The following is a 268,425-nucleotide window of genomic DNA, read 5'->3' as shown; positions in this document are numbered from 1 at the left end:
AGAGTGTGAAATTAAAATCTTAAGACGTATGCAAGCTAATAGCATGATTCTTTGTGTGAACAAAGCAGTTTAACTGAATAGTACCTTATTTATGATTGGCTTTTCATACCTAGATAATTCTGTCTGGTATCTAATGGAAAAACTGATCTAAAACTGATCTAAAAATGATTAACGACCATTTGCCACTTTAATAAAAATTGTCAAAAACAGATATTGATGATATTTCTGAAAATTATTAAGGGGAATAGAGCAGCATTTCACAACTAGATTCCAAGGATTGTGGTCTGGACAGCACAAACCACATATTTTCATCCATTGTCTAGATCTTTATGAGGTCTAATGCATTTACAATATTTTTGCAAGTTTATATTTTTAATTATTGCTAGTACCTCGATGCCCAGTAGAGATGATACAACTAACCAGTAACCAATAAGATACAGACTTTGAGTTTTGTGTTTCAGGAGTTATGGGTTGCAATGTTTTATTTGTACTCGGTGACACTGTTTCTCTGCAGCTGCAGTGTACTGATTGAAGCCTTCTAGCAGGCAGAGGACCAGGTGACTAAGTACGTATGGCGTGGGCCACGGAATACACAAGACTTAATCCTGTGCTTTTGGACTAACGGTCTGGTGTGCTGAGCGAATAGGCATTTCAAAACAAGTGATTCTCATCAGTATCATGATGTGTTCTCCTAACAGATTGAGGATTTTATTTTTCAAATAGGAAATGGCTAATTTAATTTAAACTATGTATCATATTATACTTTCAAATTCCAAACAGTATCCTAAAATGATATGAATAATTAAGTTTACAATTTAGCTTTAAAAACTTATGTAAATTGTATATTGACACTGATGGGATAGAAATCTACATTGGAATTTTAATTCCTTTATGTTTTTATAGTGTCATCATAATACAATAAAATTGCTGCTCTATTGCATTAGAAGTATATGCTCATTAAGGAAATGGCCAGGAAAAAAGTATTCACGTACTCAGGGAAATTTTAACATGAGATATTTTGCCTCAGTGTGTATATCACTTGAACTTCCTTTGAACTGTGTGCACTACTTGCTATTTATGACAAAGAAAGCCATTGCTCACAAAGTATTGGGTTTGCCTTTGAAGCAATATCAGGAGATCACTGACAAAAGGCAGGGCTGAGATTAGATGTTGAGGGTTATTGCTTTGCTATAGTCCCAAAGCTATGTGAAATGTCAGCTAATTGAAAATGGTAATTATTCTAAATAACAGCATAAACTGTTTCTTTCTAGGATATGTGTTGCTTTCAAATTAATAGCCACTGATCTTTTGTTTGTTTGTTTGTTTTGTTTTTTTTTTTTCCACAATCCTTCTCTGTCCTTTTGTCAAATTATCTAGCCATCGGTCCTTGGGACAAAACCCATTGCACCATTTGTATTGACCATGGTTTAATGAGTGACCTGGTCTTCCTGTTTGCATAGACTGCAATAGGCCCACCCACCTGAGAACCTGTCAGCCAGACTGAGATGCGTAACCTCTATGTATACTTAGTTTCTAAGTGGAAAGACTTTAAAACGAAAACCAAGTAATTGTGTTACGGTGGCCATTTGCATTTATTTCAGATACTGGTCGGGAGAAGTCTTATTAATCACAGTCATAATAGATCTTCAAAGTATGACCTACTGAGCAAGGTCATCCCATATGAGATGAATAATATATATTCAAAATGTTCAGCTTGCTTCTAATGGGCAGTACTTCATACCAAATGGTTTTGAGGGAAATACGTATAGTATAATTTTTCAGACAAAGAATTAAAATTCCTAGTTGTGATGGTTAAAAAAAAACCCTCTAAAGTGGAAATTAGAAATACATATTCTCCATAGCTATAAAATGAACTACAAGTACACTTGGATTCTGTAAAATTGAGTTACTTTGGAAAATATTTCAGAGTAACCTGATCCCAAATCAAGGCTCTCTATTGGAATTGGTAGACAACCCAAAAATACTTGGGCTTGATCTGTTTCAACAAAGTGAAGAAGACAGGAAGAGTATGAGAAATTATTCAAATATATTCAGAAAAAATATCTGCTGAGGTTAGAAGACTAATATACAGTGATTACAGAAAAGTTATATTCCGTCCTTAGATCAAGCCTTGCCACAAAATCATAAAACCAATTTTCTTTTTGAGTGTGAAGGAAATGAGTACAATGTCTTTCTAATTGTACTAAAAATAGTACAATTAGTGCTTCCTCTAACTTTTTTTTTTTGAGACGGAGTCTTGCTCTGTCGCCCAGGCTGGAGTGCAGTGGCACGATCTCGGCTCACTGCAAGCTCTACCTCCCAGGTTCATGCCCTTCTCCTGCCTCAGCCTCCCCAGTAGCTGGGACTACAGGCAATTGCCACCACACCTGGCTAATTTTTTGTGTTTTTAGTAGAGATGGGGTTTCACCGTGTTAGCCAGGATGGTCTCAATCTCCTGACCTCGTGATCTGCCCACCTCTGCCTCCCAAAGTGCTAGGATTACAGGTGTGAGCCACTATGCCAGGCCAACTTTATTTTTAACTAGTAAATTGTAACCAGGAAGTATACTCATAAACTGTGGAGGCAAGGACACAGGAACAAATTTAGCATTGAAAATAAACAGTTGAAGATAGTGAATCTGACACATTTAACAATGAGCAAATGCTGTGTGTTCCACAATATTTAGGCACACCTATGCAAAAAATCATTTCAGGAAACCATGGTTTTACATCTTAGGAAGCAAAAGTGGAGGGAAAGTGTTGGCAGTGAAGAACAACTTGTTCACATGCCTTGTTAAAGCAATTCCACATAATCTTATTCCATTTCAAACTAAGACTGTTTAGAATCTTCTGTCCTGTTGCCACAAGAACTGAGCTCGATACTTTAGAGTCCTAAGCCCAATATCTGAGAGTGGGTGAAGGTATTTTTGGAAGAACCCAGGCATGTATCTGGAGGACCTTAGTAAACCTCCTGTTTTGCATAAATCTCTCCTGCCTCCCCAGTCTGTCTGAGGGCTATGCTTTCTTCTTCTCTCTCCTAAGGGAAGGTGATTGACTGATGCTTAATTGTTATTTCTTTCTAAAATTGATAACATAAAATGAGGGCATTAGGTTTCTTCCTTGAAAATCTGTGTTTCTATAATAAAAGCAGCTGTGGCCAAAACCTGCCCCATGTAAAAAAGTATCTGTTAACAATTACAAAAATAGTCATATGCATCTGTTTTTTTAAACTCAATGAAGTCCCAGAAATCTTTTTCGTGCTCTGATACCTTGTAATAAAGGACCTCTAGAGGTTACTGAAATGAAAGCATGCAGAGTTACTGTAGCGGTATGTTGTTACAGGGGAAAAGAAAACCAGCAGCCATTCACTGTACAGCCTACATTGCTGTAACTGGTGTTGTCCAGTAAACTATCTGGCATGCAAAATGCTAAGTATTCAAAGTACCCGGCATTCATGATCATTGTAATAGCAAACTGTTGGCATTTGGTTTATTTTCCAAAGCTAGACCATTTGTACTTCTCTTAAATATTTTGGCTTTAGAACTTTGTTGTTGATACAGATAATTTATCTCCTTATTGCCCTGTTTCCCTTATTGCTGCCCTGCATTTAGCTGCAATTTGCTTTGAGTCATCCCCATGATCATGGAGAATTTGTTCAGTATTTTGATGTTTAGCTTTCATCTCATTTTGGATTGTTTATCCTGATAATTAACAATATTGCATGAAGACCCAGTTGAGAAAAAATATTCTGTGGGAAATTCATTCTTTAATAGTTAATAAAAGCCTTCACATGCTGAGTGTCAAAACCTGCAATTTCTCTTGATCCTTAAAAGGCTTGTAAATAAGACAGTTCAGCTGAAGAAACTATACTGTTAAAGTCAAATATTTTTGGAAATCAGCTTTGAGTCTTGGGGATTTAGAAATTTACATAAATGATCTGACTCTCAGCAAGCTCTAAATAAACAATAACTATTTGATGGGATAATTTAAAGAGAGCCTCCCATCACAGTGATCACTACCTGCAAAAGTGATAATTCACTAAAAAATTATGCCTCACTTTGTAATAACTTAATATCACAGTGGTAATTTTTAATCAATAAACTGGAATATAATCAGATTGGGGAATATGTAAATCTGTATCAGTCCAGTGAAACCTACCAGCAGGGAGAGAAAAGATAAAAATGTAAAAATCAGACTGAATTTTGGGAAAAAGCTTAAAAGAAATGCAGTTATGCCTCTGCTGCCATACTCAGCATGGGACATAAAGAGCCCCACCCCAGGGCTTGAATTTACAGAAGTCTGTCCAGCACAGCTTTATCCGACACTGGGTCTTCCTAACAAACAAAAAGAAATCTTATACTCTTGCTTGTTAGTATTTAATACATGCATTATGTGCTTTTTAATTTTTTGGTCCTACTAAAGAGTAGCTGATAGCGCTTTCGAAGGCATATCTTCTCTGCTTCTGACTAGCAATATGAAGTTGGTTAAGTTATTCAACCTCTCTACATTTCGGTTTCAGGAAATGAAGTGGACAAAGAAGACCATCATTAGGCAACATGTACCTCCAATATTCTGTATTATGTGGAGATATCGAGTCTGTATGTGATTACTCAAATCATAGTTCCAAAAGAGTTCAGAATGAGACATATACAATTGAAAGTCCTATTTATACAGATACTGGTTAAAGCCCAGGGATTAGATGGGTTTAAAATGCTTTATCTCTATATAGAAAAGAGTACAAGACCAGGAAAGGGCCCAGGGGCATACCATGATTGAGCTGAGGGGACAGTAAGACAGTTTCAGTGACAAAGGAAATGCAAGGAGAGGATGGGGTTTCTGAAACCAGGAGAAGAAAGCCTTCATCACAGAAGCAAGTGATAAACTTCACTGAACACTTCTAAGACATTTTGGACAAGAATAGAAGAGTTACCTTCGGATTTCACTGCATGTAGCTTAACAAAAGTTCATAAAGGCGGTGAAAATGAAAGCTCAATTAGAGTGGTCTTAGGAGAGAATTCAGGTGATGAAGTAGAGAATGCGACTATAGATGGCTCTTTCTAGAAGTCTTACTTTTAAGGGTAGCAGAGAACTAGAGTAGAGCTGCAGATGTAGTTCCCCTCCTCCCTCTCCTCCATCTCCAGTTTCTTCTTCTTTCCATGAGTGTAACAGAATGAAATTTAGGGCATAATCCTGTAGAAGGTAAGAAATTAATGATGCAGGAAAGAGATTGGATAATTGTCCAAAATAAATAAGTCCTCAGACAATGCAAGGCAGTGGGCTCTAGCACACAAAGGGGCTGACATCTGATAGGAATGTAGTTGTTTTGTCCACATAACAGTTATTTTTTCAGAGAAAAATCTAATTGTGAAAATATAGCTGAAAACCAAACATTAGCCCTATGTGTGTGGCAACTTGTGATGTAAAATGCATTTCTCAATAAAGGTCCTGGTCAAAAATTTTAAAAGTAAAATACCTTGAGGGAACTACAGTTAGAGGACAGCAGGATGAAGGATAATCATCAGAAAGAATACAAAGTGGGCCAGGCATGGTGGTTCATGCCTGTAAACCCAGAGCTTCAGGAGGTGTTGTTGGGAAGATCACTTGAGGTCAGGAGTTTGAGACCAGCCTGGGCAACCTAGACTCCCATCTCTACAAAAAAAAAAAAAAAAAAAAAAAAAAGACTACAGAGTAGAAAAAGCAGAGTGAAACAGAATCTTCAATACAAACAGTAGGGGGATTTTAGCAAAGAGTAGCTGACTTAGATGGTGCTAAGATTTGTATGGAGTTCAGTGCTGAGAGGTCTTTTTAACAAGCAATTTAAATGGGAATATTGCCTTGTTTACATAGCTCAAATAAAATGCAATATAATGTGCAAAAAACAAAAAAAGTAAAAAGCTTAAATAGTCTTTATTCTTAGGACAATGTTTTTCAAATAAGGATTATGGCTCACTATTGGGTCATAACATAAAATACACTTCTTATTGTGGATGGCTCCAAGAAAAAGAAAACCCAAGTTTAAGAAGGCTCACCAATAGAGAGTTTACCTATGTCATATAAGAAGTCCAAGTTATACATCCACTAATAATAGATCCATGGCCAGGTACATGCTAGTGTTTGCATTTTGGAACGGTCTTTCTCTCACGTTTGTTGTCTCATGGTCACAAGATGACAGATTATCCCAGGCCTCATGTTTACATTAGAGGACTAAAAAACACTGTGGTGAGTAGGAAATGCCCCTCCCCAGAGATGACTCCCAAGTCCTCATTCCCAGACCTGTGACTGTGTTGCCTTACATTGCAGATGTGCTCTGCAGATGTGATTAAATTAAGGATCCTGACATGAAGGGATTCACCTGTCTTATCTGGGTGAGTTCAATGGAATCGTAAGAGTCGAGGGAGCCAGGAGGTTCAGACAGGGAGGTGTGACCCCGGAGGCAGAATGATGTGCAGTGAGAAAGACTCACCTAGCGATTGCTGGTTTTAAAGATGGAAGGGTATCATAAGCCAAGACACGTGAGTGGCCTCTTGAAGTTGGAAAAGGCAAAGGAACAGGTTCGCCGCTGGAGCATCCAGATGATTTCACTCACTGGGTTCTACTTCAGGCTTCTGACCTCCAGAACTGTAAGGTCACTAATTTTTGTATTTTAAGATACCAAGCTTGTAGTAATTTGTAATAGCAGCAATGGGAAACTAACAAACATGTATGGGCAAAAAGGGGAAAAGAATCGTGCCAGTTGAGTTTGTCACTTTCTATCTGGAAAGCAAAAACCTTCAGAGAAATCCTACTGAGCTTTCACTTGCTTATATCCCCCTTTCCAGAACTAGGCTGCATGACCACCCTGAATCAACCACAAACCAAAAGAAGTCAATTGTCCTGGCACTGTTCAATTAGACAATCACAGTTCACCCCTTGGAGCTGAGACAGGGGATCATTTCCTTTCTAAGATCTACTGAACTCTCATTAGTTGGAAAAAAAATCAAATCCTACTGGAAGAGAAGAAGGGGGTTGAAGACAAGTGGATTTTTAATACCTAGCTGATGTTGGGAGGCTAAGTATAAAAAGATATTCTGATGTTGGGTGTGTAGCAGATTGTGCCTAACACACTACCCCATATTCTTTCCACTAACAATTCTCATTGTTTTCCTTCAAAAATACATTTCAAATTTGTCTTATATCCACATGTCCACAACCAACATTCTCTTTCAGTCTAACAACATCCCTCTTTTGAATTACTTAAATGACCAGTTAATTCTCCTCCTAGAAACTGTTTTGCTTCCCTTTCACCCTTATCTTATTTTTTTCCATTAGGCAGCCAGAAGAAACTCCTAAAAAATTAACTTGTCCCTTCTCTGCTTTTTATATTACCTAACCATTTCTTGTTGAAGTTAGCATTAAGCTCAAAATCCTTAAGTGACTTAGCCCTTTTCCAACATTGCTGGAAGAGTAAAAGGTTCCTTAACAACATTCTTCTTTCCAGTTTTGGCCAGGTTTTTTTTTCCCCTGAAATACCACTTTTTATATAATTAAAATTTAGTTTATGCACCAATTTGAATGAATACTTGATAAATGTCTCTACTTCTAAATTATAACTTCCATTAGAGCGGAAGTCAGGTACACTTTTACACACTATTGTATTGCACTTAAACTAGAACTGCTGCTGAGTGAGTGAATAATTAATCAATAAAACAAGAGCAAACAGTTCTCATCCTCAAGAACATTCTAATTCAGTAGGAAGAAAGAATGAGTAACTACAGTTTTGCCTAGCTTAATGATGGGGATACTGTATTAGTCTGTTCTCACGCTGCTAATAAAGATATACCTGAGACTGGGTAATTTATAAAGGAAAGAGGTTTAATGGACTCATAGTTCCACATGTTTGGGGAGGCCTCACAATCATGGCAGAAGGCAAAGGCACATCTTACGTGGCAGCAGGCAAGAGAAGCTTGTGCAGGGGAACTCCCGTTTATAAAACCATCAGATCTCCTGAGACTTATTTACTATCACAAGAACAGTATGGGGGAAACCTCCCCCATGATTCAATTATCTCCACCTAGCCCCGCCCTTGACATGTGGGGATTATTACAATTCAAGGTGAGATTTGGGTGAGGACACAGCCCAACCATATCAGATACATTGTGAGAAATGCATGTTTCTGTGATTTCATAATTGTGTGAACATCGTGAGCATATTTACACCAACCTAGATGATATATAGCCCACTCCCCACCTAAGGCTACATGGTGGAGCCTTTTGTCCTCAGGCTACAAACCTGTACGGCATGTTACTGTACTGAATAGTGTAGGCAATTGTAACACAATGCTTCTAAATATTTGTGTCTCTAAATATAGAGAAGATACTGCAAAAATACAGTGTAAAAGATAAAAAATGGTACGTTATAGGGAAATTACCATGAATGGAGTTTTCAGGCCAAAAAGTTGCTGTGGGTGAGTCAGTGAGTGGTGAGTGAACGTGAAGGCCTAGAACACTATTGTATACTACTGCAGACTTTATAAATACTGTACACTTAGAATATCCTATAATTATTGAAAATATTTCTTTTTCTTTAATAATAAATTTACCTTAGCTTACTGTAATTTTTTACTTTATAATTTTTTTTAACATTTTGACTCTTCTATAATAAATGTAGCTTAAAACGCATTGTACAGTTATACACAATTTTTTTTGTTATATTCTTATTCTATAAGCTTTCATCTACTTTTTTTTTTGAGATGGAGTCTCTCTCAGTTGCAGAGGCTGGAGTGCAGTGGCACGATGTCGGCTCACTGCAAGCTACACCTCCCGAGTTCATGCAGTTCTCCTGCCTCAGCCTCCGGAGTAGCTGGGACTACAGGCACCCACCACCACGCGCGGCTGATTTTTTGTTTTTGTATTTTTAGTAGAGACGGAGTCTCACCATGTTAGCCAGGATGGTCTGGATCTCCTGACCTCGTGATCACCTGCCTTGGCCTCCCAAAGTGCTGGGATTACAGGCATGAGCCACCGCACCCGGCCATGTCTTTAAAAAAAAAAAATCAGCCAGGCGTGGTCGTGGGCACCTGTAATCCCTGCTACTCGGGAGGCTGAGGCAGGAGAATGGCGTGAACTCCGGAGGCGGAGCTTGCAGTGAGCTGAGATCGGGCCACTGCACTCCAGCCTGGGCGACAGTGTGAGACTCTGTCTCAAAACACACACACACACACAATGAAATTTTAGGAGCTTCCATGTTAAAAAGCACTATTTTTTTCGTCAGGTATTAGTTCAATTTAGGGCATATGGATTAGGATCAAGGTGGAAGTTGGGGGCTCAGCTCTCTACATTTATTCAAGGACACATCTAGTGCCACTGCCATCCACCCACTAAGGCCTCAGAGTTCCCCACTGTATTTTGTGAGTGCAGCCAGTGGAGGCAGAAAAAAAGAGAAAACATGAAGAATGGCATTGAATTTGTTTTGTTTTTATTTTTGTTTTTCCATGTCTGAAAGTAGAATACATACTTCCTGCCAATTATATTGGTTAGACCTCCATCCTGTGGCCTCAGACAAGTACACAGAAGCCTGGGACACGCAGTCTAGTTGTGTACCAAAGAGGAAAAGGGTTTGATAGGCCCAAGGCATTATCTCTAATATTCAAGGTTTCCAATTTAAGTAAAATATTTGGGTTGAGTTCTTCATTTTTCCTATGTCAACACCATTTTCACACCCTCACGTGTAAATAAATGCCTTCCACCATACTTTCTTAAAAACTCACACTTCTGCACATTTCTGTATGTCTCTCCTATTGCTACCTTATTTCAGATTCTTACTCTAATTGAGATTGATGAACCATTACATAAATGATGATCTTCCTCTGAATGCTTTCCAGGGACTTCTGAATGCTTTCCAGGAATCTCCATATAGATTCTCAAGTGGTCTTTTGAAAAGCACACATGATCCTGTCACTTTCTGCTTAAATCCTTCAATAGTTACCTTCCTCTAGAGCAAAAGCCCAAATACTGAGCAGGTAATATAAAGACCTACATCCTTAGCACAACACAACAGAAATCGAAGCTTCTAATATCAAGGCTTTTTTTTTTTTTTTTTTTTGAGACGGAGTCTTGCTCTGTCGCCCAGGCTGGAGTGCAATGGCGTGATCTCACCTCACTGCAAGCTCTGCCTCCTGGGTTCACACCATTCTCCTGCCTCAGCCTCCCCAGTACCTGGGACTACAGGCGCCTGCCACCACGCCCAGCTAATTTTTTGTATTTTTAGTAGAGATGGGGTTTCACCGTGTTAGCCAGGATGGTCTCGATCTCCTGACCTCATGACCCGCCCACCTTGGCCTCCCAAAGTGCTGGGATTATAGGCGTGAGCCACCACTCCCGGCCCAATATCAAGGCTTTCATTGATTGTAGAATCTTTCTCATTGTACCACGTCTTAGATGTTGAAACTTGGCAGATTTTCCTGAAGCCAAAGCCTATACTCTTTTTCTCCTCTGACAGGTGATAAGTTCATGTGAGCCTCCATAATCTCATTGAACTCAAGGAGTCATACCCATGTGATAAAAGATTAATATTAGGTAAGAATAATGTTACAATAGAGATTTTGGCTACCTAAAACTAAATAATATATGCTTGGATGTTGAATAGATCACTAGTTTTAGGATATATTACTTTTACTGGATTGCTACAATGAATATATATATATATCTAAAAATATATAGAGATATGAAAATATATATATTTCATTGTATGCAATTCAGTAAAAATGATACACTAAATATATACACATATATGTGTGTATATATTCACATAAAGAGATATATGTTTATAAAGATACATATGTATAGATATGTACATACAGTATGTGTCTGTATAAACAGATTAGATCTTGTGATCACCTTAATCAGATCTTGCCAGAAATGAGTGCCCCACACCACATGCTCTGCCTTGCTGCAGATCAAGAACCATTCCTCGAACTCTTCTGCTCCTATTCCAGCTTATGCTAGGATTCCGTTGCCTCTCTTGACAATGAAGACTGATATTCTATGAGTACTGCTCTCCACTCGCAGTGATCAGGGCAGGTGCCGCCTCTCTGATTTCCTGAGGGAAGGATACACTGCCACTTTTATATTATGTTTTGTCATGAATTATGTTGTCCTAAGGGTAGGGGTAATATGGTTATCATTTCACACAGTCCAACTGAGATCAGTTTGACATTTTTCATTTAAAAGTAATCAAATTTGGACATAGGATAGTACAGTGTCATTAAGTTACCTGTTAACTCTTGCACCTCCCCAGATGCACTTCAGAGAATTTTATATGGTTGCTTCTTTTTCTCATGCTGGGGCTGCCTCTAATTAAAGGTAGGTGGCTCATCCCCTATATCCATATCTCCAGCCTGCAAATAAAAATTTATCAGTGACTTCTGAAGAAAAGAGGAAGTTTCTATTGCCCGTTTTCTTAAGTCCTCATTTAATTCCTCAGAAGTGACACAAATGACAGTTTCTTTTAGGGAAAACCCCTATCCACAGGGCTGTAGTTTAGCTCTTTGACCTCAGTAAGACAATCATACACATAACTCAAACATTCATTCATTAATTCAGTATATATATTATATACCAACTATAAACTAGCCATTGATGATTATTAAAATCATGAAAACAAACTATCTGATCTCATTGAACTTATTTTCTAGGAGGAGTAGATGATCGTAAATAAAAATATTTCATGTAATAGATCTGGATGAAAGACAAAGTATGATGCAAGTGGCTTATAATTTATGGAACAGTCAAAATAGTCAGTCTAATATCCAAATGTAGGTTACTAAATCCCAAAGAAATACAAAACGCTGTATGTGACACCAAATAGGATTGCTGCAAGCTGGCACCAATTCTTTTATCACTTACCAGAGGATCCCCAAAAGTACTGAAGTCTAATCTCTTTCCTCTTCATTTTATAATCTCTAAATCTGGCATATTCAGGGATTTGTAAAATTATGGTAATACAGCATGAACTATATGAAGACTCAGGTATTTTCACTGGGGTTTCAGGTCCAAACTTCTCCATTGCTTATTTATATTTTCAAGAGTGGTTATTTAATATTCTTGTTTCATTTTTCTTTAGGACCAATAAACTAATTCATTTGTAAAGACAACATCTTTTGCAAAATGAAAGAATACATAACAAACAGAGTTATAAACAATCAAAACAATGTGGGTTTAGGTAGATCCTAAGTGGCAGTTTTATTAAGCTGACATTTTCCTTTTTTGAACTACGTTACTTTGGCAACTACTAATATAATCCTTTCTACATAACAGTCTCATTTTATGACAAATTACAGAATAATTATTACTGCTTTATCAAAAAATATATTCTTCAGTATAAATGCAGTTTTAAAATGTTGGTTCATTTCTTTATTATATCATAGGAATTTATTTCAAATTTTATTATAGAATCCAATAGGAAAAATAATTTAGTATGCAAACATTTACCTTAAAAGTACTTTTTAAATAAAATATGTATGATGAAAATACATGTAAAAATTTAACTTCCACCTTTATTTTCTTACTACATGTTCTCATACTATAGGTTTTTTAAGTTCATCTGTTTTTTTTAAGCTAGCAATCATATCTTGATAAATTGTGAAATGTCCCTTGAATTCTTTATTTTTTTTCTAAATCTTCTAATTCTTTCCTCATTAACATTACCATCAGAAAATTTCTTTACATTAATTATTTATAATGAGAATATTCATTTACTTGTATTATTATTGTGTCTTAACATTGTATTGAAGGAAAGAAGCTAACATATTATGTTGAAACCAGCATAATAGGGCTTTGAGTATTAAATACAAATTTTTTTTAGATAAGAGTGAGTTTTGGAACCTAAAACAGGTATCTCCTCAGCCCCACTTCTTGGTTTAACATATGTTCAGCAGAAACTCCAGTCCCATAGCATTAAATAGAGGGTAAATGTATGTTTGAAAAGACCTCATTGGTAGGCTTCCCTCAGAAGAAATTCTTTCTCATATGAAAGCCATTGTTTCATGACAGCAAAAGGATTAGACAGAGGAAAGTAGGATTAATGGGAATTCATGATGGGAGGTCAATTTTTTTATTTCCTTCCCTTTTATTATAGGAATCACATCTTTTTCAGGGTCCTTGGAGAATATTTAAGATAGGAACTGTTTATATTATTAGAAAACTTTTACACAGTTAGATTTGCAATTCAAAAACCTAACTAAGGGTGTGAATTTTCTTCATAACAAAGCCTTTTTTTCCAATACTACTTGGGCGCTGATACTAAATGACAGAAATAGACCTGGTGAGGTGGCTCATGCTTGTAATCCCAGCACTTTGGGAGGCTGAAGTGAGAAGATCACTTGAGCCCATGAGTTCAGACCAGCCTGGGTGATATAGTGAGACCTCGTCTCTATAAAAAGTTTTAGGCCGGGTGCGGTGGCTCATGCCTATAATCCCAGCACTTTGGGAGGCCAAGGCGGGCGGATCACAAGGTCAAGAAATCAAGACCATCCTGGCCAACATGATGAAGCCCTGTCTCTACTAAAAGTACAAAAATTAGCTGGGCATGGTGGCACATGCCTTTAGTCCAAGCTACTCAGGAGGTTGAGGCAGGAGAATCGCTTGAACCTGGGAGGCTGAGGTTGCAGTGAGCCGAAATCGCACCATTGCACTCCAGCCCGGGCAACAGAGCAAGACTCCCGTCTCAAAAAAAAATTTAATTTAATTTAAAAAGTTTAAAGATGATAGCTGAGCAGGTGGCACCCTGTTGTCCCAGCCACTTGGGAGGCTGAGGTAGGATGATCGCTTGAGCCTGGGACGAAAAGATTGTAGGGAGCATGCCGCTGCACTCCCACCTGGGCAACAGAGTGCAACTCTGTCTCCAATAAATAAATGACACAAGTCAGGCTTCCTTGAAATACAGTTTTGTCCTACGCAACTTTTTTCCTTTCTCAAGGCCTTTCACCTTGGAAGAATATACCTCTGCACCAAGCAGAGAACAATGACAAAAAAGTTGTGCAAAGGAGGATGATGGCATGTAATCATTTATTTTATGTGTTCTGCCTCATAACAATAACTTCCTAGACAGTATTTTTCATACATAACATTCTACATGTATTTCAAAGCATTTAATGGAAGGCAGAGTCATTACCAGATATTTTAGGTGGAAAATAGAAATTTTAGTAAGGTGGGAAAATTCCCTAGACCTCTACTGCAAAACATTAATTCAAGTAACTTTGAGTATTTCATGTATGGAAAAATATGATTGTGTGATGTATTCTCTGTGCTCAAAAAGCTTACAAGTAGTAGAGGAAACAAAATATGAATTAGACAGTAAAATGAAATGGTATAGAATTAAATTTTTAAAAGGATTATATATTAAGATATAAAACAATTCACAAACAGTGCAAGATAAAAAATGTCAAAACATATAGTACAAGAAATAATAGCTAGAAGAGGATAGGAAAGGAGAAACAAACACATCCAAAGGTTTAAGGAAGAAAGCCTTATTAGTTTTCAGTTGTACTTCCAAAGATACCTATGTAATCATATCCTTGATCTTAGATTGACTCTTTCTGTGCTAGATTCTGGCCCACAAAGTCAAATGAGATATTATTAGAGTTCTAGTCAAAATTCATTAAATTGCAAAGAACAGGAACCCATTTAAATTAGGTTAGTTTCAAAGGGTTCCTTTGAATAATTCTGGGAAATGTCACGGACTTCCACGGTCAGGGATGTGGCTGGGCTTCATGGAGTCCTGAGGGGAGAAATGGAAAGCCGTAAAGACCTATAGTGCTGGGCTTCTCTCTTTGGTGTTTCTTCTCTGAGTCTATATGTTTTTCATGTCTGCTTCATTCTACTCTTAATGAATCTTTCTCTTCAGTTCATGCACGTGCTACCAAAACACCAAGGGTTCCGTCTAGGTCTTGCTGCTTGCTGCACAGAAAGGCAATCACTGAGACAGCCACTACTGCCAGGGAAGCGGCTACAATCAGGCACTGCAGCCCGGGAGACTGGAGCTCAGCCTCAAATCCATCTCCCTGACTGATTAAAACTAGGGGTTTACACAGCGGGAAAGAAATGTAACAAAATGTAAGAAAACAGGAACTAGGGAGGGGTCCAGAAGCAATCATGATGAATGAGGGTTTTGGCATCTCATCGGAGGCAGTGATTTGGTGAGTTTCTGTTCTTTGATACTTTTGAGAGGCCTGAGAGTAAGTTCTTGAGGAAGGAACTCAAATAAAACAAGTATAAATTTTAAGCTTTAAGACTAGAATACTCCATTTCTATGTTTATAAAAAAAAAAAAAACAACCGTATTGGGTTGGTTTCACATGATCCTGTTTGCCAATAACTTATTTTGCACACCGCTTTTATTTGCCGTAGAAATTTCATACTTGAACACCACATTCCCTTGTACTTGTATATTAGAAATGGAAACAAGGCATGGAGGTCGGAATTAATATAGCAAGTTTGAGGACAATATAAAAACTCACCCCAGTGGAATAGTGTGAGCATAGATGATCATGATTATCTTAATCAAAATATGTATTAAATGAAGATGGAAGCATGAAAAACTGTTTGCAAAAATTAGACAAGGAACAGATATATTTAATAGTGAATTTCCACGATTTTTTTTCATGTAACATTAGCTTACCAGAATATTAATAGCTATTATATGAAAAATTGATGAGTATTAAAATGTATTTGGGTGTCTTTTACTAAATAATGTTTGAGTTTATTTAATGTGCATCATCTCTGAGCCTTTCATACACCAATATCTGGTATTATTCTTCATGACGGATAGTAAAATGCAGCATTTTAAAAACCATTTCACTATAGTTCCCAACTATCTATGTCAGATATATTTCCAATAGTAGTGTTCGGTTAATAGTTTTAATAAATACTGAATATATACACAGATATATAAATATATGAACGAAAGATGTATACCAATAAAAAGTGGAAGAACCCAATGTTAATCCCACTACTAATGAAAGGGAAACAGATTTGAACAAGGTGCTATTTTAATTAAATTAGCATACTTTTTGTTACAAAGATCAGAAAATTCAGAGATAGGTCCTCTCACCTCTGCTGGATTGGAAAGCAGTCTGGTAATTTATACAGATGGCACTGAGAAAATGCAAATCATTTGATTCCATCATCCCACTCTAGGTGTCCGGCCTGGGGGAAAAACAAAGCAAAAAGAAAGTTTATGAGCAAAGATTTTCATTTTGGCATTGTTTATAATGACAAAAATCTGAAGCAAATGTTCTCAGGTAAGGAAAGTATTAAATTATGGCATACCTACAAATATAGCCTTGAGTAGCCGTGAATATCATGGTTTTTGGAAACTGATGATCTGGACAAAGTCTTTTGGTATAAATTTAATTCAAATACGTATTAATATGTATTTGGTATAAATTTAATTCAAATATGTATTAATATGTATTTGGTATAAATTTAATTCAAGTATGTATTAATACGTATTTGGTATAAATTTAATGCAAATGTGTATTAATATCATAATTTTGTATACATTAATCACAGAAAAAAGAGTCAAATATGATATATCAAATTTTAATCATTTTATTCTTGTTATGCAGGCTTATTAGTGTGTATGTCTGTCTAATTCTTTGTAAGTTTTGATCTCTTGGCATTTTTCAAATCTTCTTTGTTCATACTTGTCAAAGAAAATATGTAATGAGGTATGTTGCAGTTGTTAGCTCTGAAAAGATTTATGTCTTCTTGTTTTTGGCTTACAATTAAGGGGTGTTCCAAGAACTGTTACCACATTTAAAATTCCATATCTAAAGCACTATGAAGAAAAAGTATTCATTTACATTATGTTTTAGCCACTCGTGAACAATCTTTTAAATGTAAGTAGCTGAATGCATATTTTGAAGTTAAACATTAAAGCATTTTCATGTGCGGATTTACAGTAGTGTAGTTGGTATAAGCATCTATGAAAAAAATTTATCACGTCAGAAAATAATTGAAATTGTGACTGAAAGTTTCCCAAGAACAACCTTTTTATCTGTGGCTTAAATAAATGCTTTCCATTTCAAAGGCAACTCTAACTGCACCATATAGCTCAAGTGATCAGTAAAAGTAGACAACTGACTTCTTCAAGGAGTTTTAATTTTTATGTGATTTGATCAACTCACAGACTATAAATTCTGTCAGAGCTAAACATATGCACAGCCTTATCTGAATTCTTGTATTCCAGGCATCGAGTAAAATATGTTCATGTCACTAGCTTCTTTCAAGTAGTGTTTATCATCATCTCCCTGATTGCCTGATATAAGTTTACAACCAGTCTCCTAGGTGTGCTGGTGTATTACAGCTCTCCCACAGATATCAGAAACAGCGACATCTTTGGTAATGAATGTCAGAATTCTGCCAGCCTAAGAGTATATTATCCATCTCCATGTCTCATTGCTGACATACCAAGTGAGACGCTCATTCCAAACTCCTTAGTCAAACAAACCTTAAGATACAAAGTTGATGCTAGTTGCATGAGGAAGGCATTTTATAAATCCAATCAAAAGACACTGAAAATGTCTCATCTAAATAGCATCATTGTCTTAGTCTTTTAAATTTTTTTCTTAATTTGTCTCCTACTATGGAAATTTTTGAAAGAATAGGATTTTAAGCCAAGAAGGAATCTTAAAGATGCTGGTCTAAACATTTAATTTTTCATGTTAAGAAGCTTAAAGAAGAATTAGGTTAATATATTTCTTTAAAATTACACTGGAAGCTGGTGTCCTATTTAGAACTACAACTAAAGTATTTTGACTCCCTGTCTGATGCTAATTTCATTAGACCAGGCTAACTCACCAAATAATTTGAAATTTTCCAAATTAGTCTGTTTAGAGTAACCATATTTTACATATGTAAAAATGGATTATCTATTCGTCATCCTCCACTTCCTTTCCCTCTCCTCCTCTCCCCACCTGATCTTCCTTCTCCACTCCCCTTTTCCTCCTTTTTTCTTTATTCCATTGTATTTCCTTCCTTTTATTTATCCCTTTCCACCTCCCTCCCTCCTTCCTGTCCTATTCTTTTCTTTCTATCTCCTTTCTTTCCCTCTCTCTTGCTTCACTCCTTCCTTCCTTCCTCCCTACCTCTCTTCGTCCTTTTTCCCATTTCTTTTTTCTTTTTTTAAATTATATTTTAAGTTATGGGATACATGTGCAGAACGTGCAGGTTTGTTACATGTGTATACATGTGCCATGGTTGTTTGCTGCACCTATCAACCCATCACCTACATTAGGTATTTCTCCTTATGCTATCCCTCCCCTTGCAACCCACCTCCACCAGGACCCAGTGTGTGATGTTCCCTTCCCTGTGCCTATATGTTCTCATTGTTCAACTCCCACTTATGAGTGAGAACATACAGTGTTTGGTTTTCCGTTCCTGTGTTAGTTTGCTGAGAATGATGGTTTCCAGCTTCATCCATGTCCCCGCAAAGGACATGAACTCATTCTTTTTTATGGCTGAATAGTATTCCATGGTGTATATGTGCCACATTTTCTTTATCCAGCCTGTCATTGATGGGCATTTGGGTTGGTTCCAAGTGTTTGCTATTGTGAATAGTGCTGCAATAAACATATGTGTGCATGTGTCTCTATAGTAGAATGATTTATAATCCTTTGGGTATATACTCAGCAATGGGATTGCTGGATCAAATGGTATTTCTAGTTCTAGATCCTTGAGGAATCGCCACACTGTCTTCCACCATGGTTGAACTAATTTACACTCCCACCAACAGTGTAAAAGTGTTCCTATTTCTCCACATCCTCTCCAGCATCTGTTGTTTCCCGACTTTTTAATGATCACCATTCAAACTGGCATGAGATGGTATCTCACGGTGGTTTTGATTTGCATTTCTCTAATGACCAGTGATGATGAGCTTTTTTTCATATGTTTGTTGGCCGCATAAATGTCTTCTTTTGAAAAGTGTCTGTTCATTTTCTTTGCCCACTTTTTGACGGGGTTGTTTATTTTTTTCTTGTAAATTTGTTTAAGTTCTTTGTAGATTCTGCATATTAGCCCTTTGTCAGATGGATATATTGCAAAAATTTTCTCCCATTCTGTAGCTTGCCTTTTCTCTCTGATGATAGTTTTTTCTTTCCTTCCCTCTTTCTTTCCATCCTTCCCTTCCCATCTTTTTCCTTCTGTTGCCTCCTTATAGCCTCCTTTACCCTAGTATCTTGGCAATATTGGTACTCACCTCTATATATGCACTTACTTCACAGAACACATTTTGGTAATGTCTTCTATATCATTTTATCTTGCTTAAACATTAATTTTGAGAAGGATGTACATTGGGGCTACTAATTCTTTTCCACCCTCCAGTTTTCTTAATTCATTGGCTTAAATCCAATTAAAGAACCAAAAAGGTTAGAATTAATTAATAATTCTATGTAATTGGTAGTAATATTTTCTGAATTTTCTAGATTATTATAGAAACATTTTCCTTAAGAATGCACTTTTAAGGACATTATATCACTAGCTTTAGATTAACTGACTTTGGTTTTTATATTCATTATGTGACTGTTCATAGATGTTGGGGCCTTTCCACATTTGAATTACAAAATAACAATTTGTTGATATAGATTAAAATAAACCAAAAAATCTCCAGCGTGCTCATATCTGCTAATCAATATGAAAAGTTCTATCATGAATAATGTGGCAACCCATATGAAGAAAACAGTTTCAGACAAACCTATTCAGTAGTTTTCTCTTCTTCTTTCAACACATAAATAAAAGCAATTGCTATGTAGCTTCCTTGCTGCATGAGATATACCTTAAGGTGTCAGATGACTATAAATATGAATACGATAATAGTGGTCGTATAGAAAAGTATGATCAGGAATTGTGAATTAAAGAAAGAAAAAATAATGTGATGAAATATTAGTGTTTGGTGATAGGGGATACAAGTTATTTTCTTACAATTGATATTTAATAGTGTTATTTAAAAATACAGCATCTGTTGTTTCCCAACTTTTTAATGATCACCATTCAAACTGGCATGAGATGGTATCTCACGGTGGTTTTGATTTGCATTTCTCTAATGACCAGTGATGATGAGCTTTTTTTCATATGTTTGTTGGCCGCATAAATGTCTTCTTTTGAAAAGTGGCTGTTCATTTTCTTTGCCCACTTTTTGACGGGGTTGTTTATTTAATTAAAGTTGATCTAATCTATATTTACAAAACCAGATCAATTTGCAAATGTCTAGGGTACTTTATTAATTGATCTGACCAGCTTATTTTTGGAATGGTCAGACCATTTGCAAGTGGCCCAATTCAAAACTATTTGACTGACTAGGAAAAAGAGGAGGAAGGTTTTGTGGAAGAAACAAACTTCTATTCAGTAGAAAATAATTAATGGCTACATATGCCCTCTATGCAAAATTATAATGATAAATATTTCTGGGACTAGGGAAAATATGGTCTAATGACAGCCCATGTATTACACTGTAGAGAACTTTTAGTTTTGTTGTGTCACCATTGTCCTTACAACATCTCAGAACAGTAATCATGTTAATAAAATAATGAGAACACTAATGTCCAAGAAGACCAGGGGAGTTACCTCATTGGGTGAAGTATGATAGGTGGACTAGCAGGGAATACCACCTGGTTCTAAAATGTAAATGTAGAAAGTTACATAAATATTCACAGAACTTTAGATTCCCATATGGGATATAACAGATGAAAATTCAAGTAAATAAGGACATATACATATGGTTTACTATAATGATGTTAATTTTAAAATAATGTTTATGGGCTGGGCGTGGTGGCTTACGCCTGTAATCCCAGCAATTTGAGAGGCCGAGGCGGGCGGATCACGAGGTCAGGAGATCAAGACCATCCTGGCCGACATGGTGAAACCCTGTCTCTACTAAAAACACAAAAAATTAGCCGGGCGTTGTGGCGGGTGCCTGTAGTCCCAGCTACTGGGGAGGCTGAGGCAGGATAATGGCGTGAACCCGAGAGGCGGAGGTTGCAGTGAGCCGAGATCACGCCACTGCACTCCAGCCTGGGCAACAGAGCGAGACTGTCTCAAAAAATAATAATAATAATAATAATAATAATGTTTATGAAGATTATGGAATAGTATAGAGAAATACTGAGGTTATAGTATTAAATAAATAGAAAATATGAGAAAAATCTTTTAGTAACCACCAGCATATTTTACAATGTTTTTAAAATGCTTGTAAGGTGGTACATAAAAATGTAGAAATTGAATCCCTTGTAAGTTGCTATGGTGTTTGGCAAGGTAGTACAAGATGGATGGTTTTGTATCTATGCATTACTTTCCAGTGTTTTTAAAATATTATATGAAAATATATTCTATTTATTATGGGGAAACAATAACTTAAAAACATAAACTTGGATAAAATAAAAACATATGATTTGAGAAAAAATTAACTTATTGCATGAAAAGTTAATACATTGATAATTTCCACGTTCCTTTTTTTGTGTTGTGCCTGATAAACTCTTTTTACACAACTTCATTTGATTTTCTATTTTTTCTTATTTAGATACTAGTTATATTGTTAACATCCCTCTCTAGAAATTGCCTTTTTTGCTTTGTTAATGACGTCTTTTAATGAACAGAAGTTCTTAATTTTAACAAAGCCTACTTTATTGATCTTTTCTGTTATGAAGTGTTTTTGGAGAATGTTCATGGCCATCCCAAGCTCATGAGTATTTTCTCCTACGCTATTTTCTAACTTTTACTTTGCACATGTATGTCTACTAGTCCATATGGAACTCATTTTTGTGTCATGTAAATTAGAAATCAAGTTTCATTTTTTTTTTCCACAAGGATATTCTGTTGCTCCAGTATCATTTACCAAAGACGTTATTTTTTCACTTCATTCCAGTGGCATGTTTGTGTTAGATCAAATGACTAAATATTCGTAGGTCTGTCTCTGAAGTATCTCTTCCATTGATGTATTTCTCTGTTCTTGCACCAGAAAGGATCTGTTTTAACTACTGTTGCTTTAAAATAAATTTCCACTTTTAAAATTTTAATAGGCACATAACATTTGTATAAAATATGGAATAAAGCGTGATATATCAATACCTGTATACCATGTGTAATTATCAAATCAGGGTAATTAGCATATCCATCACCTCAAACATTTATTATTTCTTAGTGTGGGAATATTTAATATCCTCTCTTCTACCTGTATGAAAATATAATAAGTTGTTGTTAACTGTAGTCACCCTACACTGCTATGGAACACTAGAATCTATTCCTCCTATCTAGCTGTAATTTTCTATCAATTAACCAACCTCACCATATTTATTCCCTCCACCCCCCACATACCTTTCCCAATCTCTAGAAACTACTGTTCCACTCTCTGCTTCTATGAGATCAACATTTTTAGCTTCTACATATGAGTGATAACACGTAGTATTTATCTTTTTGTGCCTGGCTCATTTCACTTGACATAATGTCATCTCTTATCGTTCATCTTTGCAATTTGGTGGTTTTCTGCAGTTATAAGTTTTGATTACTTTGTCTTTCTCATTTGTGTATTTGCTCTACCAGCGAGTTTTATACTTTTGCATTTTTTCACGATGTTAATTATTGTCTTTTCTCTTCCAGATGTAAGACTCCGTTGTGCATTTCTTGTATGGCAAGCCTACTTGTAATTAATTATCGCAATTTTCGCTTGTCTGGGAAAGACTTTTTTTTTTTTTTTGGACGGAGTCTCGCTCTGTCACCCAGGCTGGAGTGCAGTGGTGCTATCTCGGCTCACTGCAAGCTCCACCTCCCAGGTTCACACCCTTCTCCTGCTTCAGCCTCCCAAGTAGCTGGGACTACAGGTGCCCCCCACCACGCCCGGCTAATTTTTTGTATTTTTAGTAGAGACAGGGTTTCACCATGTTAGCCAGGATGGTCTCAATCTCCTGACCTCGTGATCCACCCGCCTTGGCCTCCCAAAGTGCTGGAGACTTTATCTTTCGCTCCTGAAGTGTATTTCCGTTAGGCACAGTATTCTTGACTGGCAGTTATTTTTTTCTTTCAGTACTTTAAATATATCATTCCATGTTTTCCTAGCAGGTAAGGTTTCTGCTAAGAAATCTGCTGTTAGTCTAATAAAGACTCCCTTACATGTGCCTTGATGTTTTTCTCTTGCTGTTTTTGGAATTCTCTTTTTGTCTTAGAAATTTGACTATACCTCAGAGAAGACCTTTTTGGATTGAATCTATTAGCATATCTTTGAGCTTCCTAAATCTAGATGCCCATATCTCTCCCAATATTTGGAAAGTTTTCAGTATTAATTACATTAAATAAGTTTTGCACGCCTTTTCTCATCTCATCTTCTGCAACTCCTGTAATACAAATATTTGCTTGTTTAATGCTGTCTCACAACTCCTATAGGCTTCCTTCATTTTTTAAAAATTCATTTTTTCTATTGGTTTGCCTGGGTCATATCAAAATACCTGTCTTCAAATTCAGAAATTCTTTATTCTGCTTAATATAGTCTGTTGTTCAAGTTCTCAGTTGTGTTTTTTTATTCATGAAATTCTTCAACTCACGATTTGTTTCTTTTTTTTAACCTACCTATCTCTGTTAAATTTCTCATTCAGATCATGAATTGTTTCTCTGATTTGGTTGAATTGTCTCTGTATTCTCTTGTGTCTCAATGAGTTTCCTTAAAATATTGATTTTTTTTTTCTGGCGACTTAAGCATGTAGGGGAAGTGTGACTGCTCTGGGTATCCAAGGTACTATTTTCCCAGAAAGTAGGGTACTGCTTCAGCTCAGGCATAGGGGATATGACTACTCTGAGTGACAATGGCACCATTTTCCTAGGATGCAGGGTGCCGCTTCAGTGTCAGCATAAAGTCTAGGGCACAGCGTTTACTGGGAAGGATAGAAGGAGAGGCTCTGCCAAGGCACTGATTTTACAGGACAGAGTGCACAGCTATAGCTGGGATCTCAAGGCGCTGTGTGCAGCAGTGACCGGGAGGTATGAATAGAGTAGCAAACTGGCTCATGGATATGGATGGGATGGGGTTGGTTCAGTGGCAGCTAAGCCTCTGGCATGGAAGGCTGCCGCGGACAATGGCTGTGGAGCAGGACACACTCCAGTAGTAGTTCAAGTTCTAAGATGGGCATAAGTTGTGCCAGCAGCGGGGGCTGGGACACAGTGCCAGCTTCTCCAAGGAGAACACAGCTGTGTAGATTCCAGGAAGCTCCTCCAACTGGGCTTAGTGCCTCCAAGGACTGCAGGGGTTCCCAGTAGTAAAGACTGGAAGTGTCCAAGGTGGTGAAAAAGGCTGCTGGAATCCTTCTGCTTACCTTTTCCTCTGAGGGAGAAGCTCCTCCTGGCTTGAGCTGGTTCCCACTGGGGGATAGGGTGGCAGAGACTAGATGTTCCCTTCTATTCTCTATGTGGCTATCATGGGTTGCTCTACAGGGTTTCTGCTACTCCTTTGATGACCTCTGGTGTGTTCCTTATTTTCAACAAAATTAATTGTTTATTTCTTGTTTTGGCTGTTTTTGTGGGGAGGATGAGCACTAAGGGCTTCTAGTCAGCCATCTTGCAGATGTCATCCTCTATAACAAATTTTTAGATCAAATGTGAAAGCTCTTTATTCAGTTTAAAGATTGTTGTCACAATTCTTAGTTCTTTGCATTTCATAAATATGTTATAATTAATTTGCCAATTTCACAACAAAAACTAACAAGCAAAATATCTGCTTTGGTTATGACTGGGATTTCATTAAATCTGTAAATTAATGTGGCAAGGACAATACTGAATGTTTCAATCCATGAACATGGAGTATACTTCTATTTGTGTAAGTCTTTAACTTCTCTCCATAGGGTTTTATATTTCTATACTTAATATTTTGTGTGGTATATTTCAATAAAAATATTTAAAAATAAAATGCTTCATATATACTTATTACATAATAGTAGCTGATAAGAGTAAATATTTATTGAGTATTTACAGTGTGTCTGACCCTGTGCGTTCATTCAATTTTCAGTATTTTATCTCATTTTCATCACTATCTTATGAGTAAATGTTTTGATTATTCTCATTAAATGTAAACTGAGATTACATCGGTTATATAACTTATCTAAGGTCACCTGGGTAGTCTGTGATAGTAACAGGACCCAAACCCAAGTCTGCCAAATGTCAAAGCCTGTATTCTTAAAGCCTATACTCTCTAGTTTTCAATAGATGCACCATTTATACTTTTATAATTTGAACTATAACAATAGGTGGATTTCCCATGTTCACTACTATTTTTTATAAATATTGATAAGCCTTCTGATAAAGATGTATATAGAGAGTAGTATGATTTGACCAGGAGTGCTACTTTAAGTGTAAGGTGTCCTAGTTTACCTTGCCTAGTAAACCAATGTCTGGGTAATTATCTAAACTTCATTTTTATCTTTAGGTTCTGCATCTGTAGATGGAAATAATAATTCCTAACTTACTTTCATCAACTACCATTGAGACTATTCAATTATATGTTTAAGATGAAAGTGATATAATAGATCTTTATAAGTTACATTATTGCTTGAAAGCTTATTTCTTTAATATATATGTTACAAGTGTATTTGGAGTTCTTGATATGATTATTTTGTTGCCCCAGATCCAGCATCCTTTTCACCAATTTATTCTTATTAATTCCATACAATAAAAAAATAAGATTTTGCTTTATGTTTTATATTAGGTAGGATGATCATATATCCTGGTTTTCCTGGGGCAGTCTGGGTTAATTTATATTTCCCTGTCTAATGATTAAAATAACCTCCTTCAACTCTCACAAGAGAAAGGATTTGAAAAATCATATGGACACCTTAATATTAGGTGAAGGTTTATTTTCTTATACTTTAATGCAAGGAAGACTAAAATTTTTCATCTAAATGTTACCTTTTCAATATATTTTACTTAGGCTCCAAAAATATGCCTAAGATTCTTTCTATATATTTAAAATTAACATATGCTTTTAAGTGTTATTTTTCAACTATTGCAGTTTACCCTTTGCAACATAAAAATGTATCTCATATGTATAGTTTAGGCACAAGATTCTCCAGTTTCTGTATACATATCAAAATATGTGCTAATGTTATGTTGTTGGGCTATACTGCTTTGTGGGGTTTTTTGTTTTATTTTTAAATACTGCATTGCCAAACTTAAATTTCAAAATCCCAAATAGAAGTACCCTTGATGTAGTGAATGTATATTAAATAAGAGAAGCTACTTGGTCAAATTGACTAATATAAACTGTTAATTATACCAAACCTGGTTTGAGACGGGGGTGTGATTCCATCAGTTTTCCATGATGTTGGGTTCACTTGTAGACTTCTTAATATTTCCATCACCACCCATTCTGGTTGTGATAATTAACAGTAAACAGGTATTTGAAAGGCACTAGCTAAAGCCAGGAGCCAACTGTTTCTGCAGCCTCATCCCGGAACCATAGAAACTCTGGAAATACATGGGCATTTAACAGAAAGGTATTTTCTTAACATTTTTGTAACTGCAAAAGCCCACTTGGGGAATTGTCTCATACAAATGACATTGCTCAAAGGAACATTTAAATTTGCCCTCTTGCAGAATGGAACTGGAGGAATGTTCTATGTGACAATTTTTTAAAAGACGTGATTTGGATGTTATTGTTGTTGGGTTTTATCTTCTGCTTTTATTTTGTTTTGTTTTTCTCAGCTCTTACTGTCTTATAACCCAAGTGGTTTTTGTTTGTTTGTTTTTTCCCAGCTCATGTATCAAATAATCCATGAGGCAGCTGGTTCTTCCCTTGTTTTGGGCCTACTAATCTAGGACCAATTTTTTTTGTTGTATTGATAGTGAAACATAATTTTTTTTTGGTCATTTTAATTAATATTTGGAAAGAAGCTTACACTAAATATGTGAACTGAAATCACTAGCTTAATACTGAAATTTAGTTTCCTCATTATTTCGATAATTTCTCCATTTGTTTTAGTATCATCTTTTCCTTTTTTATGTGAACGGAGGGGTTAAAGTAAAAAAAATTTTTTGACTGAGAGTTAAGAAATTTTCTCATTTCAAAAGATATCTTTGCATTATGATTCTAGGTGCATTCACATTTGGGGGGAAACAGATTGGTGTTGGCGTTTTTTAATGAGAAAATGAAAGAGCATTTAGATTAAAAGGGAAATATTAATGAAAATGAATTGTCCTTCCTTTTAAAAAAGAGAATCAAGAAATATGACCTAAAATAATAATAAACATAAAATTGAATCAGTGAAGGAATACGTTTTTTTCAAAGTGCTTTAGAAAAAAACTTAACTGCAAGGAAAGACTTTATCTGTGAATGACATTACTCCAAATTTTTCGCTATTCACAAAGTCCTGAAGTTGATGCAGATGCTTGAGGTATTTTTACCTGTTTATTTTCAGCTGACTTAGTCACTGGAGGCAGATGTGGAAGGAAGGAAGTCTCCTTCAGTGACTCATCAGAGAAACTCAAAATGAGTTGCCAGGAATAAGACAGCATAATTTTAAAGAAATTCTCTTCTTACACATTGTGCACCTGTCAACCTCAGACTGGATAAATTAATTATGCTCTGATAGGATAGCCCCAGAGAGCCAGCCTTTCAAGATCTAGTCTTCTCTATAATCAATATAGCAATTTAGCATTTGAACCTGCCTCCAAGCAGAAGGGCATACAACCAACTGTGGAAAATCTTTGTGTTCTACTCAGAGTCCTTTGTTGGTCATGGGAAATTATTTTTAGTGAAAAAATCAAAAATTAAAAAGAAAAATTATTATTATGGCTACTATTCTTTTCAAGTTGAACATAAAAGTTGAGATCAACCTGTAAACTTCTATGTTCAGGCAAAGAACACAAAAATTGATGAAGATAAAAAATGTGGTTGGTTTATTGGGAAAAATTATCTTTTTTAATTAAAGAAAATAAAATATTAAAAGTAAATATACCAAGCAAGAATTATAGAATTAATGTTATCAAAATGACATGAATGGTCTCATATACTAGGCAGTACCTCTATATTAAAAAATTATATAAATATATAATGTCACAAATTATATTTTTAAATATATAAAATACATCTTATTTAAGTTACGCTAAACAAATAACAATAATGTTTATTTTAATAATTGCCAGCAATAAAATCTCCAAGCCTTTCTTTCTGGCCTTTGTCAAATTTCACACACAGGAGCTTTAAAAATTAATGACAATTACAATATTTAGAAATACTAAGTAAAATGTATCATGTACTAAGCCAAATATATACAGATTTTTATGTGGAAAAGTGAAAACATAAAAACTTTAAAACTATTCCCACTTTGCTTATATTTTTTTTCTTCATACGGTATAATCTCAACACCTTAACCTTTCCATTACTTTTCCTGAAATTCTTATTTCTTGGTTTTATTTTTTGGTCTACTATGTTAATATCAAATCTGCTCTACAAATTGGATAACCCAATTATCTATGATGTGCATATTTCACATTGTATGCCTGTATCAAAACACCTCATGTAGCCCATAAATACATACACCTAGTATGTACCCACAAAAATTAGAAATAAAAAAACACTAAAAATATTTTAAATGACTATAAATACTGAAAGTGACAGATGGTACAATGTAAATGAAGTTTAGAGATAAGCATTTAAAATAGATGACAAAATATCTCCAATGGGCAGCTTTTCTAATACCCAATATTTTTTCTGGCTGTATTTAAAATATGAATGCTCTCATTTTTGAAATGAAAAAAGTATGGAGGATGAATAAATCAGTTGGTTAACTATAGGAACCTCTTTTTTTTTTTTTCTTTCTTTTTTTTGACACAGTCTCACTCTGTTGGCCAGGCTGGAGTACAGTGGCACAATCTTAGCTCACTGCAACCTCCGCCTCCCGGGCTCCAGCAATTCTCCTGCTTTAGCCTCTTGAGTAGCTAGGATTACAGGTGTGTGCCAACACGTCTGGCTAATTTTTGTATTTTTCCTAGAGACGGGGTTTTGCCATGTTGGCCAAGGTGGTCTTGAACTCCTGACCTCAGGTAATCCGCCCATCTTGGCCTCCCAAAGTGTTGGGATTAGAGGCATTAGCCACCGCGCCTGGCCCTAGGGACGTCTTTATGTTGTGAGCTTTATTGAATAAGGTCCATTCTGCAAAGATAAGAGTATTATACTTATTTCTGACTCAATATGTCAGGTCAAAGAAAAAAATAGGGAATGGAAATATACCTAATCAACTGCAGCTAATTTCCGTGTGGTTTAACTACTTCTTTAGTCATGCTAACAGAGACAGAAAACCTTTTCTTATTTTTCTAATGCTGCAGGTTACGAAGGATCTTTATTTCCTCTTTTTAAAAATTATCTTTGACTGAAGTTAATAATTCACATTCAAGCAAAACAAACTGGGGTCTACCTCTTTGCAAGCTGTTCTCTCTCTGAGTTTGAAGGCAGAGTTCACCTCTGTTCAGAGACTTGAGCCAAAGCCAAGTCAATTTAACATTTATCTATATATTTCACTATGTCTCATGCCACTTCCTGGCATTGAAATGACTTAATATTTGTATGGATGGCTGTCACGCACTAGTATACATAGTGTTTGAATGTTCAGCAAATGAGAACAATGCCTCCTTCAAGAAAAATAACAACAAACTAGAACTTATTGCCCATTAACAGCAAAGGAGAAAATTAAGTCCGCTAAGAACAAAGTATGCTTCCATTTTACATCCTTAAACAGTTTGCTTTTTCTCATTTTGACTTTCTGATTTCAAGTGATTTTTAAAAACCTCTATTTAAATAAGAGTTTGAGGCAGGAAGGTAGAGGTAAAAGGGGGAAAGTTTCTTTTACCAAAACACACCCACCCACACACACACACACCCCCACACCCCCACACCCCCCCCACACACTCCCACACACACCCCCACACCCCCCCACACACACACACCCACACCCACACACACACACACACCCACACACCCACACACCCACACAAACACCCACACCCACCCACACCCACCCACACACACACACACACAATTATTTTTTGTAAACCTTGACTTTGGAAGCTTGATATACCTATTTATCTGTAACTTATAATATCACTGACAACTATAATTCAAGTATACTGAATGTTTCTCCCTGTTTCTTAAGCCAGAAATATCTGTTCTTCAAAGAAATAAAAAATGTTTTTGTTTTCAGTGTTTTGATTTTAAGCATTTTAAATCTATAGGTTGTGAATTTTTTATCTCTACATATGATTTGATTCCATTTATATTATTTAGATATATATCTATTTATGTACTATTTCATTCCAGTAATAGATTTATTATTTTAAAAATGAACACATAAGAATCTTAGCTAATGTTTTAATGCATTTTCAGTAAGTAGGAAGCATTATTATCCAGGTCAACCACCTACATTTTTTATTAAATTACTCCATGGGATTGAGCTCTTTAGCCCCAAAGAATTATGTTATCTCTATTCATATATGTCTCTGATAATAGCTTTGTCATTTTGAAGAGTAGTTTGTAATATCTATCAACTTTATGGCATGAACGAAGTGAGAACGAGACTATCAATTAATTTTATCAAATTACAGAAATAAGTAGGTATCAAAATGGGCCTCTTTTGTCTTGATTTTCAATCAGGATCCAGAGACCAAAAGTAAGGAAATATGTGTCAAGTAACATATTCCAATGGCAGGTATTATCTATATAAGACCTGAAAAAGGAGTAGTAAAAAACTTGTTTGAAATCTGTATTTTGACTCATGTTTAGGTATACATGTTTGTCAAAACTCAGTAAAGGTACACTGAAAATTTATGCATTTCTTTTACATTAAAAACTACTGGATTGATGGCACTTGGAAAGATATATCAATATGTGTATACATCATATCAGCAGCAACAACAGCAGCATATACAACATAATTATTATCCTGATAATATTTGGATCACTGAGGCAGAAAACAAACTCATGCTCATCTGTTTTTACAGTTTTTATTTTGCCTTGGTTTGTTTGTTTATTTTTAAGCTCATCTTTTAGAAAAAACCAAAGGATTAATATCCCTACCAATGTTTGAGTTATACTCCCATTACATCTACTCTTGGGACGTAATCAAATAGAGCTTTAACTAGAATGTTGAGCACAGTATGTGCAGAAAGCAATGCTGACAATGCTGTTTAACTTTTGTGATAATTGTGAGTATCATATTCATACTTATGTTCTCAGGACCAGAATTCTTTGTATTCTGAAACAGAGAGAATGTCTTTACCTTATGAAACCAAAAGACTGAAGAATTGAAGCACACAGTGCAGCACAATGTATGAGAGTTTAAAATTTTTTGTGTCCCTCCCTCACCCAAACTATGACAATTACCATAGACACTGCTAATCTAAAACCAGGCAGCCAAAAAGAAAAAAAAAAAGAGAGAGAGAGAGAGAGAAAATAATTAAATAAAAATTGAGGTCTCAAAAACCTTCTTAAATTCTTAAAAGTCAAAATTGGTCAGATTAACCAGATATTTTCAAAGGAAAAAAATCTTGAATAACAGTGAAATTTGAGATGCATAGTAACCAAGAAATTTCTCCAAAGTCACTTACTTTGGAAAAACAGAGAACTCCCATAATTTACTTGCACATAGGAATATAATTTCATCTGAAGGAGCTACTAAGAGTAAGATAAAGGTTTAGTGTAAAGACAAGAAGAAAGCAACCTGTTTTGATTTTGATTTAGGGTGGCAGAGCATGAAAATTGCTTCACTGGGGTGAAACATAAGGGATCTTGAGATGAAGTCTAGATGTTAAACTCATTTGGTATTGAGAAACAGCAGGAGGTAGGAGGTGTAAGAAGAAATACTGCCTGTGCAAGAATAATGTGAGAAGAACAAACAAACAAAAAAAGGAATTATGAAACTCTCTATGGAAATAGAAAACTAATCAAAATGTAGACCATTTGGTGAGAGAGAGAAAAGAAGTCAAGCAAGTCTCTCAAGACTTTCCCTGAAGGGCAAACTAGAAATAACTTTTAGCTGTTTAAAGAGTTTTTTCATTTTCCAATTAGTACTACAAGATACTAATATGCATTAATTTAAAATACTAAAATAGCCAGGGCTTCTCTGTGATGTTACTGTGCTAATGTAAAATGAGAAATCTCCAAAAAGTGAAATACTGTAAATTGTTTCCCAAACTTGTTTAATGAAAATCCATTTTTAACTTTGAGAATTTGGTGTAATATTTCACAAAACCATCTTGAAAATACTAACTTAAAGTACGTGTGAAGAGTGAAGGAAGAGAACAATGGCTATTAAAAATTTCCATTTCAACAAACCCATATTGAAATGGGGGCAGCTTTTCCAGTGCTGTAAATACTGAGAGAAGTAAGTTACAGTCCTCGCCCTTAAGAGCACATATGTGGTCTCAGAGAGAGGTCACAAAATAAGGATTAACAGAAAAAGAAGAAGAATGACAGATAATATATTTATGGGTTCTGCAGGAATCATATTTTCTCACTTTGTAAAATTTAAGAAGAGTCAATTTTATATTTAAAGAGCAAGAAAATTTTTAAAAAACAAAGTTACTTTGTAAGAGGAAGATAAATGGAAAAAAATAGCTAAAGGCTAAACCAGTGGTAAGGCTCAGATTTGCCGGTGACATGAGAATGTTAATTATTTCAGAAGAAGTCACGAATCTTAAAAGAATTTTGGGTTCAACACTTTGAAATAATTTTCTTTCATTTCCATGCTCTGCATTGATTTCTCCACTCAGTGACCTCTCCATCCTGGACTCACATACTCAGTAGGTTTCTTGGCTATTTCACTGTGTCTACTTGGAGTCTAAGTCCAAGAGATGCTTTTCTACTTTTTAAATAATTTAACCTGTTTGAAATATTAAACATTGTTGATCACTCCTTTCATTGATATGTCCTTAGTTTCCAAGATCATCTCTCCATTCTTTCTACTTTGAAACATCCATGTCTTCTTCAAGAGGTTCTCTCTTACTTCTAAAGATTCTCACTTGTACTTTCTTTTTTTCTCACTTTAGTCACTCTCCATGGCTGAACTAATTATACTCTCAAGGCTTTCTTTATGACTGTTCCAATTAGACCAAATGGATACTTCCAGTCCATTTTATTCTTCTAATTTCTAGAATAGGTATCTACATACCTACTAATCATTTCAACCCATAAGCAACATAAAGTCAAAATTTACGTAATTGATGTTACTATTTTTATTTCTGCCATTTGTTTCTGCATTTATTGTTCAGTATCAATAAATACAACCTTCAGAGAATCTTTCTTCCAGCACAGAAACCTGTTAGATAACACTGACTTTAACCTCTAGCCCATCATATCCAATATGATCTCTAGCCCATTATCAAACCTGTTAGTTTTAACTTGTTCTCAAAACTAATTTCTGTTCCATCACCTACGCCATTATCATATTACTTTAGTCCTCATAATTTCTCACCTAGATGATTGTACCAACCAGCTAAACTCTTATTTTGGTATTGCTATTGTAATGTCAGAAACTTTGGAATTTCTGTTGGATACCTGAAAGTAGCCCTTTTGACATGTAGACATTAGGACACAAATCTACACAAAATTTAGGCTTTCAATAAAATTATATGGTAATGTCCCCAAACAGTTTCGCCCTCAAGCCATACGCAACCCCTGAGTGTGGGACCATATAGGGCTGTAGAAGGTAGATATGCGAAATATATCCAAGCCAAGGGAACAAAGAGGAACCGTCTGACAGCTACATCACACAATCAAACCAGATGATTCAATCTTTCTGAGCAAAAGTGCTCTTTATTACTTGACAACTTTGTAGAACCTTGGATGGTTTGTTTTCAAAATCTCTGGTTTCTTCAACTTTATACAAACATGGGAAAATTTATGTCGGCTGCAGCATAAGTCCTGCTTTCCTCTCCAGAAACGACAGGAATTCCTCAGTTTTTTTTTTTTTTTTTGAGACGGAGTCTCGCTCTGTCGCCCAGGCTGGAGTGCAGGGGCGCGATCTCGGCTCACTGCAAGCTCCGCCTCCCGGGTTCACGCCATTCTCCTGCCTCAGCCTCCCGAGTAGCTGGGACTACAGGCGCCTGTCACCACGCCTGGCTAATTTTTGTGTATTTTTAGTAGAGACGGGGTTTCACCGTGTTAGCCAGGATGGTCTCGATCTCATGACCTCATGATCTGCCCGCTTTGGCCTCCGAAAGTGCTGGGATTACAGGTGTGAGCCACCGCGCCCGGCCGCCTCAACTAACTTTTTACCAGTTCTCCCAATGCATCCCACAGTCTACATACTTCATATTTAATGACATCACACATCTATAATGTCATTTGACGACATGACTGATTCCTTCTCATAGGCAAATATGGTCCTAACCAAAATGGTAAAAATATTTTTGTAGGCCGGACGTGGTGGCTCACGCCTGTAATCCCAGCACTTTGGGAGGCCGAGGCGGGTGGATCACGAGGTCAGGAGATCGAGACCATCCTGGCTAACACGGTGAAACCCCGTCTCTGCTAAAAATACAAAAAATCAGCCGGGCGTGGTGGCGGCGCCTGTGGTCCCAGCTACTCGGGAGGCTGAGGCAGGAGAATGGCGTGAACCCGGGAGGCGGAGCTTGCAGTGAGCCGAGATCGCGCCCCTGCACTCCAGCCTGGGGGACAGAGCGAGACTCCATCTCAAAAAACAAACAAAAAAATGTATATTTTTGTAGCTCTTATCCTAATTATAAAAGACGTATAATTCATACACTTGTGCATACATATTCAAACAATATACAAGAGAAGAAAAAATAAAATTTGCCCACAATTGTGGTTCAATAAGGGGCAGAGTAAGAGTAAGAGTTAGGACACATTATGCTCATATTATTTGATAACAAAGGTAGAAGTTGTACATTTCAAATAGTTTACAGACTCATCAAAACAGTCATATCACGAATAGCTTGGAAAGTTACATATGAATCCAAGTATCCTGCTGTGTACTCTTCTATCTATAAACCACCCTCTCCCTTTTCATTCAAGTGAAATTTTTAAAAAATAATGGTTCTTTTCTTTTGAGTGTAACCGTGATGCATACTGATTCTTGATAGCATAAAAAATGTAGAAAACCTAATGGTGAAAATTAAAAGCAACAATAAGCCAACTACATTATACTTTTAATTTTGATTTACGTATTTCTATTATATTTTTCTACCCCTATAGATTTAGCCCAAGAAGCTAGAGAAAAAAAAATTAGAATAATCCAATATAATTTAATGTTCAGGAATTATTTTAAAAACTTAGTGAAACACCGCGCGCGGTGGCTCACGCCTGTAATCCCAACACTTTGGGAGGCTGAGGCGGACGGATCACGAGGTCAGGAGATCGAGACCATCCTGGCTAACACGGTGAAACCCCGTCTCTACTAAAATTACAAAAAATGAGCCGGGCGTGGTGGCGGCACCTGTGGTCCCAGCTACTCGGGAGGCTGAGGCAGGAGAATGGCGTGAACCCGGGAGGCGGAGCTTGCAGTGAGCCGAGATCGCGCCACTGCACTCCAGCCTGGGCGACAGAGCGAGACTCCGTCTCAAAAACAAACAAACAAACAAAGAAACAAACTTAGTGAAACAAAAATTCATCCCCAAAACTATTTACTTGAAAAAAACTAATAAATAAACAATAAATTATTTTTCAAATATAAACAAGACAGAAATAAAGGAGATGCTATTACTATGAGGAGAGAGGAAAATTATACAACTAAAGATAAACTATATAAAACATATAAAATGTTAAATAAAATTTTATTAATATACATTTGAAAATTTGATAGATAAGATTATATATATTTGATAAGTCAATAAAATTAATGTATATGTGTATATGAAGTTACAAGGCAAAGTAATTTGGATGAGATCTGTTAAATCTACAATTAATGGATAATTTTTTGTTTTTTTTACAACTTCATAACCTCATGTAAGTTTTTAGAAAGTTTATTTTTTCTCTATGTTCTAGCACTGTTTAAAATCCAGAAGTGGGAAATAGGGAGTTACTGCTAATTGGTACAAGGCTTATTTTTTGAGATTATAAAAATCTTCTAAAAATAGATTATGGTGGTATTTGCACAACTGTATTAACATACTAAAAACTATGAAATTGTACACTAAACATGTGAACATCATGGAATGTAAATTATATCCCAATAAAACTGTAAGAAGATACATACACATTATCTGTCTCTACCAAATTCTCACTATGAACATATATGTAAATACTAGATAATACTACCAAATCAACAGCAGCAATTTATTGATAGAATAAGACATCCTGATTAAATAGAGTTTATCTCAGGAAAGCAAGCAATGATGAACTTTAGAAATCCTCATTGAAATATATTTAACACAATATTTAAATGATAGTCTGAAAGATATCTAAAATTACTTAGCAAAAGCAAATGTAAATATCCATTCTTTATTTGATAATGAAACATTTAACTCAATTTAGAATAAAAGGAAATGACTTAATCTTATAAACATATGCAGCAAAAACCTAATTAAAAAAGGACAAATTTTAATAAAGTCAGAAATGAAGAAATGATTTACCATTACCATTGAAAATGTCCTCTGTTTATACAAATAAAATTATATAATTTAATTATATATCTTACATTACATATATAATGTAAGTGTAATCTTACATTACATATATAATGTAAGTGTAATCTTACATTACATATATAATGTAAGTGTAATCTTACATTACATATATAATGTAAGTGTAATCTTACATTACATATATAATGTAAGTGTAATCTTACATTACATATATAATGTAAGTGTAATCTTACATTACATATATAATGTAAGTGTAATCTTACATTATATATGTAATGTAAGTGTAATCTTACATTACATATATAATGTAAGTGTAATCTTACATTACATATATAATTATATATCTTACATTATATAATTTTATTTGTATAAACAGAGAACATTTTCAATGGTAATGGTAAATCAATTCTTCATTTCCAACTTTATTAAAATTTGTCCTTTAATTAAGTAGGTTTTTGTTGCATATGTTTATAAGATTACATATAATAATACATATATAATGTAAGATATATAATTAATAAAGACATAAATATATATCTTACAGTATATAATTAATTGTATAATGTAAGATAAAGTAAATGCATATAATTTATTTTTAATTTTAATTTAAAATTAGACATATAAGAATATGGGCTTTTAGAATGAAAGTACATATTGGATAAAACATAAACACAATATATGAATATATAAATGTATACATTAATACAATACATATATTTAATGAATGTTAAATATATATATTACATATGTATTCCATATACTAGCAAAATACATCTGCTACATGGGTTGCATTCTTGACTTGGTGAAATCTATTAGAGTAATAAATTAGAGTGCAGCCAAGAAGAAGGAGAGTATTAAGTCTGTAACATTACAAGTAGGAAATGTACTTCATATACAAGTGTATACTATAGTGGAGAACATGAAGAATAATATAAGTAATCTTCCTGGGCTGTGGCTGAATCACTTTCAGTAACTTTATTTGATTTTGTTAATGCATAGATATTTTTATACTCCTCTTTATTTCCTGTAAATTGAGTATTTGGAATTTATATGGGGCAGTAAATAATATGATTGGGTTTCTGTTTTGTTTTTGTTTTCTAATGGTGGTAAATTATCTCCTGATTTTGCTTTTTACAAGTATTCAAGGAAGATTGCAATGAATCTACATTCACACCATCACCCTGTAAAGCAATGCATACATCTGCCAACTTATTAAACAAAATTTGTGTGATCTAGCAGGAGACTAAACATTTAGAAATAGTTTATTAATAATTCAGATATCTGAATAGTCTGGACTTTTTAAAACATTTTTCTACTAGAGTACTAGTCTTTTCTTTTTGACTTGCAAATATTATTTTTATATTTGTCAACATTTTCTTTATTTTTAAGTGTGATTTTAGAAAAAGTCTTTGATGAAAGGTTTATTAATATCCATTATGTAACAGGCAGGATATAGAGACCTAAGGTACACAGTTGCAATCTTCAATAAACTTGCAGAATGTCAGTTAATGCACACAGGAAAACACCCAGTCTTAATATTAATGTGGTAGGTGCTCTTTCATAACAAGCAAAAGCTGCCAGAGAGCAAAGACAAGCGTTTAACCACATTTTTTAATGTAGTATTTTTTCTTTCTTTCTAAAATTACCTTCTTAGAAAGCCATTGCCCATCCAGAGAGTAATTAAATATGTACTAACCTTTTGTTATAGATCATCATGTATTCTTAAAACGGTGTTAATCATCTTTCATTGTATTGCACTGTGGTCTGGAATGTCATCTGTACAATTTCTGCTCTTTTGAATGTGCTGAGATCGTCTGTGTATCACAGTCTGGTATATAAGCAATTTTTAAAGAGTATTCACCTATAAACATTCTCATTGCCAGCTCTAAAACAAGAGAGAAGGAAAGGAGAGACACGGGGAATGTTTTAATCTTTGCAACAGTCATCAGAGATCAGATAACAGGATTGACTACTCTTGATGTTTATTTTTTTGTTCTTAGCACAATTGTAAGACCTCTGAGAGAAAAAAAAAGGACGGGGGAGATCTCGTGAAGGGATATAGTGCTTTCCTAGCCCCTTTTGATGAACCAAGTCTGTCTTTTTTGTCACGTAAGTCTAAATAGACGACCAATTGTTTCTCTCAATCCAGCTCAATCAGTGATAGTGTCAAAATTTTTGCAGATGTTTTTCTGTCTTACCATGTTGATGTGGTTAAAGTTTGATTTGTTGAAAAGCTATGTAGATTCTTTAGTAGGGGTTTGGGAGGGGCACTGGTAGGCCTTTTTACAAGATCAAACTTTCTATAAGAAGCCCAAATGCACATTATAGAAAGTAAATTAGATAATACTTTACCCCTAATTGGAATTTCATTGTCTTAAAATATAACGTAAACACCTTGTATAGCACAGAAATACATTTTAAAGCCCCTGGCATAGTTTCAAACACATTTTTAAACTTTTTCATGAATTACAGTCAATCCTTAAACCCAGATAATTATTTTCAGTTGCTAAAAACTCTGTTTTCCTCATCCTTCAATCAAATCTAACATTTATTGAACATCTAGTCTGTGTCAGAGCCGCCAAGTACCATACAAGGGGCTGGTGATGTACAGGTGGATAAGTCATAATTCTGAATGCCTAACTTCTGCTAATGATTGTAAATTGGCTCAGGAATCACATTCCCGGGCAAGCCTGCACAGAGTCACCCTCAATCAGCACTTAGGCTCACCTGGATAATGGCAATCGTCACATGGTGCTATAACTGCTTGTTTGCTCTCAGAGGACTGGGACTCCACATCTCCAGGGTCTGGAACAGTGCCTGGAATATCAGAAAATGTTCCTTGACATTTAATAGAGACTGTATTTGAGAAATAAAATTACATTCTATATCCAGATAAAAAAGGAAATGATAAAGAGTTTGGAGTTCATGAGAGCAACAAGATGGGATCCAAGGTACTGAAAGAAGATTTAAGGCTGGGCGCGGTGGCTCACACCTGTAATCCCAGCACTTTGGGAGGCTGAGGCAGGCGGATCACGAGGTCAGAAGATCGAGACCATCCTGGCTAACACAGTGAAACCCTGTCTCTACTAAAACTACAAAAAATTAGCCAGGCGTGGTGGCGGGTACCTCCCGAGTAGTCCCAGCTACTGGGGAGGCTGAGGCAGGAGAATGGCGTGAACCCGGAGGCGGAGCTTGCAGTGAGCTGAGATCGCATCACTGCACTGTAGCCTGGGCGACAGAGAGAGACTCTGTCTCAAAAAAATAAATAAAATAAAGAAAGAAGATTTATGTACATCATCAAGAAAACAGGTAACTGGAAAATCAAGAGAAGATTAACACCAGCAATGGAAATATTAGATAAAAGATAACTGCTATTTAGAGATCTGTGGCATAATTGGTAGTAAATCAAGCATACAGGACTTCAGGAAAGCTGATAAGGATAATCCTTTCAATTAAAGGAAGCTATACTTTTATACAGACTTGGTCTATAAATGCAATACGTAAATTACACTATCTCAATGTTCTTCATTCTTTAAAGTTAATTTATGCATTTTCTAATAAAATAAATTAACATGCAAATGACATATCTCAGGGTTATTTTGTAATTTTTTTCAAAAAAAGTTACACAAAAGTGCACATAACTGCATAAAATATTAACCAATGCCATCCAAGTATTATATGTGTTTGTGCAGTTATTATCATAGTCAAAATGATATAAGGGTTTACTTATTCATGAATTCACTAAGGTAGTTTTCTCAGTTGGGGTTATGTTTATTATATAAACACCATTGCAAAAACATGGTTTCTTGAAAACCTCCGATGTCTCTGTAATCAGAATATCACTGGGGTAAGCAGGGAAGAGATATATATATATATATATATATTTTAAGTGTTACAGGTGTTTCTTCTGTACACTTCTTAAGATCGCAGATATAAGACTTAGAAAACAAAGAAAACTCTGTTGCTAATCCTTGGAACATGAACAACATTATTATTTAGCACACATAGTAATAGAAAAAAACATGAAACAAATACCTGAATAAATATTGATATCTTCCCACCACATGCAGGCAGTGGTATACTAAACCCCCCAAAAGTCTTAGAGCTTCTTGTGATCCTGGTGCTGTGAAGTCTGCGTGGCAGAGTTCCCTTCTGACACATCAGATTTCCAGAAAGTGTTTTTCAGGCATGATCAGCAGGGAGCAAGCGTCAAAAAATACTCTTATAGTAACAGTATTCTGGTCCATTGGACATTCTGTCTAAAAGACTAGGACCTCCTCTTTCAACTCCTGCTCAGCCAGCAAGAGAACAGGGCTTACCCTTGGTGCTTGGCTTATTTCCCCTCAGAACTACAGGAGCATACATTACCCGGCAATAGATGAAAATGAAAGGGACAACTTCAACACAATGTCTTTAAGGAAGTGGAGATTCCTTAGATTTAATAGAAAAGCATACACTGCAATGATGAAAGAGGTGGGCTAAAAATACATGTATAAGTAACGGTACGTCAGCGTCTGGACAGCTACCCTGACTTCTGTCAGATGCTCTTTGTAGTGTGTTTGTGTGTTTGTGTGTTTGTGTGTGTGTATGTCCGTGTGTTGGCCGGGGCGGGGGTCGGGGGTTGGGGCAAGTGTACTATTTTCTGCATACTGTGATGTTCTGACATCTTAAATATCCTTTCTAGCTAAGGAGAGACTGTCCCTTCTGCAGCTACTCAATTCTTAGAGCTAGAAGGGCCTAGCCAGGAGCACACCTTTCATTTGCAAGTGAACCAGTCCAGAGCCAGCCCTCCCCTATCTGGCTCTTACACTCCAACAGGCAATATTCTTTTGCCTGAATCATCCAGGGCCAGGTACCAGGTGACTAAGGACCACCCTGTTGCTTAGAGCCCACTAAAATTATTCAAACTACCTAATCCTAAGCTGGTCACCCTGCCTTACCTTGCCAGGGAGAAACTCAAACAAAGCCTCGGCCTAAACTTTCCCCTCGCTCTTGTCTTTTGTCTTCTGACTAACCTGGAGTTTTTTTCCACATGGTCCCGTGTGGTATCTCGTGTCTACTGCCTACAGGGCCTGTGAGCACAGTAAAGTTTGTTTCTGGAGCCTCTCCACTGCCTCCTCATATGACCACATCTGACTGACTATCACACAAAAGAACATGAAACACTCTCTGTCCCCATTCTTCAGGCACCCAAGAGTTCAGCATTAATTTCAAAAATGCAAGCAGAAAAGGCTCTGGATTCATTTGTTTTTCTACTGCCTTTTTCCACAGTATATCACTTTATAGCAGGGATTCCTGACCTTTTTGTTTGTTACCAAGAATGTGACCTTATTGGCATAAATGAAGGACAATCATTAAGTAAAGCAATTATCTTAAATATTGTTAGCAATATTTAATTTTAATTAATATTGTTAAGCAAACCATGATATAACCTATATTTATTTTTTCAACATATGAAACGATAAAATCTATTAGTAAGTGTAAGAACTACTTCGATTACAAAATAGTGATGTGTATATGATATACTAAGATAACTGCAAATAACTATGATATGAGAATAGTGGATTTCTACTGGTGACAACGTCACAGAACCTCATACAACAATTGTGGTTTTTGGCCTACAAGGTCTGCTGCATAATTTCGGCCAACACCAATACTGCAAATCAATATGGCCCCTACCTCACACATATTTCCAGGTCCCACTGTTTTTAATAAGCGGATAAACCAGAGAGTCTCTGAATGGGCCGAAGCAGAAACAGTTAAGGTTTGTGATTAGCTGTCACATCAATGTTGGCAGTGGAAGTAGTGAGAGAAGGAGATGGGTAAATGCAACGAGTCTAGAACATAATGGTTCTCTGTATCACTGGCGTATACACTGGCAACATCACTCATAGATGAGACTCCATACCAGGCAAAAGGTGGAAAGATCCCAGTTTAGAAATGGTCTCACCTTATTTTACACATGAAATCTTCCTTCTGCCTCAGATACAGAGAATTAAAATGATTTCCCTGGCTTCTGGGAAATGCCATTCTTAAACAAGGCAAAGGAAAGATGTGTCCGTTTTTTTTTTTTTTTTGAGATGGAGTCTCGCTTTGTTGCCCAGGCTGGAGTGCAGTGGCGTGATCTCGGCTCACTGCAAGCTCCACCTCCCAGGTTCATGCCCTTCTCCTGCCTCAGCCTCCCGAGTAGCTGGGACTACGGGTGCCCACCACCACACCCAGCTAATTTTTTGTATTTTTAATAGAGACGGGGTTTCACCAAGTTAGCCAGGATGGTCTCGATCTCCTGACCTCGTGATCTGCCCGCCTCAGCCTCCCAAAGTGCTGGGATTACAGGCGTGAGCCACCGTGCCCAGCCAATGTGTCCATTTTATAGTGAACCTTTAGACAGGAAAAGGCCAGCTCTCCTCAATGAGTATAAATGTTAGAGAAGTAAAGACTACATATATATATATACGCACATATATATGTATATATAAAAAATATATATACTATAGAGTATATGCATAGCATATATATAGTATAGTGTATATAGAGTATATATAGCATAGTATATATAGTATATTTACTACATATACACTACATTAGTATATATAAGTACATATACACTATATATGTAGTAAACTACTATACATATATAGTAGTATATACAGTATATGTCTATATTATATACACTACATATACAGTAGATGTATATATTATATACACTACATATACAGTAGGTGTATATATTATATACACTACATATACAGTAGGTGTATATATTATATACACTACATATACAGTAGGTGTATATATTATATACACTACATATACAGTAGGTGTATATATTATATACACTACATATACAGTAGGTGTATATATTATATACACTACATATACAGTAGGTGTATATATTATATACACTACATATACAGTAGGTGTATATATTATATACACTACATATACAGTAGGTGTATATATTATATACACTACATATACAGTAGGTGTATATATTATATACACTACATATACAGTAGGTGTATATATTATATACACTACATATACAGTAGGTGTATATATTATATACACTACATATACAGTAGGTGTATATATTATATACACTACATATACAGTAGGTGTATATATTATATACACTACATATACAGTAGGTGTATATATTATATACACTACATATACAGTAGGTGTATATATTATATACACTACATATACAGTAGGTGTATATATTATATACACTACATATACAGTAGGTGTATATATTATATACACTACATATACAGTAGGTGTATATATTATATACACTACATATACAGTAGGTGTATATATTATATACACTACATATACAGTAGGTGTATATATTATATACACTACATATACAGTAGGTGTATATATTATATATACTACATATACAGTAGGTGTATATATTATATATACTACATATACAGTAGGTGTATATATTATATATACTACATATACAGTAGGTGTATATATTATATATACACACATACAGTATATGTATATATTATATATATACATATACTGTATATATTATATATACACATATACAGTATATGTATATATATACTACATATATAATTTATGTGTATATATATTATATATACTACATATATAATTTATGTGTATATATATTATATATATACTACATATATAATTTATGTTTATATATATTATATATATACATCCCATCCTCACAGCCATGTCATAAAGGATACAGGAATAGGCAATGTCTATGGCACCAAAGTACAATTCCAAATTTCTGAAGTACATTCAAAATAAAATACAATATAATTTATGCAGGTAAAGCTTTGTGATTCAGACCACATTTGTGGAAAGAGCATTGCTTTCGAGACGTGACCTTGGCTAGTTATCCATGGGACTAGCCATAGTGAAGTCCTTCGTTAGTGAAGTAATAACGTAACATAATATGCAGGATCTACTGTATTTTTCAACATACTCAAAGCAATTTTCTCATTTCAGTAAGTTATGCAGCATTTATTTAGATATGATCATTATATTACTTGCCAAGATAATGTATATGAAGAATACCTAACAGGCATTTTAACTAAACATTTTGTAATTTTAAGTCAATAAAAGCAATGTAGGTAGTGGTCGAGCAGGTGGTCTCTGGCTCAACATCCCCTCTCTGCCATTTGCCAAAGATGTGAACTTGAACAAGTCACTTAAATGCTCAATGCCTTAGTTTCTTCTATGTCAAATGAAATGATCCCAACAGAACCTGTCTCCTGAACACATTGTAAATATTGAATAGTTAACTGTATGATGCAGTTAAAATAATACCTGGCATAGAGTAAGCACTATACAAATGTCATTTATTCATTTCCATACATGCTCATAAATAAACTCCCAGATTTCTGTAAAATGTGTAACTGTGCAGTGTTATCACTATTACCAACCAAGCTTCTCTTCTGTCTCTACAACTGATTTAGTAAAGTTGTCTTCATATTAGAAAGGTTGCCTTACATTATTTTATTAAGAAAGAAAGTTTAAAAGAAAGAAGGTTTGGAGTTTTTGTGGCAGGAGAGCAGCTACTTTTATATAGTTCAGTAAATCAATCTGTGCTGCTGAGCGTGAGCCTCAGAGGAGGTAAACTTGGGGATGATTAGAAAGGAAAGAAGAATGCATCGGTGAATAACATTATCCAAATTGACTGTTGTGACTGAAGAGATCAACTCATTAGATAAATATCTTCTCTTTCCTGATATCTGTTTCTTTATATGACTATAAACTACCATTTTAGAGACCCACTTTATACAGTAGTTGATGTGTTGCCCAGTTTAAGAAGGCAGTTTTAGCCTCCAATAGGAATTCAGAAATAACTATAATTCTTCACTGTGCCTTCAAAGAACATTTAAAATAAGGTCCAGACGTATAACACGGCAAGAGTTATCAAAATTGGTTCTCACCTCCTCACCAGCTCTCCAGCTCTCAGCAATTCCACAAGCCTCAGAAAATCTCTTATGAATTTCACCCTTACCTTGTGCATTTTTCGCCTAGGCACACCACTTCCTTCTTGTGTCATTCCCTCAGTAAGTCAGCTCTTGCCAGGAAGTTTGTGTTCTCCTTCCACCATATTCTCTCCACTCTCAGTCCTTTTGGTGCCTGTTCACCTCACATAGGCCCTCCAGCTCTACCACCTAACAAGGTTGAATGGTGAAGTGGAAGCCATTCGTGGGCACTGAGATGGCAAAGAATTATCTTTTGTATCACTTTCTGTAAAAGGGCGGAGGTAGATTCCTGGTTTCTTAATATCTCTTCAAACTCTGAAATACTCTGTCTGTTAATAACCAGAGAATTTGACCTCCTAAAACACAATGAAGAGGACCCTATGTGGGCTCCTCTTCCTTTCACTTCGTTATTTCTTCAATATGCTGAAATCATCCTTGCTTCATCACAGGTCTGGGGGCTAGATTCCAGTCCAAGGGAATGACATATTTTCAGATAACTATTCTTAGGTTTTATAAAAGTGAGTAAAGTTATCAAAAACAGTAACACACCTTGTTTGTCTTTTATGCCTACAAAATGGCACCGTACATTAAAGCCATGGCATTTATACTATGAGTTTAAAAATATCTGGGGACTGCTTTCTTTGAGTGAAAACAAAAGATTTTGCTGAACCGTAAACCATCATATTAGGTACCCTAGCAGGGTACATAATACAAGGGAAGCTTCAAAGCCCAAGATGGTTCACTGATTACCAACTCAATAACACTGTATAATAGCAAGAAGAAAATAAAAGATTTCTAAATACTAAATTCCCCCACTCCAATCTGGTGATGGGCAGGTACCAATCAATATCATTTTTCTATAGTGGTCTTAAATTCTTAAAGACCCGGAATATAGCCAGTAATTGTCATGCAATTATTTGCTTTCTGTTTCTTGCTGTATTTCATCTATAAAGTCTATAAGATCACTTAGCTTTTTAGAATTAATATGTCCATGCAAATGTCTCATGTAAAATAAAATAGGATATCATGATACTAAACAGTGTTTAAAAAAGAGCCCGTCTCCCCAAAAAGCTATTTTATGTTAATTGTTCTATCTAAGCTTTTTATCTAATAGTTTTTAAAAGAAACATAATAGATGACTAAATATAAAAAGAGTTCCAAAGGCCATTTTCTCTTTGAATCTTTCACATTTATTTAAATGCAGTTTTCTGTTTAACTTGTATGAAATACAATTTATGTTGAAAAGGACTTGGTTAATGTATTCTTCTTAGCTTGTACAAAGAAATTATGAATATATGCTAGACTAGCTACACTGTTTAAGTCCAGTGTTTTAATAACATATACTGGTCTGTGTTAACAAATATAGAAAAACTAACATTTTATCAAAAGACAAAATAAGATAGAAGATGTATTCTGGGTTCCATTTTAGTGAGTGAAAAACTGATTATTCAATCTGAAGTGGTAAATAGGATTGAGTTCTTTTATTAGAATAATGTTACATTTATCACTGTGTTTAATTGATTGTGGTGATCTGAGATAGCTAAGTTTTTCTCTGACATCACCATTTAATTTCAGTTAATTAAATTATTGTTATTACAGTCTTGCTACATCCTAAACACTTTCATTCATTTATGCAACATATCGCTTGTGGATCTAGAAATTTAACTCCAAAGAGAACAGTTTCGGGTGGTCTTCATCATCATCCATTAATTACTCATCAATGTTTCATTATTTCCAACTACTATGCACTTAATTTTTTTTAAAAAAAAGAGGAATTAAGATACATCCCAGTTATAGAAAAAAGTCTTGGATTTTTACTGTGCTATTGCCAAGTATGTAGACAGAAATAATTCAAGATGTAAAACATTATTCTATATCTTTAAAATAAAAGCGGTTGTCAGATAAAATATGCTTTAAACATATGAGCCGACATATGCCTTCCAGTGCTAGTAGTTCAAATGGTCACTTAGCAAGTAATAATTTCCATTTCTGCAGTTAAATGGAACCCAAAGCAACCAATTTTTCCCTGTGTCAATAGGATTTGCCTGGATCCGTCTGTGAAACGAAATTCTAAGTCATCAGTGTCCTAGATAATGAAATTACACAATTGGACTTTTTCTATTGCTTTATTCACTAGCCTAATGAAGATGGAGATATTAAAGACAGTTGTCCATGTGGTTTGTGTGGATGTTTAGTGCAACACGGCTAGACCCACTGTTAATATTTTTGTGTCTATTTTTCCTGCTTCATTTTATTTTTTGTTGTTTCATTAATTAATTACTTTAAAGTTTCAGTTTCTATTTTAAATTCAGGGGATACATATACAGGTTTGTTACGTGGGTATATTGTAGGCCACTGAAGTTTGGGATACAAATGATCCCATCACCCAGGCAGTGAACAGAGTCCCCAGTGGGTAGTTTTTCAGTCCTTGTTCCCCTTCTTCTCTCCTCCCTCTAGCAGACCCCACTGTCTATTGTTCCCATCTTTATGGTTCTGTGTACTTAAGGCTTAGCTCACACTGGCAAGTGAGAACATGTGGTATTTGTTTCTCTGTTCCTGCATTAATTTGCTTAGGATAATGGCCTCCAGCTAGCACCATTATTTTGAGGCTAACTTACTTCAGATAGAATTGGTTTAAATCCATATAAAAGATGTTATTCTTTCCTTATCCTAAACAGAAAATTTTAGGAAATAATCAGATAAATTTTACAATTGGCAAATCAAAGGGAGAACTGCATTAAACACCCAGATGTAAAAGGTGTGACACCTCTTCTACTCCTCTTGTATTCACTTTTAGGCAAGAAAAGCAGGATTTTTCTGTAAGGTAAAAAATGCACTCATTTCCTTTTTAAGACTCATAAGCCATTCTGGAGAAAGTATTTGTAAATTAAGCATAATTTTGCCTGAAATAGCAAGCTTTAAAGGAATACATAAATATTTTAATGGAAAATAAATTTTGAAGAAAATCAATACATTTCTACATAAGTTTTCCAAAACAGGTTATATATTATTCTACTGAAGGAAAAAGAAACGAACATTTATTGGGTGATTACACTGCTCCAGGCACTTTCACCTTGGTTTCTTTATTTCTTTTCTTAAAGATTAGTTTTCTAAGTTCTATCTTGTTAAATAAAGGAACTGAATCTAAGTGGTTAAGATCTCCGTCCAGGGTCATGCAAATAAAAACCTGCCAACCTAACTTCAAGGCCATAGTTCTTCCCCTTGGAAGACACTGTCTCATATACAGCTTTTTTTCAGTGCTATAAAGTGTGGTGAGCAAGCGTTCTTAGGGCTTTGCAGTTACAGTCAAAATAAAGAGTTAAAAACTTTCAGTAAAGTTGCCCTATCTCTCAGACTAAGACCACAAGATTTTTCCATTAATTAAGAAACTTCGTGAGAGCACAGTTGTAAAAAAAAATCATAAGAGCATATATTTACATTTTACTTCAATTAAATATGTAGAAATTTACATTCATTTGCCACACTTATGACTAAAGCAAGTGATTTTTTGTTTTTTTTTTCAGAATGGGCCTATTGATTGAAGTTTCACTTCATTTTTTGTTTTATATAAAGGAAATACATTTCTCTTTCACGTTCTTTTTTTTAAAGACTTTTTAAAGCAATGAGTCCACATTTTTTTACCCTTCTATTTAGAATTGTGTCTCTCATTCCTAATTTGACGTGAACTTTTTAGTGATCAACATTTAGTAGATATTACAATGTATTCTATACATTGTTTATGAAGTCAAATTTGTTTTTATCAACAGTCATTTTAATAAGTTAAATTATATAATCACAATATAAAATACAAGCTGGTGAGGAAATAACTATAATTCAACTAATGGGATCAGAGGTCTTCTTCAGTTTAGAACATATTATCATTTAATCTCAAGAGGCGTGTCTCAGATCACTAAACGTCCTATACACTATTGAAATACTGATTTTCCAGGCAGAATTTATTGACAGTTCAGCGGGAAGATGATCCTATGCTCAGAAATTGTTGAGCAGCTATCAACTTAGAAATCAGCACCCATCATCTTCTCATGAGTAAAAATCAAAATGTTTGGAGATATACACAACTTGATTTAAGAGAATATTGTTTCCAATATCTCAAATTACCTTTTAATATTTTTAAAGCTAAAGGAATCACATGAAGGCAAGGAGATTGAATAGAGGAATATTGAAAATAAGCTGATGCAGCCAATTCATTACATCGTGGCCCACGGGTTTTCAGGGCCCCAAGGGAGTTGAAAGTTTCAAAAGTATTGATCGTGGCCCTTGAAGAGGCTAATGGATTTTAAGTCAGTCCAGCCATTAGTAAATAAATGGAATTGTCCTTAAACATATTTTAGCTTTTTCTTGATTTTCATGATAATCTGGCTCTAGTGTTATGGTTTGGTCTTCTGCAGTAATAGAGTAAATAGCAAATCCACCAATGCTCCAGTGTATTCCATGTCCTCACCTAGAAGGTAAGAATTTATTCTTCAGTTGTATTGATGCATTTTGATCCCACCTTCCAGTTCCCAATCAGAAAAGCCAAACTGCAAGAGCTAAATATCATAATGCCAAAAAATGTAAATATGTAAATAATAATATTGAAGAGATTACCAAATTTGTCAAACTTATTCTATTTAATTCTTAGTTTAGGTTTTTTGCTATTGTTAACCTAGAGGATGATAACACATAACAAATATTTGATGACACACTGAAATTCTTCATGATTGACCTTTAAGATCTAGTGTATTAGCAAAACTTTCAGGGAGTGTTTGACGCCATCCACAAATACAGCTGTCATAGAAGTTGATAAATCTTGACACTTGGTTGCTTCTTGTTTGAAAGGATGAGGAGGTCTTTCCCCACATCAAGTATTCACACAAAATGGACAGTTATTTCCTCAAAGGCCATGTGAAAATCCACTCTTTCAGTTTCGTTCCCAGTGCTAAAAATTTCCCGAGGCCGGCTGGCGCGGTGGCTCACGCCTGTAATCCCAGCACTTTGGGAGAGAGAGGCGGGCGGATCACGAGGTCAGGAGATCGAGACCATCCTGGCCAACACGATGAAACCCCGTCTCTACTAAAAATACAAAAATTAGCCGGGCGTGGTGGGGGGCGCCTGTAGTACCAGCTACTTGGGAGGCTGAGGCAGCAGAATGGTGTGAACCCGGGAGGCGGAGCTTGCAGGGAGCCGAGATCAGGCCACTGCACTCCAGCCTGGGCGACAAAGCGAGACTCCGTCTCAAAAAATAAAACAAAAATAAAATGAAATAAATTTCCCGAGGTCAAAATTTCCTAAAGATCTGATGATATGTAAAATACTTTTGGCATTGTCTGCTTCAACTTGTGCATGGAAAACCAATGATCTTTACCCTGTTCTTCAGCATTTGTAGGCAAAGGGGAATTTATCACTTTTATCACATAATTGGTACTGTAATGACCCAGTTAGGCACAAGATGTCACAGGCTGATAATATGATTGCTGGCTGTGGTGGACAAAATAATGCCTCCTCCCCAAAGATGTCCATATTGTAATCCTGGAAACTATGAATATGTTCAGTTACAGGATCAAGTGGAATTCAGGTTGTAAATGGCATGAATGCTGTGAATCAACTGACGGTAGAATGCGGAGATTATCCTGGATTAATTGAATGGGCTTAATGTAACCAAAAGGAGCATTAAAAGTCAAAAAGTAAAAAGTCAGTATCGTAGTGATGAGATGTGTGAAATACAGGACTCTCAGATACCAGAAGAAGGGGCCCAGCAGCCAAGGAAAGGCGGCAGCCTCTAGAAGCTGAAAAGACAAGAACATGAATTTTCCTGTAGAGCTTCCAGGGGAAACCCAGCACTGTTGGTTTTTGCTTTTAGTCCAGTGAGGCCTGTGTTGGCCTCGTGACCTACAGAGCTGTAAGAGATTAAAATTGTGATTGTTTAAGCCACTAAGTTTGTGGCAATGTGGCACGGCAGCCCTATAAAACTCATATACTGGTTTCTTGGCATTTCTTAATTCAGCCCAAATGATTTAAATGAATGATAATGAAAGGAATAAAAAGCCTAGAAATTGAAAAAGAAATATTCAAGTCATTGGCTGAGCAATGGAGACTAACAGAATGTTTAGTTTAGTTTATTATAATATTGGCTGAGCACAGTGGCTCACGCTGATATCCCAGCACTCTGAAAGGCTGAGGCAGGAGAATCGCATGAGGCCAGAAGTTTGAGACCAGCCTGAGCAATGTAGTGAGACTCCATCTCTAAAAAAGAAGAAATAAATGTTCAAGTTACGACTAATATTTATTACCAATGCAAATAATATTTTGCCTATTAAAACCGAAATTGGAAAAAACAATGTGTTAACCAATCTGTTCAAACTAATTTCAAAATACCATGAGAAAATTCTAAGTATGCCTGCTTGACAGTTCACCATACTGAACTGAAAATGGAATATTCTTTGCACAAAACTAAAAGAAGAAAAAAACAAATTTAAAACTATAAGTAAAAAAAACCAATTAGATTTAGTATTGCTTAGCATGGCAGAATACTTTTTTTTTTTTGTCCAGTGTCAATTTATGACAAAGATATTTCCAACTTGGTTTGTTTAAAATATATTTGTACCAACAGAATATTTAGTTTGTTGTAACATTCTCATTAGGTCTCTAAGTTTCACAATGTCTTAATACAACAATTTTTATTTTACTGACAACACTCCATTTGTTTTGAATAAATATATGATGATACTAATGATAACATGCATTTGTGTGCTTATGGCTGTGCGTTCATGATAATATCACTAAGGGCTGGCCCTGTACTAAGTGCTTTATAAATATTAGCTCATTTCGTCCTCATAGGAAATCAGTGAACACAATGTTACTATTAATCCCACTTTAGAACTAGGAAAATCAAGGCACAGAGAGGTTAAGTTATTTGCCCAACATCCAGCAGCAAGCAAGTGGTGAGACCAGGAAGGTAGGTACTGTCGTCTCTGCTGTCCCTCTAGGTCAGGCATATTCTATACTATACATCTCACATGCGTTGTTTCAATGAATGCTCACAGTGTCCTCCCGTAGGTGCTACTGTTAACTCCTTTGCAAAGGAGGAAATGGAGGCTTCAAGAGGCTAAGTGACTTGCTCTAATCGCTGTGTTCCACCATATTTTATTGTGTGTTGTATGTTACATTATTTTGATGGCTTGCCAGGATCTAACTGTACTAGTTACGTAGCTAGAACATAATATGGTTATTCAAATAGGAGCTCATAAGTAACCCAATCTTTGCCTCATCTTAGAATGTCTTGATGGTGCTAAATAAAATTGCCAGCCACTAAATATGGGTCTTGGGAATAGCAGAGGATGTCATCAAAAACACCCGAACGCCTGGCTAGAATGAACAGGGAACAGGACAGGGACAATATTACCCTCTCCCCTAACAAAGCAAAACTAAACTCTGTTTTGCAAGTCCAGTGCACCAGGACTATAAATGTTAGGAAATAGAATTTTAATGCCACTGTACATCTGCAAGAAATTGGCCTTTTCCTTAAAAAAAATCTAAGACATATTAGTGTTTTAAAAATGGATTTATATTGCTTACTTTGATTATGAACTGATACAGCACAGAACTATCAGGAGCCTGGCTCCTTTTAAAATATAGACAGTTACACTGTGTTCTTTCCTTCCTATAATCTCTTTATGATCAAATGAAAATATTTCAGTCTGCAATTTCCAATTTAATTCTTGTCCTCGTTTGAGCTATTAAATTGGACTCCATTTCAGCAGCAACAGAGTTGACACTCAATCCTCTATTACTAATGACTGTGTATAGCTATCTGCTTGAATGATTTTTACCATATGTGTTTAAAGAAAGACAATGTTTTATACATGCTTGCTGTAGGTAATACTTGAAAATCATAAAAGAAGAGCAAAATCAGAGTCAGCTGTAAAATTGCAAGGAAAAATTAAAATCCTAAAAATATGTTTGAAATCCCAAGAGTTAATATCAGTGTATTTTCTATAATTTCTAAGTCAAGTACAGTTTGAAGATATTAGTTCCCAAACTGAAAAGAAAAAATTCATCACAGGTCATGATCTGTGATTAACATTTTAAAAAATTTAGATTAACATTTAAAAAATTATTCTGATCAAGTCAATTATGATTTGAGATAATTTTTTATTTTCAGTTTACTAAAAGGGTTGTTAAATAATTTCCTTGGCCATGCAGAATTTAGTTTGCTTCCTCCAAAACATTTTAGTAACATATAAGTAAAGATTATTTAATTTAAACCTTTTAGCAGATATTGTTCTGTAACTCAAATACAAATAAATTTTCTTATTTCTGGTTAAAGATTTATTTCACTCAGTTTATATAATTAACCTTCAATTAATTAATCTGATTAATATTGTGATATGTTTACATGTAAAAAATGGTGAGATTAAGTCCAAAAAAGTGGATATGGAGGAAAACCCACATACAACCAACACAGCAGAACCTACCAAACATTCAAAAGAAAGTATGTCTGAATTGAAATTTAACTACAATTATGCCTATTAATATTATTTTTATAATTTACATCTATTTTATGGCACCTTTACCTACATTGCTAGAGTTGATCCTCACAACAGCCACATGAAGTGCTGAGTTCAAATATCACCTTAATTTTACCAATATGGAAACCGACGCTCTGTGCAATAAGCAAATCGCCCAAAGCCACGTAGATGGTGAGTGACTGCTCCATGTTTCTCTCCTCCTTCTTTTGATTCCAAGTTCTAGGCCCTTCTCACCAAGACTTACTGCCATCTCTGTTGACTCTTATGTCTAACATAGTTTCGGAGACATCTCCAGTGTTAAATGTTCCCTTGGGGAAATATGCAATCGGTTGTTGCACACATGATTTGAGAGGGGGCTAGTTTTGTCCATTTCTGAAAATTTGGGAGGGGCACACAAACAGCCGAGGCAAGGACTCTGAGAATGATTAGACTAATGTCTCACAGTTCATAAACTGCTGCCACATACATGGTTCCAGTTCTGTTCTCACGGTAATCCTGAAGTATAGAGAGACAGCGACTTTGTGCATTTCATAATAGAACAAATTGAGGCTTATCACTTGGGGTTAAATGACTTGAACAGGATGACACAAGCAGTAAGTGAAAGGAGGAGGCAGGCCATGCACCCTGGTGTATATTAAAGTGCCTTTCTGGCATCAGTGTGCTTCGTGATCCTTTTAATTGTATATTTAATTCCAATAACTGGATGAATCCAAGTTTAAAATATAAATATGAAACTGCATTCCAAATCCAAATAAGGCAAATTCATTTTGGAACATCCATTATTTCAAGGCATCTTTATCAGGATTACTTTTATTATTACAAAAATGTGAGCTTGCCCAGCACTTTGGGAGGCCAAGGTGAGTGGATTGCTTGAGACCAGGAGTTCAAGACCAGCCTGGGCAACATGACGAGGTCCCATCTCTACAAAAACTAGAAAAATTAAATGAGTTTGGTGGTGCCTGTGGTCCCAGCTACTCAGGAGGCTGAGGTGGAAGGATCACCTGAGCCCAGGAGGTCAAGGCTGCAGTGAGCCAAGATCCCACCTCTGCGCTCCAGCCTGGACAACAGAGTGAACCCCTGTCTGAAAAAAAAAAAAAGAAAAAAGAAAAAAAGTAAGCTGTTAATTAGCCATGTGAAATCTTCTCAGGCTATAAATCTACTTCATCTAGGTTAAATAAGATTATTGATAAACTTTTATTTTTTGATTGAGATATTTGAAAATAAGCATGTGCATATTTGAAAATACATTTGTTTTTGTATAATATTGATTTTTCTTCAGAATTAAATATCTGGTCCAAGTTGACTAAATAATAGAACTATCATCTCTTCATTTTCAGAGTAAAAATACTATGCTAAAAAGAGACAATTTTCCCAAAAGACCTTCTTTGTCAGGAAGCTTTCTGAGTGTTCAAGCATTGTTGTCCATTTTTTAATGGTATCACCTTTGTTGGGACATTTTGGCCTTTCCCCCTCAGCTGAATATCGTCATTCTTTCTCGCGTCTTTGTTCCGTTTTGGGCAGGGAAGATGGGTACTGCTGTGGTGACCCTGGCCTCTTGACAAGGAAGGCCCACTGACGTCACAGAAGCATTTCTATTAGATATGGTTGGGTTCATTAGGCAAAAAGAGGGGTTTCTTTTTGAAAATAAAAGGACATTAGGGTTTATTTATACCGTGACCAATGCTGAGAATCCTTTAAGAATAAAAGACAATGAAAAAAGAATTCTTTTTTACATTAACCTTTTTTCCCAAGATGTTCTTCCTCAATATATTATCTCATCATATGACACAAGAAGTCTAGCTTCATGATTTATTATTCTGTATATAACTGAAAGCAAGAAATATGTGTTAGCAAAATACCAGCAAAAACTCAACCATTCTACTACGGGGACTGCAGTTCTCTATTCCTGTGGTCCTTCCCAAAACAAACAAACAAAAAATGGTACTTGCCTATTATAACTATTACAGAAAGCCTAGATTTTTACATATTGACTTCTTTGAGATGATAAAGTACAAATAATCTCTCAAGTTAGTTTTCATTTTTCAAAATGAAAAATAAAAAATTAATTGGCTTCGATGTGATCAATTTAACTTTACCAATAACTGCTCCCTGGACCAATGCTTAAGTTTTGACATTTTTTATAAGTGTACAGAGGTTGAATTTTATCAAAACTATCATGACATTAATCCAGGCAGACCACTATCTCTCCCTCAAACCTTCACTAGCAAGTGGTTTTAAAGATTGTGGCTACTGGTCTGATGGGAATTTATGGTAAATAAAATGTATCCGTCAGTTTCCTCAGGTGTGCATAATAACGGTATTTAACTCAAAAGCTTATAGTGAGCATTTAATAGGTTCATGCCTATAAACCATTTTTAAGGGTAACTGGCACTAAACTGTTAGCTATTAGCAGTCCAGTTATGAGAGAATTAAAATTTAAAAAGTAGTGCTGAACATATACTGCCTCATTGTACTACTCCAGAAACAAGAAGGCAGATGATTTTCAATTATACAATATTTTTCCAATATGATTTCCTAGATTCCGTTATAGTTATCAATTTCTTGCCTCTCAGCTTTACATTCATTCTTCAATATTTGCTCTGTGCTAATGAATGGGATTCCTTTAAGCATTTCTCCAGAACAGTGAATACATTGTTAAAATTTCTCGATAGAGGGCGATAGAGTGACATTGCAGGAGGAAGAGGGCTTCTGCTGGTTCAGGCGGCTGCATCCTTGGTCAGCAGAGCATGTGTGAAGACAACTGGTGATAGCTCCTGCCATGTGGCTAAAATGCGTGCTCCCTTGGCAACCTTGCCATCCCAGTCCAGCCTAGCAACCCCCTTCCTACAGGCCTCCCAATGTGGACACTGCATATTTCAGTTGTCATCAGCAGCATGCCAATGCCTTCTGCACACCTGCCCAGTTGCAGTCCTACTACACCCTGAGGAGGGACTTCTTGCTTGCCTAGTGAATGTCATCACATCTGGTCTGGGCAAACCAACGAACTTCTGCGTCATCCAGTGAACAGCAATCGCACCTTCTCCAACCTCCAAGGCCTGAACACAAGCCCTGGGGAGGCATCCCTCCAAGTTTCCTAAATTACTCCTCCTCAGGCCTAAGATACGTTTTAGCTTTCCAATGCACCTTGTAGTTATGTTCTTCTCATTGCTTAATTTTTTTTTTTTTTTTTGAGACAGAGTTTTGCTTTTGTTGCCCAGGCTGGAGTGCAATGGCATGATTCCGGCTCAATGCAACCTCCACCTCCCAAGTTCAAGTGATTCTCCTGCCTCAGCCTCCCAAGCAGCTGGGATTACAGGCATGTGCCACCATGCCCGGCTAATTTTGTATTTTTAGTAGAGATGGGGTTTCGCCATGTTGGCCAGGATGATTTCGAACCCCTGACCTCAGGTGATCCATCTGCCTCGGACTCCCAAAGTGCTGGGACTACAGGTGTGAGCCACAGCGCCCGGCCAATAATTCTTCATAATAAAGCTTCTCTTGTTTAAAATACTACATGTCTGTAGCACCATCTCCTTGGTACTGTCCTCCTGATAGTGAATGAGTTCTCATGAGATCTGGTCATTAAAAATTTGGCACCTCCCCGTACCCCGACTCTTGGTCCTGTCCCTGCCATGCAAGATACCTGCTCCCTCTTTGCCTTCCACCATGATCGGAAGCTTTCCAAGCCTCCCCCAAAGCAGAAGCCACTATGCTTCCTGTACAGCCTGCAGGACCATGAGCCAATTAAACCTCTTCTCTTTATAAATTACCCAGTCTCAGGTATTTCGTTACAGCAATGTGAGAATGGGCTAATACAGCAGGCTATATCTGCATGGATGCTAACTATGGCAATGCTTATATTGGAAAAAATAGGAAACAAAGTGAATGCTGCTGATGGGGAAATGGTTGGATGAATTATGGTTCATTCATACCTTGAATAATAGCATCTCAGGTTCAATTCCACTAGAAACAGACTCTAAGATTGAGGTTATTGGGAACTGCTTTGAGAATCACTCCTCTGAGACAGGTTTTACCAACCCATGGAGAACTGGAGCTGAGCAGGCTTTCAGAGTGGTCCTGAGTGGAGCTCAAGAGCCAGGCGTTGGGATGTATACATTAGCCAGTCATTGGCTGTGGATGCCCCCAGGAGGAGTCTTAACCTTGAGTGAAGTGGCCCCTGCAGCAGGCAGTGATTCCCAAAGAGAGACTCGGCTATGAGCCACAGTGACCAGCAATCCTAGAGCTGGGGGGATCTGAGTAGGGCACTGCAGCTTCCACTACTGTCCACCCATCGCGTTACTGGGGTCCACGTGATTCCTGTGGCAAATTTGCCTGATCTGAGAACAGCTCCTTTAAGATTCTGGTGGGTCTCCGGTCCTGGAGAAACTCACAGGGGAAGGCCAGTGGGACAAACTCCAATCCCCACAGCTGCCACTGGTCACAAGGCCCCAGTGGATGCATATGGTTTTCCTCCTCTATAGCCCATTCTGGTTTCCTCCTTGGCCTCAATAACTCCTCCACTAGGCAGATCCCAAAGGGTCTGAGACCCTGGTCATCATGCCCTGCCCAGGCCTGCCTCTGGTAGGGAAGTGGAAAGTGACACCTCTGTGGATCACCTGGGGACCAAAGGCATTGTTCCCTGCCCCACAGTTTACCAGCAGCGTCCACCTCCTCCCCATGAGGGTCAATTAATTGGCCTTGCACTCCCCCAGGCAAGGTGTGTTGAGACTGGACCCTAGTTACTAGTCAGGTGGTCCAAGGAGAAGGAGGCGGATCCCCAGAAGTGAGGGAGGTGCATACAGAATCTCAAGGCAGAAGCATCTGCAACTATCTTCAAGCCAGGGGTCAGTGCTAGCCCATTGCACGTCCAGAGGCTCAGGAGGCTCTGAGGTTTCAGGGTTTCCAAGGGCATCAACCCAGATCTCCCCACCCCACGACTCAGGGCCTGACCTCCAAGTTGCAAGCTTACTAGGGTTGAGCATTCAACCTTCTCGGCGCTCTGCTTCCCCTGTAACTAAGTCTAGGGCCTGATTCTCCGTTTTTTCCTCCCATCGGCTGTGTGAGATGAGATCGTCTGCCTGTACTGTCAAGGAGGCCCTCGGGCTTCCACACTGAGCCTTCTTTTTTTTTTTATGGTTTTATTTCATTTTCTTTTCTTTTTTTATTTATTATTATTACACTTTAGGTATATCTCCCAATGCTATCCCTCCCCCTCCCCCCACCCCACAACAGTCCCCAGAGTGTGATGTTCCCCTTCCTGTGTCCATGTGTTCTCATTGTTCAATTCCCACCTATGAGTGAGAAGATGCGGTGTTTGGTTTTTTGTTCTTGCGATAGTTTACTGAGAATGATGATTTCCAATTTCATCCATGTCCCTACAAAGGACATGAACTCATCATTTTTTATGGCTGCATAGTATTCCATGGTGTATATGTGCCACATTTTCTTAATCCAGTCTATCATTGTTGGACATTTGGGTTGGTTCCAAGTCTTTGCTATTGTGAATAATGCCGCAATAAACATAGGTGTGCATGTGTCTTTATAGCAGCATGATTTACAGTCCTTTGGGTATATACCCAGTAATGGGATGGCTGGGTCAAATGGTATTTCTAGTTCTAGATCCCTGAGGAATCGCCACACTGACTTCCACAATGGTTGAACTAGTTTACAGTCCCACCAACAGTGTAAAAGTGTTCCTATTTCTCCACATCCTCTCCAGCACCTGTTGTTTCCTGATTTTTTTAATGATCGCCATTCTAACTGGCCACACTGAGCCTTCTACAGCTGAGTAATCACCCTCACCTTTTGTCTTTTTCAATGCATCATTTGCTCTCCGAAATAGCCATTTGATTCTAAAATCCTTATAATTACGACTTTATCTGCAGCTCCCCAAATCCAGAAATACTGCACCAGCTGCTGAATTTCTTTCCACCAATACCCCACCTGCTATGGACAGAATGTCTGTGTCCTCTCTAAGTTCGTATGTTGAAGCCTAACGCCCAGTGGGATGGTGTTAGGCGGTGGGGGCTTTGGGAGGTGATTAGGTCACGAGGGTGGAGCCCCATGCTGGGATTAGCGTCCTTATCAGAAAAGACACAAAAGAGATGGTTTCTCTCCATGAGGCGAGGACATAGCAGGAAAGCAGCCATCTGCAAACCTTCACTAGGGAGCTTGCTTTCACTAGACACCAGATCAGCCAGGGCCTTGATCTTGGACTCTCAGGCTTTGGAACTGTCAGAAATAAAGATCTGTTGTTTAAGCCACAGGTCTCTAGTGTTTTGTTATGGCGGCCAGAGCCAAGACCCACGAGAGTTGCCCATTGCATCCCAGGGGCACCACAGAGGTGACAGGTGTTCCACCTCCTGCCAGGAAGCGGCTTTGCATTGCTGGGCAGCAGGGCATCCAGCTCCAAACTCTTACTTTGGACTCAGCTTCCTGAGACACCCTCTGGCACCCACTACCCTAAGGCGGGTTCCTGGTGACAGGCTTCAGATAGAGACTTCTGGCAAGACATTTACAGTGGAATGCTCTTGGGATAAGGAGGCAGGTTTAGACATTAACGTCAAAGGCTCAGCCCCAGGCAGGGTTGGAGCTGGAATGGCCTTCAGGTGTCCCTAACTGAGGCAAAAGGAGCCCCTTTGTATCATGTAGCCCTGTACTGAGCAGGCATTGAATCCAGGCTGTCCTCGGGCGGGACAGTCACCACGGGCAAGGCAGCTAGCTTCCTGGGCTGAGGGAAATCCCAAGGGAAGGACTGGGGTGTGTCGAGCCGCTCTTGGCACTGGGGGAACAGGTTCCTTCTCTGAAGGGGGTGATCTGTGTGGCACACCCCAGCATCAACTACGATTAGGTGGCTGTAACATGAATGAGACAGAGGAATTGACATGCGGAGCTGTTGGGTGAGAAAAGCAAGACAGAAAAATCTAAAAGGTCCCGTTGTGCCTGTGTCTGTCACATACATATGTACACACGCAACCTCCCACTGCTGGCTATCTGACTCCGCGACAGCACCTCCCTGGCCCTGCCATTCTGCAGGCTGGGCACCTGCTCACGGCCTCGGCCCCTTCTCCCTCTGCTGGGACTTCCTTCCACAAGGAATATATGTGCCCCACTCCACTAATTCCCACCATCTTTGTTCAAATGCCACTCATTGGTAACGCCTGTAATCCTAACACTTCATTCAAATGCCACTCATTGGTAACGCCTGTAATCCTAACACTTCATTCAAATGCCACTTATCACTCACGCCTGTAATCCTAACACTTCATTCAAATGCCACTTATCACTCACGCCTGTAATCCTAACACTTTGGGAAGCCAAGGCAGGAGGATGGCTTGAGCCCAAGAGTTCAAGACCAGCCTGGGCAATATAGTAAGATGCCATCTCTTCCCAGACTTCTAGAATACAGCAGTCTTCCTCCCCTCCACCAGCTTTATTTTCCTGCATAGCATTCATTGCCATTGACATCATTTATTTACCTACTTTTATTCCAATGTCACCTGAACAAATCCTTTCCTCACTTTCCTATTTTATAATAAATAGCGATCACCCCACCCCTTAGAAATCTGCTTTTCTCCCTATTGTATTATTCTGAATCACTTTACCATCTCAACTGTTTTGCTTACTTATTTAGTTTGGTGCAAAAGTAGTTGTGATTTTTGCCATTACTTTTAATGACAAAAACCTCAACTACTTTTGCACCAACCTAATAGTTTTTAACCCTGTCTTCTCTACACCAGAATATGAGCTGCACAAGTGTTTTGTGCCTGTCTTAATAGCTGCCGCATCCCAGAGCCCAGATAAGCTATTTAAAGTGATAAGCAACTTAGAAGACATTTTAAAAATAAGAAATGGGCTGGGTGCAGTGGCTCACGCCTGTAATCCCAGCACTTTGGGAGGCCAAGGCAGACAGATCATGAGGTCAGGAATTCAAGACCAACCTGGCTAACACAGTGAAACCTGACCTCTACTAAAAATACAAAAATTAGCCAGGCATAGTGGCACATGCCTGTAGTCGCAGCTACTCGGAAGGAGAATTGCTTGAACCTGGGAAGCAGAGGTTGCAGTGAGCTGAGACTGCACCACTGCACTCCAGCCTGGGCGACAGAGCAAGACTCTGTATCAGAAAAAAAAGAAAAAAAAAGAAAGAAAAGAAATGGGCCGGGTGCAGTGGCTCACACCTATAATCCTAGAACTTTGGGAGGCCAAGGCAGGAAGATCACTTGAGCCCAGGAATTCAAGACCAGCCTAGGCAATATAGTAAGACTCCATCTCTATTATTTGTAGAAATTATAAAATAGTTTTTTAAATTAAAATATAAAAATAAAAAGAAATGGAGCATGGTGTAGGGGAAGAAAGATGTGATACCATCACAATGGTCATGGCCGGCACTCCTCTAACAAAAGAGAGGTTAACAAGAGAAATGCCTATCAAATGTATTTACTCATAGTTTTATGTAATACAGGAGGCCTCAGAAATGAGTCTATAAACCAAAAGGTCTCTGAAACAGGCCTCAAGCAATTTAGAGGTTTATTTAGCGAAGGTTAAGGATGCTCCAGGGAAAACGAAACACAAAACTGCAGGAAAAAAAATCTGTGATCCATACTTTTTCCCAAGAGAATTTTGAGGGCTTCCGTATTTAAATGGGAAAAGCAGGCAGGAGGGGAAGGAGGGAGGGTGTGGTCACATCACTGAATCCACATGTTACGCATCAACAGGAGGGGATACAGGCATAGTTGATTATATATTCATCTAGCGGTCAGCAAGTCGGCACTTTACACAAGGTAAACACAGCAGCCACCTGTGGGGACGGCTGGCCTCTGCCTGGCCTTTTCATCTTTCGCTGTCTGCTGGGCAACAAAAGGAAAGGCAGCTTCTTGCCTGACTCAGCTTCCAGCTTAATTTTTCCCTTTGACATAGTGAATTGGGGTCCTGAGATTTTATTTTCCTTTCACAACCCCAAAACCCAGGGAGAACTGTCTGTATGCTTGGATTCGATGAAGAATGGACTGAGTGTGATCTAATGGTGACGGGCTGAAGGGGGAGCCCTGCAAGGCCTGTCTGTCCAGATTCGTCTTGGCCTCTCTGGGTAGCATTGCGTCCTCCCAGATACAGGGCAGGACCCCTCCGGAATGAGGGTCTTCACGGGAGAAGGGAGAGAGTGACCTTTCTAGGTTCTGTGGCTTGCTTTGGGGGAGGAGGATTCCAGTTTCTATGATCCACCTTGGGGAAGAGGAATTCTGGTTTCTATGACTTGCTTTGGGAGATATGGGAGGGTAGCAGGAGGTCAGGGAGGTCTTACTTCTGAGGCCCTTCCAATGTCCTTCAGTTCAAAGTACCCAGCTTGTCAAGATGCCATACTTCACCTAGGGGTATCATGCTCTGAGTCAGGACAACAGATATATTATTTTGCAAATAAAATAAGCATCTTATTGCTAGAAGAGGAGTGAGAATACCCACTGGTGCTTATGGCGTACTGGGTTTCAGGCTTTACATACTTTGTCTTAGGCAATTCTGGACACCAGTCTATGAAGAGGGAATCACTTGACGTAGAAGAGGAACAGAGAACACTGAGGCTCAGAGAGGCTAAGCAACTTGCCAAGGCCACACAGGAAGTAGGCAGCAGCAAAGAACTCCAACCTGTTTCATCCCAAAGTTCATTCTACGACATCATTGTCTCCTGCTTCCTTTGTCTGAAAATGAGAAGAAAACTCATCTAGCCGGCCTCTCTAGGTTATCACGAGATCAAATACAAACACTTCCTGGAAGAGAACCACCCAAATGAAAGCACTGTCCTCTGTCCAGATAGTCACGGCCGTGTGCCCGTGGGTGGGACCAAGTTCATCAACTTAGAGTGTGCCAGGGTGCAGCCTACCGGGGAGGGGATGTTAAAGAGTTCTCTCTGTCTTAGCACCAGAAACCTCCATAAAGCCCCCTTTGCTGGGTCAGATTGCCCTAATAGAAACCTACCTCTTTGGCTTCATTCCTTCATGATAATATCAGTTCTGGGGTTGAACATTTGAAACCTTTGTGACCTGCGAGAATGAAGTGTCCTACTGGGCCGGGGCCTGAGGCTTTCCCAGGCTTCTCCCTCCTGGGTTCTGTTAAGAAGCTCAGCATTCAGAAGGGTACACTTCAGCCCAAGCATTTCCCCCTAGTTACTAGTCAGGAAGCACCAGCTGTAGAAAGCACATTGCCCTTCCTCCCACCTCCCTACTATCCTTCCCTTCCTTTAATTTTTTTAAATTTCCATTTTTATCAAAGGCATACAAGCATCTGTTCTGGAGTTAAAACATTCTACAAGGCTTTTTAAAAACAATAGCAATCATCTGTCTTCCCATTTCCCTCTCCCTAGGGGCAAATCCATTCAACTCTTTCGTCCGAATTATTCTGTATTTTCCTTTCTATCTCTAAGTCACTGCTTCTGCTGCTCCTCTTGATTTTCTAGTGTCAGATATCACCTGTGGATTTCTGTTTAGCAGGTGGGCAGTTTAGCAGGAATGGGCATGGTCCTGTGCAATGTGGGATGCTTAGCAGCATCCACAGATACCAGCAGCACATGCGTGCACACATACACCCACACACACACATACACACACATATACATACAAACACACACACACATACACACAAAACTGCTCGGTTTTGCCCACTCATCTCATGCATTAATTTTCTGGGGCTGCCATAACAAAGTACCATAAACTGGACAGGTTAAACAGAAATGTATTGTCCCACTGTTCTGGATACTGGAAGTTGAAGATGAAGAAGGTGGTGGCAGGATTGGCTCCTTCTAAGGCTGTGAGGGGAAGATCTGTTCCAGTCCCTCTCTTTGGCTTGTAGATGGCTGTCTTCTCTGTCATCTTCCCTGTGTATATCTGTCTTTGTGTCCAAATTTTATAAGGACACCAGCCACACTGAGTTAGGGCCTGCTCTAGTGAACTCAATGTGGTCACCTCTATAAAGACCTTATCTCCAAATAAGGTCACATCTGAGGTACTGGGGGTTAGGACTCCAACATATCTTTTCCGAGGAGGACACAATTTAATTCGTAAAATATTATGTCCACTGGCTGCCACATAAGGCAGTTGGGGTACCATGTGTGCAATGCAGGGTCTTGCATACCCCACCACACCATAGACACCCCTCCTTCCCACTCCCCAAGTAGTGTTCAGACTGGGTCAGGTCAGCACACTCTTTACAACCAAGTCGTGTAGTATAACACTCTTAAGTTTAGATTCTACACTAGGTTTTACTTTTCCTGGAGTCATAATTGTTGGATTTCTAAAAATCTGTAGTTTTCAGTTTTTATCAATAATTGAGCTACTTGGCCGGGCGCGGTGGCTCACACCTGTAATCCCAGCACTTTGGGAGGCCGAGGTGGGAGGATCACGAAGTCAGGAGATCGAGACCATCCTGGCTAACACGGTGAAATCCCGTCTCCACTAAAAATACAAAAAATTAGCCAGGCGTGGTGGCGGGCACCTGTAGTCCCAGCTACTTGGGAGGCTGAGGCAGGAGAATGGCGTGAACCCGGGAGGCGGGGCTTGCAGTGAGCCGAGATCGTGCCACCACACTCCAGCCTGGGCGACAGAGCGAGACTCCATCTCAAAAATAAAATAAAATAAAATAAAATAATAAAATAATTGAATTCTAAACTCTCCGTCAATCTATCTGAATATATTCAGACACATTTTACCTGACTTGCCTCAGTCTGGACCAGGGTGGCCCCCACACCTCACGCACACCCTTCACCACCACTGTTTTTCCTGTGTGGCACTCTGTGTCCTGGATGCCTTTTGCTGTATTCCTTTGTTTTGGAGAAGCACATCCTTCAGTAGCACCCTAAGAAAAGGCATATGGGAGGCAAATTCTAGGGGATTCTGCATATCTAAACATGCCTTTATTCCATCTTCTCATTTCATTGACAGTGTGTCTGGATCTAAAAATTCCAGATTGAAAACCAATTTTCTCAAGTTTGAAGGCATTGTCCCAATTGTCTTCTGGCTTCTGGTGTGATCATGAGAAATCTGAAGTCATTCTTATTTCCAATTATTTGAATGTGGCCTGGTTTTTTAATTGCTCTCCTGAAGCTTATGAAATAATCTCTTTGTCCCCAGTACTTAAAAATTTCTCCATGATATGCCTGCATGTGGATCTACTTCACCCTTTCAGAATGAATACTCATGTTCTTGTTGTGGGGATTTTCTTTTTTGTTTTTTGTTTTTTAGATGAAGTCTCGCTTTGTCGCCCAGGCTGCAAGTGCAGTGGCGCGATCTCGGCTCACCGCAACCTCTGCCTCCTGGATTCAAGAAATTCTCCTGCCTCAGCCTCCTGAGTAGCTGGGATTACAGGCATGTGCCACCACGTCCGGCTAATGTTTTTTGTATTTTTAGTAGAGCCGGGCTTTCACCATGTTGGTCAGCCTGGTCTCGAACTCCTGACCTCGTGATCCACCCGCCTCCCAAAGCGAGATTACAGGAATGAGCCACTGCGCCCAGCCTCTTGAAATACTTACCAATGATTTCTCCTCCTGCATTTTCCCTGTTCTCTCTTTGTAAAACTCCTACTACTTTCTTTGGCTGGTCCCCTGATTTTCTCATACCTTCTCTTCTGTCTTCACTCTGATTTTTTGCCTTACTTTTTGGAAGATTTTTCTCAACTTTAATTCTAAGCTGTTTAGTGTTTGTTATTTCTACAATCATATTTTTCATTTTTTAAAGTTCTTATTTGTCTGCTTATTTTTTGCTACATTTTTCTTGAGATGGCATCTTGAAAAGACCAGGCTGGTTGACCAGGCTGATCTCAAACTCCTCGCTTCAAGCAACCCTCCCATCTCGGCCTCCCAAAGTGCTGGGATTACAGGCGTGAGCCACCACGCCCAGCCCCCAGCCACTTTTTGCTACTTTTTAAATAGCATCTTGTTCTTATTTCATGTATTTAGGTTTGTTTTTTCTGTCGCTATCTATGTCTCACGTTTTATTCTCCCTGTATAATCTATTTCATTCAAGTTACCTTTTTTCTGTGTGTTCTGATCACTATCATTCGTGTTGGGGCTTTCTTCAATTGTCTGCTAATTGATCATTGTCTGCTCATGTTCAAGGGTAAATGATTAAAAGCCTGCTCCGATAGTCAAGTGCATGGCAGGCTTATAGACGCTGAAGTTCACTGAAGGGCAGGTTTCTCAGCCTTAGCTCTGTTGACATTGTGGCGTGGACAATTCTTTTTTGGTGTGGGAATGGGGACATTCCTGTGCAATGTAGGATGCTTAGCAGCATCCTCAGATAGCAGCAGCACACGTGCGCACGCACACACACACACACACAAACACACACACTACACACACATACACACGCAAACACACATACACACACTGCACACACACACACTCTCCAGTCTGTGTCTTCAGATATCCCCAAATGTCCCTTTGTGAGCAAAATCATCCCCGTTAGGAACCACTGCCCTAAAGTCATCTGGATGGACCAATCATTAGGGAATCCCAGATGTCAGTATCTTCAGGTCTTTTCCTTAGAATGGCCCTTACCCCCTCCCTCCCTTCCTTCCCTTTTCAGTATAGATACTCTCTTTTAAAAACCAGCCAAGGCTAGTTCTCCACTCTTTCTGCTTTCATGTGAGTCAGTAATCTGAGATGTTGGACCTCCTTCCGACAGTATATGGGTCGCTCCCCAGCATGCATTAGGATGTAATCTGTTCTGGCTCAGGTTCTGATCCTACGGTGATGACGGCTTGCAACAAGGAAAGATGGAGACAAAACTTCCAAGTATCTTGGCTGGGAGCAGCTAAATCATACTGCAAACCCCAACATGGGCACTTGTCCTTAAGATGGCTCAAGAAGTTGGGAAGTGTGCCCCTTATTTCTCATTTTAAAATGTGAAAGCATTGACTATGTTGAGGACACGCCCCTCAGTCGTCAGCATTGCCGAGGGAGAGAGGAAGGGGTGTTGCTTTCCTTCCCCTGAATTCCAGTGGAAACCCTGGCTTTCCCACCCTATAGCCATCTGCTCGGTGCCACTGAGCCATTCACACATGAAGGAGACAAAAGCTGCATCGACTCGACACATCAAATCTAAACGAAGCCTAGAAAATATCCGTGTTCCAAGTGTTTGCCTTAACACGACTACAGCCGAAAACTCATTCATCGATGTCCTGCCACTTCCCTCCTGTGGGACAAGATTCAGATGCAGCGGCTTCCCTCCGTTCCGGTCTCCAACTCACCTGGCCCAGAGACCAGGATGGTGTCCCCTCGCCCCCATTATTAATCACAACGTGTAGTTCGCTCAAAAGTGAATCTGAAAATTTTCAAAAGGGAACGTGAACAGTGAATTTTATGGTATGTGAAACGTATCTCAATAAAGCCATAAAAAAAAAAGTGAATGTCAATGGAGTGATTTAGGAATTGCACTATTTGTATTCACACAAAGTGGGGAGATGATTTCCAATTTCAAAGACGGTAGCCCATAAGTATAAACTCTAAATATAAACCCAGGACCCCTCAGCCATGTGCAGGTGATATGGAAGGTCCCTGGGCCGGTTCCCAAGAGGCCACTCTTCAGGAAGACCCAGGCACAGAGACCTTCTCACTAGCACTGGTAGGACAGTCTGAACTGAGCACTGCCCCATGATTTTGGTGTTTGTCACCACATCTGAAAAGTCCTGACAAAGCCAGCCAGACTGTGCCATCTACTTTACGTGGCAAGGCTGGTAAAGTCTGAAGGAGATAGGTCAGGGACCTCCGTGCCTATCTCACACAAGTAGCGTGTGTTTGTGTGTATGTGTGTGTGTGTGTGTGTGTTAGAGAATGAGATCATGAAGGACATTGGCACACAGCCTTCTCTCTGTCACATCTGCCATCCTGGCCAGCAGGGGCGCATCTGGGAGAGGTGGAGGGGATGCCTTTGGGCATCTGGGTGGCATTTTTGTGCTGCCATCAGTGGGTTCCCTGCACTCATGGGATGGATTTTTGCCGAATTCTGACTCCACCAGCAACAGAGTCTTGGGCAGTGTTATTAGTCTGCTTGGGCTGCCATAACAAACACCATGGATTGAGTGTCTTAAACAACAGAAATTTAGTTTCTCACAGTTCTGGCAGCTGGAGGTCTAAGATCATGTCAGCAGGGTTGGTTTCTTGTGAGGTCTCTCTCTCTGGCTTGCAGGTGGCTGCTTTCTTCCTGTGTCCTCACAGAGCCTTCCCTCTATGTGCTCACATGTCTGCTGTCTCACTGCATGGCGAAATTTTCTTTTACTTAAAAAAAATTTTTTTAGGGATGGGTCTTTCCCCCAGGCTGGAGGGCAGTGGTATGATCATAGGTCCCTGCAGCCTCGATCTCCTGGGCTCAAGTGATCCTCCCATCTCAGCCTCTCAAGTACCTGGGACTACAGATGCGTACCATCATGCCTGGATAATTTTTTTTTATTTTTTTGTAGTTAGGGGTCTTGCTAAGCTGCCCAGGTTGGTCTCGAATCCCTGGCCTCAAGTGATCCCCAACCTTGGCCTTCCAGAGCAGGGGGATTATGGGCAGAAGCCACCATGCCTGATCCAAATTTCCTCTTCTTATAAGGACAACAGTCAGATTGGATTATGTCCCCATGTTACAGGCCTCATTTTAATTTAATCACCTCTTTAAAGACCTTACTTCCACTTTTGAGGCACTGGGGGTTGGTACTTCCACATATGAATTTGGGAGAGACATATATCAGCCCTTAACAGTCAGGCTGCACATTTCCTCCAAGAGTGGCAGCTTTTATTTTTCTTTTTTCTTTTTTTTTTTTTTTTTTTGAGATAGAGAGATAGAATCTCTCTCTGTTGCCAGGCTGGAGTGCAGTGGTGCAATCTCAGCTCACTGCAACCTCTGCCTCCTGGGTTCAAGTGAGTCTCCTGCCTCAGCCTCCCGAGTAGCTGGGATTACAGGTGCGTGCCACCATGCCCACCTTATTTTTGTATTTTTAGTAGAGACGGGGGTTTCACCATGTTTGTCAGGATGGTCTTGATCTCTTGACCTCGTGATCTGCCCATCTCGGCCTCCCAAAGTGCTGGGATTACAGGTGTGAGCCACCACAATCAGCCAGTGGCAGCTTTTCAAAGGGTATAGTTATCCCTCGGAGGATCGATTCCAGGGCCTCTCACGAATACCAAAATGAATACCTGATATAAAATGGTGTAGTATTTGCATATAACCTATGCCCATCCTTCCATATACTTTAAATCATCTCTAGATTATTTTGAATACCTACTACAATGTAAATGCTACGTAAATAGTTGTTAGACTGTACTGTTTAGGGAATAATGACCCCCCAAAAAGGTCTGGATGTGTACAGTACAGATTCAACCATCGTAGCCTAATTACATTTTCGATCCATAGTTGGTTGACCCCACAGATGTGGAACCCCTGGGTTCAGAGGGCTCACTGTAATTAGAAGCATGTGCCCTGTCCGTATCCTGAGGGACTGGGAAGAGATAGAGACCATGAAAGTGTTGAGTTAGGCCCTCCAGAGCTGGGCATAATTCCCAGGTTTGCCCAGGAAGGCCAGAGCCGAATTTAAAAGCTGGCAATAGAAAGAGCCAAGGGGGGCCTGGTGTGGTGGCTCACACCTGTAATCCCAGCACTTTGGGAAGCCAAGGCAGGAGGATCACTTGAGGTCAGGAGCTCGAGACCAGCCTGGTCATCATGGTGAAACCCCGTCTCTACTAAAAATACAAAGATTAGCCGGGCATGGTGGCAGGTGCCTGTAATCTCAGATACTAGGGAGGCTGAGGCACGAGAATCACTTGAACCCGGGAGGCAGAGGTTGCAGTGAGCCAAAATTGCACCACCGCTCTCCATCCTGGGTGACAGAGTGAGACCCCATCACAAAAAAAAAGAAAAAAAAAAGAACCAAGGAGATTGGAAAATGGGGGTGGAGGAGTAGGGAGGATTAGGAATTGAGTTTTTGCTGCTGAGAGGAAAAGAGAGGAGGTATTAAGATGTGAGTATGAAAACTCTAAACACCCTGCTGTATACTTTTTACAAAGGTCTGGTGGCTGTGTCTTTCTGGTGAAACCAATAAAGGAGACTCAGTTCCCCAACAAGGTGGAGGTAACAGAGCAGCCCAGGCTCCGAGGAAGGGAAGGGGTCAGGAGGAAGTCAGCCCAGGAAGGTGAGCCCCGTGAGGAGTCCAGGATGCTTGGGTGGGGCTCTGGACTTCCCAAGTGGAGTCTCACATAGGTCTGAAGGGTGGCCCCAGCTGACATCTGCCTAGGACAGCTTGCCCGGTTCATCAACCTCCTGTTTGCAGGCACCTCCCCACACCCTGGCCCTGGGGACCATTGAGTCTGACACAAATAAAGCTGTAGACAAACAGACTTAAAAATCACCCCACAAACTTGTTTTCAGATCAGAGCAGATATGGGCCCCAGAGGAGCCTCACAAACTACCTCCAGCTAGGTAAGTTAGGACAGTGTCTTAGTCCAGGCTGCTCTAACAAAGTACCATAGACCGGGTGGCTTAGAAGCAACAGACATTGGTTTCTCAGTTCTGGAGGCTGGCAGTCTGAGACCAGGGTACCAGCATGGCTAGGCCCTCTTCCAGGGTGCAAACAGCTAGCCACCTTCTCACTGTATCCTCACATGGTGGAGAGAGGGTTAGAGGGCTCTTTGGAGTCCCTTTCACAATGGTACTAATCCCATTCTTGAGGGGTCTGCCCCTATAACCTAATCACCTCGCAAAGGCCCCACTTTTTTTGTTGTTTTGAGACAGTCTTACTCTGTCACCCAGGCTGGAGCGCAGTGGTGCCATCATAGCTCACTGCAGCCTCCAACTCCTGGGCTCAAGGGATCCTCCTGACTCAGCCTTCTGAGTAGCTTGGACCACAAGCGCAGAGGCCCCACTTAATATCATCACTGTGGGAGGTGGGATTTCAACATACGAATTTGAGGAGGAAACGGACATGCAGCTCATTGCAGGCAGGAATGCATTTGTTTAATGAAAAATTAACTTTTAAGCTTTTATTGTTTCCCCTTGATAATAATGATAGCTAACATTCCCGGAGTTCTTACTATATGCTAGGGACCTGTGAAACACTCAACAGGCATCACCCCATTTAATTGTCACAATAGCAGCCACCATCTCAGATCCCATTTCACAGATGAGAAAATTCGGGCTTGCAGGGACCACAGAATTTTCTCATAGGTACTAAAGGATGACTCTGGGTTCAAAGTTGAATGTTGAATGCCTGACTTCAGAAACTGTGGTTTTAACCACGGTATGGCATGCCACCTCTTTATAATAAGAGTAAATGTGTGCCATAGTGACAAGTTAAACAATGCAAATGAACAGACATAAGGCAATGAAAGTCACCTAGGACTAGACACTATGAGCTTGACAACCCTCTGGATGTCTGTGAGGTGATGCTGGGGGGTTTATGTTCCTCACTTTGCTTTCTAGAGATTTTTATTTTCATTTAAAATTTTTTTTATTTCTTTTTTTCTTTTTGAGACAGGGCCTCATAGGCTAGAGTGCAGTGGCTTGATCACAGCTCACTGCAGCCTCAATCTCCTGGGTTCAAGCAATCCTCTCACCTCAACCTCCCAAGCAGCTGGGACTACAGGTGCACACCACCATGCCTGACTAGTTTTTGTAATTTCTTTTTTTTGGTAGAGATAGGGTCTCATTATATTGCCCAGGCTGGTCTCAAACTCCTGCCTAGGTCTCTCAAAGTGCTGGGATTACAGGTGTAATCCACTTAGAGATTTTTTTTTTTTTTTAGACGGAGTCTCACTCTGTCACTCTGTTGGAGTGCAGTGGTGTGATCTCAGCTCACTGCAACCTCTGCCTCCCAGGTTCAAGCAATTCTCCTGCCTCAGCCTCCCGAGTAGCTGGGATTACAGGTGCAGGCCACCACACCCAGCTAATTTTTATATTTGTAGTAGAGATGGGGTTTCACTATGTTGGCCAGGATGGTCTTGATCTCCTGATCTTGTCATCTGCCCGCCTTGGCCTCTCAAAGTGCTGGGATCATAGGCGTGAACCATCACCTAGAGATTTTTAAAACAGTATTTCTTGTTCCTAAAAATCTTTCCATGTCAATAACTATATTTTTACAAGATTATTTTAAATAAGCATACTTGATTCCATTTAATAAATGAGTTTAATGAACTCAACCTAATCTCCCACTCTTGGACATTTTTAGTTTTTCCACCATTTCTCACCATTAAGAACAGTCTTGTAGCTAAATCTTTTTACATGTCCAAATTGCTTCCTTGGTAAACTCCTAAACGTAGGAGATCACAATCAAACAATATGAACATTTAAAAAATTGCTACTATATAATGCTACAAACATCCCAAATTTACATTCCCACGAGACTGCCCAGGAGTAAGTACACTCCTTTCCCCACGTGCACAGCCAAGTTCACTATCATCCTTTTAGGTGTGACTTTTTCCAAGTCTGTAGGTGACAACGAATAGCTTGCAGTTTTTTGAATTTCCATTTACTTGACTATCTGTAAAGTTAACAGTTTTTTCCTGTATGTATTTCTTTAGTGAATTTTTGCATCATTTGGTAATTTTTCTATAAAGTGCTTTTTTATTGAGATCTGTATGCCTTTTATATATTAAGGGTATCAACATATCAAAGATGGCAAACATTTTTACCCAATTTGTCATAAGCCTGTTAAACTTTTAATAATTGTTTTTGCTGTACCAAATGCAATACATTTCCTATTTTCTTCTTTCTACTACTTTCTCATGAATTCCTGAAGTTGGCAATATCTTTGGAGCTATGAACTCTCACACTCACAGCCATGTTTCTTCCAAGGGCTTCCCTTCTCACAATGACTTGACAACAAGCAGAAGTCAGGAAGTTTTCTTCTTTCCATTTCTTGGAAATGGAAATTCCACACTGGTAATAACCAATGGATTTTCCTGAGTCATTAGAGAACCCACAACTTAAGGAACCAAATCCAGACTACTAGATACTGCAGAGCAGGGATGGCAAATCAGTTTCCCCTCCCCTGACAATATTGGCTGATTGGTCATGGCTGTCTTGGATACTGACAGCCATCTGGGCCTCTGCAATGAACTGGCAAAGTCTTCTGGGGGGTCCGTGGGGAGCAGGTGCCAGGCACACAGTCCATGGGCAAATTGTCTATATTAGTCCGTTCTTATACTGCTATAAAGAGGTACCTTTGACTGGGTAATTTATGAAGAAAAGAGGTATAATTGACTCACACTTCTAAAGGCTTAACAAGAAGCATGACTGGGAGGCCTCAGGAAACTTACAAACATGGCAGAAGGTGAAGGGGAAGCAAGCACCTTCTTCATATGGCAGCAGGAGGGAGAGAGTAAGGGGAATGTTTAAAACACCACACACACATTTAAACCATCAGGTCTCATGACAACTCACTATCATGAGAAGAGCATGGGGGAAATCCGCCCCCATGATCCAATCACCTCCTACCAGATCCCTTCCCCAATGTTGGGAATTCAACAAGATATTTTGGTGGGGACACAGAGCCAAACCATATCACTGTCACACAGAGAGGTGTAGGGTGTGTCCAGACACTATGAGGAGGGAAGGAGTGTTTCTAATAATTGTGCTGTGATAATAGGCATGCTCTGGGATTGTTTTGGACAGAAAGAATGTATGGTCACCCCGAGCATAGGGAACAACACAGTAGCACTGGAAAACCAAAGTCCAGAAGGCTTACAGGACTCAGCCAACATCACACAGCCACTGAATGTAGAGTTGGCTTTGGACTCAGCTCATCTCCCGATGCGCTAACCTGCTGTGCAGACTCAGGCAGGTCCCCTCATGTCTCTGGGTCTTAAATTCCTCTCTATAAAATGAGCAGTTGTAGCTTAAGAAATTCTAATGACTTTGATAATACAGTTCTCTGCTCTCCACCCACTGGATTTTTGACACAGTTTGTGAAAGCCAGCCACTCAGTGAGCACCTGCTACTTTTCTTCTCTCCCTACCCTTGCTAGGGCTCCAAGGGAGGTCGGGCACAGGGATGAGGCGACACAGCTTTGGCATCTGGGCAGGCATGTCTGCTTGTGCAGGTTTAGTCACAGCTTTCTTGGGGCCACAGTAGTGGAGTCCTTGGTGGATGTGATCCTGGCACACTTCAGTAGACAAGTCATGTCACTCTTAACACTTCTCATCTGGCCTCAGGAAACTCAGGCCAGAGATACTGTAACTCAGGCAGTCAAGCCAAGGCCTGGGGAGAAAACCTGGGGATGTTTCTGGGGAAAATGTTGACCAGGTGAGCAGACTTCCTGGGTAGGGCTGAGTCAGCAGTGAAAGCAAAAATGGGCCCTGCTCAGAAGCTTTCACAAGATTGGGGCTATGGAGCCACAGTCTGGGGTTTTATCCTGTCTCTTGTACTTACTAGCTATGACATCTTGAGCAAGTAACTTAATCTTTGTGCATAAGCATATAAATTAGGAAGTTATTCAGCTGCTACTGATAGAGATCTTAACAGCATCTTAAACATGAGGACATTTATTTCTCTTTTACACCCCGTCCACCATTCTGCTCTGCCATCCTTACTTAGCGCATGGATTCCACCTCATCGTCCAAGATGACTGCATGTGCTCTGGCCATCACATCTTTATTCCAGGCAGCAGAGAGGCAGGGAGAATTTTAAAAGGCACTCACATTTCAGAGCTTTTCCAGATCTCCCCCTTTTAAGGACTTTTTCAGTAGTCCCGCTCACATTTTCTTCTTTTACCTCATTGTCTAGAACTCATTCACATGCGTACACCCCACTGCAAGGAAGGCTGACATGTGGTCTTGGCTTGGCATGCTGATGCGCCCAATAATGTTGGGGTTCTGTTTCTAAAGGAAAAGATGAGAATTGATATTAGGTGGCAAACTTGCAATTTCTCCTCTAGTCAGTTTTTCCAACTGTAAGTTGAGGATTATAATAGTTCCTACCTCCCAGGGGTGTTGTATTCAGTAAGGACTCAACAAACATTAGCTAAATTATTATACATCAGGAGAAAGTGAAATGCAACAGGCAAATAATGTTGGCATTACTATGAACATCGTTTGGACATCACAGACTCCGGGATCCCTAGAACACACTTTGAGAACTGCTGCCTTGACAATCACTTAATTCTTGGGCAGTCTAGCTGGCCAAGTCCTCATATGACCTTGAAAGGACGCAGCCATTCTTTTGCCTTTACAAAGTTTATATAATTTTTGCTCACATGCATGACCTTGTTTCTTTGGAAGATCTTGCACCATCTGTAATGACCTTTTCTGTGTATGTCTTTGATTTTCCATCTTCCTTGTGGCAATTGTAAGGCTATGAGGCCTTATCAGCCTTATACAGCCAATCAAAGTTGACCTTATAGCTTTGTCCACCACTGTGCCCCAGCACACGGAAGGAGTGCCACAGACATAAGCTTGACAGTGCTGAACTCTACCCAAACCTTGTGCTCCTGGAGAACAGTAGAGTTTAAGAAATTCCTCCATCCTTTGTGTTCTGGAAAACACCTACTACAAAGAAACTTCCTTCTCTATATGACTTAGGTAAGACCCACAAATGCCGCCCTGGTTTACCTATGACAATGCCAGCCTCAGACCCTCCAAATTCCCTTTGTCTCATAAATAATTAGTGAAACTCCTTGACCCCAGTGATCAATTGGAACAAAATGCTTACTAACCAAACTTTGATTAGGCTTCTCTCTTCCCCTAGCCCACTGAATAAACCTTGACTCCACCACAACCTGAGCCAACATAAGCCCTTCCTGAGACTTGGCTGACCCCAGGTAGAACATTCTCTCATTTACTACCGGATCCCACCACCCTTTCATCCCACTTCCCCACACCGTGCTCTTTCTAGCTTTGTTACTTCGCTGTGAAAGGAGAACTTTCGTCTAACTCTTGAGATGTTACGGAGCTTATGGTCAGAAGTTCTCCCATTGGAATAGTCCCTCCCACCACCTTGCAATAGTCTTTCGGAATAAACTTTATCCTTACTAAGTCTGGATTTATTTTTTATTGGACACACTGAATGAATGAAACAACCATAACCGATCAGAGAGCAGCAATACTAATCCAGCTTTGCAAATTCTGTTGTGACTTTTCTTGCCATTAGTCACACTTTGAAATTCTGACTCCTGGATTTGCCAAACCCATCAGGCCATGGCCAGGTGCCTTGGGCCCAAAGTACAGCTGGTGGCTGAGAGCCAGGCCTCTGGAATAGACACACTAGGATTTGGATTTTGGTGCTCTCAACTCAGGATTTTAATCCTTTGTCAGGATGCACTTATTTTCCCCAGATAATATGCTTTTTAATTTTAGTTTTCCTTCCCGTATCCTGGGTCAGGTCATCAGAACAGCTCTCCTAATGAGCCCATATTGAATGAGCACCTCTAGACGCCGCCACTCAGCTGGGCCCTGGAAGTTGTATGGGGACAGGAGTATTCTGGCAATAAATGACAAGTAAATGAACTGGGAAGTACTATGAAGAAACCGTGTTCTCACAGAGCACTAAGGGAGCACCTACATATACCCGGTGGACAGGGGAGAACTCACTGGGAAGATGACTTACTTTGAGGCCTGAGGCTCAGACAGTCCAGTAATGCAAGCAGCTTGAGAGAAGGAGCCTTGAAGCCTGTATTAGGTTCTCCAGAGAGACAGAACCAATAGGAGATACCTATCTATCTACAGATACAGAGTCAGGTCCTCCAGAGAGACAGAACTGATAGGAGATACCTATGTATCTACAGATAGATATGTCCTCCAGAGAGACAGAACTGATAGGAGCTATCTATCTATCTAATTCGTCTAATCTATCTACCTACCTACCTACCGATAGGAGATACCTGTCTATCTATCTATCTATCATCTATTGATCAATAGGAGATATCTATTATCTATTTACCTATCTATAGATGTATATATCTATGTCTACCTATAGAGAGAGACAGAGAGAGAGTGAGTGAGAGAGAGATTAGAATTGGCTCACACAATTATGGAGACTGAAAGTCCCGGGACAGGGGTGTCTGCAAGCTGGAGACCCTGGGATGCAGATAATATGGTTCAGTGCAGGTCCAAAAACATCAGAACCAGGGAAGCTGATGATGTTACTCTCATTCCAAGGCCAGAGTCTTGAGAACCCTGGGGGTTAGGGGAGGGTAAGTCCTGGAGTCCAGACCATTTTGGGCTTTGTCCACCAAGATTAACAATTTGACTTTTAGTTTAAGTGGGTGTATAGTCCGTTTTCACGCTGCTGATAAACACATACCCGAGACTGCGCAAAAGAAAGAGGTTTAATGGACTCACAGTTCCACGTGGCTGGGGAGGCCTCACAATAATGGCTGAAGGTGAAAGGTGCGTCTCACATGGCAGCAGATAAAAGAAAATAACTTGTGCAGGGCAACTTCCCTTTATAAAACCATCAGATCTAGTGAGACTCATTTGCTATCTGGAGAACAGCACAGAAAACACCTGCTCCCATGATTCAATCACCTCCCACCAGGTCCCTCCCACAACAGGTGGAAACTGTGGGAGCTACAATTCAAGATGAGTTTTGGGTGTGGACACAGTCAAATCCTATTAGTGGGAAAAGGTTTGTGAGATCTTGTTTTAATGTTTGCTTTGTTGTTTAATCTGATTGCAAGTGAAGGTTAAAAACATTTTCAACCTGTTGACCATTTGCATTGTTTGCTGAATTATCTGCTCCTGTTCTCTCTGAGGTCTCCCTCAGACCTACTGAGATCTTAGCATCTTTCCTATTCATATGAAGTCTCTCTCAGCGAAGGATTTTAATCCTTTGTTGTGTTGAGTTTATTTTCCCCAGGTTATCTGCTTTTTAATTTTGGTTTTCCTTTTTAAGTAGAAGCTCTAAACTTTGTGCCTTAGTGTGTGAGGTTTTTGTTTTTGTTGAGACGGAGTCTCCCTCTGTTGCCCAGGCTGGAGTGCAGTGGCGGGATCTCGGCTCACTGCAACCTCCGCCTCCGGGTTCAAGCAATTCTCTGTCTCAGCCTCCTGAGTAGCTGGGATTACAGGCGCCCGCCACCATGCCCGGCTAATTTTTTTTTTTTTTTTTTTGTATTTTTAGTAGAGACGGGGTTTCACCATCTTGGCCAGGCTGGTCTCGAACTCCTGACCTCGTGATCCACCAGCCTCAGCCTCCCAAAGTGCTGGGATTACAGGCGTGAGCCACCGCGCCCGGCCAGTGTGTGAGAATTCTTCCATCACTTTTAATCTAAAAAAATCCTCGGCCACGTGACATTTGATAAACACGACTTAAGTTTTCTTGGTCCCTGTTGTCCGCATCCATGTTTTACACTCGTGGATTTCTGTTTTCTTCTCGGGGTGGGGCAATGCCGCCCCTGGTGCGGCCCTCAAAGGCCCAGGAGTGCAGATCCCGCCGCAGACAGACCCCTCGCCCATCTGCGCCCAGCCCTTCCCCCGCAGGAGGGCTCAGGGGACCCCACGCTACTGGAATCCACCCCGAGTCACAGCTACAGATCATTACCCCCAAGCGGGGTCAAAGGCCTCTTTACGGGCGAGAAAGCTGCGGCTCAGCACAAAGCCAAGCACTTTGGGAGGGAGGATCCGAGGTGCTTTATTACTCCGAACAGACGCGTAAACAAGCCAGGGTCCGCGCGGGTAGACCTGGTAGGCGGGTGGGCGGGGCGAGGGCCACGTCCGGGGTATGGAACCCTGACCCCGCCCCGATCCCCGCCCCGCCCCGCCCCGGGCCCTGTGGTCCCGGGATGAGCTCTCCGCGCAGCCAGGTTCGCTCCAGTGCCCGCCCACCGCTGACTTCATTGGCTGCCTCCCCAGTCCCGCCCCCAGGAGGGCCCTGCTGATGTTCGTAGCCAATCCGCAGGCGCGGCGGCGGCTGCGGGTCGTGGGTCGCGGGTCGGGGGTCGCAGGTCGGGGGGTCGCAGGTCGCCGGTCGCCGGTCGCGGCGGAGCCTGGGCGCTGAGGTACCGGGGTCTGGACGAGGGGGCCGCGGTCTGGCTAGGGAGCCGCGCGGGCTCATGGCGGTACGGCGGCCTGGCCTAGCTCGTGGGTTCGCAGGCGGGCCGCCCCTCCCCGGGCTCCTAGGGGGACCCTCCAGCTGAAGGGGCGGTGGCCGCGACTGTCGAGGGCTGGCCCCAGGTGGCTAGGGTTGGGGGTCAGAGGTCAGAGGTTCTGCCTTATGGAATGTTAGGGCCCCGCCCGTGGAGCCCTAGGGCCGGGCCGCTCCCCATTTTCCTGTCAACTCTTGTTGAGGTGCCGCATCTTTTCGCAGAAGGGACTCGGAGGGAAGCGGGCCTGAGAGCTGCTGCCGCCCCTGAGCTCGGCCGCGAAGGCTGGCCCCGTCCCCGGGCTGCCGCCGTGGTCCTGCAGGTGACCCTCAACCCCTCGAGGACCGCCGGCCGCCTCCCTCCTCTGGGCAGGCTCAGGAGTGCGCGGAGCGGGCTGTGGGTCTGTGGCCCTCGAAGGCGTGGCGTGGGCCGGGAGTAGGGGGTCGAGCTGGGGCCACAGGCTGTCCCCGTATGGGCTGCTCCCCTGTGGCTCCGAAGCCACCTTTTTCTGAAGTTGTCGGCGTGTTCGAGATTTCGTTTCTGGAATCTCACCCGAACAACTTGGAGAGAGGAACAGGGGTGTTGTGGCTTTGGCTGTTGACTCAAGGTGAAAATAAAAACCAGACATGGGGAAGTAATGAATGCAAAGTGACCCGTGAGCAAGCCGGACGGTTTTCTCCGGCCGACAGGCATGTATTTTCCCGCTAGCTTGCTCCACATACTATGAGTTAAACTGTGTCGAAATAAGAGCAGTTTAGTCCCATAGTTCTAAGCAAGAGTCCTTAGCGTTCACCTTCTTAGTGAAGACACTTTGCAATGTGTAAAATATTGAATGCAGAGTTATTGTGCAAAGGTTCTGAGTTGAAGATTCTGAGTGCACGGAGGCTGGCAGCAGCCCTTACTTTCCATTGCAAGGATCTCAGCTTACTACTGTGAGACCAAAAGTAGTTGTTTCTTTACATATGTGGGTTTGGGGGAGACAGCTATGGATGAGGAATAGGAGCAGGGTTTGTTTTCTGCACAAAACGTATGCAATTAGAAAAAACAAAGGGTTTTTATTCTGCCTATCCTCTTCCATCTCAGCCAGCATAAGCACATTCTTTTTTTTCTATTGATATTTGTTGAGTATTTGCAGTGATTAGGAAAAGGAATATACTCTCTAACAAGACACTTCTCTTGAAACTAGGCGGTGGAGGGATGATTATGTCTTCTGTGGAATTAATCCTCGGGCTTGGTTTTCAGTGAAGAAAATGAGGCACAAGGAATTGTTAAGCAAGACCTTCCAAGGCCCAGCTGTTGTCTGTAGGACTCCGACCAGCCACGTATACATGTTTAAGAATGGCAGTGGGGACTCGGGGGACGCTTCTGAAGAAGAGTCTCACCGTGTGGTTTTGCGGCCCCGCGGCAAGGAGCTCCAGAAGAGCGGTGTCCACCAGCCTCACCAGGCGGGAGCAGGTGACGTGGTGCTGCTGCAGCGGGAGCTGGCCCAGGAAGACAGCCTCAACAAGCTGGCTCTGCAGTATGGCTGCAAAGTAAGACACCCCTCAGGGGCTCTGCCCCACTCCATTTCAAGGAACACGGGGAACTCACTGCAGGGTGGGTGCCCTTGCCGCCCTTCTTAACCCTGCCAGGCCGTCAGGAGAGGCCTGCTGTAGCAGCCAAGGACTCCCCTGTTTAGCCAGAATTGGAATGCAGGTGGGGAGTACCTTGAGTTCCGAACCCTGGCCCCCAAAGAGGGAGGGTTAGCGCATTTCCTTCTCTGCAGGGAACTTCCCCTTTTCCTGTTTTCTCCACACGGAAATTCTGAAACCTTTTTTCTTCTTTCGAGCACATTTTATTTTAGACCTAATGGGGCTGGAGATACCAGGCAGAATTTAATCCCAGATTTCTATGGTATGCTTGCTTTTCTTGTTGCTTTTATTTTTCTGAACCTTTCTTGGTGGTAGCTTACTTGACTGGTAGTTTTACCTTCTCTCTTTTAGAACTGCATGATCTTTTGTATGCTGTGTATCTATATAACCCTGTTTTTCTCTAATTATGTTTTTAGCATTCAGAGTGATTAACAATGGCAAAGTAAGTAGGAAAGTATTTCTAGAATTGCTGCATTTTCTCCTAGATTGTAACTATTTCACTTTGCTAACACTGTGCTACAAATTTGTATGGCCTTCTCTAAGGGTATAGAAGCTACTTAATTTAAAAAATCTCTTTCTCCTACAAGTGTCTTATCTAACAAGGTCCAAATGTCTAAAACATGTTGTGTGGGGGTGTTGCGGTCTTTCAGGGAAATAAACAGGTTGGTCTCCGGGGACACATAGTGGTCTTTAAATTGTACTGACATTTATATTTGGCTCCAATAAGCAGCTTCTGCAGGCATACTGTGTGGCTTACAGAACATGGGCTGAAAAATGAAGCCTGTCCTACAAAGACTGGAGAATAGATGGAGTAGGCTTCTTGGTGTGGTGATGTCTAAATCTGTAAAGAATATATAAAGCCTTTGATAAGTGATCAGTTTTCCTATTTGAAGTAAATAAATTTGCTCTTAATTTATTAAAGGCAGAGACAGAAAGATCTCAAGGGTCTCATGCATTAGATTCAGGACATAGTAAATTAAAAATGTCCCCTACCCCAATTCAGTTACAATAACAGCAGTTGCTGAATAATAATGGAAATGATTGATTTGAATGAGATCTGTTGGCTGTATTCACTTTCTAGTTTAAGTGGACTTAAGTGTTAAAAGTTTAGAGTTCATCTCTGATGCTTTTGGAAAGTTTTCAAACATTAGTTTGAGGGAGCGGTTACCCTTTGACTTAAATTTCCCCCTGCTTCTTAAATCTTAGTGTTTGATTATGAGAGGAGTTTGTCATGAACTTAGTTACTTGATAAAACTCATAGCATTATTCCTTTTTCCTGACAATTTAGTACTGTAACTGTAAGTCACTTCTATTTAATAAGTTTATATACCCCACAGTGTTTCTGGGAAAGAAAATGCCGAGGGCATATCTCTCAACTTTATTACAGGTAAACTGGATTTTGAGTGTGTCTGCAGAGCTGGCTGAGGCTGTGTGTTTGGTGAATGCTAACATCTGGCAGCTACTTAGTTCTGGCATGAGGGGGAAGGCAGGCAGATGGGGGCACTATTGCCTCAAAAGTTAAAGGTGGAAAAGGCTGCAACATTCCTTTTAGTGCCATGGTGGTTTCGCCCAAAGCATTTTGTTGCAGTCACACTTTAAACAGTTTAAGAAAGATCTGTTTTTCAAAACTGATCTTAAATTGTTCAAACCTATAAATCTTTAGGAATATCTGATTACTAACTATATATTGAGGTTGAGTGAAAGCAAAAAAACAAAATTTCAGCCTAAACTCACTTTGTGTACAGCTGCAGTTTTCCAGTCTTCATCAGATTCATCAGTGAAGTGGGCTTGAATCATCACCCAGAAAGATTAAGAGCCACTTTCTGGAAAGTTATTTTTAAGGAGCTCCACATATTTTGTGATGTTTATCTTCATGCTTTCCTAGGTTGCAGATATCAAGAAAGTCAACAACTTCATCAGAGAACAAGACTTATATGCTTTGAAATCTATTAAGATTCCAGTGAAAAACCATGGGATCCTGACAGAGACCCACAAAGAACTAAAACCCCTTCTGAGCCCATCTTCCGAGACCACAGTGACCGTGGAACTGCCAGATGCAGACAGAGCAGGTGCAGGCACCGATGCCCAGGCCAGCCAACTGATGGATTTCTTTAAGGGGATTGACCAGGACATTGAGTGTGCAGTGCAGTCAGAAATCTTTTTACATGAAAGTTACTGCATAGACACCTCCCATCAGCCACTGCTCCCGGCACCTCCAAAGACGCCAATGGATGGTGCAGATTGTGGCATTCAGTGGTGGAATGCTGTTTTCATCATGCTTCTAATTGGTATTGTCTTGCCTATCTTTTATTTGGTCTATTTTAAAATACAAGCTAGTGGTGAGACCCCTAATAGCTTGAACACAGCTGTCATCCCCAATGGCTCAATGGCAATGGGTACAGTTCCAGGGCAAGCCCCCAGACTAGCAGTTGCAGTGCCAACCGTCCCTTCTGCAGACAGCCAGTTCAGTCAGACCACCCAGGCAGGGAACTAAGCTTTGTTTTTAAAGAATCAGCCCAGCTTTAGCAATTGGCTGTTGATGTGCCTCAGCTGTCATTGGCGATGGCCTAGGGGTGCTGCATTTTGCTTCCGGGGAAGGATGGACACTTTTCAGAAGTCACTGCAGTATTCTCAATTGCACTGGCCCTGGGCATGGCCTTACCCAGTCTAAGCCGGCAGGATCTAAAACAGCAGCGACCTCAGCCTCTATCCAGAGAGGTGCAGCAAGAGAGCCATTTCCATGTGACATTTAGTGGACTGGCCAGTTCATAGCAGCACTGTGTGGACCCCCAAGTTGGACGTGCTTGGAGGGAAAGAAATGGCCTCTGTGAAGGGACCTGCAGTGTGAGAGCCAGTGGCATCTGCATGGGTTGCCTGGCTCTCGGTGTATCCTCACTTGCTGTGGAGTGGGGATTGGCTCTGAGAAGGAGTGTTCTCTGTCTGCCTGGCAAAGGTGCTGTGGAATAGTCTTGGCATGCCACCCTGTTTTAGAGAGTGACAGTTACAATTGTAACAAGCCTACTTCATATTGGCCCCCTCAGTTAGCCTTTTTGAGGCAATGCCATTTCTAGAGTTGATAAAGCCCTGGACCCAAACTGCTGCACTGTTGAATAAAGGGCAGTCCTGCTCCTGTCCTTTTAGAGCTGCTTAGTGTGACACACAGGCATCTCCCAGGCCAAGCACACACAGGCTGTGCCCAGTTCCGCAGGAGCCGTCCCACAGTGTGGCTGTCTGGATTCTCCCACTTGTCCTCCTTGGAAGGAGCTCTTGCAGGCCAGTGTTTGGAGGGGAGGATGAGTGCCTGTCACTGAGGCTCCACCATGGTTGGCATCTGAAGCTGGGCATTCGTCAGGCCTGTGCTGAGAGCCGCAGCCCCTGTGCACACCTAACACAGGGCGCTCCCCCTGCTGCTTCCCTGGCTCACTTCTTCGGAGCTCCAGAGTGAGAAGGCTGCTTCGTCCTTTTTCTCTGGGTGATGCCCTTAACACTGTATACAATGTAACTCACAATGTTCCAGGACCAAAGGCTTGATGGAGGGGCTAGAGGTGACCCTGGTTGTTAAAGGCGATCAGAACACCTGAGGGAGGAAGAGGCTTGCAGTTTTCCCAGCCCTTCCTGCTGCCAAGGCAGCAGTGGTGCTGTGGATGGGCTGGGGACTGCTGGGCAGAGCCTGCTACTGCGTGGGAGTTGGTGCTGCCCTGTGGCATGGAGCGGTGGGAGGCGCTGAGGTGGCTCTTGGCCCGGCCTCCAAGAGTTCTGGACAGGAGGCAGACACTGCCCAGATGCTGGGTGGAGGGACAGTGATGGCCTTTGACGCATGAGGCCTGGAGAAAAGTTTCAAAGGTCTCACCATGTAAAGAGTGATTTCCAATTTCTCTCCTTTCAGTTGTGTGAAAAAAACAACTGGCCTGGGTTCCATTAGCAAATTAAACCATCTTCAATCTTAAATTAGAGACCAGAATGATCTTCAGGATGGAAAGAACTTCTGAATCTCTGCAATAGGAAATGTTTTGATCATGCAAGTGCTTTTCCAGCCAAATGTCTGTGCTCTCCCTGTCACTGAGGGCCGCAGGTTCTTCTAACATCTGCCACTGGCACTTCACCAGGCAGGCCTTGGAGTTCCATGACAGAATCACTTTTGTCAGACAAAGAATGTATCCTTTGCTTTTCTCAAATGGAATAAAATCATTTCTTCTGTGAAGGAAAATTGATTCCTCCTTTTTAATTTTTTTTGGCGATAGTCTCACTCTTTCCTCCGGGCTGGAGTGCAGTGGCGCAATCTCAGCTCACTGCAACCTCCACCTCCCGGGTTCAAGCGATGCTCCTGCCTCAGCCTCCTGAGTAGCTGGGATTACTATCACATATCACCATGCCTGGCTGCTTTTTGCATTTTTAGTAGAGATGGGGTTTAGCCATGTTGGGCAGGCTGATCTCGAACTCCTGACCTCAGATAATCTGCCCACCTCAGCCTCCCTAAGTGCTAGGATTACAGATGTGAGCCACTGCACCCGCCCCAACCTTTTAAAATTCGGGGATTGATAATTTAGCATTAAAAGATGTGGGATGCTGCTGGAGAAGATAGAGGTGTCTGTCAGGAGTGAGGACTGTGCCTGTCCCCTGCACCTGGCCACCAACTTGGGGCTTGTACTGTGCCCGAGGTTACTCGGACAGGTGCAGGACAAAGTGGTAACCAGTGCTCTGGGGATGATTGATCGCTGATTGATCTGTATACAGGCTTTAATATTGCTTTATTAGGTGTATATAAAAAATACCACGATACTTCCTATTCCACATTTTGCTGTTTTCAGTGTCTTTGGGGAGTGAATATTTTAGAGAAATAGATTTGCTATCTAGTCTCCAGTCTTTTCGGTTGAACTATAGTGCTGAATGTTGAAGCCCAAGGAATCTCCATTGTCAAGCAAATGACGTTTTAATTTTACTCTGGAGAGACAAAGCTGCAGGGACTAAGCAGACACCTCAGGGTCACCCAGAACCGCCACTGCCCAGCAGAGGTGAGGAAGGTGTGGTCCGGCCTAGGAGCACGTTGGGAGGACAGTCAAGGCCCCGCCATGCAAGGCCTTCTGCGCTGCAGTTGGGGGAGTGTGGAGGGGAGGGGTGGGAGGAGATGTGCCTGAAGTCATGGAGTTAAAAGCCACTTGGGGCCAGGTGCAGTGGCTTACGCCTGTAGTCCCAGCACTTTGGGAGGCTGAGGCGGATGGATCATTTGAGGTTAGGAGTTCAAGACCAGCCTGGCCAATATAATGAAACCCCCTCTCTACTAAAAATACAAAAATTAGCTGGGCCTGGTGGTGTGGGCCTGTAGTCCTGGTTACTTGGGAGGCTGTGGCATGGGAATGGCTTGAGCCCGGGAGGCAGAGGTTGCAGTGAGCCGAGATAGGGCCAAGATCTGGGAGATAAAGCAAGACTCAGAAGAAGAAAAAAAAAAAAACCACTTGAGACAGCGGAAGCCTCTGGGTTCAGCTGTGGGAAAGGCCCGAAGAGCCATGACCATTTCCTCTTTGGGGAAGACGGGGCTGCAGCCCCAGGAGCAGCAACAATCACATAAGCCATGGTGCTTCCTGGATGCCACAGCGCTGTAAGAGCTTCATACACCCACCCACTTTACCCTCACTACCTCCCCACGACGCAGGCACGTCTATCCCCAGTTTACAGATGGAAAACACAAGCTGCTTACGATCACACAGCTGGTAAATGGGGGTGTTTGGGAGCCTGTGCTCTTAATCCCTTTCTGCTCTGCCACTTGCTCGACAGTCCACTGTGGGCTTGGGGTAGGGCGCCTATGGCATGATCCAGGCTCACAGAACATGGGGGATGCTTAAGGTCTCCCAAGGCAGGGCTTCAGGAGGGGACAGCAGAGAAAATTTCTACTGGCCCACTTGGGGTACTGGCCTCACAATAAGAAAAGTTAGATCCATTGCCTGAATCGCAGTAACTGTAGAATCAGCATTTACCTGCCCATTTTCTTGGTGGAGAATCAACTGGATTTAGCCTCTGAGCCAGTGAACCAGGCCCCTTGTGTTGGGGTGATCAGACCCAACACCATGTTGTGAGGGCCACGAAGTCCAGCAGAGTCAAAGGATTGAGAAAAAGACAGTTTGAGAAGTAAAGTGGGACTAGGGGGCCATCACGATCGTGGAGGCTGCAAAGGCTCTGAGCTCTGGGAGCCCATGCTATTTATTGGTAATCCAACAAAGAAACAGGTGGTGAGAATGTGGAGGTCAAAAGGGCAGGCACATGATCTACAGCTGTGATGGTTTAGCATTTATAAGGAACATGTTCTGCTACTTGAGATAATGGGAATCCAACTGATCTAGGAGCCTAGGAGGGCTAGAAGTAAGGAGCTAGGAAGTCTAGACACATTCCAGAGGACTTTATGTCAGACATGCAAGCACTGCCTCAGCTTTCTTCCCAACACCTTGACTTTGAGAAACAGACTGTCAGGAAAGGAGCCTCCTTTAGCTGCTTCCTTCCCAGCACTTAACGCCTTGGGACAGCTCTTCCAAGCTTATTTCCAGAGACAGGGTATGGCTGGTCTCAGGCCAAGCAGGGGAACAGGGCTCGGAGAGTGTGGATAGCATCCAATTTGCCTGTTCTCCAAGTTTGGTACAGTAGAGCTGCTGCGAGGAAAGGCAGCCTCCTTGCTCCTGCACCACCAATCAGACCCCACTGCCCCTGGAAGGACCAGTGTGGTGATCAAGTGCAGCTCCAACCTGTGACCTGTACCCCTTCCCATTCCTGCTCAAAACTTGCCGAGAGACTGCCACCACAGTGCCAGTGAGGAGGCAGGGAATCCTTACCACAACCTGGGGGAGGCTTTCTCACACCTTTGGAAAACACTGGGTTATTGTACATCACCATTTCACTATCCTGAATAAGGAACATGGGCTACTTTCCATCTGTCCATCCATAACCTGCCAGAACACCAATTATACCGAGAGGTGATGGGATAACATGACATGGCCCCTGTCCTCAAGGTGCTTATAACCTAGTGGGATATGACCTATGCCAGGGCTGGGCGCAGTGGCTCACGCCTGTAATCCCAGCACTTTGGAAGGCTGGGGTGGGCAGATTGCTTGAGCCCAGGAGTTCAAGACCAGCCTAGGCTGAACATGGTGAAATCCTGTCTGTAATGAAAAATCACAAAAATTAGCCAGGCGCAGTAGCATGTGCCTGTAGTCCCGGCTACTTGGGAGGCTGAGGTGGGAGAATGGCTTGAGCCTGGGAGGTGGCGGTTACAGTGAGCTGAGATTGTGTTGCTGCACTCCAGCCTGGGCATCAGAGCCAAACCCTGTCTCAGGAGAAATGATAATTTTTTAAAAAGTCCTATGCCAGAGTAGAGAGATGGTGGAACATGCGATGCCCCACAGAGGGAAATATATGACAAGTGGCTAATAAAACATCTGGAGGAGATGACATTTCCTTAGTCGACATCTGAAAGAAGGCTGGGATTTAGTAATATGGCAGTGGATGGTTCTTTTCAAAGAGCACTGTTCAGTGTGAGCGAAGGCCTAGAGGCTGGAAACGGGGGACTATGCAGACAGGGAACTATGAATAGTCTGGTGGCCTGGCGTGAAGGAAATGTAAACGCAGCTGTGGGAAAATGCTGCAGTACCAGTTTGAGGCTAGGTTCTAGGCAACGCTGAATTCCACATTTAAGTGATGTGGACAGGATTTGATGGACAGTGGGAAGCTACTGGAAGTCTTGGAGCAATAGCGAGTTGATGGGCACTGAAGTGCAGAATGGTGTCACAGTTTTAGAGAGGCTTGGTTGGGGGAGTGGAGACCTTACGAGGTGTCTCGATTTGTACTCATGGGATTTTAATTTCTAGAGGTGATGCATGACAACATGGAGACATTGCTTCTTCCTGGTGTCATCGCAAGAAGTTTTACTACTTGTAATTCCCAAGAGAAGGGAGCACAGCAGGCCCCACAGGGCCACACAGGGGATGCACCAATGTTGGTCAGGAGGCGGAAAGGAGCCAGGGGCACGCTCAGGCCAGAGTCGCCGTCGTGTTTCTGTGGGAAAGGGAAGGCAGGGCAGGGCAAACAGGCTAGTCCTGGGAAAAGCAGTCTCTCCTCAGTCAGCAAGGCCCACAAAGCCAGAGCATCAAGAACACAGAAGATAAGAACCAGTTACTACAATAAGAAAGAGTTAATACAATTGACCCTGTGATGAAGGGATGCTCAACAGACAAACGCAGAATCTAAGAAAGCCCAGAACAGGATGCGGCGCAGAACTGGCAGTGTTTTTCTGAGGGGCCTCGGTGGGGCCTCGGTGTGGCTTTCTTCATATTCTGTTTGGGGCTCACTGTTTCTTGGATCTGTGGGTTTGTATAGTTTCATCTAATTTGGACAAATTTTAGCCATTGTTTCTTTGAAAACTTTTTCCTCATTATTTCCCTCCAATTATATAGCTCATTTATATTTTATTCATTTTTTGTTGGCTTCTGTTTTATTTTGGATAGTTTCTATTGCTGTTTTCCTTTGCAGTGTCTGTCTAATCTATAGCAATTCCATTCAGTGCATCTTTTTAAAAAAAAAAAAAAAAAAAAAAGAGTCTTGCTCTGTCACCCAGGCTGGAGTATACTGGCGTGATCTTGGCTCATTGCAACCTCCGCCTCCCAGGTTCAAGTGAATCTCCTGCCTCAGTTTTCCAAGTAGCTGGGATTACAGGCATGCACTAGCATGCCTGGCTAATTTTTGTGTTTTTAATAGAGATGGGTTTTCGTCATGTTGCCCAGGCTGGTCTCAAACTGACCTCAAGTGATCTGCCCACCTCAGCCTCCTAAAGTGCTGGGATTAGAGGCATGAGCCATCGGGCCTGGCCCAACGCATGTTTTACTACAGGTCTTTTTGATCTCTAAAGGTTCTGTTGGGGTCTTTTAAATATTTTCTATTTCATCATTGTGTTTATATATTCTGACACATGGAGTATATTTGTAATAGCTGTTTTAACACCCTTATCTGCTAATTCCATCATTTGTGTCATTCTGGGTCCATTTGTTGATCTCTGCGTCCATCTGTCTCCCATTGTAGATTGTATGTTCTTGTTTTTCTCCATGTGTGGTAATTTTTTGTTGGAGGCTAGACATGGTGAATTTTATGTTGTTGGATGCTGGATTTTGTTGTCTTCCTTTAAATAGTTTGTGCTTTGTCCTGGGGCATGGTTACTTGGAATCAGTTCAATCCTTCTGAGGCTCACTCTTCTGCTATGTCAGGGCAGGTGTAGAGGAGCATGTAGTGAGGACTCATTCGGCCCTGCTCCCAGGGCAATGCCTTCTGAGGATTTTTCCAGTCCTGCTCCTGTGGAGATGCCTTTTTAAGATTCTCCGAATGCTGTGTGTGTTAGGAGGTCTCACCACCGAACATACACAGCATTAATAATCTAGTTAATAATCACCTAATAATCTATCTGGTGGGAACACAGATGATTCCTGGCCCTGGGTAAGCTCTGGGAATTGTCCCGCCTACTTTTTTCTGTTGGCTCTTTTCCTTGACTCTGTGATCCCCTCACGTGCATGTACAGGCCAGTACTCAGCCAAAGACTTGGGGGAATCTCTGTCCAGCTTCCCCCTCCCCAGTACGGTGCCCCCACAAATTCTAGATGCCTCAGACTCCCTGAACTCCAAACTCCATCTCCTCTACCTGGCAAGACCACCTGGCTCTGTCCTGTGGTTTGCAAACCCTCCAGGCGGTGAGCTGGGGCACTCATCAGTTTCACCTGTTTTATTTCTGGTCTCTGAGAGGTCACTGTCCTGCACTGCCCGTTGTCCAAGGCCTCATATATTTTGTTGGATTCTTCAAGGTGCAAGAGCACACCTGGTTGCTGTTATTCTAATGTGGCCAAAATCAGGGGAGGGGCAGCCACAATGCTGGCATGAGGGGGCAAGACTGGTTCTGAGGCAGGGCTGGGGGAGCAGGCCGGTCAGCGGACTCTAATTTGTGAGCCTGGACTGGATCATGGGACAGGAAGCCAAAAGGGGCAGATTTTCTTAGAAAGGCTTAGGAAGGAGTCCACTAAATTCCATGCACTGTGTAACAGACAGCTGCTCTGGAGGTGTGTCGTTGACTTAGTTCAGTCAACATGACTACATTCCCCCTGTCAAGTGCCAGGCTCCCTGTTGCTGAGAGTCTTAGCTCAGCTGAGTAGTTAGAAAGGAAGGACAGCCCATGTACCAGTCATCCAGGCAGTGGTAGTGTCACCCTGGCTCCTTGTGGCCACTTTGAGATCACTGCTCCTCCCTCCTCCCTAAATCCTCCTGCTTCTTTGAAGCACATGTTATCAGAACACAGTTCCTGCCCCATTTCCTTGTTGCATCATCTACAGATCTTCTGGTCGCTTCCTCTCCTCCACTGATGACTTTAGCACCTGTCTTCATCCTTGACATCCCTGTAGGTCAGTGCCTCCCCATCTTTTTCAGGTTGTGTCACATACAGAAAAGAATCAAATATGTCTAGCACCCCGAGGTAAACCAGAGGGGATCTGATGATCTTCACGTGAACCTTAGTGTCTTAGACAAAGGGGGCAGTGGTAGTTCTGTTCTGTTTTGGTTTGTTTTTGAAACGGGTGATAGAAAAGCATGCTTTTATGATGATAGGAAAGATCTAGGAGAGAGGGAGAAATTGATGCTGCCACAAAGGGGATAGTTACAGAAGCGAAGACCTTGAGAAGGAGATGATGAGACCCAGGATGCAACACAGAAGGCTTGGACTTAGATAAGGGCATCAACGGTCCCTCGACAGTGCCTGGAGGGAAGATTCCTGGATATCACGTGAGAAGGCGAGGTCAGTCTCATCAGATTCCATCTATTTTCTCAATGGAAAACGTGAGAGGAAGTAACCAGCAGAGAAGAGAAGGAAGTGGTCTTGGAGGTGTGAAAGGAGAGCAGATGCAGTAAAACAGTTATGTCTGAAAGGGAGGAAGCCAGCATACCAGGGAGCTGCAGCTGCATCTCTGGGCAGTGTTGAGAGCCATTTACAATTTATGATCATGAGGAATGAAAATACAAAGTCCAGAATTAGCCCCTTTACTCAGTGGAGTAAAGATGAACTTTTTAATAAATGGTACTGGGACAAGTTGAGAGGCTTTAAATTTTTGTATTTTTCTTTTTGTAGAGAGGAAGCCTTGCTGTGCTGCCCAGGCTGGTCTCGAATGCCTGGGCTCAAGTGATGCTCCCACCTCAGCCTCCCAAAGTGCTGGGATTATACATGTGAGCCACCGCACCTGGCCACAGAGAGCCTTTTGTAAACACATAAAATTAGATCCACATACAAGAACAAACTCCAAATGGATCAGCAATCTAAAAGTAAAAGATGAAACCATACTAGAACAAGAGGACGTGGGTGAATTCCTCTCTAACCTTGGTGTACGGAAAATATTTCCAAATGTAACTCAAAATCTACAAGCAATGAGATTGATAAATTTGACTCCATAAAAATAAAATTTTGCATGACTAAAGTACCACAGAAAAGTTATTCATAGCACACACACCAAAGGGTCAATATCCTTAATATAAAAATAACCCTTACAAGTTGGGGGATGAAAATAAAAAATCTAATAGAAAAATGAGAAAAAGACAGAACAGAAATTCACGCACTTGAAAGATATTAAAATATTCTCAAACATACGAAAAAAATGCTCAGTTTCACTCATAATAGAGAAAGGCAAATTACAACATTGAGATACACTTCTCAGACTGGTAAAAATAAAAAATATGACTGCACTCTGTTGGCAAGGTTGTCCTCATACACTGCTGGAGGAAATGCAAATTGATACATCTCTGGAGGCAAATTTGGCAATACCTCGCAAAACTACACGTGAACTTCCTCAGCAATCCCACTTCTAGGAATCTACCCTGAAGATACATCTTTAAAAATACAAATATACACATGTGTAGGGCTATTCATTGACGACTGCAGAATATTGGGAACAGCCTAAATGCCTAGCACTATGGTACATCCACACCATGGATGAAAACGTCTATGAATTAATCACTCTATGGAGTGATTTCCAGATAGACTATTAAGTGGAAAAAGCAAAGCTGCCTATTTGTACAAGTACAGGAAGGCTTAAACCAGAAACTAAAGAGACTAGTTGTCTCTAGGGGCTGGTAGGAGAGGCGGGGATAGGAATAGGCTAGCAGGGGTGAAGAGAGAATGTTTTTCTGAGCATCTTTTTGTATAGCTTAGAAACACAGTAATGTTTCAGATACTATTCATACATCCCTCAAAATAAATCATTAAAACCAACTAGGATGGGGAGGGTGCCGAAAGTGGAATAAAACACCAACAGATGAAGCTAACCATGTCACAAATGAGTAAGATAACCACACTGAAGGGATTGGGAACTACAAGTAACTGGAAACTACTGTCTTGACTGGATAGTGTAAGGCCAAAGGCAAAAACCACAAAACCACATAAATGCTCTCATCTAGTCAGTCAATGTGTGTTCCCTACACAGGTATGGGCAGTTCTGAAAATAAGTGTACACTGGAACTGAACAATAAGTAAAATGACTGTAGATAATAAGAGCTGGGTTCCCACCACAGGAGAAAGAAGTTTCAAATGGGGAAAGGCTAAAAGGAACCCTGGAGCATTGAATTGGAATCCAAAGCATTAGTGTAAACCATGGCTTTTGACACGTTTAGGTAATTAGGAATATGGATGGATGGATGTGTGTGTGTGTGAGCATAACTACATGTATTTCCTTGTTGGGTCTGCAGAAAGAGCCCGAAAGAGGTGATATCCCAGTAACAATAAGCACATCTAGTGCCCAGATCTGGTTTCCAAATACCATTCTCCAATAAAGGGAACCAGGAATCGTGGAAAAAGTGGTTGACCCAGCAACACAAGATGAGTGTGGAGCATCTTGTGGTGCCAGAAAGGACATGCTAAAAGGGGTGGAGACTCAAATTTAACATGGAAGGCCACCTGATCAAGTTCCTAATGGCCAAAGCTGGAACAATTGGAGGAGCAAAATAATGACAGGATTATAACCCACAGGAGAAATAAAATCCGAGTCCACAATGATATAATGAGTTAAAGAAATGAGAAGGGACAGCTGTTCCTCACAGCAGAATTCCAATGAATGAACGAATGTGGAAGAAAACAGGCAGCTACCACAGCTGTAGACAAGATGCAAAATTAGTGGGTGAAAATATAACCCTGCAGAGTCTCAAGGTATCTCCCCCAGTATATGTATCAATTACAGAGGGAGAGAAACTTTTTACATTGAAGAAACCCTGTAAAAACCACTGAACCAAGTGATCAGTCAGTATCACCTGGAATAAGACATCAGCATGGACTCCACGATGCATTAGGGACACATCATTTCTGTGGTTTTCTTGCCAAAATGCACAACTTCGTTCCAATCATCACATTAGACAAATCCACACTGAGGGGTATTAGACAAAATAACTGATCAGTATTCAAAAGTGTCAAAGGTTATATAAGAAAAGCTGTAACAAGTGACAAAGGGAATGTGGGATCCTGGATTGGATCCTAGAACAGGCATGAGTGGAAAAAATGGGGAGATTCAAGTAAGGTATTTAGTTAAAAATGCTGTGTCAATATTAATTTCTGGGTTCTCATACTTGTACTATGGTTATATAAATGTTAGCATTAGGGAAAGCCCGCTGAGGGATATGTGGAAACCACATTATTTTCCCAACTTTTCTGTAAGCCAAAAGTGAGTTCAAAATGAAGTGTATACACTAAGAGTAAAAAAAGGGGGGACTGTGTAGTGAAACCAGTTAGTACAACTGATTTCTTTCTTCCACAGCTGCGTTTGCTTTGTTTAGCTAGAAAGCAGGCCCATCACGCATCTGTAAGAAAGAGACTGCAGTGTAGGCCCTGGCATCTAAGCTGAGTAAGATGCCCTGTCAATTTGGGTCCTCTGGGAAGCAAGACTGATGAAATTAGGAGCACCAAAGCTTTACACCCCAGCTATGTGCATTTGGGGCTGGGGCTGCCTGGGAAGAGCTCGTCCTCAGCCCAAAGCCTGCAACAGCTGGGATCAGGGCTTACCTCTCACAGACGGGGCTCAGCAACTCTCTGCGGGATGAGGACACGAGCCCACTCGACCTGGAACGTCTGGTGTTTTAAGCCCCAATCTGAAACCTCCTGGCCCCGTGGAAGATGGGAAGAAACACTCCTCTTCCTCTCAGTTTTACAACTGAGTGGTCCTCAGGCCGCTTGTGAGCACTGGACGACCGACGGAGCAGGCTGCAGCCCATCAGCTGGCACAGGGCTCCGACTGAAAATCATCTTGGCTGGTGCCACAGAATCGGCCTGAAAACAGGATACTGCCTACAGCAAGGCACCCAGGGGAGCCAAGCAGGAAAATGTAATGAATTGACTTTAAGTAGCTGCAGCTGTGATTAGAGTATTTTTAGCCACAGGACTCAACCAGCTTTCAAAACCTGCTAATAAGAGCCCCACTGTAGCCAGCACAAAAATTTAGTTTTCAGTTTAACACCAGGAATCTGCTTAGCTAGGAGCTGGCTTAGAAGGCACATCAGGAGAGAACATTTTCCACTGAAAGTTGAAGATTTTTCATTTTCTAGCTGAATTATGACAAAGGGAGATGACCATTAAGTGCCTGCCAGCATACTGGGACGTACACTTAACACTTTTGAAAAGAAAACTCAACTCATGCCAGCAAATCTGTCTTCTGCTGCCTCTAGCTCAGCATCATGTATGTATTTTGGGCAAAACTAATCATTTCACACCCTAGACTTTAAAGAGACACACAATCTAATGATGGTTCTAACATACTCACCACATACCCACCCCCTCTAACATGCTTTGGCGTATTTCCTGTGAGAAGCAGTTACTGGAGGCCGAATGGATTCCATTCATCCACAGCGCTGTGCATGCAACAGCCAGATTAGGCCCTGTTGGGACTGCGTGGCCCGCTGCTTCCTACGGGCTCCGGGGCTGCCCAGCAGGGATGACCTCGGAGCCCACAAGGGGGAGGCCAGTGGGGGCGCTGGGACGGTTTCCTTGACCCTGTCTCAACCCAGAGAAAGAGACCTGCAGGTGAAAAAGGTCTTCGTGAAAGGAATGAAAAAGGAGAAGGCTTTAGGGGAAGGGGCTGCCTGGTGGCAAAGCCAGCGCCTTGTTTCCCCAGGCAAACATGACAGAGTCTCGATGCACAGTAAGAGCCAGTCCGTCTTTACTGGAGTGAGTGCGCGAGACAAACAGTTTACAACAACCTTTAGCATTGTCTTCACCATTTGATAAAAAGTTCACTATTATATTTATTGTATAATGAAGAAAAACAACACATTCAGGGAAAAATTGAGATTAACTTATTTTTCTTAAAAGGTTCATCTCAAGGATGGCAACAAAGTCCAGCTTGTGCCGCCAAACGGTTTTACATGATCAAACCGTGTACAGCTTCTTGTGTGAACTGTTGACTACAAACATTTACCAAATACATAAATCTCTTTTAAAAAAGCCATTTTAAATATAGCAAAGCAGTGTCTTCTTGCACAGCAAAGTGAAGAAAGTTTCTACAGAGAAATAGAAGTTTTACATTTGTAAAATCTTTTTCACATTCTAATCATCTAGCTTAAGATCCAATGCCAGGAGTTTTCAGGTTCCTTATTTACTATGTATCTCTTGTGTGCATGATGGTTAATACAGAAATTATGTTAATGCATCACTAGTTATCCTTCTAGTTAAAGGAAATGGTAAAACATGTATTGTTCTTTTAGAACAAACCCCTGATTTAGTCTATAACACAATGGACATAATTGGGCTCAAAAGATGGAGTTTTGATTGGGACCACCTGTGTACACACAACGGTGACTTTCGCTCGCAGTGGAGTAGCGATTAGAGTACTGAAGAAGTACAGCTGTTGGAAACTGTACTTTAACCAGTGCAATTTAAGCTTTTTTTGCTTTTGTTTTTTAGTAATAAAATACTTCTGGAGGGATAAAATTTTCTTGCAATGGTGTCTCATACAAAACACGAGTCTAAAAGGGTAAGAAAAGACGGTTCTAAAGCAACACCATTAGCGTCGTCCCCACTCTAGGCTGGTTTCCACCCAGAGATGTGGATGTGGGCGTGTTCACACATGGGCGTCTGGGTGAGAGATGTCTGTCAAGTCCATATGCTCCATGCCACACTGGGCGTATGGGAAAAAGGTTAACAGTCAAATATTCAGTTCCTGAAATGGAATACATTGTTACTTGGTCAGTGTAATTTAAATACAAACTCCGAGCCTTGAGTAGTATTATTTTAGAAAACAGTAGTTGTACTGATTATAAACCTGCATAGAAAGAAAGACTATTGAGATACAGTCAGAAAAGCCATCTCATAAGGCACACAAGAAAATAGACAGTAAATGTGAATGTGTTAACTCCTATTCCAATGTACAGCAGAAGTTCATGAACATGCATAAATAATAACGAAGGAATCACTTAACACTTTCAAAGCTATAAATGGTTTACAAAGTGGTAAGGATTATTTTGGAACTTCAGTGTTGGGAGACTGTCTTGTTTGGATTAGGTGTGGCCTTATGAAGAAATGTGCCTGTAAGTAGTTCAGTAAACTAAGTACATTTTTAAAGAAAAATCCTTTCTGAATAAGAGCCAAATGTCTATACTGAAGAGAGGAGACAGCATGTCATCCTCCTTTTTTTGGCCTCTCTCAAAAGTTACTGCCCAAACTGCCATGAGAACAGAACCTCCAGTTTGCAGCCTGTGGTGCACAGGTCTCTCCTGCACTGACCATACCTATGTGTCAGTCAGGAAATCTGGCTGATGACTTGTCACAAACAGCAGATGAGGAAAATGTCAAAAGGAACATAATTTGGGGGTGGTGGTGGGGGGGAACAAAATGTACATAGAAATTGTAGGTAGCTGCTCAATATCGTTTAAAATATAAAATAGCAATTTTTAAACCCTTGAGTTTTTTAGGAAAAGGAGTATTTAAAAATCTACAATGAAAGATATACAGGACTTTGAATTTTGCTCATGGCACAAGCCCAGTAAGTGGATGAACTTGCTATCATCCGCTAGTTGTCTTCCTGAAAGAATAAGGCCTTGTTCAAAATCCAAGCTGAGGGTGGCACAAATTCCAATTAGAATGGCAAGAGTCATGCCAAGAACCGGCACCCTAAGAGCGTTTCTCCCCACATACCAAAGCATCACTGCGACGTGCAGAAGAGCTGATAACGGTAGGATCTTGTAACCAGCTGCATCGTTCTGTTTTCAGAGGGTCAAGGAAAAAAGATCCCTTTCCCCACGAGTATTTTCCCCTAATCATTTACCACTTATAAAACCTTTGTGCTCATCTACTATTTTGCCGTTTTCTCTAATAGTAATTAAATTAGGTCAGCTTTTTCTACTACATTTTTTTCCTCACAAAAGGCAAGTTTTAAATAATGCCTTATAAAATCTGTTACAACACATTTTATACTTATGCAGGATGAACTTAACACCAATTTTTTTTGCCACTTTGCTATTTATGTACACATACAAAATATATAATGATGCTCAACCCATACAGCACAAAGATTACAATGTAACATCACACATTCACCACCAGTGAGGGGAGAAACCCCTTTATACAATCCTCTGAAAAAACTGGGCTAATAATTAAAATCCAAAGTACAGTATATTTAACAAAATAGTAAATATTAAACAGTGAATACTTAATAAAGGACCTCGCCTTTTCCCCCTAAATTGGCGGCAATCCACAAAAATATACTTTTTAATCTGGTGACCATACAATACATAGGTACTTACATCAAAGGTGATAATATATTTAAGATGCTATATACACAAAGAGTTTGGCTCAACTTTTAATTTACATTTAGAATAAGTGTTCATGGCTTTTTTTTTCCAAGGTTCTGCTTGCAAGATATTTTTGTTTTCCCCTCTTAAGATAAAACTAAAAAGTTAAATCAAGATAAAGCTATTCTCTAAAAAAAAGTTACAACATATAGCTTTGGCTTATATAAATAATTCATAGCAGAATGTGTTCAAAAGTAGTGAATATAATTTTATATATAGTCATCAATTCATAAGGGTGTTTTCTTTCATATAAAATATACATGAGCTAAAATCAGTTTCTTTAATTTTTAAGATATGAATGTAAAAAGAAACTTCTGACATATTCCAATTATAACTTAATATATTAATTTTACTTTGTTAATGCTCTATATTTCTAGGCTAGTATTTTCTGAATATCTCATGCGTGTTTTCTATTCTCTTTCTTTATTAGCTAAAGATCACTTCTTGACCCAATACATTTTTGCACGTGCAAAACAGTTATGTGTGGGGCTTTTTTGTTTTGTTTGTTTTTAGTATCAACAGCCCTTTCCCATGCACCCCTTTGCAACAGACACCCATGCCAGGTTGGATAATATAAATGACATTTTATGTACAGTATTGCTTTCTTGGTTCCTGCTTTTCTACTGCTCTGTTCTACAAAGCATTTTCTCTTAAGTAACTACAGTCACTGCACAGTTAAAACAAGTAGGGGGCCCTCTAGGTTTCTGCAAGCTAGTGTGGAAGAATTATATATGGGTACACGTTTCTCTGCAAAAACTGGTTATCTTTATGAAACAAGTAGTCCAAGGAAGTGCCAGACTTGTCTGTGCCTACAGGGTGCTTTGTCTGCCATGGGACACACATCTGCAGACCTACAAGGAGTTTGCAGGTAAGTGCCTGATTCTGTGTATGTAACACACACCCACACATACACACACACTCACACCCACATACATATATATGTAAAGGGATATATATATGTATGTACATATAAATATATTTAACTCATGTCCTTATTTACCGATTTAGATATGTAGGGCAGTTCACTGCAGTAACACAAAAGTACAAACATCAGCTTGGAAGCCTTAGGTCACCCACGCGTCCATCCTCATTCGCTTTACAGAAGGGCTTTCTCTGTCCTCAGTGTTTGGGGGCCGGCCAAGCACAATTGGAGAATGGAAGTCGCCCCGTGGATCCTCCCGATCACTGCCATCATAGGAGCTACTAGAGCTGCTCAGACTGTCCACAGGGGAGCGCCCCATTTCCTGTCGGGGCTGGGGCTGCGGGGGTTGTGGCTGTGGTGGCGGCGGCGGCTGCTGCTGCTGCTGCTGCTGCTGCTGCTGGAAGCCCGATGGGGTCATACGATCCCGAGGAGGTGAAATCGGTTCGGACTTAATGTTGATGTTTTGGTTGGTATTAATGGATAAATTGGAACCCTGAGATAACTGCCCTCCAGCACTGAAGGAAAAAAAAGAGAGAGGTCAGATGGCTTGCAAGTGCCTCTGCAAAACTGGGATGATACAGTAGAGACACTGCCTGATGGAAAAGGGCCCAGAGTCTGAAATCTTGTCAGAATTCCCTAAGACTGGTTTGGGTCGTTTCCTTCAGTGCTTGACACAAAAGGAAATCCCATCTTCCTAGGAGGAAAGAAAACAGTACCGTTGAGCCCTTACGTTACTTGGTTCTGTTACCCACAACGTTGGTACTTTTGCAGCTAAAGTATACAAAACAATGTCAGTGTCTTAATGCTGTGCAGGGACCAGAAAGACAGAGGAACAGCACAGCAGCCTCATCTGCTCACTGCCTCTTCTTCCTCAGCATCTGCTCACCATCTGCTCCGGCCCTGTGACAGGGCCCAACATCTCGCATCCTCACAACACCTCTAAGGTGCAAGTCATACCATCCTCATTTTCCAGATAAGGAAATGAGGAGCTGGCTGACAGCAGTATAGGAGGACACAAACAGGCTGTTCCCCAAGCCTGGGCTCTGAGCCCTTTCCACTTGCTTTTCCAGGACTATTTTTAGTGCATTCATTTAGGATGAATGTCCTGTCCTGTCCTGAGGGCCAAATCCTGTGTAGGCAAATTTCCCTGAGATACTCTGCTGCTTTTTCCATGACATAATTCCTAAGAAGACCACTGATAACAATCCTCATTGTGGTGTTACTTCAGAATGGATGAGGGAAAGGGACTGCTGAGCTCAGGCTCTCTGGGGACTTCCTAGGCTAGGGGCCTGGGGTATTCCTACTGCCCAGAGCAGAGGCAAGGCAGCCAGTCTTCATGGAGGCCAGCTGGGTCTGCTATGTTGTCCCCTCTCTTGGGACACTCTCCTCCAACTGCTCCATGGGTCTACTGTCATCCTGGTTCCACAAAAGCCCTGTTCTTTCTCCCTGCTGTTAGGGATGTCTGGCCTCATCTGGGCACTACTGTAAATCCTCTTTGCTTATATCCTTACACCCTGCCCATAAGGAACGTTCTCTTTGTGAAAGAGGTTTGGTGTGTGCACTGGGCTGGGATCAATCACACAAATCCTATGGAGCCTGACTGATATATAAGACACCCTGTCCCCAGTTTTCCTTTCCTATGGCCCAGGGAGAAAGCAAAAGGTCCAGCTCATCTTCCTATTCTTGTCTACAGATACTCACCAAAGCGATAAATGGCAAGGGTAGCAGGGGGCCCTGAACGCCTACAGGCTGCCTTTCAAGCAGTGGAACCAGAGGCAGGTGCTTGGGAGCAGGGGTGCAGTAGGTGTCTTCATCACTGGGCAGAGGGCAGAAGGATGGTGCATGTGGGTGGTATCTGTGCCTTCAGACCCCCTCAGATCCTGGTTGAGTCTCTTTACCTCAGGATGTCCCTATGGGAGAAGCCTTGCTCCCCAAATCCCTTCAAGGAATGCCTAGTTTGTCAGTATCCAAGCTACTATCTAGAACCATGTAAGAAAATATATTCTCCCAACACTTGTATCTACCTGAAAAGGAATCACTACAGGATTCCTCACACGAAACTCAACAGAGCAAAAGGCTGTAACGGATAGGAAAAGAGAGTGTGTAGGCCAGGAGTAAAGATGCAGGGAAAACTTCTAGTTACTCACACAAGAGAGCTGAGGGCTGCTTGTCCTAGGTGGTGCTGCTGCCAGGCCGACACCTGTCCCAGCGACAGCATTCCTGGCGAGTTGAAGCCTTGAAGGGCTGACAGGTCAGCGCTGGTCAGTGAATAATCTACAAAGGAAGACAAGACGGCTCCGCATGTGATGGAAGGTCCATACGGAATCTATTTTTTAGATAGCTACTGCAGAAGTTCCTACACTGAGGCCAGGCGTGCTGGCTCATGCCAGGAATCCCAGCACTTTGGGAGGCCAAGATGGGCGGATCACTTGAGGTCAGGAGTTTGAGACCAGCCTGGACAACATGGTGAAACCCCTTATCTACTAAAAATACAAAAATTATCCAGGCATGGTGGCGCATGCCTGTAGTCCCAGCTACTTGGGAGGCTGAGGCAGGAGAACTGCTTGAACCCAGGAGGCAGAGGCTGCAGTGAGCCGAGATCATGCCACTGCACTCCATCCAGCCTGGGCAAGAGACTCCCTCTCAAAAAAAAATAAAAAGTTCCTACATTGAGAGAAGACAGATACTTCACAAGAAAACAACATACATGTGGGTCTAAAATCCGCAAAATCTTTTCTTGGAAGATTTACAGGATCTAGCAATATTTCGTTGTCTGGGATGATTCAAATAAGAGGCCATCATTAAAGAATGTTCTATACAATTGTTACTTTAAATATGCCTGCCACTACCCTTTGGAACAAAGAGAAACACTCAAACTCAAGCAGAGTGAGTTTGAATCCGCAAGTCTTAATGAAGCGAGGGGTTGGGGGACAGGGAACAGGAAAGACAGAATCCCTTCACGGGGTACCAAGCTTAGTGACATCATTACACAAGTAATAACTGCATTTGTTTAGAGTACCTAGACTATCACAAACTCCTTGACAGCATGCAAAAGAGTTTCAACTTCATGAAAAAACTTGGTGTCCTAGACTATACCCAGCTCATATCATATGAAAGCTTCAGTCATAATCACTGGGACCAAGATTTAGGACGTTAGTTATCACTCACACGGGGAGTTATTTCAGCTCATCATTAACACTTGTCTTTTCCATTTGGTTCTAAAGAGAGGTGGCAAAACTCTTCTACTTTTATCTTCTCTCTCATGTCTCAAGAGAGGTGTTTAAAGAAATTGGTCTTCCTAGTGAATTAACATTTTGAAAAAGGAACTAAGTTGAAGCGACACAGCTGGTGCTCAGGGCTGTCCTGACTCTGCCCTTGTCATTCTGTACACTCCCATGGGCTGGGCCAAGGGCCCGTCACACTGATGCCTTCCCCAGTGCTCCCTCCAGCCCACAGTCTCTTTCGACCTCTAGATCTTTTAAACGACCTACGTGCCATGTCCATTTGGATCCAAACGCCACATATCTGACACGGCGCATCCTTTCCTGCAAACCCGTTCCTCCTTAAGTCCTCTTAGTACATGGCACCAACATGCACCCAGCAGCTCGTGCAGAAGCCTGTGGGTGTTATCCTTGCTACTTCCCTTCCCTCTCACTCCCACCATCAACTTCCAGGTCTGAGCAATTCTATCTGCTCTGTCTCAAGCCTGCCCAAGTCTCACCATCTCTACTGCCACCTCTCTAGTCTATGCTATCAGCACCCATTGCTTGGGCCACTACAGTAGCCTCTGATGTGGCTTCCTGGCATTACCTTTTAACCCTATATACAGCAGCCAAAGACATCTTTTTAAAATAACAAATATGGTCATGGCACTCCTCTACTTCAAAAGTTTTTAATGGCTTCCCAATGCTCTCCGGACAGTTTCCAAAATCCTTGACGTGGTCTACAAATCATTACTTACCTCTCTAGTCTCAATTCTAACCACCCATGCTCTGTCCCCATTCCTTCAGCCCCGTCCCGCCCGCAAACTCCTAGCCTTTGTATAGGCACACCCTCTCCCAAGAGCACTCTGCCTCCTCTGCCTGGCTGAGTCATGCATGTTCCTTCATGTCCAAGCTGAGACGCAGCCCTTGACACAATTGCAGCAACTCATCCCTAGAGCTGTGTGTCTTATGCCTTCCCCCCAAGGCTCCACTGCTGACTCTGCACTCCTGTATTTCCAGTGCCTGGCATAGTGCTTGCCACACAGTAGCTGCCTGATAAATATTTGCTGAATAGATGTGGGAATAAGTTAAAAATAACATGGTAAACTTAAAACAGAGTAAGTGTTACGAGAAAGAGAACAAAGATAAAGTCAGTCAAAAGGTGGCATGAGACTGATGCTAAGAGACTGATGATTTTGAGAGTCTGCCTCCATTTTTATATGCTTTGGTAATTTCTTTTATACTTTTAAAAAATAAATTCCCAATTCAGTGGCATTTCTAAAAATAAGTATAGTGGAATTTCCAAGTATACTGAAAAACCTGTAATGAAACGGTCAGTAAACCATAATCTAACACCCAGTTCAAGCTCCCTCTTCTCAGCCAATACACCTTTGAACATTATAGCTTTGCCCTCCCTTCTCAATTCTCAGAGTATAAATACATAATCACAACAATTCAGGACTTCCCCTCCATGGTTACCCACTTAGGTATGTCCTGCCTCCTTACTTAGAATAAACTTGGAGAAAGGTATGTCCCTAGCACAGTGTCTCTCATATAGCAGGTGATCAATGCATCGAAACAGAATTTCTATGAATGCATCCCCTGACTTTACTCTGAAACCTTGTTCTGTGCAAGGCACAAATAACAGGCTATGATTCACAGTCCCTAAGATAGTATGCAGTTGACAAATTTGGGCATTATTTTTCATACTAATTGTTGGAAAAGTAATGGATATTTCCTAAGAGGCTTTTTTTTTTTCAATAAAACCTTTTATTGTTGATTCTGTTTTAAAAGAACTACTTAGAATTAAAGTGGCAATCAAATGTTATCAACGCTCTGTCCCCTCAGGTAGCTGCAGACAGCAGTTTCAAAGTACTGTGCCAAAGCATTTACCCTGAAGGCTAAAATGAGACCATCTTTACCACAGTCTACTTATGACACTTGGGAGAATCATAGAAGAATAACTTCTCTGCATTGCAGTCTCTGAGTAATTGGCAAGGTAGAATTTAACTATTGCCTTCTTCCTCTGAAGCATCAGGTGTTTGGCTCAGCTGATGAGAAAGTGAAACCACATGTGTTTTCCACGCCTTCTTAGATTGGTAAATTTAAATGAAACCAGCTGCCCTCGATTCTCCATACAGTCCGCTTGGCTAAAAGCACTCCTACAATCATTGTAATATTCTTAAACTTTCCTAATACAATCCTTCAAATTAGGGCATTTTAAGACGAAATGCCTATAACTAAACATAAATGAAGGAAAAGCTCCCCTCCAAGGCAGAGTGACTGGCTCTGAGGAGAAACCAGAACTGTCCTTGTTTTGCCCCCTCAGGCGCAAATGACATGGACCAAGCTAGTGGTTACAGGGAGGAAAACAGCCTGTTAGACACAGCCAAACATCAGCCACCTCCCGAAGTCTCAGGTCCAAAGGGATTCATGTCTTTCCCAAAGCAGGTTAACAAAGCATAAAGACAAAACATCTTATTTTAAAAGCCTGGAAATGCGTGATACTGTATAAAGAGAAACTACATCAACGATACTCAAGCAACAGGCTGCTACCCTCTTGGCTTGATGCACGCCACCATTTTGATATCACCTACGTGGGCTTTCTGTCAGGGGTTAAGTGAAAGTTCATATTGGAGAAGCAGAAATAACTTATTCAACTCATTACATTATCAATTTTTTTTGTAATTTTTTCAAGGCTAGCACATTTAAAAATACATCCTAATTTAAATCTAAAAAACTGGAAATAGTTTATTTCAACAAATATACTTTAAAAAAAAATCACAAAAGCACACGTTGATCACAAAACAGAGTAGTAAAACCTACGGAAGGCACCAGAGCAGGCTCACCAGTGTTGTAGGCAGTCGGCATTGCTGAGTACACAAGTCCTTGCGGAGGCAAGCTTGGGGTTGTCACAGACACGACTGGGGTAGCAAGAGGTTGAGTGGCTTGAGAACTACTTATCCTTTGGGTATTCTGTGAGATCAAAAAAGAGAAAAAGGGTTCTGATGTGGTATTTATGTTGACTTAAAAATCACTTTCAATTCAAGTGACATTTTTGACAGTTTCATATGAATGTCATTTTCTGAAGCAGTGATGATGCAAAAACTTCAAAAATACTAGTGAGAATAACTAAATATTTAATTTGAAGGGTCATATTTTTACATTAATTCTTTTTAAAACAGTTGATTAATGTCAGACACCCCACGTTAAAACAGGAACTTATGTTACAGGCATCAGCACTTCTATTTGTTAGCACAAAATGAGGACTTGATGCCACTACAAATACTGTCAGACTCCCCTAAATGAAATATGTGTGGGTTTTAAATACCTGATGATGGCAAAGGTCATCTGTATATATAGGGACTGGAAGTCTACGAGTATAGGAATCAAAACTACTTTTCTTTGCGGTATTATTTACGTGTTAACATGGTTTGAAGTCGTGGCTTATTGGGTGCAGCTTGTATTATTTCTTTCTCTCCAATCATGCAGTTGACCTATTTTTTAACAACAGATTCGGATATGTATCCCTTCATAGTCCCCTGGCCTTCTGTAGCAGAGGCTTTGAGTAGAGAATTTTGAATCAAGTACTGCCGACAGGGCTGTGGAAGAGCAATATTAAACGCTTTTTGCCAACTGGATGCATCTATGTAGCATCCTATCCATGCTGGGAATGGATAAAAAAAAATTCAACTATTAAATAATCCAGTTAGTTTAAGATAGTCATAGTCCTTAATGTGTAGGAGTATGACAGAACCAGTTTCTCGCCAAACTGGCTTAAGGTAACAGTTTTCCAAAATCAAAGATCAGAGGAACACAACAGACTGTGTCACTAGCACACAAGAAAGCCACAGCACAACTCTATTTGTTTTTTATAAATTATGTTACAGCCTGATAACTGACATTCCGGGGTCTGAGCCAAATCAGTAAAGTATAGTTCAGTGCCTTTGAGATTATGAAGAGTTAGAATGTGATTCCATTTTCTCTATCACAATTTTCAAAAGGGTACATCAGACAAAGGCCTTTGGCTAGATGTAGACACTTACAAACATTCGATGAGAATCCTGATCTCAGTTTATTTCTTTTTAATTTCTATTTTCTATCCTAGGTTAGAAGATGTGAGAAAGATCATGTGGATGTGGATGTAGATGTATTGCCTGAGTTTCTGTCCCAGATTCACCATTTCCTAGGCATTGGGAAAATCATTTGACCTCTCTGAACTTCTTCATTGTCAAATAGAGAAGATATAGCAATCTTTGTCCTGGCTGCCTTGCACAGCTACTGTGAAAATCAAATGCTACTGTGAAAATCAAATGAGGTTATTATGTCAGAAGTGCTTTCATAACTGAAGTACTACACAAATATAAGATAATATCCTTATTGTCCTAAGAAACCCTCTGTCCCAAATTTCTATATAAGTGGTGGGAAAAAAGATACATATTTTTATTCCTTCTAATCCATAGCCTAGTCTACTGGAGCTTTCATGAAGTCAAGTTGTTCTAGTATTGCTCGGCTTCTAAAGGAATCTGTCGCTGGTCTTAACAGTACAGTCTTTAGTGCAGGCCCCAGGGCACGTGTCCTTCCGCACTTCGGATCAGAGTCATCCACAATTATACTTTAGAGCTCAAAGCAATTTGAACAACTTTCTAAGTTCTAACGGACTGTACTTCTGATTATATTTTGGTTCTGGCACATAAAGTTCTGCATTTTTAATTGATTAAGTTTTAAATAATATAAATGGCTGTTTATAAGTTTTTAGATATGTATTTTAAAGTCTTCAAGGACCTAATATATTTATCTCTGAGGTTCTGCAATTACAGATGTACTCTGAGGAATGTGGAAAATCAATGTATGCCAGTTCGGAATATATTTTAGTTTCAGCATCAAGTTTATAAATTTAATGACTTTTCGAGATAGAGATCTACTTTGGACTTAATTTCTTCTTTAATATTTAGTCTGGAACTTCAAAAGTCCAATCACTAGGTGAAGGAATACAGTATGACATGGTTTGGCTTGGACCCTACCTACTCCACGGCATCATCTTCATGCAATCTCCTGGCATGTCTTCAAGAACAGTGAAGACTTCAAACACTAGTTCTACTCATCTAAGCCCCTAATCTCAACGGCACTGAGTTCTACAAGAGTAAGTGATTTTCAGAACCACAAGAGGGCAATATAGTGCTAGATAATTCATGGAAGCATTCACAACTCCTTGAACAGTGAGGTCTAACCTAAGGTGAATTATTTTAGCTTGAATTATAAACTCTCATTTACTGATCATTATGGTATCATTAAGTAAAGTGTTTCTCCAAAAGATATTCAAAACATTTACAGCTGACTAGAATATTTCAGTTGGCCAATACAAAACTACACCCAAAACTGTGAGTGATCACAAAGCTAAATAAAGAACAATCTCGTATTTTAAGGGGAACAGATAACCTTATTTGAAAAGAAAACAAACTGTGCAAAACACACCAGCATGCATAAACATGGAATATTAAAACCAACGGATGCCTTCCTCCCCCATGCTTTCATGCACTCTTAACCCTTGTCCATGCTAAAAAACATTTTCAAGTTTTTATTCCCCCTAAAGTCCTTTAATTAGCAGCTGACTTTGAAATTATGTGATGACTCCTGTGAGGTTTTGGTTTTAGTTCCTAAAGAAGAAATAGATCAACTGCAAGTTGCTCTTAGTCAAGTTTATTTTCTAGAGGAAAAGCCAACAGAAAACGTTTGTTTTGGAAAAAGGGCAATAGTTGCTTTTAAGAACAGAGTGCCTTCTGATAGAAAAGTAAATTTATATACATTCAATTACAGACATTCCTTTTAGTAAACAGGGAACCCCCTTGTGGTTCAGGCTGTATCATGCAGGATGAAATAATTCCAACGCTGAAAAAGGTGACCTCACCAAAAATGATGTAATCTTTTTGAAAGAGAAACAACACAACATCGTGTGTTACAATCTGAGGAACTTCGAGGGTGAAGTCATTTTCTAAAAATATTTCAATAATTTGGAGAGCTATATAAGGTATTTTGTATCTTTCCTTAAAAAAAAAAATTCACAAGTATCCTATGCTCATGGACAGCTACTGTTTTTAAAGGCTCTATTCCAATGTTCCCTCCAACAAATAAAATGGGTCAACACATATAAATAGTAAAACTAGAGTCTGTAGTACCAGTAGATTGCTTTATTCAAAGTGTTTGAATAGTGTTTAAAAAAATTTGTGTAACAAAGGGAACATTGGTTAGATAAGAACATGTAAGAGAATTAGTACTTTCTACATCTTTTTCAACTTCCTTCAAGCAGAAACCCACACTCACCAACTCCAATTCCTCTTCCTCCGACTGTACTCAGCACATAAGAGGGATAAGAGAGTTACTAAGACTGTTGGTACTCACAAACAAAATATTTCTTTAGAAAAACATATTTGGACACTAGCAGCTGTCTGGAACTCTAAAGAGACGATTATATACACAAGAGATAGAAATATAAATTACTTGTCTCTATACTTGTTGATTTTTCAAGAGACTAGACAAATTATTGAAAATTCTCTAGGGCCAGTATTCAAAGACACCCTCCTACCCCAACACAGTCTGCTCTCGTGCTGGCCTCTCTTACACACAGTCATGCTACTGCAACAGTATTTAAAAGGGCTTCCTCATCATGCTATCGATCTGTATTTGGAACTTTGAGAATACCAACTCTGTACCTATAACTCTGTATCTTAATCATCCTACTATTACCCCACCTGGTGATACATGTTGATTTATCTCCTACTGAATTCTGCTTCTTGGCAGAAAGAGACTGCTATATGTTTTATTTCCCACAGGAGCTAGCAGTGTTATAAAACAACAGGAACACAAACATTTGTTAATACATACATGAGTTTTAAATACCAGTTTTATATATGTTTATCATTTGCAAATATATTTTCATGTGAATAAAATGACTTCAATGGAGAAAAACCACATATTTGAAGAAAATGAGACTGGAGGAGAAATGAATTCATAAGTCATGTAAAGAAAAGAAATAAGGCTGGGCATGGTGGCTCACGAGGTCAGGAGTTCAAGACCAGCCTGGCCAAGATGGTGAAACCCCGTCTCTACTAAAACTACAAAAATTAGCCAGGTGCGGTGGCAGTTGCCTGTAATCCCAGCTACCTGGGAGACTGAGGCAGGAGAACTGCCTGAACCAGGGTGGCAGAGGTTACAGTGAGCTGAGATCACGCCACTGCACTCCAACCTGGGTGACAGAGTGAGACTCCATCTTAAAAAACAAAAACAAAAACAAAAACATTTTTGCTCCTTTTCTCCATAACATTTAGAAAATATTAATATGCTAGAAACAGTCTAATCAGTTGATACTTATTTTACTTGAATAAGTTAAGCTTCTCTGTCAGTCTGTGAAAAGTGTCATTGTAAGTGCCACTGATACATGAAGCCCTAATCTGGAAGAAGGTTTCTCTGTAAATGGTGTAAAGTAGGTGGGACCGATTACTTACTCTGAAAAACAATCACTTGATCTACAACTGCTATCTCCAATGTGGGGAAGATGCTATTCAACTGTTTTGATATAGATATCTTTACATATCTCCAAACACAAGGTACACACCAAAATATACTGTCAAATATTATAGCTGTGTATGTGTAAAACATATGGTTTTCACTTTAATATACAGGAATAAGTGTGTAAATAGTTCATATGACACATTTTGAGTTTTCCATGGAGATGCTTCATGCTCTCCTAACAATCAGACATAACTTTATTAAGCAATTGCTAAAATGCTTAAACGTAGTTTGTCTTTAAATTGGCAGTTTACTAACAATTCTTATAAGCATTTCTGTACCTTACATGACATTTTGTGTAGTTTATTTCTGAAAGACAGTAGCAAGTATTGCATATCCAGTACCTGAAAGGTGAGCTATGGGACCATCCTAAATGCCATTTTTTCTTGGCTCCCTTTTGGGGTATATTTCTTTGTTATGTATGTGTATATATGTATTTTAAACTTTTTATTCTGAAACAATTTTAGACAGCATTTGCAAAGAGAGCTCCCTCACATCTCACTCAGCTTCCCACAATGTTAACATCACAAGGAAATACAATGCAGTTGTCAAAACTAATAAAAATAATACAGCACTAATTATAGCTTTGGACTTTACTTGGATTTCACCAGTCTTTCAACTGATGTCCTTTTTCCTGACCCAGGATCAGATCCTGGATTCCACAAGCCTTTAGTTCTCACGTCTCCTTCATCTCCTCTGCTCTGTGACAGTTCCTCAGTCTTTCCTTTTCGTGACCTTGATACTTTTTTTGAAAGAGTGCTGATCAGGTATCTTATAGAATGTCTCTCAATTTGGGTCTGATTTTCATTCATAATCAGATAGAAGGGCATGGATTTTTGCAAGAATACCACAAAGAGACATGGCTTTCTTAGCATGTCATATTGAAAGGCACATGTTGTCTTTATGTCCCATTACTGGTGATGTTAACCTTGATCCTCTGGTTAAGGCAGTGTTTTCCAGGATTCTCTTATTTCTAATTCTCTAATTTTTCCCTTTGTAAGAAATGAATATTTGGGAAGAGATATTTTGAGACTAAGCAAAATGGCTTTTTACTTAAACTTTTTGCCCACTTATGTTAGCATTTATCCACTGACTTTGCCTGCAACAATTACCATTGTACTCTGGTGTTCTAATGCTGATTTACTATCTCTCACTCTTTTTCTACATTTATTAATTAGTTATTTTCTAAGGAAGAGTTGTCCCTTTCCCCTTATTTATTCTATCATTAATTTATATCAGTAATGGACTCAATGTTTTTTATTCCCTGGGCTATAATCCAATACTATTATTATTTTGTTACTCAAATTGTTCTAGTTTTGGCCACTGGAAACTCTTTTGAAAGGCCAGCTCCCGTGACTTTTGATATGCACTTTCTTAACCTCTGACAACCCCGGCTCATCCCGTTTCCCTGCCCCAGCTCTACAACATACCATTTTTTTCCAAGCAGCCCTGAGTCCTTATATTAGAAAATGGTGTTCTGAAACTAAAATCTGAGCACCAGGTATGTTCAGTTACTGGATGCTATTGCCTCACAGACCTCTCAGCAAACAGAGCTAGGAAATATATGATGTATACTAATTCATATGTACACACAACTGTACCTTTTTTGTGTGTGAGTGACAGGGTCTCGCTATGTCACCCAGGCTGGAGTGCAGTGGTACAATCATAGGCCACTGCAGCCTCGACTTCCTGGGCTCAAGCGATCCTCTCACCTCAGCCTCCTAAGTAGGTGGGACTACAGGGGCACGCTACCACGCTCGACTAATTTTTGTATTTTTAGTAGAGACGGGGTTTCGCCATGTTGGCCAGGCTGGTCTCGAACTCCTGAGCTCAACATCTGCCCGCCTCAGCCTCCCGAAGTGCTGGGTTTACAGGCATGAGCCACTGTGCCCAGCCAGACACATACATATATGTGTGTGTATATATACACATATATGTAATATACGTGTGTGTATATATACACACATATGTAATGTGTGTATATACACACACATATATGTAATGTGTATATATACACACATATATGTAATGTGTGTATATATATACACACGTTATATATGTATATAATACATACATTACATATATGCATATATACACATATATGTAATATGTGTGTATATATATACACACACATATATATGTATGTGTCTGGCTGGGCACAGTGGCTCATGCCTGTAAACCCAGCACTTCGGGAGGCTGAGGCGGGCAGATGTTGAGCTCAGGAGTTCGAGACCAGCCTGGCCAACATGGTGAAACCCCGTCTCTACTAAAAATACAAAAATTATATATATACACACACACACATAAACTCTTACTGAATCCTTCAACTAGAACCCTGAAACATAGGCTCATTCTAGACTCCACCTCGCCACACCCTGGGTTATCTGCAACTTTCTCCTCCAACCATGAGAAACCTGGCTCCCTTTATCTACAATGTCCATTTGTTTATTTATATTTTATATTTATTTATGTGTTTATATGTTCAACCCTTTGTGTTTGTGTATGTGAGGGATGAATTTACCATCTAGAGTACAGTGATTTGCTACAATTTTGTTGGTCTCTAACCTTACAGTATCCAGTCAAAACTTTCCAAATTTACTCAGACCAGGTTCTTTCTTCCTCACCCCTTCAATATCATCATGTTACTCATCTGTAATAAAGTTATATTCATGTGTGCCAATATGCATTCCATCTTGGGCTCCCCCGGAACCTTTTTTTACTAAATTGCATTTGGTAAAAATCACTGTTTGTATGTACAGTTTAATGAGTTTCAACAAATGCAGACCCATGCATCTAACAAAACAGCATCACACAGATTGGTTCCATCCCCTCGAAAATTCCCATATTAACCCTTTATAGTCAACTCCTCTCTCCACTCCCAACCCATGGCAGCCAGTGAGTTTTGCATTTTCCAGAATGAAATATAGATGGAATCATACACTACTGCTTCTTTTACTTAGCAAAATTCACTTAGGATTCATCTATATTGCTGGGTGAATAAATAGTTTATTGCTGAGTAGTATTTCTTTATATGGGTGTACAGTGAGTGTGTTTATCCATTCATCTGTTGAAGGACATCTAGGCTAGTTTCAGTGTTTCACAATTATGCAAGATACAGGTTTCTTATAAGTATAGTTTTCAACTCATGTGCGTAAATACTCAAAGAGTGGCATTACCGGATTGTACAGCAAGTGATTTTTTTTTTTTAATTTTTAAGACAGGGTCTTGCTGTGTTGCCCAGGCTGGTCTTGAACTCCTGGGCTCAAGCAATCTTCCTGCCTTGGCCTCCCAAAGTGCAGGGATTATAGGAATGAGCCACCCTGCCTGGCCAGCAAGTGTATATTTAAATTCATAAGAAGCTGAACAACTCTTTAAAGTGGCTGTACTATTTTGCACTCCAAAGATATAGGAGAGATTTTTTGCTTTGCATCCTCACCAGCATTTCTAGTTTTTGGGTTTTTGTTTTTGTTTTGAGACAGAGTTTCACTCTTGTTGCCCAGGCTGGAGTGCAATGGTATGATCTTGGCTCACCGCAACCTTTGCCTCCTGGGTTCAAGCGATTCTCCTGCCTCAGCCTCCTGAGTAGCTGGGATTACAGACATGCGCCACCACTCCTGGCTAATTTTGTATTTTTAGTAGAGATGGGGTTTCTCCATGTTGGTCAGGCTGGTTTCGAACTCCCAACCTCAGGTTATCTGCCCGCCTCGGCCTCTCAAAGTGCTGGGATTACAGGTGTGAGCCACTGCGCCCAGCCGTTTCGTTTTCTTAAATTTTAGCCATTTTACTAGATGTGTAGTTGTATCTCATTAGGTTTTAATTTTTAATTCCCTAGGGCCTGATAATATTGAGCATATTTTCATACACTTATTTGCCATCCATGTATCTTCTTTTTGAAGTATCTGTTCAGATCTTGTGCCCTTTTAAAAATATGTTTTCTTACTGTTGGGTTTTAAGAATTCTTAAAATATTCTGGATACAAACTCTTTATTGGATATGTGACTTGCAAATACTTTCTTCTAATCTGTAGGTTGTCCTATACTCTCTGAACAGTGCCTTTCACAGAGCAAAACTTAAGTTCAACCTTCAAAACTTAAGACAACCTCCAATACATCAGTTTTTTCTTTATGGATCCTGCTTTTTGTGTTGGATTTTCTCCTCTAAATTTCAGTTTCCTGTTTTAAATTTGGGTCTATAATCCAATTTGTTAATTTTTAAATAAAGTCTGAGTTATTTTCAAGTGGGTTGTTTTTGTTTTGTGTACGGATGTAGAATTGTTTCAACACCACTAGTTGTAACCACCATCCTTTCTCTGTTGAATTACCTTACTACCTTTGCCAAAAACCCAGCTGAATGTACATGTATAGGTGTAAATTTTCTGAGCCGTTTTGTCCACTGGTCTATGTACCCATCCTTTTGTCAACAGCACACTTTCTGGATTACTATCGCTTTGTAGTAGGTCTTGAAATCAGGTAGTAGTAGTTTTTTTTAAAAAATTTTGTTCCTTCTTAAAATCATTCTAGCTATTGTAGTTCCTTTGTCTTTACCTATATATTTTAGAATCAGCTTGTTAGTAACTACAAAAGAGCTTGCTGGGATTTTGAAATTGTGTTTAATCTACAGATCAATCTGGGAAGAAATGACATCTTGACAATAGTGAGTCTTGAAATCCATTAACATGATGTATCTATCTATTCATCTAGGTCTTCTTTCATTTCTTTCATCAGTGTTTTGCAGTTTTCAACATACAGACTGTATATATTTTGTCAGAATTTTACCTAGATGTTTCTTTTCCTTCCTTTATTTGGGGTGCTATCATTTTTTTTAATTTCAAACTCCAATTGTTCACTGCTGGCATATAAGCGATTTTTATATATTAACTTTGTACTCTGCAACCTTGCTAAACTCACTGATTGGTCCGAGGAGTTTTTTTTGTAATTTCTTTACACTTTTCTACATGAAAGAATCTATCTTCTGTGAATAGAGGAAGTTTAATTTCTCTCTTCCCGACGTGTGTGCATTTTATTCATTTATTTTTACCTAACTCTACTGGCTAGGACTTTTACTACCATGGTAAATATGACTGGTGAGAAAAAAAATATCATTACCTGGCTCCAAATACTAAAAGACTGAATGCTTTCCCCTTATAAAGTATTTCAGCTGTATATTTTTTGTAGATGCTCTTTATTAGGTTAAGTTCCCTTCTATCACTAGTTCATTGAGATTTTTTTTTTAATGATGAATAGATGTTGAATTGTTAATATCCTGATTATACTAATGAATTTTCGAATGTAGACTCAGCCTTGCATTCCTGGGATAAAACCAACTTGGTCTTGATATATTATCCTTTTTATATATTGCTCAATTTACTTTTTACTGAGGATTTTTGTGTCTAGAGTTCATGAGGAATACGGATTTGTAGATCTTTTTTCTTGTGTTGGCTTACTTTGGTTTTGCACCGGAGTAATGCTGACCTAAAAAAACAAGTTGGGAAGTGTTCTCTCCTCTCCTAATTTTTTCTGAAAGAGACTGTGTAGAATTGGTATCACTTCTTTCTTAAATGTTTGATAGAATTTGGCAGTTAAATCATATGGGTCTGGAGTTTTCTTTTGTGAAAGGTTTCTAAACTAGGAATTCTATTTTTAAAATAGTTACTATTCAAGTTAACTATTTCTTCTTCAATGAGTTTAGTAGTTCCTTGGTAATTTGTATCTTTCTAAGAATTTGCCCATTTGATCTAAGCTATTAAATCTATTGGAACAGAGATGCTTACAGTATGCTTTTAGTGTCTTTTGGGGGAATGTATCTGTTCATATTTTTGATACTGATAACCCACCTGGGTCTTCTCTTTTTCACTGGTCAGCTTGGATAGAGGTTTATCAATTTTATTGATTTTTTTTAAAAAAACAGTTTTTGGTTTGCTTTTGTTTTCCTGTTTTAAATTCATTAATTTCTGCTCTTTACATTTTCCTTTCTTCTGCTTGATTGGGTTTAAGTTTGGTCTTCTTTTTTGAGTTTCTTAAGGTAACAGCTTAGATTACTGATTTGGGATCCCTCTTTTCAAATATAGGCATTTGTTGCTGTAAATCTCACCTCATCACTACTGTAGTTGGGCCTCAAAATTTTGATGCTGTATTTCCATTTTCATTTGGCTATATGTATTTTTAAATTTCCTTTGAGATTTCTTCTCTGGTCCTTGGGTTAAAGTATGTTGTTTAATGTCTAAATATATGGCCATTTTCCTACTATCTTTCTGTTACTGATTTCTAGTTTAATTTCCTTATGGCCAGAGAAAATAATAAGCCTGATTTCAATTCACTGAAATCTGCCAGTTTGTTTCCTGGCACAGGATATGATCTTGGTGAATGTTCCATGTGCACCTGTGAAAAATGTGTGTTCTGCTGTTGTTGAGTGACGTGTTCTATAAATGTCTCTTAGGTCATGTTGGTCGAGTGTTGCTCAGATCATCTAGATCCTTACTGATTTTTCTGCCTACTTGTTCTATCACTTACTGAGAGGGATATAGAAGTCTCCAACTACAATTGTGGATTTTTCTACTCACCTTTTAGTTTTATCAGTCTTCACTTTATGTATTTTGAAGGTTGCTGTTAGGTGCATACGGTTAGGTTAAAGACAGTTATTTCTTGGAAAGTGGACTATGTCACGTCCCTCTTTATCGCTGATACTTTTCCTTGTTGTGAAGCCTATATTGTCTGAAATTAATAGGTCTGCTTTAGCTTTTTGGTGTTTGCAACGGTAAATTTTCTCCCTTCTTTTATCTATGTCTTTATATTTAAAGTGGATTTCTTGTAAGCAGCATTTTTTTTTTTTTTTTTTTTTGAGACGGAGTTTCACTCTTGTTGCCCAGGCTGGAGCGCAATGGCATAATCTTGGCTCACTGCAACCTCCGCCTCCCGGGTTCAAGTGATTCTCCTGCCTCAGCCTACCAAGTAGCTGGGATTACAGACGTGCGCTACCACACCCAGCTAATTCTGTATTTTTAGTAGAGACAGGGTTTCTCCATGTTGGTCAGGCTGGTCTCGAACTCTCGACCTCAGGTGATCTGCCTGCCTCAGCCTCCCAAAGTGCTGGGATGACAGGCATGAGCCACCACATTGCTTTTTAAGAAACACCCACACACACAAATCTGACAATCTTTTAACTGATGCGTTCTCACCACATTCAATGTGATTACTTATATGATTGGATTAAAAGCTACCATTATCTTGCTTTTTGTCTTCTTTTCTCCCATTTCTTGGGCTACTTAGTAGAGCATTTTTTATATTTCTATTTTATCTCTTCTATTGACTTATTTATACTTCTTTAAAATGTTCTTCTGTAGTTGCACTAGGGTTTATAATACACACCTTTAGTTACCTTGAGTTCATCTTCAAATAATATTTACATCATGTGTAGAGTCAATTCCTCCCTCCCATCTTTTGTTGTCATATATTTTATTTTTACATGTGCTACAGAAACAAAATACACTGTTACTATTTTTGCCTTATATAGTCAGATACCTTTTGGAGCAATTAAAAAGAGGGAAAGCACTCGGATCTTGGTTTCTTTTATTCTCCATAAAAATAAATTAATGTTCCTTGGAGAAATGCCTGATTCTAGGACTGGGGCAGAAAATAAACAAGATGAGCCTAGAACATATTATAGTGCCAGAAAATAAAAAAGCACCTGCTCCCCCTGAAAAAAAAAACCCCACAAAAATAAGGATATATCAAAGGGACACAGGAATCATTTAGATAGCCCTCAAAAGCTGAAGCTAGAACAAAGCAACAGAAAAACGTGGTATTGTATTATAAACCAAAGTATTAAAATAAATGCCCATGAGTCCATATTGATAGAAATAAATGGTTGAATAAATGAGAGAGAAGAGATAAATCTCCTGTGCAGAAGAATTCCAGATAATTTATGTAGATATCCTTCTCTTAAGAAAGTGAAGCCTTAACTCCCCACTCCTTAAAAGTGTGGGCTGAACATGGTAATTTCCTACCCAAAGGCTACAGTATGAAAAGCGGGAGAAAGAGTAACTTTACAGAAAAGAAACCTGTTAAACACCTGTTAAACATCAGCCAGGTGACCAAATTAACATCAGCAATAGTTATGACGATACAGGTTGGTCATCCCAAATCTGAAAATCTGAAATCTGAAATGCTCCAAGATCCAAAACCTGTTGAGCACCAACATGACACTCGAATGTAGTACTCCTTGGATCATTTTGGATTTCAGATTTTTGGATTTGGGATGCTCTACTTATTAGTGTAAGGGAAATATTCCAAAACCTGAAAAAATCTGAAATCTGGAATACTTCTGGTCCTGAGTATTTCAGATAAGGGATAATAAACGTAGTAGGCTCTCTTGATATGATGTGATGAAAACGGCATCTTAATTCTATGGCCTGCCTCCCTCAAACCAGCAATCACAGTCTAAGCACGAGAAAAACATCAGGCAAATCTTAACTAGAGACATCCGATAAAAATACCTGACTAGTACTCCTCAAAACTGTCAAGGTCATTAAAGCAAGGAAAGTCTTAGAAACTCTCACAGTCAAGAGGAGGCTAAAGAGACATGATTGCTAAATGTAATGTGGTATCCTGGATTGGATCCTAGAATAGAAAAAGACACAAGGTTAAAAATAAGTAAATCTGAATAAATTGCGAATTTCAGTTAATAATAACGTATCAGTACTGGTTCAATAGTTGTGACAAATACACCATACTAATGTTAATAATAGAAAAAATTATGTGTGGGGTATATGAAAACTTCCTGTACTATCTTTGCAATCTTTCTATAAATCTAAAATTGTTCTAAAAATAAAACATTTATAAAATGTAGGGAAAACCAGATTTTACTTATTTTATCTTCATTTATTGCATTTCCACTGTTCATTTCTTTGTGTAGACTCAAGTTTTTGCTGGGATCACAGTCCTGCTGAAGGGCTTCGTTTAACATTTCTTGTAGAGCAGGTCTGCTGGCAATAAATTCCCATGACTTTTGTTTGAGGAAATCTTCATTTCTCAAAGATATTTTTGGTGGGTAGAGAATTTTGGGGTGAGAGGAATTTTTAAAAAATTTCAGCACATTAAATAATGTTACTCCCTTTTCCTTGCTTGAATAGTTTAGTTTGTGAAGAAAAAAGTACGTTACTAATCCTTATCTTTGTTTTTCTGTAATGTATCTCTTCTCCAAGATTTTTCTCTTGATCTTTTGCTTTGAGCAGTCTAGGAGTGAGTGTGTGTGTGTGCATGTGTGCGTGTGTGTGTTGGCAGTAGTATTTATCCTACTTGGTACTGGTTATTATTTAAAATATTACTCCTAATCTGTTCTCTCTTCTCTTTCTGGAAGTCCAATTATAAATATGTTATACCATTTGATAATGGCGCATAGCTCTTGGATACTTAATTCTGTTTTTTATTTTGTCTTGTTTTCACTCTTCTTTCTCTTTGTATTTCAGCATGGGTAATTCCTACTAATAGACCTACAGGTTCTTCCCTCCTGCTAAGCTATTAGTGCAAAACTCAAGTTAATTTCATTGGAAGTTGGACCGGGTTTGAGCCTTACTGTTGCTCTAGTTACCATCAGGGCACCTACCACAAGCTTCATATCCCTCTGGGGGTGGGGATCTGCATGCCAGGTTTTCCCCTAGTGCCTGCTCCACTCTCAGCTTTAAGTCATCCCCTCTCCTGTTGTGCCTCAGGCTGTGGCCTTCTCAGTCATCCCTGCCACTCTCCTGGCATCGCTCCATACCGAGCATGTCTTCCTGTTCCTTCACCACTGGTTGAGATATTTTGCCTTTTCCATTAAACAGGATTTCAACAGTGCCCTAAGAGTGATAATGTTTGTTGTTCGTCTTCTCAGAGATTAAAGCTTTTGTTTCATATTAGAGAAAGAAGACAAAAAGATCCAGGCAAAACGTTTTGCCCCTAGTGTAGTGGCTACTCTTCCCCTCTCCCAGTTGTGTACCACAGCGAGACCTTTTCAGGAGCTTCTGAGCACCCCATGGGATTCATGGAGGAAAAAAATCTACAAGAGAACATAGGCTCACCCTGTGTTACTGCAGCACCCAGGAGTTTCACACAGTTCTGTCAGTGTACACCTGGCCTCCAGCAATTCACCTATCACCCTAGCTTAACTCTTACCATCTGTGTCTTGCCTAATGCTCAAATGTCATCTCTCCTTACAGTATCTTTGACTCTGGAGTATCTGGGCCAGTTGGTTGCCATGAAATCTCACTATGAACTTTCTGTATATCCAAGTTTTTTTAATTGTGAGGCTGGGAGTGACTGTTTCCAGATTTCTGTATAATCAAATAAAAAAGTACTTGTTTTTTGACCTGAACTGTAAGACTTAGAGATTTGGTCCTAGCTCTATTTTGAACTATCTTGGACAAGTAATAGCCCTTAACTCAGTTTCCTCATCTCTGCCTTGCAATGACACAGGCTAATTGAGAACTAAATGAGACAATATACACATGAAGGTGCTATGGAATCTATAAAGCATTATACCAAAGTGGAACTATTATCTAAGCCTGACAGCATCACTTTCACTTAGCAAAAACTCTAATGGTGAGTTTAGCAACTGCTCGGCAGAGAGAACACCTGGCATATCATTTAGTATGGTAGTAGTCAAACAGTTGCTAAACTAAGAAGTTTTAAAACTTGATTATATATTCTAGTTTTTTTTCTACAAGAAGCTAAGGGGGATAAATAGAGTCTCCTGTTCTTTATAAACAGACTTAAGACTCAAAAACAAATGGGACTAGAACCCTAAAGCTGTCATCAAGGAGTGGAATAGAGGCTACCTGCATTCTTTATACAGTTAAATAGGTTACTTGAGAAGGAATAAGCAAATAAAATTAATTGGAGAATAACTCACTCAAGTTTGTGTGCTTTCTTCCCTATCCTACAATAGTTCTGTGGTATGCAAAATTTTTCTTTTTCTTTTTTTTTCTAGAGACAGAGTCTTGCTCTGTCACCCAGGCTGGAGTGCAGTGGTGCGATCTCGGCTCACTGCAACCTCCACCTCTTGGGTTCAAGCGATTCATCTGCCTCAGCCTGCTGAGTAGCTGGGATTACAGGCACACGCCACCACGCCCAGCTAATTTTCGTATTTTTAGCAGAGATGGGGTTTCACCATGTTGGCCAGGCTGGTCTTGAACTCCTGACCTCAGGTGATCCGCCTGCCCTGGCATCCCAAAGTGCTGGGATTACAGGTGTGAGCCACTGTACCCCGCCTGGTATGTAGAATTTTCTAACAAATAGTTTAGTGCTTCTCTCACAGGAAAGCATGTTTAATTGATTAATGAAAGTATACAAAGTACAGAGAATAAGTCATGTTTAATGCTTCTAGCCTGGTAAAATTAAAATTAAACATAATAATCTCTCTGTATTTTACTTTTTAAAAACTGATTCGAGGGGGTTTTCTCTTTGTTTGAATCCCCCCTCCCTCTGTCTCTGTCGGAGGGAGCTGTTTTCTCCTTCCTGCCTTCCTTCTTCTTGGCTACTCAATTTCGCTCCTTAAAACGACTCAAAAAAAAAAAAAAAAAACTGATTCGAAATGTGTTACATATTAATGGGGTACATGTGAATATTTGTTACATTCATAGAATGCCTAATGATCAAGGTCAGGGTGTTTGGGGCATCTATTACCTTGAGTATTTATCCTTTCTATTTGTTGGGAACATTTCAAGTCCTCTTTTGTAGCTACTCTGAAATATACTCCATCTGCAGTGTTGCTAACTATAGTCACCCTTCTCTCCTATCAAATACAGGGGTATATTTATTGTATCTAAGTGTATGTTTTTACCCACGAATCAACCTCTCTTCATCCCATCTCCCACCCACACACCCTTCTCAGCCTCTGCTATCATTCTATTCTCTATCTCCGTAAGACCAATTTTTTTAGGTCCCACATATGAGTGAGACCATGCAGTATCTATCTTTCTGTGCCTGGCTTATTTCACTTAACACAATAACCTCCAGTTCCAACCATGTTCATATTTAGCTTTAATTTTAAATAACCGTTAAGCAAATTTCCATAATCTGATTTTTGTGTATTTGAAATAGACTCGTCTCTTCAAATACTAATTTTGAATGGAAATATTTGTTAGTAGATTCTACGGTGGCACGGAAAATTCCAAAGGAAGCTACAGATTGACTATGTATAAAATATGTGTTTTAAAGAATGAAGTTGAAGAAAGGTTCAACTTACTAGTGGAGGCATCATGCCCTTGCTTGAAGGGGGGATGACAACTCGAAGATCTGGTTTTCTACTGTTCATTCCAAGATTACCACCACCTGGTGGAGGGGGAGACTTTGTAGGCATAACTTTGCCTAAACTATTTGCACCAGTAGCTCCAATCAAATTTGGAGAAGCTCTTGAGTTTACAAATCCATTCCCTAGGGGGAAAAATATCATTCAATAATGTGAGAAGAGTTATTAAAATACTTTGGCACAAACAAATCAAGTTTTCCCCAGTCTGAGTTGCAAATAAATTTTATAACAAAACTCACTACAGGTTTGAGTATCCCTTGTCTGAAATGCTTGGGACCAGAAGTGTTTCTGATTTTGGAATACTTGTATTACATACTTATTGGCTGAGCATCCCTAAACCTGAAAATCCAAAATCCTCCAATTAACACTTCTTCTGAGAATCACGTCAGTGCTCAAAATGTTTCAGATTTTAGAGCATTTTGTATTTGGGATACTCAACCTGTGGTAACTAATGAAGTACCTTTGGATATCTTAAAAATAAGCAAAGGAAGACAAGCAAAGTCTGAAATACATATAAAGCTTAAGATGAATGATACTTGTACAGCATTACTGCTTGGACTTGCTGAAAGAGATTTAACACACAACACATTTCTGGCCAGGTGCAGTGGCTCACGCCTGTAATCCCAGCAGTTCGGTATGCCGAGGAGGGTGAATCACTTGAGGTTAGGTGTTTGAGACCAGCTTGGCCAACATGCTGAAACCCCGTCTCTACTAATAATACAAAAATTAGCTGGACATGGTGGCGCACGCCTGTGATCCCAGCTACTCGGGAGGCTGAGGCAGGAGAATCGCTTGAACCTGGGAGACAGAGGTTGCCGTGAGCTGAGATCATGCCCCTGCACTACAGCCTGGGTGACAGAGTGAAACTGTGTCTCAAAGAAACAAACAAGCAAAAGACCACATTTCTAAGAGGGCATCTCATACTCGGGACTAAAATAATGGAGGTATTATAGAAAAATGTCTAAGACCAGCCTATTTATTCACTCTTGTGAGAGCAAAGGCACTGCTACCACTAAGTTCTGAGTAGTGAACTAGGTATCAGAGCAACTTCTTAACTGCAGCTTATTCAGCACTCATTTCTAATGCCCCGTTTTCACCAAGTACTTCTTCCTTATGGCTCTACTTCTACTGGTTCTGTTTCTTCAGCTTCAATGAGGTCCTTATTAAATATTTCTGATTTATCTCACTTTAATCATCTTATTCCTAAACTTTCCCTAACAGAACCTTCCATCTCTCTTAATGAAATGAGGAAAAACGCACATTGTGATATATGCTCTATGTATATAATACTTTTGAGTACCAGTTGAGATATAAAATAAATATGAAACCATCCTGTTTTCATGAATACCGTAGTCAGTCATTCTACTTCTTCCCATGTATAGCAACCACACGGACTGGGTGGGGCTGACTCTGTGCAACCCTTCCTCCAACCCCCAGATGAACTTAGTGATAGGCATTTGACTCAGGTCATTCTCGCTCACCAGTGACTGTGGTAATGACCAATCAGAACCCGGGTAAAACAACTGTTCCATGATTATCAGGGAGGCTCCCACATTCCCCAAACTGTGCCTGAGAAAGCATTTTATTTTTATTTATTTATTTTTGAGACGGAGTCTTGCCCTGTTGCCCAGGCTGGAGTGCAGTGGCGCGATCTCAGCTCACTGCAAGCTCCGCCTCCCATGTTCACACCATTCTCCTGCCTCAGCCTCCTGAGTAGCTGGGACTACAGGCGCCCGCCACCACGCCCGGCTAATTTTTTGTGTTTTTAGCAGAGACGGGGTTTCACCATGTTAGCCAGGATGGTCTTGATCTCCTGACCTCGTGATCTGCCCACCTCGGCCTCTCAAAGTGCTGGGATTACAGGCATGAGCCAACGTGTCCGGCCAGCATTTTATTAAGTCATTTTGAGACTCAGAAGAAGGCCGGAATGAGGAAAAAGCTGATACAAAAAGGAGAGCAGCAAACAAATGATGCAAAATCCCTGATTAAACCATGCTTGTAGTCTGTACCACTTCTGAATCTTTCGGTTACATATAATACATCCCCTATACAAGTTAAGCCTGAGGTAGTTTTCTGTTAGTTGCAACTGATAGTATCCTAATAGAAACAGCTATTATTCACCAGCTTGCAGTCCAACAGCAGAGATAATGACACAAATAAAAAGCAGATAAGTAACCAGTGTACAGAAACATATAATGTGCATTTATAAAACAGAGACTACAGTGTGGTATTTCAATTTCAAAGTAAATCACAAATAAAGCAGGGAAGAATAAAAGAATGAGTGTTTATTACAAAGCTGGCAAAGAATAAAATATTCAGAATAGTGAACCAGAGGTTCCTGATGAGCCAAACAGGCCTCTTAAGTTCTCCAGGTAGGACTCAGCATTCACATGTCATTAAGACTAGCAACTGTCTAAAATTGGAAAACATAGAAGTACCTTTACTATTTGGAAATTTAAAAAATTCAAATATCTATTACGTATACAGTACTGTGCCCCTGGTATATGTAGAGAAACCATAAAAAGCCTACAGGTCTTCAAGTAGCTTTTCATCTAGTTAGCAAGAGCAGGCATATCACATAGGCATGAATATACCAAAACTATACTCACAATATGGGCAAACTAGAGGTAACCACACAAAATTTACAAGGAAATAGAAAGCACTGATACCAAATCTATCGGCTTAATTAGGAAAGCCTTTGTGGGATTAACGACTGAGCAGTCTGAAATGAGAGAAGAACAGAAGAAAAGAGAAGGCAGGCATTATGGATAAATGGGAGAAAAATACATTAAAAGCACGAATGAACAAGGTGTGAGTGAGGAATGGCAGAGCAGATAAGCCTGGATAATCCACAGCTTCAGGGACCATCAGAAGGAAAGAATAGCTGTATTTGTTCTGCTCCTTTCATTCTAGTATAAAGCCAAAAAGAAAACTTCAGAATTCATGAAAAATAAGCAGATACTAGGTGTTACAAATACACCCACACACCCACACACCCCTGTATTAATACACATGCAAGAACTAACAAAAACTGAGTGTCTGCTGTGTGCTTAACACTGGTCTAAAATTTGTCCTAATAATCTCATCCTGACAAGACTGCATTCTGAGACGTAAAATGGTTTGCCCCTGGGTCAGATGTGGTAGCTGATGCCTGTAATCCCAGAACTTCGGGAGGCTGAGGTGGGCAGATTGCTTAAGCCCAGTTCAAAACCAGCCTGGGCAACATGGTGAAACCCCGTCTCTACAAAAAAAAAAAAAAAAAAAAAAAATTAATAGGACATGGTGGTGTGCATCTGTAGTCCCAGCTACTAAGGAGGCTGAGGTGAGCCCAGGAGGCAGAGGTTGCAGTGAGCCAAGACCACGCCACCACATTCCAGCCTAGGTGACAGAATTAATCCAATCAAACAAAGACAAATTAAAAAAAAAAATCAAAAAACAAAAATGAACAAAGCCTCCAAAAAATTTGAGATTATGCTAAACAGCCAAACCTAAGAATAAGTGGTGTTCTTGAGGAAGAAGAGCAATCTAAAAGTCTGGAAAACATATTTGAGAAAATAATTGAGGAAAACTTCCCTGGCCTCACTAGAGATCTAGAAATCCAAAAACAAAAAGCTCAAAGACGACCTGGGAAATTCATTGCAAAAAGATCGTCACCCAGGCACACAGTAATCAGGTTATCTAAAGTGAAGACAAAGGGAAGAATCTTAAGAGCTGAGAGGCAAAGGCATCAGGTAACCAACAAAGGAAAACTTAGCAGATTAACAGCAGATTTCTCTCCAGAAACCCTACAAGCCAGAAGAGATTGGGGTCCTATCTTTAGCTTCCTCAAACAAAATAATTGTCAGTCAAGAGTTCTGTACCCAGCAAAACTAAGCTTCATGAATGAAGAAGAGATAGTCTTTTTCAGACAAACAAATGCTGAGAGAATTCACCACTACTAAGCGAGCACAACCAAGAAATGCGAAAAGGACTTCTAAATCTTGAAACAAAACCTGAAAATACACCCTCCTTAAATCATAAATCTCACAGGGCCCATAAAACAATAGCACAATGAAAAAAAAAGTATTCAGGCAACAACACAATGATTAATAAAATAGTACCTCACATCTCAATATTAACGTTGAATATAAATGACCTAAACGTTCCACTTAAAAGATACAGAATGGCAGAATGGTTAAAAATCCACCAAGTATCTGCTGTCTTCAAGACACTCACCTAACACATAAGGACTCACATAAAGGGGTGGAAAAATACACTAGAAAATCTAGAGGAGATGGATAAATTCCTGGAAATATACAACCTGCCTAGGTTAAATCAGGAAGAAATAAAAACTCTGCATGGACCAATAACAAGTAGCGAGACTGAAACAGTAATTTTAAAAACTGCCAACAAAAAAAAAGTCCAAGACCAGATGAATTCAGAGCTGAATTCTATCAAGCATTCAAAGAAGAACTGGTGCCAATCTTATTAAACCATTCCAAATGACAGAGTAAGAGAGAATCCTTCCTAAATCATTCTATGAAGCCAGTATCACCCTAATACCAAAACCAGGAAAGGATGTACCAAAGTAAACTACAGACCAATACCCATGATGAGCACAGGTGCAGAAATCCTCAACAAAATAACAGGTGACCGAATCCAACAGCATATCAAAAGATAATACACCATGATCAAGTGGGTTTCATACTAGGGATGCAGGGATGGTTTAACATACACAAGTCAATAAGCAAAACTGGCACACAAGGGGCATATCTTAAAGTAATAAAAGCCATCTATGACATCTTTACTGGATTCAGTAAAGTTTCAGGACACAAAATCAATGTACACAAATCAACAGCACTGCTATACGCCAACAATGACCAAGCTGAGAATCAAATCAAGAACTCAATCCTTTTTGCAACAGATGCAAAAAAAATAAAATACTTAGGAACATAACTAACCAAGGAGGTGAAAAATTTCTACAAGGAAAACTATGAACCACTGCTGAAAGAAATCACAGATGACACAAACAAATGGAAACACATCTCATGCTCACGGATGGGTAGAATCAATATTGTGAAAATGGCCATACTGCCAAAAACAATCTACAAATTCAATGCAATTCCCATCAAAATACCACCATCATTCTTCATAGAACTAGGGGGAAAAAATCCTAAAATTCATATAGAACCAAAAGAGCCTGCATACCCAAAGCAAGACTAAGCAAAAAGAACAAATCTGGAGGCATCACATTATTTCCATTTCAAACTATACTACAAGACTACAGTTACCAGAAAAGCAAGGTACTGGCATAAATACAGGCACACAGACCAATGGAACAGAATAGAAAACCCAGAAATAAAGCCAAATACTTACAGCCAACCGATCTTCAACAAAGCAAACAAAAACATAAAGTGGGGAAAAGACACCCTATTCAACAAATGGTGCTGGCATAATAGGCAAGCCACATGTAGAAGAAAGAAACTGGATCCTCATTTCTCATCTTACACAAAAATCAATTCAAGATGAATCAAAGACTTAAATCTAAGACCTGAAATCACAAAAATTCTGGAACACTGGAAAAACTCTTCTAGACATTGGCTTAGACAAAGGGTTCATGATCAAGAACCCAAAAGCAAGTATGACAAAGACAAAAATAAACAGATGGGACCTAATTAAACTAAAAACCTTCTGCACAGCAAAATAATCAGCAGACAACCCACAGAGTGGGAGAAAATCTTCGCAAACTATGCATCTGACAAAGGACTAATATCCAGAATCTACAAGGAACTCAAATCAGCAAGAAAAAAACAAATAATCCCATCAAAAGCGGGCAAAGGCCATGAATAGACAGTTCTCGAAAGTAGATATACAAATTGCCAAAAGATATATGAAAAATGCTCAACATCACTAATTGTCAGTGAAATGCAAATCAAAATCACAATGAGACACCACCTTACTCCTGCAAGAATAGCCATATTTAAAAAATCAAAAAATAATACATGTTGGCATGGATATGGTGAAAAGCAAACACTTATACACTGCTGGTGGGAATGTAAACTAGTATAACCACTAAAGAAAACAGTAGAGAGATTGCTTAAAGAACTAAAAGTAGAACTACAGTTTGATCTAGCAATCCCACTACTGGGTCAGAGGAAAAGAAGTCAGTATATGAAAAAGACATTTGCGCACACATGTTCATAGCAGCACATTTTGCAATTGCGAAAATATGGAACCAGCCTAAATGCCCATCAACCAACAAGTGGACACAGAAAACGTAATATATATATATATATATATGTACACCATGGAATACTACTCAGCCATAAAAGGGAACAAAATAATGGCATTTGCAGCAACCTGGATGGAACTGGAGACCACTATTCTAAGAGAAGTAACTCAGGAGTGGAAAATCAAACATCAACATGTTTTCACTTATAAGTGGGAGCTAAGCTACGAGGATGCAAAGGCATAAGAATGATACAATGGACTTTGGGGACTCAAGGAGGAAGGCTGGGAGGGGGGTGAGGCATAAAAGACTACATATTGGGTACAGTGTACACTGCTCTGGTGAACTCCAAAATCACCACTAAAGAATTTTTCCATGCAACAAAACACCACTTGTTCCACCGGAACTATTGAAATAATTTTTTTTTTTTTAAATAAAAGGCCCAGGCATGGTGGCTCGCAACTGTAATCCCAGCACTTTGGGAGGCCGAGACGGGTGGATCACCTGAGGTCAGGAGTTGGAGACCAGCCTGGCCAACATGGCGAAACCCCACTAAAAAAAAAATGCTAAATTAACAAGGCATGGTGGTGCATGTCTGTAATGCTGGCTACTAGGGAGGCTGACGCAGGAGAATTGCCTGAGCCGCAGAGGTGGAGGCTTCAGTGAGCCGAGATTGTGCCACTGTACTCCAGCCAGGGCAACAGAGTGAGATCCTGTCTCAAAACAAACAAAAGAATTTCTGAGTTCCAGATGATTAGTGTGGTTTTTACTTCCTTACCCTCACCCAATTCCTCCTGTTTCCTCTAAAACGTTTACCAAGTGACCCACTCAGTTTTAATTCATATGTATGATCTAATTTTGCTGTGGGGACTGGTATTTCAGTTAACCTCATGAGGTTATTTCCTGCGTTCTGCTTTCATTATCTTGAAGGGGTATGAATTAAACCCTTTCCACACCCCATAGAGTAATTTCCTGCATCCTGTTAAGCTTCAGAAAGCAGTGCAGTTTAAAAAACAACCACTTCACCAGGCGATCCTGTCGAGTACAGATCATATATGAGTTGGACAGAGGTAATTGCTAAGCCAGACATTTGAAGAATTAAAAATGTTTATTAAATAAATTTATTCAAAAATAGGAAGGTTAAATAGAAACTTCATTTTGCGTAACAGTATGAGAATGTCAGATTAATATTTTTTTAATATACAATGGCATGAATACGTGTTCTGATTCTGATATTTAGAAGATTCTTCTTTACTTGATTTATACTCAAATCTGAAGGAGAAAGTAGAATTTCCTCTCAAAGACAAAAAATGATGTAAATATATAATTCAGAGCCACACATCACCAAGAAGCACGAATACTATTTTCCCATGTGCAGTCTATGGTGCTTTAGATAGATATGACACGACGGTAACTCATGAGAACCAAATTTCAAGAGTAAGAGAGGACTTGAAAGCACAGTATTTCTTGGTGTAAAGTCAGGAGTCAGTAGCAGATGATGATTAAAGGATGATGTAAGTGTTTGGTAACTTGCCAGGCTGAAGCTAAGAGAATATCCTATGCACGACTTGTTATTTTGTAGAGTGCAGTGATATATACCCTAATATATACCTTCTTACCTCCAGCTCAATTTTTATTACAAAAATGAAGATATTTTTCAGATAGACTTTTGAGGTAAATACTTTCAGTATATAACTCATCTCGCCACAGTTTACAAACCTAGGAACTACAGTATCTACACTAAATGAATAAATCCAATTTAATGTTGTTAAAATGTGTTTCCAGTTTTCAAGGTAATTTACTATCCTAACACAAATGTGAAAAAATGCTCTTGAGCAAACCGCATACCCATGCCTTCAGAAACTAATGGAACTTGATCTCAATTACAGTCCTACAGCTATAAGATAGGTCAGTCAATTCCATCAGTCTGGCTCATATTTCAAAATATAAATCACATCAGCTGAAATAATGCATTCAAGTAGCTGGCAAGTACTGTGTCCTTAGATACTACTCTTCTAGGGTTAAACTGCAGACAATGATGTCATTAATATTTCACTATGAATTCATTTCAGAAGTCCAACTGATGTGCAAACTTCAAAGGATTCTGAAAAACTCATCCAAAGCAAAGTTCAATCATATTTGGCAAAATTTTCATAAAATTTGACATTCAGCTGATTATTCAATAAAAAAAATACATTCTAACAGTTATCAAATTATGTCATTTGTACAAAGAACTGCTTGAGGTTTCTGAAAGTAGAAAAGATCACAGGGCTGGTTCGAAGGCAGTGAGTTATCTCAACTTATCAAACTCCTTGTTCCACTCTACCCCCTTCTCACTACTGCACTTGACTAGTCTAAAATAAAATAAAATAATAAATAAAGATCACAGGTTTTGAAATAATTGAATGCATGTGTACTTGATTCAATGAAATGTCTTGTAAGATGGACAACATGGATCCTGTCCAATAAAAATTTATAACAAAAATAGGCAATGCTCATGGGGTCTGCTTCTTTTCTGTCTGAATACTGTATTCCCCATCTCTATCCCACGTGGGCAGCCCCCAAAAGGCAACGTATCTTCTTCTCTTTCAGAAACTTCAGCATCTTCATGAAGCATGAATGCTGAAGCACATACAACTTCAACTATCACCTCCATGTGAATGACTGAAAACTCAGTTTCTGCTTTGTCTTTCCTAATTTCCAGTCCATATTCAAATAATCTGGTGGCCACTTTCACCCAGACATGCTGCTGTCATCTCAACTCAGCTTGTTCTAAAGACTTCTACCTCTGCTGTCCTCCGCCATCCCATCCCCCGCTTCAGAGCAATCAAGCTTTCTTCATGATATCTTTCACCTCTTCCATCTCTTCTTTTTAACTGCCAGTGTGCCTGCTACAATGCAAACCCTTACTTTACCTTCATTTAACCCCAAATAATTCCAAGAGCATCTTGAGCCTTTCTATGTCTAGTACCATATGTGTTTTTTCTCTTTCTCAACATGTTTTTAAAAAGTGAAGTTGCTGGATAGCTAAGACTTTATTTTATGCTTGATATTTTAAAGTGTGCCCAAAGTAAAAAGTCCCCAAAGTCATTTGAACTATAGTATAAACCCAGTATTAAATATAAACTCCCCGTAGAGAAATACACCTAGTAAATCATAATCAAATAAGCAAATTACCTCTATGAAAGATCTATACAAATTACAATATGTACAAAGCTGCCAAGTTTTATTTGCACAGATGACAATGGAAAACAAGTTATAAGTAAAAAATAAAGAAATATTCTAATTTACTACAATAAAGATGTTATGACTGTAGAGGTAACTGTATTAATACAGCATCACCAAAACTAGAAAAAGAGTGAAGAACACTTACAGTCCCCACCATCTTAAAGTAAGTATTATAATCTCTTTGGATTTTTCCCTTTTTGTTTTCCATGCTCATATTTTTTGCTCGTTTTAAATCACAACTAAAAAGAAATTCAGTTGAAATTTCATTTACTTCATTTTCATATTGCTTAATATGTTGATTTCTTCCTATTATTCATTACTACAAATAAAGTTGCAATGAAGCTTTGCTTATTCTAACTTACCTCTTCAGGAGAGATTCCCAAAAATGGGATTAGTGGGCTTGGAGGTATAAACATTTTTATGACAACTAAAACATCTCGCCAAAACCTTTCCAGAAAGATTGTTACTAATTTACAATGCCACAAAAGCATGCATGAGATCATCAGTTTCACCATGCCTTCATTAGCACTGAATATCACAATAAAAAGTGCTAATAGTTGGGAATTAGTAAGTAAGAGTAGTATTTTATTTTTTTGTCATTTTAATTTGAATTTCACGAATACTACCAATGATGAACAACCTTTTCAGTTTTTAAAATACTAGTTAGGTTTCTTTTTTGAATTGTGTATTTTGGCACAATTAAATGCCCATTACTAAACATTCCCCTATCTGTTGCTTGGATTTTATCTTACTTTTTTCCTCTGGAGAATAAGGAATACGTATTATCTCACGTAAAAAGAGTGGGGGAAGAGTGGTCCCAGACTCAGCTGCTTCAGCAGCTCAACACTGAGGGCCACCAGCTTTTCACTTCATCAACCTTGGCATTTTGACCTGTCATCTTAAACTGACTTGTCTCATGATCCTAAGATGGGTGCTGAGTTCCAGCTGCCACATGCAGACAACAATGTCCAAAGACTCAAAAGCTACCTCTAGTTTGTGCATGAATGTGAGTGTTGAGTGTCTATAAATTTTCTCTCTGGATTTTGGAATAGTATAAATACCACAAAATGTACATTATTTTCTCTTATAATTTAAAAAGTGCCTTTATATTTGTTGTTATAGTTCCTTTACTATTATATCTAGTGTATTCTTTTATTTTCAAAACTGTTTTCTTGCTAATATAACACATCAACAGAAAATGTACAAAACAAAAACGTATAGGTTAAGGATTTATCATAAAGTGAAGATCCATGTAACCACCATTCAGATTAAGAATACTGCCAGAACCCCAGAAGTTTCCATAATTGGGTCCCCTAAAATATTCCCAGAGTCTCACCTACCCAAAGTAACCACTATTGTGAATTTTACAGTAATTTCTTGGTTTTTCTTTATGGCTCTGCCATCTATCTACACAAGCATCCCAAATACTATAGTTTTTTTGGCCTGCTTTTCAAATGTTATATAGTTAGAATCTTGAGTATGTATCTATCTTCTTTAATTCATAATGTTTGGTGACATTCATCCATGTTGAGAACTGCTGTGATTTCATTTTCACTGCAGTATAATATTCTTTCATATGAATGTACTCTTATATTTATCCATTCTACTGTTGAAAGAGATCTGTACTATTTCTAGATACTGACTTTAACATACTGTTGTACACACTCTTTTACATATCTCTTGGTACTCGTGATGCACAAATGCGTTTCTCCACAGTACGTAAGGATGGGTGAAAATGCTGCCACAGAATACAGGTATCTGCAGCTTAGGCAGATAATGCCAAGTGGTTGCAACAACTTGTACTCCCACTACCAGAGTATGAGTTTGTGCTTTTTCATAGCTTTGTCAATATTTGGTATACCATCTATTTCATCTTAGCAATTCTGGTGGGTGTGCAGTGTTCTCTCTTTGTGGTTTAATTTTGCATTTCCATGACTACTGAGACTGAGCATTTCTTCACATTTATCAGACATTTCTTTTGTGAAGTGACGTGTTCTCATGCACATTTTCAAAAGTCGAGTTTTCTTTTTCTTACTGATTTGTAGGTATTCTTAAAAAAAAAAAACACCTCTCTATTGATTGTATACATACTATATATATTCTCCCACTCTGTCTTGCCTTTTTACTCTCTTTACAGTGTTTTTGATTCACAAAGTTTCCAATTTTAACACAAGCAAATCAATCAGTCTTTCCATTAGGCTTTCTTTGGTTTCTTATTTAACAAGTCTTTGCCTTTCCTGAGTTTGTTCACTGCTTTAAAAGTCTCAAGGATGCCTCTTCTTTCAACAGTACATGGGTCTGAAGTATTCCAACTTTAGGAAAGCAGGCAGAAGATGCAACAAAAATTAAAATATGAACAAGGCAAATGGAAGACTCATCTATAAACAAATTACGTATTTGAAAATGACAATATTGGTAAAAATGATATGGTTTAAAGGTAACGCAAAACTATCTGGAACTGACCTATCACGAGTTTCTAAACTGGAGCTGATACAGTAAGTTATGACACATATACAGATAAAACGTATTTAAAACAAGTAGAATTTGCAATCCATGCTTATAATACAGAATAAACATTCTTTTCCAGTAGACAACACAGACAAAAATTGAGCACATGCTGGCCTATAACAAAGTATCAGCAAGTTTCAGAGAATTTAATCATACAGAGGTAAGTTCTCTGGTAACAAAACAATCTGGCTAGAAAATAATATCTAAAAGATAACTGGAAAATCTCCATGTATTTGAAATTAAGAAATATAATTCTAAATAACTCACAAGTTAGGTTAAAGAAAAAGATATAATGGAAATTAGAAAATATTTTGAATTGAATATTAGTGAAAACATTCCATTTTATTAGTCTTTTAAATAATCAGTATTTGTTTTGTTAATTCAATTTATGTTTTTCTATTTCAGTATCAATACTTGTATTTTTATGACCACTGAAACATCTTGCCAAAACCTTTCCAGAAAGATTGTTACTGATTTACAATACCACAAAAGCACATATGAGATCATCTGTTTCACCATGCCTGAAATAGAAAATTTTCTATTTTCTATTTCAATGCTTGTATCTTTGTTATTTGGTTCTACCGACTTTAGGTTTAATTTGCTGTCCTTTTCTGACTTTCTGAGAAGGAGGTTTAGCTCACTATCTCCCAGTCTGTTGTTCATAAAGGTTTAAATTCCTCATAAAGCACAGCATTATCTGTATTCCACGTTGAGTTTTATAGGCCTTCCCAATTTGTGGCTTGTTTTTTTGTTGTTAGTTTTGGAAAATTCTCAGTGATTATCTCTTCAAATACTGCTTCTGCCCAATTTTCTCTGACTTTGCTTCCTGGGACTTCAATTTAATGTATGCCAGTCCTTTTTATTGCATGCTCTGGGTCTTCTTTTTAATTTTCCATCCCTCTGTGTCTCCAAAATTCTGGATAATTTTCTTCTATCTTATCTTTTAGTTTCTTAATTCCTGTATTTGCTTTGTCCGATCTGTTTTTAAGCCCATCTGTTAAGTTCTTAACATTACGGGGTTTTTTTGTTCTAAAATTTCCATTTTGTTATAAATTTCAGTTCTCTGCTAAAATTCTCAGTCTTTTTTTTTTTTTTAAAATACCCTTGAACACAGTAAACACTGTTATATTAAAGTCAAATTCTGGAGTTCCCAGGAGGCTGATTCCGTTGTTTGTTTATTTCTTCAAGTTTTCATTTGCTTTATTTGTGTGTGTGCCTAGTTCAGCTTATGTGCCAAGTTAGAAATAATAAGGTCTGAGATGGTGTTTTATTTAATTAATTAATTTATTTATTTATTTTTGAGACAGAGTTTCGCTCTTGTCGCACAGGCTGGAGTGCAGTGGCATGATCTCGGCTCACTGCAACCTCCGCCTCCTGGGCTTAAGCGATTCTCCTGCCTCAGCCTCCTGAGTAGCTGGGATTACAGGCACTTGCCACAACGTCCGGGTAATTTTTGTATTTTTAGTAGAGATGGGGTTTTGCCATGTGGGCCAGGCTTATTTTATTCTTCCAGAGACTATTTGCTTTTCCAGGCATTCTGGAACCCCTAGATCTAATTTCTAATCACTACAATCTAATTTTAACAAACTTTTGGGATGCCAAGGCAGGCAGATCACCAGGTCGGGAGATCGAGACCATCTTGGCTAACACGGTGAAACTCCGTCTCTACTAAAAATACAAAAAAATTAGCCCGGCGTGGTGGCGGGCACCTGTAGTCCCAGCTACTCGGGAGGCTGAGGCAGGAGAATGGTGTGAACCCGGGAGGCAAAGCTTGCAGTGAGCGGAGATGGCGCCACTGCACTCCAGCCTGGGCGACAAGAGTGAGACTCCGTCTCAAAAAAAAAAAAAAAAAAACAAACTGTATGATGCATATATAAGATGTCACTACTGAGAAGAACTGTTTATCTCTGGTTTACTTTACTTCTAGAGTCCAGCCTTTTGGGATGTCAACCCAATATGAGAGAAGCATATTAGGCTCTCACAATTCTTGGTGGGCCCTGAACTTATTATTTTGTTGAGGGAATCAAAAACATATGTGAAAAGGGACGCAAAAACAGTATGTAGGCATACAAACAACTGAAACAAGAGCTGAAAAAAAACCATAAATATTTGGAAATATACATACAAGAGTAGCAGCCCTAGTGTTTAACTGGTACAACCTTTATGTATTTTCCCACATTTAATTGTTTTCTGTTAAGTAAGACTCCACAATAGGTCTTATCTGTTTAATTCCATTAAAACATTTAATACTGTGACAGATATAATTAGGCATTTATTCCTACTTTGTCGTTAAATATTTTGTAACTTGTCTTAATAATATCTTTATTTATGTTTCTGTTTATTTCTTCCTCATCATTTTTATTAAGTCATTCAATCATCTCCATAATTTTTTTTTTTTTTGAGAAGGAGTGTCACTGTATCGCCCAGGCTGGAGTGCAGTGATGCGTTCTCAGCTCACTGCAACCTCTGCCTCCCGGATTCAAGCAATTCTCCTGCCTCAGCCTCCTGAATAGCTGGGACAACAGGTGCACACTGCCACGCCCAGCTAATTTTTTTTGTATATTAGTAGAGACAGGGTTTCACGGTGTTGCCCAGGCTGGTCACGAACTCTTGAGCTCAGGCAATCCGCCTGCCTCGTTCTGCCAAAGTGCTGGGATTACAGGTGTGAGCCACCACACCTGGCCAAGACAAATCTCTTAATTATCTTTCTATCTGTAGAAGTAGATAGACCCACCATTTCTTTTCATTCTAATCTCTCTGAAAACACTTCATGCTATTGTAAGATACAGTAGTTTGGTAACAGTCTAACTTTGGTAAGGAGAGAAGATAGAGAAAGTTTCTCCTTAAGAAATTATCTTGATGTATTAGTGAAAGTACCCTTTAGAAGGAAATTTCCCAGAAAGCTTTATTTCAGGAACAACATTCCTTTAATCTCATATAGGACAGATACCTACAAAACAAAAGAGGAGGGATTCACTCACCCACTGGGCTGCTCCCAGCTCCATTTGGCACTGTGAGGTCTGTGGTGCTCAACATCCCACCTTACAACGTTATGGAGAGAAGACAGAGGGCAGAGAATGAATATGAATTAGCTCTCTTTACCTGACTGAATGTGAACTGAATAGAGGTAACTCTCACTCTAATCCTAAAAAGACACAAAAATAAAAACTAGCTCAGTCTGAAGTTGGCATTAATATGTAATCTGATGTAGTTATTATATCTCATATATATGAGTTTACCTTTCAAGCTTGATGTCGCCTTCAATACCAAATAGTGGTATTACATCAATACCAAAATAGTACACACTGATAAAAATGAGGGCAGTGTGTAAGGAGTATGATTAAATCACTAAATTAAATCTAGGACTTAGGGGAGAGGAGACACTGCATTACGTAGACTAATACAATAAATGCAATGTAAATTCTGCTGAATTAATGAAGTAATTCAGGCAGGAGGAGATGTAAAAGATACTCTAACTCCAATCAGGTAGTCTATCACCCATATTTCTAACATGAATGGCTCACACTCTACTTTAAATCCTTGCTTCTGATATCTAACTAAATTTTCTGCCCGTCAAAGTATGGCTTTCCCATGAGAAGGAAAGCGTATAAACGGCAGGTTCTCAGTACTGTTCTACTTTGCATGACACAATGCTACACCCACAATTGATTTTCAAAAAAATACTTTAAAATGAGGCCAATTATGTAGCAGTGATTCTTGCTCATCAAAGCAATAAAATTAAGAATAGCAAAATAAGAAACTGCTTATGTTAGCAATGAGTTTTTTCACCCTCTTTATTAAAGAACCAGCATAATAGGTATCACTACATACCTGCATTGCCAGTACTTGGTGGTCTCTGAGGAGCTCCAGGAGACACATTTCTATGTAATGTGGTTTGAGGTGGAGAGAGCATGCTTGAATCTGTTAACGTTGAGCTGGCTGCCAAAGATGGGGACACCAGTGAACTCCCTGGGTTAGTGTAGGACAAAGCATTGGGGCTGGTCACTGGAACTGTGACAGACATTGAAAAGTTCTGAGGTGGCAAACCAGGCTGTAAATAAAGAAAAAGAAGGAAAAAACTGTTGGTTTCGTATTCATCTACAAAGTAACTTTTGAACTTAATTTGGCAAGGCAACTCAAAAGTTACTAAAAGTAGAGGACAGGGATAGGTTCTTAACCAATTTACAGATTAAAGCTATTTTCTTTAGAATTATGTTTGAACATGAATATGACTGACATGAGCCTTTTCAATTTCAACTTTATATATTAATATATACTGTCTATATTCTATATTTCAAATATTCATAAAGACAAATTTAAGAGGATAAACCTGATAATCAAGTAGTGTTGTCATATTTAGACATTACAAAATATATCACTGTCACCAAGTAAGCATAAATTGGCACTTCAATGTAAACCTTAATAACATTACATTTCTACTGAGAGATCCCAAATATAATGGAAGGAGAAAAGTGTGTACACATATTATTAACTTAATATGTCAAATCTGATAAATCATAAATATTCCCCATTCTGATTTAATTGACTAACTTTCTAAAGGGCAAAACTAAGAAAAAAAAAAGTAATTATATATATAACAATGCAATTTGAGTTTAATGAAAATGCAAAGAAATCTAATCTAAACAACAAAATTAACTACTAACCAAGCCAGTAGTAAGAGTAATAAAGTTTTTGGTATCTTCTTTAAATTGTATAAAGATTAAATTACAAATATTATAAATGCTAAACTTCCCTCCCTCCAAATTATTCCATACCCCCTTTTTTCTATTTTCTATTTTCATCTTGCATTTCCTCCACACACCATTTACAGTATGCTTCTTAACCATGATAAATATATGTTGCTCTTTACAATTTAAAGTGGGAGAAAATAAAACAACTTTACTCTGCCCTCATTTTAAAAGAGTAACATACAAAAATAAGGTAACACTGCTAATTCAAAGTCGGAAGAATATATTTTATTGTACTTTATTCAATAGTAGTTTATTTCATGTAGAAAAATTATAATACATCAACAAATATAAAAACAGTGGGTATATGACAATTTTTTTCAAAAGTAAAACACTTTTATTTGTGCAATATCCTTGCAGCTTTAACATTAACTGCAAGGTCAACAACATCCCTTTATTTGCTACTGTCTTGTTTTTAAGAATAATAATGGTATTTGCCCAAAAGTAACTCCTTAAGGCTATTTTTTTGTGAGCTGGCTTCTTATACAGGTTAAGCATCCCTAATCTGAAAATCCAAAATCCAAAACTTTCTGAGCACCAACATGATGCCATAGAGAATTCCAAACCTGACGTGTGGAAATGCAGGCATACAATACACAGTTTATTCAGTGTCTCCAAGGGGAAAAGGACCGTTCCAGTCTCCTATCAGCTTCAATATATCTTTTCTGTGCACACCCAGATTCCCTCATGCAAGCACATCCACAAAGGGTAATAAAATGGCACATGTGTAGGCTACACATGTTAACAGCAGGTTCCCCATGATGCTCCACATAGGGCCAAGACCTATGACATGGGTAGCTGAGACAGGGACATCTTTGCTTTCTGATGGTTCCATGTATACAAACTTTGTTTCATGTACAAAATTATGAAAAATATTGTATAAAACTTCCTTCAGTCCATGAGTATGTAAGGTATGTATGAAACATTAATAAATTTAATGTTTAGACTTGGGTCCCATCCCCAAGATATTATACATATGCAAATATTCCAAATTTTGAAAAAAATCCCAAATCTGAAACACTTCCTAGTCCCAAGCATTTCCAATAAGGGATACCCAACCTGTAGTATAGGACTACTCTGAAGAAATGATCCACCATGCATACTTTAGGGCACAGTTTTGAGAGAATTAACTCTGATGATAAAATAAATATCAGCATTGAAACTAATTTGTTCAAGGGTGGCTGACCTACATATACAGAATTAGGAAATTAGATCCAGAATAACTGTTTTAAGTAGCTCTTGCCAATGGAGCTTCCAGTGAGAATTCTTTGAAGAACTATCAAGTCTAGGAGCATGAGCTCAAAGAAAAATACTCTTTCACTATGGTTAGATGAATCAGTATACAGAAACTGTAAAGTCGCCATTTGTTTTGCAATCAGTTTAAGAACATTGTTGCCCTAAATTAAAATTAAGCCAAGCTGCTCTTCCTTAGTATCTACAGCAAAAGAAAAGAACAAAAGTTTGGTGGTATTGTTGCTAAGTGATTTGGGGACATTTACAAACTGCAAAGCAGTAAGCTTAGCTCTGCTATTATAGCAACTATACAAAATAATTGAAGATAATTTAGGAAAAAAACAAGTTTCGCAACAAACCTAACTACCTTACATTTTGCTTTCTCAAGATCTATTTAAGAACATACATGTTTTTAAGTCATGGGAGCAGAGGGAAAGTTTTATACATACTCTATATATAAATCATAGAATTTTAGAGCTGGAAGATACCTTAAAAATCATGAGAGCCAACTCACTACAGATGGAGAAAGAATTCAAGATGTTTAGGTGCCCTATCCAAAGGTATTGGGGTAAGAAGTAGCAAAGTCTGCATCGGCATGTTTTCTCTTCACTTCTACATTTAAGATACTGAACATGTATAAGATTTCAGCAATTTTTACTTTGAAGTTTTATAAAAAATACTAATAAAATGCATTTCTTCCCTTCTACTTATTGTTGTCATCACCCACTATAAAAATAAGCAACAAGATGTTTGGTCAATCTCTTCATGCACAAGATAAAATCACAAACCATACTTTAGTACTCACTGCGATTTTATGATTCCGCATCATATTATCAAATTCCTCATTAATTTTTTTATATTTTTCTTCTGTATGTGGAGTTAGCACATATGAAGTATCAGGGTCTGGGCTGTCGCACCCTCTGTGTTCCTTCTTGTTCAGAGCCTAAATAATGAAGTTAACAAAAAGGATCAACAAATAAAAAGTAGAGGTAAAGTAAAAGTACTTACAGGGCCTCGTTTGAAAATAAAATCACTATCTTCATTTAGTTTGCTGAATCTGTCCTCCGAGAGTGGACTGTGCTCAAAGTAATCGTCAGCATCAGGGCTCTCACAACCATTAAGGCCTTTCTTTCTTAAAGTCTGAAATACAATTGGAAAATTCACACACAAATAATGCTAACTTGCCATGAGTTTTTCTGTAAAATTTATTAAGAGAGCACAGACGGAATGAATTATACAAGAGCCACTGAAACGGTTTCCAAATGATCCCAAATGTACTTACTTCTTCAAATAAGATAAACATTAGATATAAGTAAAATTAATTCTCCCATTGTACGTTAAGAGAAAAGGAATATTTGTTTGGATTCTTCCTTTCTAAACTTCTCAAAATACTAAATGACTCACTGTTCTCACAGTTAAAACTCAAATCTGATTAAAGCCTGATCAATTTATCTGATATAACCAATGCATGAAAGAACTAAAACAGAAATCTATAAAAATGATGCTTTGAGAAGTTATCGTACCTTTATAAATTGAACATTTCAGCAACTTCACATACTCTTCCTTTCTGCCTATCGGAGTTTTTATCCTACTCAACAGAAAGAATCAGCACAATATCCCAATAATTTCATTCCTATTATTCACTTTCCTGTATAACTTTGAAATATAACAAACTTGATAATTATTTGTCTGCAAAGACTCTTTCCTATGTAGAATGTACAAATTATTAGTGACTTTACATATTTTTAAAATTTGCACTGAAAAGTTATTCAGAGTGTATTTCATGGTTTGATTTAATCCACTGATTTGACTTTCTGGAGAACTGTCTTTTCTTTTTTTTTTCTTTTTTCAGACAGAGTCTCGTTCTGTCGCCCAGGATGGAGTGGCAAGCTCCGCCTCCCGGGTTCATGCCATTCTCCTGCCTCAGCCTCCCGAGTAGCTGGGACTACAGGCGCCCGCCACCACACCTGGCTAATTATTTTTGTATTTTTAGTAGCGACAGGGTTTCACCATGTTAGCTAGGATGGTCTGGATCTCCTGACCTCGTGATCCACCCGCCTCGGCCTCCCAAAGTGCTGGGATTACAGGTGTGAGCCACTGTGCCCAGCCCTTTCTGGAGAATATTCTTGAGTGCCATTAAAATATCTTCTGGATTATACTGACTTTTTTTTTTTTCTTAGTATAATGCAAAAAACAGTTGGTTTTCTGATTTTTATTTTTAACTTAAAGTCATCATGAAATAACTTGTCCAGTACTTAAAAGAATAAATTAAAAACCATGAGCTTGAAGATATATGGAATATTCCTTTACTTTCAGAATGTCTTCTTTCTTTCTTTCTTCTTTTTTTAAAAATCCTGCTGGGTCTTATTTTAAAGTAGAGTTACAGGGTTCAACACTGAAATGGCTGAGACTTCTTGATTTTCTGACCAACTGCAGAGAAGGATTAGGAAGTTAAAATTTCTAAGTAAGCCTAACTAACAGGGCTTAATTAGGAAACAAAGCTTGATCACTGAACTAGTCCCAGAGAAGCTCATCAATAAACGATTAAATTAGATCTAAAGATATTTTTGATTATTTCACAACAGATCTTAGTATCCTTTAAAATATGATTAGCAATAATTATGGATGTTTATTTTACTCCTTTTTTCTTGAATGAAGTAGAACATAAATACAGTACATTAAGATTCAAGAATTTTTTTGTTTCTCCAAAGTCAAATTATTTTTAAAATTCACTTTATTCAATTTGATTTTTAAAAATTTTCCATGAAGAATCATAAACAATCATTAGTACAGATACGTTAGCTTATTAAATTACTTGGCATGTGCATATGGCAAACACGGCATCTATTTCTCCAACATTTTCTCCATGGTACTAGGCTCTATGAGCCTAAGTAATCACATGGACTTTTATGTGTGCTTGGCCGTAAAAGGTCCCGTTGTTGGGAGCACTAAAGGATAAAGGCATTTATCCTCCCCCAACCATGGTAGCAAGTTTACTTGCCAAATCTTTCCAAGTAGCTATGAGCAGTGAAAATGTAGACACTCAGAACACTGGAACACATTGAACTCTTAAAACCTACACAGCACTAGAAACAGAACAAATATAGTAGGTGCCTACACACAGATCTTATCATAAAGTTGTTGATTTATTCTAGTCCTAAATCTCTGATATTTCCCCTCAATTTTCATCTATTTTAAGACTAGTTAATTAGTCTTGCTCTTCTTAGTAAGCTGTAATGCTTATCACTGAAATTTTCACAAATGGCAATCACCAAGTATATATCTCTTTGACCACATTTTAATTGCCAGAGAAAAAAGAAGACAGCTTTTGTTCAACAATTACATGCAATTTTTATTCTACAAGAGTAGGGTTAACTCTACTTGTATTTATGAGGAAGGAAAGTGCTCTGGTATCTCCAGCTCTGCAAGCCTTCACTTCAGATGGGGTTTCTGTCACCACGAGAGAATTTAAGAGGCTCTATCAGCTTTGTAGATAATAAGCTAATGTACCTCTGTTTGACAGGCAACTTGTGTCTCCTTATCACTAAACCATGAAGAGTTGTTTTGAGGACTCAACTACCATAAAAAGACTTTTTCTGTCTTCACATTACCAAATAGCACAACAGTAGAAGTTTCTCCTGTGCCACTGGTATTAACAAGTGGAATGCCGTAATCTATTAAGAAGGCCAGGCAAGGTACATACGATCCTGGCCAGCTTCAGTTTTCTCACACACAAGTTAGCCACAGTAAAGACACTTGCTCAATGAGGAAAACACAGTGTGAAACGTCACCACTATGAGAGATCTGCTTATTCCTCATAAAGAAAAAGCAGAAAAATGCATCAGAAGTGCTAGCACTGAGTACTCTCTATAGCTATTACTAGTCATTATAATCCATTCTAAAGTAAATAGAAGTTCAAAGATACTTTACTCCTTGTAAATAACATGATTGAGTTTTTCAATGCCATTCCGACAAACTTAAGGAGAAAACTCAATTGTGCCAAAATAATTTCAAATTTCAATGGTGTGTACCCATTTAAGTTGACTTATCCCAGTTGCTTTTCTTAAAGAAATGTATTCTAAAACATACATTACAGGCTGCTATAAAGATCAATATTAATGAGTAATTATTAATCAATTTAAGCCGATTTGATACACCCTGTTCTGTACATGTTCCAAACTAATTTAAAGGTCTCAATTGGCAATATTACTTAAATAAAATCCTAAAATTAACACACCTATATTTTTCATCAGCACAAGTCTATAGAAGACAGTAATTTTATTTTTGGAGGGTCAGTTAAGCACTTGTTAGAAACAATCATTTTTCTATTTATGTCCATTTTTTCTATTTATGTCACAACAAAGTTAAATTCCATTATTATTTTAACAGTTTTTTTTGACTTGGGCCAATTCAGGTACTTTCTGCACATTGTCATTTATGGTACCAAATGCAAGATTTAAGTAATAAACTTAGCTAATATTTACCTTTCAACACTAGTTATGTAAGGATAGTGAAATATTTTTAAATGAAACCCAAAAAACTAAATATCTTTAAAAACTCTGTATTGTTTAAAGCACATTCCAAGTTATCTGATTCTATGGGGTTTGTACCTTGGTTTCTGAGCTATTTTCCAACTCTGTAAACACAAGATAATTTGTAGAAAACTGAGAGTAATGCAAATAATTTGTGTTTGTAGATGTACAAATAAATTCCGTCTGGTGGAAGTTCAATTGACTTCTTCCCTCCACTGTGGAAGAGCCAGTTTTTGTATTTATGAAGCAAATTCATTTGGCCTTCTTGGTGGACTTATATATTTGTCTGATCTTTCAATTTACAAAGGCAGCATTTTTTTCAGGCTCCCTCACTAATTAATTACTTAAAATTTTTGACTAATGTTCACTTGATATCTGTCTGAGAGTCATAATCACCTTTATAAAAAACTATGTTACGGCCGGGTGCGGTGGCTCACGCCTGTAATCCCAGTACTGTGGGAGGCCGAGGCAGGCGTATCACGAGGTCAGGAGATTGAGACCACCCTGGCTAACACGGTGAAACCCCGTCTCTACTAAAAATACAAAAACAAAGTTAGCTGGGCATGGTGGCGGGCACCTGTAGTCTCAGCTACTCGGGAGGCTGAGGCAGGAGAATGGCGTAAACCCAGGAGGCAGAGCTTGCAGTGAGCTGAGATCATGCCACTGCACTCCAGCCTGGGCGACAGAGCAAGACTCTGTCATAAATAAATAAATAAATACATACATACATACATACATACATACACCAAAAAACAAAAAACAAAACTATTTTACCACTTACGAGTGTGAAACCACCCAACTCACTGATTTCAGATCTAAACTCAGCAAGAGATTCCTAGTAACCCTCGACAGAACTTATTATTGGAGCAAGTATTGGTTTTTAAAAGGAAGTAGTATGCTGTTCTTTAAAATTTTCTAAAAATATTTGATTAATCTGTATTAATTTGTTATAATATCAAGTATCAAGGAAATATGACAAGACAGGGCCTGTGGCCTTTCAATACTCATCTTCAAAATCTTCTTGTGATAATTCATAAATTGTTATTTATATTGCAGCATTAAGAATGTTAACTGTCTAAAACAGCAAATCCCACAACCTTCCTTTCTGTCGGAAGCTACTAAGATCTAAAATGAAATTCAAGCTGGTGGAGGAAGAGAGGAGGGCATACTGCCTAAAAATATTTCCAGGGAAAAGGAATCCCTACATCATATCCACACTATTTCTGTGTTGTAAATGCCCAAATCAAACTTAAAAGAGAAGGTTTTGCTTTGTTGTCTAGCATTAATTAAAACAGTTTTACCTAAAAGAAGAAGAACTTTAAAAGCCTTTTTTTCTTTGCTGATCTTTATTATTATTATTATTGTTATTATACTTTAAGCTCTGGGATACATGTGCAGAACGTGCAGGTTTGTTACATAGGTATATATGTGCCATGGTGGCTTGCTGCACCTATCAACCCGTCACCTACATTACGTACTTCTCCTACCACTAGCCCTAGACTAGCTCCCCACTCCCTGACAAGCCCCAGTGAGTGATGTTCCGCTCCGTGTCCATGTGTTGTCATTGTTCAACTCCCACTTACGAGTGAGAACATGCGGTGTTTAGTTTTCTGTTTTTGTGTTAGTTTGCTGAGAATGATGGTTTCCAGTGTCAACCATGTCCTTGCAAAGGACATGAACTCATTCTTTTTTTATGGCTGCATAGTATTCCATGGTGTATATGTGCCACATTTTCTTTATCCAGTCTATCATTGATGGGCATTTGGGTTGATTCCAAGTCTTTGCTATTGTGAACAGTGCCGCAGTAAACATATGTGTGCATGTGTCCTTACAGTAGAATGATTTATAATCCTTTGGGTATATACTCAGTAATGGCATTACTGGGTCAAATGGTATTTCTAGTTCTAGATCCTTGAGGAATCACCACACTGTCTTCCACCATGGTTGAACTAATTTACACTCCCACCAGCAGTATAAAACTGTTCCTATTTCTCCACATCCTCTCTAGCATCTGTTGTTTCCCGACTTTTTAATGATCACCATTCTAACTGGCGTGAGATGGCATCTCATGGTGGTTTTGATTTGCATTTCTCTAATGACCAGTGATGATGAGCTTTTTTTCATGTTTGTTGGCTGCATAAATGTCTTCTTTTGAGCAGTGTCTGTTCATATCCTTCACCCACTTTGTTGTTTTTTTTTTTTTTTTTTTTTTTTGTAAATTTAAGTTCTTTGTAGAGTCTGGATATTAGCCCTTTGTCAGATGGATATATTGCAAAAATTTTCTCCCATTCTGTAGGCTGCCTGTTCATTCTGATGATAAAGTTTCTTTTGCGTGCAGAAGCTCTTTAGTTTAATCAGATCCTATTTATCTATTGTGGCTTTTGCTGCCATTGCTTTTGATGTTTTAGTCATGAAATCTTTGCCCATGCCTGTGTCCTGAATGGTACTGCTTAGATTTTCTTCTAGAGTTTTTATGGCTTTAGGTCTTACGTTTAAATCTTTAATCCATCTTAATTTTTGTATAAGGTTTAAGGAAGGGATCCAGTTTCAGCTTTCTGCATATGGCTGGCTCGTGTTCCCAACACCATTTATTAAATAGGGAATCCTTTCCCCACTGCTTGTTTTTCTTTCTATCTACTGCTGACCAAACACTCCAATAGGAGGAAGGCTCTTGAGTTTAAAATTTCCATACCAATTTAAGGAAAAACAGTGAAAGCCTGAAACTTAGTGAGTGCCGTGGCTAGAACCTCCATTTAGGTTAGTTATATCCACTTCTGTTTCTTTGATGAGGCTATTTTACAACACTGCAGAGATGGACATTAGTTAACTTATAGAAAACTTGTAGTAGCTGCAAATAATCCTTGTTTCCAGAAATTGTTTCCTGTGGAATACCACTGATTGTCACCCTGTGGATACTGGCCACTTTTGTTTCTATTTATAAATTTACTTCTGCATTCTTTGACTATAAATGTGTTATATTTTTTAGTTCTCCTCTGTTTATGATCTTATTGTTTCCTCATTCATTAATGAATCAAATAAAATCTCTAATATGTTCATTTTATAATTTTATGATAGTAATGTTTATGCCTTCATCCAAATCTAATCTGCAACTTGGAAGACTTATAATCCCAACTGCCTGCTGCACACTTTCATTTGGATATTTTACTAACATTTCTATTTCAACTTAACTGGCATAGAATTCATTATCTTTTATTAAACAGGTCTCTCCTTTGGACTTACCAACCTAGTCGACCTTATTCCCTTTGTTCTCTCTCTACATTCACATGGAATACCAAATTTTGTATATTATTTCCATTTCTACTGTCCCCATAGTCACTCAAGCCCGCAATATCTTATGTCTAGACTCTTATATCTTTTTTCCACTTTTCTCTCTCTCCATTCTATCTGTTCCATAAATTGTTACCAATTCAGTTCCCCTCGATACCATTTTGAATTTCTCACATTTTGAATTGTTTTAAACCAATTCATTTCTACATGAAGATTATCAGTTGTGCCTGCAAGCAGAGTTATCTTGCAAACGAGCCTTGGTGGCAGAGATGAGAGACCATGGAGCCCTTAATATGGAGTTCCTGGTGTCAGGCCTTCAGGAAGCCAGCTACTCCTGCCTCCTGCCTTTGAGTGCTATCTGTCTGCATTCTTTCAATAAATTCTTTCTTTAGTTGGAGCTACTTTAAATGGGTTTCTATCCCTTATAATCAAAGAAGCATGAGGAAGAAAACTGTTAGTGATCCTTTAGGTAACACATTATTAGTCTCTTTATCCAAGTCACATATTTCTCAAAGTAAGTCTGGCTAGTACCTCCACAACATAGAATCCAGAAAGAGTCTCAAACCTAGAAGTGATGATTAATTACTGTTGTTGGTCAAAGATAACTGATTGAAATAATGGTATCTACCCCAACAAAAATCTTTAAAGTCATATGTCCTATCATTCTACTTATAGAGTACTAGCAACCTTACCTTTCAAATTTAAGGAAACATTTACAGAATTCTGGGTATATGCCGCCACTCGGCTGGCCTGTACATCTGCCCCTCATTTTCTGGTTTATATACTAAACCTCTTGGTGAAACTAGAGATGGAAAGGATTAAGGGAAGAGTTGAAAAGAGAAAGAAAAAAGATACTTGAGAGGACAAAAACAATATCGTGTAAACTTTTTTCTAAGTATGTTGAGGTTTTCTTTTACATAATAAACTTACAAAAATTTATTTCAAAATGAATTACTAATTAGGCAGGGCAACTCATTTAAAATGCGTTTCTTTTAGCTTATGCTCTTTCATGTTAAATACTCAGCAAGAAATTATATATTTAAAATTTTAGCCATATTTTCCATGGAGATGTTATACATATATAAAAAATAGTTAAATATAAACTTTTATACATAAAATATAAAAAGTTTTATATACATAAAAACTTCCATGGAAAATAAGCGTGTCTAAAATTTTAAATATATATATGTGATTCTATTTGTTTGGAATGGAATTTGACAATTATAAAGTTGAGCATATGTTAAAAGTGTTTTCAGTTCTTGGTAGTCAGGAGTTAAAAGTGCAGTCCATTTCTGTATATAATGTGTGCATATATATATACGTGCACAAATGCATATTACTATAATCTTTGGCATCTGTTTACAGAGTAAATCAATCCGGATTATCTTTCTAAATATGTTTAAATAAATATTTAAAGCATATGGGCTCTTAAATAAGAACTTATAAATATCCCAACGGACTTGCATTTTCTGGAATCTTGACATATGACACTAAATTTTGGATAGAAGAGTCTATACTGCTGGAGTATTTGCTAGAGCCCATGCCTGCACTTTTAACTCCTGCCTACCAAGAACTGAAAAAAAAATTTAACATATGCTCAACTTTATTATTGCCAAATTCCATTCCAAACTAATAGAATCATAGCACCTACAAGTGAAACTATGGAATTAAAACTACTCAAAAGGTATAAATGCATGGTTTTTAAATGCATGAGGAGTTAACTGATTTAAATCAATTAAATAAACCCACAAAAAATTTGACCACCCACCTTAAATCTCATTGCTGTGACGCAGCTGAGCAGTAAATGCTCCATAAATACTGGCTGAGTAGTCGGTAAATCTAGCATAAGTATAAGCAAGTGCTTGTAAAATAAAGAAATCATGGCTTGGGCCAGGCGCGGTGGCTCATGCCTGTAATCCTAGCACTTTGGGAGGCCGAGACAGGCAGATCACTTTAGGTCAGGAGTTTGAAACCAGCCTGGCCAACATGGTGAAACCCTGTCTCTATTCCAAATACAAAAAAATTAGCCAGGTGTAGTGGCAGACACCTGTAATTCCAGGTACTCAGGAGGATGAGGCAGGAGAATTGCTTTAACCCCAGGAGGTGGAGGTTGCAGTGAGCTGAGATCGTGCCATTGCACTGTAGCCTGGGCGACAGAACAAGACTCTGTCTCAAAAAAAAAAAAAAAAAAAAAGAGGAAAAAAGAAATCATGTCTTAAGTTTCAGGAAATTGAAACTAGACTATTACAATATTTTAAAAATGAGAAAAGTTCTTTTTCCTCATTGTAAATAATTATTTCCAATTTTGAAACATATACTACTTAGTCTTTCTAGCTACTCTGACAACACATAAAAACAATTTTTAAAAATTGTGAACTATGTAAGGTACGTACAAGTTTATATAAAATTCAACAAATAATTATAAAGCGAACATCAGTCATTTCAATCAAGTCAAAAAAACAGACCAAGGCCAGAACCCTCCCTATCTCCCTTTATCCCATAAGCCTCTCCTCCACCTTTACAGGTGATGCCACCCTAGCTCTGTGATGGCAATGATCTAGGTTTTCTATAGGTTCACCACATACAGACACACCCTCAAAGTATAATTTAGCTATGCCTATTTGCGAATGGTATGTAAATGGAACCACACACAGTACACTATTCAGTCTTGCCTCTTTCATTAACACTGTTTATGAGATTCCTCCATAGAGTTACACAGAGTTATAGCTGGTTCATTTTCACTAAATACTGTATTACATGGCTTGAAAAAAAAACTTTATCCATTCTACAACAGACAGACATTGGAGTGGCTTCAATCTTTTGAATCTATGAAAATGCTGCTGTGGACATTTCTATAGACAGTCTACTGCACAATGTGCACACATTTCTCTTGGGTATGTATTCTTAGGAACAGAAGTATTAGTTCATAAAATATGTGGATCTTCAGTTATACTAGATAATGCCAAACTGTCTTTTAAAGTAATTGTATCAATGTGCATTCCTACCTGTGGGATTTAATTTACAATACCAACTACTAATGAAATTAAGCACATTTCATATCTACTGGCCATGTGGATGTTCTCTTTTGGGAGGTACCTATTCAAGTACTTTGCTAAGTTTTCTACTGCCTTTTGATAATTGTTTTATGGTAGTTCTTTTAATTATTTATTTTCATAGTAATTATTTTATAAGTAGTCAATGTAAGCCCTTGGCTAATTTTATACATTGTAAAAATATCTTCCCATTATGTAGCATTTAAAAAAAAAAAAAAAAACGCTTATCTTTGGATGAAGAGTTCTTAAATGGAGTCAAATTCATCAGTTTTTTCCTTTCCAGTTATCCATATGATAGCGATTTTTATGTCTTATATAAGAAATCCTTTCCAAAATTATGAAGATATTCTCCTATATTATCCTGTAAATAGCTTTATAATTTTGCCTTTTACATTTAGGTCTATAAGCATCTTGGAGGTAATTTTGTATAAAATATGAGGTAAGTCCAATTTCATGAGCTTTCTATATGGATACCCATTTGTCCCTATACCACTGCTTAAGGAGTTTGTTCTGCCACCTCTATCATATGTTAAGTATCTATATATGCATGGTTCTGTTTCTGAGCTATTATTCCATTGGTATGTTTGGCATTTGGTATTTGTGCCACTGCCATTGTATGTTAATTATTATAGCTTTAAAATTAGTCTCAATATATTGTAGTGCAAACCCTCTCACCTTGTTCTTCTTCAGTGTCTTCTCCTGTTCTATTTTCTCTGTGAACTTTAGAATCAGTTGTTGAAATTCTTTCAAAAAGTATTTCTTGGGATTCTGACTGATATTTCATCAACTCTACAGAGATTATCTTATGTGGCACAGATATATATAATTTGAGACTTCTGATCTATGAATATGGTATAACTCTACATTACTAGGATATATTCAACTTAGTCATAATATATTATCTCTTCTACATATCACTGGATTTAATCTCTGTATTAGTATAAGTAATGCTAGATGCTTTAATAAATCCATAAATCTCAGTGGCTTAACACAATGAAAGTTTCTTATTCATACAGAGCCCAAGAAGGATGTTTTTTATTCGCAGTGAGCCCTGTGTGAGATTCAGAGCCCAAAGACATTTACCTTATGGTTCCACATATAGGACCTCAGGGTTCCCGTTCTTAGCACATGGGATGCCAAACAGGGAAGAAAGAGTATGAAGATTATGTAGGAAGTATCTTACTGGTCACACCTGGAAGCAGCCTGCATCATTTTCACTCACATCTCCTTGGTCAGAGGTCAGTCACATGGCCACTCCTAACCACAGGGGAGGCTAATACAGAGTCTAGTTTTGTGCCCAAACAGTAGAGAAAATGGGTCATTCTGAAAATAAAAATGTCTCCCAGGCGGAGGTCGGGGTGAGCCGAGATCACGCCATTGCACTCCAGCCTGGGCAACAAGAGTGAAACTCCATCTCAAAAACAAACAAAAAAGTCTCCCATAAGAAAGATGTGAACACGAAGTAGACTAATATTTTGCTGAAGACTTTCACATTTACGTTCAGTGAGACTGGCTTCTGATTATTATCTTTGCAACTCTCCTAGCTGGTTTTGCTATCAAAGTTTGGCTAATTTTAGATAACGAGGAAAGGAAAGCTCTTTGTTTTTACTATTCTTTGGAAGGGTTTGTGAAATACTGGAATTATTTCCTTCTTAAAAATTTGCTAGTATTTGCTTATGCAGCCATCTGGACTTGTAGTTTTGTGGAAAACTTGACAAGATTATTCAATTTTTCTATTTTTTCTTTATTACATTTGTTAAATTTTATTTTTCTTGAAATCTGTCCAATGAATCAAAGTTTTGAGGCATAGGATTCTGAGAGTATGTATGCTCAGAAAAGTATGTCAAAATTGCCACTGAACAGAAAACTAAATGGTACTTTGTGATCCTCTAGTTCATCTTCTACCCTTATAGAGGAGAATATTAAAGTTAAAAGAGATCCAGAGATCCAAGTACTCTTCTCTCACCTCACCTCAACACGTAGCTGTTAAGTGACAGAACTGGGACTAGAACCTACGTCTAGTGCTCTTTCCAATATGCTATGCTCATTTGCTAAATGGACTGCATCCATCAGTCAGCAAATCAAAGGGAGAACAGATAAGAGAGCTGTCATCAGGAACAATTTCAACCACTGAGAAGAGAGAGCGTTTACTGTGTATGTGGTGATTGCAGGCACTGTCTTCACACTCCTCTCCAGTTCCTCCAGGATCTTATTATCCCGATCTTTCTCAGTGACAAGTGTGTGGTGTTCAGGCTACGGCTTCTCTAAGTTCTAAGATCTTACCCAGTTCTAAGATACTCCTAGGTTTGATGGTAAAAATCCTAACAAATGGTAGTAAGATTCCCTACCTGCCCCACCCCCCAATCCCAACAGTTTTGAGGCCCTTGTCTCCCAGGAGCTGGATACTGAGCAGCCAGGTAGTCTCAGCTTGTCACCAGAAAGAATGTAACTCTGTTCTAGATCTCCACACATAAACGAATACTAAGATAGAGCTGATTCTCAGTGCACCGCAGACAAGAAAGTCTATCTTCAAAAGTCCTGGAGCTTGGTTCTTCACTATTCCTTTTTGTTTACTGAATAAATACCTTAATTTGCCTTTTTCTTTCATTCAACAAAATTTATCGAAAGCACCCTACTAGATGCTGATATTTACGGATAAATTAGACATAGATCATTGTCCACATGAAGCCTGTAGAGGTCATCTGGTCATTCGATGAAGACTGCTTTCTTACCATGGTAGCCTGACTTGGTCTTGGCCCTTTCTTCCAAAGCAGTAGATGGTTTGATTGTAACACTGATATACAGGTGTTATGCCTTCCCTCTCGAAATTTTCTCTGGGTATAGAACTCTAGGTTGCATTCTACTCCCTTCCTAAACAGCACACTTAGGATATCATTTCACTGACTCCAGATTTCATCTGTTATTTGGAAATAGCACTCTTTTGAGGATAGTCTCTTTACGTCTTTCTTGTCTTTGTTTTCTGCACGGTTTCACTATGTCTACATAGAGTTTTTTGTTTTGTTTTTTTTTTTACACATTTACTCTGCAAGGGATTTGAATTTCTTAAATCTAAGGATGGTGGGCTCTCATCAGTCCTAGAAAATTGTGTCATTATCTCATCAAATATTGCCTCTACCCGATTCTCTGTTTCCATCTTCTACAATGCCAATTAAGCATAAGCTAGAACTTCTAAACATGATCCTCCTTTTCTTTAAACCTTTCTTGATATTTTCTGCCTTTTAATATTTGCATTGAATTCTAGATAATTTCTTCTATCTTCGGTTCACAAATTCTCTCTGCGATTATGGAAAATCTACTTCGACCATGTCTACTGCATTAATTAGTTCTGGTCATTGTATTTTTTCACATCGTGAAGTATTTCATTCAACTCTGCTATGTCAATTCCTTTATAACTTCCTGTTTCCTACTGATATTTTCAAGCTTATTTCTTAAAACACAGAAAGTGAAACTGTTCTATAATCTACATATAATAACAATGTCATCTGAAATATATAAGAGTTATTTTCTGCTGTATCCTGCTGTGTTTTCCTTACTGTGCCTTGTTTTCTTGTATGCTTGGTCATCTTTGTATGATGCTCTATAGTTCTGAAGGGTTATTTGAAAGAGATTTCTAATACACAGAATAAGGTGACTTTCTTCAAAAAGGATATAAATTTGCTTCCCCCAGTTAACAGGTCACTAGTTTTCTTGAATGTCTGGTATTATATGACTTGGAACTACGATTCCACACAATGCTGGGTAACTTGGTTTACAATCTGTCAGATATGTTCTTTTTTTCTTTTCGTGTTCTCTTCTTTCCCCTATCTGCTCAGTACTAAATAACTCTCCTTGCAATCCTTTGGGAGCAGAAGAAGGCAGTGGATTTTCCTCTTTTCTTAAGGCCCCAGCTTAAGGGGGTTTGGGGGTATCTATTAGGCTCATAAACCTAGAAGTGATCATTTTCCCCTTGATTCTGGATCTATCAGAACCCAAATCCATCAGAACCTGAATCTCAGTTTTACAAACTGCTTTATCCAGATGGGCAAATGATTCAGGGTGGTTAGAACTTTAAATACTTTTTTACCTTTATGTTCTTACCTTCTCTTAAATTTTGGCCTGGCATGTTCCTTGAGCTCTTTGATAACGTACAAAAGTTTTTTTGTTTTGTTTTTACAGTTTATCTAGTTTTTAGATGTCTTCAACAGAAGAGTTGATCCAGATAACCTAGCCCAACAATATCAAAATTTTAAAAAAATCAACCATTTTCTAACAATATCCATAAAGTTATTGGTTTTTGTTGATGTTTTTGCTGTACTTTTTTTTAAGTTAGATGTAGGACAGGGTTTGGCAGTTCCTCAAAAAGTTAAACACAGAACTCACCACACAATCCAGGAAATTCCACTACTAACTAGATACCCAAGAGAAGTGAAAGCTTATACCCACACCAAAACTTGCACACAAACTCCATAGGAGCAAACTGAATACTATTTGGTCACAGAATGAAGTACTGATACAGCTACCATACGGACGAACCTTGAAAACATTACACTAAGCGAAAAAGCTGGACAAAAGAACACATACTGCATGACTCCATCTATATCAAATTCCCAGAATAGGTAAACCCATAGACATAGAAAGTACATCAGTGGTTGCCAGGATGTAGGGGAAGGAGGAGTTGGTAAGTGACTGCTAATGGGTACTGGGTTTATTTTCGGATTGACGAAAATATTCTGGAATTCGATAGCGTTCATGGTTGTACCAACTTGTGAATGGACTAAGAACCACTGAACTGCATAATTTACACTGGTGAATTTTATGGTATACGAATTATATCTCATTTAAAAGAAGAGGAAAAAAGTTAATCTCAGGTATGCCTACCACATTTCAATAAGTAATTAAAATATGCATTCAATTTCACATGATAGTTAAGGATGTCTGGAGCAATTATTTATAAAGATACAAGGTAATGTGACAGTACTACTACAGTATTAACCTGATTAATTAGGTTACTGAAAGCTCTGGGAATGTATACTCCAATCATGAAGTTATCACACTGGAAATCATATCATATTGTCCTAAGATGCACTAGCCCATCCTAATTAAAGTGTTGCCAGCATTTCTATTCAAGTAATTTTGTGTATTTATAGGACCCACCATAGTGGCCACTAGCTACACTAAGATGCCTCACTTAGCATTTCAAGCTATCCCTCCAAGTATCATTTAAGTTCATGTGCAGAATACAAAGCTGCATAGGTTTTGCGGTTTATGAGATTATTCAAGAATGCATACACTGCAATAGAGCAGAGGCCTCTATACTTATCTTTTTAAGTATGTTTACTTCTCTAAAGGTTGGAAGTAATATATATTAGTAGATGTGGAGGATGGGGAGATAAGGAAATAAAGTTATCATTTCCAGTGTTAACAGTAAAAAGAATCACCTCCTACACATTGAGTGTTCCTTCAACTTAAACACATTTTATATTTTTGTCCCTACTAGATTTTGTAATATTTGATGAAGTTTTAATTGAGTATCATAAATACTCTTAATTTATGATTAAGTGAATGCTGAAGTACACAACACTACCTTTAGTTCCATTTTATAGGTCATTATTAAGCTGTGTGCTGAATCTTTACAGAGCACTGTGAAAAATACTAATGTTCCTTAGCGAAGTCTTTGCCTCAAAGGATCTACAGTCTTTCTTGCTCTCTTTGGACGTGGCTTCCTCATCAGTCAAATGAAAGAGAGAGCCAGATCAGAGTTTCCTAACTGTTTTATAACACACAAACCACTTTTCACAGCATTATTAGGTCAATTCTCTCTCTATATAATAATATATATGTTTTACAAATTATGCAAATTTTCTATAATCAATTTTTAAACAGCATGATGTGTCAATATATTATATTCCTTAGAACACGGCCTAACCCCCCACTTTAATCTCCCCTCTCCATTCAAACCAAATGGAATTGCATTCCTCTTTCTATAATTCTCAATATTACTAAGGCCTATCGTAAGTAATAGGTGAGATAATTTAGTTTATTTTTAAAAGCTACACACTTCTTTTAAAATACTGCTAATCTGCTGCCAGATTAATTCCTGTAACAATGATTTGACTACTTAAAACTTTTAAACGCCCCTCTAAAGGCTGCCCAATGCCTATAGGACAAATATTAAATACCACAGCTGGGTATTCAAGACCATCTATCAACTATATTCAATTTGTCTCTTCCTTACCTTCGATTACTCCCCTGTGCAAAGCCTCTATTCCATAAACACTTTGTATATGATATAAGGTAAATACCGAGGCTTTTTTTTTTCTGTATGGATATCCAGGTTTTCCAGCACCAATTATTGAAAAGACTGTCCTTTTCTCATTGATTTACCTTGGCTCTTTTGTCAAAAACCAATTAACCATGTATATGTGGGTACATTTCTGAGCTCTCTATTCTGTTCTATTGAACTACATGCCTATCCCTATGCAAATACCACACTGAATTACTTTAGTTTTGTAGTAAATCCCAGGGGTGTAACATCTGGCTAGAATAAGCCAATCAGGACATTCTATCCTTTCTCTACCACTGTGTTTAGTGTTTTCAGAGTGGGAGATGGAAAGGCAAGTGCTTTAAACAGTACAATTAGAATTAATTTTAGAACATCTGCTGTGGATTCTGGGACACAACTGATCTCTGATACTTTAGACAGATGCTCAACAATATAGTAACCAATCACCACATGTGGTTAAATTAAAATCTAAAAAGATTAAAAACTCAGGTTTTTCAGTTGCACTACACACTCAATAACTACACACAGTTAATGGCTACTATATTGGACAGCACAAATATGGAACATTTCCATTATCACAAATTCCATTAGATAGTGCTGCTTTATATGATGCTGTGTTCACATCTAAGGCCTAGAGCTACCACTGCCATTTTATCAACATGAAAAGGCCAGTGTGAAGACAATGATGCATGGGCAAAGGCAGAGACCTGAAGCCCGCTTGAACACAGCCAAATCTCTACCGTGCTGCTGGAATTTTTGTTACAGGAAATAACCAGTACCCCCCTTTTTAAAAATTTATTTATTTTTATTTATTTATTTTTTTGAGATGGAGTCTCGCTCTGTCCCCCAATACCCCTATTTTTAAGACCAATTTCAGTGAGGTCTTCTGTTGCCTGCATCTGGAAGCAACCTATAGTTCTCAAAATGCTTTCACATACATGATTTTAACTGATCATCAAAACTCAATAAGATTTAAAATTTTAATACTGTTCTCTCTGCCCTATTAAACACTGAGCTTAGTAACCCAGTAGACTAATCATTCAATAAATAAATGGATAATATAGCAAATATATGCTAGTTAGAATACTAAATACAGATATTCACTTTACTAATAAGTGACATATTAAGTAGGATTTGAGAGTCTAATATTAAATAACTTTCACAAAGTATCTAAAACGTTATTTTATACTGTCCTACAGCACAAAACTGATAGGTTTATAAGAGACCAAAGTAACAAAACCATTTTTAAAAACTTAATTCAACTACATAAATGTGGAAAACCACAATAAAAATATTTTAATTATATAATATTATGGGATAATCCTATATGAACATGGGTGGTGCAAAAAAAGCAAGCTAATGTCTTGAATTCCTCTACAAATACTAGTTGCTACTTCTACGTTCTTTTTTCAGAGCATAAACATTTTTAAGGTTTTCGAGATACATTCTGGAAATAACACTTAAGCCCAGAAATTACCACAAAATAAACCAGATATTTGAAAAGAAAATTTATATTAAAAAAAAATGACAGAAAAATATTCTCCACTGAGTTACAGGAGATAAAGTCCAACATGCATAATAAAGCTTTGGGTTATTCTAGAAGGCTTAAGCATGTAGTGCCTATTTACTGTTTTAAAAATCACTAACATTTTAAAAACAATATGGAAGGTTTACCTTCTCATGTTTTACTGCTAATGAATTAAAATGAGAACTACAAGAAACATTATTTGAGGAAAAAATCATAATCCCATATCAAATATTCTTTATAAAATACTCTTAGCATACACAATCAGTTAGAAATCTGAACATCAACCAACTAAACAAAAACCTAGAAAATTATAAGGTATGTCTCATTTTCTAAAATATAATTCACACCATCATTTGGAATTTTTTTTTACCAGTACAGCACTGATTGCATAATTGTAAATTAAAAAGTTGAGTTATGACTAATCTATGCAAGAAGGTGTCTTTCTGTAGAATCTAGATCCCTAGTCTCTCTCTGAGAATAGAGCCACAAAAATAACTTCAAAATAAATATGAAAACTATACAGCTGTCTCTTTAAATTATGTGTTTGAAGTGCCAGGTTTCACAAAACTGCATGTCTGCATTAGCCATCTATATATAAGAGAACTGAAAGATCATTTAGACTATATACATCTCACTTTACAGGCTGACACAGAACATTGAGAAACACGGGAAGCACCTAGTATCTTCTGCCCTAAATGAGCTTCTGGCTTGAACAGCAGTGTAATATCTTATAATATTTATATGCTTAATGATTAATATTTGATGAGAAACATAAAAATCTTGGCATTCTAAGGGTCTTAAATCAATATTGAAGTGTATCTAACAAAAGGACTTCTGCCATAAGATAATAAAATAGCCAGCATATCATCTTATTAGGAAAAAGGCAGCAATAGGGCCAGTTACCACTATATTCCCAGTGTTTAGCAAAATGCCTGGTACATAGTATGATAAACACCAGTACAATAAATTTAAAATGTAGAACTATTACATTCAATATTTTTACCTCTTTTCCTTTTTCTTCAACTCCCTTCAAAAAATTACCATGCAGTTCTAACACAACTTACTGCTTGGGAAATGCAAGGAGAAACCTAAGCAGCTATTTTATTCAGCTCTTTCAGTGGCTATCCAAACCTGCAGGATAAAGTGAAGGGCCTTATATAGCTCATGAGGACCTGGTTTACTTCTCAGGTCTTAGCTATTCCACTCTTCACAGTATACTACAGTGACACTTGGCTGATTTCATCTTCATACACTAACTGCAGTGTCTCATTTCCTAATTTCCATATAAGCTGCCCCTCTGACCTAGACCATCTTTGTTTTCCACCTACCATATCCTTTAAAGCAAGGGTCCCTAACCCCCGGGGCCACAGACCCCGTTCGGAACCAGGCTGCACAGCAGGAAGTAAGTGGCAGGCAAGTGACCATTACTGCCTGAGCTCTGCCTCCCATCACATCAGCAGTAGCATTAGATTCTCGTAAGAGCATGAAACCTACTGCGAACTGCACGAGCAAGGGATCTAGGTTGCGCATTTCTTACGAGAATCTAATGCCCGATGATCTGAGGTGGAACAATTTCACCTCCAAACCATCTCCCTGTCCACATTCCTCCCACCCCCAGCCCCCATCCCTGGTGCCAACAAGGCTGGGGACTGCTGCTTTAAACAACTCTGGTGATAGCATCACCTCCAGAACAACTTTTCTCTGACCACTCTCTCAATCCTCTTTATCTCCTCTTCTTATTGGTCAAAAATTTGACCAAAGCATCAAATATCTTCTGGAGAAAAAGGAACACTTTATCTGATGGTAAGTACTATTAATAAAATATTCAATCCCTGACACATATGACATAAAAAGAACACAGGTAGGTATTCATCAATAATCACAAGAAATGTATTACAGAAAAAAGTTCAGTTATATATACAAGTGATATCTATCATCTTTTCCTCCCCACATGAACTCTCATTTGTGTATCAATGACATCAACCTCTAATGGAGAAAAATATGACCTCAAGAAAAACCACTTAGAGACGCGTAGTCCCTTATACAAAGCACATAAATGAAAACCAATAATTGTATGATAAATAATATTCACATACATAGCAAAATAAAAGTATTAAAATTGAAATTACAAGAGCTATGGTGACTGCTGTGTGAGGTGATGGTGCAGTGACATGTGGGAAGCAGAGGAGAGCCATGAGGACTGTGTGCCTCACCCTGTGAATCATCATCCTGCTGCTTCAGGCTCTGTTAGGAATAAAAGAGCAGGGCAGGGGACTGGAGGTGGAGGAAAGCTCTGTCTTGTCTTCAGATGTCTCATTATTTTTTCCCTTTCCCTGATGCTCCACTGCAGCCCTGTAAAACATTAGGCAAGCCTCTTAAATACTCCCTGTCTGTTCCATTCCTCGTCTATAACATGGGGAGAAAAGATGACTGGCTCAAAAAGCCTCTTTGAGAATATCATGATACTGTCAGAAAATCCAAGCATAATCATGCTTCTACTTTTGTAAGGTCAAGCACTAGATGATCTTAGGAGATAAGTCATTTAACTTTCTTTTTTGTTCATCTGAGGAGCCAGATTCCACCTCTGACTCATCCCCACCACACCTCTCAAAGAAGCACCCCTCAAAGAAACCACAATCACACAAGCTCTTATAACCATGTAGAATCGAACTGAAATGTAACCCATTAGAAATGTATTCCTTAGGTGCAATTCACACCAATACTGCATACTAGTTTGAATTACTTTTTAGACGGTTTAAAAAATCACAGTTTGTGCTTGCTCACTGTTTGAAATTATTTCAGAGGATATTCTTGGGGATAAAAATGTTTAAAAAGCTGGATAACCCCTCCCAAGAAACTGTTAACTGGAAACTTTTAGTCTATAACTGCACTTAAGGCAAGTTAATTCAAATTAATTCATGACTGCTTCGGCTTCATCTCAAAAGCTGCAGATTCAGTAGGTCTAAGGTGGGACCAAGAACTTGCATTTCTAGGAAGTCTCTGGGGATGCTGATGCTGCTGGTCAGGGTACCACACATTTTGAGGACCAGTGATTTTAAATAATGTACTCTCAAGTATAATCACTTTCACTACCATCTGCTTTTATTTTCTAATTGATAGATGGATCTTATACTGATTCCCTATCTTCCTTTCTTTTAGATGTTACTTCCAAATTCTTTTGTAATTTGAAAATAGGAAGGGATTTTTAAGACTCAAACAGATTTTCTCTTTCTTCAGAATCCAAATTATCAACATCTGACTTATCACTGTGTCTCCATTGCCTCAATGTGAAATAAGGGCAACAGTAAGGATTCAATAAGATAATTCAAATAAAGTCTTTACTAGACCATGTTAAGTGCTTAATAATATCTATTATTCTTACTGCTATTATCCTCACTAATTTTCTGTTCATTAATGAGGAAAACTTATTCATGATTGCTATATATTATACATTATTGGTGTATGTATAAAATCTTATCTATTTATGGTAAAATGTTCCAGAGCTCCACTGGATGCACTAAACTAGGGAGCAAGGGGAAAAAGGTTAATGTCACAGACCTGGGTCCTAATCCTGGTTCTGACACTAAATTGCTACATGACTCTGGGCAAGTCATTTTAATGTGCATCCCAATTTTTGCTTCTGAAAAAGCTTACCTTGGATATGAAGCTTAAATGAGGTAATGCAAGAAGTTTTTTTTTTTTTAAGTACTGTAGTATTCCTGTAGTGAAAAACTCCTCTCTTTGGGAATAGTGCACTAGATATTAACAAGAGAGATAAATGGCCATGACCCTTTTATTTACATCCTTAAATGACAGCACAATAATGTGAATTGCCACACAAATGATTTCAGAATGTTACCAAGATGATTTCAGAATGTTACCAAGTCACAGCTATTTTTAAAAAATTATAAGCAGAAATATTTAGTATTTTCAATATTTCTGCCAAATGACAGGAAAAAACATGGATACAAAAGTATTCTCAGGTGTCTTTTAGGTATCATCTGCTAAAATCCTCATTTGTTGCCTTTTAGCATAATTGTTCTTTTGATGCAGAATCCCAAAGCCTCTATTGGCTCTAGGCTTTTATTTAGTATAAATTCAAATTACACACATATACATGTGTATGAACAATGGCGACTGCTTGTGTTGGTAATTTCCATCTGTAGTTTCCTACACTCTAGGACATATCTAGTATTCATGTAAAATTATATAATATAGTTCATAATTTTTAATCTTAATTTTACTGAAAACTGAGGAGTTATAACATTTTCTTCATACATTTAAATTAAATTACTACATTTTATAGGACCAAACAAAAGTCTGCCACCTATTTTTGTATCAATGCTTAATAACTTGAAAAGATAAAATGTGTGTCTTTGACAACATTCTTTGTGGAATGTCACCTAATGAAATATGGGAAATAAAGTTATAAAACTCATGTTTTGTAAGAAATATACTACTGAAAAGCAGTGTGGAAACATTTTAAACACAGCAATGATATTCTTCATTTCAAAGAAATTGAGTTATGAAGTCTCTTATGAATCTTACCCTAATGGCAATCTCCAATTTACTAATGTGTAAGTCTGCTTTATCATATATTCAGCTTTCTTAATGTAGGGGATATATACACATCCTCAAGACACTACAGACCTTAATTTAAAATACCTAAATGCAATTTAAAATATGTAAGTACAAATTAAAAAAAAAAAACCTGTAGAGAATTTTTAAAATTTTATCAACTCTAACCAAAGTTTAAAAAATTGATTAAAATTTTAAGTTTAAGAACTAGTTTAAGAACATAATTAATATAAAATGAGACAGAACAAAGATAGATGGATTTAAGTTTATAAATAAAATTGAAACAGAAAAATAGGAGCACCATTTCTACCTATTTACAATCAACAATATTCAAATACCAACTACTTTTAATACATCATATTAATCTTATAGTACTCCCACAAAACACACTATATCTAACTCCGCAGACCTAATACATGTGCATCCTTGTACTACAGACTACACAGGTGTGGTTAACAGCACATCTTCACAGTACATCCTCAAAGGGCTTGTATATTGGATACAATAGAAGAGGAATACATCTAATGAAGACGCCACGTTAATATACTCAAGACTTTGTCAAAGCATATTTCAGTAATGTAGGGAAAGTAAAATTCTGCTGATTTTTTAAAGACTAACATATATGCAAACGGAAATATGTGGAGTCAGGTTATAGGCCTTATGGAAGTTGTTGTTTTCAGAGTTTGTGTCATTACTGGTCATATAATGACACAAACTCTTAAGTATATCGGTCACATACTTTAGAAATCACTCTAAAGTAGATCACTTGTAACTGTTCATGCCTCTATTTTATCCTGATGTTTTCAACCACATGAGATGGCTAAGGAGTCCAGAACCTTATCACCAACTTTTTCAAAGTTCTTATAAATATACATAAAATCTTCAGTTGGTAAAAGTATACCTCAATAGTTTATAAAAATATGGGTAGGAAGAATATTCTTCTGGCCTGAATTAGGAATCTCTAAATACGATCAACTTGCAAAGCACATAGAAGCCCCTCAAATCTTTGTCAAATGAGTAAATGGGCATCAAAAAGCCTGCTTCCCATTAATACAACTGCCTGAAAGGAAACTGTGAAAAGGAAAAAATGGTATTCCAAAAATATCCTTCAATGAGACACTTGTAAAGCACTTTGTAAAAACTAAGACCCATAGGAAGCTCTATGTAGGTAACTTCATTACTGTTATCCTGTAAATTTAATTTGAACCACAGCAAACTGTATAGATGCATCAGCATAAGCCATTACACCACTGGCAAAAAGAACTCATATGTGAATTGCACTACTAGTGAAGATGTAGGCTGCATCATCTTCATATGTGAAAAAAAGGCCTATCTTACAAGTTTAACAACCACTCTCTTAATAAAAGTTGACTCAGTAAGATGTTAATATACAAGAAGTGTGAATTAAGCCTTGTAATTTATCCTACCACAATAAATTAATCCCTAATAATCTAATGTGCCTTCTATCTACTGTATTTATATAATTTAGAACTTCACAAGGAACTATTAACACGATTCACTTTAACTTATTTTGAGGAAATGCAATTAAAAAGAAAACATCAAAATCCCAATATGTAATTGAGCTGCAAAAGTTTTCCTTCATATTGAAACAGACTGTAATATAGGAGACTGCTTAAAAAAATGTTTGGTATCTACTCTCTTACACTTTGCTGACCACAACAGAGATGAAGATTGAGGTAGTCTGAAAATTCTATGAGGATTAAATCAGACTACATTCTCTGTATTCTCTAGGGAAGTAAGCTTTAGGCAGTGTGAAGTACCCTCAACTTCCAGGGACCAAGAATAACAACTGCTGCAATGAAAGAGCAGAGTAGTTAGGGTTAAGGAGGTGGTTGCCTCTATAATGAAATTAGCTAGAATACTTATTTGCTGACATTATCAAAGTCAGCTCCATTGGTTTGAGTTGAGGCAGTGTAACTTTTGATGAGACATCTAGATTTATAAGATAAGAAACTATTTTAAACACAACAGGGATACTCTCCATTTCAAGGAAATCCAGTTATGAAGTTTCTTAACAAAGCTTACCTGAATGATACCCTAATTTACAAAATTACAATACAAAATGTATTCATGACATGTAACAGGTGAAAGGTCTACTATACAGTATTATATATAAATGATAACATATAACATAACTGCTAAATAATATAATTTATAAATGACATAAATATAACTGCATTAAGGGGTTTAGCTAATGATATAACCATGTAGTTTAATCGAAGTTATCAACAAAAGCAAAATAAAAAATTTCATATACAATTCAGGGAAGGTTAACAGCAGTAAGCCCCGTAAATAAAACTGTAGATAAGTTAAGCAACAGAGATGAGTCCTAGCTGTAATTATGCTATACCTTTACTTCTCATTTGAAAAAATGACTAAAAAGTAACAAAAGCTGTTTTTAAAATATAAGTAATAGTTTTTATGTGTGTAGTAATGGTATCAATCACTGCCTAAAGAGGGACAGTTAAGGCAAAGAAGTATAGGGGAAATTTAAAATGCATTTTCGGAACAATAACACTTGAGAAGGCAAATAAATTAGATTCCTATAAAACAAAACAGCTAAATTATCTTTAATTTTAAATATTAGAAATACAATCTAGATTAGGACTCCATTTGTTCTTTTTTAGTTGTTCTACATAATCCTCACATGGTTTCAGTACTTTCACCAACGAAATGCCTAATACTTTTCTATTACATACTAAGCCAAAATATGCATCTTTCAAGTAATAAAAAATTCCTCCATTGAATAAATATAAAACCTCCAAATATAAACAAAAGAGACAAAAGTAACTATGAAGCTAATTTAAAATGTGATTAGAAATACACATGGAAAAGTTATCTTATGGAAGATCTTGAAAGAGAGAAGATAAAAAGGGGGAAGCATACTGGTTTCCATTTTGAAGGTTTTATTGTAAAACACTATTTCTGAGAAGATCATTCTAATAATAAATCCTTTTCTTTTTCACTTAATTAGGTTGGTAGAACTATGAGAGCTATCAAATAGGCAGCAGATAAACAAAGAAAACGAGGACTTTCTCCTGTTGCCCAACTAAAGCACTATTAACAAAGCAAATATTATTTACATAATTGTCATTGTTTTCTTAAGTGTTTAAAGTTGTGAGCTGTCAATGACATAATGAAATGATTAAGACATACCAAAACTGTAACTTCATACTGTCCAAAAATGAGAGTCTCTTACAATATTAATTTTAAAACTCATACAAAATAAGTAATTATAGATGAAATGTTAGATTATGCTGGTATACATGGTAAAACAACATAGTTTACTTTGTCTGAATGAATAGAGTATGTTTATAACGCGAGTCGCCATACAGCAATCACTCTTCTAAGAAATGATTTAGAGAAAAGATACATATACACCTAATTTATGTTTTAGATGTACAAGTCATTCTGACAGTTAATGCTATTAAACAAAATATTTCAGTATTACTTGCAATTCACGTATTACTAGATATGTGTTACCTCAACAATATCCGAGTTGGTTCTGCTTTCATGAGGTTCATTATATTCTGTATACTTGAGAAGAACTTTGTCCATATCAGTGCTAGCATATTGAAACAGTTTGTTAGAGCTGTTGAAAATGATGAGTGCTATTTCACAGTCACAGAGCACACTAAGTTCATAGGCTTTCTTCATTAATCCAAATTTTCTCTTTGTAAAAGTGACCTAAACAATAAAAAAGGTATATTTTTATTAAAAGCATTAGTAGTACTTGAATATGGGCTATCTGAAGATGAATCTTCTTCTTAATACTGAGCCAGATTTCAAAGATGGAAAAGGTTCCTAGCTTTGTCCTCCATATGAGCCTTCCCTCTCCCATTGTGCTACAGTCCTACATTTGTTTTGTATTTGCAAGTTCTCTGACAGAGCTGTCTCCTGGGGAAGTATTTCCTTATCCTTGGCTGCCACTCCACCACAGAGGGTGAAGAACTGCAGAAGGAACAGTTGATCAATGTTCCCTTATCATTCAGTTAAAATTGTTACCATCAGAAACCCCAAATCCCAGCCAGGTAATGTAGCATCAGCCAGACTTTAATCCCTAAACAACTAAATACATCCACTCATCTAAAGTATTTCTCCTCCCTCTCAAGCCCTTCTCTATTGTACCCACTGAAATTCACAGTCTGGGATCAGCAAATTCCCCAAAGTCCTCAAATTCTTCTTTAACTGTTTCTTTCTTTAACTGAAACCTGTTACCTGAAATCCTCTCTAACACAGACCCCCCCAAAAAAATTTTTTATTTACATCCTTTATACTGACTGAAGGCCCTAAAAGAGATGTCTTTTTATGCTCTGTATTCTCTCTTCGACACTACTTTTCTTTCCCTCCCCTTCAAAAACTTCAAATACTTTGAAGCTCATGCCATACAAAAATTATACCACCCAACAACCCTCCTTGGGGTGGGCAAGAGTTACCCTTGATCCCTCTTCTTCTAATACGGGATGGGAAAGGAGTGCGAGGGAACTCTGTACTTTCTGCTCAATGCTGTTGTGAACCTAAAACTTCTCTAAAACATAAAGTCTATTTAAAAAACAGTTTTTGAAAGGTCGGTAAGAATATACTTTTGAATAATCTTTGGAATTGTGCAACAACATAAAGTTCAGCAATTTTCCCCATGGATACCTATCATATGATTTTCTTCCTATAAACTTTAACTATTGGCCTAGACTTAAAATCAGTTATTGCAGTAGCTATTAAAGAAGTAGAGGATCTCCAGTCTCATGAAAAGCAATTACTGCCACTAGAAATTTTTTTCACGGGCATGACTTTAATATCCTCTTTCATTACAGATATAGTATGTACATGTAAAAGCAAAACAACAACAAAATTCATTTCACATGTAAAATTCAATGATGTTTCTGTATTTTTTCAGTCTATTTCCTATGTAGCATGATAAAATTAAATAGTAGTATAGTAGTTCAATGGTTTTCACTAAATTTAAGCAGAGTATCTGTTTTCTCCCTATAGTAACACCACATGCATTTAACATCTACACATCTTAGCATTTAATCACTTTAATCACTCTTAATTTTATGTAGATCTAATCTCTTTAATAGTCTCAAAACCTTATGTTTTCTCTGTATTTCTCAAGTGCACAAAGCACAATACTCCATGTATTATATGACCGCTCAAATATTCTGTTAGCTAGTAAACTGAATGAAAATAGAGTTGAGAAGGTTCTTTAAATATTCATTTAACAAGAAAATTTAACTAGCCAACACAATCTAGTCTGTTCATGATACATATTTACATGTAAATTGTGCCATATACCCACATCACCTTTTATGAATTATCTTTGAATACTGGTCTATATTTGATACTTTAAAATTCTCGGCAGGGCACGGTGGCTCACGCCTGTAATCCCAGCACTTTGGGAGGCTGAGGCGGGCGAATCATGAGGTCAAGAGATGGAGACCATCCTGGCTAACACTACGAACCTCTGTCTCTACTGAAAACACAAAAAATTAGCCGGGCGTGGTGGTGGGCGCCTGTAGTCCCAGCTACTCAGGAGGCTGAGGCAGGAGAATGGCGTGAACCCGGGAGGCAGAGCTTGCAGTGAGCCGAGATCGCACCACTGCACTCCAGCCTGGGTGACAGAGCAAGACTCCACCTCAAAAAAAAAAAATTCTCAATATAAAAACAGAAATTACAAGTAGAAAAACCTCCACATCTGTTGATGTACTTGTTTTTACAAATAGATTTGGGAACAAACAAAAACAAAATAGAATACAATGGAGGAAAGCAATAAGGAAAGGAATGAAAAATACTGACTATCACTTATGACAAGAGTATATGCCTAGAAGATTAGATTATAACAAAATACAACAAGCCACAAAGCAAGAAAACAAGCTGTTAAGAGTCTACATTTTGCCTTGATTTTAGTGTTTTCAGTTCAAAGCAAGTTTTTGGTTGTCATACAGAGATTTTCCTTCTACACACTAGCTTTCTAAGACATCTAAAAGTGAAAAATCAGTAAAAGCCAACTAATTAGTAGAGTGTTAATTAGTAATTTTACAATACAGCCACGTTTCAGTTCATAAATTTGATATGAAAGAGGTAACGTAATCTAAAATTAGGCTGCAGAATACTAACTACATAATTAAAACTCAAGATTCAACTTTATTATTCTAAGACAATATTTTTAAACTGATGATTTTAATTACATTAAAATGATGTAAATTCTTTATATTAACTTCAACAGAAATCACAAAAGTTAGTTTTAAATTCAGAATGGAATAAAGTCATGTTTACTCCTCTCTACTCCTCTAAAAACATGGACACATACATACACATACATACATACCTAATAAAAAAGAGACTGGGTTTTCTTCAAGGAAAGTAAGAATCCCTAACTACAAATTTTCATCTGCCAGATTTGGTGAAATTTAGATGAAAATGAAAGTGGATTCAGAGAATTCACACTGAGTTCTTCACAAAAGTGGCAGTGTCCTCTGAGAGGATCCTCTGATTAGTGCTACAAGATTCACAAGTATCAGAAGCCCACGAAATAAGTGAAGAATCTTGTTCTAAATGTAGAATGCCAGGGAAGGTGAAACCAAAATAAATAAAGAAAATAATTTTATAGGAAAGCTATTTCTGTTAACTCATACTTAATATAATTGCCAAAACTGTCAGAGATAACAGATCTAAAATGTGAGCTGGTATGGCTCAGAAATGAATGAGAAGAGAAAAAAAATCAAATCATAACAGATTTTTAGCACAATAATAAAAATCAAAGAATCAAAACAGAAAACTAAAATGAATAGAAAAAAGTTGTTTGTATTGTTGACAGATAATGAAGATACCAAAGAACCCCAGAGCATTTAGCAAAGGAAAAATATTTATTAAAAAATAAAATACAGAAAGGCATACAATCTTAAAAAAGTGATAAGGAATAATCAAATTCATGGCATTTTCAGATTAAGTTACTGAATGTCAAGGTCAAAGAAAGAATACCATGTACACCAAGGAAGGAAGTGAGTCACTTTTAAGAAGGGAAAAAACTCAGTCTGGTGTTAGAATTCTGGCAACATTCAAAGTCAGAAGACCAAATCTCTACAACGTTCTGGGGAGAAGAAATAGGGCCTATACCTAGAACGTTAGACCTAGCCAAGTTAGACTTCAAGTATAAAGACAATAAACATTTTCAAACATAAAAAAACTCAGGAAGTATAACATCTACAAGCCCTTGTTAGGGGCAAAAAAACCAACAAGCATTACTTGCTGAAAAAAAAAAAAGAAAAGAAAAAAAAACCAAACAAAAAAAACCCAGTCATCTGAGTAGAATATAAGTTGAAAAAAGTTCAATGCTGCATGCTCAGCTTCTAAAACAAAGCTACTGTGTGGCAGTGAGCGGGTGCTAAAAAAATTTGTTGAATAAATCTGTAAAGGAATAATGAAGAAAAAGTGAGAAACCCCAGAGGGTATGCTGGAAAATGTACGGGGTCAGAGATGTGGAGGCTTGTAGCCTGGAGAAGAAATCGACCAGTGGGATTACGAGAAGACAAATTTTTAAGACAGAATCTTGCTCTGTTGCCCAGGCTGGAGTGTAGTGGCACGAGCTCGGCTCACTGCAAGCTCCGCCTCCCAGGTTCACGCCATTCTCCTGCCTCAGCCTCCCGAGTAGCTGGGACTACAGGTGCCCACCACCACGCCCGGCTAATTTTTTGTATTTTTAGTAGAGACGGGGTTTCACCGTGTTAGCCAGGATGGTCTCGATCTGCTGACCTTGTGATCCGCCAGCCTCGGCCTCCCAAAGTGCTGGGATTACAGGTGTGAGCCACCGCGCCCGGCTGAGAAGACAAATTTTTAAAACAGCAGTTTGGGTTCAGCTTGTGCTTCTCACCTCCGCTGCCTGGAACACTCAATGCCTGCTACATCACAAGAGAATTGGCAGCCATGCTGATGCAGACAGACGCCCTCCAGAATAAAACCTGGGCAGTACAAAAGCTCTGCTGGAGATAGGAGGTGAAGACATCAGGTAGAAACTAACTAACCTCTGGCAGTGTGACTTCTCAACCATTCTTACTCAGAACCTCCAAGTTTGGTGGATTACCAGGTAGAGAAAGTACCTTCTTCCAATGTTCTTTTCCCTGGGGGTCTCTCTGTGGAGCTGCAATCAGAGTTCTTTGCGGATACTATGACTTTTTTGATGGCTGGGGCCCTCTAACAAATTTATATGATCAACTAGGATCATGTAAACTAGTACAAATACATACAAGATCACAGGGAATAAAAATCAACTAGACTGGTGAGTTAAGAGATGTATCAAACTAGATAAAAAACCAATATCCAGCCTTTTATACTATCTATAAAAGACATACCTAAAACATAAGGAAACAGTAAGGTTGAAAGTCAACACAGAGTTTCAGACCTACAAGAAAACACTGGCTGGGCGCCGTGGTTCACACTGTAATCCCAGCACTTTGGGAGGGCCAGGTGGGAGGATCACTTGAGCTCAGGAGTTCGAGACTAGTCTGGGCAACATGGTGAGACCTCACCTCTGCAAAAAGTACAAAAATTAGCCAGGCATGGTGCACATACCTGTAGTCCCAGTTACTCTGGAGGCTGAAGCAGGAGGATTGCTTGAGCACAGAAGGCCAAGGCTGCAGTGAGCCATGATCAGGCCAATGCACTCCGGCCTGGGTGACAGAGCAAGACCCTGTCTCAAAAAAAAAAAAGAAAAGAAAGAAAAGAGGGGAGGGGAGAAAGGGAGTGAAGGAGGGAGAGAGGAAGGAAGGAAGGAAAAGAAAAAAGAAAAGGAAAGGAAGAAATGTGTAGCTATATCAAGGTGAGGTAAGGTAGATTTAAGACAAATATGCCTTACTGAGGATAAAGATGGTCAATATGTATTGCAAAATTTGCCAAGAAGGTACATCACCTCTAAATACGTGCAAGCCTAATGAAATAGTCCCAAAATGTATAAAACAGTATTATTAAATCAATAAAATATACAAAGAAACTGACAAATTCACCATTGTGGTAAGTACAATTATTGATAGGTCTCAATGAACGAAAAACAAAAAGTAACAAAGAATACGGAAGGTTAGAACACAACAATGAGAGTTATCTGAAAGATATATGGAAACGCATGCATCCAACAATCAAAGAATACATATTTACCCAACTCCATTAGGAACATTTAAAAAACCAATCTTGATTTAGGAAATAAAGCAAGTCTTAACACACTTAAAAAGGCTCACAATCTACTGAAATAACAGCAATATACACCACTATGATAAGCCCTGTCATAAAAGTGTTTACAAAGTGTTTTGGTAAAGACTGAAAGATACTATCTGAAACAGAGACAATACATATAGAATTAATATCCAGAATATGTAAAGAACTTCTAAGAGAAAAAAATCAAAACCAACTACCCAGCACAAAATAAGCAAACCACAAAAACAGGTTGCATTTCACTTTCCTAAGACCAGAAAAAAGAATAAAATAAAATTTAAAAAGGGACAAAGACAGAAAAAAGAGAGAGAAAAGAAAGGCAAACAAGACAGAAAGAAGGAAAGGCAAAGTATATGGGCAAATAGGAATTCTCATACAAACTTACTGCAGTGTAGCTAGTACAATCACTTTGGAAAGCAACTTGAAAACATGGTAAAGCTGATGATGGACATACTCAGCCTAGCAATTCCTTCTGAAAGTATTTATCACAGAGCAACTTTTACCCATGTATAATGAGACAGGTCAACAGATGTATACTGCAACACCACTTATAACAGTAAAAAATTAGAAACAACATAATTGTTCTTTGATGGAGTATTGATGAATTAAGAATATTTATTCCTAAAACTAGCTATACTGAATAAGAGCAGATGGATCTCAAAACACTACACTGAGTGAAAAAGCAAGTGCAAATGAAAACATCATTATGTAAAACTTTAAACCCATGTTGAAACAATACTAAATAATACCTGTTAAAAAATATAAAGAAAACACAATGTAAATTCATGATAGTGGTTATGAGAAGGAAAGTAGGAAGAGACCAGGAAAAATCATAAAGAGGACAGTAAATCTCTAATTTTTTTCACTTTATGAATAAAAATAAAAATACATATAACAAATGTGTCAGCACTGACATATGTTACTTCTGGATAATGAATATAGCAATCCTTGAAGTATCGTTCTCTGTACTCTACCTTTGGAACCTTTGGAAAAAACTTTTAAACTGCTTTCTTTCTTTTTTTTTAAGTATATGAGGATGTCTGCTTTTAGGTTAGAGGGAGTAGTTGTTGGAAGACCAAAGAACCCACTGAAATCAACTAGTAAAACAGGATGAAATACAACAAATACCTCTTTAAAGACATCAGAAAGCTGCTGAAGCAGGAAGACTGGAGATGCTAAGATTCTGTAGTATCTTTCACATACAAGGTCTGAAGGCTCATTAAAAAACCACTAGACATGTCAAAAGACTGCATCATATAATTGAGAACAAAGAGAAAAAGGGATCAGATATGGACCTACAGGTAATCCAGATACAGCTATTCGCAGACATGAACTTAAAGATAACTATGGCTAATATTAAAAAAAATAGTTTAAAAATGGAGAAAATGCATGAAAAGATGGACCACTTCACATAAAAATGAAAAATCAAAAAGAAATTCTAGAATTGAAACTATATTATCAGAAATTAAGAATGTACTAGGCTGTTTTATCAGTTAATTTTAAAAAGCAGGAGAAAGGCTTACTAGAAAATAGATTGCTAGAAAATAACTAGGAAACATTCAAACTGAAGTACAGAGAAAAAAAGAGTAAAAAATACAGGAGGACAAAATACATAAGAAATGTATGGGACACAAAACAGTTATATGTAACTAGAATCCCAGAGAAGGAAAAAAATGGGACACAAGCAATATCTGAAGACACACGCCCCTTGTGGGTCCATCACAGTAAAAATGTATATTAACAAAGGAAAAGCAAAAGGCTTTAAAGCAACAAAAGAAAAAAAGACACATTATCTTTAAAAAAAAATTTTTTTTAAGATCAAAAGCTGGCCTCTTAATAGAAATGAATGGAAGTTGGAAGACAACTGCTTCAAAGTACTAAGAGAATAAAACTGCCAATCTAGAATTCCACAACCAATAAAAACAGCTTTCAAAATGATGATACAACTGAAAAACAATTAAAAATTATGCAAAGAATTTGAATAGACATTTTTCCAAGGAAGATATACAAATGTCCAATAAGCACATGAAAAGATGTTCAACATCATTAGCCATCAGAGAAATGCAAACTAAAGCCACAAGATACCAGTTTATACCATCAGGATGGCTACAATAAAAAAGACAGAGCTGGGGGCAGTGGCTCACGCCTGTGATCCCAACACTTTGGGAGGCCAAGGCGGGCGGATCACGAGGTCAGGAGATGGAGACCATCCTGGCTGACACGGTGAAACCCCGTCTCTACTAAAAATACAAAAAAATTAGCCGGGCGTGGTGGCAGGCGCCTGTAGTCCCAGCTACTCAGGAGGCTGAGGCAGAAGAATGGTATGAACCCGGGAGGCGGAGCTTGCAGTGAGCCGACATCATGCCACTGCACTCCAGCCTGGGTGACAAAACGACACTCCATCTTGCACAGAAAAAAAAAAAAAAAAAAAAAAAAAGACAATAACAAGTGTTGGCTGGGATGTGGAAAACCTAGAATGCTGACACGTGGCTGGCAGAATGCAAAATGGTGGAGTCACTTTGGCAGTCTGGCATTTCTCAAAATGTTAAACTTAAGAGTTACCATGTCATCTAGCAATTCTTAAGTATACTTTTATATACTTAGCAGCAAACATGCAGAAAATTTGAGAAGAAATGTAATAATGCTTTAGAAAATCAAATATCTACTAATAAATATAACAAAAAATGTAGAAGACTTATTTTGAAAACTATCAGCCATTATGGAGAGAATTAATGAAAACCAAATGAAATATAAACATGTTCATAGATTAGAAGACTTGACATTGTAAAGATTTCAATGCTCCCTAAATAAATCCCTACATCCAGTGGAAAAAAAATATCTAAATTCCAATAGGTTTTTTGTTTTCTTAAGTGAACACTGACACTTGGTTTCATTTGGATATTCTGAAAAAGGGCAAGAACAGTCAGCTGGTTCTGGAAAAAAAAAAAAAAAAGGTACAGAACTACACTACCAGATATCAAATTACAGTAATTAAAACAGTGTAGAATTAAGAAAGGATATACAAATAATCAAATGGAACAAAACAGAGAATTTAGAAACAGTTTCACACACATATGGTTACTCGACTCATGATAAAGGCAACCCTGTCATATAGTGAGATGGTTTTTGCAATAAATCGTACTGGGACAACTAAATATCCATCTGGAAAATAACAAATCCTGACCCCTACACCTCAAACCAAACACAAAAATAAACACCAAATGGATAACAGGTCTAAAACATGAAAGGTTAAAAAAAAAAAAAAAAAAAAAAGAATTCTTACAGAAGAAAGCATAGAAGAATATCTTTATGGCCTTATGGTAAGTAAAGATTTCTTAAACGTGACAGAAAAGGCACTACTCATAAAGGAAAGGGAAAAAAAGGTAAATGGGAAACCATTAAAATATTATTGATTTTTTTAAAACATTAAGAAAGTGTAGGCCTGGTGTGGTGGCTCATGCCTGTAATCCTAGTGCTTTGGGAAGCCAAGGCAGGAGGATCACTTAAGGCCAGGAGTTCCTGACCAGTCTGGGCAAGACACCATCTCTACAAGAAAATAAAAGAATGGGTCGGCCCTAGTGGTACATGCCTGTAGTCCAACCTACTCAAGAGGTGAAGATGAGAGGATCACTTGAGCCCAAAAGTTTGAGTTACAGTGACCTATGATCGCACCACTGCACTCCAGCCTGGGCGTCAGAGCAAGACCCTGTCTCTAAAATAAAATTTTTAAAAAAGAAAGTGAAAAGGCAAGCCATAGTTTTAGAGCTAATATTTATAATGCATATCATGGACAAAACACTCATCTGATTATATAGAATGCATATTAATAAGAAAAAAGCAGGCAGCCCATTAGAAGAAAACAAAATGAAGTGAACAGACTAGTCACAAAAGAAGATACATATCTAAATGGCCAATAAAAATATGAAAAAGTGAGCACCTTCATTAGACCTCATGGAAACTTAAGATTAAATTACTATTGTTCACCTACCAGAATGACTAAAATGAAAAGGACAATACCCAGTATTGCTCAAGACCGGAGCAGCTAGCTCGAACTCTTACACTCTGCCAGCAGAGTGTAAACTAGTAGAACTACTTTAGAAAACTTCTGTCAACTACTACCAAATGCATACCCTTATGACTCAGCAACTGCACTCCTATTTACCCAAGTGTTCATGTATACTATCGAGAATATTCAAAATTACAGTCTTCATAATAGTACCAAAGTAGAAAACAATCCAAATGTCCATTTACAATAGAAAACAGTAAATACATAAATTGTATTCTACTGACACAATAGATTATACATCAATGAAAATGTACAAGATATATTTACATATATCTACATGCAACAATACCACTGATAAATTTCACGAATGTAATATTGTGCAAAAGAACACACACTGTTCATATAAACTCAACAACAGGTGTAATTAATTTATAGTGTTAGAAGTCAGGAAAATGACTTTCCTTGGGGCAGGGGGAAACAACTGGGAGACAGAATGAAGAGTGCCTCTCGGGCGGTGCTCTGGAATATGCTGGCTACATGGTCTTCTTCTTTGTGCAAAAATTCACTGAACCACACTCTTAGGATTTCTGAATTTTTCTTAATCTTATACTTTAATACGGTTTACTTTTTTAAAAGTGTTTTAGATAAGGAGGAACAAACATAAGGTCTCACCAGAGGTGTCTAAGTGGAAGTAAAGCGAAGCAGCTCTTTAAGCGTATGATACTGTCACCCCTCCACCATCCACAAGATTATTTGTGTACTGTTTCAGTGATGAAGTGTGATTTTTATCTTGCTAGTTCACACCTGTAATTCAAAACTCTTATTTGCTACTACCTCCTCCAATCAATAGTCCCTAAACCACTCCATCAGAAGTTAGCGGTTTCTTCTATAAACTCTCCCAGTATCTAATATTATTTCTATTTGCCACATATTTAGATCTCCTATGTAGGCTATATATTTTTAGTGAGTTTCCAGGACCTAACACAGTCTCTTGGGATATAGCACATATCTGAATCTGGACAAATAAACGACATCTCTTTTCTTCTGCAAAGATATAGTTTTTCTCCCTTTCATGAAGAAACATGAAACTTTTAAATCAGAATCAAATTCTAAAATCAATAAAGATACTCTTTTAGTTTGTGACAAATTGTTTCTGTGTCTAATTTAACCTGAAAAATAAACTGTCCAATTATTTCTTTCATGTCTTTCCTCCAGTCTTTGCCAAAATTATCTGAGACAGAAATTCAGATAGTCCTTGCCCCATTTGGCAGCTAGGCAAGAAGCTGACACAACAGCTAAGTCCAACGTAACAACAGTCTCATTCTAGTTGCTTAGTGGCAGTATCTATCTTTTTAACAAGGTCATTTCCTCAACTCAAAAAGTTCCATTACACAGTCACCTACACATTCCTAGCTGCTCTTTCTCTCTAAAAATGTGAATCCCTTCCATAGGTAGGTCCAGTTTAGCTATGTCCAATTTAAACACGACTATCTACGGAATAATAAGGGCTCGAAAATTTTATGTGTCCTCCAGCCCTGCTTGTATGTTATTCCCCAATAAACCCTATTTTATATTTATACTGCATATATCCATGAAGCAGGTCCCTATGTCTCCTCTACACTTCATAATCCTCAGATTGTGAAGAGAAGATAATTTGCAGCCTTGATTGGAATCATTCCTTTGGAATAATAGCATGGATAGTTTACCAATCTTCCCTATTGTACCAACCTTCATAATGAATCATACTGTGTGGGCCTTATGTCTTTGTGGAACAATCTTCATGAGTTGAAACCAGGGCTTCCTCTTTAATTCAGTCTATGGGCAACCCTCATCACTCCTACCAACTTCCTTACAGACTGCTCAGTTGAGTTTTATCTCCAATTATATCTATATTCCAGTGAATTACTACTCAGATTTGCAGAACACATCTTCAGTTTTGTTCTGTTCCTGGTAAACTTTCTGAAACCACTTGTTCTTGAAACTTCTCCTGATACGCAACTTTCCCAGAGACAGCATCTCTCCAGTAGTTCCTTTATAATATGCTATGAAATTATTTTTCCTTCTTTCTCCTGAACTAAGGAGTCGGTAAACTTTTTCTAAAAGTGTCAGAGAGTAAAGATTTTACGCTTATGGACCATATAGTTTCTGGGGCAACTACTCAATTCTGTTGTTATAATGCGAAAGCAGCCATAGACAATATGTAAATGAATGAGCATGACAGTGCTCTAATAAAACTTTATTTACAATAACAGATGGCCAGCCCATGGACCACAGTTTGTTAAGCCAACATTAGACACTTAAAACTTCTGGCCTCTTCATATACCAGCAACAGTATAATTACCTTGAATCTGTAAGGATTTACCCACACTGGTACCATAAAATAACTTCAATATATTTTATCAATTAAAACTGATGTACATACATAGATTTATAAATATTTGCAATAAGTATAACAAATTCTCATTATATATTGGTTAACCAGAAAATTTAACTGACTAGAACACATTCACTGATAATTATAGTTAACTTAGCTAATTATAAAAACAGATGTGATAACTTAAAAATAATCAATATAAAAAAGACTAACAGTCAAATATATAATCAAATATACAGAAGACTAAATATCTTATGAAAAATCTATACAATGGATGGTAATGGTGGGGATTGTGGTGATTTTACTTTTGAGTATCTATGTTTTCTGTGACATATATTTATAATAAGGAAGTCTCTTTAAAGCAGATGATGAAAAGACACAATTTTATGATTGTTAGAATTTTTCATTTAGTCTGTAACTACAAATATTTAGACTTAAAATTAAGTTTAAGAAAAACCCAACCATTCTGTCCTATGTTCTTTTTTTAAAATAATATGTATATCAATTAAATAAATTAAAATTTTCATTTACCTGTCGGTTCCTTTCATCCATTATGCGTGTGATTTGTATTTTCTTCCGCCCCATTTTCAGTCACCTTTCCTTATTTCCTTATGTTCCAAATATTTAATTCAAAAGTTAATTTTCTTCAATACCCTAATGCATCGTATACAGCTTCTATTATTTCAGCTTCTAGTCCAAGGGCTACAGCTGAAATTTTCTACAAGATCTAAAAGAAAACACAAATTAGAAGATTTAAAATCTGTAAGTTTACAAATCATATAAGTGTTATACAAATTTCAAATTTGCTTTTACACTGCACACAGCATTATTAGTTGAAATTTCTGGTTATACAAAATCAATAAATAAGTTGAAGTCTTGTTAACTTTACCCCTAAAATACCTCTTGAATCTCTTTGTGTCTCTAGTTCTGGTTAAACTAATGCAACAATAATGTTTGAGGTTTTCTCAATGTATATAATAATAGCAACAAGAGCCAAGCCTTATTGAGATTCTTCTATGTACTAGACATTTTCCTAAGTATGGACATGTCTTAACTCATTCAATCCTAACAGCAATCTATAATTATTACCTCCATTTTATAAATAGAGACACTGAGACACAGAAAAATTAAGCAATATGCCCAAGGTCACGCAGTGAGGGGCAGAGCTTGGGGTTATAAACTCAGGGAATCTGGTTCCAGCACTTCTGTTCTTAACAACACAGAATATCCTTAAACACTTCTGATGACCTCCATACCAAACAATGAACTAATCTGGATAGCCCCAATCTGTCTTTTCAAATTCTTCTTGCAAATTGCCCTAGCCTCCAGCCAAATTACTATTTGTCAATTCACAAAGCCACTATATACTTTCGTAAAAATATGCATTTAAATGAAACATTCCTTTGGCCATTTAATGAACACCTCCTTATCAGTCAAGATTCAGTTTGCACTTCCAGATGAAGTGAAAATCAATTTCCCTTGGTAGAATAAACCACAGCACCTTCATGTGTGTGTGTGTATAAATTCTAAGTCTGCTTTCCTTCAAGACTTAAAAAATCTTTCAAGCGTTTTTTATTCCATTTATTCTGTGTAGTAGGATGACTGGAAATGATATAGTTTGTCATGTTCTGAATGACGGGTGTGTCATTTTAAAAACCTAGTGCTTTCAGACTTACATAATAAAAATATGAGGAGATGGGGGAATGAATGCTATAATACAACAGTCATAATAATACATTCCCATGGGAATTTTATGCAAGTATTTTTAATACTGTACATGTGTATCAATAAAACTTCAATTGTACTGTGCAAATCCAGTGTGTGATTAAATCTGGCTTTTGCTCAAAAGCTATGAGCCTTTCATTTCTTATCATTTCCGGCACTAACATCGGCACAGCATTTCTTATTTATCTTCCCTCATTATTTTATTTCTTCATTCATACAAACAGTAGTTGATCATCTATTAACTGATAACCTATTAATTGTTCACCTATTTCTAATAAATGTATTTCCAAACACTGAACTATGCACAGAGGATAACATGGTCAGAAAAAAGGATATGATTCCTAATCTAGCAGAGTTCAGAGTCTAGTAGAAGAAAAAGACATTAATCAAACCATAATGCAAATCAGTTTGCATAATTCCAAACTAGAAAGTTCATTTATCTTAATTAAATTTATGGTTCAGTAAAGGCTTCCCTAAGGATGTGTCTCATACTCAAACTCGAGCATGATATATACATATTAGGCAGAGAGAACAACATGTGCAAAAGCCCCATGACAAAAGGGAACGGGAAACATTAGAGGAACTGAAAGATGGCTAGTCACTGATGGGGCCCAATCAAACAGGCTGTGTTGTAGAATACTCCTTTTAACAGATCACATTGTATCCAATTCCCAATATAAACACTTGTACTGTAGTAGGCAGGAGAAATATTAATACATTTTACTGCAGAGAGAGTACTGCTAAGGCATGCAAGATATTTTAATGGCTGTAAGATGGATACACTGTACTACTTTATATCACCTAAAAAATTCTGAATTCTAGAACATATTTGGGCATTTTTTGCTTTTGACAATGGTGGAGTAGTTTGCTTCAAACCAACCTTCTTTTGAGAACAACTAGAAAAGAAAAACACAAGATAATCTGTTTTTTATTACTAGAGAACTTTCAAAACTAGAGAATCTGCAGGGTGGAGATCTGGAAGAAATAGGTGAGACCAGTCTCTGGACTCATCTGCCAGTAGATTCCAAAACTACTGCCCGAGAGACTGAGAAAGTTAACAGAGCTTTCAAGAGACCTGTGGGTGGACATACAAAACTTAGATCTAGGGCCTGCCAAGGAGGAATAGCCCTAAACACATCAGGCATATGGACAGACTCCAAAGAACTATACTCTAGGTATAAAGGTAAACTAGAAACAGACTAGCCCACACAGGAATAGAAGCACAGCTTTAAATCATCTCAATCCCTAATTAGATTAAGGCAATCTGGGCTAACTACTCTTATTAGCCTAGCTGCATACCAGTAGCAAAAGTAATTCTCAGCAGAAAGATAACATCATCTAGAAATTCACATTTTTTCACGTTTCATATAAATGTCTGGAAATCAAAATATAACCGGTCAAAACCCGATTTTTAAAATGGCAATAGAAACAGATTCACAGTAGATCCAGATAATGGTGTTATCAGAAAAAAGTTTAAAACAAGTTAAATGTTCAAGGAATTAAAAAGTAAAATGAAGAATTTTCATAAACAAAAAGTGGAAAACGTGAAATAAAAAAATACAGTTTTGAAAAAGAAGTGATGGATGGTTTTAATAATACTTTAGACACAGCTGAAGGAAAAATCAACCCAGAAAATAGGAAACAATAAAACACCTAGACTGAAGCACAAAAAGAGAATGAGAAATATAGAAAAGACTGAGAAATTATAGCACACGGAAAACGGATACAAAATACATGTAACTGGAGTCTCAGAGGGGAGGAGAAAACATATAGGCAAGAAAAAAATATCTGAAGACATAATAGATAAGAACTTTCAAAACTGACCAATGAGACATCAAGCCACAGATTCAAGAAGTTCTATCAATCCTCAAGCAAAATAAATACAAAGAAAACCACACTTAGGCACATCAAAGGGGAGAGAAGGGGAGAAGGAAAGAAAGAGGGGAGGGAGAAGAGAGGGACGGGGGCAAAGTGGGGGAGGGAGAAGGAGGTCCCCCACCCTCAAAGAGAATTTTTTTTTTTTTTTTTGAGACAGAGACTTGCTCTGTCACCCAGGCTGGAATGCAGTGGTGCGATCTCGGCTCACTGCAACTTCCGCTTCCAGGGTTTAAGAGATTCTCCTGCCTCAGCCTCCCAAGTAGCTGGGACTACAGGCACGTGCCACCACACCCGGCTAATTTTTTGTATTTTTAGTAGAGACAGGGTTTCACTGTGTTAGCCAGTACGGGATACGATGAAGTTTCTCTTCAAATAACATGATCAATCTTTTATTCTTCAATTCATAGTACCCCCCCGCCCCCGCCTTTTTCCCTTTTTCTCCTTTTGCCTTTGTTAGATGCCCAGGCATGCCACAGTACCAGGCATTATCAGTACCAGCTCACATTCCTTTCCTTATTTGGAAAGAGGACTAACTTTCTAGCTCATTACAGACACCCCTTCCCCTTTCCTCTCCGCTTTCTTTTACATGCCCACCTTATCTAAACAAAATCAAATGTTTAGCCAACCGGGATTAGTTTAGATTGTACGACCTGACCCCAGATAATGGGGAAAGGGTACAGGTGGCAGGACTTGCATCAGGAATAAAGGCTCTCATGCCCCTTTGTTCAGGTGTGCTCTCATGGCAATTGGCCAACGAGGCACCCCTCTGCACAGAAGTAAATTGCTTTGCTAAGAATCCTTTGTTCGAGTGTTCAATTTAGGATTTTGAGTGTTATTCCTAACACCAGGATGGTCTTGATCTCCTGACCTCATGATCCCCCCGCCTCAGCCTCCCAAAGTGTTGGGATTACAGGCGTGAGCCACCACGTCCAGCCAGACAGAGAGATCTTAAAAGCATCCAGAAAAATTTAAAAAGATGAACTTCAAGAAGCAACAATAAGAGTTACAGCTAGCTGACTTTTCCCAAATAATAAAAGCCAGAAGACAGTGGAATGGTATCTTCAAAGTGCTGGTGGGGAAATGCCAAACCAAAATTTTGTATCTGACAAAAAAAAAAAATCCTTCTGAAATGAAGGCAAAATAGAGAGGCAACTTTAAGGCAAACAAACAAGAGTCTGTTATCAGAAATATTGAAGGGACTTTTTCAAGTAGAAAGAAAAAAGAACCCTAAATACAGCTTGGATATGCACAAAAGATGAAGTGCAATGAACAGGGTTGAGAGGGTTCAGTGAGTAACTCCAAAGGAAGAAAGGAATACTGACTAAACAGTAATACTTTGTGGGATTTCAAATGTTACAATACATAACAGTAATAGTACATAATAGGGGGGATAGCAAAATGAAACAGAAGTGTCCTAAAATCCTTTCATTGATTAGGAAGTGGAAAAAATGCTCATTTACCTTAGACCTCAATAAGTCAAGGATGCATGTGGTAATCTCTTGGGAAACTATGGCAAGAACAGTAAAAGTACAAATAGCTAAGAGGGGGAAAAATGGATTAATAAATAGCCCAAAAGAAGGCAAGAAAGGAAAGACAAATAGAAAGCAAACAGAGAGATGACAGATTTAATCCAAATATGTAAGTAATTACATTAAATAGGATTAAACTAAACCTCAATTTTTAAAAGAAGATAATAGAAGTGGATTTAAAAAAACAAACCCCAATTATATGATGATTACAGAGGACACATCTTAAATATAGGGATACAGAAAAAAAGTAAAAGCATAGTGAAAGACACACCACGTAAAACACAAACCAAAAGAAAGTTGTGTGGCTATCATAGTAAACTTGAATGCAGGAGGCAGACACTAGATACATATACATGGATTGCATGGATAGATACAGAAGGATACTTCAAAACAATAAAAGTTCAATTCACCAGGAAGACATATCAATTCTAAATCTGAGTGTACCTAACAACACTTACAGTTAGGAATCTGCTCCTGAAAATCAGATATTCTGTGCAAAAACCATAACCAGAAATTTATTTCCAATTATTTCAAGTAGGGAAAAATTATAATATGTTACACATCAACCATAATCCTCAATCATTTCTCTTTTAAAATTCAACCCACACAAAAATCCCCTTTTATAGTAAATTACCATGGCTAAGGGATGTAAAATGCTTACTACATGACTTCATATGCAGTTACTTTCTCACTGGCTTTTTTTCCTTCTCCACAATTTAACACTTCCTCAACTTTTTTGTGCATTCTACAAACCTAAGCAAAAATAAGGGCTAAATATGAAAGGCAATTAGAAAAATGTTTAGCACAAACACACATGGAAGACAATGGCTCAAAGGCTTCTAATATTGTAATGTCTTGCTTATTGCCAGCAACATCAGAGATGCACATTCCCTTTACATCCTTCAAAATGCCTAAATGTAATTCTAATATTCTACAAACTATACTTGGAATATAATTTGTGACTTTTCACATATACCAGTTTGTTAGACTACTGAGTTTTCGATGTAAAAATACACTTTTCCTAAATAAACTTCAGCTAAGAAACAGGGTATGCCTATATATAAAGCCAACACCAAAAAAACTAAGTCAAGTCTACAATTACAGCAAGTCATTTTTTTTTTTTTTTTTGAGATAGAGTCTCACTCTGTCGCCCAGGCTGGAGTGCAGTGGCGTGATCTTGGCTCACTGCAACCTCTACCTCCTGGGTTCATGTGATTCTCCTGCCTCAGCCTCCCGAGTACCTGGGACTATAGGCAACCACCATCATGTTCAGCTAATTTTTGTATTTTTAGTAGAGGTGGGGTTCACCATGTTGGCCAGGCTGATCTCAAACTCCCACTTTTTCACTGGCCCTAACCCACTTCGTGTTCCTTACCATCCTCCTTATCCAGTTAAATTTTCACACCCTCACCTCCTTTTGGTTCCAATCCCTTGCCTCCATTTTGTTGCAAAATCTGACCCCTGAAGACCAGCTTCCATGTAGCTAAATATGGCTAAATGAAAAAAATTAGCATGCCAATCAAGCCAATTAATCTCACTTTAAGTTCATGAAGGTCATGAACCTTAAACCTCAAATATTCCCTTCATATTACAATCTTCCATTTCCAGAAACCTTCCATTTCCCAATTCTTTGTTGATTATTTTATGCCATATTCTCCTGCTTACATCTCCAACATGCATCAGTCATCTTCACTCTCAGTTAGATAACTTTGCTTGTCTTGATCCTAAGAGAAATTTAAAATGTAGAAAATAATAAGCAAACCTATATTTGCAGAATTTCAGAAGTTTCAACTTTATAAAGATGTTAATTCTCCCCAAATTCATGTACAGACTGAATGCAAACCCTATCAACATATCAGCGGGTTCTCTCTTATTGTATGTGGAAATTGATAAGCTGATTCTAAAATTCATTTGGAAATACAAAGGTGAAAGAATAGCCAAGAAAACCTTGAATGATAAAGCTAAAAGACACACATACTATATAAAGCCATAAAAATTAAGATGCTGTGATTTTCCCCCAAAGGAAAACTCAAAGCTAGCAGAAAGCAGGAAATAACAAATTTGAGAGCAGAGATAAATGAAATAGATAACAGAAAAAAAAATCAACAAAGCCAAAAGTTGATTCTTCAAAACGATTAACAAAATTGACAAACCTTTAGCTAGACTGACTAGGAAGAAAAAGAGAAGACTCAAAATTACTAAAATCAGAAATGAAAGTGGAGGCATTACAACTTACTCTATAGAAATAAACGAGACTGTAAGAGGGTACTATAAACAGCTATATACCAACAACTGGGATAACCTAGATAAAATGGACAAACTCCTAGAAACACAAAAGGTTTCTAGAACTACCAAGACTGAATCGCAAAGAAATAAAAAAGAGCTGAATAGAGCAATAACTAGTAAGGAGATTGAATTGGTAATTAAAAACCTCCTGACAAAGAAGAGCTTTAGACTCAATGGCTTCATTGATGAATTCTACCACACAATTAAAGAACTAACACCAATCCTCCTCGAACTCTTCCAAAAAACTGAAGAGGGAGGAACATCTTTCTAACTCATTCTATGAGGTCAATATTGCCCTAATACCAAAATCAAAGATACAACAAGAAAACTATAGACCAATATACCCTATGAATAGACATAAAAACCCTCAATAAAATACTAGCAAACTGAATTCTACCGAATATTAAAAGGATTATAATGGTGATCAAGTGGGATTTATTCCTGCAATGCAAGGATGTTTCAACATACTAAAACCAATGTGACACACCACATAAGAGAATAAAGGGGGAAAAAACATAATCATCTAAATTAGTACTGAAAAAGGATTTGACAAAACACAACACCCTTTTATGATAAAAACACTCAACCAAACTAGGAAAAGAAGGAAACTACTTCATCATAATAAATACTATATATAAAAATTCCACAGCTAACATCATATTCAATGATCAAGGACTGAAAGCCTTTCCTCTAAGATCAGGGATGAGATATGGATGACCACTTTCACCACTTCTATTCAACACTGTAATGGAAGTACTAGCTAGAGCTATTAGACAAGAAAAAGAAATAAAGGCATCCAAATTAGAAAAAAAGAAGTATAAATATCTGTTTTAAGATGACATGATGTCTTTTGTCCCCTAGAATCCTTTCATGAGCAAGCATGACCTTATACGTAGAAAACTCTTAAAGATTCTACAAAAGAAATGGTAGAACTAATAAATTTAGTAAAGTAGCAGAATACAAAATCAACACACAAACCAGCTGCAGTTCTACATATTAACAATGAACAATATGAAACAAGAAAATTCAATTTACAATGGAATCGAAGAGAATACAGATGCTACTTGACTTATGATGGGGTTAAATCCCTATAAAACCACCACAAATTGAAAATATCCTAAGTCAAAAATGCATTTAATACACCTAACCTACCAAACATCATAGCCTAGCCTATGCTATCTTAAACGTGCTCAGAACACTTACATTAGTCTAGTTGAGCAAAACCATCTAATACAAAGCTATTTTAAAATAAAGTGTTGACTACCTCATGTAATTAATTCAATACTGTACTGAAGTATGGTTTCTACTGAATGCATATTGCTTTCACAACACTGTAAAGTTGAAACATCGTAAGTCAAACCACTGTAAGTTGGGTATCATCTGAACTTAGAAAATGAAACAAGGAGGTGAAGGTGAAAAGCTTGCACACTAAAAACTAAAAAACACTGATGAAAGAATAAAGACATAAACAAATGGAAAGATGTCTTATATTCATAGATTGCAAGATCATGTTATTAAGATATCAATACTGCCCAAAGGGATCTACAAACTCAATGCAATCTCTATTAAATCCCAATGATATTTTTGCAGAAATAGAAACGGTCACCCTAAAACTCATATGAAATCTCAAGGGACTCCAAATAGCCAAAATAATCTTGAAAAAGAACAAAGGTGAAGGACTCACACCTGATTTCAAAATTTACTATAATGCTACAGTAATCAAAACAGTGTGGTACTGGCATAAAGACAGACATAAAGACAGTGGAATAGAATAGAGAACCCGGAAATAAACCCTCACATATGGTCAAATGATTTTCAAAAAGGATGCTAAGACCATTCAATGGAGGACAGTCTTTTCAACAAATGGTGCTGGTAAAATGGGATATCTACCTAGAAAAGAATAAAGTTGGATATTTATCTAACACCATATACAAAAGTTAAATCAAAATGGATCAAAGATTTAAACCCAACTACTAAAACTATAAACTCTTAGAAAGAAAACATACAGCAAAAGCTTCAAGATGTTGGATTTGGCAATAATTTCTTAGTCACAACACCAAAAGGACAATCAACAACAACAACAAAAAAATTAGATTTTATCAAAATTAAAAACTTCTGTGCATCAAAGCGCACTATCAACAGAGTAAAACAGCAACCCCAAATGAAAGATAATAATTGCAGATCATGGCCGGGCGTGGTGGCTCATGCCTGTAATCCCAGCACTTTGGGAGGTCGAGGTGGGTGGATCACCTGAGGTCAGGAGTTCAAGACCAGCCTGACCAACATAGTGAAACCTCATCTCCATTATATACAAAACATTAGCCGGGTTGGTGGGATTACATGCCTGTAATCCCAGCTACTTGGGAGGCTGAGGCAGTAGAATCACTTGAACCCAGGAAGCAGAGGTTGCAGTGAGCCATGATCGTACCATTGCACTCCAGCCTGGGCAACAAGGGCGAAACTCTGCCTCAATTAAAAAAAAAAAAAAGGCAGATCATATATTTGATACAAGATTAATATCCAGAATATATTTAAAAACTCAAAAGCAACAAAAACATAACCTAATTTAAAAATGGGCAAAGGACTTGAATAGACATTTCACCAAAGATAAACCAATGTTCAATAAGCATATGAAAAGATGCTCAACATCACTAATCATTAGGAAATGCAAGTCAAAGCCACAATGAAATGCCATTTCACAACCATTCGAATGGCTATTAAGAAACAGAACAGCAAGCACTAGCATGGGTGTGGAAAACTGGAACACTTGTGCACTGTTCTTGGGAATGTAAAATAGTACAGCTGCTATGGAAAACAGTACGGAGTTTGCTCAGAAAAATAAATATAGAATTGCCATCTGATCCAAGAATTCCACTTTTAGACATATAATCAAAAAAACTTAAAGCAGGAACTCAGATATCCGTACACCAATGTTCATAGAAGCATTATCCACAATAGTCAAAAGGTGGAAGCAACCTGCATGTCCACCTGTGGGAGAATAAACAAAAGGTGGTACATACATACAATGGAATATTATTCAGCATTAAAAAAGAAGGAAATCCTGTCACATGCTGCAACAGAGATGAACCTTGAAGACATTAGGTAAGGGAAATAAACCAATCACAAAAGGACCAATCTACTAATGAGTCCATTGGTATGAAGTACCTAAAGTAGTCAAATTCAGAGACATAAAGCAGAATGGTAGTTAGTTGCTAGGGGTTGCAGGGAGGGTCAAGAGGAGGGTGTCACTGTGTAATGAGTACAGAGTTTCAGTTTGAGAAGATGAAAACATCCTGGCCAGGCGCGGTGGCTCACGCCTGTAATCTCAGCACTTTGGGAGGCTGAGGCGGGTGGATCATGAGGTCAGGAGATCGAGACCATCCTGACTAACACGGTGAAACCCTGTCTCTACTAAAAATACAAAAAAAAATTAGCCGGATGTGGTGGCGGCGCCTGTAGTCCCAGCTATTAGGGAGGCTGAGGCAAGAGAATGGCATGAACCCGGGAGGTGGAGCTTGCAGTGAGCCAAGATCACACCACTGCACTCCAGCCTGGGTGACAGAGCGAGACTCCATCTCAAAAAAGAAAAAAAAAAGAAAAAGAAAACATCCTAAAGAAGGATGGTAGTGATGGTTGTACAGCAATGTGTACTGATTTAATGCCACTAACCTATATACTTTAAAAGGGTTAAAGTGGTAAATTCTATGTTAAGTATGTTTTACAAATTTCAAACAATTTCAAAAAATTTACATATAATTTCAAAACATTCAAGTACTGAAAAAAATGCATATATCTTTCAAATAATTCCAGGAGTCAGATTTTATTAATTCAAGCTAACCACTAACTTTTTAAATCATGCAAGTACTGATTTTTCAATATGGTAAAGCTAAAGGAGTTTTACTCAAAATGGCAACATTTAAAATCTACCTTTAGAAAACAGATGGGCATTTCTCACATAAACTAATATTATCTTTTCCTAGGAGGGAAAAAAGAATCTCTCTAATTAAATCGCAAGTCCTATATCTGTTATTCAGGCAACAGGAATGCAGGAAGAAATTACTTTAAACTGAATACTCAGGTAACTGAAAAAAATCTGTCATGTTTTTAAAAAATCAGGAACCAGATTTTTAAAAACATTCCCAATATGGGCTCTACTGTCTTAATTTAAAAGATATCATAGAATCTAGCACTCATATTCAGACCAATTTAGTACTAATACTGATCACAAATGTTCACAGTCTTTTAAACTCAATTTTCCTTACTGTTTTAAAGAAACTTGTTGCTTAAGTAAATAAATATTTTAAGAGCATGGACTTTAAATAGGGGGTAAACTTTACTTTTTAAACTGAGTCCTCATTAACACCAATCACTGAGTTCATCAGAACACCCCATTTTGATGACTCTGGCCAATCAACTACACATTAAAAACTTTTTTAAACTAGCAAATGATTTTTGGAATAAAAATGATTATGTACAATCAACAACTGAACTCTTTTAAGAAATAAACAGGCATCTCTATCAAAAGAAAATCTTTAAGGATCTACTACTTTTTTAAAAGAACTTCAGGATTTAATTTCCTAACTGGAGATGGTCATGGACGGGTGAAAATGTCAAAGAGGAAACTAGACATGAGACTCACACATCAGGGCTAAAAATAAGCATCGGGAGTCTTGGGCATATCGACAATATTAAAGGGACAAAGTGTAAAATGAAAACAGCAAACTCAGCCCCAAGGAACAGAAACACTTACTACTGTTGCAAATGAATGGCCCCCAAATCATCCTGTAGATGTAAAGTTTTTAAACGATTTGGGCAACATTTAAAAACTTAGTATTTCAAAAAGAAATGAATTTCAGCTTCCCATGAAAAATCCATTCTACTTTCAAGAATTTAGTCTAAGAAAAAAAAATGAGAAATATATACAAATAAGGATGTTCATCCCAACACAAGCAAAAGAGTGAATACGTGGCAGGGGAATAATATAGAAGCCTACAGAGGTGGCCTGTCCATACAACACTGTAGCCATTAAAAAGGCTGAACACTGTACAATAAATGTTCACAATGTATTGTTGTGGGTAGGAAAAATGTAGTTCTAGTTTTGTTTTTAAATATTCTGTAGATAGACATTGGTGAGGTTGGCCGGGCGCAGTGGCTCACGCCTGTAATCCCAGCGCTTTGGGAGGCCGAGGAGGGTAGATTACCTGAGGTCCGGAGTTCGAGACCAGCCTGGCCAACATGGTGAACTCCATCTCTACTAAAAATATAAACATCAGTCAGGCATGGTGGCAGGCGCCTGTAATCCCAGCTACTCGGGAGGCTGAGGTATGAGAATCACTTGAACCTGGAGGCAGAGGTTGCAGTGAACCGAGATCACATCACTGCACTTCAGCCTGGGGGACAGAGCGAGACTCAGTCTCCAAAAAAAAAAAGATGTTTGTGAGGTTACAGAGAAAGGGGAATATTTACACACTGTTGGTGAGAATGTAAATTAGTTTAGCCACTGTGGAGAGCAGTTTGGAGATTTCTCAAAGAACTTAAAACAGAACTACCATTTGACCCAGCAATTTCATTATTGGGTATATACCCAAAGGAAAATAAACTAATCTACCAAAAAGACACATGTATGTTTTATCATAACACTATTCACGATAGCAAAGACATAGAATCAACCTAGATATCCATCAACAGTGGAATGGATAAAGAAAATGTGATGCATATACACCATGGAACACTACAGTCATAAAAAGAACAAAATAATGTCCTTTGCAGCAACATGGAGGCAGCTGGAAGTCATCATCCTAAGCGAATTACCACAGGAACAGAAAACCAAATACCACATGTTCTCATTTATAAGTGAGAGCTAAACATTGAGTGTATATAGACACAAAGTTGAGAACAACAAACACTGGAGACTACTAGAGGGAGGAGCGTAAGAGGTGGGTAAAGACTGAAAAACTATCACCTACTGTGCTTATTATTTGGGTGACATGAATATTCACACACAAAACCCTAGTGACACGCAATTTACTCATGTAACAAACATACACACATACCCCTGAACCAAAAATAAAAGTCAAAAAAGTTCTGTAGATATTGTGTTCACAGATAAAAGACTAGCAGCATATATTCAAGTTATTTAAAATAGTAACTTAAAGGCAATTTAAAAAATTATTTTCATTTTTTCTAAAATACACACCATTGTCGTGGCAAGAAAAAAAGTTACTACAAAACAAGAACTAATGGATGCTTTTAAAATTAAGAAGAAAAACATCCTGAATGCCAGGAAACATTCAAGGATTAACTTTAAACATTACTGAAATGTTGCTTCTACTCTACTATCTTGTGCAATTTCCAGTTACTCTTTCTTCACAATCTGACTGAGAAGGTTTACTGCAAGCCAAGTGAGAAAACCTGGATCCCAGCCCCAAACCTGTCACTAAACTAGTTGTATAACCTTTGGTACCTGACAATTTCTAAGTAAAAGTGACTCTTTATAACAGGAAAATCCAATCACATGCATTATATGTACCACATGAGGCCAGAATAAAATACCATACATTTGCAAATATTTTGAAGAAAGGGGTCCAAAAGACAGTATTACTACAATACTAACACACACATTTTCAATCATGGTATAGAACACATTAACATTTATGATGTTAATATTTATGACCTGAAAACAAAATGAGTAATCAGTTGGCTGAATGGAGAAATAAAGGTTTTCTAGGGCCCTGCTGCACAGTAACAACAGCAATACACTTTACACATAACTTTTTAAATTCTTACAACCTCTTTATGAGACAGGCAGTATTATTATCCCCATTTTAAATCTGAAAAATAACTGAAGCCTAGGCTGTAAATATCACCCCGCCAAGGTCGCAGATGCTAAATACTGGAGCCAAGACAACTCAGGTCTGTGTTATTCCAGAAGAGCACTCCAACCGCTGTATTCTGCTGCCTTCATGAGAGGGTGAGAAGCTAAAGCCCTGCCTTGGTTTTCGGAGCAGCTAGTCTGAGGCGCAATGCACCAGCCTTGCCCAGGGACCGTAGATCCAGGGCTCTCCCCAAGGTAAGGAGTCTGGCTGCTACTTGCCCAGCCCTACCACAGAAATCCTCATCTCACTGCTGCCAAAGGAGCGTTGACTACAAACCCTAGCGACATAAACCTACCACCGCTCTCACAGCCTGGTTCTCTCCCTCCTTCCCGCTTCCATCCTCAATAGCCATGCCAGAGGTGTTACAATCTTTCAAGCTTCAAGTGCTGCCACCTCCTATTTGCTCATATTTTGGAATGCAGATCTTCCTAGATCCAGTATACCTATCCTTTCACAATTTAGATTTCACACATGCCTTAAAATGTAAAGCTTGTCTTTAGCAAGTATACTCATATTTGCAACCATTTAGAAAAACTGTTTTTATTTTACTTTTTAACTTACAACTTTTAACTTTAACTTTGTATTTTAAAAATAATTTCAAACTTAGTGAAAAGTTACAAGAACAGTATAGAGAATGCCTGCCTACTACCTAGATTCACCAATTTTTAACATTTTTCATTAACTTTCATTCTCTCTCTTCTCACCCTCATGGATATGTTTATGTGTATACGTACTACACATCTATATAAACAGATAAATAAATGTATTATTCTGAACCGCTTGTGGGTAAGTTGCATATATCACGCCCTTTACACCTCAATATTTAAAGTCGAAATTTCCTAAGAAGAATATTCTCTAATATAAAGATAACCACAGCACAGTTATCAAATTCAATAAATACAACATTGCCGCAGTACTTTAAAGTGCAGGCCATAATTGCAACTTTGTAACTTATCCCAATAACGTTCTTTAGGGCATTTTTTACCCTCTTCAGTAACAGGATCAATTGAGGATCATATATCACATTTAGTTGTCAGTCTCTTTAGTCTCCTGTAATCTAGAGCAGTTTCTCAGCCTTTCTCTTTTGTGACACTGACATTTTCAAGAATATAAGCCAGTCATTATACAGAATATTCCTCACTTTAGGATTGTTCCAGCCAAAATACTACACAAGTGATTCTCGATCCTTCTTAGGGTAACATAGCTCTAATATTCCATGTTTCTAATATCTATAAAGCACTTCTAAAAATGTAATATGTAATATTAATTGAAGATTATAATTTCTGCCAAGCAAAGATGAGTATGTTTTACAACTCAAGGGACATCACACAGTAAGCGCAATGGATTTACTGACAGGATGCTTTATTGTCTGTGGAGCTTCTGACTACAGAGAGAAACACTGATTTTCTGTGCTTTTTTAAAGTTCATTTCATTAAATGTTTACAAGTAATTTACAAATAAACACTGTTAGGTATCTAGGCAACAATTCATATTCCTTTGGGTTCAACTATGAGAATAAAAGATGAAACAGAAAATACACTAGAATCATTAGAAACAATTCAGAGCAAAGAAGCCTATGACTACTGCTTCTTCTCCCCACGGGCATAAACACAGTTTATGTCAACCACACACTGCTTAGAGACTACGCTAATAGTTATGGGCAATTTAACAAAAAAAAATTTAGAATGAAAGAGTAGAAGAAAATGAAAATAAAGAAAAGATGAAAGAGGGACTGGAGTTAACCAACCCTGGAACCACCCTACTGTACTTCTCATAATATGAGATGGTAAAATCTTTCCTGTTTTGATTAGCCTCTCTGTTACTTGCAGCAGAAAGTATCCTGATACATACAAGCTGATAATTTAAGAGCTGATTATAATCTGTTCCCAAAAGGACAAGAAGATTATAGATCATTCAAAAATGTTTTAGGTAGGTCATTTTCATGTCAAATCATAAATATTCTTTCTCTGCTCTGTCATTTCATCTTATATTTTCTATTCTAGCCATAAAAACTGTACTAATAACATATCTAAAGTGTCAAGAAGACCAAAATCATCTAAGTCAAAATGCCAGATGATACAGAAAGCTAGAAATAGAAAGCAAAGATACCTTACAAATAAATACAGACCATACCAAAAAAAAAAAAAAAAACCAAACACATAAATGGCCTTAAAAATGAAACTTCTCATACAGTTCTGAAGTTGACTGTTTCTGATATCCTGTAAGTAACTCAGTATGGCAGTCTTTATAAGAAAAGATGATGTGTGAGTTAAGTCCTCAAAAACTGCTGAACAGCAGTGCTGGGTGACAGAAGATAGCATTCAAAGAAGAGCAAGCAATTCTTATAAGATACAGAGATCATAATCACATGAAAAAAGACAAATAAATGACTGTAACAAAGACAAGGCAGGAGACAGTAGAAGAGTAACTTGTTGATCTGGCTTCCTAAAATCAAAAGCACCTTATAAGACTGCTTCAAAAGTCTCTCACATCCAGCCAACCAATCAAAATCCAATTATCTGTTTCAGACAGGTTCTGCTAGCATCAGGAGATAGGCTTTTTCTTACTGTAAAAAGAAGCCCCATGGCCACAGCTCTTAATGGTGTACCCATCAACCAAAAGAAAATCAAATATAACACTACTTTACAGGTATTCGGTACCCAAAAGATGTCCCTCATCATCAACTATCAGTAAAAAAGTGGAAGGCACATGATAGGTGATATACATATATATTTATTTTAGTATACACCTAAGACTAAATCTCTCTGCAAAGGGCTTACTGAAAACAGAGTATTCAAAAAACCAGATCCCAAAGGAGCTACACTGTTAATACTATGCTTAATTGCCTCTCATTAATTTTTAGTAGGCAGTAGAAAGTACTGGTAAGATGAGTCTTAACTCTGATGCTAAAAGAACCCAATATTTAAGATGCATTATAATATGTTACCTCATTGACTTAATTTCCGTTTGTCTTCTCAAAACTAAGGAAGAAACAGAAGAAATTTTAAAGGACAGAGTGAATACAGCAAGATCAAGATGCAGTCCTATACAAATGCTAACAATTAACTATTGACAAAAAAAACTAGTCATCAATATTGTAATTTTGTCTAATCTATTCACAGATATTATAAAATGGATACACATTTCCTAGAAAATATTTTCTCATATCTTTTCCAAAATAATTTTAATAAAGTCTTTACTTTGTATACATGTAAAATACCTATTACTTATTTTTAAGTAGTTCAATTTTCTCAGCTATTTGTTCTCTAAGTTCAATCTATAATTTTAAACACTGAGATCTATTTTTTTTAAGAACTAGTCTGACTGGGGCTTGATATATGGGAACCAGGAAAGCTAGTTGTGTTCCCCCTGTGAAATTTTCTTATTTTTAAGTCAACAGTTTTTATTTTTAAGTAGTATAACACACAAGAGTCCATTTTGAATCCAAGTTCCACTAAATAGCTATTAGTGATCTTGACCAACTCACTTACTTGCTCAGCCACAGTTTTTTCATTTTTAAAATGAGGCAAAAACCATACTTCACAGGCCATGTGAATGTTGATGTAAATAAGAGACTGTATCAAATCACCTATAGCACAATGTGTAGTACACACAGGTCTTCCATACAAGTTCAATAATAAACGGTCTCTCAGTCATTCTGTTTGGTTTGTCTGGTTGGTTCGAATTTCACAGAGAAGTGCCATATGGTAGTAGTTGACAGGACAGGGTCTGCAGCACGCCCGCCTGGATTCAAACCTCAGCTCCACCTCTTACTACATGGGTTGCCTTGAGGAAGTTACTCAATTTCTCTAAGCTTCAGATGCCAAATCTTTAAAATACTGAACTAACAATAATGCTCATAAGCTTGTAAAGATTAAGAGATAACACATATAAAGTATTTGGCCTAGTAATCTGCACACGTGCTCAATAATGTTGGCCATTATTATTACCAGTACTTAATACTAAAAACTGTAAAGTAATGCAATAACCACTACTTAATAAAGTGATAATCATTACTTAATATTAAAAACTGTAAAATAATGAGTATAAAAATACTCACAACACATGCACTCAAGTTGCTGTTAAGTCTGCAAAAAAGACAAATACCAGACACTCAGCTTATCGGCCTACTGCAAAGGCCTCAGCCAGAGCTACCTCACTAGCCTAACTGGCTATATCCAACCACATTCTCAACTACTCAACTTAGATACCCTACAAGTATCTCAAAACCCAACATCTTGTTAAACCAAACACACCAAGCCTGTTCCTTTTCTGTACCAGCCACTGTTCACCTTTAGCCTAACCACTGCAACAGCCCCCTAACTGGTCTCAGCAGGCACTTTTATTTCCCTCCAATGCAATTTCCTCATTTTCATTACAGCAACCTTTTAACGTGCCAATATAATCATGTCACTTGTCACTGTTCTTAAAAGCCCAAGCCTTTAACATTGCCTGTAAGGCTCGGCCTTATCCCGCCACTCCTCTACTCACGGAACTCCTCATTCCATGCCACACTTCCTCCTGCCCAGCAAGCTTCTTGACACAAGCTGCTATGTCCTTAGAAAGCTCCTAACTCCTTTCTGTTTCAGGGCTTTCATACATACTACCACCTTGCTCTCTCTCAGTAGCTCTTAGCCCAAGCCGTTCTCCTTACTGACAGTCCTACCATCCTTTGTGTCTCAGTATTACCATTATTTCCTTAAGGAAATGTTCCCTAACATCCAAACTATGGTAGGATTTCTAATGCACTTTCCTAACAGACTGTACTTCTCTCTCATGGCATTTACCTCAACTGTAATTACTTCCTTATACAATTAAATGTTTGATTTCTTTTCCCCCAATCAAACTGTAACCAAGGGGGAAGATCAAGTCTGTTGTATTTACTCCTATAACCTCAGCTGCTACCATAGTTGCTTAACAAATGAAAGCAAAAGTCAAAGTATGAGATTTCACAAGCCCAGGCTGTTGGACATTCTCTAAGAACCAATTTTTTGGAGTTGTAAGTTATTGTTGGGCTTGGCGCGGTGACTCACGCCTGTAATCCTAGCACTTTGGGAGGGTGAAGCGAGGGATCACTTGAGCTCAGAAGTTCAAGACCAGCCTGAGCAACATAGTAGACCTCATCTCCAAAAAAAAGAAGTTATTCTTCACTGAACTGCAGAAGGGAAGGTAATTTAGTATTTATTAAATATCTTCTATGTTTATCAGCAGCTGTGTTAGACCTTAATATATATTATCTCATGTAACAGTAACAATAACCCTGTGAGGTAGATGACATCTGTTACACTTTCTAAATGAAGCAACTGCGAGTAAAAACAATCAGTACTCACTCAAAGTCACACTAGGAGGCAGAGTTGAAATTTTGGCTCTAATATCATGTCTTTTTCCATAACAGTACATTATCACCACTGGAACTATTTAAATAGTGGTCAAAAATGTCACTGATGTGATAAAACCTTCAAGGAGCCATCTAACCCAAATTTCATGAGTTTATGGTACTTTTCAGCAGTAGAATATTAAAACAATTTCTACTAAGTTGTGTATGGCTGCACAGGGGAAACTAGAGCATGTGGAAGGACCACTACATTGCAATACGTTCCCCGTTAAAAGGCAATTTATCTGATGCTACAATGGGCTGTCAAAATACAAATGCCTTGAGCAGTTATCAGCTAACTTAAGAGTTCTGACCTCCTCAAAGGTCTCCATTTCCCAATCCCTCCTGTTCTGCATATGAACGCTGATAACCTTTCCCTGCCTTCCACGAATATACTGTAGTTTCAAGCATTTGCAAAGGAACTTGAGCTTCTTACTTCCCACTACTACTCCTGCTTCAAGGTACCTTTAAAAAAAGAGAAATAAATGACTCCTCTCAATCTCAATTATTAAAGACTTAGAGGAATCACAATTGCTAGATTACCCACAGGGATGGCCCTACGAGGGGTGGGTGGGGGGACTGTTAAAGTGTGTATTGTTTAGATTGAGGTTCTCTCAGTTCCTACTGCCGTTTACTATTGTTGCATAAAACAATAATAACTAGATAGTTCAATAAACGGATCAATAAAACTCACTGATCTAATGCAGTGGTTCTCAATTTAGAAGGATACCAGATTCAATTGAGGAACTAAAACATATACTCTGCATGCGCAAACTTGCCCTAGCCCCACAATAAAACTATCAAATCATAATTGAGACTAATATCCAAGCAAGAGTACTTTTTAAAAGCTCCACAGATTATGATGATGTACGTCTTTAGTTCACAGCCTCTGTTTTATTATATTACAATATTATACTCTTTATTCAAACACTGATTGGCTATGTGCAAGAGTGAAGTAGCAAAATCATACAAATGAATCAAGTCCTGATTGCATTATATCTACGCACTGCAATTTATACACACATTTATGGCCTTCATTTCCATAGAGAAATCTCTCTCTCCCGTTTCCTTGAATTACATGGCTTTCTTGGTCTTTTCCTTTTTTTTCACTTCCTAAAGAAGAATATGAGAAGAATTTTATATTCTTCATATTTCTGAAGGAAAAATAGTTTCAATACACCAAAGTAGGGAGAACATACATTCTGGTTTACCTGAGACAGGTGTAATTATTAAGTAAGACCCCTCACTGTCAAAAGTATCCAGGTTTGATAGCAGTTTATTAGAAGTACACCACTGTTTTCCTTTATTTATTTTTTAAAGACAGGGTTTCCACTCAGTTACCCAGACTGGAACGCAGTAGCACAATCATAGTTCAGCCTCCTAGGCTCAAGGAACCCTCTCATCTCAGCTCCTCTCCTACGCCCCTGACTCTGCTAATTTTTTTTAAAAGTTTTTTGAAGAAATGGGGTCCCACTGTGTTGTTCAGGGTGGTGTCTTCAATTCTATATGATTTTTAAATTGAGTTTAAATATGGTATGTGAATGGTATTCATATACCGTAAAACTCACCTTTTAAAAGTGAATAATTCAGTGTTTTGTTTGTTTTTCTGAGACGGAGTCTCACTCTATCATCCAGGCTGGAGTGAGCAGTGTGATCTCGGCTCACTGCAAGCTCCGCCTCCCGGGTTCATGCCATTCTCCTGCCTCAGCCTCCTGAGTAGCTGGGACTATAGGCGCCCACCACCACGTCCAGCTAATTTTTTTTGTATTTTTTAGTAGAAATAGGGTTTCACCCTGTTAGCCAGGGTAGTCTCGATCTCCTGACCTCGTGATCCACCCGTCTCGGCCTCCCAAAGTGCTGGGATTACAGGCGTGAGCCACCGCGCCCGGCCCAGTGTTTTTTTAAAAATTGTATTCACAAAGCAGTGCAACTATTAACACTATCTAATTATAGAACATTTTTATCATCCCAAAAAGAAATTTGATACTCATTAGCGGGCATTCCCCATTCCTTCGTCTCCCTAGTCCCCAGCAAATACTAATCTACTTTCTGTCTCTATGGAATTCGCCTATTCTGGAAATATACAATTATACAATCTGTAGCTTTCTGCGTCTGGCTTCTCTCACTTAACATGATGTTTCCAAGGTTCATCTAGGTTACAACATTAATCAGTACTTCATTCTTTTTTGGCTGAATAATATTGTACTGTATGGACATACCACATTTCATTTACCCATTCATCAGGTGATGGACATCTGAGTTGATTCCACTTTGACTATTATGAATAATGCTGCTATGAATAATGGTGCACAAGTTTTTGTGCAGACATACACTTTCAATTCTACCAGATATATTGCTAGGAGCAGAATTGCTGGGTCATATGGTAACAACATTTAACTTTTGGAGGAACTGCCAGACTACTCGCTAAGGAGTCTGAAGCATTTCACATTCCCACCAGCAAAGTATGAGGATACTAATTTCTCCACATTCTCTCCAACACTTATTTTCTGTCTTTTTTATTATGCCATCTTGGTGGGTGTGAAGTGGTATCTTGCTGTGGTTTTATGTTGTGGTTTTAATTCTGCATTTCCCTAACAACTATAACATTAAGCATCTTTTCATGTGCCTATTGGTCATTTATTTATCTTCTTCGGAGAAAATCCTTTTTGAAGTTGGGTTACTGTCTTTTCATTGTTGAGATGTAAGAGTTCATATATTCTGGATACTAATGCTTACAAATATATGATCTGTAAATACCTTCTCCCACTCAAGTTTTGTTTTGTTTTGTTTTTGAGACAGAGTCTCGTTCTGTCACCCAGGCTGGAGTCCAGTGGCACATTCTCAGCTCAGTGCAACCTCCACCTCCCAAGTTCAAGTGATGCTCCTGTCTCAGCCTCCTGAGTAGCTGGGATTACAAGTCCCTGCCACCACGCCTGGCTAATTTCTGTATTTTTAGTAGGGATGGGGTTTCATCATGTTGTCCAAGTTGGTCTCGAACTCCTGACCTCAAGTGATCCACCCACCTCGGCCTCCCAAAGTGCTGGGATTATAAGCATGAGCCAACACACCCGGCCTCATTTTCTTGATAGTGTCCCTAGAAGCAAAATGTTTTTAATTTTGCTGAAGTCCAATTTACCTACTTCCTCTTTGGTTATTTCTACTTCTGATGTTATTTCTAAGAAACCATTGCCAAATTCAGGATCATGAAGACTTAGCCTATATAGTTTTAGCTCTTACATTAAGTACTTGATCCACTTTGAGCCAATTTTTGTATATAGTGTTAGGGGTCTGAACACCATTTGTTAAAAAGGCTATTTCCCTCCATTGAACTGTCTTGGCACCATTGTAAAAAAAAAAAAAAAAAAAAAATTTTAAAAAATCAATTGGCCATAAATGCATGGGTTTATTTCTAGACTCTTAATTCTGTCCCACTGATCTGTTTATCCTTATGCCAGTAACATACTGTCTAGGTTACAGTAGCTTTGTAGTAAATTCTCAAATTCAAAAGTGGGAGGCCTCCAACTTTATCCTTTTTAAAGATTGTTTTGGCTATTCTAGGTATCTTCAATTTCCGTATGAATTTTAGGATCAGTTTGTCAATTTCTGGGGGGGGAGGGAGACCAGCTGGACTTTGATAGGAATTGTGTTAAATATGTTGATTAATTTGGGATGACTGTAATCTTAACAAGATTAAATCTGCCAATCAATAACGATGGTACGTCTTTGCATTTATTTAGGTCTTCTTTAATTTCTGTCAATGATACTTTGTAGTTTTCACTGTACAGGTACTCTGTGTCTTTTGTGAAATTTATTCCTAAGAACTGTATTATTTTGACAATACTATAAATATAATTTTCATAATTTCATTTTTGGATTGTTCACTGCCAGTGCTCTACACGATTCTTGATTTCAAACACTTCCGGTAATATAAAAGATGGTTAATTTAAAATTTTTACTGTATTTAAATATGATACCCTGGGTCCTCTAAATAGTATCTACTAGAACGAAAAAAAATGGATCTAAGTAAGAAACCCAAGTGGCTGTCTACTTTGCTAAAAGATCGTGAAAAACCAGAATCAAGAAATGCCAATTAGTTTTAATCCCAATTTTAATATGAGACAAGGCCAACTACATTCCACACACAAAAATGATGCCATATATTTTCTTATAAAATATATAAATAAAAACCCACTCATACTGAACGAAAAAAAATGGATCTAAGTAAGAAACCCAAGTGGCTGTCTACTTTGCTAAAAGATAGTGAAAAACCAGAATCAAGAAATGCCAATTAGTTTTAATCCCAATTTTAATATGAGACAAGGCAACTACATTCCACACACAAAAATGATGCCATATATTTTCTTATAAAATATATAAATAAAAACCCACTCATACTGTATACTCTCTTTGTCAAGCTTGAGGAGAATTATCCTATAATTTGTAACACAATGGCAGATTCTTTACCCTTATGGAATTATCTTCTAATTACTTTTAATATAAGATAATTTTTCTTTGTTCCCACTAAACTAAGACTTTTTAATTAATGTTTACAATTAAATCTAGGCAAAATCCAAATTCTAAATTAGCCTGAGACTATCATAAGCTGTTATTTTATGGAAAATGACTAAGGTATTCCATTTGAGCCTGAATTGTACATGCTATATTATCATACGTTTTTAAAATACAACATTATGTCGTATGAACACAATCACAGCTATAAAGAAATGATTCCATAACAAAAACATAAACTGTATTTTGAATATAAAGCTCATAGACTTATGGTCATTACTTGAAAGTGCAGTTTGGCTTTATGTAACTTTCATAAAGGCAGAACACACCCTACAAATACTCACACTAATTTTATGAAGTTCTGAATTAAATTAGGTTATTATACATTTTTAGGTAAAATTCAAAAATACTAACATCTGATTCAAGAAATAAGATCAATAAACGTACAAAAATACACACAGCATTGAGAAAAATAATCCCTTACTAACTAGAAGAGGTCAAGAAATCACTATGACCCAAAGCCATTATGAACAATGTCGTGCCATGCACATGGGCCTGGGGCCAAGAGTGAGCAGGTGGGGTCTGAAAGCCAACTTGTCTTCCACTGTCTAACACCTTAACCCTAGCAGAAGCCACTATTTACTTAAAATCAGAGGGGCGTTTTCCAACTTCGCAAAGACTAGCTGTGGTCTAGCTATGACACCTCTAAACTATCTACTTGTTAGAAAAGTTAAGAGAACTGAAATACTGAATATTGGTACCTTTGCCTAAAATCAAAACAACAAAATAGCACCTTTTTTTTTTTTTTTTTTTTTTTTTGAGATGGAGTTTCACTGGCTGGAGTCCAATGGCACGATCTCAACTCACTGCAACCTCCACATCTCGGGTTCGAGTGATTCCCCTGCCTCAGCCTCCCAAGTAGCTGGGATTACAGACGACTGCCATCACGCCCAGCTAACTTTTTGTATTTTTAGTAGAGATGGGGTTTCACCATGTTGGCCAGGCTGGGTCTCGAACTCCTGACCTCAGGTGATCCACCCACCTCGGCCTCCCAAAATGCTGACATTACAGGCGTAAGCCACCACGCTCGCCCAAAATATCACTTTTTATCATGTGTTTACTTTTTATGTTTTAGGTAAAACAGTCAATACACCAAAACAAAAACAGGATGGGAGGAGGGGAGAATTCATCTAAAAATCTAAAACATTGTTTAAAAGATGGCATCTTTCTATTTTAATTTGGATTTCTCTGATTAATAACAAGTTATATATTTTTGTATGCTTCCACACAGTGTTTTTAGATTAGAGACATTCAAAGCTGAATGTTGAAAAATAAAAGAAGCTTAAGGGTAAACTGTTTACAGCCTATTCCTATTAGTGAAATATGCAACATGTTTCATACAATGAATAGCAAATATAGTGCAAGTACCTTACATTCACAGTGAAATTAACTAAATTTGATTAAAGCTGTAAGTAATTTTTTTTTGTAATGTCAATAATCACTCCCTTCACTTAACTGCTGAAGAAGTTCAAAGTTTTTTTAAGTTGGGCTTCCTTAAACAGGACATACGATTATTTTAAAACTACATAAACCATTAGTTGATCATGGTAAATCATCCAAACTACTAACTTCAAAATTTTTATCTGGATGACCAGTCTATAAAATATCAAATATATCAATGAATTATAATTTGATTTTCAGTGATTCATGTCTTGTACTACCTCAATTCATTTCTACAAAGCACAGGAAGACTATGGCTCAAAACTCCTACAGGAAATTATAAGAATTGACGATATAATCACAGGGCACCTTGAACTCCTTAGAGATAAGCATAGTATTATGAAAATCATTAGAAAGGAGACTTTGTAAACTGCCCTGTTAAGAGGAGAGCCCCTCCATCCATGCTCTTTCATTCTCAGATTAATTACACCTACATAAAGAACAACATCCTGTCTTCACATGAGACACAAAAGAGAAATAAAGGATACAGCAAGGCAAGGCACAGAAATGAAAATGAGATTCTAATCCTCTACCACCAACAACTCACTCTCAAAATTAATGCTCCCTCATTTGTAAAATGCAGACACTTATGCCTATCTCAAATACTTCTCAGGATGTCATAACTACTGGGGGAAAAATGTTTTACAAATAATTAAATCATACAAAAAGACGAATTATCACTACTAGAAATAATCTCGGTTCTCTACATCATGATTCAAATATCAAATATATTAAAACCTTTTAACTTCATATCATCTGAATCAAATCTGTGTATAAATGCTGCTCTAAGTCTAACCTTATCGATATTTATTCAGTCAAATATGATTTTGAGTATATATCAGAGATGTAAAAATACATAAAACAAAAATTCACAATTCAAGGACCGATTACAAACTCAAGCTACAATTCAGATCTTAGAGAATATGAGCACTCCTAAAATCACCCACTATTCAACAATCATTAAATCCCTCCTCCACCACAGCTAGGAGTCAACTATTTTCCTGATTATTGTGGTAGCAACTCTCTTTTTTTGTTGTTGTTGTTATTCATTTTCCATTTCACGGCATCAGCACAGATCCCTAAACATCATAGCTTATTTTACCTGTTTTATTTTTGCATGTTTTGTTTTCACGTTATATCAGTGGAATCACACATAATGTGTGATTTCTGGCTTCATTTGAGAAACATCTTGTGATATTTATCCATAGCTATAGTTCTTCCATTTTTACAGCTGTAAAGTACTCCACTGTATGAATGTATCATGAGTTTATTTATGTAGCCAACTATGATGAACATCATGTTGAGTGTGAGGCTATTACAAACAGCTACCAACGTTCTTTAATACATCTCTCCACACACGTACATGTATTACTCAAGTGTATACCCATGAAAAGAAATTAATGGGTCACAGGGTATGTAAATGTCAAGATGTTTCTTAAAGTGGCTGAGTTCCCATAACCTAACATCCTCTCAAAAACTTATACTATAAATCTCTTTTTAAAATTTCAGCCATTCTAGTGGGCATATGGTGGAGCCTAGTTTTAATTCGCATTTCCCAGATTATTAATAAGGTTAAGCACTTTTTTTTCCACGTTTCTTAAATATCTGAATTTCTTTTGTGAAGTATTTTTCATGCCTCTTGCCCATTTTTCTACTGGATTGTCTCTGTCACATTGATTTGTAGAAGCGCTTTGAATATTCTGATACATGTCTTTTGTCTGTTAAAGGTACTGCAAATATCTTTTCCACTCTGACTTGCCTCTTTTTTCTAAATGGTGACTTTGGAAGAACAAAATTTCTTAATTTTAAAGTAGTCAAAATTATCAATTTTTTAATATTTGCCGTTTTGATTTAAGAAATATTTTCCTAGCCAAAGAGCATGAACCTGTTCATCTATATTAGCTTCCAAAAGTTTCAGTTTTGTCTTTCATGTTGAAATATACAAATCATTCTTAAACTGACGTTTGCATATGGTATGGAACATAAGTCATTTATTTCCATATAGGTTATCACTTGTTCCAGGATGATTTATTGAATAATTCTTTCCCTACTACTCTAAAGTGTGTGTTTTGTCATAAAGCAAGTGTCCGTGTACATGTGAACTCTTTTCCAGGCATTTAATTTCTTTTGTTTATCCTTGTGGCTTTATTTCACGAAATCAATGACTGTAGATTTATATAAGTTTTTAATAGAGAAAGTTCTTCCACTTTGATCTTCTTTCAAGACTACTTTAGCTATTCTTGGGCAACAAAATTTCCTTTAAAATCCAACACAGGGCATGATCTCGGCTCACTGCAACCTCTGCCTCCCGGTCTCAAGTGATCCTCCTGCCTAAGCCTGCTGAGTGGCTGCGACTACAGGCATGCGCCACCATGCCTGGCTAATTTTGTATTTTTTGTAGAGACAGGGTTTTGCTGTGTTGCCCAAGCTAGTCTTGAACTCCCAGGCTCAGGCAATCCACCCACCTTTGGACGCCCAAGGTGCTGGCATTACAGACACGAGCCACTGCACCCAGCACCCCCCCCCTTTTTTTTTTTTAAATCTAAAATCTTAAAAGTACTGTAAAGCTCCTTAGGCCCTGAGCCAAGAATCCTACAAAAAAGCATACCAATTTACTTGTTCATGCTTTATGTACAAGGTTTACCTTTCAGGCATAAAGAAGAATGTAATGTCTGTAAATGTGTTGAACAAATCTAAGCTTTCAACATAAGTTGGTAGCTTGGATATCCACCTTGCACAATATAGTTCAACTTTGGAAGTTGGGATAGGCAGAATAGTTACGCAGGAAAGACAACCACATCCTAAATTGCCAGAACCTGTGAATATGTTACATTACATGGAAAAGGAGAATTAAGGTTGCAGATGGAATTAAAGTTGGTAACCATTTGTCCTTAAAATAGGTAAATTAATTTGGATTATCTGGGTTGGCTCAAAGTGAACACATCTTTAAAAGTGGAAGAGAGGCAGGACGCAGCAGCTCACACCTGTAATTCCAGCACTTTGGGAGACTGAAGCAGCCAGATCTCTTGAGGCCAGGAGTTCGAGACCAGCCTGGCCAGCATGGCAAAACCCCGTCTCTACTAAAAATACAAAAAAAAATAGCTGGGTGTGGTGATGCGTGACTGTAGTCCCAGCTGCTTGGGAGGATGAGGCAAGAGAACAGCTTGAACCTGGGAGGTGGAGGTTGCAGTGAGCAGAGATCACACCACTGTACTCCAGGATGAGCGACAGAGCAAGACTCTGTCTCCAACAAAAACAGACAAACTAACAAAACTTTTGGAATACTGATTGGGATTACTTTGAATTGAGAATAATCCTCAGAAGGGCATGGAGTATAGCCCTCAAAAGGATATAACCTTAATGGGCAGTAAATTAACCCCACGAAAAAGGCTTCTCTGGACCAACTCTGACAAGCTTAAACAAAAAGATTCAGCTGACACTAACTTATATATGTACAAAAACAAAGTCCAACACTATATAGAAGATACCAAAAAAAAAAAAAAAAAACCCTTCGCCCAACAATGTCAAACCACAATATCCAGCATCCTACCATTATAGGGAATGAGAAGAGGCAAAAAAATGTGGTCCATGTAATAAAAGTCAATCAATATGAAGAGATCCAAAAATGATAAAGTTAACAGAACTGACAAGGACATTAAAAAAGATTATAAATAAACTTGGTATGTTACAGAAGGTAAAGAAAAATAAGAACATGAAGAGAATAATGGAAGAAATAGAACTTCCAGAGATGAAAAATGATTTTCAGAAATTAAAAACACCCTGGATGGGATTATTCAATGCAGAAGAAAAGATCAGTGAACTTGAAGGCATGGTACTATTAATCAACCAATAAAGCACAGACAGAAAGAAAAGAATGAAAAACAAAAGCAGTATCAGTGCCAAGACAGACAATATTTCAAATATATAACTAAAATTACAGGGGAAACAAAAACAAAAACCTAAAGTGGGATATTTGAAGAAATAGTGGCCAAACATTTCCAAATTTGGTTTTAAACAATAAACTAAAAAATCTAGGCAGCATTATTGCAAAGAAAACCATACAAGGCCCATCATAATCAAATGACTAAAACCCAGTAATAAAATCTTAAGAGTAGCCAAAGAAAATAGAAAACTTACATACTGGGAACAAAAGGTAAGAACAGCAGACTTTTTGTCAGAAACTATGCAAACTATCTCACAAACTATTCCACAAAATTTAACAGTGACAAAGACCTAATTCATCAAGAAAACATAAAAACCCTTATTACGCATGCACCTAGTAACAGAGCCTCCAAATACATGAACTAGTAAAAGGAAAAATAAATCCACAATTAAAGTTGAATATTGAACATTCCTCTCTCAGAAATTATTGAAACAAACAGAAAATCAAAAGGGACAAAGAAGTCTTAAAGAACACTATCAACCAATCTGACCTAGTTAACATTTTTAGAAAACTCCACTCAACACATTCTTCTTAAGTACACACAAAACATTTACTAACACTGGCTGGGCATGGTGGCTCACACCTGTAATCCCAGCACTTTGGGAGGCCAAGGCAGACAGATCACTTGAGGTCAGCAGTCCGAGACCAGCCTGGCCAACATGGCAAAACCCCGTCTCTACCAAACACACACACACACACACAAAATCAGCCAGGTGTGATGGCTGCGTGCCTACAGTCCCAGCTAATCAGGAGGCTGAGGTCAGAGGATTGCTCGTACCCAGAAGGTGGAGGTTGTAGTGAGGCAAGATTACGCCACTGCACTCCAGCCTCGGTAACAGAGTGAGACTGTCTTTGAAAAAAAAAAAAAAAAAATTTACTAACACAGACCACCACAACTGTGCCTTATAATAAATCTCAACAAGTTGACAAGAACTTACATCACACAAAGTATGTTCTTGGACAACAGTAGAATTAAATTAGAAACCTGTAAGAGAAAGAAATCTGGAAAATTAACCAAATATTTGAAAATGACGTGGGTCAAGGAAAAAAAATCACAATCGAAATTTTAAAATACTCTGAACTCCATGTAAATGAACACACATTACTAACTTTGTAGGATGCAAACAAAGGAAAATTAAAAGATTAAATACTCTTTCAGAAAAAGAAGGAAGTTTCCAAATATCAGCAACAAAAGAGGGGATATCACTACAGATTCTTCAAATGTAAAAGAATAGGGATTCTAAAATACAACTTTGTGCCAATAAATTAGACAACTTACATAAAATAGACAAATTCCTTGAAAAACAAACAACTAAAGCTTATTTAACAAGAATTAACATAAATCCAAATAGCCCTGTATCAGTTAAGGAAACCAAATTCATAGTTTTGTTACAGTAGGTAGCTAGTCAGACATGAGCACGGCACGAAAAGCTCCCCACCTCTACACACACACACACACACACACACACACACACACACACACGCACACACAGAGACATGAGCAGGACAAGAAAAGCTCCCCACCCCTACAGACACACACACACACACACACACACACACACACGAGCAGGGCAGGAAAAGCTCCCCACCCCTACACACACACACACACACACACACACACACCGGAAAAGCTCCCCACCCCTACACACATACACCAGGAATGTCAGGCAACCACCAGGTGACGGTCAGGCGGTTGTTAAACTGTCTCTCTACACACACACACACACACACACACACGCACGCACACACAGAGACATGAGCAGGACAAGAAAAGCTCCCCACCCCTACAGACACACACACACACACACACACACACACACACACACACACACACACACACACACACACGAGCAGGGCAGGAAAAGCTCCCCACCCCTACAGACACACACACACACACACACACACACACACACACACCGGAAAAGCTCCCCACCCCTACACACATACACCAGGAATGTCAGGCAACCACCAGGTGACGGTCAGGCGGTTGTTAAACTGTCTCTCTAAAATGATAATTGGTCGCGGCCCAAGCCAGTGAAAGGCAGTCTCCCAACAGATAGAAAACACCTGAAGCTGGTGATCAGCAGCTTCCCTCTATAACATCTCAGGAGTTGGACGTATGGGCTCCAGCATGCGCATTAAGAGGCAAAATGGTGGCGTTTAAGTGGTATATGACTTCCTAGGGACATTGGACTGGTAAGGGAAGAATACCTCAAGGAAGCATACATAAAACTTCAGTAAACACACTGCACAGGCTCCCCTCCCAAGTGCTAGGCCACTGTGAATGCAGACAGCCCACCCCAAGGGAAGAATCAGGGCAGAAGGGACACAAGACCCCAGAAGTATGCCAACATATAAAACCCTGAGTCAAAGGTCAAAGCACGCACTGATCTCCACTTGGCCCTCTTCCAAGTGTTCTTTACTTCCTTTCATTTCTGCTCTAAAGCTTTTTAACAAACGTTCACTCCTGCTCTAAAACTTGCCTCGGTCTCTCCTTCTGCCTTATACCCCTCAGTCGAATTCTTTCTTCTGAGAAGGCAAGAACTGAGGTTGCCGCAGACCCACGCAGATTCACCGCCGGTAACAGTTTAAAACCTTCCCACAAAGAACCTCCAGGTCCAGAGGTCTTCATTGGTGAATTCTACCAAACACCTAAAGAAGAAATAACATCAATTCTATGCAAATTCTTCAAGAACAAGAAATTTTAACTCATTCTGAGACCAGCATTACCCTGACACACACACACACACACACACACACACAAAACAGACAAAAACTATAATCCAATGCCTTCTATGAATGTAGACTTTTTAAAAGAGTCAATGCAATTTTAGCAAGTGAATCCAGCAATATACAAAAAGTATAACACATCATGACCAAGTGATAATTATCCAAAGAATACATGAATGGTTGGTTCAATATTTAAAATCAATCAATGTAACTGACCATATGCATAGACAAACAGGAGGGGAGGTAGGTGACCATATCAATAGATGCAGAAAAAACATTTGGCCAAAATTCAACACCTACTCATAAAAAGGAAAAAAAAAAAAAAAACTCTTACCAAGACCTGGTGAAAAACTCAAAAGTTTTCCACCTAAGATCAGAAGCAAGGCAAGGATGTTAGTTCTCACCACTTCTATTCAACATTGCACTGGGACTACTAACCAGTGTAATAAAGCAAGCAAAAGTAATAAAAGGTGCATAAATTTAAATGGAGGAAATAAGATAGTCTTTATTCACAGAGAAGATAATGATCTACACAGACGATTTGAAGAAATCTACAAAAAAGCCACTAGCACTAATAATTAATTTAGCAATATTACAAATTATAAAGTTTTATATAAAAATCAATTCTATCTCTGTAAACTAGCATCAATCAATTGGAAACTGATATTCTTTTAAATTCCCATTTATAATAACAAAATTAAAATAATTAGAGATGAATTTAACAAACTATGTGTCAGACCATTGCACTGAAAACTACAAGACACTGCTGAGAAAAAGTAAAGATGACTTAAATGAATAGAGGTACCAAGCTCACGCATTAATAAGATTCAATATCCTTAAGAGGTCAATTCTCCCAAATTGATCTCTAGGGTAAAAACATTCATAATCAAGATCCTGTTAGGTTTTTTTTGTAGAAATTAAAAAGCTGATTCTAAACTACATAGAAAAATAAAAAGGATCCAGAATAGAAGAAACAACTTTGAAACAGAAGAACAAACTTAGAGGATTTACATTACCAGATTTTAAGATTTACTATAAAGCTTCAGTAATCAAGACAGTGAAGCACTGTCATAAGGATATATAGATCAACAGAACAGAGTCCTGAAACAGACCCACACATAATGGCCAATTAATTTTCAACAATGGTGCCATGATAATTCAACAGGGGAAAATATAATGTTTTCAAAAAAACTGCTGAAACAATATGATATCTATATTCAAAGAAATAAACTTCAACCCTTACCTCACACCATATACAAAAATTAATTCAAAATGGATCACTAACCTCAACGTAGTAGTCCAAAGGAGTTCCAAGACATGAAGGAAAGCCAGGAGAAATTCTGTCTAATCCCTATGACAAACCTCCAATTTCTACTGCAGCAGAATTGTAAAGAAAATCTCTAATCTGAGCTTCGCCAGTTAACATACGAATCTATTCAAAAAGAAAGGGCATTTCCAATCTAAATACTCAAGAGTAACTTCTAAGCAAGTAGTTATTAACTCAGGCACAACCCACAGAACCATAGAAGGCCTGTCATGAAGGATAAGACACTGTCTACATCCTTAGAGACTAGTAGAGGAAGCAGCGTAGAGAATTCCCTAAAATTTAAACATGACTCAAAATATAACATCTGAAGTTACACCCACAGCCATCACTGAAGTTCAGAGAAAGTACAGAGTTCTCAGCTAAGGGCATGAGTGCTTTAGCTCATATCACTCAGTTTCCAACAGTTAATGAACAAAACAAACAGGTGAGAAATGTAAGTAAAATCCTTGCTTAGTATCTGTGGAGTGGGAAATTGGTTCCAGGATCCCCCATGGATACCAAAATCCTAGGACACTCAAGTCTCTTATATAAAAATGGTGCAGTATTTGCATACAACCTACACAAATCCTCCTATATTTTGAATCATCTCTAGAATATTTATAATACCTAATGCAATGTAAAATTTTTTATTGGTGTATTATTTTTTATTGTTTTGAAGTATAGGGTATTTTTTAATCCACAGTTGGTTGATCCACAGATGAGGAACCTATGGGTAGAGAGGGCCAACTGTAATGATGAGAAAAGAAAAAGATTTACAGAAGACTAACCAAGGTTTACATTTTAAAATGAGAATTAAACTCCACTATTCCCATCCCACCTACACATACACAAGTTTTAAACTGAAGGTACTTTGCATCAGTTGGATAAACAGGCCTTTTTCTCCTAGTCTCCTAAAGATTATCAATCATTAAATGGGCTGTTCTTCAGTCAAGTTATAACAAGAAAAATATATAGCCATATGAAACTGATGTCAGAATATCATACTTTAACAAAGAACTCATTTTTTTAAGTTTGTAAAATGTCATTTCTTTCTACTATTTAATTATTCAAGAAAAAAACTTAGACCTATGTTAAGTAGCAAAAGCATTCCTGAAATGGGCAAAATAAAAATTTTTAAGATACCTTTTCCAAGATTTTTACTGACATAATCATCAGCCTGGATCAATGATATGTAATATTTAAAATGCTAATGTTAACTTATTATAACACGGTGAAGAATATCCCCTAACATTTTTCAAAATTACTTATTTTAAAACATTCTAGCATTAATATAATTCACTTCTTTTCCATTTTAAGTAGAAGGTGGAATTCAGGTTAAGGTTTCACTCATGAAAACTTTTGAGGACTACACATCTTACTGAGATACTGTGAATGTTAACCTAGGCCAACGTAATTTTTTTAATCAAAATAATCTCCTCCTGAGCTTTGCAAATATGAACCCATTAATTTAAGGCAGTAAATTCAAAGTCATTAAACTCATGTCCCCCAACTCTCCCTTCATCCTATTAACTGTCTCATTAACTACCAACTACCTACTTAATTTTTTTTCTTCTTTCTTCAAATAGAGGTTAACTGATAGAGAATATGGAAGAAGTGTGAAAGATGAAAAAATATGAGATGATTTCAGCAGCATCAGACAAAATATAAGAGAAACTGCCACTACACAATATTATGCATTTCAACTGAATTTTACAAATTTCCTTAACTGGTCTAAATTAAGCCCCCCCCTCGCTCCCAAGAAAACCTCTAAAATAACTGCCATTCAATCTCACAAGAAGAGCCTGATTTTTAAAATACATTTCCATTGTATTTACTTAACATAGAAAAGAAAAAATGTCTTACTAGAAATGAAGTATCAGCAAAAAGTGCACTTAGATATGATCCTTGCAGAAAATTCTTGTTCTTTTTTCACAAAATGCAATTCCTTAAAAAAGAAAAAAAATTGAGATGCGTTATTGTTCTTGACTCCAAAACTGAATTAAATATACATTTAATTATACAAAATTCTAGCACTCAACACCATTCCTAGCAGAAAGCTCCACAAATACTGTTAAATGAAAATTAAATTTTAAAAAGTCATTTATTTGGAATAAAACAAAACGTTAGCCAACTGAGTATTTCTACTGTTACAAATCCTTTTTCTTCAGGAAGTATTACTCAAATGTTCAGTAATATTCTTTGCATCGTGAGATTCAAAAATTGGTTTCCTAGGTCCCATTTTCCTATCCTCTGTATCATATGTTATGCTTTATATTTATGTGTACTGTGCGTATAGCCTATTGAATTTACTAGTTTCAATAAACTAAACTTGTCTTAAATAGTTTAAAATGTTCACCATATTGTTTTCATCAAGAAAATTGTGAAATAATTGTTATCACCATAAAATATACCTGTATTTCAATACAATGTGTATATTTGTAATTTTCACTAGCTAGCTATCTTTTAAATGGAACAATGAAATTAATACAAAATGACAGAAATGAATAGAAGACTGATGGCTGTCTATAATTCACATTAATAAAGGAACACTAGTTATCGGGGAATCTGCCCCGATATTCACGTAGGTTCTTTTCTATTTTCCTTAAGCGTCGGCCAGCTTGAGAAATAAAGGGACAGAGTACAAAAGAGAGAATTTTAAAGCTGGGCGTCCCGGGGACACATCACATGTCGGTAGGTTCCGTGATGCCCCACAAGCCACAAAAACCAGCAAGTTTTTATTAGGGAGTTTCAAAAGGGGAGGGAGTGTGCGAATAGGTGTGGGTCACAGACATCAAGTACTTCACAAGGTAATAGAATATCACAAGGCAAGTGGCGGCAGGGCGAGATCACGAGATCACAGGACCACAGGACGGGGCGAAATTAAAATTGCTAATGAAGTTTCAGGCACCATTGTCATTGATAACATCTTATCAGGAGACAGGGTTTTGAGATCAACCGGTCTGATCAAAATTTATTAGGCGGGAATTTCCTCTTCCTAATGAGCCTGGGAGCGCTATGGGAGACTGGAGTCTATTTCACCTCTGCAGTCTCGACCATAAGAGACGACCACGCCCAGGGGGGCCAGTTCAGAGACCCACCCCGAGGTGCGCATTCTCTTTCTCAGGGATGTTTCATGCTGAGAAAAAGAATTCAGCAATATTTCTCCCATTTGCTTTGGAAAGAAGAGAAATATAGCTCTGTTCCGCCCAGCTCAATGGCGGTCAGAGTTTAAGGTTATCTCTCTTGTTTCCTAAACATTGCTGTTATCCTGTTCTTTTTTTCAAGGTGCCCACATTTCATATTGCTCAAACACACATGCTGTACAATTTGTGCAGTTAATGCAATTATTACAGGGTCCTGAGGTGATATACATCCTCCTCAGCTGACAGGATTAAGAGATTAAAGTTAAGACAGGCATAAGAAATTACAAAAGTATTAAATTGGGCAACTAATAAATGTCCATGAGATCTTCACAATCCATGTTCTTCTGCCATGGCTTCAGCCAGTCCCTCCGTTTGGGGTCCCTGACTTCTCGCAACAACTAGTGAACACTGCTCAATGGATTAGGTGCACAAAGAATAATCCAGCACTGCTACATTCTTGCTTGAAGATAGAGCAGGACATTCAGGTAGAAAAAGGAAAGCTATCTCTCTCCTCACTCCTATTGGCCAGGATCAATTATAATGCTAACACAATAATTTAGAATTGCATGATCAGGTGATTCAACCAATCCCCAAGTAAATCCATTTCATCAAATGAAAATGATAATTTATCCACAGAAACACCAATCTTCTGAATCTGATTCAGCAGTATTAATTATTCTGACACTGATTTTGTTTCTATTTGGAAACGGACACCTCCTCTGGGGGCAGGAAAAACACAAACTGCCAAGTATTCTTTTTATATTAACAAATTAAGTATTAAAAACCCAAACTTTAAAAGACATAAAAACACATAAACAAGGCTTTTTTTTTTTTTTTTTGCAAAGGTAAAAGGAGCTTACTTTAAAACACCAATTTCAGCTTTTAATCTAATTGTACTAAAACGCAGAAAAAAATTCCTCAAATTTAGTTTGCATTACCAACTTCTAAAATACAATAATTCAAAGTAAAGCCAAAATTTAGCTATTTGGCCTATGGCAAACAAGTGATTAAATACAAATTTGATAGTTACATATCACAGTACATATTCTCATCTCAAAATGCATTCCTCAATTACATAAATGTACTGTTATTGATGATGTATGCTGTACCTAGTTTTCAAGTAGTTTCTAAAAGACAACATTGTAAAAAATCAAGTTTTTATAGTTCTTTTACAATAATCTATGAGACACGCTCTTTCAAAAAAAAAAAAACGAAACTAGAATGTTAGTGCTGAGTCAGTTATCATCAAATTTCATACACTGAACCTTCAAATCCCATTGCTTCCGTCCATCTAAAAGGGAGACAGCCTGGACCTCTAATTGCTATCCCTATCTCCCTCGACTACCCATTGACATACACTGTTAACCTAGACAACAAGCCATTGCTGCAACTGTTAAGCTCTTTAACTTTGTTTTTACCTCCACATGGAAATAACTTTCCCCTTTGTCTCTTATACAGATCAAATGTACACTTCAATGACGCGTTCTGTGACGCCATCTTCAGTACACCTTAACTATCACCATCACTCTCAGGGGGTAAAATTATTGTAGTTAGTTGTACAAGTATGAGTCTCCTCTATTATACCATATGCTTTTTTAAAAGAAGGAACTTTGTACTTTGTTCTTTTTATATCCCCAATATCTAGTCAATATCTGGCCCAGGATTCAATATAATTCATTTGGAAAATTTTCACTAAGCATCCAACATATTCCAGGCACTTTTCTAGGTGCTAGGAATCAATCCCTATCCCTATTCCTGACTTCATACAGCTTACATTCTAGTGGGGAGACCTATAGTACAAGGTGAATAAGGAATATATAATATAGGTGGTAGGCTGATGGAAAAGTCCTTAATGAGAAAAAAAAAAATTAAGCAGGGAAGGAAGTACTGCCAGAGGAAGGAGATTAAAACTATAGAGAGTGCATCCAGGGAAAGCCTAACGTAATAACAACAACTACAAGAGCAGCAGTAATACCTGAGTATTTATCATATGCTAATCAGCATACTAATTGCTTTACATGTCATTACCTGATGTAATGCCAACAACAACCTCATTATTACCCCATTACTATTCTCAAGAGGGAACGCAAATACTAAAGAAGCAACTTCCCAAGGTATTCAGCTAGTAAAGTGGTGAAGCCAGGATTAGAATCCAGGAATGCTTTTAACTGCTATACATAACCATAATTCAGTAAATGCTTTTGTTGAATAAAGAGGTGGAAAAAAAATGAATGCCTACTATAGCAATAGATTCAAGACAGCAAAGCAAATCTCAGTCTCAGAGGACCAGTACATTTGAGCAGGTTCAGATATATGTTGTACATCAATACCTATATATGATAGAGACCATGAACATGTAGACACCTGCATGAAGTATTTACAATTACTGACAATTTCATAATACCTTTTAAAATATATTTAGAGTTTCTATATGACAATTACCAGAACTAAAAATTATGCAATATCACACAAATCACACAGATAGAAATAACGTGATGTAGTAAGAAATACATACTTGGTTTCTGCTGGAGAGGCAAGTGCCTCTTGCATGCCAGTGAAATGACTAGTGACTAGGGGGCCCTAGGTAGCTTCAGTATGTGTGCTGGTCATCAGAAAGACCTGGGCATGAACAGAGGGTTGACGTTTTCAGCCCCAACTCCCAACCTCTGGGGAGGGGAGAGACTGAAGGTTGAGTTGATTACCAACAGTCAATGATGTATGTAATCAATCATGCCTAGGTAACAAACCCTTCAAAAAAAAAAAAGACAGGGTTTGGAGTGCTTCCAGATTGCTGAACACGTGGAGGTTCCTGGATGGTAGCACAACCAGATAGAGGATGGAAGCTCTGTGCCCCTTTCTATACACCTTGCCCTATACATCTCTTCCATCTGGTCATTCATCTATATCCTTCATAATAAATGGGTAAACATAAGTAAAGTGTTTCCCTGAGTTCTGAAGAAGGGGTAGTGAGAATCCCTGATTTATAGCCAATTGATCAGAAGCACTGATCACAACCAGGGACTTGCAATTGGCATCTGAAGTGAGCCAGTCTTGTCAGGCTGAGCCCTCAACCTGTAGGATCTGATGCCATCTCCAGGTAGATAGTATCAGAATTGAACTGAATTATAGGAAATCCAGCTGGTGTCCACTGGAGAACTACTTGGTAAGTGGGAAACCCTCACACACGTTTTGGTGACCAAAGGCAAAGTATCCTGTGGTGAGTGGTGTATGAAAGAGTACAAAAAAATATAATTTGTTTTTTTACCTATCTCAAACAGGTGATTAAAAACAAAACAAAACATCTTTTTTAATAGAAGGTACTCCTGAAAGAAACAAGACCTTTGAAGCATTATCAAGGACATTTGAATGTTTAATATCATGTTTTATACCATGGTACAACTTACTCAGCTTCCAATTTTCCATACTAGTAGAAATGGTTAAATGAAATGACTTCAACCAATGTTCAAACTATTTGAACTACCTTACATTCGAAAACTATCAAAAGTTCACTGAATACTTCTGTACTGAGCATAACGCAGTGTCAAAGAAAACAAAAGTTTCTATATGAAAACAGTTCCAAAGTCAATCCAAAATGAAACTCACAAAATTATGAATTTCACTTGTAATCAAAATTTAGGATTAGTTGCAACGGGTATTTTTAATTCCAAATAAGGGTGAACTCATATGGGTACCCAACTCCTCATGCCTTAAGGTATTTGCTACCAGGCATGATGTAGTAACTGGTATCGGACATGCTCTCCCATTGAACTAAACTAGAAAACTGATAAAACATATAAAACTACAATTTTAAAACATCAGACAATGAGCAGTCCAACACTGTGAGGCCTGGAAAAAGGGAAAGTGTCTCTACAAATGCTTGGATGCACAGTCAGGACGACAGTGCAGAAAAGGGAAGCCAAGAAGAATATGGAGGACTCACGGAGTACAAGAGACAGATAAAAATTCAGGAAGTCTGAGGTAGTGGGAATCTGTGGGACAGATTAGCAAAAAGGATGGTACTCAGGAGAGAAAGTGCTCCTGAAATCTGCAGAGGGATTCTAGAGCAGCACTGCCCAAAAGAAACATATTATGAACCTAAAATGTAATTTTTAATTTTCTAGTAACTACACTGTAAAGTAAAAAGAAGGTGAAATTAATTTTAATACAATGTATTCCACCCAATACACTCATAATATTATCACTTCAGGATGTAACTGATATTTAAAAAGTGAGATTTTCATATATGTTTTTCCAACCTACATCCCTAACATTCAGTGTGTGTGATATGATTTGGATATTTGTCCCCACCCATATCTCATGTTGAAATGTAATCCCTAATGTTGGAGGTGGGACTTGGTGAGAGGTGTTTGGGTCATGGGGGCAGATCTCTCATGAATGACTTGGTGCCCTCCTCTTGGTAATGAGTTATCACTCTGAGTTCACACAAGATCTGGTTGTTCAAGAGTGCAGTACCTCCCCCCACCCACTCTCTCTTGCTACCTCTCTCTTGCTTCTCCTCTTACCATGTGACAAGCTTGCTCCCCTTTTCCCTTCCACCATGACTGTAACATTTCTGACACACTCCTCTGGAAGCAGATGCCAGCAGTATGCTTCTTGTACGTCTGCAGAACTATGAGTCAAAATAAGCCTCTTTTCTTTATAAATTATCCAGTCTAAGTTATTCCCTTATAGCAATGCAAACAGACTAACACAGTGTGTTTTGCACATACAGCACATTTAAATTCAGAATAACCATAATTCAAACACTCAAGAGCCACATATGGCTAATGGCTACCACACGTAACAACACAGCTCTATAGTTTTTCATTGAATGTGTGCATGAATAAAGTGAAATTCACAAGGCCAGGCAAAGAACAATGATCAGGAAGCAGTATAATAAAAAAAAAAGTTCCCAAAGATTACGTAAGACTGCAGAATGTTCAAGTTCCACCCAGAGAAACCTGGGCAATCAGTAGAAAATGCAGCAGCAGCACCGCCAAGTGCTAACCTAGTCCTACATAAAGGCTACACTAGATCTGCCAGAACAAAGTTTAAAAGCAAGCTCAAAAGGTTCATACACGTCTGCAAGAAATTTATCAGTCTGCCAAAACAAAATTAAAATCTCTTGAGAGGAAATCAACAAAATCCAGACAACAGTGTGATGAATGTCCAGGAGTCAATCAAAACTTACTAAACGTAAGAAAATGAAGAAATGTGTGACCCACACCGCTAGGGGGGAAATTCGATAAAAGAAAGCAGCCCAGAAGCAAGACAGGGTGCCTTTAAAGGCATAAACTTCAAAATATTATAAATATATTAAAGGATTTTTTAAAGGAACAAAAAAGAAAATGATTTTTAAAAGAATAAAATGCATTTTCTACACATAAAAAATGCAGTATCTCAAAAAAGTAACTGGATGGAATTAACAGTAGATTAAACTGCAGAAAAGAAGACCACAAAATTGAAGATGTAAAAACATCAAAAAAAGCAAAACAAAACAAAAACAGATTATCAAGAACCTGTGAGAATATCAAGGGCAATCCAAAAATAATGTAATTGGAACTGCAGGAGGAAGGAGAAACAAAAAATACATCAAGAAATAGGGCCAAAAAAATTTCCAAATTTGAGAAAACTGAACACACATATTCAAGAAACTCAACATACATAAAGCAGATTAAGCACAAAGAAACCACACCAAGGCACATAATAGAAATGCAGTCATATAGAGAAAATCTTACAAGAAGCCAAAGAAGTGGAAAGACACATTACACACTGAGGAACAAAGATAATAATTACCAGACTCCATGTCAAAAGTAATGCAACAAGTTTAAAACAAAGGAATTACACCTGTAAAATGCTAGAAAGGACCAAAAAAAACTCTGTAAGCTAAAATCTATATAAAGCAGAAATATTCTTCACCGATAAAGGGGAAATAAAGACATTTCAAACAAACAAAAGCTGAGACAATCTGTTACCAAGAGACCTGCAATCCAAGAAACACTGAAGGAAGAGTTTTAAGAAGTAGAAAAATGGTAGCACAACTGTACATCACAGAGTGAGCCCTAATGTGAACTATGGACTCAGCTAAGAATAATGTATCAGCCCTCAATTGCAACAAATGTACCACACCAATGTAAGAGGGAACCTGCAAAGGGTGGGACTGGGGTAGTATATATGAACTCTGTACTTTCTGTTCAATTTTTCTGTAAACCTAAAACTGCTCTAAGATATAGTCTATTAAATTTTTTAAAAGAGCAGATAGAAACCTAGCTCTATACAAAGAAAGAGTAACAAATGGTAAACATGTGACAAATTATGACATTTAAGTTTTAAGAAGATATTTGATTGTCTAAAGCAAAAGTAGTAATAATGTACAGTAATAACATGTAGAATAAAATCAATGACAACAGCAGAAAGAATGCAGGGAAGGAAACTGGAAGTGCATCACAGTAAGGATCTCACATTATTTCTAAAGTGATGAAGGTGGATTGCGATAGGTTCAAGATTCATGTTGTAAAACCCTACAGCAACTACCAAATACATAAAATAAAACTAATCAACCAAGAAAGTAGATTAAATGGAATGCATATTTTTAAAATATGTAATCCAAAAAAGGTATAAAAAGAGGAAAAGAAAACACAAAATAGGTAGGACAAGTAGAAAACAAAGATGGCAAGATGGTACACTTTAACTATATCAATAATTACAGTAAATATATATGGTCTACAAACCTCAATTAAACAGTAGAGACTGTCATACTAGATTAAAAGTAGAGATTGTCAGATTAAGTAAAAAAACAAGACCCAACTATATATATGTTGTCTATATCACTTTAAATTAACACAGATAGGAAACATAAAATAGAAAAGGATATATCATATAAACATTAATCCTAAAAGCAGCAGTTCCTATATTAATATTAGACAAAGAAGATTTTAGGAGAAGGAATACATTTCATAATGCTTACAGTCTCAAATTATCAAAACTACAAAATAATTCTAAACATTTATGCAGCCAATGATAGAGTTCCAAAACACAAAAAGCAAACACTGACAGAACTAAAAGGAGAAATAGATATCTACAATTACAGCTAGAGATTTAAATACTTCCTTCACACTAACTGGTAAAATGAGTAGATGGAAAATCAGTGAAGATATATAAGACCTGAACAACACTATAAATCACCTTGGTTTAACTGAATACTACAACCAACCACTTAAGAACAAACACGAAAATATACATGTGTCTTGGTACAATCAACAACAAAGAACATATGCTGGACCATAAAACAACACACATGAATTTATAAGAACTGAAATGACATAGAAACTGTTTTCTGACCACAAAAGAATTAAAGAACAGTTACAAAAAGGACTTTTTTTGGGGGGGGGGACATTTTCTATTTTGGGACATTTTCCAAACATTTGGAAATTAAGATTTCTAAATAACTCATGGATCAAATAAATCATTTAAAATTTTAAAAATACATTGAACTAAATGACAAAAACATGATTAGATTATATAGGGTAAAGCTAAAGATACGTACTTGGAAATTTACAGCTTTTAAGTGCATATTTTAGAAGAAAAAACTAATGGTTTAACAGCATTCCAAACTTCCACCCTAAGACACTAGAAAAAAGGAGCATATTAAACTAAAAGTAGAGGTAAGGGAATAATAAAAGTAGAAAATGGTAAAAGAGATGTGGGACAAACTAGATAAAATCAATGAAAGTAAAGCTGGTTATTTGAAAAGAACTTCTAGTTAGGCTAGTCAAGAAAAAAGACACAAATTACCAACATCAGAAATAAAAGAAAGGACATCACTACAAATGCTGCAAACATTAAAAGTATACTAAGGGTGATTTTATGCCAATAAAACTGACAACTTAAGTAGACAAAATTTCTTAGAATACGCAGATTATCAAAACTGACACAGAAAGAAAAGTCTAAATAATTCTGTATCAAATAAACTAAATTCGTAATTTAAAAGCTTTCCACAAAGAAAACTCCAAACCAAGATGGTTTCACAAGTGAATTCTTCAATGATCTAAAGATTTAATATCAGCTGTACACAATCTCTTTAGGAAACAAAAGGAGAGAACACACTTTCTAACATATTTAAGGAGGCCAGTATAAATAACCCTGATACCGAAATGAGGCAAGAGGACCACAAGTAAAAGAAACTACATACCAGTGTCACTTGGGTATAGATGCAAACATTCTTAACAAAATATTAGCAGGTCAAATCCAGCAAAATATGTAAAGAAAATATAAGTACAGATGGGGTTTGTCTCAGGAATACAAGGTTGGTTCAGCATTCAAAAACCAATGTAATTCACTACATTAACATGCCAAAAAAACCCATGTGATTAATTCCAATAGACATAGAGAAATAACAAAACACCCATTCAGGAAGAAATTAAAAAAAAAAAAAAACTCAGCAAACTGGCCAGGTGCAGTGGCTCACGGCTATAACCCCAGCACTTTGGGAGGCTGAGGCAAAAAGACTGCCTGAGGCCAGGGTTTGAGAACAGCCTAGGCAACATAGTGAAACCCCATCTCTACAAAAAAATACAAAAATTAAGGCCAGGTGCAGTGGCTCACATCTGTAATCCTAGCACTTTGGGAGGGTGAGGCAGCCGGATTGCCTGAGCTCAGGAGTTCGAGACCAGCCTGGGCAACAGGGTGAAACTCCGAGTCTACTAAAATATGAAACAAAAATTAGCTGGACATGGCGGTGTGCACCTGTAGTCCCAGCTACTCGGGAGGCTGAGGCAGGAGAACTGCTTGAACCCAGGAAGCAGAGGTTGCAGTGAGCCAAGATCGTGCCACTGCACTCCAGCCTGGGCAACAGTGAGACTCCTTCTCAAAAAAAAAAGAAAAGAAAAAACAACAACAAAAAAATTAGCTGAGTGTGGTGGCACACGCCTGTGGTCCCAAATACTTAGGAGGCTGAGGCAGGAGGATTGCTTCAGCCCAGGCAGTCGAGGCTGCAGTGAGCCATGATGGTGCCACTGTACAACAGCCTGGGCAACAGAGGAGATCCTGTCTCACCAAAAAAAAAAAAAAAAAAAAAAAAAACCTCAGCAAACTAAAAAAGAAGGCAACTTCCTCAACCTGTAAAGAGCATCCACAGAAAACCTACAGCTAAGATCATACTTAATGGTAAAAGACTAATTTCCCCCTCTAAGACTGGAACAAAACAAGAATGTCCACTCTCACCATTTTTAATTGTTATTTTACTGAAGGTCCTAAGCAGTGGAATAACGTAAGAAAAAGAAAAGGCATCCAGATTGGAAAGGAAGAATTAAAACAGGTTCTATTCACACACACCATACACAGTAAAAAACAAACAAACAAAAAACAATAAAGTAACTGGAACTAAGAAGTGGAGTTTGCAAGGGTATAAGATACAAGATCACTATTAAACATCAACTGTATTTCTACATATTTGTAATGAAAATGTAAAATTAAGTTTTGTAAAAAATATGTTATATTAGTTTCAAAAGCAGAAAATATTTAAAGACAAATTTAACAACATGTGCAAGACTAACATTCTGAATACTAGAAAACACTGCTGAAAGAAATTAAGGAAGGCCTACAAAAATAATTACATACCATGTTCATGGAGCTGAACACTCAGTTAATACTGTTGTGATACTGATTCTCCCTAAATTGATCTATAGATTCAACACAATCTCAGTCAAAATCTCAGAAAGCATTTTTGTAAAGATTGACAAAAAAATTAAAAATTCATAATACAGCCAAAACAATTTTTAAAAGAAACAAAGGCAGCCATAAAAAAAGGATGAGTTCATGTCCTTTGCAGGGACATGGATGAAGCTGGAAACCGTCATTCTCAGCAAACTAACACAAGAGCAGAAAACCAAACACCATATGTTCTCACTCATAAGTGGGAGCTGAGCAATAAGAACACATGGACACAGGGAGGGGAACATCACACACCGGGGCCTGTTGCGGGGTGGCGGACAAGGGGAGGGATAGCATTAGGAAAAATACCTAATGCAGATGATGGGTTGATGGGTGCAGCAAACTACCATGGCACATGTATACCTATGTAACAAACCACCATGTTCTGCACATGTACCCCAGAACTTAAAGATAATTAAAAAAAAAAAAAGTTGAAGGATTTACACTACCTGATTTTAAGACTATTTAATACAGTGTGCTCTTGTAATAACAAAAAACATACATCAATGGAACATAACAGAGAATCCAGAAATAAATCTACACAAATACGGTCATTTGATCTTCAACAAAGATATCAAGGTAATTCAAGGGGAAAAGAAAAACCTTATCAACAAATGATACTTGAACCTTGACATTACCTCATAACATTCACAAAAATTAACTCAAAATGAACTGTAGACTTATAAATAAAAGCTAAACTATAAAACTTCTCAAAGTTTTATAGTTTGAGACAAAAATACCACTGCCCCATGTAAGGCAAACATTTATCAGATAGGACACCGAAAAAGCAGGTACCATAAGGGAGAAAACTGACAAACAGCACTTCATCAAAACTGAAACCTTCTGCTCTTTGAAAGATACCATTAAGGGATAAAAATATTCACAACATAATGGAGAAAATGAAAAAAAGACTTCTATGTAGAATATATAAAGATGTCTTACAGCTGAGTAATAAGAAGGCAAATAACCCTATTAAAAATGGGCAAAAGATGTGAACATTAAACTTAAAAAGATGTATGAAGAGCCACTCAGTAGATGAAAAACATTCAGAATCATTAGTCATCAAAGAAATGGAGACTAAAACGATACGGATATACAAGTAAATATCCACTAAAATGTCTCAACTTAAAAAGGCTCACAGTGCAAAGTGTTGGTGAAGATATGGAGAAACTGGAACTCTCATTTACTACTGATGGGACTGTAAAATCATACAACTACTTTGGAAAACAGTTTCACAGTTTCTTATGAAATAAAAGATACATATACCATGTGACCCAGAAATCCCACTCTTTGGTATAATATTCACCTAAGAAAAATGAAAGCATATGTCCATACAAAGGCACGTACTCAAATCTTCATAGCAACTTTATTCATAATACTACCAAAAGTCCATGAAAGGCAAACAGTGAAATTGTAGTTTAAACATAAAAGGAACACTAGTCAACAGAAAAATGGAACAAACTACTGATAGATACAAACACAGATGAATCACAAAAACATTTTGCTGAGGGACAAAAGCCAGACACTAGAGAATACCTACTGCATGATTCCATTTAGGAAAAAACCTACAAATTTTTAAGATATCACCGAAGAACACAAAAAGATCCACAATTCATACATTATCAAAGCCACTCCTCAACACTGGAAAGCTATAATTTAAAAGATTCTTGTGATTTCACAAAGTTAACACCAAGAACAACCAGCATTACTATTTGAGTCTGTTTCCTCATCTATAAATGGTACAATATCTATACCTCATAAGTTCAGTTGTGAGAATTAAATAAGCATGTAATGTGCTTAGCACAGTGACTGGCATACATTAAAAACTCCTTAAGTACCAAGTATTTACTGTGGTACACATGACTAATTTCTTAATGACATCCTTATTGAAAAGTTGTCACTGCATCCAAGACATCAGAAAGGCAAATATTACAGCAAAAGCCAAATCAGAAGTTTTGGAATATATTTAGAATCATTAAATAGCTGAATACTCTAATTTTTAAAAAATACTAATAAGGTCTTAAAAGAACAGATTTATTTCAAAACATATAAAAAGATACTAATTCACAGGAAACAATATCTTTAAGTCAGTAAAATTTCACACAAGCAAGCATTTAAGGAAGAAAGTGATTATACACATTCACGAAACAAGAGACTGTTCCAATTACAGGAGGTAAAAAAGAAAAATGACACAAACTTGAATAGGTATGAACAAAAAGCAAAGGAGGGTGTAGTGTAGGATAGACAGATGGGCAGAACACAATTTTGTATAACCTTAACCCTGAAAATAGGAAAGCATCTGAATTTAATATAAAAAAATACAGATAAGAGAATGTTAAGATTAATCCTGTCAACTAGAATAAAGCACAATTCCAGCCCCAGTGCTAGGCAGGTTAAAAAGATAGGTTTTTATACAATCTCCACTAAAACACAACTTATTACATTCTTAGCTAGTGGATGGAGGAGAAGGTAGCATTTGTGTGACAATGTGATAACACAGTAATGCCAAGAAATACCCATTATCCCCCCATGCCCTTCCACCTCCATCTACATCCACTCAACCACCCAAAGGCCCAAAACACCTGTTCAAACAGCTTCCGTTCTTTTTTGAAAAAATAAAAAAGAAAATAGCTTTATTGAGATATAATTTACATACAGTTCACCCATGTAAAGCATACACTTGAATGTTTTGATATCCTCAGGTATGTGCAACCCTCACCACTATCTAATTCCACAACATTTTCATCACCCTTTCAAAGAACCCCAGTACTAATCAGGACTCACTCCCCATTCCCTATGCCTACCCCAGCCCCTATGGCTCCGTCTCAGGCAGTGGGACACCTACTTTGTCTCCACAGATTTGCCTACTCCAGAAATTTCATACAAATGGAATTACACAATATGTGGTCTTTTGTGGCTGGCTTCTTTCACTCAACATGTTTTCAAGAGTCATCCCTGTTGCAGCACATATCTACACTTCATTCCTTTTTATTGCTGAATAATATTCCCTTGTGTGGAAATACAACCTATTATGTATTCTTTCATCAACTCATGGTCATTTGGGTGGTTTCAACTTTTTACCTATTATGACTAATGCTGCTATGAGCATTTGTACACAAGTTTTCACATGAATCTATGTGTTCATTTCTAGCTTCTGTTCTTACAATAAAAAACCTAAGAGTGTCTTCAGATTTTCTGTATCACTGCCTTGGGGTATCTAACATCTTCTCCATAGTGATCCACATATTGGCTGACATTCCCCAGTCATTGCATAGCAACATTTCAGTCAGTAATAAACCACATAAATGACGGTAGTCACATAAGATTATAATGGAGCTGTGCTACATAAGTCTACCATTTTTTATCTTTTATACCATATTTTTACTGTACCCTTTCCACGTTTAGATATGTTTAGATACACAAATACGCACTACTATGTTACAAATGCCTACAGTATTCAGTAGAGTAACATGCTATAAAGGTTTGTAAACTACGAACAATAGGCTATACCAAATATAGCCTAGGTGTGTAGCAGACTGTACCATCTAAGTTTGTGTAAATACTGTGCACTCTATGATGTTCACAAAGGAACAAAATTGGCTAATGACGCATTTCTCAGAACATATCCCTGTCATTAAATGACTCATGACTGTACCTATTATATTTTCCCAAATAAATTATCACCACTACCACCTCAAATCTATAATCAGTAACCATACTGAAAGTTTTCACATTAAACTTAATATTAGCCTGTAATAAATATTAAGGCTAATATTTATTATTAATATATATTATTATCAATTACAAATTCATTAGAATTTTAATTCTTCAGATTGAGGATGTGACTTCCCAAATGCTAAGGTTCTAGTTGCCCTACTCTTCAGTATCACGGTACAAGCTAATACTCCCAGTATTCCTTCTCAGGCATATGGTGACTGGAATCCATCACTTTTACAGTCCTCAACCACCCAAACACCTGTAACAAGAAGCACACACAAACACAAAGTTTAAAAATCGGAACACTTTAAAATGTAATCTTTTGTACTTCACATAATGGCCAAATATGCATGACTTTGGTTAAACAATCTAGTAAAGTGTCGAAGTCTATCAAACAGGTTTCCATATTAATAAGGCTTTTAACCAGAATGTAGAAAAAGTCTGGATGCTCTATTCATGATATTCACCAACTTCCTAAAGTTCTGAACTGGAAGAAGCCTCAGAGGACATTTGAGGAATGCAAACTCTAAAGCTCACAGAAATGAAATAGAATCCAGGAGTATAATCCCAACTATCAATCTAATCTATATTGAAATAGGGTTCTATCTATTTAAAACAAACAAAAAGCACCTGAACTAATGGAAAATAAAAATTCCAAAAGGTCTTCAAGCTAACTTGACAGACGAACATCATAATAACTTGGGAGTTCTCTCACAAGTAATGTGACACTCCTAAAGTATTAGTTTGAATCTTAAAAGAAAAATGAGTGGCTTCAGATTATCCTCATAACATCCTCTTTGCTTACATTATGATATCCCTTCTTCCATGGAAGAGAACTGGGGTGATTTACAGCTACTGCCCTAAGAATTGCACATTACCTACTAACTGTTCTATCTACAAAATATCCCAGGATAGTTGTGGCAATTATAAATTACTGTAATATTATACTTCTCTGCTATAAAAGTCATGGGAGTGCATCATGCATGTCAAAATTTTACCTACTGTATCTCACAGAAGAAAAGGTTGACAACTACTCATCTAGACCAGCAGAGCTACAGAGACGACTTTAAAGCCATTATTTCAAAACCTTAGCTCAGTCCAAATGCTAGATCAATAGCAACTTTGCAAAGTGTAAAATCCTGAGTCATTTGTAAGACAGCAATTTAAAGGATTCATTTACATACTATATTTTTACTGAGATGCTACATGAAGAGAATACAAGAAGAAATAAGACAAGCATAAAAGCCTTCAATGCAGTGTGTATACATCTATTACCTTAGTGTAAGGTCAAATATGAAAAATACAGTAACGCAGAAAAAATACTATCGGATTTTAAAAGAGAAAAACCACTAATGAGAAGGAATCCAGTTTTCAAGGACAGCACAGTCTGGCCTGGGAAAGGAAATCAAGAAGAAAGCAGGATACAAGGAAGAATGAGGGAAGGAAAATCTTTACCCACATCTTCCACTCGAAAGCTGTGTATTCCTACCAATTCCCTTCAAACAATCAAAGAATGAGCCTATCACTATGCTTTCTAAAAAAGTATCTTAAGCATTATTCTTTAAGGCACCAAGCTATTTTATAAATAATGATTAATGTTAATAATAAGAAAGGACATATACATTATCTTCATTATCTTATATGGGCATATTAAAGAAGGCTTTGGTCACTTCCACGATTAAAAACTGTCAATGGCTCCTTTTTTGTTTTTACCTGACGAACAAAATTTAAACTGCTGAACATTCCAGCGGCACTAAAAACTGGTCTCAAGTTCTCTTTCCCCTTTACCATCTCTTTTTCTGAAAAACCCTCCAATCTAGCCAAACTGTGTCCAACAAGCAGCTCTCCTTTTTCTGTTTTGGCTCTTTTGCTCAAACTGTTCTATGTGGTGTATTTTTTCTACAACTCTGACAATAAAACTTGATATCCAGTTCAAATGCCAATCCTTCCGTGAAGCATTCCCTGAACACCTCCAAACTCTTCCTTTCCTGAACTTCCTAATCCATTATCATGTGTAAGATTTACACATCACTTAGTAATTAATGGGTTTACCCTCCCTGAACCATTACCTCCTAGAAGCAAAGAGCTATATCTTACGCATGTTTCTATTTCAGAATCAACAATATAGAAATAATCATTAAAACAGTGAGAAACAGATAAGGGACAGAGTCCAAAAGAGGAAGGGTTTGCAGGAACCAGAGCCTGGGCCATTGTATGGGGACGATCCATATTTACCAGTTGAAAGAAAACGGGAGGTCAATAAAAAGAAAGTTTTGGCAAATGATCATTCAAATGAGGAAATGAAGGTATAATGAGCCTGAGAAGTCATTAAGACTTGTGGACACAACTATGAAAAAAAAATGAAAGCTCATAAACGAAGTCCCAATGACAGACAGATAGGCATAGAGACCGACTGCCTTTAAACAACATTTGAAAGCCATGTGGATAACTCCAAAGCTGTGTCATTAATAGCAAAAGGTTTTAATTTATATTATGATAGAATTCTGATGTTAAAAGCCAATATGCCCTTTAATTCTGGTTGATATTTTTACAAAAAGAAATGTATAATGACTAATGAAGTTAAGTCTATTTCTTACTCCAACAGAAAATACTGACAGACTACTTACTATCTCTAGGGAAATAAATGTTCACAGGTAATAAATATTTTAAGCAACTAATTTATAGAGGAAAACCAAGCATAAAGAACTTCTACACAATTCCAACTTTATGTTAAATTTCTCATGTTAAAAAAAAAATAAAAGGCATAAAAGACAGATAACTAATTAAGCTACCTAACAGATTTACTGCCATCTTATTAAACACAATAACAAGTGTACAGTCAAGGAATAACATCATCCTACCATTTATTGAAAGAAAGGAACAACTGTCAAAACCATAAAATAAAACCAAGAAAACCAAAAGCAGAATAAATACATAAAGAGGTAATGAAGTTTAATTTTCAAAAAGCTAACATCTACCAAACCAATTCACAAGTTTAGAAGTTACCTTTTCAGAAAACATCTTATGTCAGACTGACATTGGAATAAAAAGTACCAAAGGAAGCCCTTGGTCAAATATAGGCCTATAACTCCTTCATACAATAAAACCAAGCCATTTCCTATTTATATTACAGACACAAACCTTTGAATAACCTTGATTTTCAGAAAAAGCACTAAGACTTGCAATAACCCAGAACCAGCATTTGCATGTTACCAGTATGAAGTAAGGGCATTTAAATGTAGTTTACTTCTCCTCCTCCAAAATACTTTCCGGAGACTCTAGCTCACCAGTGGAAGTTGACTGCCTATGTCTTTTCCTAACTAAAAGCTTTATTAGCACTGGCAGGATAAGTCAACGGGTTTCCTCACCCCTCTCAAAGTAAAGACTTGCCACAGTGGTGGCAAGTATATCTATGCAACTCTAAAATACTATCCCTAAACCATGTGAAAAAACAAGAAAGGAAAAGGAAATTCTATTCAAAACCACACAGCACAGCCTGACAATGCAAAACTGTGAGGGAGGCGGGGGAAGTCACCAAATCCCAGCCACTGATCCCTCAAACTGCCATTCACCCCAACTCTTTGACTGATCCCCCAAAAACTCTCATCCATCCGAAACCCCAAGGCTTTGTGGCAAGAGGCTAGCAATGGGACCTAAGGATCATCTGGAAAGATCATCAGAAATATTAAACCCACCCTAAAATGTGAAAATAGTGAGGAAGTGTCTGGAGAGATCAGAACACAGACTACAGGGAAGGAATTTCAAAATTCTGTTGATTTAAAGGGCTACATAAAGAGGCACACTGAAACACACAGCTTCCGGCAGCAGGCAAAAATGGGCAAAAGGGAGAGGAAACTGTCCTTCGGTAACTGTAAGGTAAAAGCAAAAAGAAAAGGGAATAGTTAAGGTCCTACAAGACCTGAAAAGACTCATAAAATTGCAAGTCCCACAACTCTTCTCCAACCATTGAAACAAATAAAAACCACTGAAGTAACAGGACTACTCTATACTGACAAAAGAGGGAATCAATAAACTAGGAATACTATAAAACACTCAATACTATAAAAATGAACAAGGCTGGGCACAGTGGCTCACGCCTGTAATCCCGGCACTTTGGGAGGTTGAGACAAGTGGATCACTTGAGGCCGGGAGTCCGAGACCAGGCTGGCCAACATGGCGAAACCCCGTATCTACTAAAAATACAAAAAATTCTCCAGGCATGGTGGCGCGTGCCTGTAATCCCAGCTACTTGGGAGGCTGAAGCACAAGAATCGCTTGAAACTGGGAGGCAGAGGTTGCACTGAGCTGAGATCACGCCACTGCATTCCAGCCTGGGTGACAAGAGTGAGACTCTGTCTCAAAAAAAGAACAAAAGAAAAATAAAGTCCAGAAAATTAAGAAAGAGAATAGGTACATATTCAGCAAGGAACCCTGCCCCACCCTCCACTGACCAAAAAAAAACCTTAAAGCAGAAAAAAACTATAAGCCAATCCCCAAACAGAATTAAATATATTCAAACAAGCATTTGATGACGTGAAAACCACCGTGAACCAGAAATCTAAAAACTAAATGGACAAAATACAAAGAGCAATTTTAAAAGGTGGCTAAATTCAGACAAGAAATGGGAAAAAATATAAAATTAGTACAGAAATGAAGACTAAATTGCAAGGCACCCAAGAAAGAACTGATTCAAATGAAGATGAGCTACCACAGGTCATGTGTTATGAGCCCCATGTATCCACATCTGGTGTTAGGTTTCATCTGACAACTCTCCTTCCACCATTTCACAGTAACTCAAAAGCCACACACCTTAGGACACTCACATAAGCAAACTTCATGCCTTTTTCATGGTAAAGTAACACATTTATCATGTACTTATATATTCCTTAATGATTTAACATGTCTAAAACCATGTCACTGTTTTAATCAGGTTTAAGTTCCTATCCTTTCTTTTACTGTGTCAGTGACAAAGTTTTTGAATGCTATTTCTCTAACTTCATTGATCACACGAACCCTGTGGCTTTCATTGCATGATTACGCATACATAGTGATTTTGGGGAACAAATATGCTGCGTTATAGCAGAATTGACTGTGGATGTGAGTAAATGTGTGGGTTCGTATACACACATATTTCTTAGCTCTGTCTGCTGAGACGGAAAAAGACTCCCCAGTAGCAATGAGCGGCAGTCCTAGTACCCAGATCTTGGTTTCTAAATGCTATCCCCCAAAACAAGGAGCCAGGGCTTTGTGGAAAAGAAGATGATTACAGGGTTGGAGCTGGTAAAATGCAAGATGAGCCTGAAGTTTCTCAGAAACTTTTCAGTACCAGAAAGTGAAGAAGCGGAAGGGAGCATGTAAAAAGGACAAGGAACCAACCAGACAGAGCTCTCAATGCCAAAGCAGAACGATCTGAGCAGCAACATAAGCAACAGCATCAGATTGCAACCTACAAAATAAAAACCTCTGAGTCCATCTGATATAAATGAATGAATAAATAAACGAGGGAGAAGGGACACTTCTTCATTGAAGAATTTTAATAGATGAGAAAGGAACAAGGAAATCACAAAATCACCATGAGATTAATACTACAGTAGTAAGTATCACAGATAAGTTCCAGCAATGAATGCTGAAGTGAATGGATGAAAGTTGAAAGAAAAAACAGAAATTAGCATAATCTCAAAGTATCTCCCCCAAAATATTTATCAACTACACTATGACTTTACAGACAAGAGATCAGCAGATATTACCTTAATTAAGTGAACAAGATTAACATCATTAGTAATAAGACAGTGACATCGTGCGGCCCCTGATATAAACATACCTCCTGATATGACACCATTACTTCGGTGTATTGCCAAAAATGTATAATCCCACATTAATCATAAGAAAGCATCAGAGAAACCCAAATTGAAAGACCTTCTACAAAATAATGACCAGTACTCTTCAAAAAAGCATCAAGATCATAAAGACAACAACAAAAAAAATGAGTTAATATCACAGATTTCAGGAGACTAAAGAAACACAACAAATAAATGCAATGTGGGATTATGGATTGAAACTTAGAACAGATAAACATCATTAGAAGAAAAACTGATTAAATTCAAAAGAAGGTTTTCATAGTGAAAAGGTAAACAGTATCATACCAGTATTACTTTCCTGGTTTTGGCATTTACATTATGGTTATACAGCTGTCCAACATTAAAGCTTATTTTCCTGGCATTCCTGAAACTAGGTTAATTACCCTTGCAGATGTGTACTCTGCATTGTACACATCTATTACACACCAAAATCAAGCACAAATCATCTATGTCCACACTCCCCCCTGACTGTGAAAGCCAAGCCTTGCTCACTGGTATTCCGCAGCACCTAGCCCAGTGGACTGAATAAAGTAATGAAGTTACCAGTTGTTACCAGTTATTTCAAACTGTGAAATAAATCTTTATGTTTCTTCTAAAATAACAGTTACTAAAAACAAAATATATAAGATGAAGTAACACAATAGTTACAAAGAATTTGAACTCAATAACTCCTGGATCAGAAGCATAATATTCCTTCCACTATGCTTTAAAGCACTTAATTTCACTTTCATAAACAATTTAACATTAATTACATATACAGTTTGTAACACAGAGTTAAAAAGGATCTAGCTATCATATCATTGTATAATTAAAGTGATGCCCAGAAAGGTTATTTTACTTGCTAATGAACAAAACAGTATAACAGCAATGCCAAGATTAGGCATTTTGATGTTCGTTAATTATATACTTTAATTTCAGGAATTAGGCTTTTAAATTTTTTAAATTAAAAACTAAAGTTTATGGCCAGGCGTGGTGGCTCACGCCTGTAATCCCAGCACTTTGGGAGGCCGAGGTGGGTGGATCACGAGGTCAGGAGATCGAGACCATCCTGGCTAACAGGGTGAAACCCGTCTCTACTAAAAAATACAAAGAAAAAAAATTATCCAGTCGTGGGGGCAGGCGCCTGTAGTCTCAGCTACTCGGGAGGCTGAGGCAGGAGAATGGCGTGAACCTGGGAGGCGGAGCTTGCAGTGAGCCAAGATTGCACCACTGCACTCCAGCCTGGGTGACAGAGCAAGATTCCATCTCAAAAAAAAAAAAAAAAAAACTAAAGTTTATGTTTCTTCTAGAATAACAGTTATCAAAACAAAATATGTAAAATCAACACTTCACTTAAAAGAAAGGTTTCCATAAAATTAACTAAAATATTATAACAAATACAGGAGTAGTTCATTATCATATAAAAGTAATAAAAATAATATTGGGTTATTATTATAATTATACATTATAAACAACAACCTTGTTCAAGACAAATCAACCACGCTCAAGACACTATGAACATATTCACTGAGTAAGTAAAAGATATAAAACAGGATTCATACTCCTGTTTTAAAATATGTTTTGGAAAACAAGACCCAACCACTGTAGAATTAAATAGAAGAATTTGGTGAAAGTATTTATTTAAATTGTTAACATTTTCAAAGAAAACGGTTTTCTCCTAGGAGTTTTCGGACTATAAAGAGAAATTACAAACTACTGCCTGACGAATCAGCATAAATTCAAAATTTCTTAGCTTAATAAGCCAAAAGGGCTCTAAAACAATGAAACTCCACTATCAACAGCATACCTGCTGCCTGGTTTCTGGTTTCTAAATACTCTCACCCAATAAAGGAAAACTTGAAATAATGTAATGACTGATTCCAGGACAACAGCAGGAGATGACCATAAGATGAGCCTGGAATATCTTACTGGTCCAGAATGCAAGAAAGTGCTCAACCAATGATGGGGGCATGCTAAAACAACCAATGAGTTAACGTGAAGAAGTTTCCACTAACCAAATGTGGGTTAATTTGGAACATCAAAATGAATACTGGCAGGTAATAGAAAACAACCTACTTAATAAAAAAGAATCTATTATATCATATTGATATCAAAATGAATAGGACAAGGTCTTCTTTAAAACAGACTAGAATGCCCACTAATAAATGGAGAGGGAACAATGGTTAGAAAAACACTATTTTGCAATTCTGTGTAATAAGTGATTCAGGCAAGAGTAATCAATGAATGCTAAAACCATTCTGTAAGCGTTTGGAGGAGGAAATTTTCAGTCTCCAAGTGTCTCCAACAGATTACTCAGTAATAACAAAGGGGACTATGATACCTTTTGTAATAGAGAAAACTAGCAGGTAAAACCTTAACTAAGTGGTCCAAATAAACATCAACAACATGGTCAAAATGACACCATACTGCCTCATGATGTGATGCACTGAGGATATACCATCACTTACATGGGATTTTTGCCAAAAATGCAAAACCTGAATCTAATTACAAAGAAGCAACTGGACAAATCCAAACCGATGGACATCCTACAAAACAAAGGGTCTGTACTCTACAAAACCCCAAAATTAAAAAGGCTGAAGAACTGTTTCAGATTAAACAATACAAGAGATATAATTAAAATGCATTGTATAATATTGGAATGGGAAAAATATTAAAGGATATTATTGACACTACGGGAGACATTTCAACATGAACTGTACATTAAACAATAAGATCAATATTAAATTTCTTGAATCCTCCATACTAATGTAAGAATATGCCCTTATTAGGAGATATCAGTTGAAGCATTTAGGGGTAAGGGAACTTGATGTGTGCAACCTCCTCTCAAATGGTTCAACAATAAAAATAATTTTAATAGGAAGAGAACAAAAAAGAGAAAAAAAGGAGATGAGGAAAAAGATCCACACAGTGGATTCTTGATATTACATAACAATACCTGATATGTTAATGATAACATATCAGGTTTCCTTGTTAGAAATGTACACAGTGCATTAACATAGCATTGCCATCTATGCCTGTATATAACCTGAATTTAATCATACCTGTGATGTTTTGCCACTGACTTTAACTAAATAAACTTGCATCCTTGATATACTCTAGACCAGAGGTCCCCACACCGGGGCCACAGATCAGTACCAGTCCATGGCCTGTAAGGAATGGGGCCACACAGCAAGAGATGAGTGGCAGGCCAGCGAGTGAACCCTCATCTGTATTTACAGCTGCTCCCCATCGCTTGCATTACCACCTGAGCTCCACCACCTGTCAGATCAACGGCAACACTCAACTATCACAGAAGCACAAACCCCACTGTGAACCACACATGCAAAGGATCTAGGCTGTGCACTCCTTATGAGAATGTAATGCTTGATGAGATCATCAGTCACTGTCTCCCATCACCCCAAGATGGGACCCTCTAGTAGCAGGAAAACAAGCTCTGGGCTCCCACTGATTCTACATTATGGTGAGTTGTATAAGTATTTCATCACATATAACAATGTAATACTAATAGAAAATAAAGTGTACAATAAATGTAATGTGCTTGAATCATTTTGAAACCATCCCCTCCCCCAACCATTCATGGAAAAATTGTCTTCCACAAAACTGGTCCCTGGTGTCAAAAAGGCTGGTAATAGCTGCTCTAGGCAGAAGATGTAATCAAGGAGTTTCAAACCGTAAATAAAATAATAATCTCTGTTTCCAGACTTTGTACCCACTCTGCAAATATAAAAAGAGAGCAAGAATGACAAAGCAAATGTGGTACATGTTAACAACTGGTGAATCTGCGGCAGATATAAATGGGAGTTCATTGTACTATTCTTGTAACTTTTCTCTAGGTTTGATTTTTTTTCAGAAATAAATTTTAAAAAAAATCTGTCAACCCTAAAACTTCACTTTGTGGAAATTAAGTCATTTCTGAAAGAAAACAAAAACAAAATCTTAACTCCTAGATTCTTCTCTCCCTTTCTCTTTGTAATCCATATCATCAATTAGCTTTAACACCATTAATAAAAAGGTTTTCAGTATCAAAATAAACATTTTGCCAAAGGTGTCCCCAATTTACAAATGGGATATGTTCCAAAAGCCTATTTGTAAGTCAGCTATTTAGAATGGGGAATGACTTTCACTATTACAAATGGTGGCTGGGTTCCTAATGTTGGCCACAAAAGTTCTTTGATGTATTTTCATTGGCAATACAGCTGAATTAGTCATGTATTTCATGTATACTGTGTTAATTTCCATAAGGTTCCTCCCTCAACTTGGAGCTTTTCTATAAACATACGAAATTAGCTGGATAAGCTAGAGGGAAGGAATAGGGCCAGAAGGGATGTTGGTTAGTAAGGAACAACAGAGATATGCATTTCAAACTGGAAATACTTCCCTCAGACAAGATGGCTACTCAGTGCCCGGCAAGAAATCAAAATAGAATCTGAGGAAATGCCCCTTGTGCTCCACAGCTCTCAAATTCCTGCCCTTAGAATAATGACCATATGTTAATAGAAAACACATAAAGTAAGATTATAATCTGGAAAGTACCTTTATGATTTTTAAAGTGTGATTTGGGAAAACTGGTCTGCGGTTGGTTATTTCCGTTGATTAGGACAACTTCTACTCAATTCAACGTTTACTGAGAATTCACTATATCTACTATGATAGTTGGTTGGTAGATACTGAGCACACAGAAGAGCCAGCTGGTCCTTGACATAGCAACTCAGCCTAATAGAAGAGAGTGACATCAATTATAATATTCTAAATACCTAACATGGGATTTACTTTACAAATAGTGCATGTATCATGGGCTTTAGAAGCACACAAGAGCAAGAGCAAAAAACTTTTGTCTAGGAGATTAAAACTGGTATCACAGACGACATCTGAGCTAAGACTTAAAGGATAAGTAGTTCAATAACTATTACTATGTGTGCAAGAGAGCATTCCAATCATTGGCAAAAACACAAAGATACAGAAGCATCAAATATTTACTATCTTCCAAACGCCAGGCAGCATGCTATGCCTGGGGATACAGCTAAGAGTAAGATGTACAAGGCCTCTGCCTTCATGGAGTTTATATTCAGGTAATGGACAAATACCATAAATAAGCAATAACTAAACAAACCAGGTATACACAAATTACAATTGTCTTGAAGGAAATAATCTGTGTAAGAGAGTAAAATGACAGACTGCAACATTAAATAGGATGGTCAGATTAGGCCTCTGAGTGAGAAGTGAGATTTGGGCCAAAGTGTTTGGCCAAGCCAGACATTTGAAGAATATCCCAAGGAGGGAGTACAAAAGGTGCAAAAGGCCCTACAAAAAGAAAGGGTGCAGAGGGTTGAAGAAACACTGAGAGGCCCTGGTGGCTGGCATGCAGTGAAGGAGGGAGAATGACGGGTTGAAGAAACACTGAGAGGCCCTGGTGGCTGGCATGCAGTGAATGAGGGGGAGAATGACGGGTTGAAGAAACACTGAGAGGCCCTGGTGGCTGGCATGCAGTGAAGGAGGGAGAATGACGGGTTGAGGAAACACTGGGAGGCCCCGGTGGCTGGCATGCAGTGAAGAAGGGAGAATGATGAGAAGGAGAAAAAGATCATTCAGGGCCACTGAGAGCACAGAACGGAGGACTTGATTTTGAGAGGAGTGACAAGTCACCAGAAGATTTTAAGCAGAGAAATGATATGATCCAATGGAGGCTCTTAAAATGATTCTCAGGCTTCTGTGTGAAGGAAAAAAAAAAACTTCTGTGGAGCAAGAAGAGAAAGAAGAAGCCCACTTAGAAAATTACTGCAGTACTTCATGCAAGAGAATGACGGCTTCAAATAAAGAGGTGGCAACGAAGACTAAGAGCAGTGGACTGCTCAAGACAAACTGTGAAGGTGCAACAGGACGTGGGGATGGATTGGACTTAAGAGAAATGGAAAGAATCAAGAATAATACCTTAAGTTTTTGGCTTGGGTACTGCCATTTATGGATATGGGGAATGCCAGCAGAGACACCAGGGTTTAGGGGTAGGAAGAAGGCTGGGGGAGAGGGAAAAAATAGCTATATTTTAGCCATATCATTTATATTATATTTGAGATTCCAACTAGACTTCCAAGTGAATATCAAACTCAAGAGAAGTCTGGGCTGGAGAAATAAAAGTAGTAGTCATCAGTATGAAAACACGTGGCCTCTTCAGATTAGCGCTAATAGTTGGCTTTGACTAGGGCATAGAAACTGAAAGGTGATGGCTGAAAATGAGCCTCAAAAGACACGATGGAATCATATTATCAAGTGCGCCATGATTAACAGCAATAGCAGTAGTAGTAGTGACGGTAATGGTTAGGAGGAAAATTAATGCAGGTTATATACCAGGCACTGCACTTTATAATACACACCTCATCTAATCCTCTCAAAAACTGTATGAAATAATGTTATAATTACTATTTTATACACTAAGCCTCAAAAATCTTAAGAACTTGCCAAAGAACACAAAGGGTACGTAACTAAATAAGAACACAAAGAACACAAAGTGTAAGTAACTAAATAAGAACACAGTAAGAACAGTAGGTATTTTAACTTAGGATGGGAAGTCTGTTGTTGTTGTTTTTTTTTTTGGAGATGGAGTCTCATTTTGTCACCCAGGCTGGAGTGCAGTGGCACGATCTCGGCTCACTGCAACCTCCGCCTCCTGGGTTCAAGCGATTCTCGTGCCTAAGCCTCCAGAGTGGCTGGGATTACAGGTGTGAGCCACTATGCCCGGCTAATTTTTGTATTTTTAGTAGAGACGGGGTTTCACCATGTTGGCCAGGTTGGTCTCGAACTCCTGATGATAGAGAAGAGGTTTCACCATGTTGGCCAGGTTGGTCTCGAACTCCTGACCTCAGGTGATCTGCCCACCTCCACCTCCCAAAGTTCTGGGATTACAGGCATGAGCCACTGCGCCCAGCCAGGAAGTCTGATTTTACAGGCCAATCTTCTATCCCTTACATTACTGCCACTCTATTGATCTCATATGCCTTCAAAAGTTGTTTTTTTTTCCTTTAAGAAGAAATAACATATAGATCTGAATTTTAGAAATATAATTCCAATTTCTATGTAGAAGATGGACAGCTAAGGATGAGGATGAGAGGTGAAATAGGCAAATATAGTTATTAGTCAATGCAAGAGCAGCTTGTTTTATTAAGCCCAAAAGTTACAATTTCTCTTACCAGGTCGAATGGGAAGCAGCCTATTGTTCCAAATGTCACAAATCATGCCTCAAATGAATCCAAGTCAACCTGCACATGCATGCTGCTGGTCACGCAAGTAACAAAGTAAAAACGTCCAGCTCATGCAGTATAAACTTACTGACCACTACTGAAAACATTTCTCAAGCATATAATTTTAATAATGGTGAGAAATTTTTTAAGTCTATATATTAAAGGTTTTTGTTTTATTTTGTTTTTGCTTTGTTTTGTTTTTATGTTTTCTTGTTTCTTTTTGTTTTTGAAGTTTATATTTTTGTGTAAGGAAGTAAAATTAGTATTAATTCAAGACAACCATAAAAAGACATGCCCGGGTTGGTATTTACCAGAAGTTTGATTAATTAATATGTTTTTCACCCATATTTGTTCCTCTGGCTTTTATCAACATCACTTGTTAAAATAATGATGAAGTAAATTACCTGCCTTCATACACCAATGTTTAAATATGGTATTCCACCTCACAAAGGAGCTAATATTTTTAACTCATATGCTTATGATTTCATCTCGACTAAGATAATTAATATAATTAAAATATTAAATTCAGTAAATATCAATTAAATTCAGTAAATATAAATATTATTAAAGTATAAAGCATCTAGATAAAAATTTAGTACTTATTAAATAAGTACCAACCTATATCGTGTGCTATGTGTAAGATTCACTAATTAACAAATGGATTTACACTCTTAATTATAATAAACTGGACACAAGGTCCATTTATTATAAGGCACACAGATAAACTATACACAAGAAAATCATTAATTTCACACCAAATAAAAGTATTAAAAAACTACAGATTAACTACTAAAGAAAAGTTATTTTAAAATATTAAAATCACCTTCAATATTAAAATATTTAAAAACTTTTCTTCAGAAATTAAGCTATTTTAAAATACCTATTCAAGGTAGATTACAGAAGTATTCTTCTAACTTTAAATTTTAAATACCGTATCTTAGAGACCACTCCCACAGACAATCCCTAAAAGACAGAATTCACTGAAGATTGGGAAACTATTTATATTTAACTTGAATCTTCAGAAAAATATTTGGGGAGATTATGGAGATTAGAAACAAACTATGGTTGAAGATCAAAATTCTAACGTTTTAAAACAGCCAATTAAGCGTTTTATGTATAATCTGACAATGAATTTAAGATGCTGGGATATTTTATCCAAAACAAATTAAGCATTCTCTATTGACACATTATACGAAATCCTTTTGGTCACAAACACTAAACGTATGGGTACAGCGCAGGGTACCTATATAATCTTCAGAGGAAAGAAAAAATAAAAGCCAGAAGGGATGCAGGGAGATTAGGCAATATGCATTTTTGCACATTAAGCTTCAGGCAGTGTGCTAGAACTTTTACACTCACTATCTCATTTAATTCCAACACGGGGCAAGTAGTGTAATTCTATCTCATTTTACAGGAGATATCTCAACTTTGTCAGCAGTGGAGCTGGATCTGAATCAAGATCTGACTACAGAGTCAAGCAGCCTTCCTTTACTGGGGCTTACAAATCAGCATGTTAAAAGCATTCTCTTGCACGAGGTTATCCAGCTTAAAGGGTGATCTGATTTCCATATTTACACTTATTATTTAAACATTAGGAGAGAAGGCACTCACTTCTCCATTAACTAAGACTCCACAGATTTTCTTTCTTATCTAGAAAAAAGAAATAGTGATCATTTTCGGTCCACAAATGGTTTTCTCATAGTGTCATCGCATAAAAGAAAACTTCAGCTAGACTTTGAAACATTCATATGTACCATGAGTAACCGGGGCATGGTCTGATGACAATACAGAATATGTGAAATTAGAAATGCCCCCAAATCCAGGCCCATCATCATCGTATATTACACTACATTCTTCTTGCCAGACTAAAAGCAGCAAAGGGAGGAAAAAAGATGGTTTTCCAAACTGACAAGTATGCTGCTTTTCAGTAACAAATTTGTTCATAGCTTCTTCCTCCTAAATCAGAACACAAATCTACTGAAAAGATTTAACTAGACTATTTCAAACTCCAAAATCATATTCTAATAAACATTTCCATAATTTCTTAACCACTCTCAGAATATAATTCAATATTCCTCTTTTTGGTAGCCAATTAATGGATGACACTACTATTGCTGGAATATTAATAAAATTAATATTAACCCACAATGAATGATGGAAAAGGCAAATTGTAATGAAATTGCTTTGAAAAACATAACACCACCATTTGAAACAACTTAACATTTTTAAGAGATTATTTCCAACTGCATTTACAAAAAAAACTTTGTCACACATACCCATATGAAAACAAATCTAAGAATACAGAAGGAAATTATTCTCAAACCATAATTCAACATGGTGACATTACAATTATTTCTGGGCCTCAATAAGCTATTTTCCTTCCACTGAACACCCCCCAGAATTTAATTTTTTAAAAAACTTTTGAAGGCAAGCAAAGTGTAATTTTAACACTTTCCTTCTAATATGAAATCAAACCACAATTTTATATATAACCATAGTGTGAATTAAAGGAAATAGGTAAGCAAATAATTGCGTTTAGAGAGGTCACCATTACTTCACAGTCACTGTTTTCACTAAGTAGCTACTGGAACCACACTCTTCAACAAAACTGTTAATCTAGAGTCTACAAACATTCAAATCACCAGTTTTAGCTCTTCAGAGTACTTTGGATTATTGTAACACCATTATCACAACTTTTTGCAACAATGCTCACTGAGAATTAAAATAAAGGTGATTCTATTGTCAATTAATGCATCACCATATATAACAAATACTGATCTTAATGTTTTATGATATACAAGTGTGTGTTTATGACATTTAATATAAACTAATCTAAATCGGCATCTGCTTTAGTGAAAACTCTTGACTCCCTAAAACAAAAGTTGTAATTTACAGAAAAAGAAATAGAGACTGAGCTCTCCAAAAATACATACACACACACACACACTGTACATACAAAAGCCATAAAGACACAATGCAGTCATTTTTATCCACACTTCCTAAATTCATATTAAAAGAAATGTCATTTTTGTATGTTTAAAAAAGAACTATTTTGTTTACCTTTTCCACAGACTGTTCAAGAACTGCCAAGGTAACACAGATTTTAAAACTGACAACTAGAGTACTTAGCAGTTGCCAAAACAACACAGCTGGATTCTTAAAGGGAAAGTACTCTTGGGTAATGTACACGCAATTACAGCTTTAGAAAACCTCCTCTTCATACGGTAATAGATGATACAAGACACAAGGGAAACATACTGTGCTAAAAACCCGAAAAAATGTTAAGACAATGTTTGTTTAAAAATACATATGCTATTGTTAACACATCACAGCAGGCCTTTCTAATAGGGCATTTATTGGAATCCCAATCTCACTGTAAACTAAAACGCAGGTTAACACTGTTATATTCAAGCTTCACACGGTTCCCTGCTGGACCATAACAGGAGGCTCGCTTCACAGCTCAGGAATCTATTTCGGATGTGAGCAACAATTCTATAGTTACGCTTTTAAAGAAAAACTGTTTTCTTATTCAGGATTGCTCACCTTTTCCAAACTTGTTTGCACTATCTCACTTACTTTAACCCTCACTGCTCAAAGGCATGAAATCGAGCCAAAAAGCAAAGTTTCTCACACAAAAAAATATTTTCTGCGTGCTGGGATCTAGCCGGATGGCAGGGGGACAGCCAGCGGTTCCCTGTGCAGCCCCTCTGTCCCCACGATGTCTCCCCGCACGATCGGGCGTCCGCAACCGCAGGTGTCCGCCCCAAACACCGACCCCGCCACTGACATCTACACACTCACAGAATTCGTACCTAAGCGTTTCGCCCCGTTAGACCAATCTCCTCCCAAAGCAGAAGTGGGGGAACTTCTTCAAGTCCAACAGGGCAGAAGACCCCCCGCACTTGGGGCTAATCCCTTCGGGGAGACCCCCGGACTTGGAGGAAAAAGGGGAAGGAGAGGGCCCTCGGAGCGCACCACCCCGGAGAAGCTCCGGGGTCTCCACAGAACTCCTTCAACTTTCAAGGAGGCGACGTCCACCACCGCCCCCCGGCCCCAAGCGGTGCGCGCCCGGGGAGGCTGCTCGCCACCAGCTCGCGCGACGGAGCTCCCCTCGGCCCGCCCAGCCGAGCCCCATCCAGCCCCCCGGCCCGCCCTCAGGGCACCCCGCCCCCACCTCCCCGGGCGCCTAGCTCCTCAGCGCCGACCCCGACCCAACCACCCCTCGCCGCCTCCCAGCACCCTACCCGCCCCGCCGATGCGCGAACGCGACCCTGGCCCCCTCCAAGCTGGACACGGCCTCGTCCAGGGGTCCCCGGAGCCCCCCGGGCGACCCTCTCGGCCGCGCCGTCCCCCGCCCCAGCACCCCCACCCCAACCCCTACTCGGCCCCCTAAGCGAGACGCCGCCCCCCTCCAGCACTGCCGGCGCCGCGGACTGAGCCCCGCTGCCCGCGGCCCTCACCGTGTCTCCGGAGCAGCTGGCGGGCGCGCACACGCCGCAGCCCGGGCCCGCCACCAGCGCTCCGCGCCGCCCGGAGCCGCCTCTTTCAGCCCGGGACTCGCCGGGACATCCGCGCACGGATCCCCACACCGGGGCTATTTTTAGGAGACAAGCCCCGGCCGGACCGGAACTCGTTCTGTGCTGCGCGTGCGCACTACGTCCGCCGCCTCGGTGTCCCTCCGCAGCCCTGCCTCCCCTCCCTCTTGGGTTCCCTTCCTCGCTTCTCCCCATCAGTTTCTTTTCAGGGCTGAATTATCCTCTCGGTGGGCTCTAGAGTAATTGGAATGGGAAAGAGAAGGGTAGGGCAAAGAGAGTCACGGTGCTTGGAAGCGGGCGCTATTCCACAAGGACGTGGGGGCGGACTATGTTTTTCCGGGAGGGTGAGGAGACGATCACCCGGCACAGGAAGGAGATGACGGCGGCTTGGCGCCGGGGCCGCGGGTTGGAGCTCGCTTTCCTCTGAAGGACCGTGTTCTCCTGGAAGGGATACTGGTCACTTGATGAGGGCCCGGGCGCCTCCCAGGGCGGGGCGGCCCGGCGGCGTCGCGCCCTGCCGCCCCCGCTCCGCCGCTCAGCCGCCGCCACCTCCCTGACCGGCCCCCGGGAGCCCAAGCCGGGAGCGGCCCGGTGACGCGGCGCGTGGCAAATCGCCGCGCGTGGCCCGCAGGGCAGCCAACCCTGGTGGCGGGGCGGCGAGGCTGCTGAGCGGAGCGGGGCGGGGCGGCGCGACGGGACGGGGCGGGGCTCCGGGGGCGGGGGCGGGGCGCGAGGCCGGCTGCCGCCCGGAGTCTGGTGCCAGGCGGGTCCTTCGGGACGCCCGGGCCAGGCCCCTCCCTCCCTCCCTCCCTCGAGGCGCCGTCGGCCTCCCCAGATGTCGGCTCGCCACGCCCGCATTGTGGTCAGGGCCGCACCTGTGCTCGCCCCGGGGCACGGGCAGGTCACCCTCAGGAGCAAGCACAAGAGGACTCTGGGACCCGGGCCCGGAGAGAAAGGGACTTGAAGGGGTCTCGAGGGCGAGAAGGCCCTTTCGGACTGGCCAGCCGAGCTCCCCAGGTCCCAGGACAGTAGCAACCTCCTTATCGTGACTTAATAGTTGCTAGGATGCCTGGGGCGGTACACTATGTGATGGGCATTTTGCATATGACAGCTTATGTAATACTTACAAGGCCCCATGAAGCAGATTCAGTGTCTATTCCCATTTTGCAGATGAGGAAAGGGAAGCTGAGCGCTAAAGTGACCTGTCAGGGTCACAGCTTCAGAGTAGGGCCCTGAGGACTTGAACTCCTGACCACTCTGCATGCTGCCTTTTCTGAGATAGGTGCAAAGGGCATAGGCTTGGGACAGCTGTTGTGTTTTCTGGGGCTACTGATTTTGTTTAGCGAGGTCTTTAGGAGATGAGCCATTGTTGGCCCTCTCATCCTGAAAGCCGCTCACCTCTGAAGAGTTTTTCGGGGCCACAGTGCCTGCATGTGCCCCCAGAGGTGCCTGTGTAATGGACACGAAGCCAAATGGTTGTTTGCATTTGAAGATGAGAAATTCAATCCCACAGCACTTAAAACAAAGTGGTTGCGGTGGGTGAGCAGATGAGCAGAAGCTGTGAGCGGAGGAACTGGGAAGTTACAAAGGAAGCCAGAGACTGGCTGGCTTCCTCCCTCAAGGACAACGGGGCAATGTGCTGGGGAGAGCCCAAAACAAAGGCGGCACATAGACAGCAGACGCCAGAAAATAAACCTGGAGCTCTGCTCAGAGCTCCACAACACCAGCGTTCAGGGGAGCCAGCAAAAGGAACTGCAGGGAGGTTTTTAAAACATGTCAAAATGTGGTGTAAATCAGCAAGTCATGTGGAAATGCATGCTTTTTAACCTGCCAGAAGCTGCAGAGCCAGCTGGATTTGGCTCTTCTGCTCCAAGAGGACAAGAAGAGTTTGATACTTATCCTTTAAAGCTTAGGGTCTGGAGTGGGGGCACAGTGATCAGTGGCCCCCTCCTTGCCACCTGCTGTCACCCTGGAAGAAGAGGCAATGAAAACAGACTGTTCCAAAAGATGTTTTCACCCTTATTGCTCCACTCCAGCTCCCCCCTTTCCAGAAGTTGAGCCTCCTGAGGCACAGAAGACTCAGCTCAGACTCCCACCCGTTACCCATTCCAATGCTATTGTTACCCTCAAAATGTCAAGCAGAGAACTCGACTATGAGTCCAGCCAAAGCAGAAATGAGAAGAGTTTGCATCACCTTAAAGAGCACCTCTGTCCCCACCATTCTGTATGTGAAAGCCCTTGTCTGAGAATTGCAGGCAGTGGTAAGAAGGAAGGAAGGAAAGGAAGGAGAGAAGGAAAGGAGGAAGGCTAAGTTTAAGAATTGTGGAGCGCAGCTATTAGCAGAGCACAGTCACTGTTATTTGTAGTTAAAGCAACCAATTTTAGGAAATTGCCACAGCCTCTGTTTCAGCTGTTGAAAACCTATACCTGAAGTCTAGTGTCTCTAGCAACTTCGAGCGCTCAGAAAGACCCTGTGCCAAGCACTTACGTGTGCCACTGGCTTGGAGGGAACTGAGGAGCAGCATCTGTCAGTCCTTCCCCTCTGGCCTCCTTAAAGGCATTCAGGGGTCCAGATGTTTCTGAGCTGCAGGGGCTGTGCACTGGGCCAGGCACTGAGATACAGAGGTGAGAAGGAGCAGCCCTTTCTTCAAAGGGGCTGGCAGGCCGTGGGGAGGATACACCTTAAAACACAATCCATCATGAGGGGTTTCCTAGGGTGCGGGAAGAGCACAGATGATGAGTGTCTAAGGAGGGACAAGAATTAGGATAGGCTTCTTAGAGGAGGTAATGCCCACAGTGAATCTGGAAAACCTCCTGGTAGGATGAAAAAAGGGCCGTCACTGTGTCTTGATGAGAAGAATAATGCTCAAGCTGCCTAGAAGCCAAAGGAACCCCTGACGACTTGGCCAGTTTCTCCCTCACTTCTTCCTTCCTGACACCCCACTTTCTCCATTCAGAAATTTGAGACGCTTCTCTGTACACACCGTCCTGTTTCCTCCTGTCTGCAGGGTAAACTGTGCATCAAGTCAATCCATCAAGTCTCCACTTAGGCATCATTTTTCTCTAATATGCGGTTTTACTCAACGTATAGTGTATTTCTTTTTGTATGTCTGTTTCCTCCCTTTAGAGAGTGAGCTCCTTGAAGACTAAAACTGTAACTTATTCTTTATTGTATTCACTGTGTCTAGCACAGCGCCTGGAATGTCCTAGAAAATCAAATAAATGTTTCTTAAATATTTATGAGCAGACTTTAGGCAGAGGGACTGCTGTGTGGGGGGACCTCGAGTGTGGCTCTGAGACCCGACAGCTAGCACAGTGTGCCTGGAGTCTGCATTGAGTGCTGGGAAGCAGCTAAAAGAGTAGTTGGGAGTGAGATGGTGCAGATCATTAACATGTCAAGATCAAACCATTTGGATTTTATTCTGAACCCCTGACAGATTTTAAGCAGGTGAGGAGCTTGAGCTATTTGGCATTTTAGAAAGATTGCTTAGGGAGTAGTGGTTGGTGGGGAGAGCAAGCCTGGAGGCAAGACAACCAGTTAGGAGGTACTGATGTTGTCAGACCCCCTCCCGCCCTCGTCTCCAAAGAGCTCCACAAAGTTCCCACACGTGCTGATGACTTCCTGTGTGTCTGTGTTTGAGAACATGCTCTAGCTTAGAGGGCTGGTCTTGGTAGATAAATATCCCAGCTTCCTCAAAACTCTGGAAGACATTTTTGAGGCATGCTCCCCCAAGTCTCTTGTGGAGGGATGGGATGTCCCAGTAGATTGGGCACCCACTGACAGCAGTGGTGACCTACCCATTTGCACACTTGTGTTACTTCTTCTCCTTTCCCCTCTCTCACTTCCTGGGATCACCTTCCAAACACTCTACCTTCACCAGAATCTTTGGGAGTCTACTTCTCAGGGGACCTATTTGATGCCGATGCTACCTGAGATAAGAAAGAGGACCTGAATGAAGGCAGTTTCCTGATTCAAATGAGAAAGCAGGGGCAAAATAGAAAGCTGTTTAGAAGTCACAACTCACTGGCTTGCTGACCTTTGAACCAGGGCTTAGGGGGAGTCAAGAAATCCCAGTTGTCCCCACCAGGTTTCTTGTTTAGGCTCCTGGGTGGACAGTAGAAGCATTATTTAAGTGGAGAACACTGGAGGAAGACAAGATGGAAGGAGCTGGGGCTGGACAGAAAGAAATAGGATGAGTTCCATTATGCTTGTGTTGAATTTGAGATGCCTGTGGGACAATATCTCCTTAGCCTCAGGAGCTGGAGAAAGATACAACCAGATGAGACTGCATATGTTAGCAGGTGACTTCTTGGAGGAGGAAAAAACAATTTTTTTTTTTGAGATGAGTCTCATGCTGTCCCCAGGCTGGAGTGCATCACGTGATCTTGGCTCACTGCAACCCCTGCCTCTGGGGTCAAGCAATTCTCCTGCCTCAGCCTCCAGAGTAGCTGGGATTACAGGCACCTGCCACCACGCCCAGCTAATTTTTATATTTTTAGTACAGACAGGGTTTTGCCATGTTTGCCAGGCTGGTCTCGAACTCCTGACATCAGGTGACATGTCTGCCTCGGCCTCCCAGAGTGCTGGGATTACAGGCATGACCCACCGTGCCTGGCCAGCAGGAAAAATCTAAGCAGATTTTTGAAGTTGAGGTATATGGGCTGAAGAAAAAGGGAAATGACTTATGGAGTAGAAGAAAGACCAGAGGGAGGTGGTCAGGGAAAAGAATGGATTCATAGAGGAAAGAAGTCAGTTTACCCGAACCAGGGAAAACTAGAGCAAATAAGTGATTGGGGTAAAATGAGCCTCGAAGGAGTTTTGTGAGTCACTTGAAGACAGGGACTATGCCATGTTCAATCTTCTGTCTCTAATGCTTGTACACAACGTTGATATTTTTTAAGTATGGTGTGACCCAAGCAAAGTATCTAAAAAAAAAATCTAATACATATTTCTATATATCAGTCTTGTATGAGTATAAATAATTAAAAATGGAAGGTTTTTAATCTGTTACCCCAAATTAGTAGTAAATTCTCCCTCCAAACTTAACTTTGTATAAAGACTTGTATCTTGTTGAGAAATGCCACATAGAAGAGAACTATGTCTTACTTGTTACATCGAGGATCTAGTGACTTGTAACTATTTCAGAAAATCAAAATTCTACACTATTAATTAAACCTAAAGATAAAAACAGAATCTGCTTTGTTCTGTTCATGGAAAGTTCTTCAGCTTTAAGATCCCTAATGTCTGTGTGCCAGAGAGAGAAAATTGTACACTCCTTTTCTATTGCAAGTTCTACGATAAACACCCAGATCTGTAATAAGTGCCGTTTTACAATAAACTATGGCTAAGGAACTATGGCTCCTTAGAGAAATGGTTGATTTCAGGACTGGGGCAAGAAAAAAGCAAGATGAACTTATGGTACCAGAAAACAAGGAAGTGCTCAAAAATGATGGGGGCATGTCAAACGAATAAAATAAATATCCATGAGCCCGTACTGATACGAATAAATAATTAAATGAATAAATAAATGGGAGAGAAGGTACAGATCTTCCTGACCGAAGAATTCCAACTAAAAAATGTACAAGGAATAAGGACAATACAAAGCCATCATTAGGCAGACACCACTGTTAATAATTGTTGCAGTGGGTAAAAGGATGATGAGAAACAGGACATTTACATAGTCTCAAAGTAGTTTCCTACAAGATATTTATTAATTACGAAGAGAAAAATAGTAACTTTATAGTAGAGAAACCCAGCAGACACCACCTTAAGCAAGTGAACAAGGCTAGCATCATCAGTAATAAAGTATATCAACATCATGTACCCCACCATATGATGCAGTGAGATGGGCATCTCACTTCTTTGGTATTCTTGCTAAAAATGTGTAACTTGAATTTAACCATAAGAAAACATCAGACAAACTGCAATTGCGGGGATATTTTACAAAATAACTGACCAATGTTCATTAAAATGTCCAGACCATGAAAGACAAGAAAAGACTGAGGACCCGTTGCAAACTGGAGGAAATCAAGGAGACCTGATTACTAAATGTAAAATGGGATTCTGGATTGGATCCTGGTGCAGAAAAGAGACAGAAATGGGAAAACTGGTGAAATCTGAGTAAGGTCTGTATTCTATGAGTATATATAATAGTGTTGTATCAATGTTAGTTTCCTGATTTTGATAATCATACTATCCTTATGGAAGATTCAATGAATTTTCTGCAGCATTTTTAAAACTTTTGGTAAGTCTAACATTATTTCAGGATAAAGAAATTAAGCGACAAAATATTTTAGTATTCTATGCTTTACTCAATTCCCCAATTTTAACCCTCATATGGAGTTAATATATCCAGTATAAAGTATTTTTATGATGCTTTACAATGGTAAATTCAACTTCAGTTTGGGCAATATTAAGACCACTGGCAAATGTTTATAAGTATGAATGTGTTAGGTGATCAGTGTTCTGAATTGAGGGGGAAAATGACAGAAAATAATAAAATGTTTGCAATTATTACACAAAGCCGTAGGGTTCCATGTCCACCATGCGGCTATTCCTAAACACCAGAAACTGACACATACACATGTATAATGTGGCCCATTACACCCTTTTCAGGTATTGGAAGGGGTGTTTTCACTTTTCTTATTTTAATATCACATGGGCTTTTATTCTTGAATGGCTGATGATGAAAAGGATGAATTCAGGTTCTCAAAGAAGCAGATAAAAGAGCTTTTCTTTGCTCAGTTTATATTCTTGCATGTAGAAGCCTACCTAAAGATTAAATAAACTTTTAAAATATAAGAAATTGAATCTTTGACAGCTGGATGTTTTACACAATTGAACTTCAAATAAGTCAATTTCTATTATATGTTGTCATTTTGTTATATTGTATTTTTTCTCCTGTACAGAGTTTATTCAGACTTTGTGATTCTCTCCACAAGCAACAATATATTCACATGTCAATTACAGTAATTCCAAACCTTGAGTTTATTTTCTTTTCATGTTTTATATTCTATCCAAAGAGAGACTGCATTTCACACATCTCCCGATATCCCACCCACATCAACCCTTGCATATGTAACCATCAGGATCTCTCTCTACTGTTCTCTTTGCCTGTGTATTTTTGTCTCAAAATTTCTTTTAAAGGCTTGACCTCTCCTACCAAGAACCCTTTAGTTACGCTTCAATAATCTCTTTTGAAATGCATCCCAGGCATTATCAGACTCTACCATGCCTATTAAGATGTCCATTTAGATCAATTCTGGGTCTGGATGTCCCTAAAGATCTTGTACAGAGAGAACGGTCAGTTCTCTGTGATGGCTACAGAGAGAACACAAATCAGTTCCAGATTGCAACTCATGATCTAGCAAGGATTTATATCTGTAAGAATTGTCGAATGTTGAGATTGGAGACAAATCTGGGAGTGACTGAAAAGGCAAGACCACATATTTTCGAGTCAAAAGTTCCTTTGCTTAAATCACATCTCCACCATTTCCTACATGTGTTATGTTGGGCACATTGCTCAACCTCTCCAAACCTCAATTTTCCTCCATATAAAAGATGATGATAAAAGGTTATCATAAAAGATGATAACCTTGAGTAAGATTATCTTACTCAAGGTTATTTAAAGCGCCTCCATAAGCTACATGTACCAACATAAATAATAGTTACATGTGTGGTTCATTGATTCCTTCCACAACCTTCTGAGCCCCTGCTGTGAGCCAGGCACTATTCAGGCCCTGGTATTTCCAGGAAGTAATTCCATCGATCTTCCAGGAAAGATCGATGTTCTCATGAAGCTTGTAGTCTTGTGGGTAGACAGACAATAAAAAATGCACCAACAAGAAAATGTCAGATGGTAATAAGAGCTATGATGAAAATAACCATGAGATAGAGTAATTGGGCCAATGCCTTAGCTATGAGTTCAGGAAAGGCTTCTCTGAGGCAGTGACATTTAAGCTGAGTGGCCAGATTAAGACCTGGAGAAGAGTATCTCAAGCAGAGGAAATAGCAAAGTTCCCCAGGTGGGACAGAAGTTATTTTCTTGAAAGAACGGAAAGAGCACAAGTGTGGCTGGAGCAAGGTTAGGGGGCAGGGGGTGGTTTTTAAACCACTGGACGGTTGTTGTTGCATTGTTGTTACCTAAGGAGGGTAACCAGGAATAAGTAGTAGAGTAAATCATTAGCAGGGTTAGTACAAACTGCTCCCTTCCTGTTCAAAAGGGGCAAGTGACTCTACTTCTGGCTGTCTAGTAGGTCTTTGTTTTGTTTTGTTTTGTTTTTTGAGACAAAGTCTCGCTCTGTCCCCTAGGCTGGAGTGCAGTGGCTCCATCTTGGCTCACTGCATCCTCCACCTCCTGGGTTCAAGCAATTCTCCTGCCTCAGCCTCCTGAGTAGCTGGGATTACAGGCGTGCACCACCACACCCAAATTTTTGTATTTTTAGTAGAGATGGTGTTTCACCATGTTGGCCAGGCTGGTCTCGAACTCTTGACCTCAAGTGATCCCCCCACCTCGGCCTCCCAAAGTACTGGGATTATGGGCATGAGCCACTGCACCTGGCCCTGGCTGTCTAATAGCTTTTTAGCTGCAAGTAACAGGAACCCAAGTCAAACCAACTTAAGCCAAAAAGTAAAAAAGAAAGAATGTATTCATTCGTTTGACTGAAAGGTTCAGGGATATTTATAATCCCAGCATTGCTGGATTAGAAGCTGAAATGACATCATCCATTCAGATCCTGTCCCCCAACACCACCACCACATTCGGTGCCCCTCTGTGTTGCCTTCACTCCGATGCAGGCCCTCTTTACAGCTGGTCCTGCAACAACTCTGGGTTTTTTGTTGTTGTTGTTGTTGTTGTTGTTTTTTGTCGGAGTCTCACTCTGTCACCAGGCTGGAGTGCAGTGGTGCGATCTCAGCTCACTGCAACCTCCAACTCCCAGGTTCAAGTGATTCTCCTGCCTCAGCCTCCCAAGTAGCTGGGACTAGAGGCACGTGCCACCATGCCCAGCTAATTTTTGTATTTTTAGTACAGCCGGAGTTTCACCATGTTGACCAGGATCATCTCGATCTCTTGACCCTTGTGATCTGCCCACCTCGGCCTCCCAAAGTGCTGGGATTACAGGTGTGAGCCACCACTCCCGGCCTCAACTCTGATCTTATAGTTTCCAGCTTAATGATCTCCATCAAAAAAGAGCTTTATTTTACATTCTTATTAGCGAAGTCCCAGAGTTGAGCCTGGCCCAGGTCACATGTCTCTCTTAACCAATCACCATGGCCAGGGTGATAGAGTACTCTGATTGGTCATGTCTGAGTGGCTCTCCCACCCCTGGAGTCCTAGAAGGAGACTCAAACTCATCAAAACCTCAGGGGCACATGGACTGAGAGTGAGGGGAGCAATTTTCCCCAAATTGGGATGCTATTATCAGAAGAAGGGAGCCTGTACGTCAGACAGACAAAAAGAAAATCAGTATCACAACAGTTGTTCAGCAAGTGTTGATTGTATGCTTGTATTCAGGCTGTACTTGGCAGAAATTTGGTCCATATCCTCAAAGATAATCCTGGGCTACTATTGGAAGAGACAGAGATAGAGAAGGAAAATTGTCAGTAAGAAATGTAACAGACTATCCTGTAAGGTCTGAAATGTCATGTGCTGCTGCCTTGACCGTCTTTGACCCTCATGAGATCCAAAAGGTCTCACCCTGAGTCCCCCTGCTTTCTCTCACCAGATATGCCCCCACCCAGAAGGAAAGATTCTTCACCCAGCTAGTTCCCCTATCAGCCAGACCAGCTGCACACCATCTGGACCTAAACTTAATAGGTTCCATGTCACTGCCAGCCTGTAAAATTATCAAAACAAGCCAATGACATCCTCCTGCAGGAACCTGGGGACACCTCACTCCCTTGTTACTACAAGGCCTGATTCCCACGGTCCCTGCTGGTTCCCTCTGCCCCGAGTGTAACCCCAATGTGGCTCCACATGGTGCGCGGTATCCTCCTCCCCAAGGCTGTGAGGATATGTGACTACTAAACTGGTGCCAACCTCACCTATCCAGTGTCAAGTGTCTTGTATTTGACCATCTCATATTAATTAGAGCAAGGGATCCCTCCTTCACCAAGAGAGTAAACAGGAGGTGATCAGAACTCACACTCTAATTACTTTCCTGACAGTAGCCAAGAGCCCTTTGCACTGGTCACTTGATTTCAGACTGGACTGGACTATGATAAACCCCAAGAGCTCCTAATGGTAGGCGTGGGGGCCGCTGCACACACCAGCAAAGCTCCTCTATTCCGCTGGTCCCCAGCCTCTCTTCTCAGATCTTCTCTGATGTGAGGTCAGGCCAGCAGCCATGGTGTCTTCCTCATTAGTACCTTCCCCAGAGTCTAGCTAAGGACCTGACACATAGTAGGCTTCCAATATATGAGTCCTGAGTGAAAGAATAGATCTTTGTCTTCAATCAGGCAACTGCAAAGTGTGGAACACTCTGGTCTGATTCAAAAACTTGTTTTAAGTTAGAGCCAAAGTGACCAACCCAGAAAATTGGGGAATGGAAAATCTATTTCACCATGGGCTTCACAGATGAAGTACACACTGGAGGTTAGAAATTATGATTTCCAATGTTCACATTAGCAAAGTATTGAAGCAGCTTTTTTTCTCTTTTAATGAGGATTCATTTTATTCTTACATTTTCAATAAGGTCCCTGTTTTTGTCAGAAATTTCAACCTCTTCTGGGTAATTGCACAACTTCTGGCTTCACTTGGCCTGCATAGCCTTGGCATGACTGATTTTTTTGGGTACATGCTGTAGGCAAGATTTTTATGAGGCTTGATTCTTGTCTTGACTTTATTTGATATGTATATCTGTAATTCAGCACATAGATGAAAGCAGACAGCACCTCTCAGCACCATGATGGTGAATGCCACAGAAAATGATCAAAGTATTTATCACATATGGATCTACAGGAATGCAAAAAGCCTTTCCAGAAATCATGCTCTGGCATGTTGTGTGAATTAAGCACACAGTTTCAAGGGGCTGGGTCTCTCGTTGAGAATCATTTGCAATTTCCAGCAGCTTAGATAAGTTGGATTTGGCCTAACCTAAAAAAAGAAAAAAGAAACTGAAGTGCTTTATCAGAATTCTTCTCCAGAATTCTCTGTCCTGGTCTTTGGATCTATATGAGGGTGCATTTTTGAGCAACTTCTCTTTAGACTACCTGTTCTAGAACTGAACACAGCGGCAGAGCTGTGTGACAGAAAAACCCCATTTTTCACCTTTCAGATTAAAAAACATGAAAAGGTTTGTTAACATGCTGAGTTGGCAAGGGCGTATAGAAACAGGCATTCTCATACATTGTTAGCGAGAGTGAATATTGGTGCATTCTCCTTGGAAAGCAATTTAGTTAATATCTATCACAATGTCAAATGTGCTTAGCCTTGACCTAGCAATTCCACATCTAAGAATTGTCCCTTGCAGAATATATTCCTTGCGGAATTGTTTATAGTACAAAATAATTCAAAAAAGGAATAAATATCTATCAAAGTGAGATTGGGTAAATAATTTATACTACAACCATATAAGAGAATACTATTTACCTACTATAAATATATGACACAAATATATGTGCATATGTGTGTGTGTGCTCCTAGACCAGTGGTTTTTAACAAGAGAGACATCTGATAACGTTTGGAGACAACTGTGGGTGAGGTGGGGAGTGGGTGCTACAGGCATCTAGTGGGTAGAGGCCAGAGACGCTGCTAAGCATCCTCCTATGCACAGAACAACACTTCCCCATGGACAACAAAGAACCATCCAGCACAACATGTCACAGTAACAAGGATGAAAAATCCTTCTTCTAGACAAATCTCTTCCTCCAAGAAGGGAAACTGGAAGACCCTTTTGGCTTGGTGGGCACGTGTTTATATTCCACATTTTCTGTTAAAGAGTAAATGCTAACCAGTTTTCCAATGTGCAATCTCAGGCTGTCTCAGGATGGGTGTGAGACAGCAGCAGGTTTCACAACAGCCATTCCTTCATCTTCTTTTGCCTTGATCCCCTCCTTGCTTAGACAAAATGGCAGATGCAGTGAGTGAGCTTGAGGTTGAGAAAAACTGCTTGGAATTCACAAGTTCCTGGGCCATTTCTGGTCACCCAGGGACAGAAACATCACTGATATGTTGGGTGTTGACTTTAAAAGTAAAGAAAAGTGGGTAGCTTTCTTTGACTGTTTGCCTCTGCTCATGTTGACTCTAGAACTTGGAGATGTAGAAAGGCAAATCACTCTTTCTCTTCCTCTCAGGATAGTTAACCTCAGGGCTACACCTCTCTGATGGCCAGAATGTGCAGTTTTTACTATTCAAATCATATATATTAGCTCTTGAGATATTTTAAACACCAATTCAAATTTAGCATATAAAAATTTACCCACAAAAATTTGCCGAGATAGGGCTACAAGGATATTGGTTGTAGCATTGTTCATGACGGCAAGAATCTGAAAACTTTTAAAAGTCCAAGAGAAAACTGTCATATAAACTACATCATAGTCACGCTATAGAATATTCTGCTGCTGTTAAAAAATGAGGTGAGTCCATACGTATTGATATGGAAGAATCTCTAAGATACAGTCCTTGAAAAAAGCAAGTTAGAGAACACTAAGAATGATAGGCTTTTTTCTATGTAAATTACAATTATCTATCTGTATATGTCTTTGTCAGTATCTGTCAATCTACGTACATATATATATATATTAAATTGCATCTTAACATAGACATTTCACTTTCTGAAAGGAATAATAGTCACTTACATCATTGCTACGGGGAAAGGAGCTGAGGGCAGGGTAAAGGTGAGCGTCCCAGGCAGCTTTCTCCTAGCATTTCATACTCTCACACACTGTTCAAACCTTCTAAGCATGTACATATGCATATGCACTTTAAACAATTTTTGACAGATGTCATCAGGGTGGTAAGAGTATGGATTATTTGAAATATTTTTCTTTATATTCCTTTTTACTTATACAAATGCAAACATATGAATGTTATAAAAGAAAATTTAGAAAACATCAGAATGTAAAAAAGGCTATGTAAAAGACTAAGGAATTAAAGAGACAATTAAAAACTTTTCTTTAAAGTTATAGTGAAATTTATTTACAGTAAAAATGGCACATAGAGGAGCCCTCAAGTATGAGCAATGCCACTGAATAAGTATGAGTGGAGGCCGGGCATGGTGGCTCACACCTGTAATCCCAGCACTTTGTGAGGCTGAGGTGGGTGGATCACGAGGTCAGGAATTGGAGATTAGCCTGACCAACATGGTGAAACCCTGTCCCCACTAAAAATACAAAAATTAGTCGGGCATGGTGGTGAGCACCTGTAATCCCAGCTACTCTGGAGGCTGAGGCAGGAGAATCACTTGAACCCGGGAAGCAGAGGTGCACTGAGCTGAGATTGTACCACTGCACTCCAGCCTGGACAACAGAGCGAGACTCCGTCTCCAAAAAAAAAAAAAGTATGAGTGGAACATGTCTTGTTATTATTATTATTATTATGGTTACTATTATCCTTTAATCTGTTAGTATTTTTGAACATCTACAATAAGCAAAAAACATTTGCGGTTAATTTGATGAAGGAAATAAAGATGATTCAGACATGGACACAGGCATAGACTCCTTGAGGTACCTGCCAGCTGAGGGGATGAGTTTGCACTGAATTCTGCCTGCAAGCTAGCTAACCAGGGCCAAAAACTTGGGTAACATCCAAGAAAGGATCAGGGCATGAACTGGACCAGTGGTTTGAGTACCAATTGCCACAAAAAATCTCTTTCATGTGGATGGACCAGGGCCTGAAATCTCCAACATTACAGTGAGTCCTAGAGATGACAACAGAGGCTGTTTTAAAACAAAATGCACTCTTGTGCACTGGAACCCTGGAGGTATCAAAGAGAAGAAGGTTCCTGCTGTGCCCGAAACCCTTAAGAAAAAGCAAAGGAATTTTGCAGAGCTGAAGATCAAGCACCTGAGAAAGAATTTTGCCTAAAAGATGCTTTGAAAGGCAAGGCGGAAGCTTAGCTATGAAAAAGCAAAGCATTATCACAGGAAATATAGACATATATACAGAACTGAAATTCAAATGGCTTGGATGGCAAGAAAAGCTGACAACTTCTAAGTATCTGCAGACTCCAAATTGGCGTTTGTCATCAGGATCAGAGGTATCAATGGTGTGAGCCCAAAGGTCTGAAAGGTGTTGTAGCTTCTTTGCCTTTGTCAAATCTTCAAAGGAACCTTTGTTAAGCACAACAAGGCTTCAATTACCATGTTGAGGATCGTAGAACCACATATTGCATGGGGGTAACCAAGCCTGAAGTCAGTAAAAATCTACAAGCCTGGTTATGGCAAAATCAGTAAGAAGCGAATTGCCTTGGCAGATAACACGTTGATTGCTCGATCTCTTGGTAAATATGGCATCGCCTGCATGGAGGATCTGATTCATGAGATCTATACTGTTGGAAAACACTTAAAAGAAGCTAATAACTTCCTGTGGCTCTTCAAATTATCCTCTCCATGAGGTAAAATGAAGAAAAAGACCACCCATTTTGTAGAAGGTGGAGATGCTGGCAACACGGAAGACCAGATCAACAGGCTTCTTAGGAGGATGAACTAAGGTGTCTACCAGGATTTTTTCTAATCTGGTCAATTAATAAACAGTGCCTGCTTTTAAATTGAAAAAAAAAAAAAATAAAACAAAATGCTCATGATTAAAATGCAGGTGAGCAGGTACTTATTTCTTTCTCAAGCCATGCAACCCAATGTCTCAATGTCACACTTTTATTCCTCCTGATAGCAGCAGATAATGTAAATCTCAGCCAACTGGGGGCAAAGCGGGTTATTTCAAATTGAATCTCATCTAATTCAAGAATCTGGCTGGACATGGTGGCTCATACCTGTAATCCCTGTGCTTTGGGAGGCCGAGGCGGGCAGATCACTTGAGGTCAGGAGTTCAAGACCAGCCTGGCCAACGTGGTGAAACACCGTCTCCACTAAAAATACAAAAATTAGCTGGGCATGGTGGCAGGTGCCTGTAATCCCAGCTACTTGGGAGGTTGAGGCACATGAATCGCTCGAATCCCGGGAGGCGGAGGTTGCAGTGAGCCGAGATCATGCCACTGCACTTTAGCCTGGGTGACAGAGTGAGACTCTGTCTCCAGAACAAAACAAAACAAAACAAAAAGACTCTCTGCCTTTTTAGTCTGCTCCTGACCTGTATTGGAGTGGAGGGAGGGAGGTGCTGGTTCACGGTCATTCTCTGTAACCAACTGGCATCCCCTGAGATCTCCGGTCCACTCTGGATCTTAACCACAGTCACCCCCTTGTTGGTGTCTGCTATGGCTTGGATGCAGTGTTCCCTTACTCAGCTATAAGGCTTCTATAAGTGCCCTATTCATCATAAAATGGCTGTGAAACCTCACTGGACAAAGATCCGTGAATCTGGTTCCCTTGGTATTCATCCTAGTTTTGTAGTTCTCCAGTTTGGCTGCGCACTGGAATCAACTGGGGAGCTTTAAAAAATGTCTGGGCCTCACCCTTTCCCCAGATCTTCTGATTTAATTGGTCTGGGTGCAGCCTGGGCCTCAGGGTTTTCTAAGGTCCTCAGGTGATTTTAATGCGCAGCCACGGTTGAGAACCACTGCCCTGGTTTCTCTAGGTGAGCCACTCAGCTCTCTGAGGTTTCAGTGGAAGATATGAACCCCCATGTGGCCCTCTGACTCATTAGTTTCCACTCGTTCTTCACCCTCTGGCATGACCTGTCACTGTACTAGTTGGGGCAGGCATGGCTTTAGTAACAAATGTACCAAAATGTGTAATGGTGCAAGATAAGAGGAATTAATTTCTAGCTCACATAATCTAGCTCACAGGTGTCAGGGTAAGTTGAATATGAGTGTGGTGGTGGAGTGGCCTCACACAGGCCCCAGCAACACAAAGTGACTGCAACTGTGCCATCTTCAACAGCAGCTTCTATGGTTCCCCCAGAGGTCACCAAAACAGCTCAACGGGGACAAGAGCATGGAAAGACACATCTGGAAGGTTTTAATGGGCCAGGCTTAGGAGTGGCCCTCAAGACTTCTGTTCCCATTCCACTGGCTAGAACCAGTCCCAGGGCCACGCCTACCTGCAAGAAAATCGGGGAAACGTAGGAAGGAAGGAGAGGAAAATGCATTTGGGTGGATGCATTGCAGTCTGCACCACAATCACTGTAGTTGTACCTGGCGAATAGCCTCAATTCTCTTGGCCCTCTCTGCCTTCAAAATAATGAGCTGGCAACACTGTAACATTGTGATGAACTCTTCTTCTGCCCTCTTGAGGACTGCGCCTGAGTAGCTGAACATGGCTGGACACAGGTTGGCGTTTAATTTATGATTTTAAACCTTAAGTGGGGCCAGGTGCAGTGGCTCATGCCTGTAATCTGTAATCCCAGCACTTTGGGAGGCCAAGGCGGGCAGATCACTTGAGGTCAGGAGTTCGAGACTACCTTGGCCAACGTGGTGAAACCCAATCTCTACTAAAAATACAAGAATTAGCCAGTGTGGTGGTGAACACCTGTAATTTCAGCTACTCAGGAGGCTGAGGTGAGAGAATTGCTTGAACCCAGGAGGCGGAGGTTGCAGTGAGCCGAGATTGCACCACTGCACTCCAGCCTGGGCGATAGAGCAAGACTCTGTCTCAAAAAAAAAAAAAAAAAAAAAAAAAAAAAGAAAGGAAAAAAAATCTTAAATGGGCACCCAATGCCTGAGGCAATCTGACTACATTTCCTTAATAAGCTTGCTCCCCTCTTGCTCAGTGTGACCATTTTATATCTCAGTCTCTTTTCAGTCTTAATATGTTCAAATCTGAACTTGACTTTACCTCTTAAACCAACCGTGACCCTCCTCCCCAGGCTTCCACATCTCAGGAAGCAGCACACTATTCAGCCAGTTGCTCAATCTGGAAACGCAGCCATTATCCTGATTCTTCCCTTTCTCTTCCCTACGTCTAACCTGTGAGCAAGTCTCATCAGTTTCGCCTCCAAAATACATCCAAATTCTACCTTCTTTTTCCCATCTTCTTTTCCACTGCTCTAGGCCAGGTCATCACTGTCTCTCACCTGGACTGCTTACTCTTGGTCCATGTCCCTTACAGCCTATTCCCCATCGATAGCCATGGGATATTCCTGAAACACGAGCACCATCATCTCACTCCCCTGCCCAATCCCCTAACATGGCTTTCACAGCATTTTGTAAAAACTCCAGGCTGCTGATGGTGGCTTCCTACATGGTACCCACTGCATGGTCCCACGCCTCCCGTCCCATCCAGCCCCACTCTCCCTCCCCTTTGCCCTCAGGCCCCTCTACCTCTCCAATCCTCGAGTTTCATTCCTTTCTCAAGGCCTGTGCGTTTGCTGTTCTCTTTGACTAGAATGCTTTTCTCCTGGCTTTTCAGGGCCACTCCTAAACATCTTTTAGGCCTCAGTGGACAGGACTTCCCCTGTTCACACTTCCAAACAGGTCCTCCCCATCCCTTATCCTTTCACTCTGCTTCCTTTGCAGCACTCATTACTACCTGTAATTAATTAGTCATGTGTGCTTATTTGTTTGTCGTTTCACCCCACCAGATTCTTAGCTACACTAGGATAGAGCTGTGTCTGCTCTGTTAGTGGCTGGCTCCAGTGTCTGATATTGATTGGATGCAATATACGTTCGTGAATGCAATGCAGTGAACGAATACAATAGGTCAATGGTTCTTAGCATTCATCTATCTGTCTATCTATCTGTCTATCCATCTATCTATCTATCTATCTATCTATCTATCTATCTATCTATCTATCTGTCTATCTATCTATCTTCTATCTCAAGGAACTCCTAAGAACCTGATGAAAGGCCTTTGGGCCTTTTCCACTGAAATGCACAGAAAACACTGCGTTTAGTTTCACATTATCTCTGGGCCTCCGGAATCCCATTAGCTCTGAAATTAGATTAATAATTCTGGAACTAAATAGTACTTTTAGCTCGAAAATTCTTTTATTCATTTATTTATTTTGAGACAGAATCTTGCTCTGTCACCCAGGCTGGAGTGCAGTAGTGTGATCTAACTAGCTCATTGCAACCCCCGCCTCCTGGTTTCAAGCGATTCTCCTGCCTCAGCCTCCTGAGTAGCTGGGATTACAGGCATACACCACTACACATGGTTAATTTTTGTATTTTTAGTAGAGACAGGGTTTCATCATGTTGGTCAGGCTGGTCTCAAACTCCTGACCTCAAGTGATCTGCTTGCCTCAGCCTCCCAAAATGCTGAGAGTTCAGGTACAAGCCACCACGCCATGCCCTAAAATTCTTATGGTATCACATATCAACTATTCTGCTACCAGTAAAAGTACCAATAAAGAAAACAATAAAGCCTTAATAAGATGGCATCCAGGAAAGGTAATTTTTTATGGGATAATGAAAAGAAGCAGGAAATACCAGGAGAATAGGCTATTGCCTTCAAAAAACAGCTGGAGAAAGACACACCCAAATGAGATCCCAGAGAATCCAAAAAGCACCTTGGAAGGTGTGAGCTCCTAAAGCAATCTAGGAATGCCTGAGTGGACCCCTTGGAGCCAGGTTCCAGGCCAGGAGACAGCCCCCTACCCCCAAATTACCTAATGCATGGCATGGCTGAGAGAGAAAGATCATCTGCAAGGCCATTGATGTGAGTCCCCTGAAGGGCACCCCAGAGATGTTGGAGCAGAACACATATTTTGTTATCTTGGCAGCTGTGGCTGATGGGAGATGGGGACAATAGGACCAGCTCATCAAGGGCCACTTCCAAGGTGGCAGTTGTGAAAGTGCTAGCATAAATCTCCCCTTGTTTGAATTTCCTTAGTACTCCCAGATACCTATGTGCTGGAGATACATGTTTCTGTCATTTCAGGCAGCAGGGTTCATGCAATTCTCATGAAACTACTGCAGGGCTTGCACAGGGAGCTCCCCAAGAAATGCTTGTCAAGGCAATGATCAGATCTTGTGCTGATGCCAGGGCATTCACAAGCCTTAGAGGAGTTTCTATAGGGGCTGGAGGTAATGGCTGAATCAGAAGAGCCACTCCAGGGAGACAGAAATCCTTGTTGCAGAAGAAGCTTTAGGACCTGGGCAACTCATCACGTCTAATGTCAGGTGACATGCAACAGCCCGGTCTTTGGTCCAACAGGTGCTAGAGCACCTGTCAGCATAGCCGCTACAAACTCCTGAGTAAGTTACAAAAAGAACCCAGGGCCAGCTATCCAAAGGGCAAGAAAGGATTTGGATAACCACAGGGGCCTCACCTATAGGTCACAGCTGTCCCTGGCCTCAGGCAAGCAGGCCAGCAGCCACTAGCAGGTGCCACCCATAAATGCTGTAGACCAGAAGTGGATACCTTGATCATTCAGCTGTCAGACATTCCATGCAGCATATGTTGTGGGTTGTGTGGTAGATGATGCCAGTGCTTAAAATTTTGAGATGAGTTGGTAGATGGGCTATGGTCCAGTAGTTATTTCTACAGAAAGTGGGTTTATGTGCAAGGCAGAAACTTTCCTGTGTGTGAATAGGACTCCTTTATCCCACCAAATCCCCCTTGAATGGACATTTCTTTGTTTCAAGAAGTTTTTTTCTTTGCTTGCTAAAGACATTTTTAAAAAATTGATCATCAGGATTGTATATTATTTCAACTTTTAATTAATAGTTTAAGTAATTAAATTGGGACTCCATATCGCTTAACAGATGCATTTAGAGTAAAAGTCAGATGGCAAATATTAACTTCAAGAGAGAGAAATTCCCTGAGAGGAAAGAGGAACAGAGGGGAGGACTCAGCTGTTTCTGCTTACTTGAAAACACACCACAAAGATCTGAAAGAAACAGCAGAAGATCAACATCTGCCACATCTGGGAGGTAGAGGCTCTGTAGTTATATGTCATATTATTTTCTGTACTTTTTTGTACCTTTGAAACTTCGTAATCAAAATAAACTTTTTTAAAAAATGATGGGATGGAGAAAGTAAATGTTATGGAACCTAGGTGGGTATAGGGATTTCTAAAATTTCTGCATATGACTTTTTGCCTTGGAGATGAGAAAAGGGAGATATGTGTCAAGCTTGGATATGTAAAAGGCATAATACAAATTAAAGCAAACATATATGTGCTTAAAATGTGCCAGGCACAGTTCTGAATCCTTTAATCATT

At 38.5% G+C, this 268,425-nt stretch overlaps 2 protein-coding genes across 54 annotated transcripts; one reads left to right on the top strand and one right to left on the bottom strand.

Moving 5' to 3' along the window:
- The first annotated feature begins 79,926 nt into the window (after positions 1 to 79,926).
- LYSMD4 (LysM domain containing 4) lies at positions 79,927 to 85,978 on the top strand. 4 transcript variants are annotated; one of them, XM_009250186.4, is made up of 4 exons: positions 81,479 to 81,672; positions 81,969 to 82,033; positions 82,188 to 82,213; positions 83,657 to 85,978. In XM_009250186.4, the coding sequence occupies exons 1-4, from the start codon at positions 81,479 to 81,481 to the stop codon at positions 84,263 to 84,265; spliced, it is 894 nt and encodes a 297-aa protein (XP_009248461.1). In that variant the 3' UTR covers positions 84,266 to 85,978.
- Positions 85,979 to 97,027: 11,049 nt separating this feature from the next.
- On the bottom strand, positions 97,028 to 248,728 carry MEF2A (myocyte enhancer factor 2A). 50 transcript variants are annotated; one of them, XM_063715962.1, is made up of 16 exons: positions 248,132 to 248,640; positions 215,874 to 215,955; positions 201,046 to 201,135; positions 198,709 to 198,736; positions 197,596 to 197,629; positions 187,153 to 187,211; positions 180,887 to 181,082; positions 168,261 to 168,464; positions 142,503 to 142,634; positions 139,345 to 139,564; positions 138,495 to 138,554; positions 123,507 to 123,694; positions 110,043 to 110,066; positions 106,571 to 106,697; positions 102,666 to 102,792; positions 97,028 to 101,033 (listed from the first exon to the last, which is right to left on the bottom strand). In XM_063715962.1, the coding sequence occupies exons 7-16, from the start codon at positions 180,938 to 180,940 to the stop codon at positions 100,661 to 100,663; spliced, it is 1,509 nt and encodes a 502-aa protein (XP_063572032.1). In that variant the 5' UTR covers positions 180,941 to 181,082; positions 187,153 to 187,211; positions 197,596 to 197,629; positions 198,709 to 198,736; positions 201,046 to 201,135; positions 215,874 to 215,955; positions 248,132 to 248,640; the 3' UTR covers positions 97,028 to 100,660.
- Positions 248,729 to 268,425: the final 19,697 nt, after the last annotated feature.

Source organism: Pongo abelii, chromosome 16 (assembly GCF_028885655.2).
Source record: "Pongo abelii isolate AG06213 chromosome 16, NHGRI_mPonAbe1-v2.0_pri, whole genome shotgun sequence".
Lineage (NCBI taxonomy): Eukaryota > Metazoa > Chordata > Mammalia > Primates > Hominidae > Pongo > Pongo abelii.
The sequence above is the reverse complement of the archived record's forward strand: the minus strand, read 5'-3'. Positions and strand labels throughout refer to the sequence as shown.

Coding starts and splice junctions, on each gene's coding strand:
- LYSMD4 (XM_009250186.4), top strand. CDS start 81,479: ATGGCAGTGGGGACTCGGGGGACGCTTCTGAAGAAGAGTCTCACCGTG. Junction 81,673..81,968: donor CTCTGCAGTATGGCTGCAAA/GTAAGACACCCC, acceptor TCTTCTTTCGAG/CACATTTTATTTTAGACCTA. Junction 82,214..83,656: donor GAGTGATTAACAATGGCAAA/GTAAGTAGGAAA, acceptor ATGCTTTCCTAG/GTTGCAGATATCAAGAAAGT.
- MEF2A (XM_054531019.2), bottom strand. CDS start 180,940: ATGGGGCGGAAGAAAATACAAATCACACGCATAATGGATGAAAGGAAC. Junction 102,793..106,570: donor GCCGACTGCCTACAACACTG/GTGAGCCTGCTC, acceptor CTTCCTTTGTAG/ATTATTCACTGACCAGCGCT. Junction 101,034..102,665: donor GCAGCCCTCAGCTCTCTTGT/GTGAGTAACTAG, acceptor TTTTTCCTTCAG/TGCTGGAGGGCAGTTATCTC.